The sequence below is a fragment of the Coenobita brevimanus genome, chromosome 112 (genome assembly GCF_032717465.1).
Source record: "Coenobita brevimanus isolate Jiangsu-jjx chromosome 112, ASM3271746v2, whole genome shotgun sequence".
Classification (NCBI taxonomy): Eukaryota; Metazoa; Arthropoda; class Malacostraca; order Decapoda; family Coenobitidae; genus Coenobita; species Coenobita brevimanus.
The window spans coordinates 7,960,985-8,249,342 of NC_137065.1; the positions used below are offsets into that span (position 1 = coordinate 7,960,985).

General features: G+C 41.0%; 1 protein-coding gene and 1 non-coding gene across 2 annotated transcripts; one reads left to right on the forward strand and one right to left on the reverse strand.

Annotated features, from left to right (window-relative positions):
- Window positions 1-22,945: 22,945 nt before the first annotated feature.
- On the reverse strand, window positions 22,946-217,590 carry LOC145418026 (nephrin-like). Its single transcript, XM_080286561.1, has 18 exons — window positions 217,512-217,590; window positions 211,548-211,680; window positions 207,386-207,582; window positions 199,609-199,971; window positions 198,138-198,289; window positions 196,231-196,375; window positions 185,912-186,042; window positions 179,003-179,162; window positions 178,589-178,740; window positions 174,299-174,440; window positions 157,609-157,769; window positions 155,993-156,131; window positions 151,511-151,909; window positions 54,479-54,678; window positions 52,333-52,480; window positions 31,955-32,034; window positions 31,438-31,636; window positions 22,946-23,004 (listed from the first exon to the last, which is right to left on the reverse strand). The coding sequence occupies exons 1-18, from the start codon at window positions 217,588-217,590 to the stop codon at window positions 22,946-22,948; spliced, it is 3,039 nt and encodes a 1,012-aa protein (XP_080142687.1).
- On the forward strand, window positions 108,387-108,505 carry LOC145418211 (5S ribosomal RNA). The gene has a single exon (XR_013900665.1). It is a non-coding gene; the product is annotated as a 5S ribosomal RNA (ribosomal RNA).
- Window positions 217,591-288,358: the final 70,768 nt, after the last annotated feature.

Genomic DNA, 288,358 nt, shown 5'->3' on the forward strand with positions numbered 1-288,358 from the left:
ACCTCTTCCCTTCCTAAAGCCTCCCTGTTCTTCTCCAACTAATTTCTCTGTTCTTTCTCTAACTCTGTCAGTAAGTATCCTACCATACACTTTTCCTATTATACTAAGAAGACAAATGCCCCTATAATTACCACACACTTCTTTTTCCCCTTTTCCTTTGTACAAGGGAATAATTATACCTGACTTCCAATCCTCCGGGACTCTACCTTCCTCCCAGGCCAATCTGCACATCTTCCACATTCATTCTACTACTATCTCTCCCCCATGCTTCAGCATTTCACCACACACTCCATCAATTCCTGGGGCTTTCCCCGATTTAACTTTCTTCATTGCTTCCACAACTTCTATCCTACTGATTTCTTCCTGTCTTCTCACCTCCCTCCTTCTCCCAGCCATTCCCCAGCCACTTATACTCGCATTACTTCCATCCTCTACGTTCAACAAATCCTTAAAGTGTTCTCTCCATCTGCTCACTTTTTCTCCCTTCTGCACTAGTAATCTACCATTTTTATCTTTCACTCCCCTGCTAACTTCACTTCCACCCTGTCTCAATCTTTTCACCTCTTTCCAGAACATTTTCTTACAGTCCATCCACTTTACACTCAAATTCCTTCCAAATTCCTCATCCACTCTCTTCTTACTCTCTCTTACTAATCTTTTCACCTCTCTCATTCTTTTTACATATAACGCTCTCTTCTGCTTCTCAACTTCTTCCACGCCCCTATTTCTCATCCATTCATTGTATGCTTTCTTCTTTTGTGCCACAGCCTGGCTCACCTCTTCAGTCCACCACGCTGTTCCTTGCACCCCCCTCCGTCTTCTCTTCCTTCCATACACCACATCACATGCTGCACATATTTCTTCTGTAAATATCCTACACACACTTTCCACGTCTCTCATCTGCTCCAATTCATATTTGCTCAATCGTTCCTCCACTTCTCTCTTATACTCTGCCATTTTCTCATCCTCTTGTAACCTTTCCACTCTCCTTGCAACTACTCCTTCCTCTCGTCTTTCCCTTCTTCTATTCCTCCATCTTACTTGAATTCTAATTCTGGCCACCACCAAGTAGTGGTCAGAAAGTCCACTCCCCCAACCTCTATAAACTCTTGCATCCATTACACATCTTCGCATCCTTTCATCCACACACACATAATCAATCATTGCCTTCCTTTCATTCGGTTCACCACCCACCCTTCTCATCACTCGCCATGTATACCTGTGGATCATTTTATGCCTGAAGAGGGTATTGGTTAGCAACAACCCCCTTCCAGCACAAATGTCCACTAACGCACTCCCATTCTCATCTATGTTAGTAGGCACACCCCACTCAACAACTATTCCATGAAATCCCTAGTGAATTCATGAAATGAACTTAAATTAGAATCATTTAATTAAGAATACGTTAATTTAGGCTGCGGTTAGGTTAAGCTGGGATAATCTAGTTTATGTTTAGGTTAGGCAAGGTTAGTTAGGTTAAGTTAAGTTACATGAACGTGTAATATAACTTAGCATTCATTAAAATTAACCTAACCTAGCCTATCCTAACCACCCTAGCCTAACCTAACCTATATTTAACCTAGATTATCCAAGCCTATCCTAACCACAGCCTAAGTTAACGTAACCTTAATTACCCCATCCTAACTTACTCGTTGCACGAAATCCCTACAGATTTCATGAAATCCCTGGTTACACAAAATACCTGTAAAACACACACACACACACACACACACACACACACACACATATATATATATATATATATATATATATATATATATATATATATATATATATATATATATGTATACCCCCTGGGGGTAGGGTTTTTTTTTCAAGAATAATCCCCAAGTATCCCTGCTTGTCGTAAAAGGCGACTAAAAGGGTTGGCGGTGGGTTATTGCCCCTTCCCGGAAAACAACTAACTAAAAAGTCAAACAATAAGCCTCGGACAAGGAATGACCAAAAGATGACGACCAAGGACCGGACAAAGGACATGGTAATCGGAACGTGGAATGGAAGGGGAGCGAATGATGAGGTGAAAGAGAGAGAGATTGTCCAGGTGCTTGAGGATGCGAAAGTTGATGTATGCGGAATAACTGAAACGAAATGGAGAGGTGAGAGTGTGAGAGAATGGGAGTATGGATGGGGTATATGTGCAGGAGTAGGTGAGAACGAAAGGGCAAAAGAAGGAGTATGTATGGTTGTGAGTAAAAGATGGAAGACAAGCATAAGATAGCATGGATCATTTGGGTCAAGGATTGTGTGGGTAAGATTGAAAGTTGGAACACAAATGTGGGCGATTGTGTGTGTGTGTATGCGCCAATGCAAGATCGTGCAAGTAGACTGAGAGAAGAGTTCTGGACAAATGTGGAGGTGTGCATGGAAAAGTCTGGAAGGAATGAGAGAGTGTTTTTGATCAGAGATATGAATAGTAAAGTAGGGAATGTGAAGGTGGATGGAATAGTTGGTGAGTGGGGTGTGCCTGCTGAGATAGATAAGAATGGCAGCGCGTTAGTGGACATTTGTGCTGGGAGGGGGTTGGTGATAGCCAAAACCCTCTTCAGGCACAAAATGATCCACAGGTATACATGGCGAGTGATGAGAAGAGTGGGTGGTGAACTGAATGAAAGGAAGGCAATGATTGATTATGTGTGTGTGGATGAAAGGATGCAAAAATGTGTAATGGATGCAAGAGCTTATAGAGGTTGGGAGAGTGGACTTTCCGATCACTACTTGATGGTGGCCAGAATCAAGATCCAAAGAAGATGGCGAAATAGAAGAAGGGAAGGACGGGAAGAAACAGTATTTGTAAGGAGAGTGGAAAGGTTACAAGAGGATGAGAAAAAGGCAGAGTATAAGAGAGGAGTGGAGGAACGATTAGGCAAATATGAATTGGAGCAGATGGGGGATGTGGAAGGTGTGTGCAGGATATTTACAGGAGAAATATGTGCAGCTTGTGATGTGGTGTGTGGAGTGAAGAGAAGATGGAGGGGTGTGCAAGGAACAGCGTGGGGGAATGAAGAGTTGAGACAGGCTGTGGCACAAAAGAAGAAAGCATACAATGAATGGATGAGAAATAAGGGCTTGGAAGAAGTTGAGAGGCGGAAGAGAGAGTTATATGTAGAAAGAAAGAAAGAGGTGAAAAGATTAGTAAGAGAGAGTAAGAAGAGAGCGGATGAAGAATTTCGAAGGAACTTGAGTGTAAAGTGGAGGGACTGTAAGAAAATGTTCTGGACAGAGGTGAAGAGAGTAAGACAGGGTGGAAGTGAAGTTAGCAGGGGAGTGAAAGATAAAAATGGTAGATTACTAATGGAGAAGGGAGAAAAAGTGAGCAGATGGAGAGAACACTTTAAGAAATTGTTGAACATGGAGGATGGAAGTAATGCGAGTATAAGTGGCTGGGGAATGGCTGGGAGAAGGAGGGAGGTGAGAAGACAGGAAGAAATCAGTAGGATAGAAGTTGTGGAAGCAATGAAGAAAGTTAAATTGGGGAAAGCCCAAGGAAATGATGGATTGTGTAATGAAATACTGAAGTATGGGGGAGAGATAGTAGTAGAATGGATGTGGAAAATGTGCAGATAGGCCTGGGAGGAAGGTAGAGTCCCGGAGGATTGGAAGTCAGGTATAATTATTCCCTTGTACAAAGGAAAAGGGGAAAAAGAAGTGTGTGGTAATCACAGGGGCATTTGTCTCCCTAGTGTAATAGGAAAGGTGTATGGTAGGATACTTATTGACAGAGTTAGAGAAAGAATAGAGGAATTAGTTGTAGAAGAACAGAGAGGCTTTAGGAAGGGAAGAGGTTGTGTAGATCAGATATGCATTCTTAGATCTTTAGTGGAAAAGTTTCTAGAGAAGGGAAAGAAGTTGTATGCGGCTTTCATGGATTTGGAGAAAGCATATGACAGGGTGGATAGACAAGGATTGTGGAAAGTATTAAGAATATATGGAGTAGATGGGAAGTTACTGAATGCTGTGAAGAGTATGGATGATGGTGCTAAAGCTGCAGTGCGTGTGGATGGTGAACTAAGTGAATTTTTCTCTTTGAAGGTTGGGTTGAAACAGGGATGTGTCATGTCTCCATGGTTGTTCAATCTGTACATGGATGGGGTAATAAAAGAGGTACAAGGTAGGGTAGTGGATGTTGGAGTGGCCCTGGTGAGAGAGGGTAGTGTTTGGAAACTCCCTGTAATGTTGTTTGCAGATGATACTGTGTTGTTGAGTGAAGACAAAGGAGAGCTGCAAGGCTTGGTGGATGAGTTTGGGAAAGTGTGTAAGAAACGGAATCTAAAGGTGAATGTAGGGAAGAGTAAAGTGATGGTCTTTGAGAGAGGTGAAGTCAGTGAATGTACAGCGAGGCTGGATGGTGAGGAATTGGAAAATGCGAGTACGTTTAAGTACTTGGGTAGTGTGATGAGTAAGGATGGAGGTTTGGAGGGTGAAGTGCTTGAAAGGGTACAGCAGGGAAGAAAGGTTGCTGGTTCCTTGAAAGCAGTGATAAGAAGCATGGAAGTGAGCATGGAAGTGAAAAGGTACTACATGACAGTATTGTGATACCAACTCTAACGTATGGAAGAGAAGGTTGTACGTTGCTGGAAGGACAGAAGTCAAGAGTGAGAGCAGTGGAAATGAGTTATTTAAGAGGAGCCTGTGGAGTCACATGGAGAGACGGGCTGACAAATGAGGATATAAAGGAGGAGTGTGGTGTGGATGTGGATGTGATAGGAAGCGTTAGGAGGAATACACTGAGGTGGTTTGGCCATGTGGAGAGGATGGAGGGTGAAAGACTGACGAAGAGAGTGTATGTGAGTGAGGTGGAGGGGGGAAGAGGGAGGGGGAGGCCGAGGATGAGATGGAGGGATGGGGTGGAGAGGTATATGAGAGAGGGGTGTGTGAGTTGGGAGCGGGGCAGTGAAATGGCGGGTGACAGGGAGACGTGGAGGCGATTTGTTTGTGGCCACCCCGAACGGGATATATATATATATATATATATATATATATATATATATATATATATATATATATAATTGATAATCGAAAAAAAAAACGTTATCTAATCATTATAAAGAGAAATGCCAAGCAATAAATCATGTGAAATGTGGAAAGTTTCTGAGGGATTAGAGTAAAATTATTTTTGCGTGTTTACTGTAGATTTAGATAGTGGAAATACCATACAACTTTTATTCAAATTGAACGTACAAAGAAAAACTCTTGAAGTATCTCCTAAACGTTCTTGGTGGTTCGAGAAGCCATACCATTCAATTATTGCAGCTGGAACGGTTCTAAAAAATTCAGTAAGTTTGTTTGTATGCTACCAGCAGTTAGTCCTCTGTGTTCTTGATGACCCCCTTGTTTTTGGGTAGCCCCTTTCTATTAATTTTTAGCTCACACAATACTGTACCATGTCAGGCCTCTTGGGAAAAATAATCATTCCTGCCTGGCTGACTCTTGCTCTTTGCCTAGTTTTTTATTCCGCGCATCTCTGGCTTACTCCAGTAGTCCGTCTGGCGCAATACTCGTACGTGACGTGAAAGACAACAATATCGCTTCCTTTTCTAGCCAAACAATTATGAAGCTTTTACCTGACGTCCTGTAGTTTGTTGAACTCCGAAACTCATCACTGGAATTTGAAAGTAATTGCTCGATGTCTCGTTTTTTATCGGTGAAAAATGGGAGTATATTATGAGTATGGAGTATATTATGATATCGTAGTTACCTCGCTAGAGACGGAGTCCGGCGAGGTATTCTTTTTGGTCGAATTTCTTTGTTTATTTTTGTTTCTTAGCAACATTACGGAAAAAACGGCTGAATAAAATTACATGAAACTTTCAAGACATATGGGCTCTGATCCCAAAAGGAAGTGATTAAATTTTGGAGATGATCGAGTGACCTTGGAAGGTCAAAATCAAGGTCATGGATTTTCCAACGGCTATATCTTGAAACCGGTTGAAGATAGAGATACTACTATCAGCATGCAAGAATTCCCATATGGGCTTTCATTTGACACCAAGACCTTTGACCGTAAGTCAAAATACCGATTCAGTATTCAACAGCAATAAAATAACTGCTGTTGGGTGAGGTTTGGTGTGCTTGGCAGTTGGCACCACTTGTTTTCATTGAGTTTTGCTGACACTAAATAACTCTATTGATGCCATATCCTCAGAGGTGGGCAAAATCCAGTGTGCATTCTACTTATGGGATGTATGTTGAGGGGGGGGGGGTTACTGGTGATGTGTCTGGTGTGCATTTAAGGCATGTATAGAGTTTCAGTGCGTGTCGGTGTGTCCAAAGACGAAAGACCACTTTTAGGACATGCTGTGACGGTGGATTCGGTTAGGGAGGGTGCGGCTATCAAAGGCACTGGTGTAGCTTGGTGGAGACCTTTCAAAGTTGAGGAGGTTGGTATGTCCTTCAGTAATCATTTCGATGCCGATGCTCCTGTCTGGAGGCGGCAAAAATTTTTAAAGATTTGCAAATGAATGGGTTCCTGTCTCTCATTAGTATAAGCTGTTTATCTGTCTGACTGTATTTCTATATGTTTGTCTCAGTTACTTCGCCAACCAACACGCACAACGTATACTGATATTGACACACAAACACACATTCACCCAAAAGATCCCATTGCTTTTCATGCCATCAGTAAAATACCGCTCCAAACACAAGCTATTATTTTGGCCAGAGATACACGTGGCATCGTGGCTTATAGCGATAATACTCGTAAATAGAGGCTGAAAATGAAAGCGAATGGGTTTCCACGAAAACATGTTATTCGGGATTACGGTTGGTGTAGGATTTCATGATCTGGGTCATTATGTAGCCAGTAACAAGTGGTTTGGTGTTATTCAGGTTTATATGGATGGGTAGATAGCTAGGTAGATAGATAGTGACAAACAAATAAAAACTACTGATAGAAGGATTGGGTGTGCTAAGCCGACTCCGCTCTTTCTTTACCCCTGCACAATTGTTGACTCTATACAGGGGTTTTATCCGCCCCTGTGTGGAGTACAACTCTCATGTGTGGGGAGGCTCCCCACATACAGCTCTTCTCAATAGGGTGGAGTCAAAGGCTTTTCATCTCATTAACTCTCCTCCTCTTACTGACTCCCTTCAACCTCTGTCTCTTCGCCGCACTGTTGCATCTTTATCTCTTTTCTATCGCTACTTTAATGGTCACTGCTCCTCTGAACTGTCTGCTTGCATTCCTTCACCTCTACGACGGGAGCGTAGCACCCGTCTGGCAGCAAACTCTCATCCCTTTTCTGTCCAACTCTCTAACGCAAGAGTTAACCGTTACTCCCAGTCTTTCATTTATGTAACAGGTCAGCTCTGGAACTGTCTCCCTCTGTCTGTATTTCCTGCTGCCTATGATCTCCAGTCTTTCAAACGCAGTGTGTCCAGGCATCTCAAAATGATCGGATCTTGAATTTGGCTTTCTATTGTATTTTGTTTTTCTCTTGGAGGGAACTGTTACTGCGGGCTCATGGCCTTTGGTTCCTTCTTCCTCACATAAAAAAAAATAAAAAAACAGACGAACACATACAGATTTTATACATTATACCGGTATATATATATAATAGATAGATAGATAGATAGATAGAAAGATAGATATAATATACATACATATGCACAATACATATGCATGTATAAAAAGTTTAATGTAGAGAGGAAGAGAGAGGTGAAAAGATTAGTAAGATTAGGAGAGTGGATGAGGAATTTGGAAGAAATTTGAGGGCAAAGTGGAGGGAATGTGAGAAAATGTTCTGGAAGGAGGTAAAGAGAGTTGGACAGGGTGGTAAGGAAATTAATGGAGGAGAGAAAGATAAAAATGGTAGGTTGAAAGCAGAGAAGAGAGAAATAGTATGCAGACAGACAGAAGACGTAAAGGACCTGTTAAACATAGAGAATTAAAGTAACATACTTATGAGTGGCTGGGGAATGGCTGAGATAAGGAAGGAGGTGAGAAGGGGAGAAGAGATCAGCAGGATGAAAGTACTGGAAGCAATGATTAAAGTCAAAATGGGGAAAGCCCCAGGAATTGATGGAGTGTGTGGTGAAATGATGAAGCATGAGGGAGAGTTAGTAGTAGAATAGATATTGAAGATATGCAGATTCGCCTGGGAGGAAGGTAGAGTCCCGGAGTGGAAGTTAGGAATAATTATTCTCTTGTACAAAGGATATGGAGAAAAACAATTGTGCGATAATCATAGTGGCATTTTGTCTTCTTAGCATAATTGGCAAGGTATATGGTAGGATGCTTATTGACAAAGTTAGGGATATAACGGAGGAATTAGTTGGAGAAGTACAGGGAGATTTTAGGAAAGCGAGGGGTTATGTAGATTGGGTAATTACCCTTAGGTCTTTAGCTGGAAAAGGACAACAACCTGTATCAAGTTAAGGTGAAAAACCAATTACACTGTAAATTAAAATGGTTTATAAATCAGTCTCTGATAATTTTACACCGTTTGTGTTTTTCTATCACAAGCACTACCCACTTTCTCTGTTCGTTAAAATCCCTGTCTGTCTCCCTCTCTATCTGACTTTCTGTCTGTCTGTCTGTCTAGACCTGGCAGTCTGTCTAGATGTGTCTGCCTGTCTAGATATGTCTGCCTAAATGAGCCTGTCTGTCCGTATATACTGTATGTCTGTTGCACGCCAGAATCGAAAGTTTCAGCAAGCATGTTGGTCAGTTCCATATGTAAGTTTGTTTGTCTGTCTGTTTGTCTGTATGTCTGTCTGCTCTCTACAGGTCACAAATTTGCGCCAATCGTTCAGTAAAAATCAGAAGGTAGATATCCATAAACCCTGGAAGCCTACTGTTTTTCATCAAAATTGGTCAAAGCCCCTGGGTTGGGTGGGGCATAGAAACCCTTCAACGGCCGTGGGTCTGGAAATCGTTATGACCTTGTGGTCAGCCCGCCCCGGCACCATTTTTTCTTTAATCTCGAAAACCGATTTTTCGCTACCAAATTGAAGAGAAACATAAGGCGCACCTGCCAATGCAATTTTTAGTTTCCTAAACCCATCCTGTGCTTTGCAATGAAGCGTGAAAAAATTCGCAAAATGACTGCCTACATGCTGGTAAAAATTAAGCAGAAACAACGGATCCATTCGGCAAGCGATGCCTATGGCAGTTTCATTAAAATCTCACTCCATTGTGTTACGTCCCCGTTTCACACTGCTACAGGCTCCAACAGCAGTAGTTCAGTATAGGAAGGACATTGCCTAGTGAGTTGTTTTTCCTACAGAGGCAGCCTTTCAGTGTACAACAACACAGAGCAGCACAGGCATTGTACAGTAAATAAACACTGGCCTCTTAAGTTCACTGTCTTTATTTTCCAGATAATTACACTTAAAGCTTGCCAACTACACTGATTTCACAAGTACCAGAGATATACAATCATCACTAGCTGCATTGACACTGCACTGACACTTGACTACACTAACACTGAACTGGAACTGGCTAAAACTGCTCTAGTCTCTTCCTCATTCTTATATAAACTTCCTGTAAGCTAGAGTGATCAACTACTTCTCCAGAGTTTTCGTGCATTCTCGAGAGAGCAACAGTTACAACAGTTGCCAACTCGGAGACATCCAAAGTATCCAGAGTTTTCTTACACTGAATAACTCTAAATTATTTAGTACATTATAAAGAGCACACTAATGTACAACTTACTAAATACCTCCACTTATAATCAGCAGACTAACTGGCCACTCTGGCACGTAACGGTGAAAAATATGAGAAACACTGAGAACTTCCCAGTAATTCTTAACTAACAAATCTCGCTTCTCAGCAGTAGTTATGAATCATGGTAGCGCAGCATTTTCTTATCAAAATCTAGCTGAGGATGCTCGTATAAGGTCTGCTGCACACGAACGGTTTATTTTCACACGAATTTTCCGCGAGGTTTGGAAATTAATGGAGTTAGATGGGACCGTTCACACAGAGACTGCATGGCAAAATTTCCACGCGGCTGTTGCATGGTCTGATGCACTGCCAAATCTCAACGTTCCTAGTGTTCTAGAGTACTACAGAAGGTGATGGAGTACTTCACACTGGCGGAATTTTCCCACTCGGCCACAGTAGTTGTGGTTCCTCTGTGGAAGGTACAGTTGTTCCTGTAGATATTTTCTATCAAGTATGTATTTAGGGGGTATTTATAAAATGAAAAAGTATTTTTAATGTGACAAAATGCTATATAATTCATTACATCACACCATATTATTATTATTATTACTATTATTATTTTACTTATTCCAAATAATTACACTTACTGCTTGCCAACTCCAATTCACTCTTCTCACAAATACCAGAGTTATACAATCTTCATTAACTGCACTGACAATGCAGTGACCCTGAGCTACACTCAAACTGAACTGAAACTAACTAAAAATGCTCTAGTCTCTTTCCCATCCTTATATAAGTTTCCTGTGTTCTAGACTGATCTAGTACTTCTCCAAAGTTCTTGTGCATTCTCAAGACAGTAACAGTTAAAACAGTTACCAACTTGGAGACATCCAAAATATCCAGAGTTTTCTTAAACTGCATAACACTAAATTATTTAGAATACAAACTGAGATAAAATTGCATAATTTAACAAACAATCACGCAAATAAAACATTATGGAAAGAAAAAAAAATTAATATACAACTTACATAATACCTCCACCCACAAAGAACAGGCTAACTAGCAACTCTGACACGTAACGGCGAAAAATACGAGAAGCACTGAGAACCTCCCAGTATTTCCTAACTAGCAAATCCCGCTACTCAACACTACCCCCTCCCTAGTCCTTTGTCGTCCCGACAAAACTACACAATATATACAAACATAATCTTTAGTCCAAACTAAACTTTTAACTATACACAAAAGAGTCATTCAACTTATCAGGTCTTCTCCAATGCCAGTTCCGACATCCCTGCTCCTCCACACAGTCCAATCCTCCTTGACTATCTTGGTCCTCTTCCTGATTCACTTCTTCTCTTGGGAAACCGTCACCATCCTCTTGTACTTCACCTCCTTGGTCCTCCTCAACATCCTCGGCTGAAGAAGGGCATGATTCCTTGGAGACGTCCCAGCTATAATGTCCTGGCCCATGATACTGCCACAAATGATTTACGTGTACTGCCTTTGGAAGAGACTTTCTTCCTCCCTGAATCCGGTATGTTACGTCTGATAGGCGGTCCAACACAGTGTTAGGCCCGTCCCACGGGCTCTGCAGCTTTGGTGATTGTCCCTTCTTCTGTTGAGGATTGTATAACCAAACTTTCTCATCATCCTTAAAGCTCACATCACTTGCCTTGGCATCATACTTGCACTTCATCACTTCACCTGAAAACTTTATAGCTTCATGCACTTGATGATGTATCTCATCCAGCCTTTCCTGAAGATGCTTCACATAGCTGATGGTGTCTGTAGGCAGCTCTTCACCAGGTGGTCTTCTCATTAACAAGTCAACAAATAAACATAACTCATGGTCCAGCATCAGTTTTGCGAGGGTGTAGCCAGTAGACTCATGGAATGTAGACTTATCTGCCATCAGCAACGCAAGTACTTTCTGGTCCCATTCCTTTTGTCCCTCTACTCAGTACTTGGCCAGTTCTTGTCCCAGGGTCCAGTTGAATTTCTCCAAAATCCCCTCTGACTGTGGCCTTAGTGGGGTCTTTTTGATCCCCAGTAACTTGCAGCATTCACGGAACACGGCAGACTCGAATTTTCTATCTAGATCTGAACATAGCTCTTGTGGCATCCCAAAACGACAGAAAAATGGGTCAACCAACACCTGAGCAACAGTTGCAGCCTCATGATCAGGGATAGCATAGGCTTCTGGCCACTTTGTGAAGTAGTCCATGGTGACACATATATAACAGTTTCCTCTTTCAGTGACTGGCAGAGGTCCAGCAATGTCCACTGCGACTCTTTCCATTGGTGCACCCACTTGGCACAGCTGGAGAGGGGCACAACCACATTTCTTGGGTCCCTTCTTGGCGCAACATACATCACAGGCCTGACACCACTCTTCAACAACCTGATGTATGCCAGTCCAGTAGAACCTCTGTTGCAGCCGACTTAGAGTTTTCCTCACTCCCCGGTGCCCACTAGTGATCTGGTTATGAGACACATTCAAGATCTCAGACCTCATTTTCTTCAGAACCACCAGTTGTTGATACTGTACTTGTTGAGGCCATCGGTTGTCTCCCACTGACACTCCAGTAGTCCGTTGTTCAAACGAAGAAGGCCCCACTGACTCCAGTAGCTCTTAATCGCAGGGCTGAACTTGGAAACCTCTTCTCGAGATGGTTGCACTGTACTCTGCTGCAGCCACTCTAGCACTGTAAATATGAATCCTTTTCAGGTCTTCTCCAGCTGACACTGGCCCTGTCACCACAGTATGGCTGCATTACTTGCTTTGATCTTCTTTATTACTACACTGCTGGCACTCTGGGTCACAAGGCCAATGACTCAGGCTGTCAGCATTGCCATGTACCCGCCCAGGATGGTGCTGCACCTCATAGTTTGTGCTGATCCAGCTTCCAGAGCCAGTGTGCCAGTTGTCCTTCCAGATTCTTTAATGTTCTCAGCCACTTGAGTGCCACATGGTCTGTCCTGATAATGAAGTAGGACCCATACAAGTTGGGATGGAAGAAATCAAGGCTCTTCATCACTGCCAAGAGATCCTTAGTACCATGGTCACTAGCAACATGGTCCAGGATGAATGACTGACTCTGAGCTGGGTACAGCAATACTGGAGAGCTTGCCAACGCATGCTTGAGTACATCAAAGGCCTTCTGAGTCACTGTTGTCCACACAAACTTCAGCTTCTTCCCCAGCAACTTGTGTAGACGTGCAGCTACTGCTGTTAAGTTCTCAACAAAATGCCAGTAGTAGGTACACAAACTCAGGAAACTCCGTAGCTCCATCACACAAGTTGGAACCGGCAAGTTTTTCACAGCTACCACCTTCTTTAAATCAGTACAGACTCCACCCTCACCTACAATGTGTACCAGGTACTTCACTTCCTTCTGAAACAAGTAGCACTGCTTGGGGTTCAGCTTGAGGTGCGCCACTCGGATCCTGCTCAACACCTCCAACAGCCTCTCCAATACCTGGTCGAAAGTCCATCCAAACACAATTACATCATCCAGATACAGTAGATGAGAGCTGTCTGCCAGTGAAGGCCTGCCAGTACACGATACATGAGATGCTCAAAAGTAGCTGGGACATTGCATAGGCCAAATGGCATCACTTTGAACTGCCATAAACCCCGGCCGTATGAAAAGGCTGTTTTCTCCTTGTCCTTCACTGCAACCTTGACCTGGTGGTATCCTCCTTTCATATCTAGGGTGGAGAACCACTTGGCACCTGACAGAGCATCCAGCATGTCATCAATCTGTGGTAAGGGATATGCATCCTTCACTGTCATTTCTTTCAGGGCTCGATAATCTGCAAAGCACCTTGCTGAGCCATCCTTCTTCCTTACCAGAACGACTGCTGATTCCAAAGGACTGCTGAACTTTCCTATCAGTCCTTGACTTTAGAGATACTCCATCACCTTCTCTATTCCTTGCCGTTGAGCTAGCACCATCCTCCACTCTGGCTGTTTAATCGGGTGGTGATCGCCTGTGTTTAAATAATGTTCCACCAGATCAGTGCACCCCAGCTCTAGATCGCCAGTGGAGAAGACATCAGCAACCTTCGTCAGCAGCTGCCTCAACTTCAGCATTTGTGAGTCATCCAGGCGTTGGCAACTCCTTAAAAATAGGTCTTGAAAGTGGTCTGGCAGATACCCATCTTCATTCACTTCACACCTTTTACAGGTCTTCCTCTGATGCCACTCAGGGTCAACCACCTTGCACAGTCCCACAATTTCTCTCTTATTGATCATCTGTGGCTCATGGGAGAAATTGCCCACCACAACCTCACTTCACTTGCGCTCATTTCCACCAAACTCCTCCCCACCATCACTCCAGCCTTCGTCTTGCACCATATACCAGGCTCCAAAACCCCTAGACAGCTGTCAAAAGAGCCACTCACCTTACACTGAAGCAGTAGTTCTGATCTTGGGGTACCGTATCACTGTAGTGTGGAGCGCCCTCGCCTCACCACCAGAACTGGTACGTCTCACTGCTGTGACAGAAACCGGCTGTCCTTGGACCTTCAGCTTCATGGAGCAGAAGTTCAGCTCACAACCCATGGACATCAGACAGTCCTGACCAAGAAGGCAAAGATCCTCCATCTCAGCTACATAGACTGGAAGCATGGCCTCTTGCCCTGCCACTTCAGTCCGGACATCCAAGGGTCCTCTCAGCTCTGTGCTGTGCCTAGTTGCGCAACACAATTGTTCTGATGACTTAGGCCGATAGCGATGATGTAACACATCAGGCCTCACAAAGGTCTGCTCTGAGACTGAACCAATCACGAGGGAACACTTCTTGCTGTCTATTCTTCTATCTACCTGCATGCTGTCAATCGCATTTGTCGTGCATTTTTCCAGTGGTGGGGCTACTTGGGAAATGGCAGCTGGATTTTGTCCCTTAACACCAGCCTCCACTAGTTTTCTGCTTCTTTCTGGTCTCCTGCAGCCTTCTTCTTATCTCCCTTTCTCTTCTGTGGACACTCAGAACTGAAGTGTCCCACTTCACTACGTGTCCAACACCCTTTTGATACAGTTGCAGATTTCCTTGCACTGCTGCTCTGTTCATGCTCCTTCTTCCGTTTGTAACAATCGTCCATCCTGTGTCCCAACTTCCCGCAGAACTAGCAGCCTCTTCTGGTCTTCTCCCGTTCCCTCTTCCACTTTTAGCAGTCCTGTTTCCTATGTTTGTCTTTTCAAAGTACCAGCAACTGCCTTCAAATTTTTCTGCATCACGTACCTGCCCCTTTCTTGCCTTGAATCCTGGACTACAACATGCCTGAAAAGTGGACATACTGGACCTGATGTAGGACTCAAATTCTAGAGCCCTGGCTAGTGCTTCTTGCATGCTTCTGGGCTCTGCCAGAATCACTTGCACTTTCAACGCTGCACTATCAAGAGCATTGATGAACTGGTCCCTCAGAAGAATAGTCAACAGGTTAGGTGCTGCACCAGGGTACTGCTTGTATGCCATACTCTCCAGATTATGAGCAGGCTGCTGTAGGGATTCGCCTTTAGCTGGTAACGAGTCCGGAATCTTGCTCTGTAAACTTCAGTGTGGTACATGGTCCCATAGCTGCACTCCAGCACTTTTTTTTTTTTATGCAAGTTAGAAGGAACCATAGGCCAGGAGCCCGCAAACTGTTCCTACCAAAAAAAAAAAAAAAGCAGAGAGCCAATTTCAAGATCCGTTCATTTTGAGGTGCCTGGACACACTGCATTTGAAGGACTGGAGATCATAGGAAGTATGAAATACAGACAGAGGGAGACAGTTCCAGAGTTGACTTGTTGCACAAATGAAGGACTGGGCGTAACGGTTAACTCTTGCATTAGAGAGTTTGACAGAAAAGGGATGAGAGTTTGTGGCTAGGCGGGTGCTATGCACCCGTCGTAGAGGTGGAGGGATGCAAGCAGACAGTTGAGTGGAGCAATGACCATCGAAGTGGCAATAGCAAAGCGATAAAGATGCAACAATGCAGTGAAGAGACAGAGGTTGAAGGGAGCCAGTAAAAGTAGAAGAGTTGATGAAATGAACAGTGTTTGATTCCACGCTATTGAGAAGAGCTGTATGTAGGGAGTCTCCCCACACGAGAGTTGTACACTACACAAGGGCAAATAAAACCCGTGTATAAAGTCAGCAACTGTCCAGGTGTATAGAAGGTAGGGAGTCAGCTTAGCACACCTAATCTCTTGGAAGCAGATTTTACAAGACATGTAATATAATCTTTCCAAGCCAAATCCCGAGAGAATGAAACCCCAAGTATGTTCAAGGATGATGCAGGATTGAGCTGGATATTATCAAACATTAGTGGAAGATTTTGTCAGGGTGATAGGTGTAAGAACTGAGACTTTGATGCATTAAAAACACTGGATAATTTTTACCCCACTCAGAGATACAAGCCAAGTCAGACGTTAGGTGTGCCATAGCCTCATCCCTTGTTTGTTGAAGTAACTCTGAGATGGACATTGTGGGAACCGAATGGAAAGGCGAAGGGTGAAATCATCAGAGTGTGAGTGGGTGGGGTTGATGTACAGCTTAAAGGGTCATTGATGAGTAAAAGGAAGAGAGGTGGTGATAGGACAGAGCCCTAAGGAACACCACTGTTGACAGATCTAGGACAACGGTGGCCTTCTACAACAGCAGCTATAGAATGACCAGAAAGGAAGCTATAGATGAAGGCACAGATAGAAGGATAGAAACCGTATGAGGGCAGTTTGGAAACTAAAGATTTATGCCAGACTCGATCGAAAGCCTTTGAGACGTCAAGTGCAATAGCAAAGCTTTCGCCAAAGTCTCGAAAGAAGGATGACCAGGAGTCTGAAAGGTAGGTGCGAAGATCGCCAGTGGAGCGTCCGTGACAGAACCCATACTGATGATCAGAAAGAAGGCTGTGAGAGGAAAGATGCTTTAAAATTTTGCTGTTAAGAATTGACTCAGAACTTTTGAGACACAGGATGTTAAAGCAATTGGGTAATAGTTAGAGGGTTAGCAATTTTCACACTTCTTTGGGACTGGCTGAATGAGAGTAAACTTCCAGCAAGATGTTAAGGTAGAAGTTGATAGACAAAGGTGAAAGATCTTACCTTGGTAGGGTGTAAGCACAGAAGCACAGTTCTTGAGGACAACAGGAGGGACCCCATCAGGCCCATATGCCTTGTTAGTATTGAGGCCAGTGATGGCAGAAAATATATCGGTTGAAGAAATTGTAATGTCAGACATGAGGAAGTCAGACGGGGGGAAGTGATAGAAAAACACCATTGGAATTGTCTAAGGTGGAATTGGAGGAGAAGGTCCGAGCAAAGAGATCCACTTGGATCCTCCACCACTTGGATCCTCCAACCATAACTTCATCAAAATCTCATTAGTCAGTTGCTTCAAAGCTCCTTGTTCAGAACAAGTCAAGGTGACTAGATGACATTGACAGGGCAGACTGGGATGGATTTAGAAATTATCTTGCTGACATTCAATGACTGTCTTCATTGACATCAATTCTGTACAAAGTGTATGGAACTGTTGATTTCCTGTAAGGGTACTAAAAGATCGGATTCCCCAAATAGTTCAAATGCAATTGTGACAATGCAATGACCAAGAGATCTTTAGCATATAACTATTACTTAAAGTAAAAAAAAAAAGCCGAATCCCTCAATTTAAAAATGCTAGAAATCACACGAAGGCACAAATATTGCAAAATCAATCTTTCTTCACATACAAACATCCAAACAATTAAAAAATCTTAGTGAAAACAGAATATTTTGGCTGCATCTCATTTCTTTTCATAATAATTTTAACAAATCATCGTCCATTCCTCCACTGAAATCTTCAGAAGGTGTAGTGCCATAATTTTAAGTATAAGTATAAGCTAGTATTGTAAGTGTGATCTTAAGCATTATTATAATTACAGTCTGTACAGTTCACTTAATCGTTAAATCTTATATTTAAGTCTAGTCTTAGTTGATATTCATAATGTGAGCATGATTCTGTCATGGATAGTATAAAGAGTTGATGTGACAACTCACACGCCACAAAGCCAGTCAGGAGACAGGACGTGTGTGCTGAGCAATCCCCAGGTCTGTCCTCCCCATTTCCTGTTTTTTAACCAGCGCATACCCCACTGACCGGGCTAACGTATGGCCCGGCCTGCACTATAGGTGCACGGAATTTTTGAACGAAGTAACAAGTTGATGTGAATGTTTATATATAATGGACCAGCGCTTGCCAACAAAGAAGTGTAAACGCGGATGTTTCGTAGAAAATAAAAATCGCGAATGTCTTTCTTCGTATTTTAATTTAGAGATTTATGTACCGAAGTTAATAAGAGTTCCCCTTTTGTACTATGCAGTGGTGAATTGAAAATGTCTGAAGTAAGACTGTTGAAGGTAATCATTAGTGAAGTGCGAAATTCATGTTATCGAAGTTGTGTCATCAGTCACGTAGGTCATAAACCGACGCGGATCTGAAATCTTAATTAATTAGGCTTCGTTATGATAGTAATTCCTTTATGCTTATCACAAAAATTTCAACATCGTAAGTCATTTTGCTAATTTGTGAAGTGCAAACGTATCTCTCGCATTCTTTAAAGATCCTAGAGAGTCAAAAATATTACAAAGTAATTAGTTAAAGTTCTCGCCGATTCCCGGACAGTCTTGGTTTAGTGCAGGGGTTCCCAACCTTTATTTACCCATTACCCCATTTTCCATACCTCCCTTCACTCATTACCCCTCATTGCTTATGTTTCCACAATTGCATTTTAGCTGCTTAACATTTTGATGCCTAGATTTTAGTTTGAATGTAGGACTTAAAGGTTAGGCTAAAACCAAGAGAGTTATTGCAAGGAGTAATTTATTTTTATTATTAACACTGATACCAAATAAACATGACTTTAAACATTCATCTCTGAATTTTAGTATAGATCTGAAAGTCTATCATAACTGGTATGATTTTTAGATTTTTTTTTTTTTTTTGTTACCTCCCCCATTACCCTTCACAAAAGACCAAATTACCCCACTTGGGGTAATTTACCCCAGGTTGGGAACCCCTGGTTTAGTGTAAAAAGGCACGAGGAGGCGACAATCGCTTTGCCTTAATGACCAGGGGCTTCGGCTCCAATGGTCGATAAAAAAAAAAAAAAAAAAAAAAAAAAAGGACAACTGCCAGAGCGCCACTTCTCTTCAACATTGCAGGTTATTGCTGAACTCTCATCCTCCCCCCCTTTCTCCCTCGTGTAATGAATCCTTATAAATGTGAGTTAAATTGGTGATATTTCTCCTCATCCCACTTGTACTGAATAATGAGATCGCCACTTCTCATCATCATTGCAGATCATCGTGCGTTCAAGCCACTGCTTAGCCGGCGTCTCACACACTAAATCACCCCCCCCCCTTTAGTTCATGTAGCCTAATTAAGAATCTATCGGCTGGTCCAAATGGAAATTGTCCATTTGATTATTGATCTATTTGAAAATTATATTCAGTTGTACATGATTCTTGTATTATACGTGCTAAATCGTAGGAATATCTTGGTGGTAATCTTCTTCCCAGTGAGTCAACTGTGACCACGGGATCAATATATCCAGGTGTATCAGTATTCTTTGAGTATTAATTTAGGTTTGTAAAAATTCATAACTCTGGGGTTACAGACCATGATTATATTTTATCTGCTTTGATCGTTCCCAGTTTGTAGAGTAATCTGTCTCAGTTCTTAATGCTTAGTATATCTTAGGTTAAGTCATTTTGAAATTCGAGTTTTGTTATCCTCCAGGGTATAGTGCAGACGAGATTGAGTAGCCCTCAAAGTGTGCTTAATATCTAATGGCCCACGCACTCTCTTCAAAAGTGCACGCTACCACATTTCCCATAAACCCTCTAATTAGATCATGCTACCACATTCCCATAAACTCTAATAAGATCATGCTATGTCATTTCCCATAAATTCTCTAATAAGATCACGGTACCCATTTTCCATAATCTCTAAATTCAGACCATTACAACTGGTGGCCAAAATTCTTACATTACACTGGTGGCATTAGTGGCAGTATCTAAAGTTTCTGATCGTTACACTGGTGGCTCTAAAATTCCCGTCATTACACTGGTGGCAGCGGAGGGATAGAGACGTGGCAAACCGAAGGTGGAAAAATCAAACGGTTGGAGCTGGAACCCTTGTGTGGATTAAGAAGGAAACTGGCACTTGGTACAGTTGCGAGCAGATGACTCGAGGCCACCCAGCCCACCACCTTGCTGTTGTTTTATCTGGTAACAGTGGACCAGCTATGAACTTGCCCGAGTTTCAGTCAGCTGATCGGGCGAAGCAAACCCTGTGATAATTGTCAATGTGCAGTTCTAACTGGTTTCCAATCAGTATCATGCAAGTACGATTAAACATATCATATTGATAATGATTAACGTGTCATACGCATGTACCATAGTATTACAACATAGGCATCCAAATAGTGGTGCGTTCATTCATGTGAGACACACGGGTATTGGTAGTGATTTATTTTGTTGGACTATCGTCGCAAATCAAACAACCTTTACCAATTTTCAAGAGATGTGCCATAGGGTTATCAGCTGCCCTTCCTCACCCACCACCCTCCTTATAACTCCACATCCCCCTCCCCCTGCCCCCTCCTACTGTAGTGTGAACCTTTAACTCTCCCACCTGCTTCGGATTCGGAGGTCACGAAAGTGAGGTTCTAAGGTTCACGTTGAGGTCTGATTGGCATGACGGTATTTTTACGATAATAATGCTCAGTTGTGGGAAAGCTGATAACCCTACGGCATATCTCTTGAAAACTGGTAAAGGTTGTTTGGTTCGCGATTATAGTAAAAAAAAATAAATCGCTACCGAAACCCATGTGTCTCACATGAATGAACGCACCACTATTTGGATGCCTGTGTTGTAATACTGTGGTTATAAATATATCTACCATATGTGTGACATAATAATCATTATCAATATAATACGTTTACTTGCATGATACTGATTGGAGAACAGTTAGAACTGCACATTGCTAATTATCATTGGGTTTGTTTCGCCCAAATAGCCGACTGAATATCGAGCAAGGTCACAGCAAGTCCACTGTTATCAGATAAAACATCAACAAGTTGGTGGGCTGGGTGGCCTCGAGTCATCTGCTCGCAACTGTATGTGTCAAAAACTTAATGTAAAATGGGATGGTCCGTACCATGTAGTGGAAGTGTTGATGGACGGAAGTGTGTACATGGTAAAAAATGTGTTCATGGGGAAAAGGGTACAAAGAGCCACAGGACAAGTGAAGCCCTATTGTTGAGGTGAAGAGTGGTTCTTAGAACCCCTGGAAGAGGCCTTTGAACCTGATCCGATTGATAAACAATTACCGCCCCGTGGGAGACGCCCTCCCTGGAGACTTATTGAAGAATGTTGAGTGTCGAAGCTGGTTATTGCAGTTTTAAGTGATGGTTAAGGAAATGTGTGTGGGTCGGACTGTTTGACTATTGGCTGGGACAGTTAGAGTTCAAAAGAAGTTACATCTATCGAGAGTTCACAGGAGTTTGGGTTATGGGTGCAGCCCAGTTCAGTTGGGAAATATTGCCTTAATTCAAGGGAAATTCTAGAAACCCCCTCAAGTTATAGTCAACACGGTCTAGGGTGGAATAGTGACTTCAGGACCTGACAGGTACTCGTCAATGGCTAGGTGGAGAGCTGGAAGCGTAAGAATGAATGGATGAGAGTGTGAATGTGATTAGTCTGTATGTTGTGTGAATGGAAAGCGCCCCTGGGATGATCCTTTCAGCGAGAGTACTGATCAGTCCGGGTGAGACGACCATGTTGCCACCCAAGCAGGAGGTTGGCTGGGGTGTACCTCTCCGCTGGATTTCGAGAGTACAGTGACAGAGTAGCGACCCCCTGGGGTACATGATTTTACTTGTGGATCGACAGGTGTACCACTTATAGGAGGAAGAGTCAGGGAAATCTTTGTTCATATAGAGAGGTTCACAGTCAAATTTGATAAGTCCGTCCTGTCTGCACACATGTCCCTAGAAAATGTAGATGAATGATTTGAGTGTTGACTTCTGATGTTAATTTTTTTTTTTTCCGGAGGAAGGGCCCGACACTTCCATTACACAATGGCTAGATGTGTGTGGATTGTGTAAAAAAATGTGTAATTTGTCAGAGATTCAAAGGGTACACTGGATTGCAGCAACAGTGGAAGGAATTGCCTCCAGTGAATAAGCTGCTGGAGAGGATTGGGATAGATCCTACTGATATGGATGCTGGAGTCCAGGGTTACCATTACGTTCTTACAGTAGTGGACCATTATAGCCGCTTTGTTAGGTTCTTCCCCCTCAAAACAAAACAGTCCACGCACATCACAGACAAACTCGCAGCATCGTCCTGGACAACAGAGGCAAGTTCATCAGCAGAGATTTTCAACGATTCTGCCAGCGACACCAAATCACCCTCTACTACACAGCCCCCTATCATCCCCAAGGGAATAGCGTCACTGAGCGGATGCATCGGACCCTGAAGTCAGTCCTCTCTGCGCTATATCAGGGCCACCCTCTCCGATGGCCCCAGCTGCTCCAGCCATGTCAGATCACCATTAATCAAGCAGTCCATACATCCACGGAACACCAACCCTGCTTTGCCTTCTCTTGCCATCCACCTAGGCTGGTTGGTGCACCCTTACCTTCTGTTGACGATGAGGAAGACGAGATGGCTGTCGTCCATGCTCTCATTTGGGGAATGCACCAGAAGATGATGCATCGGTATAGAGACGTGGCAAACCAAAGCAGAAAAATCAAACGGTTGGAGTTGGAACCCTTGTGTTGATTAAGAAGGAAACTGTGGCACTTGGTATGTGTTCAAAACTTAATGTGAAATGGGATGGTCCATACCGTGTAGTGGAAGTGTTGATGGACGGAAGTGTGTAAGTGGTAGAAAATGTGTTCACGGGGAAAACGGTACAAAGAGCCGCAGGACAAGTGAAGCCCTATTATGGAGGTGAAGAGTGGCTCTTCACCCCTGGAAGAGGCCTTTGAACTTGATCCGATTGATGAACAATTACCGCCCCATGAGAGATGCCCTCATCAGAGACTAGCTGAAGAATGTTGAGTGTCGAAGCTGGTTATTGCAGTATTAAGTTGAGTGATGGTTAAGGAAATGTGTGCAAGTCGGACTGTTTGACTGTTGACTGGGACAGTTAGAGTTCAAGAGAAGTTTCATCCATCGAGAGTTCACAGGAGTTTGGGTTATGGATGCAGCCCAGTTCAGTGGGAAATATTGCCTTAATTCGAGGGAAACTCTAGAAACCCCCTCAAGTTACAGTCAACACAGTCTAGGGAGGAACAGTGACTTCAGGACCTGACAGGCGCTCATCAGTGGCTAGGTGGAGAGCTGAAAGTGTCAGAATGAATGGATGAGAGTGTGAATGTGATTAGTCTGTATGTTGTGTGAATGGAAAGCACCCCTGGGACGATCCTGGCAGCGAGAGTACTGATCAGTCCGGGTGAGACGACCATGTTGCCATCCAGGCAGGAGGTTGGTTGGGGTATACCTCTCCACTGGATTTCCAGAGTACAGTGACAGAGTAGCGACCCCCTGGGGTACGTGATTGTACTTGTGGACCGACAGGTGCCACTTACAGGAGGAAGACTCAGGGAAATCTTTGTTCATATAGGGAGGTTCACATTTAACTTGGTAAGTCCATCCCGTTCGCACACATGTCCCTAGGAAATGTAGATGACTGAATTAAATGTTTGACTTCCGATGTTAAAATTATTTTTTTTCCGGAGGAAGGACCTGTGATAGTGCCATAATTTTAAGTATTATTATCAGCTAGTATTGTAAGTGTAATTTTAGGCATTATTATATAGTCTGTACAGTTCATTTAATCGTTAAATCTTATATTTAAGTCTAGTCTTAATTGATATTCATAATGTGAGCATGATTCTGTCATTCATAGTATTAAGACAAGAGTTGATGTGAATGTTTATACATAATGGACCAGCACTTGCCAACAAAGAAGTATAACCGCGGATGTTTCGTAGATATTAAAAATCGCGAAAGTCTTTCTTCGTATTCTAATATAGAAATTTACTTGCTGAAGTTAATAGAGTTCCCCTTTTGTACTATGCAGTGGTGAACTGAAAACGTCTAAAGTAAGACTGTTGAAGGTAGTCATTAGTGATGCGCGAAATTCATGTTATCGAAGTTGTGTCATCAGTCACGTAGGCCATAAAACGATGCGGGTAATAAAACTGTTTGAATTCCTAATTGATTTGGCTTCGTTATGACAGTAATTCCTTCATGCTTATAACAAAAATTTCAACATTGTAAGTCATTTTGCTCCTTACGTCAAGTGTAAATGTATCTCTTGCATTCTTTAAAGATTCTAGAAAACCGAAAATATTACAAAGTAATTAATTAAAGTTTTCGCCGATTCCCGGACACTGTCTTGGTTTAGTATAAAAAGGCATGAGACAGTCACATACACCTTTACCGGGCTAATGTATGGCTCGGCCCCCACTACAGGTGGGGGAAAACTACAAACGAACGAACGATCACACACACCACAAAGCCAGCCAGGAGACAGGACGTGTGTGCTGGGCAATCCCCAGGTCCTGTCTTCTCCCTCTACTGTTTTTGAAACAGCCCATACCCCACTGACCGGGCTAATGTATGGCCCGGCCTGCACTATAGGTGCAGGGAATCTTTGAACGAACGAACGAACGGACAACAGTGACACACCACAAAGCCCGCCAGGAGACAGGACGTGTGTGCTGGGCAATCCCCAGGTCCTGTCCTCCCCACTTACCATTTTTAACAAGCCCATACACCACTGACCGGGCCTAATGTATGGCCCGGCCTGCACTATATGTGCAGGAAATCTTCGAACGAAACGAACGGGACAACCGTGGTGTGGGCCCCAGTGACTGTGACAAGTTGGTGTTAAAAAACATAGCGCCTTGGGAGCCACTTGGCTTTATTGTTGATGTTACATGGCTCCCAGCACCAAAGGCCAAGGTGCCGGAGGCGGAGGTCCACCACTTGTTTCGTAACATCATCATTCGTCACTTGGGGTCCCACCACTTGTACACCGATGGCTCCAAGTCAAGTGAATGTGTGGGTGCAAGTGTGTGGTCGACTGAATGTGCCCTCAGGTATCGGTTGCCGACTCATACATCTGTGTTTAACTCTGAACTTTTTGCTATTTACAAAGCCATAGACTATGCTCTCAATTCTAGGCATGACTCATTTGTCATATTTTCGGATTCAAAATTAGCCCTTCAGGCAATTGCATCTTGCACTACGGACTCTCACGAGATCCAGGGCCGCATCGTTAATAAGTTGCATTCATGCAACAAGTCATTCACGCTGATCTGGGTGCCTGGTCATTGTCATATCTACGGCAATGAGCAGGCTGACTTGCAAAGTCGGCTGTAGAGCTCGAGGAGACTTGGGACGTTCCTCATGATCTACGGTCGAGTCTCTCTCTCGGAAAGAAATCAGTAAATCTTCTGTGGCAAGGTCAGTGGACCAGACTAAATATTCCAACTTGTAAGCCGCACCTGGGCGACTGGGACACCGCCAACCGCCCCAGTCGCCTGGAAGAAAAAGTATTGGCGAGAATACGGTTCAATGCCACCGTTTTAACTCACATGAAACCATATATGGAAAGACGCTTCCCACCGCACTGTGACATCTGTAATGCGGTGTTATCTATCAGTCATATCATCCTGCACTGTCGGCGATTTATTCGTGAACGTGGTTCACTTATAAATTACTGCGGCGCAGCAGACGTCCCCTTCACCCTTTCCACCATCCTGGGTAATGGGGACATTGTTATGACTGATAAATTGATGGCTTTCTCGAGAGAGACCGGACTGATCAGAGTGATATGACTTTTTTACTGTATGGTTATGGTTTTTATCAACTGTAAATTATATATATTGTACTCTTAATTAGGGTTGACAGTTGACGTATTTGAAATAGTTCCTCCACCCACTGATCTATTTCTAATATTGATGTTCCCTACATTAAACCTCGTTCCTCGACTGACAGTCACCAGATGATGAGTGCAAGTGTGCAATATAGGAAGGTATTGGGCACTTGCAGTCGATGGTGGTCTGCTGCGCGAGGTTCTTCACTTTTTGTACAAATTATGTAAATACATTATACCATCTTGCTTAAGTTATTCTAATTAGGGCCGACAGCTGACGTATATGGAAATGTTCCTGACTCGTCTGGTTCCTTTTCATATATTGATGTCCCCTATAGTAGGTTGTGCCTCGACTGACAGTCACCAGGTGATGAGTGCAGGTATGTAATGTAGAAAGGCATTTCATATCTGCAGTCGATGGTGTTCTCTTGGTCGAGGCTTTTTTTACCATTAGTGTAGGTCTAGTTATTTGTCTCTTAGGATTTAGTATAGGTTAGCGATTTGTCTGTCAGGTGATTAGTTTTAGGATCTTTAGATTAGTAGTTTATAAGTAATATAAGGTTAAAAAAAATAATAAAACTACGAAAAAAATATAAAATAAAAATTATTATATATGTATGAACGTGTGCATGAAAGTGTGTATGTTCATATGCATGGATGTGTGTATGCATGTATGTATGTATATATGTATATATATATATATGTTCGTGTATATATGTCTCAATGTATATACATATATATATATATATATATATATATATATATATATATATATATATATATTTTTGCCTTAATGACCAGGGACTCCGGCCCCAATGGTCGATAGGAAAAAAAAAAAAAAAAAAAAAAAACGCTGAAGGGTTGCGGAGAGAGCGGACGTGTGCTGAACTCTCCTCCAGATTCAAGGGCTGCCCAACCAGCAATAGTTTTTTGTAATTACCCTTAATAAAGTTAGGTTAGCCAGACTTCATATTCCTCCCTACCCTTCTTAGAGATACAGTAGGTGTCTGTTACAGTGAATTGTAGGGGTGTTGGGAATAAACTACATAATATAGCAATCTTGCTTTCCATACACAGGCCAGACGTTGTTTGTTTACAGGAGATAGGCCTGAAGGATCCTCCTGATCCTCCACAATTCAAACACTACCATTTGTATAGAAGATATGAAGGTCACGGAGTTGCCATATACACACACAAATCACACCCACAAATGGAAGTGATTCTAAATTCTACTCTGGAGGCGGCCGCGTGCCGAGTAAACTTTAATAACACATCTGTCTCTTTGCTCTCTGTACTGTCCTCCACATGGCCTCATTGATGGTGATGCTTTAAATTCACTATTTGAACATCTTCCTGGGAATAAGTTAGTGTTGGGCAATTTTAACGCCCATCACTATCAGTGGGATAACTTGAGGATCGATGGTGATGGGGAGCAAATAGTCGACCTAATACTACAGTCCAACCTCTCTTCTGACCGATGGTAGAGCGACTCGTGTAGATGATCGTACTGGTAACTTAAGCGGGTATCACACGGGGACCCGTGAACAATTTGTGCAGCACAAAACGGACGTCCAAACTGAGCTTGGACGTCCATACCCTATCACACGGTGGACGTCCACGGCCACCTTCTTCTTCTTTATGGAGTTCACCCCACACGACTGGTCACTGGGAGGTCCCTAGCAGGCTGCAGACGACTTGTTTATCAACAACAACAATGGACGTATACCAGGTTGTGACTTTTGCAATGGGTGTTGCAGTCCTAACCCTGCAAGATAGGAAGAAGCCTCAGCAAGAAGACAAAGGAGGGGGAGAAGAAGGGCATTGTGGATGAGAGAATGGCTTGCACGGAGAGAAGAAAGCAGCCAGTATAGAAATCTGGTCCAAGAACTTGCCTTGGAAGATCATGAAAGTTTCAGGACATGGATGCGACTTGACCGTGGCCAGTTCAATTATCTGCTAGAGCTTGTGAGACCTGCTATCAGCAAGCTTGATACAAACATGAGGAGTGCAGTTACACCTCAGGAACGTCTAGCTATAACACTTCGTTATTTGGCCATAGGTAATGTTGAATTACTTTGATTCTGTGTATTTTGATGATTATTTATATATTATAATATTACAGGTATGAATTGTTATTAATGTCTGAATTAGCCAATTATTGTGATTAATGTTAACCACTTCTAAATCATTTCATAGGTTAGGTTAGGATTTAGATTGAGTTTTGGTTACATTAGATTGGGTCTGGTTACATCATTAGGTCTCCCTTGAGTTGCACTTTTATATTCATGACATTATGTTCATTTGAGTCTTATGCTTACCTAACCCATTTTCTGCTAACCTAAACAAACTTATCCTAACCTATTTGTTTTTTCCTGTGTAATAATAATTTCCTTGCTTATTGATGGATCCTCTTCTTGCTTGAAAGTACTGTACACCTTTACATTCACAAAATCAATTCAAAGGATTTTTTTTTTCCCTTTTATTTATTTATTTTTTCTTTGGTGGTCCTATGCCTCCTTACGGATTAACGCTTTATACTATCTGTTTCACTTTTACCACATGCTTGTTTGCCGTTTTTCTCTTACTTCATATAACCTATTAAATAAATTTGGGGGCATCAGCAAAATCATACATGTGATCTCAATCACTAGGCTCATAAACCATTACTGTATTCATTTGGGACAAACTGACAATGTTTTTCAAATACAAAATTTACTATATATTATTTTTTTAAAATAACATGAATACTCTTCATTATTGCCATTTAATACCGTTTTGATATAGGACCCTTAGGAAAGGCCCTTCATTAGCTTTAAGCATACGGACGGAGGTGTTACAATGCCTCCATGTCACAAAGAATACAATCCCTAATCTTACAGTCCTTCAACCCTAACTCCGGTTTTCAACTGATCACCTCCACAACACCATGTCCTCTGCCAACTGGACTTTTTTTTTTTTTTTTTGGCATTTTCAGGAGAATCGCAGACATCACTAAGCTTTCAGTTCCGGGTGAGCCAAAACCTAATTTCCAGTATTATCCCAAGTGTCTGTGCGGCTATATATCGGGCACTGCAGCCAAGGTACTTGAAGCTCCCAGAGACACCGGCAGAATGGAGGAGAGTGGCAGCAAACTTTTGTCGACAGTGGAACTATCCTCTCTGTGTAGGGGCAGTGGATGGGAAGCGTGTGTTGATTGAAAAACCATCAAATACTGGCTCAGAATTCTTTGATTACAAAGGGAACTTCAGCATAATCCTCTTGGCCTTGGTGGATGCTGAATGTAGGTTCCTGTATGTTGATGTAGGAACAAATGGTAGGGCAAGTGATGGAGGTGCTTGGAATAAATGCACTTTGAAGGAGAAGCTGGAAAATGATGAGCTTGGACTACCTCCTCCGACAAATCTACCTAATTTTGAGTTAAGTGCACCGTTTGTCATTGTGGCCGATGATGCATTCCCTCTAAAAACATATATGATGAAACCTTTTCCAGGCAGGGATTTTTCTGATGAAAAATTAGTCCACAATTATAGGCTTTCAAGAGCACGAAGAGTATCAGAAATGCTTTTGGAATCCTAGTGAGTCGATTCCAGATATTCAGGCAGCCAATTAGGACATCACCAGAGAGGGTGAACCAACTTGTATTGGCTGCTGTAGCATTACATAATTACCTCCGCACAGAGTCAAGGCAGAATTATGCCCCACCTGAGCTACTGGACAGAGAGGATTTTCAGGGGAGGAGGGTAGTTCCAGGAGAGTGGCGAAATGCTGTGGGCAATGGCATGGAGAACCTGCAACCTCTAGGGCGACGACCTTCGAGAGATGCCATGGAGGTGCGAGACACCTTCTGCACATATTTTAACAATGAAGGCAGTGTACCATGGCAAAACGCAATGGCCTTGTTGCACTGATTTTGTGCAGAAGGTGATGTAGATGATAACCACACTGTGCTGTCCTCTGATTAGGTACACCTGTCTCTGAGTAGGGCATTTGGTTTGTGTGTGTGTGTGTGTGTGTGTGTGTGTGTGTGTGTCTAATTTATTACTGTAAATGCCCCCCCTTTTTTTTTTAGTACAGTTTGTTTGATGTCTCCCCAGATTATTTGTATCTGTTAACTTCTGTTAGCCAATGTATGTAACACGATTTGGGATGTAATTTGCAAAATTTTTGGCACCTGTGTAAGACTGCACTGAGTTTCTGTATATGCCATTCAAGTCTTTGGTTTATGTATTTATGTACAGTATACACCATTACCCCCACACTTCTCAGGGATGTTATTTGATGAAATATGTTTATTTACTTTGCATGGGACTGCTGTTCAAGTCCTGGGCTATGCATTCTTTGTGTGTACTTTTACACCCATTAATGTTGTCTTCAGTAATTGCCATGCCGAGCTGACTTACATTTTGGATGAAGTCCTTGCCCTATGTATTCATGCATATGCCATTACACCCACACTTTTCTGGGATGATATTTGGTGAATATTTAATTTATGGGTATGGGACTATGCCATTCAAGTCCTTGGCTTTGTACTTTTATGTGTGCTGTCAAACCCTTTGAAGTTGTCTTCAGTACTTGGCTTGGTGACGTTATTTACATTTTGAACCTTGATATCATGTGTGAATATTTTTTCTTTACTGTATACTTTGCTTATTGTATATACACAAAATTTTTCTCAGTGGGGTTTTGCACATACATTACTTTGAAACGTGATTGCTGCCAGACTAATAAAGATTTGGAAAAAAAGAAGCTTTTCTTCACTTTCATGACACATTTTTTTCAATATTAGTACAGCAGGTTCATTAAATGTCTGCAAGAGGGAACGTGTGAAAGGTGAAACAAGTTGGGGCACAAATTAATGGAGAGTTAAGAGACTGGAGACTTGAAACATGTGGATGATGGGAAAGGTGGTTCCCTGTAGTAAGGTTATGATTGAGGTTTCATAATGACCAGCACATCGTGTTTGTGTGTGTCCATCATGTTATGAAAAGTGGCAAGCCAGAATTTGGTGGTCACCATATTTGCTTAATATCTCTTATTGGGTACTGTGCACTGGGGGATTTTGGAGTGAATATTGTAGAATGTTTCAGTCAACGGGAAATTCATATGCACAAACTGATTTGACCTCACAACCCATTCACTGCAACTTTTATGACAATTCATTCAACAGGATAAGGTAATTGTGACAATTATTGTCATTTCTTTATTGGTGTAAGAAACAGACTAGGAATAAGGAACTGCAATACATAGTCTAAAATATAAAATCACAAGTAAATAGGAAATGGATGTAAAAAATAAAATACTCTGAACAATAAACAGAATAAATATCCTGTATTAGATATACATATCTAGACATAAACTTTATCATAAAATAAATATACTGTATGAGGAAACATTAGGATCCTAGTAAAGCATGATACTTTGGAAGGTAGATACCTGATACTTGAGATCGGGTGAAATTTTATATTCATCATCATCTTCAGGACCTCCTTTCCCACCCTAGGGCAGGGTAAGGATATTGTCTAACAAAATATAATTGAAACATCTAGTAATGATGGCATATCATAATGTACTGTTTCTGTTTATTCCATATTTACTACAAAGAAGTTCAAATATATCAAATGCCATTGCCATCTGTTCATGTGGGCGATTTTTAAAAGCTTCTTTTAACAAAGAGAACATAGCATATGCCACTCCATTTCCTTCCTGCTGTGAAATGGAAGCTTGCATTATTGATAATGCTGCTGCTGCTGGTGACTGCTGAGGATGCGTTTCTTCAGGAACTCTGGGACTTCCTCTCCGCTTTGCAGCAGAAGCTACGTGAGGATGACTATTCGGGTCTTCAAGTCGCAGCCGCTTGCAGCTGACCAGTGGGGAGAACAAAGATTGACCTTCCTCCTGTGGAAAAGTAGATTGGCTGGCTGCTGGTGAGGCCACTGGTCCATCAGCCAGGGGTGAATCCACCACTGCTGAAGGCAGTGGTTTGCTACATGATGGTGAGCTTTGTGACATTAAGCGATGAGTGAGGGAATCACCATCTTCAACAAAATTGTTGTACACAAGGCCCGACCCATCAATCACGTCATCCTCCTGGGAAAAACAGTAATTAGACAACTTACATTCAACTCTGGAACACATCCATGCATGACAATGACTGCTTCCATGGAAAGATGTGTCAGTTACTGGCATTTTAACATGAACATGCAATCATTATACAGTTTTAACAAGACAGAAACTTCTTTATGTCTAGAATCAGGAAGTGTTGATTGGAGAACATATTATCTTAAAGTTCCCTGCATGGGTGCAGGATGAATGAAATGTACAAAACAATGACTAATACCCTGTATTAGGTACAATAAGGCGAGATAATAAGCATAAATGATAATTTGTGTGAAAGTGAAATGTTACCTGATCATCAGTGCACTGCTGGCTTGGCTGAAGTGGCACTATCTTGTCCGTGGAAATACTGGGCCCAGGAGTCACTTGATCTATGAGGAACAAGAAGTGGTCAAACAGTGGCCATTTGGAACTGATGGCCCCCGAGCCACTTTTTGGATGTTTAACTCTGTTGTATTCCCTCGTGAATGCCTTCTTAAGGTTCTGTCACTTAAGCATGACACACTCTGGAAAGAGGAAAAGTAAAATGTCTTGTTTAGTATAAGCAGCAAAAGACCCTTAATAGGTCACTTCTGACTGTTACAGTTTTAGTCTGCTGCAATCAAAATGAGCAGAAGCCCTTGTAAGAGGCAGATTGAAGTAAGCATCATAACATTTGGGTAATTCTTTACCAAACGGGCGTGGTGAATCCACCTACATGACAGCAAACTCACGATCTCAGAGTAAGTAATTTTGGTACTTAAGCAACTTATATTGTTAACTGTTCCGATGTGACTGCGACAAGTGAATGGAAAAAGACAAAAAATACCTATGGGTATTTAAGGAAGTTGCCTGGTTGCCTGCGGCAATGTTTACCGATGCATCAGTGTATCCCATGTCAAAGCACTGGAAAACTTAATGATTTTTACAAAATAATCCAGCCTAACCTCACTTGAGTTTGGGAGCCAGCTTTCGAATTAACGCCCATTAGGAACAATAAATATAGTTGGCTACCGGCAGACGACGTCGGCCGGATATTTATGCATTCAAATTTCTCATTTAAAGCTTTCAAAGGTATGTTTGTTAAAATCACCAGTATCTGTGGCATTCCAGGAATAATATTAACCTGTGAAATACACATTTCAAGAGGAAATATGGAAAGGCACTGCCCATTTGGTAAAGAATTAATATAAAATTGAATATTAAATCCACTCCTTTATTATCCACTGGCAGTGAATGTGTTGTAGAATAGAAGAGTTTGCAAATATACTAAAACTATAGGCTACACACTTCACAACACCTGAAATCCAGTTGTGGCTTCTGCAAAATATTAACCTATTTCATCACTGTATTGAATATACCCATCACACAGAATCAACTGCATGATAATGCAACATGATATAAAAAATGTGCTGTTGTTCAATTTGCAACTGATACTGAAAATTATTTACCTCGTGTAACCACTCCAGCATCAGGAAACTGATGAGTGATGAGTCCTGCTATGATCCCAAACTGGTGTCTTTTGGGGGTGTTCTTCTTGAAATCGGGATCTCTGCAGTGCCACAAGGCCGGACAGTCCCTAACTTGCTCAGTCAAAAAGACTTCAGCCTCCCTTGACCGATATACTGCTGGTGGCCTTCCATGCTGTTATGTGTGGACTATCTTGATGATGATGTTCACCGTTCTGCCTCCTTCCCGAGTATGCCATTCTAACGTGCGCGGGCCTCTCTTGTAAACAATCAATCGACATTCCATCATAATTAACACATTTTGGTGTATCTTACAATTTTTTGTGACAAATAGAAATATTACAAGTCGTATGATAAAAGATTATACTAAGTCTGCTGTGACGGTTTTGAATTAATTATAATATAATATAATACATCAACTGACTACAGAGTTCAAGATAACAGACGACACATGCTACCTGGCCGCAGCTACATGTAAACTCCATAGAGAAGGAGACTACCGAGTCATGGACGTCCACGGTGACCATGGACGTCCACGAATGGGTCAGGCGGCCTTCCACTCGTGGACGTCCATGACCCTCCCACGGGGGCAAGTTTGGACGTCCACGGCCAGTTTGGACGTCCACGAGTCTCCCGTGTGAAAGCCCCTTTATCGGCCATTGACTTGTCTCTGGCCTCCCCTGGTATACATCAAGATTTCTCATGGGACCCTTACGACGATTCCTTCAGAAGTGATCATTTACCCATCTGTCTTTCTTATACACGCGACATTGTTTCAGACGCTCCACCTCCAAAATTTAACTATAAGAAAGCAGATTGTGGATCTTTGTCAAGGATCGCCAATTTAGATATATCTAGGGAGACCATGGATGTTAAGGTCGAAAATGTAACTAATTCCATAACACACGCGGCTGAGGCTGCCATTCCCAAGATCTCTACAGTTCACGTGAAGCATAGAGCACATTGGTGGACTCTGGATTGCCAACAAACATTAAGGAAACGTAATAGGAGATACAGGATTTTTTTATAGTCAGCCAACGGAGGAAAATTTTATTGCATACAGACACAGGCTGAGGCAAGGAGAATAATAAGGGCGAAACGTGACTCCTGGCGGTCCTTGGTGTCCACGGTGAATCAATCAACTCCACTCAATAAAGTCTGGTCCACTATTAAAATATTAAATAATAAACGCCCAAACATCCCTGTTACCAGCCTGCAGGTGAACAACACCATCTATGACGAATTGCTAACATCCTCGCCAGGAGTTTTTCTCATGTAAGTAGCTCAGCCAATTTTGATCCACGTTTTAAACATCATAAACGCACAGCTAAGCTATAGACAATAGACTTCGCCGCAGAAGACTTAGACTCCCCACACAACCAAGAGTTTACGCTAGATGAACTGTTCCTTGCCCTTAAATCCTTTAAAGACACCAGCCCTGGACCAAACACCATCATGTACGGTATGACCAGCATCTTAATCAGGACAACCTGATTAAGGTGTTAGCATTGTACAATGAGACTTTGGCGTTTCTAACATCCCCAAACTCATGGCACTTTTCGCACTTCATACCGATACCCAAAGAGGCTAGTCGTCTTATGATGTCATAAAAAAATACTTTATGGTTACTTGTAGTGGAGTTATATATATTAGACTTGTGGACGAGCGGTTGTTATACTTGAGTAGCTTTGTAAGTAGATAATCTTCTTTCCCATTTGTCATTCAATGACAAAGGAGAGATAAAGAATAGTATGGGATTATTTTTATTTATCTTGGAAATATTAACAAGTCTCTCACACAGAGCGAAGTATAAAGTAGAGTCCTGCTAGCTATCCCCCTATCTCTCTCTGTCTCTCTCTCAAGTTGCTAAGCCCTTCTCCCTGTGACCTGTCTGTTCTATGGCTAGCCTCCATCTGAGCTCTCTTTCCTAAATTCTGGTGAAACAGGAGACGTATCACGTGTGTTCCCTGTGATTGGAAAGTTCTAGAAGCCTGTGTGTGAATATGTGTGTATGTGTGTGTATGGTCAACAAAGCTTTGTTCACCGGTGCATTGCTGACAACTAACTGCATCATCTCCTTACTGGCTACTTCGTAATCTGTCGTCAGCTTTTCCTCAGTGTAACTTGCAAGATCATTTCCCATTCCCAGGCTCGCATAGAGCTGTCTATCTATCTATTTATCTATCTATCTATTATGATTTGTAATTATAATATGGAGTCCTAATAATGAATCCCACTTCATTTTGTCTTTTTGTGTTGACTTCTTGTCTATGTAAGGTCATGGAACGTATGGTTAATAATTGGCTTCTTTTTGTTTTAGAGTCGAAGAATTTGTTAAATGATCAACAATGTGGCTTCCGTAAATACAGAAGTTCACTAGATCATTTAATGAATTTGAAGCATTGTATTGCAGAGGCATTTGTCAATAAAGAATTCATGATAGGGGTGTTCTTGGACGTCCATAAAGCCTATGACATGACATGGCGACACGGTATACTAATGAAGCTCTGTGCTTATGGTTTCAGAGGAAATTTGCCTATTTTTATTTCAAATTTCTTAAGGGACAGGACTTTCTCTGTCAAATTGCCCCGTAACATAACATCGGATATATTTGTCCAGGAAAATGGGGTGCCGCAGGGAAGTGTGCTTAGTCCCACTTTATTTAGTATTATGATCAATGATATTCTGTCATCAGCTCCCATCCCGACGAACCTTAAATACTTGCTCTACACTGACAATTGTACAATATGGCACTCTTCCCATAATGCACAATTTTCGGCTGGGCGGATTCAAGCAGCCCTTGACTCCGTCCACCAATGGGCCTTGCAGTGGGGATTTAAATTTCTGATCCCTAAGTGTGCTGCTGCAGTTTTTACGACTCGTAACTTACCTAATTTATGCTTAACTTTGGATAGTCAGGCTGTACCTTTGCAAAATTCTGTAAAGCTTTTGGGAATACATTTTGATCGTCGTTTGAACTTCAAAATTCATGTTAATAGTTTGCTTGCTCGTTGTGATAAACCGTTAAATGTCCTCAAGTACCTAGTGGGTACTACATGGGATGCCAACAGAAAATCCTTATTAATGGTGTATGTCTCTTCTTTGATCGAAGCTAGATTATGGCGCACAAGTGTGTGGCTTGGCATCCGATGCCACGCTGAAAGGATTGGAGGTGTTGCAGAACAAATGTTTGTGAACGTGTCTCGGAGCCGTCTGGTGTACCCGTGTAGCTCGTATGGAAGTGGAGGCGAATGTGTCTCCGCTCTGTATTTGCCGTGACCACCTGGCCTTATCATATGGCCTATGAACATCAAGGAAAAGTAATATCGGCAATGTGGCCTGTAACCCCCTGCGTCAATACCACCATCTAATGGGGTGGTTGCGTCGGCCACTTGCCGTTCACCTCCACTTACTGACTCAGGAGCTTGTTGTGGACCTCAGTGACTGTGACAAGTTGGTGTTTAAAAATATAGTGCTCTGGGAGCCACGTGGCTTTACTGTTGATGAAACATGGCTCCACCACTTGTTTCGTAACATCATCGTTCATCACTTAGGGTCCCACCAATTGTAAACCGACGGCTCCAAGTCGATTGAATGTGTTGGTGCTAGTGTGTGGTCGACTGAATGTGCCCTCAGGTATCGGTTGCCGACTCATACATCTGTGTTTACCTCCAAACTTATTGCTATTGACAGAGCCATAGACTATGGTCTCACTTCCCAGCATGACTCATCATATTTTCAGATTCAAAATTAGCCCTTCAGGCAATTGCTTCTTGTACTACGGACTCTAATGAGATCCAGGGCTGCATTATTTATAAATTGCATTCGTGCGACAAGTCTTTCAAGCTGATCTGGGTGCCTGGTCATTGTCGTATTTATGGCAATGAGAAGGCTGACTTATTTGCAAAGTCGGCTGTAGAGCTCGAGGAGACTTGGGACGTTCCTCGTGATCTACGGTCGAGTCTCTCTCTCGGAAAGAAACCAATAAATCTTCTGTGGCAAGGTCAGTGGACCAGACTTAGTAATCCAACCGGTAAGCCATACCTGAGCGACTGGGATACTGCCAACCGTCCCAGTCGTCTTGATGAAACAATCCTGGCGCGATTACGGCTCAATGCCACCATGGTAACGCACATGGAACCTTACATGGAAAGATGCTTTCCACCGCACTGTGACATCTGTGATGCGGTGTTATCTACCAGTCATATCAACCTGCACTGTCAGAGATTTATTCGTAAAAGGGCTTCACTTGTAAATTACTGCGGTGCAGCAGACATCCCCTTCACCCTTCCCACCATCGTGGGTAATGGGGACATTCTTATGACTGATAAATTGATGGCTTTGTCGAGAGAGACCGGACTGATCAGAGTGATGTGACTTTTTTGCTGTATGGTTATGGTTTTTATCAACTGTAAATATGTATATATTGTACTCTTAATCAGGGTTGATAGTTGACATATTTGAAATAGTTCCTCCTTCCCACTGATCTGTTTCTAATATTGATGTCCCCTACATTAAACCCCGTTCCTCGACTGACAGTCACCAGATGATGAGTGCAAGTGTGCGATATAGAAAGGTATTGGGCACTTGCAGTCGATGGTGGTCTGTTGGGCGAGGTTCTTCACTTTTTGTACATATTATGTAAATATATTATACCATCTTGCTTAAGTTATTCTAATTAGTGCCGACAGCTGACGTATATGGAAATGTTCCTGACTCGTCTGGTTCTCTATCATATATTGATGTCCCATATATAAGGTTGTGCCTCGACTGACAGTCACCAGGTGATGATTGCAGGTATGTTATGTAGAACGGCATTACATATCTGCAGTCGATGAAGTTCTCTTGGTCGGGGTATTTTTGTTTTTATCATTACTGAAGGTTTAGCTATTTGTCTTTTTAGGATTTAGTATAGGTTAGCAATTTGTCTGTTAAGTTATCAGTTTTAGGGACTTTAGGTTAATTAGTTTTTTTTTTTCTGTTCCATAACGTAAGGTTTTAAAATATCTAAAAAAAAAATAAAATACAAATAAAGTAAAATAAATAAATACAATAAAAATTATATATATATATATATATATATATATATATATATATATATATATATATATATATATATATATATATATATTATGTGGGGAAGAAGGAACCAAAGGCAATGAGCCCGCAAAACTGTTCCTTCCAAGAGAAAAACAAAATACAAGAGAGAGCCAAATTCAAGATCCATTCATTTCGAGATGCCTTGACACATTGCGTTTGAAAGACTGGAGATCATAGGAAGCAGGAAATACAGACAGAGGAAGACAGTTCCAGAGTTGACCTGTTGCATAAATGAAGGACTGGGAGTAACGGTTAACTCTCGCATTAGAGAGTTGGACAGAAACTGGGTGAGAGTTTGCTGCTAGACGGGTGCTACGCGCCCGTCGTAGAAGTGGAGGTATGCATGCAGACAGTTCAGAGGAACAGTGACCATTGAAGTAGCGATAGTAAAGAGATAAAGATGCAACAGTGCGGCGAAGAGACAGAGGTTGAAGGGAGTCAGTAAGAGAAGGAGAGTTAATGAGATGAATAGCCTTTGACTCCACCCTATTGAGAAGAGCTGTATGTGGGGAGCCTCCCCACACATGAGAGTTGTACTCCACACAGGGGCGGATAAAACCCCTGTATAGAGTCAACAATTGTGCAGGGGCAAAGAAGGAACGGAGTCGGCTTAGCACACCCAATTGCTTGGAAGCAGATTTTACAAGAGATTTAATATGGTCTTTCCAAGACAAATCCCGAGCAAATGAAACCCCAAGCATGTTCAACGATGATGCAGGATTAAGTTGAGTATTATTAAACATAAGTGGATATACCTGTGGAAGATTTTGTCGGGTTAATAGGTGCAAAAACTGAGTCTTTGATGCATTAAAAACAACCAGATTGTTTTACTCCAGTCACAGATACGAGCCAAGTCAGACATTAGGTGTGCCATAGCCTCATCCCTTGCCTGTTGAAGTAACTGCTGAGATGGACATTGTGGGAATCGAATGGAAAGGTGAAGGGTGGAGTCATCAGCGTATGAGTGGATAGGGTTAGATGTACAGCTTAGAAGGTCATTGATGAATAAGAGGAAGAGAGTTGGTGATAGGACAGAGCCCTGAGGAACACCACTGTTAATAGATCTAGGAGAAGAACGATAGCCGTCTACAACAGTTGCTATAGAACGACCAGAAAGGAAGCTAGAGATGAAAGCATAGATAGAAGGATAGAAACCGTACGAGGGCAGTTTGGAAATTAAAGATTTATGCCCGACTCGATCGAAAGCCTTTGAGATGTCAACTGCAATGGCAAAGCTTTCGCCAAAGTCCCGAAAGGAGGATGACCAGGAGTCTGAAAGGTAGGTGAGAAGATCGCCTGTGGAGCGTCCCTGACGGAACCCATACTGACGATCGGAAAGAAGGTTGTGATAGGAAACATGCTTTAAAATTTTTCTATTAAGAATAGATTTTGAGATACAGGATGTTAAAGCAATTGGACGATAGTTAGAGGGTTGGGAGTGGTCACCCTTCTTTGGGACCGGCTGAATGAGAGCAAATTTCCAGCAAGAAAGAAAGGTACAAGTTGACAGACAAAGGCGAAAGAGTTTGCCTAAGCAGGGTGTAAGCACAGAAGCACAGTTCTTGAGAACAACAGGAGGGACTCCATGAGGCCCATATGCCTTATTAGTACTGAGGCCAGCAATGGCAGAAAATACATCAGCTGAAGAAATTTTAATGTTAGCCATGAGGAAGTCAGAGGGGGGAAGTGATGGAGGAACAGCACCGGAATCGTCTAAGGTGGAATTGGAGGAGAAAGTCTGAGCAAAGAGATCTGCTTTATCAGTAGAAGAAATAGCTACAGAGCCATCAGAGTAGAAAAGAGGAGGGAAGGATGATGAGGTAAAGTTGTTAGAAAGGTTTTTAGCAAGGTGCCAGAAGGAGCAGGAAGAGTTCGAGTTAGAGAGTTGAGAGCATTTTGTACGGATGAAATTATTTTTAGCAGAGCGAAGAACAGGCTTAGCACGATTCCGGGCAGAAATGTATAAAATATGTGGTTCAGGGATGCGTTGGCTCCGATACCTTTTATAGGCCCTCTCCTTGTTGCGGACAGCATTAGAACAAGTGTGATTAAACCAAGGCTTTTGTACATTAGTCAAAGGATATGAGAAAGGAATGTATGCTTCCATGCCCGAGAGAATAACTTCCGTAATGCGGAAGGCACACCCAGATGGCTCCTGGCCATGGAAGCAATAATAATTCCAGGGAAAATCAAAGAAGTACTACCTGAGGGCCTCCCAATCCGCAGATCCAAAAGTGCCAGAGACGACGTTTTTTGGGAGGGTCCGCAGGCCGTACCGGAGCGATAGGACAGGTTAAGGTGATAAGGTTGTGATCGGAGGAGCCCAACGGAGAGAAAAGATTAACAGTGTAAGCAGAAGGATTAGTTGTAAGGAAGAGATCAAGTAAGTTGGAGCTCTCTCCAAGGCGGTCAGGGATACAGGTAGGGTGCTGTACAAGCTGCTCTAGGTCATTAAGGATAGAAAAGGTGTAGGCTTGTTCACCAGGTGGATCAGTGAAAGGAGAGGAGAGCCAAAGGTAGTGGTGAACATTGAAATCTCCAAGAATGGAGATTTCAGAGAAAGGATAAATGGATAGAATGTGTTCCATCGTAGAAGTAAGATAGACAAAGAATTTTTGATAGTAGAATAATGAGATAAGTAAACAGCACAGATATATTTAGTCAGAGAATGACAGGAAAGCTGAAGCCAGAGTGTAAAGAATTCGGAAGAATCGAATTCAGGAACACGAGAGCAAGACAAGTTGTTGCGTATATATACACAACAGCCACCTTTGCCTTTGAAATGAGTGTAGAGAAAGTAGGAGGATACAGAAAAGGGTTTGCTGTCAGTTGCTTCAGACAGCTGAGTCTCAGTTAGGAAAAGAAGGTGAGGTTTAGAGAAGGAGAGGTGGTGCTCAACAGAGCGAAAGTTAGAGAAAGGGCCACGAATGTTGCAGAAATGAAGAAGAAGAGAGTCAGACAGTGGTTCCAGGCATCTTGAGTCGTCACCGAAAGAGGGACTGAAGGTGGGGGCATTTATGGTCCTCCCCCCTGGGGACTCCGAGGCTAAATTATTCAATGCAATTTTTTTGAAAATTTTGAAAAGAAAGTGTGGTGTGTACTGTGCATGTAGTTTGATGTTGATAGTTGGAGAAACTTGTATTGGAGAGCATCCTGGTCTACTCTCTGTGTTACTGAGACACTGAAAAAGTTCAACAAAGGGGGATGGTCGGGACCTAGTCCCGAGGGCTGATGAAACGAGAGCTCCAGCTCTCCCTGTCATCAGCTTTCCATCCACCTTGGGAGTATATATATATATATATATATATATACACACAGGGTGTCCCGGGAGCTAAGTCAGAAACTTTGGGAAATGATACAAGAGGGAATCCTAAGGAAAAAATGTTATATGAACATGTGTTCAAATCCCAAAATTATGAAGGACACCATTTTCGCCCATAAGGCCATCAGTAACTGTAGCTCCGTAACGGTTGAGATTTAGAAACATGTTCATATAACATTTTTTGCTTAGAATTCCGTCGTCTGTCATTTCTCGTATATATATATATATATATATATATATATATATATATATATATATATATATATATATATATATATATATATATATATATGTGTGTGTGTGTGTGTGTGTGTGTGTGTGTGTATGTATCAAAGTGTGTGTATATATATGCATGATTATCTGTGTATGAATGTATGTATATATATACGTTTGTTTATATATATATATATATATATATATATATATATATATATATATATATATATATATATATATATATATATATATGTATTGCCAGACGCCTCAATCCCGTTCGGGGTGACCACAAACAAATCGCCTCCACGTCGCCCTGTCCCCAGCCATTTCACTGCCCTGCTCCCAACTCACACCCCCTTCTCTCATATACCTCTCCATCAAATCCCTCCATCTCATCCTCGGCCTCTCCCTCCCTCTTCCCCCCTCCATCCCACTCACATACACTCTCTTCATCAGTCTTTCACCCTCCATCCTCTCCACGTGGCCAAACCACCTCAGTGTATTCCTCCTAACACTTCCTGTCACAATCATATCCACACCACAACGCTCCTTTATATCCTCATTTGTCAGCCTGTCTCTCCATGTGACTCCACAGGCTCCTCTTAAGCCAGTCGTAAGGGCTAGAAATACTGAATAGCGCTACCTTTAATTTTCTCACTACTTAAATATTCTGTTTCAGTCACAGGTGCCTGAGAGTTCAGCCATTTTATATTCAGCTCCCAGACCCCTTCGCCCTTCTCTCTCTCTCTCTCTCTATCTCTCTCTCTCTCTCTCTGTTGTGAATTATTCATTAATGAGGCTGGGAAGCTTTTATTAGCTAATATTGTTAATTCAAATAGTTTACAATTTGTGTATATCTCTCCAGTCTCACTTGATGTGTGTCATCTTTGACTACAAATCATTATCATTCCAATTTTTAGATGTAGGAGCAGCGTTAAGAATGGGTCTGTATGTCAACCACTATTTATCTATATATATACCTAGGCTGCTTTCCCGAAAGAAAGGGAGGTAGCCGAAGTAGGACGACACACTCCCAGTTTACTCATCCATACATACACATTTATTCGTATCTTAGCCCCAACCACTCAGTCAGGATGACTGGAAACGAGATGCTGCACTCCTGCAAATTTTACTGATGCCCATTTTAGGGCTGTGTGCTTCAGCATTTACCTTGCACTTTTGCACATGCTAAAAAAAAAAAAAAGTCAAATTCTGTTAGGAAGCTTGCAAAAAGTTATTATTTCCAAAAGAGAATGAACAAATGAGAACCAACATCAAGATCTGTTCATTCCGAAATGCATAGAAAATTGTGCGTGAGAAACTGGAGGTTATAGACAGAGGGAAGTATAGAGTGAGGGACACAGTGGCTAAGTTAACCATTAATATCATTGTTGTATGAAATATCATCCCTAATATTCAGTAAAATATCATTAATCTATGTCTTTTTTTCTTTTTTTTAATAGTTTCACTAATCTCACTCTAAGCAGCACACACCCACCCTCACATCGCTTTCTCCTCACATTCAGTCTGTCTCTCACACCATGGACAAACCTCTTTGGCAACCATTACTAAATTAGAAATTTTTCACGTTCACAAATTTTCTCTCCATTTTCTCGCATTACCGCATCCAAAGCCGATTTTCTCCTCCTCCACACGCACAAACTCACTTTTCCATCATTTTGTGCACAACTTATAATTTCCATTTAATAAATCTGGGATATTTCATGATTCTTCATTCAAATTTTGCTGTATCAGGAGGAACAGGGGCCGGCCGTTTTATTGTTTTTACACATTTGAATTAGTTTCTAATACATTACTGATGCATAACTACCTATCAGTATATCTGTCTATCTGTTTGAGTCATTGTATCTATCTCAGTCAGTCGATTACTCTGTGTACCTGTCTATCTATCTATTTATCTATACATCGGTTAATCTATATATTTACCTATCTATCTATCTATTTATCTATACATCGCTTAATCTATATATTTACCTATCTATCTATCTACCTATCTTTTGTTTATGCCTCTCACTCCGTTGATCTTCATGCAGAGAAGCGAGAGAGTAGAGTTGAAAGGAGACAGGCAAGGAATACGTTATGGATGTAGCTAACAAGGAAGTGATGGGGTGAACATGTTGAGTAAGATGAGCTTCTTGAAGGTTGAAACAGGACGAGACGTGGACATGGAGCGGGAGAGGGAACTGATGATGACGGAGGGTTCAGTTTCTGAAGGAAGTGAGAAGTCAGATAATGAACGCTGTTACCTGAGCCCGAAAAGTCTCTCATGAGGAGAATAATATCGAATGGTTGTATCAATAACAAACATACAAAAATGTGTTCATTATACTGAAGGGTATCAACTGGTTGCCTTGTCCCTGAAATGAACACTATACGTATTCGACATTCGGCCTCGCAAGTCTGTTATGTAATAGGCCGATTAAGACTACTGCACTTTTACATACAAACTTTCACTTTATGATGCTGATGGTCGTATACTTTAGCGGAATGTGGAGACTACGAGTCGCACTCAGTGCTAATCGCCAATCGGTATATGTGGAATCAACATTTGTGGGATGCATCATTTGCGTCAACTGTGAATGCTATAATTACTGTGAAAAATGTGAAGTGTAAGCAGCTTCACAGTCGTGTTAAAGTATGATTAATGGTAATGATAAACTATAAAAACGCTCAGCATCAGCCGTACCTGTCTCGTTCCATACCACAACTGCAATTAAACATATGGACTACTTGTGAAATCCTCTTATGAGGCAGGCAAGGTGGACAAATGTAAAATGCCATGTTTTGTTTAATCATATTAGCTTCGCTTCCTTATTTATTAATTATTTTTAATTATTTGTAATAGTCACATTATGAGAATTCCAAATTTTTGGAGAAACGGTTACTTGTCGTATATTGTTTTACCGTGCAAAATGAGTCATCTACTGGGGCCACAAATTTGTGTAACTTGACCTTTCATTTAGCATGTCTTTGCCATTTCCTGGACTGTTTTTATCATGGCCTGTGAAAATCGGGTTTCAAAACGTTTCCTATTTTTTTAACCATACTTTATATATCTGATATTTCATCCCAATAACTGGAGCGTTTGTACTGTAAGTCACAAACCAAACTTGCCCTGGAACTGAGCACTGCGGAATTCAGTAAAGTAAATGTTATTCTTGATGGTGATTTGCTCTTAGTGGGGACTCTGTTTCCAACCATTTAATCAGTTATTAATCGAGTTCCATTTATTTCCTGTGCCCTTAATTTCTGAACTTCCATTGTCTGCAACTTTGGAGGAACTGTCATTATTCTTTGAAAGTATATTGTACTAACTGCTTCAGTAACTCCATATCTGATACTTATATAATAATAAAAGAAGCAAATTAGAGATGCTACACTCTTATAAGATGTAATTGCTGACTCAAGTAATTTTTCTATAACTGGTTTGTGGTTTTCTGCTTAAGTGTATCATTATGTGCAGTTGGTCAACGAGGACACAAAATACAGCCTGGTTTACGTGGTAAAGTACTCATAGCAAGTGGTAAAGGTGACTCGCTATGTGTCTGTGTACGCCCACTGCAGGACCGAACTTCTGTTCAAAAGAACAGTGACAACCAGAAGTAATCCTTACCTATGCAGGTGAGGTACGAATGGGCAAGGGAAGTCTGGAATGAAGAGTGTTGTAGATAATTGTCGAGCTGCTGTAATGTGTGAGTGTGTGTGTGTGTGTGTGTGTGTGTGTGTGTGTGTGTGGCATTCACCGGGTCGGTCAGGATCACGTGATGGTTGTGATCAGCATTTTACCCTCCCGGAAGAGAGCTGAGAGCTCATATAGTCCGATCTAGGGGCAAAGCCTCGACCTTCACACACACACACACCCATCTTCTTGCTCAAGGAGGACAGTGACCACCCTCTTCGTCAGTGAAACTTTTTCGCATCCCGAGCAAGGCGCGAGCCCCCGTCTTAGTAGATGCTAGGTGAGAGCGCTACCACTGAGCCGGCGAGTGGTGTGTGTGTGTGTGTGTGTGTGTGTGTGTGTGTCAATATGCTATTGGTAGAACCTACAAGGTGCCAACGTTAACACGTATGTGGCAAAGCACACCATCAGGTCCAACTTAACCCCATCAGTTCGATGTTATTTCATGATTTACTCTTGCCACCTCCAGACGATTTTATTGAGCTTTGGGGAGACGTCTGGGAGTAAATGGATTTGAAACAGACTTCATTAACCGCTTTTACTACACGATTTTTCCCACGAGCTACATAAAATAGTCTGGTAATAGGATGAATCAAAAAATGCATTATGAGTTCAAGAAGTTAAGTGTCCCTCCATGGTTTAAGTATGAACGCTAGACTTATCGCACACTTAATGCTAGTCAGATATAACCATTTGAAGAAAACAAGAATCATCTATTATGAAATTTTACCTGGATGAACCAATTAAATTCAGCAAAGATCGCGATACTTTTGTGAGCAATGAACAAATCGGTTGCACCACGAGGGTGTAGAACAAAACTGCGCCATGCTTCACCTCAAACGAGCAGGAATGGCCACTCTCCCACCCGCCAGACTAAAACATCGCTCCAACTACCATAATTTGATCCAATTTAGCCATAATGAACAGCGAAGCAGCCTCACTTAAACTAAAATGGCAATAAATTTGACAAAATAACGAAGCTAGTAAATTTGCTGGAGGAGGAAGGCTAACGCACAGTCATAGTTTCGTATCTAAATCACCTACAACTTTCAGTAAAAGATCAGAATTCTCAATAACCCTTCATCTCTCTACTGCAAGTATCCCCAGATCTCTAGGTGGAGGCATTGTAAAGGTAAGAAGTGATGAATGGATGTAATATTGAGAGGCGTACAAGGTTGTGCCCATACGAGCAGGTAAGCTAGTGACCACAGCTCATAGGTTGCGTGCCACCCTCACCCAGATGGGGATTCCTATGTGGCACTTGCCCATCCTCCCTCTTCCCCCACTTGACCTTGACATTCATCTCCAACGGCCCCTGATACTGCAGCATGAGTGAATCATTACCCCTCATAGATGTGGCAAAGAGAGAAAAGAAATTCCAAGGCTTATTACACATTTACATCCTGCAAAAGATCACATTCACCTTCCTGAATGTAAGTTTTCCACGGCATATAAGTTCAGTTTAGTTATCTTTGAAGTTCTTTTCTGTTCTTACACTTGTAGTTTTCTTTATTTCTACACTACATATTTAGCTTTTTTTGCTTCACCACAGGGTTATTTGAACACTTATTATTTTGTATTTCGTATTTGTAGTTTGAGGTCACTTTTGTTGTTACCAGAGCTTATTTTCTTATCCCTATAATTTTCCTTATATTCTGAATTCTTATGTAGAAAAGTCACTCTTTGGCTAATTTCTTATTGCACTACAGGAACTGCACAAGATTGTTACAAGTTTACTATCATAACAAATGCCAGTTTTCATGTATACTGCAATATATTATCATAACACTTCTTTGTGTTTGTATTGCAAGTTCACTTTTGCTGTCACCCGAGCTGACTTTCCTTTACTGGTATATAGACGAGTCAGCTACTTGGCTAAATTCTTCCTGCACTACAGGAACAGCAAAAAAATATTACTACTTTACAATCACAAAAAACAATATTCACATATTAGGCACTATATTATTGTAACACAATACAAAACCAAAACCGCAACTATATGCATGTGAATGTTTGTCGATGCAGCTTGGGCTGGACAAAGCTGGACTTCATATGTCAGGCTGAGGCCAGCTGACTTCTCTCAAAAATTTTGCTGGAGAAACGGTTCAATGTGTAAACAGTGTCGTTTTGACATGGGCAACACACATAAAGGTGGTATTTTTATGACATGCCGACAGGTCATCTGGTAGATCAGAAAAGTCTGCTTTTTAAGAAATTCAAATCCTTAAACTGTTCCCTGCCCCAGCCGGGAGTCGAACTTGGGTCCATTAGGACTGCAGACCGCCTCAACCGATTCTGCCACCGCCTCTGTACGAGATGTTACAAACCCACTGTACAGTTTTGGTCATTGTACTTATTTTCAGTATAGCAGTTTTCCTTATCTTATATACCGTAGGTATATTTTTCTACAGTCTTACCACGCTAAATAACTGTCAGTCCTTACTTTCGTAAACACTCATTCTCTTCTCTAAAATCCTTATTTCTCTTTACCACTTCTGCTTAATTTTTATGTGCAAATTAGTACAATCTATATGTTACTCTTCCCCGCACATCTATGGAGAGTCACTCGGGGGTGACGTGGATTGTGGTGAGAGGGTGGTGACGCATATACGGCGTGAAAACAATATTATTGGGAGGAGGTTGGGGACGTAAACAGTGGCCAGGACACGTCACTTTACGCTCCATAACTACTGTATGTATTGACTCCTGCTTTCAGACGTCGTCTCTCCGCTTGATGATACTGTCAACTTTAATACTTTCCCATGTGAACTATCAATCAATCCATTCCCTGTACGAGTGGGAGGCAAGGAATGGGAGGAGATGGCAGGGACTGGATGACTGCTTATGTTGACATGGAAGTTGGACTATGTATATTTAAAAAACATCACTACTGCTCCTCACAATTTCTGTGAAAGACTGGCAAGAGTATCTCAACCACCCCATACCGGTATATGCCATCATCATACACTGGCCACAATAGAAGTTGGGTAGGACTTCAAACACTGGTGAAAAATGTGAAGCATCTATTGCAGCCATCCGAGCCTCCCCAAACACCTGTTTGTTTACGATAGCCATAGCCGTCATCCAAGCTGTAAAAGTTAAACTCTGTCAGTATTCTTATGAACAAAAGTATATTACTATCGTCTATTTTTTAGCAATTTATTTTGAAATATTTCACCATATATTTCAACTGAATGATTTTTACAACTTCGTATCATAGCGGCAATGGCTCTGGTATAATTTGCGAAAGGTATAATTTGCGAAAGGTTCCAATCAAAGGACCAAAACATTTTCTTCAACTGAGCTATAAACATTGCTTTGTAATGTGGTAGACTGCGATATGACAGAGCACTAAGATTTAAAATTCGCTTTGATATATAACAAGCTTCAGTACCCAGCTAAATATTCACAGCTTTATGAAACAAGCATTCAAGGGCCGAATGCTAATTGATTGCCAAAATATGTTGTTCGCTAAGGTACAAGCTACCTACAAATCAAATATGGTTTGAAAGTAAAACAATTCTACGGGATTCACAAAAAATAATAATAAAAATATGGCAACTGGCATTCGGTCGTCTTTGATCACATCCTCACCAAAAGTAATAGACTTCTGCACATTCTCCTAGTTGCCGTTTCCTGAAGGTTTGGTGAAAGTTTGTCTGCAACTTTTCGATATATTTTGGCTGCAGGGACACACACACAAACATACACACAACCCCCCATCCCCCACACACAGACACACACACTGACAAAAACTATATCGCCTCACCTTGCTAAAGGTTGGTGATATTATATTTGTGATTTACATGGTTCTTAGATGGGACGGCATGTCTTGGAGCGGCTATGTCTGTCTGTCCCTCATTAACGATTATTTTGAATGTGGAATGTTTAACTTCCATAAACTTAGCAAATTATACAAGACAGCACCACACACCACCCTCATTCCTAACACCAACTAAATCACCATCCCACACACCACTACTTTACACCATGAGTTTACTAAGGGGCCCTGAAGTTCCCTCATCTGGTAAAGTCGTGCATGTTCTTTATGATATAATTACCTGTTGTGGCTGGTGTAAGGTAAAATGTTAATTCTGTAGGTTCAGTCCGTATTGAGGTTTGAAGTAAATTATAGTGAGGATTTTGTAGATTCTATCTATCTATAGCCCGACGCCCTAATCCCGCAAAGGGTGGCCGCAGACAAAACGCCTCCAAGTCGCTCTGTCACCCACCATTTGCCTACCCTCCCCCCAACTCCTTCCCCCCCATCATATACCTCTCAACTCCATCCCTCCACCCCATCCTCGGTCTTCCCCTCCCTCTACATCCCTCCACCTCACCTACATACACCCTCTTAGTCAGTCTTTCATTCTCCATTCTCTCCACATGTCCAAACCACCTGAGTGTATTTCTCCTAATCTTCTCAACCACATCCACTTACACCCCACAACGTTCCTTCACTTCTTCATTCGTCACCCTGTCCCTCCATGTCACTCCACATGCTCCTCTCAAGTAACTCATTTCCACTGCTCCCACTCTTGACTTGTTCCCCTCTAGCAAGGTCCATGCCTCGCTTCCATACGACAGGGTAGGGATCACAATAATATCATGCAGTGACTTAACTTCCATACTCACCTCCCTATTTCTCATCACTGCTTGCAGTGAACCAACAACCTTCCTTCTGCTGTACCCTTTCACACACTTCATCCTCCAAAGTTCCATCCTTACTCATCACACTGCCCAAGTACTTGAATGTACTCACATTCTCCATAACCTCACCATCCAACCTCACTGTGCATTCTGTGACATCATTCCTCTCAAACACCATAACTTTACTCTTGTTTACATTAACTTTCAGATTCCTCTTCCTACACACTCTTCCAAATTCATTCACCAAACCTTGCAACTCCCATTCATCTTTACTCAACAATACTGTATCATCGCAAACAGCAACACCGGAATCCACGTATATATTAAACAGCCATGGAGACATCACACAACCCTGTTTCAGTCCCACATTGAGATCAAAGAACTCACTCAGCTCACCGTCCACTCGCACCGTAGCCCTAGCTCCTTCGTACATACTCTTCACAGCACTCAACAATTTCCCCTCCACTCCTTATATTTTTAAAACCTTCCACATACCTTGCCTATCTGTTCTGTCATAAGCCTTCTCCAAGTCCATGACGGCAGCATACACTTGCTTTCCCTTCTCTAAATACTTCTCCACTAAACATCTTAGAACAAATATCTGATCTACACACCTTCTTCCCTTCATAAATCCCCCTTGTTCTTCTGCAACTAGCTCCTCCGTTATATGCCTAACCCTGTCATTGAGTATTCTACCATATATTTTTCTAGTCACACTAAGAAGACAAATACCCCTATGGTTACCACATACTTCTCTCTCTCCTTTTCCTTTGTATAAAAGGAACAACTATACCTGATTTCCAGTCTTCTGGAACCCTTCCCTCTCCCCAAGCCAATCCACACAACTTCCATATCCACTCCACTACGAGCTCACCCCCATACTTCATCATCGCCACACAGTCCATCAATTCCTAGGGCCTTTCCCATCTTGATCTTCTTCATTGCTTCCATTACTTCCGCCCTACTGATCTCTTCCTCCCTTCTCTCCCCTCTTCTTCTCCCAGCCATTCCCCAACCACTTATACTCGCACTGCTCTCACTCTCTACATTCAACAAATCTTCAAAGTGCTCCTTCCATCTCCTCAATTTCTCCCTCTTCTCCACCAACAAGCTATTATTCCTATCTTTCACTCCCCTACTATTTCCGCTTTCACACTGTCTTACTTTCTTTACCTCCTTCCAAAACAATTTCTTACTCTCCCTCCATTTCACACTCAGATTCCTCCCAAACTCTTCATGCACTTTCTTCTTACTCTCCTTCACCAATCTCTTCACCTCCCTTCTCCTTCTCCCATATACTTCTCGCTTCGCTCTCTCTGTAGTGTGCTGAGCTAGTTATGCAACGGTCTGTTGAGCAATAAAAAATGAAATCAAGCCTGCATCCTAGGCCTCGTGGTAACACTATACCTGAACGAAACACATTTAAGTCAATGGACCAGCGCACACACACACACACACACAGAAAGGGCATACAAAAAGATAGGCACAAGGACACCTGGAAGAGAAATACATGGTGTCATGCAGGAAGGGAGAGAAACAACTAAGCAGGAAGTAAACTCATTGTTACTGGGACAGGAAAGGAAAATTATACAGTCTTCTACTACAGAGAGTTTTCCAAAGGGGATTTTCAAAAGGGGAGCCAGAGGATGAAGATCAGTTTACATATTAACCGTGAAAGCAATGTGTTGGTTGACGACTCAGAAGTGTCATACGGGGGCTACGTAGTAGCCGGAGCTGCGTAATAACCGAATGCCCGAATATAAGAATAGTGCTTATGACACGAGTGTCAGCCCCGTGTTATTGGTAAACTAGAAAAAAATCATTGTATTCAATTAGGCATGAAACACTGAATGAAAGGGAACAGGAGCGAAATGACAAACACTAGGTGCCTTGGAATGATTACTGTGAGCAAGAGAAACTGCACATGAAACCCCGTCTGCCAGGACAAAAGTAAAAAAGAAAAGCTGGAAAGATATAGAGATGCAGGTAACATCAAGGTTAGAAAGGGCAACATGCTTGTAATTATTAGAGACTACAATAATTTCAGGTTGATGAGCTACAACAAGCAAGAATCCGTTTGCTAGAAAAGGAAAGGAGACTAGACTCCATGCACTGAAATGGGAGGAAGATGTCATGGGAATGTGAGCAATATTCTCTGATTGATAAGTGAGGGTAGCATCAGACAATGGGTAATAAAATTCAACATGCTGTAGGTCAAAGACTGGGATCAAACCATGCTTAAGAACAGCAATATCAAGTTCACTCGTGAAGTGGTCAACTGGTAACAATTTGGAACCAACTCGACCCAGACCTGCATGTACGAGATCACTTATGATCACGTCAGTAAGGCTGGCCACTGAAAGAATGGCCTTTTCGGCAGCCTGTAAATATTCAGAGAAAAGGAGTAACTCCTCAAATGAGTAATGATGTCATTACCAACTTGTGATGAATGACTGGTTGTATTAGTACTCGTAATAATGATAGTGAAATCAAGCAAAGTGCTTATGGCCTTTTAACTCCGGGACATCATCCGTTGGTGGGATTTAGCAGCATGGTTTAGTTCATGTATTGTGTTTACCTAGTTCAGACACTTCACTAGCCATGGCTGTTCCAGAGAGATACTTGGGGGTGATTCCTACAAAGTGGAGAAGCCCACGTTTCTGTCGAGATCTGAAGGGTGTTTGGAGATCATCAAGATCCAAAAGGCAATCTAGTATAATCATGATGAATGGATTCCAGTAAGTTATATACTCTAGACAGATGAAGTTTAAGAACGAGACGAAGATCATCTAATAAACCTGAAGTGGAGAGCCTACATAACATGGGACGAAGCCCCTGCAGGCGAATGAAAACAAATCCAACTTCTTGTGTGACCGTCAAAAAATCTTGTAGTTGATACTTCACAGAAACAGTGTCTTCTACGATGAGTAGGTCAACAGTCTGAGCAACCAGTGCACCAGTTTTCGGGACATCAGAGGCAGTAGGAGGATTCACTGCGGTGTACGTCGACACAAAAATGAGGAGAAACAGGAAGAAAGTCATTCTGTCGAGAGTGAAATTCAATTCTTCTGGAATCTGAACGAAGCTTACTTCGGTAATCATCAGCAACATGAGTTACAGAAGGAGCCAGATCTAGCATTGAAGAAGGTGAGGGCTCAGATTCTGCTTGAAAATTAGATAATAACCCCGGGCTAACCTTTTTCAGCCTATCAACATGGACAGTTTCAAAAGTCTGAATGACTGGATTGCATAGCTTGTACTTATTATCATGTTCTTTAGTTAATACACGAAATGGTCCATATGACTTGGGAGAAAGTTTGCAGGAACGTTCAGGAGATTATTATCACAGATTCTCCGACATCAACAGAGGACAAATTAGCTAGTTTATGCAGCTTGTACATTATCTCAACCCTAGAGGTAGCCAAAATCTTGCAAACATCATTATGGATGGGCTGAAACACTGACATCTAAATTTTTGCGTAGTCACCTACAGTGTAGATTGGCCGCGGTTTTTGGCACGGAATATCATATAGGAGGTCCTTGTCATGGCCATATACAGTAGAATACAGAACTGGGATTTACCTGTTGAAGAGTTGACAGAGGCCTTAATAGATGCAGCCACCTGCATCCCGCATGGAACAGACAAGAGGAAGAAAATTTTCCAAAATCTTTTTGGATGGACGTTCCACAACACTGTTTAAGGCTGGATGATAACCTGTGACAAAGGATTGTTTAAAGTCGCACTGGTGACCAGAATCTTTAAGGGTCTGATAACGGAATTTTGTGACTTTATCAGACAACACCACTTGCTAGTAGTAAACAGGCAGCTCGTGTGCAGTAACAGAATGAGCCACTTCATCGGCTGACTTGGAAACTGAAGGCACAAAACAACAATCATAAGAAATGATCAGAGGCAACAAAGAGATTATGAGAGCCCTGATAGCTTCGTGGAAGCTGAAGTAAATCAATTGCTACAGAATCCCAAGCTTTCCTGGGAGTAGGATAATCAATTATAGGAGCAGGCTTTCCATTAGTACCCTTGTGTTAGGCACGAGACTCATAGACGACAAAATGGTTCTCAACATCCTTTTGAATTATAGGCCAATAATATTTTTTTTCTGGCCTCACATAAACATTTGTCTCTCCCAGAATGACCCGCATGTGAACATCGTACACCAGAGAAAGAACTAATTCCTTATGGGTTGAAGGAGCTGCAAGCTGGAAAACATGTGACTTGGACAATGTGACACACTGTAAAGTATGTCTTGGTATAGCTGAAACAGTTTGAAGGGAACTGGTAAATTGGGGACATTGATTTCATTCCCAGACTCTAGAGTATTGATGGCTTTTGACAACAAGGGAGCATTAAATTGCCCCACCTTAACTGTCTGTGGAGAGATGTCGGACAACTGCTGTACAGCAGTAACAGGGACTCTGTGACTGAGAGCAACAGCAACTATGTTAGCACGGTCCAGAAGATACTTCAAAATAGGTTTAAGTTTTTGGATCGTTAAATACCATTGAGCAAGTCTGCCCATGAGATTCATGCCCATGAAAAGTTCAGTAACTGCAGCATGATCTGTGAAGACAGTGAAGTTACAGCCAAAAATGATTTCACGGTAATGCTTAACAGTACAAACAACAGCTAAGGTTTCAAGATGAGTCGTATAGTAACACTTTCCTGCAGTATTAAGAACCCTGCTAAAATAAGCAATGGTATACCAGCGGTCATTAACATTTCCTGCATGAGTACAGCACCCAACCCGTACACGGTGTGAATGGGATGGCATACTCAGGAAAGCTAGAATTGGTGCGTTTGTCACTGCATCATCTACATCATTAAAACTTTTGTCCGGTGCAGGTCTCTAGTGGAAAGTAAAATCTTTCCTCCAAACCTTTATGAGGGATGAAGTAAGGATTATATACCCATTGATGATGCAGCTGTAATAGCACTTAAACCTAAGAAACACTTAACCCGATCAAAACTGGTAGGTACTGGAAAATCTCTGATTACCTGAATCATTTCTGGGATTGTATGGATCCTTACACGAACCACCAACCATGTATATGCTACTACTGTTCACAAGTATATGCACAAACGATAGGAAGCAAGGCTCTGGGATATGTTATATATTTTTGAATAACCTAAATGTGTAAATAACATAGTATGTATGTTGTAAAGTGCAAAGAATATTTTGCAGATAAAATTGCTTTCAGACAAGGAATTTGAACTAATACTAAACGTGTGTGGATTACTAAGCGTCAGTGTAGTGCAGAGCTAATGAATGTTTCAGTAACTAAACAGAATCTGTCGGCTTCATTTCTGAAATCCTAGAAGCGACCTCCACTCAGTCTACGATCCAGGCATATGCGAGAAGGGCGTGGCTAGCTGCCGTTGCACCACTACACAGCAGAGGGAGGGAGGGAGATGATTAGAGTTTCTCCGTGACGCCCTCTGACGTGTCTGTTACGTCGTATGGCGTTGTCCCTCTTGAATGGAGCAGAGGCTTTCCTAGTCCAGTCAATCAAAGACGTATGTCGAGAGGTGACGTCAGGGGGTGCGATGTCGTCCGTCTGGGAACACCAAGCAGCACTGCAACTAAACCGCCAAGAATAATTAATCGTCAGGAAAATTCTTGTTCATAGTCACACACCAGGGCGCTGACGATAAAGTTACCACCAGAACACAATGATTCAGTTGCAAAATGTGTGACATCTATGAGTACAGTACACTGCTAATCTTTTTTACGAATTTCACCGGCTCTCCACTAGTATGTAGTGGTTGGTGTAAAGTAAAATGTAAATCCTGCAGCTTCAGTCATTCTTGAAGTTTGAAGTACACTGTAGTGAGGTTTCTGTAGATCAGATTATTTAATCATATACACATCTTGAGGAATACAGTACTCAGCTAAGGTGGCGGAGCGGCACAGCCTGCCTTGGTGAGCGTGTCTGGTAGTCTGCCCCAGTTAGGAACTAGTGACGGAGACGCCCTAAACGCTGAGGTTAGTAAAATCTGTAACTAACTGGAGTCAGCAGATAGAGTTGTCACAACGTATGGTAAAATAATCATGAATAGAAAATAGACAGTGTGAAGAGAGCGCTGGATGCGAGAGGGATGTCTGTTGAGCAAGGAAGAGTGGATGTGCGTGACAGAAATAAATGGAGAGAAATTGTGAATGAATAAGTGATGACGCAGCCCTGAGGGGATAATCTCCCGCATTTGGTCTGATCAGCTACTCAGGTCAGGTGCGGGTAAGGGGATGGGTCTGTTATGATGTGGCAGGGGTAAACCAGTTCTGCTGTCGGGCCCTGCTGTGGATGCCACTGATTGCAGTGCGCAGTTGACCCTTGTGCGGTGTGGTGCGGTGAGGATCTGTCCGTTCTCCCCTTTGGGGCTAAGATGAGAATGAATGTGTATGAATGGATGAGTAAATGGGGAGTGTGTCGTCCTGTCTCGGCTACCTCCCTTTCCTTGGGGGAAGCAGCCTAGGTATATAGATAGATGGTATATATCAGATTGAATAAGAGATAATTTTGTATATAGCTGTGTTGTTAATGTATGTACGTAGATGGGGCCGTCAGACATAATTGGAGGATACCTCTGCAGAGCAACGTAATTTTGTATATAATATCCACTTGACGTTTTCCATTAATCCAACTTTGCTATAAAATTTCCATCACACTTCTTTGCTGCATGGTGGTAGTTCTTTTTGTCGCCTACTTCAGCTGGAGGGATTGCTGAGTACAAAGGAACGTATTCCTGCTTTGTCATTCATATCTTGAACTCAAATTATGGAATCCTTATACTCCTGGAGCCGTTCTCTTGTCGGTTTAAAAGTTTATTTTGGGGTGGCACTGTTCCTTACTATTACGCACTTACTCTGACTAGAGACCCTTTAGGGTTTCTAACTCTAACCAGCCAAAGATCAGTAACTCCCTTCGGCTTAGTCGATGGTCAAGCGTAGCTAGATGGAGAGTCGATTCATTTATTTTTAAAGGAGACTGGCTCCTATTTCCTCACTAAGGCTCATCGAATTCCATGCAAACTCGGCTTAATAATGAAACTCTGAGAGCGGCCCAGTTTGTTTAAAATATATATATATTTTTTTTCACATACCTCATCAAAATACTGGTGAATAATTTTGGTCTCTACATTTTGGTGAAAACCATATTATATTGCCTCAGTTTCTTACTCATTACCTGTCCTCGCCTCGGAGGGGCTTGGGAAAGGGTATTGTTTTCACTCGGTATGTCTGTTTGTGTGTCCGTTTGTCTATTAACAACTTTACGCGAAAATTACTGGTGCGATTTTGACTAAAACTACAGGGGTGATTGTCTATGACCTTCTGATCACCTAAGTTTGGGGCCACACTGGGTCAAGGCCCAGGCTGTAGGACCCCCCCCCCCCCAAAAAAAAAAAAAGCAAAATCGTTTATTTTCGCAATAACTCCATCCAGATGTGTTATATCGACATGAAACCCAAACCTAAAGGTGCATCTTTCAAATCGGCATCCTATAACCTCCCTCCTTACATCAGTTAGCGGTAGGCGGGTCAATGTCAGGTGTGTCGGGTGTAAAATTTCAAATGGGCATAAAATCGTCAATCTTCACTCGATTTACAGCAAGTATGATATGCGACATCTTGGACTAGATATCCTGTTGTCTTTATCCATCATCACTAAAGTGACTGCCAGGGAAGGGTTTGCAGTGCCTTGGCACCGCTTCTTGTTTGTTTATTTTCTGTCTTTGAATCACTTTTCAGTCTGATGTCGGTCCTTGATTACTTCACCAATTCACTTCAGACTTGGAAAAAGGTGTAGTATGAAAAATAAATCACAAAGAAACAAGGGTTATGATCGCTCCTAGTCTGAGCAGAGAGAGAGAGAGAGAGACATACGTTACACGCGTGTGTACAAATATATTTGTACACTTTTGACTGGGAATCGAACCCTGGACCTTTTAGATAGAAGTCAGGCACTGATACCACTCGACCACGGAGTGATAAAAAGCTATAAAACCTGAGTTTTTGACGAACCAGATAAATCCATTATGGAAGGATATATTTCAATCACAACATATTAGGATCATTTCTCAGCCCACCGCAACTCGGCAAGTGACAAAGCAGTTTAAATCTATCCCGGACACAACACGAGTGTCTTTAGATGTTGCAGAGACACACATTACACGCGTGTGTACAAATATATTTGTACGCTCCTGATTGGGAATCGAACCCTAGACCTCTTAGAAGTCAGGCACTGATACCACTCGACCACGGAGTGATAAAAGCTATAACACCTGAGTTTTTTGACGAACCAGATAAATCTATTATGGGAGGATATATTTCAATCACAACATATTAGGATCATTTCACAGCCCCACGCAACTCGGCAAGTGACATGGCAGTTTTAATCAATCCCAGACACAACACGAGCGTCTTTAGATGTTGGAGAGACACACATTACACGCATGTGTTCGGTTCCCAGCCAGGAGCGTACAGATATATATATATATATATATATACTGTATATATATATATATATATATATATATATATATATATATATATGTACTGTATATGTGTGTGTAAAATATATTTAGTGTAATATATCTGTATACCTGGTATATATGCATGAATATAATATATCTAGGATATATTGTTACATAGCCTATGATTTTATCATCCTTTGTGTAATTCTAACGTACAGTATGCTGCATGTTTGATCACGAGCGTGTTCTACCTCACTCCCCCCCTCCTCCCTTATAGCAGAGTAAGTCGTTCTTTCTGTTGTTCAGAGCAGGAGTGTCAACTCTTTGTCCCCTCTGGCTTCATTTGCGCGTCCTTCTTACAAGTTGTATCAAGCTCTGCCGGCCCCTATATAATGAGCTCAGTCTCTACATTAATTGCCACTTAGATCTACTCCTCATTTTGTTCACAGCTCTGTCCTCCCCTGTACAGTTGTTATTATTGTGAGTGCTCAGGAAGTCTCCAACCATCTAGCAGCTGTGTAATTTGAGTATAAGTGTTATTACATTTTGTTCTTGTACTGTATAGCATAGGGTGTTGATTCGTATGCCTAGTAAAGTTTTTGTAATTCATATTGTCAGCCAGTGGTAATAATAGTTTGTATCTGTAACAATATATCTTGCATTCGCTGAGTATTATCTGGTTTTCTCATTTTATCAGGGCTGACATAGATAAATTTACTCTTGCTAATTTCGTGTTAATAGAGGCTATTGCAGTTAACCATATATTTAACCTGTTTTTGCCATTACATTATCCTTATGAGTCCTGAATGTTTTGTTGTTAGTTTGAGCATTAAACTTTAACTTGTAATTTTACCTAACTCCTTTGTTTTGAACCTGGAACTTTACGGGACAGTAGTGATTTTTAGTATTCTCAATTAAAGTGTACATTATCTTTCTCTGTTCCGTAACAATATATATATATATATATATATAAATATATATATATATATATATATATATATATATATATATATATATATATATATAAAATATGTATTATATGTAATACACGAGAGAGAGAGAGAGAGAGAGAGAGAGAGAGAGACCCTGGATCTCTTCGTTATACCATGTGTTTTCTCTTACTTTTTCCTCTTACACTTCCCACGTTCATCTCGTCCCCTTGTTTGTGTTCTTTCCCTGCCTTTATTCGCCCTCCTATCTGAGTATATATTAGTGTTAAAAACGTCACCCTTTCTGTTGTTTCATGTCTCATTGTTCGATCTCCTTTCCCTTTCTATAATTATCTTACTTATCTTATTTTCACTGGCTTTCGAAATGTGCCACAGAATATAACTCTCCAGATAATTTAATCATTTATATTTTTTGTCTCGGAATGATTCGCTTGTAATTAGAGAGAGAGAGAAATGGAGAAATGAATTCCTCGAGCTAGGCAACTAAGGCCATATAGCCCCGCTGGGGTTACAGGAGGGAGCTACCCCTCCCGGCAACGGTAGCCCGGGCGCGGCTCGAACTTGCGACCTCCCGATCACAAGCTCAGCGCGCTACCACTGTGCTACCGCACCCCCCAGAGAGAGAGAGAGAGAGAGAAAAAAAAAAAAAATGATCTGGTAATTGCAGTTAAGTACGCCGGTGCAGTAACATAGAAAGAGAGGCAAATGTTCAAAAGCTCGTGAGTTGAGTGACTGAGAGAAGAAAAGTAGGTGGTGATATGAATGACTTGTTGCAAACTAGAGCGGATGTGTTGTAGTCTTGGTAGCCCTGATCTTGGCTTTGTAACTATGGATGAGTCCCCTCCGTGGGAATGTACAGTACATGGTACGCAAGCTACCTTGACTTTGGTCCCTTGCAGCTCCTGTGGAAATATAGTGTACCCTCCTGCGACGATGGAAACCACCCACCTCCTGTTTACCTGATAAGAAAAATATCATCTTGTTTAATGTGCACATTACAGACTGAATATCATTACTGTATAGTCAGCAGATGTTCAGTAGTTCTGTAAGGTATATAATGGAGGCAGTGAAGTCCTTAAATATTTGATTTATTCCTTTTTAAGTTTCGAAGTGTGTGTGTGTGTGTGTGTGTGTGTGTGTGTGTGTGTGTGTTTCCCTTGTTACTACTGGTTATTTACTACTAGGGATTCGCCACGTGTCAACTTGTGAAGCAGTAAATGAAGCATGATTGAAGCACGACGTGAACCACATAGCTAAAACAAATAAACAAACCAACATGGTAAACTACAAACAGCCTCGTAAAAATCTGCCTTGAAACTAAATTTTTTACAGTCGAAAGATTATCCCCTCCAATGGTATGATAATGTATTACAATTTATTTGTGGTACCTCCAGATCATTTTTTCAGCTTTGGAGAAAGCTTTTGTATTTAGGGGTCGATAACGGCAATATATAACTCCTGCAGGTGGAAAAATCTGACTAAAACTGACAAAAGTCGTTTGGACATTGAATGAAACAGATGAAAAATGCATTATCGGACTAACTGAAATGTCTAACCTCATGAATACCATTTTTTTTTTTTTTTTTTTTTTAATTCTTGAAACTGCAAAACGATTTTTATTCATCCTACCACCACTTTCACTTCACTTCTTGCTTTCCCTCCCTCCGCCACTTTAACTCCTGTATGCACCACCATTTCCTTTCCTCGACCACTTTAACTCGTGCATGAATTATCATCTCCTCCTCTCCATCACCTCAACTCCCGCATGAATCACCACTCAACTCCTTCTATCACTTTAACATCTGCATGAATCGCCATCTCCCTCCCTCCACCGCTTTCACTCCTGCATAAATCTACAAGAATAGACTGTAGCACCAGTCGAGCAGAGTGGTACTCCCAAGGTGGATGTAAAGCTGGTGACAGAGAGAGCTGGAGCTCCCGTTTCATCAGCCCTCGGGACTAGTTCCTGACCATCCCCCATTGCTGAACTTTTTCACTGTTTCAGTAACACTGGGAGTAGGCCAGCATCCTCTCCAGTACAAGTTTTTCAAAAAGCCATCACCAAATTACATGCACATTACACACAAAAGTTTCTGTTCAGAATGAACCAAAATGGTGTCGTTTAACAATGCCTTGGAGTCCCCAGGGTGAGGGGGCATAAATGCCCCCACCATCCACCCCTCTTGCGGTGACTACCCAGCGAGATACCTGGAACCAATGTCTGACTCACTTCTTCATTTCTACCTTCATTCCAACTTTCTCTGAGTTGAGTACCACCTCTCCCTCTCTAAACCACACCTTCTCTTCCTAACTGAGACTCAGCTGTCTGAGACAACTGACAGCAAACCCTTTTCTGTATCCTCCTACTTTCTCTATATTAATTTCAAAGCCAAAATTGTCTGTTGCATTTATGTATGCAAAGCCTTATCTTGTTCTCGTGTTCCTGAACTTGATTTTCATGAATTCTCTACTCCCTGGTTTCGGCTTTCCTGTCATTCTCTGACTAAATATATAAGTGCTGTTTACTTATCCCCTAATTCTACTGACTATGATAAATTCTTCGACTATCTTACTTCTGCGATGGAACACATCATATCCATCTCTCATTTCTCTAAAATATTCATTCTAGATTTCAGTGCTCACCATCGACTTTGGCTTTCCTCTTCTTTCACTGATCCACCTGGGGAACAAGCCTACATTTTTCTATCCTTAATGGCCTAGAGCATCTTGTACAGCACCTTACCCATATCCCTGTCCGCCTTGAAGAGGGTTCCAACATACTTGACCTTTTCCTTACAGCCAATCCTTCTGCTTACACTGTAAATCTTTCCTCTCCGTTGGGCTCCTCCGATCACGACCTTATTATCTTATCCTGTCCTATTGCTCCAGTACGGATGTGGACTGTCCAAAGAAACGTCGGTTATGGCAATTTGGTGTTGCTGATTGGGAGGCCCTCTGGCAGTACTTCTTTGATTTTCCCTGGAATGATTATTGCTTCCATTGACAAGAGCCATTTGAATGTGCCATGTGCATTACGGAGATTATTCTCCCGGGCATAGAAGCATACATTCCTTTCTCATATCCTTTGACTAATACAAAAAAAAAAAGCCTAGGTTTAATCACGGCTGTTCTCATGCTGCCCACGACAAGAAGAAGGCCTACAAAAGCTACCGGAGCCAACCCTCCCCTGAATCTCATAATTTTTATGTTTCTGCCCAGAATCGTGCTAAGTCTGTTCTTTGCTCTGATAAAAATAATTTCATCCGTACTAAATGCTCTGAACTCTCCAACTCAGATTCTTCCCACATCTTCTGTCACCTTGCCAGACACCTTTCTAACAACTTTATCTCATCATTCTTCCCTCCCCTTTTCCACTCTGATGGCTTTGTAACTATTTCTTCTATTGATAAAGCAGAACTCTTCTCTCAGACTTTCTCCTCCAATTCCACCTTAGACGATTCCAGTGATCTCCCTCCATCTCTTACCCACTCTGACTTCCTCATCGGTGACATTAAAATGTCTTCAATTGATGTGTTTTCTGCCGTCACTGGCCTCAGTACTAACAAGGCATATGGGCCTGATGGGGTCCCTCCTGTTGTCCCCAAGAACTGTGCTCCTGAGCTTACACCCTGCCTAGGTAAACTCTTTCATCTTTGTCAATTTGCACTATTCTTTATTGCTGGAAGTTTGCTCTCATTCAGCCTGTTCCAATGAAAGGTGACAATTTCCAGCCCTCTAACTATTGCCAAGTTGCTTTAACATCGGTGATTTTAAAATTTTTTGAGTCTATTCTTAACGGGAAAAAAAAAAAATCATCTTTCCTATCACAAGCTTCTGATCGTAAGTATGGGTTCCGCCAGGGACGCTCCACTGGTGAACTCACCCACCATTCAAACTCCTGGTCATATTCCTTTCGGGACTTTGGCAAAGGCTTTGCCATTGCACTTGACATCTCAAAGGCTTTCGATCTAGTCTGGCATAAATCTTTAATTTCCAAACCACCCTCTCAAGCTTTCTATCCTTCAATCTCTCCCTTCACCAACTCAACTCCTGCATGGATCATAGTCTTCCTCCCACCGCCACTTCAGCTCCTGAATGAATCATCTCTAGCTTCCTTTCTGGTCATTCTATAGTTGCTGTTGTAGACGGCCACTGTTCTTCCACTAGAACTATCGATAGTAGTTTTCCTCAGGGCTCTGTCCTATTACCAGCTTTCCTCCTTTTACTCATCAATGACCTTCTAAGCTGTATATCTAACCCAATCCACCCGAATGCTGATGATTCCACCCTTCACCTTTCCATTTGCTTCCCGCAGAGTCTATCTCAGCAGTTCCTTCAACAAACAAGGGATGAGGCTATGGCACACCTAATGTCTGACTTGGCTCATATGTCTGATTGGGATAAAAATAATCTCGTTGTTTTAATGCATCAAAAACTCAGGTCGTTCATCTATCAACCCGACAAAATCTTCCACAGGAGTACCCTCTAATTCTTAACAATAACCAGCTCAATCCTGCATCATCTTTAAACATACTTGGAGTTTCATTCTCTCGGGATCAATCTCGGAAAGATCATGTTACATCTCTTGTAAAATCTGCATCCAAGAGATTGGGTGTGCTAAGCCGACTCCATACCTACTTTACCCCTGCACAGTTGTTGACTTTATACACGGGTTTTATTCGTCTCTGTGTAGAGTACAACTCTCATGTGTGGGGAGGCTCCCCATATACAGCTCTTCTCAACAGGGTGGAGTCAATGGCTTTTCGTCTCATTAACTCTCTTCCTCTTACTGGCTCCCTTCAACCTCTGTCTCCTCGCCGCACTGTTGCATCTTTATCTCTTTTCTAACACTACTTTATTGGTCACTGCTTCTCTTAACACTCTGCTTGCGTCCCTCCACCACTACGGCAGGCACGTAGCACCCGTCTAGCAACAAACTCTCATCCCATTTCTGTCCAACTCTCCAATGCAAGCGTTAACCGCTACTCCCATTCCTTCATGTATGCAACAGGTCAACTCTGGAACTGTCTCCCTCTGTCTGTTTTAGATCTCCACTCTTTCAAATGCAGGCATCTCGAAATGAATAGATCTTGAATTTGGCTCTCTGTCATCTTGTTGTTTTTTTTCTTGGAGGGAGCAATTGCAGGCCCCTGGGCATTGCTTCCTTCTTTCTTGAATTAAAAAAAAAAAAAAAAAAAATTCTCTCCCTTCACCAACTCAACTCCTGCATGGATCATAGTCTTCCTCCCACCGCCACTTCAACTCCTGAATGAATCACCCTCCCCCTCCCTTCGCCACATCAACTCTACATCAATCATCCTCTCACTCCCTTCGCCACATCAACTCCTGCATGAATCACCATCTCCCTCCCTTCGGCACTTCAACTCTTGAATTAATCACCATCTCCCTCCCACCGCGGCTTCAGCTCCTGCATAAATCAACTTCTCCCTCTCCGCTACTTCAACTTCTGCATGAATCACCATCTCCCTCCCTCCGCCACTTCAACTCCTGCATTAAGCACCATCTTCCTGCGTGTCACACTCAGCTGCCACCCACTGAAATTCTGCACCTCTGCATTTTTAACATTTCTTGGGAGAGTCGTGTATATGATCGATGCCTTCCAATCTCTTACCTGTGTCCACTCTCTCCCCTCCCCCATTGTCTTCATTTTTCGGGCATTTCTGATCTGCTCTTTGTCCATTGTTTCCTACCTGTTCTATTTTTTACTCTGCTACTATTATTCTCTGTCTGTCTGTCCGTCTGCCTCTCTCTCTCTCTCTCTCTCTCTCTCTCTCTCTCCGCTATGTTCCACTGTTACATAATTCATAATTCATGCTGGCTTGCCCTACTTTATCGTATTTGCTAAAACTACTGTACAAGTACAGTACAGTACATGTATATTCCTACGTTCAGTAAAACTTTTTTTTTTTTCAACTTCCCTGTTTTCAGGCTGGAAAGAAAGCAGATGCTGGAGCCTTACTTTGACGGATTTTTTACTGGACGTGACCCAAAAAAGTTGAAACGTAACACTAACTCTAAAAGGAGGCTGCCTCATACTCCATTTTGCTTAAGTACCGTAAAACAGTGATAATAAGTAAAACAAAATTGCTCAGTATGCGGAGCTCTGAAGCCTCCGATGCCACTATGAATACAGGCCTAAGGCTTAACAGACCAGGGCTACCAACCTGGCAAGTTAACTCAGGAGTTTTTTTTTCAGGTCTCTCGTCCGGTTTGTCAAATTTTATCACGCTAAATGAGTGCCGATAAATTTTTTAGTAGGTTTACGTTTGTACGTATTTATGAATGCATATTTGTATGAATGCACGAGCCTTGTCTCGACCATGAGATGGTTTAAGATGACGGTATTAACACTCATGTCTCTCAGCCAACTAAAATCGTTTGGCGTTAGCTTGAATATATTGCCAAGGATAACATAACCATGAAAGGAATAAAAACACAAACTTGTATGTACTACATACTAAATGCACTACATCTTCACTATACCAGATAGGGGAAGGGCATCCTCATGATCGATGACAGGGTGACATGAAGGCGATTTGTTTGTGGACACCTCCTCAGGCATTAAGGTGCTTGGCTGTAAATAAACAAACTGATAGACAATTTGTTTGTCAGACAGACAGACCGATAAATAGATAGATAAATAAATAGGGAGACAGACAGACACAGATAAACTGGGAGGTAACACTTTTGTTCGCCAAAAGAATGAATTAAATCGTAACACTGATACCGTGGGTAATGTAGGCTACACACGCACGTCTCTATAAGGACGAAGTTGTAAGTACCAAGATAAACGTTTCCGTTAACGCCACCAGAGCTCACCCAGTCTTATCTATTGCATTCCACTCTAAAAATAAAGCGAAGTAAAAATATTGCTATTGTCTGATAGTGTCTCCTCTCTGCTAAATAAAACTATCAAACGATAGGCATATTTGATATTTTTTATTTTTTAAGATTTTTTATTTTAAGACACTGTCAACAAAAGTTAAAATAGTGAAAGACTTAAGAAAATTGATGCAAAGGTAGCACAGGCCCCGGTATGTCTTTACTTCAGAAACATCTGAATTATAGATTTAAGCCAATAAAGTCGTGGAAAGTACAATACAGTATATCCTATGGCATATGACTTCTTTGAAGTCAGTTTCCCTTTTTGATATCTCGTAGGAACGCCATATTCTTGTCCGGCATTCAAAACTAATCAATTCTTTTAAACAAAGGAGCGTGGGTGCCTAGTGGTAGGTGGGGGAGTTCACCATCCACTCACTCGATGTAGTGCTGCTTTGGAGTGACTGCCCTTTCCTCTCTTCCTCCTTTCCTTCCTTTCTCTTCTGTCTTACTTTTCTTCTTTCTTTCTTCTTCCTTCTGTCTGCGGGTGACTCTACTGTACATTGAGTAACAAGCCAAATGGTTTTCTGTACACCAGGAAACTATTTGCTACTCTGGATGGTAACCATATATATAACCAAACTGTGGCGCCTTGTGGTTTAGTGGGTAATTAAGGCGCTCTAGGTGGATTGAGCCTGTGTAGGTTTATATCCAAGGGGTGTTGGGGTTTACTGCTCACGTAATCCCACTCAGGGATGAGTAATGCTGGTCACTCTCATCTTAAATGCCAGGACCAACTTACCTTGCCCCAGGTTCCTACGCTTTACTCATGGGGGCAACACATGATTAGGTGATGTATGTACAGTATGTATGTAAGTGTGGGTGCCTAGTGGAGTTGCCGTAAAACCTTAAAACCTGTTATATTATCTTCTTTCTACTCTTAACACCGAAAAGAGTCCAGTGCGATGAAGAATTTAGAACAAAATTTAAACGAATTAATATCCTCAGAAAAGTGAGAGCTTATGCACTCGTTTCATAATGTACACTACCAACGGCCAGTGCAGAAACTACGACAGATTACCTGAGTGGAACAATACCATGGTGCCACGTGACTTTTATATAAAGTAAAATTGTCAGTCTTAATACCAATAAAGACGATAATAAAAAAAAAAGAAAAAAGGAAAGAAAAAGTGCAGGACATTTATAGAGGCAGCATCTTTCGCAGGAGACTATAAACCTGGACGATTATTGCTCAGTATTGCTCAGTGAAGCCAACTTTTCTCCACACATGTCGATTTTACCGATACTTCTGCATGTTTTACGGCCACATTTCGAATCCATTTTATTGTGAACACTGACACTAGTTTAAAGCCACAGTGTGCTATCAGAAACAGGGTGTGGAGCAGAGGGGATAGGGAGACTGAAGATGAACTGGAAGGATGAACTGGGGAAGTATATGAGTAAGGGTGCTGTGAGTTGGAGGAAGGGTGCCTTGATGATGGAGGACATGGTCAAATTGGGACGACTAGGATTAAGGCACATTCTTATCACACACACACACACACACACACACACACACACACACACACACACACACACACACACACACACACACACACACGCACATACACACATACACACACGCACACACACACACACACATATATATATATATATATATATATATATATATATATATATATATATATATATATATATATATATATATAACGTATCATCATCATCAGCCGCTGAGTGTCCACTGCAGGACCGGCCAATCCCTACCGAAATGGGGACGATACAGCCTATGTATCTCTACCAAGTGGCTTAGGCTGTCTCGTTGATACTGTCAGCACGGTGAGAAGTGCTTGTAAGTGTGACTGAAATGTTGGAGTGGGTTTGGATGTGTGTGTGTGGTCTGTGAATCAAGTGTAATCGGCCCGCATAAGCCGACTGGGTGCAAACATACTTATGGTATGCGACACTGGTTCAACCACATATGTACAGTATATATATATATATATATATATATATATATATATATATATATATATATATATATAGGCTATGTAAGTACATCCCACTAGTACGTGAGTATATGGGCGGGAGAGGACGGTGCATACTAGGAATTCGCGTACTCTGAATACATAAACTTATGGGAAAAAGTACACATGGGCAGCACCCCCCTTCATGGGCAACCCTTGAGACTCCTTTCAGGCCTAAGTATTGTACTGTACACGGGAACTGTCTAAGACATATTATCTAAGATAAAGTAAACCAACAAGATTATGGCTTTACTAAGTCAACAAGGATATGGCTCACTGCCACACTTGCCTCACTCCCACACCTAACACACTCTCACACCTGCTTCACTCCCACATCTACCTCACTCACACATCTACCTTATTCCCACATTTGCCTCTCTCCTACACCTGCCTCGCCCCCACACTTATCTCACATTTACACCAGTCTCACTCACACACCTACCACACTCCCACACCTGCCGTCACTCCCAGACTTACCTCTCCCACATTTGCCTCACTCCCATACCTGCCTCATTCCCACACCTGCCTGTCCTCCACACCTCTCTCCCACACCTCCCTTCCCTCTCACACCTTGCTCACTCCCACACCTGTCCCACTCATCTACTTGCCTCGCCCTCTCAACTGCCTCTCACATCTGCCCCACTTCCACACCTACTGCAATCCTACACCTGTCACTTCCACCTCTCGGCTTCTTAGGCACATCTGTAATCTGTCCGAATAATGGTACGTTCAAATTTTCATAACATTTTTCCAGGACCTGCTGTCAGTTCACGATACTAGATCTGACTCTCCCAGAATTGTTCCACTTAAAATACAGACAAAATATGTAAAACCCATCCTAGACAATTTACCAACCAACAAAGTTGCAGGCCCAGATGGAATTCCTCCAATTGTTTTGAAAAAGTGTTTCCCAGAACTTGCCTCTGTTCTCGATAAAATATTCAGATTATGCATACATACTTCTTCATTCCCTAATTCATGGAAAGAAGCCAATATCCACCCAATTCCAAAGAAAGGAAGTTCCTCTGATCCCTCTGATTACAGACCAACAGCTGTCACATCTTCTCTTGGTAAAGTATTTGAAATTTTGATTAATAAGCACATAGTTTAACACCTTGAATCCAACAACTTAGTGATAAACAATATGGTTTTCGCCACGAAAGATCCATCATTGACATACCCAATCTCCTGACTCATACCCTACATCAATCAATCGACCTACATGGAGAACCTCATGCAGTAGCCCTTGATATTTCTAAAGCTTTCGACAGAGTATGGCACCATTCCCTGCTGTCCAAACTCCCTTACTATGTGCTAACATCTTTTGTTCCTCTGCATTCCACATATCTCAGTGACAGAAAAATAAGAGTAAAAGTAGATGATGTATATTCCAATTTCCACTCAATTAACGCTGGTGTGCCACAGGGATCAATTCTGGCGCCAACCCTGTTCCTGGTTCATATTAATGATCTCTTATCTGTCACCCACAGTCCCATCCATTTCACTGATGTGCTCCCAGCTCACACCCCCCTCTCTCATATACCTCTTCACTCCATCCCTTCATCTCATCCTCGGCCTCCCCATCCCTCTCCCCCCTTTCCACCTCACTCGCATACACTCCCCTCGATAGTTTCTCGCTCTCCATCCTTTCCACATGGCCAAACAACCTCAGTGTATTTCTCCTAAAGATTTCTATCACATCCACATCCACGCCACAACGCTCCTTCACTTCCTCATTTGTCAGTCTGTCTATCCATGTAACTCCACACGCTCCTCTCAAATGACTCATTTTCACTGCTCTCACTCCTGACTTGTGTCTTTCCAACAGGGTCCAAGCTTCACTTCCATACGTTAGGGTTGGTATCACACTACTGTCATGCAGCGACTTTTTTACTTCCATGCTCACTTCCCTGTTCCTTATCACTGCTTTCAAAGAACCAGCAACCTTTCTTCACTGTTGTAACCTTTCAGGCCCTTCACCCTCTAAAACCTCTTGATTCATCATGACTACTCAAGTACTTAAACGCATTCACATTGTCCATTTCCTCCTCATTCAGCCTAACTGTAAAATCAGTAGGTTCATTTCTCTCGAAGATCATAACTTTACTCTTGCCTACATTCACCATTAGATTTCGTTTCTTACACACACTCCCAAACTCATTCACCAAGCCTTGCAGTTCCCCTTCGTATTCACTCAACAATACAGTATCACCTGCAAACAACAGTACCGAGAGTTTCCAAACACGACTTCTCTCAGCAGGATCACTCCAACATCCAGTGCCCTACCATGTACCTCTTTTATTACCCCATCCATATACAAATTGAACAGCCATGGGGATATGACACATATCTGTTTCAATCCAACATTCAAATAGAAAAATTAGCTCAGTTCATTATCCACACGCACTGCCGCCTTAGCCCCCTCATACATACTCTTCACGGCATTCAACAACTTCCCGTTTACTGCATATATTCTTAATACTTTCCACATTCCATGTCTATCCACCCTGTCACATGCTTCCTCCTAATCCATGAAGGCCGCATATGACTTGTTTCCCTTCTCTAAAAACTTTTCCACTCAAGACCTAAGAATGGATATATGATCTAAACAACCTCTTCCCTTCGAAAAACCTCTCTAGTCTTCAACTATTTCCTCTTATTTCCCTAACTCTGTCAATAAGTATCCTACCACATACTTTTCCTATTACACTAAGAAGACAAATGTCCCTATGACTACCACACTTGATTTTCCTTTTTTCTTTTGAACAGGGAAATAATTATACCTGACTTCCAATCCTCCGGGACTCTACCTTCCTCCCAGGCCAGTCTGCACATCTTCCACATCCATTCTATTACTATCTCTACCCCATGCTTCAGCATTTCACCACATACTCCATCAATTCCTGGGTCTTTCCCTATTTTGATTTTCTTCATTACTTCCACTACTTCCATCCTACTGATTTCTTCCTCTCTTCTCACCTCCCTCCTCCCAGCCATTCCTCAGCTACCTATACTCAGCGTTACTTTCATTCTCTATCTTCAACAGTTCCTAAAAATGTTCTCTCCATCTGCTCACTTTTTCTCCCTTCTCCTCTAGCAACTTACCATTTTTATCTTTCACTCCTTGACATACTTCTTTATCACTTTGTCTAATTCTATTTACCTCTTTCCATAACATTATCTTACATTCTCTCCACTTTACACTCAGATCCCTTCCAAATCTATCACCCATTCCCTTCTTACTGTCTCTTAATAAACTTTTCACCTATCTCCTCCTTTCAACATATAACTCTCTCTTCCATCTCCCACTTCCTGCACGCCCTTGTGTCTCATCCACTCACTATATGCTTTCTTCTTTTGCGCCACAGCCTGTCTCACCTCTTCATTCTACTATACTGTTCTTTGACCCCCTTATCGTCTACTCTTAACCCCACGCACCACCTCAAATGTTGCAGATTTCTTCTGTGAATATCTTGCACACGCCTTCCAAGTCCCCCATCTGCTCTAAATCATATTTACTTATTCGCTCCTCCACTTCTCTCTTATATTCTGTCTTTTCTCCATCCTCTTGCAACTTTTCTACCCTCCTTGTATGTGCTACTTCTTACTGTCCTTCCCTTCTCCCACTCATTTCATTTGAACCTTGACTTCCACCACCACCAAGTGGTGGTCAGAAAATCCACTCCCCCAGCCTCTGTATGCTCTTGCAATCATTACACATCTTGTCACTCTATCATCCACAGACGCATTTTGTTTTATTCTAGGAAGAAAGAACCAAAGACCAACGAGCCCGCAAAAACTGTTTCTTCCGAGAGAAAAACATAATACTAGAGAGAGAGCCAAATTAAAGATCCAGTTATTTCGAGATGCCTGGACCCACTGCGTTTGAAGGACTGGAGATCATAGCTAGCAGGAAATACAGACAAAGGGAGACAGTTTCAGAGTTATCCTGTTGCATAAGTGAAGGACTGGGAGTAACAGTTAACTCCTGCATTAGAGAGTTGGACAGAAAATGATGAGAGTTTGTTGCTAGATGGGTGCTACGCGCCCGTCGAAGAGGTGGAGGAATGCAAGCAGATTGTTCAGAGGAGCAGTGACCTTGAAGTAGCTATAGAAAAGAGATAAAGATGCAACAGTGTGGCGAAGAGACAGAGGTTGAATGGAGCTAGTAAGAGGACGAGATTTAATGAGACGAAAAGCCTTTGACTCCACCCTATTGAGAAGAGGTGTATGCGGGGAACCTCCCCACACATGAGAGTTGTACTCCACACAGGGGCGGATAAAACCCGTGTATAGAGTCAACAACTGTGCAGGGGTAATGAAGGAACGGAGTCGGCTTAACACACCTAATCACTCAGAAGCAGATTTTACAAGAGATTTAATATGATCTTTCCAAGATAAGTCCCGAGTGAATGAAACCCCAAGCATGTTCAAGGATGATGCAGGATTAAGCTGAATATTATTAAGCATTAGTGGGTACATCTGTGGAAGATTTTGACAGGTTGATGGGTGTAAGAGCTGAGTCTTTGATGCATTAAAAACAAGATATTTTTTTACCCCAATCAGAGATACGAGCCAAGTCATACATTAGGTGTGTCATAGCCTTATCCCTTGTTTGTTGAAGTAACTGCTGAGATGGACGTTGCGGGAACCGAATGTAGAGGTGAAGGGTGGAGTCATCAGCGTACGAGTGGATAGGGTTAGATGTACAGCTTAGGTCATCGATGAATAAAAGGAATAGAGCCAGCGATAGGACAGAGCCCTGAGAAACACCACTATTGATAGATCTAGGAAAAGAACGATGGCCGTCTACAACAGCGACTATAGAACGACCGGAAAGGAAGCTGTAGATGAAGGCACAGATAGAAGCATAGAAACCGTAAGAGGGCAGTTTGGAAATCAAAGATTTATGCCAGACTTGATCGAAACCTTTGAGAGGTCAAGTGCAATGGCAAAGCTTTCGCCAAAGTCCCGAGAGGAGGAGGACCAGGAGTCTGAAAGGTAGGTGAGAAGATCGCCAGTGGAGCGTCCCTGACGGAACCCATACTGACGATTGGAAAGAAGGTTGTGACAGGAAAGATGCTTTAAAAATTTTCTATTAAGAATTGACTCCAAAACTTTTGAGATACAGGATTTTAAAGCAATTGGACGATAGTTGGAGGGTTGGGAATGGTTACCCTTCTTTGGGACTGGCTGAATGAGAGCAAACTTCCAGCAAGAAGGAAAGGTACTAGTTGATAGACAAAGGTGAAAGAGTTTGCCTAGGCAGAGTGTAAGCAAAGAAGCACAGTTCTTGAGGACAACAGAAGGGACTCCATCAGGCCAATATGCCTTGTTAGTATTGAGGCCAGTGATGGCAGATAATACATCAGCTGAAGAAATTTTAATGTCAGCCATGAGGAAGTCAGAGGGGGCAAATGATGAAGGAACAGCACCGGAATCGTCTAAGGTGGAATTGAAGGAGAAAGTCTGAGCGACGAGATCTGCTTTATCAGTAGTAGAAATAGCTACAGAGCCATCAGAATAGAAAAGAGGAGGGAATGATGATGAAGTAAAGTTGTTAGAAAGGTTTTTGGCAAGGTGCCAGAAGGAGCAGGAAAAATTCGAGTTGGTGAGTTGAGAGCATTTAGTACGGATGAAATTATTTTTAGCAGAGTGAAGAACAGACTTAGCACGATTCTGGGCAGAAACATAAAAAAGATGTGATTCAGGGGTGGGTTGGCTCCGGTACCATTTATAGGCCCTCTCCTTGTTGCTGACAGCATTAGAACAAGCATGATTAAACGAAGGCTTTCGTACATTAGTCAGAGGATAATAGAAAGGAATGTATGCTTCCATCCCGAGAGAATAACCTCTGTAATGCGCAAGGCACACTCAGATGGTTCCCGGCCATGGAAGCAATAATCATTCCAGGGAAAATCAAAGAAGTACTGCCTAAGGGCCTTCCAATCTGCAGCTCCAAAGTGCCACAGACGACCTTTCTTTGGAGGGTCCACAGTCCGTACTGGAGCGATAGGACAGGTTAAGGTAAAAAGGTTGTGATCGGAGGAGCCCAATGGAGAGAAAAGATTAACAGTGTAAGCAGAAGGATTAGTTGTAAGGAAGAGGTCAAGTATGTTGGAGCTCTCTCCAAGGCGGTCAGGGATACAGGTAGGGTGCTGTACAAGGTGTTCTAGGTCATTAAGGATAGAAAAGATGTAGGCTTGTTCACCAGGTGGATCAGTGAAATAAGAGGAGAGCCGAAGGTAGTGGTGAACACTGAAATCTCCTAGAATGGAGATTTCAGAGAAGGGAGAAATGGATAGAATGTGTTCCATCGTAGAAGTAAGATAGTCAAAGAATTTTTTATAGTCAGTAGAATTAGGGGATAAGTAAACAGCACAGATATATTTAGACAGAGAATGACAGGAAAGCCGAAGCCAGAGTGCAGAAAATTCAGAAGAATCGAGTTCAGGAACACGAGAGCAAGATAAGTCGTTGCGTATATATACACAACAGCCACCTTTGGCTTTGAAATGAGTATAGAGAAAGTAGGAGGATACAGAAAAGGGTTTGATGTCAGTTGCCTCAGACAGCTGAGTCTCAGTTAGGAAAAGAAGGTGAGGAATCATTGCCTTCCGTTCATTCAGTTCACCACCTACCCTTCTCATCACTCGCCACGTATGCCTGCAGATCATTTTGTGTCTAAAGAGGGTATTGGCCATCACCAACCCCTTCCCTACACAGATGTCCACTACAGCATTGCCATTCTCATCCACAATAATAATAATAATAATAATAATAATAATAATAATAATAATAATAATAATAAAATTAATATTAATAGGTGGTAAATGGGGGCGCTCACCATCCACTCATGCGATGTAGTGCTGCTCTCGGGTGAATGTCTTTTCCTCTCTTCGTTCCTTCTTTCCTTCCTTTTCTGTCTTTTTTTCCTTTGTTCTTTCATCTTTATTCTGTCTGCTGGTGACTACACGGAGTGACAAGCCAAATGGTTGGGGCTCTCCAGTCGGATTGAACCTGTGTACATTTCTATCCAAGGTATGGTTGGGGTTATTGCTCACGCTGTGCCACTCAGGGATAAGTGAGGCTGGTCACTCTCATCTTTAATGGCAGGACCGACTAGCCTTGCCCCGGTCTTCTAGGCTCCTCATGGGGCAACACAGGATTAGATTATGTATGTATTTATGCAATAATAATAATAATAATAATAATAATAATAATAATAATAATAATAATGATAATAACGAATAGCAGCAGCAGCAGCAGAAGCAGCAGTTGTTGTAGTAGTAGTGGTAGTAGAACCAGGAGTAGTAGTAGTAGTAGTAGTAGTAGTAACTGCAGCAGCACCAAAAGTAATAATAATAATAATAATAATAATAATAATAATAACAAAGAAAGTAATAATAATAATAATAATAATAATAATAATAATAACAAAGTAATAATAATAATAATAATAATAATAATAATAATAATAATAACAAAAAGTAATAATAATAATAATAATAATAATAATAATAATAAATAATAATAATAATAATCTCTAATACAAAACTACCCAACCGTCAACGCCTGAAAGTATCACTGCAGCGTTGACAGCAATCATCCTCATTTTTTCTTCTGTGGGTAATAGGATACGAATCACAACGGGGATGATAATATGAGAAATTTTAATCACAGGTTCTACGGAGACTCGTTTTAGGCGAGAGTTTGCCAGTGTCTCCAAGGCACCCTTCATAGGAACGTTTTTCCACGCGGAAAGCTACCCTACACGGAAGCTTGTCAAGGCATGCATTTGCACCAGATTATTTATTTACCGCGCGTATAGAATAATAATAATAATAGCAACAGTAATAATAATATTCAATAATTATAACATTAATAATAATGAAAATAACAATAATAATATATTATTATTATTATTATTATTATTATTATTATTATTCATTGAGATGATGATGATGATAATAATAATAATAATAATAGTAGTAGTAGTAGTAGTAGTAGTACGGTATGATGTAATAAATTAATTATATACCGTACCGTTTCTTAATCCTAAAAATACTTGCAGAAAATATCTCATCAACAACCGTACCGTGCCACAGATTAACCACTACTGCTGTGGCCGCGCGGGAAAATTCGCCCGTGTGAAGGACTCCGTAACCTTCTATAGTCTCTAGAACGTTCAGGAAGTTGCGTTTGACAGTGCACCGGGATGGTGAATCTCTTGCTCGCGGAAAGTTGTCATGCTGACCCCGTGTAAACGGTCCCATTAAACTTCACTGATTTCCAGACCTCGAGAAAATCCGCGAGGGAACAATCCGCATTCCGCTCGTGTGAAGCGGCCCTTAGAGAGAAGACGGACGAACCCAGCGACACGTGAGATGAAGCATCAGAACAAATAATTGCCATGCAACTTCTGTATATTGAAATCAGCTTCTCTCACGTTGTCTAAAGGCGGCAAGTTTAGGTTATTGCCAGGCATAATCCTTTACGGAAATGAAACTGATCGTGAGCTTCAACTTTTGTACAACACTGATAATTTTTAAGAGCCATGAGATACTCAGTGATGGTCATCATATCAGAGAGGTTCGTCGTGGATTGTTCGAACTGTGTTACAGGTGACACAGGAGTCTTCGTCGCACGTTTTACTGACCGACCAATTATGTATGTTATACCTCAATTTTCACTTCAGCGGCATTAACATAAGTATTACGTACATAGTTTGCTTCTGTAGCATGCAAGAGGATAATATACTAAGCCCAAAAAAATCGCTATGGAATAAGCGATACGAAACCCAGGCGATTTGAAGTACGGTTTCCATATGTGTTGGAGAAGGATGCACTCAAATGGTTGCATTGGTATAGCCGTGTACAGGTGCAACTGGGACTATATAACAAAGAAGCTCACTTGCAAAAGTTCGGGAGCATTATTCAACTTAGTTTCCCATGTTAGTATGATGATGAACTATTTCTCTATTATAATGTAGGCCATAAACTAGAGTTCCTTTCTCAGGCCGGTCACTCTGCCGGAGCAAGTTAAATTCCCCCATGTCCCTGTTCACAAAGCAGTGCAATTGTGGACGTGTATGTAAATTCGATGGTTGAGTTTCGTATTCAATTGGAACAGTGAGCCTTGGCAAAAATTAGTAGTCTTAAAGACCCTCGTGTGGTAAACATATATTAAGCGGAAAAATTTACATAAACGTGTGAATCACAGAGGGAGTCCATGAAGGTTGTTAAATCCATTTTTAGACATTTGTAGTCGTTAACGAGAACTGGATCCTTACTGCGGCTCGAAGATGTTTGATTGTGCTGTCCTCTACCAGGTAAAAATACTGGCGAACCCTGGTCAAGAATTTATTGCCGTGTGTGTACTTTGTAAACGTTTATATTTATCGAGATGCATATATGTATATCTATCTGTCTATCAATATCTATGTCCACCTATCTAATTATCTATCTGTCTATCTATCAATATCTATGTCAAACTATCTATCTATCTGTGTGTGTGTGTGTGTGTGTGTGTGTGTGTGTGTGTGTGTGGTCAACAAAATCGTTTCGCACACCTTAACATACGTATCATTCTGAAACATGGACGAAACATTGTGATATATGGAGCACCCTGTCCACTCGTGCGCTGGTGACTCCGCCCTTCACCTTTCCATTCGGTTCTCGCAGCGCCCATCTCGGCGGTTGCTTCAGCAGACGGGGGATGGGGCTGTGGCACACCTAATGTCTGACTTGGCTCGTGTCTCTGACTGGGGTGAGGATAATGTGGTTGTTTTTAGTGCAACTAGGACTCAGTTCTTGCACCTATCAACCCGACAAAATCTTCCACAGGTATACCCACTAATGTTTAATAATATTCAGCTTAATCCTGCACCATCCTTGAACATGCTTGGGGTTTCATTTACTCGGGACTTATCTTGGAAAGATCATATTACATCTCTTGTAAAATCTGCTTCCAAGAGATTGGGTGTGCTGAGCCGACTCCGCTCTTTCTTTATCCCTGCACAATTGTTGACTCTATACAGGGGTTTTATCCGCCCCTGTTTGGAGTACAACTCTCATGTGTGGGGAGGCTCCCCACATACAGCTCTTCTCAATAGGGTGGAGTCAAAGGCTTTTCGTCTCATTAACTCTCCTCCTCTTACTGACTCCCTTCAACCTCTGTCTCTTCGCCGCATTGTTGCATCTTTATTTCTTTTCTCTCGCTACTTTAATGGTCACTGCTCCTCTGAACTGTCTGCTTGCATTCCTCCATCTCTACGACGGGCGCGTAGCACCCGTCTGGCAGCAAACTCTCATCCATTTTCTGTCCAGCTCCCTAATGCAAGAGTTAACCTTTACTCCCAGTCTTTCATTTATGCAACAGGTCAACTCTGGAACTGTCTCCCTCTGTCTGTATTTCCTGTTGCCTATGATCTCCAGTCTTTCAAACGCAGTGTGTTCAGGCATCTCATAATGATCGGATCTTGAATTTGGCTCTCTATTGTATTTTGTTTTTCTCTTGGAGGGAACTGTTACTGCGGGCTCATGGCCTTTGGTTCCTTCTTCCTCGCATAAAAAAAAAAAACTGTGATTATAGGTGTAAACATTATCCTTGGTAATTATTACGACTCGAAATCACACAAGCTCATATTCTGGGTGCTGTGTTTCCTAGGGGGACTGAGTTAATAGATTCATGTCTGTCTTACACAACTCGCTCATTTATATATATATATATATATATATATATATATATATATATATATATATATATATATATATATATATATATATATATATAATCATCTCATCGGCCGTTTGAGTGTCCACTGCAGGACTGGCCTATCCCTACCGAATTGGGGACGATACAGCCAATGCATCTCAACCAAGTGGCTTAGGCTGTCTAGTAGAGATTGTATGTAGGGTGAGTAGTGCTTGTAAGTATAAGTGTTGTGTTGGAGTGGCTTTGGATGTGTGTGTAGTCTGTGAATCAAATGTAATCTGCCCGTGCAAGCCGACTGGGTGCAAGCATACTTTATAGTATGCGACACCGGTTCAGCCAGAGCACCCCTTGTGTCCGCCAATGCAGTACTTGACCAGAAGAACGCTCCCAAAGTTTATTATCCTGGCGGGCGCGAACCTTCGTTCTTCAGTGTACGAAAATGCACACTTTACCACAGAGGCTCCATATATATATATATATATATATATATATATATATATATATATATATATATATATAAAATCTACCAGAATATATATATATATATATATATATATATATATATATATATATATATATATATATAAAATCTACCAGACAGCCTAAGCCACTTGGTAGTGATACATTGGCTGTATCGTCCCCACTTCGGTCGGGATAAGCCGGTCCTGCAGTGGACACTCAAACGGCTGATGAGATGAAATGAGAGATTATATACATATATATATATATATATATATATATATATATATATATATATATATATATATATATATATATGTGTGTGTGTGTGTGTGTGTGTGTGTGTGTGTGTGTGTGTGTGTGTGTGTGTGTGTGTGTGTGTGTGTGTGTGTGTGCGTGGAGCATTATTCACTTTTTTCCACACCTGTCTCACTCCCTATCTATCTATCTATCTATCTATCTGTCTATCTATCTATACATACATACATATATAGATAGATATACAGATATGTGGAGCATTATTCACTTATTCCCACACCTGCCTCTCTCCCACCATTGCCTCAGTTCACACCGGTCACCTTCCTCCTTTAGTCTTGTTAGGCACAGCTGTGGCCTGTCAGAATCATGAAACGTTCAGGTTTTCCGAACATGCATTAGGGATTGCTGTCAGTTCCCGATACCAGTCTGCGATGACTGTCGTCCTTGACGTCTCTGTCCTCCCGCGCCTGTTTTCCGTCTTCCGTCCTTTTTTTACCCTTCCATCTCTCTCCTCCCATTCCTGTCTTGCCTCCTGTGCATGTCTTGCCTCCTATCTCTGCCTTGTCTTCTATTGCTGTCTGGTCTTTCCGTGTCGTGATTTCATCCTTTTTTTTCCCCGTCTCCCCGTCCATGTTTTGCCTCCTATCCATATGTTGGTTTCTATAGCTGATTCGTTTTCTTTCCCTGTGTTCTCTGCCTACCCGTCCCTGCTTCCTCTGTCGCCCGTCCCTGTCTTTTCTTTCTTCCCGTCCCTCTCATCTGAGTCTACAGTCCCTGTCTGTCTCTCGACCCTCCGTGTCTTCTCTGTCTCTTCGTCCTTCTCTTCTGTCTTCCTTTCCTTACCTTCTCTTTCTCTTTTCGCTATCGTCTCTGTATTACTGTTCCCTGTCGTCTCTGTCTCCCCATCCCTGTCTTCTCAGTCTTCCAGTTCGCCCTCCTACTTTCGTCTGTTTTCTCTTCCGTTCTTCTTACCTTCATTGCCTTCTCCGTCTACCGTCTTTGCCTTTTCTGACTTACTTATCTCCTCTGTCTTCTATCCTCGTCTTCCTTGTCTTCCGTACCTGTATTCTGTGTTCCCACCTCCCTCTTCCCAATCTCCTGTCTCATACCTCTATACCTTGCCGTCCCTGTCTTCCGTCTTTCCATCCCTCTCTACTTTCCGTCTCTTTCTTGTCTTCCCACTTCTGTCTTGTTTTTCCGTCCCTACCTTTTGTCTTAGATCCCCGTGTTCTGTCTTCCCGTCCTTATCTTCTTTGTCTTTCATCCCTGTTCTGTCTTCCGTCCCCGTCTTGTCTTTCATCCCGCTCTTCTCTGTCTTCCATGTTTTCCGTTCTTGTCTTCCTGTACCTCTCTTTTCTGTCTTCTGTCCATGTCTTTCTTAGTTGCCGTCCCTTCTTTCTCTGACTTCCCGTCGTTCGTATTTGTTTTCTGTTTTCCTCCTCTGTTTTCTGTCTTCCCGTCCTCTTTTAGTCGTTCTTTTGACATTTTAACAGCTTCAGACTGAGGACATGCATTTTGTTTTATTCATTATTCCTATAGATGATACTATTCAGATAAGAACGGCACCCAAAGAAGTTAACTAAATAATGGAAGCTATACCTAACCCTACAGGTCTGAACACTTCAACCAAAACTAAGTATGATCGATCGGCACATCAGTTAAAGAAACCATGCCATCGTAGTGAAATACTTTTTTTATAGTCTGGTTTGCGTTGACACTTGTTTGATCAGTCTGGAAAGGCTTCGACCTACGAACATCGGAGTTTCATTCAGCTTCAAACTCTGACTATGACCTTTCACCCGGAAGGAAAACATTAGTGAACAGACGTTGAGGTTTACGAATATACAGTTCTCATCTTTCCGCGTAGATATTTGTCAAGGTTCTTGTAAAACTGGAAGAATTATGGGAAAAGGAAGGAGAAAGAATCCTAAACAATCTATGAACTATTGCGGCCAGGAGTTGTTAGCCACCTTCGTCCAGCCAACCCGTGTATGTGGTAGCGTCGCATTCAACAGCAAAGAAGTTGCCTTCGGATCATTTCTGTCGAAAAATATCCCTTCAGCTTTGGGCTTGTACTAATGGATAAAGCAATATTAATATTTACTTTGAAGGTTTGACTCTGATAACACGAATATATCATAATGATTATTTAATAACTAGTTTCTCGTATAAAGGCAAGCAAGTGACAAATATGTATATTTGGTTCCACTCCACTACTTCCTGTGGGTTTGAACCAGCGAACACAGAATGAACAAGTTCGAAGCATTCATTTGTTACCAGGAGAGAGAGAGAGAGAGAGAGAGAGAGAGAGAGAGTGCCTGTGAATTTTAGAGGAAGGAGGTGGAGAAATGAGGTGCCCAACAGTTAAACTGGGATTTTGCCTTTCGTTTCGGTTGGCTTTCTATGCCAAATGACTAAATGAAGGTAAATTATGGAATATAATGACTGGATGACGAAGTGGTAATAGGGTCTGGCTAATGGTTGTTTGGTCCAAGGTGTGCAGTGGTAAGCCTAATTCCAGGTAACGGTCTCTGTTAAAAGTTGGATATTTTAAGTCCCATTTACTTGAAATATCTCCATGTTCGTTTACAGTACGTGTATGCCCCTATGGACCTACTTTCACCCCATGAATATTTTTAGCAATGGACATTTTCACTACTCGGAAGTTAAGAAGTCACTGCATGATGGTATTGTGATCCCTACCCTGACGTATGGAAGCGAGGCGTGGACCTTGCAAGAAGGGAACAAGTCAAGAGTGAGAGCAGTGGAAATGAGTTACTTGAGAGGAGCATGTGGAGTGACGTGGAGGGACAGGTTGACGAATGAAGAAGTGAAGGAACGTTGTAGGGTAGATGTGGATGTGGTTGAAAAGATTAGGAGAAATACACTGAGGTGGTTTGGACATGTGGAGAGGATGGAGAATGAAAGACTGACTAAGAGGGTGTATGTAGGTGAGGTGGAGGGAGGGAGAGGGAGGGGTAGACCGAGGATGAGGTGGAGGGATGGAGTTGAGAGGTATATGAGGGAGGGGGGGGTGAGTTGGGGGGAGGGGAGTCAAATGGTGGGTGACAGAGTGACCTGGAGGCGTTTTGTCTGCGGCCACCCTTTGCGGGATTAGGGCGTCGGGCTATAGATAGATAGATAGATAGGAACAAAATCCCCCATGGACCTATTTTCCTTATGACTTATTTTTTTTTTAAAAAGACGCCTACTTTTCTACATAACCTATTTTCCCAAGGGGAAAGCGGTAGCTCGGTGGTAAGGTGTCGGGCTCGTAATCGTGAGGTTGCGAGTTCGCGCCCCGCCCGGTGGCTGCCGTGCTGGGAGGGGTAGCGCTCTCCTGTACCCCTAGCAGGGCTATATGATCTGATGAGGTCTAGCTCAGGGATTAATCCTATTTTTTTTTTTTTTTTTTATCCCCACGGACCAATATTTCCGTCGACCTAGACTCTCTCCATGGATGCAGGTTTCCTACATGGACGTATACCCGTGGACATATTTTTCACAATTATTCTATTTTCCCCAAAAACCTATTATCCGACGAGGTTATATCGCCCACTGATGCGTGCAGTTCAAACACAGACCTCTTAACCATCAGACGTATTGCACGACGGATGTGTTATAACCCACTGGATCTATATACCTACTTCAGTATGATTCCAGAATAATCCCCTATGGACCGATTTTCCGCACACTGATGTATTCCCAATTCGGACGTATTCACTCAAATGATCTAATCCCAGAGGGCTCTTTTCCCACAATCCTTCTATCCACCTGCACACCCACCCATCAACGCACATACCCGCAACCTTATTCAGCAGAGTATGTCTCAAAAGTAGGACGACATAAACCCGTATTTTGCCTTGTCCCACAGGTAGACCCACCACCCACCCCACTTAATGCACGAATCCCACTTCACCCCACATAACCAGCCCAACAACCCTTTCCCTCCCTTTCCCCCGCCCACTCCACCTAATCCGCCTGTGAAACCACCAGCCTACACTAACGAATCCACCCACCCAGTCACCAACCTACCAACCCGCATACCATGCTCCACAAGTCAGATGACTCGCAATTCAACACACACACACACACACACACACACACACACACACACACACACACACACACACACACACACATATATACAAAGGAGGGGCGGACTTCCTTATCTGTCGGTAGAAAATAGAACTCCTTAAAGGCAGGTTGCCAAGCCGTAGATAACGAGCTTCATTCCGGCTACATACAACAGATTTTATGTGATACAAGTAAATAACGTGCTCGAACTAAACGGGATTTTTCCTTTGGCTGATGACGAAGGAGTTTATTTATCCCAGGATAACGTCTCGTCGGTAAAATGAGAGATGGGTTTTATTCTGGGTAACGCTAGTTGACTGTCAAATTATTAGGCAGGCCGCGTAGCTTCTGATAAAGCCTTATGCTCGCATTTTTTTTTTTTTCTCACTCTCTGGTGGTTGGCACCTGGAGATTGCTGGGAAGGTCATGAGTATTTTTCTCATTAACTGGATATCCCTCACTGGACAGAGAGGCGAATTACTTTCTTAAGCACAGCTTCTTGTTAAATCAACAGCATTTATCTCCTAATTCATTATTCCTCTCATACAAATCCTCAAAAAAAAAAAAAGAATATCACAAAGCAAGGCAATTTCTAGTGACTAATGGAAGAAATATTCACACTGTGGCCTGTTTTCAATGGAGCACAGGAATCCAGGGTTCCACATCCCTGCATTTCCCTGTGCCAGTCTGCCTCCACCTCATTTCTCCCAAAATCACAGGCGCTCACCATACACGCTCTCTCTCTCTCTCTCTCTCTCTCTCTCTCTCTCTCTCTTGGTAACAAATGAATGCTTCGCACTTGTTCATTCTTTGTGTTCGCTGATTCAAATCTACAGTACAGGAAGTAGTGGAGTGAAATCAAAGATACATGTTTAAGTCACTTGCTTGGTATTGTATGAGAAAAAACAATTATTAAATAATGTATGTGATATATTCATGTTATCAGAGTCAAACTTTCAAAGTAAATGTTACTATTGCTTTATCCAGTAGCACAAGCCCAAAGCTTAAGGGATAGTTTTCGACAGAAATGCATCGAAGGCAACTTCTGTGCTCGTGAATGCGACGTGCCACATACACGGGTTGGCTGGACGAGGGTGGCTAACAACTCCTGGCCACAATAGTAAATTGATACAATGACTAAATCACTTCCTCTCCACAGCAGTGTCGCTAAAGATTCTTGGAAAGTCTTTCGCATTTTGGTGAAATGAGAAAAAGACCAGCTATCCATCATTTTATTTCATTTCTTCCATGAAACCTGGGCAGACCTGGATTGTCACAGTAATTACACTGAAATGGTGTGAGGCAGGTTTACTGAAAATGCCAGGTGCAAGACAAAGTACACGAGGAGGGAAATGAAGGAAGGAAAGGTGGCGAGTTGGAAATAACAATGAGAAACAGCAAACAACAAAAAGGAAGAACTATAGAATAAATAGAAAAATAAGGAGTATAGAGAAAATTGTAATGGGAGGAAACTGCAAGGGTGACGAAAATTAATGTAATCAATACTATTTTATTGAGGTGTATAATGTACATGGTATAGTTATTATGCTTCTATCATGTATAAATCCCAGTTGTCTGTGGAGGTTTAGCACCTCTGATTTAGCTGACTCGGCGCCACACTCAGAGGGGATGGCGGCTGGCTAGGGCAGAAAGCACGTATCATTTGAACGAGAGGGATGTATAATTCTGAGCTCTCTCTGTGTCGCAGTTGTATCTTTCTGTGGCCAATAAACTGAGATTTAATCTGCTCAAATTCAGTTCACCTGTACGCGCTACCTTCTAAGTTGCTTTAACATGATTCTACACCGATTTCCTACCATCTCCAGTGAGTGAGAAGACGTTATGGTGGAGTGTGTCAGCCGGTGACTTCGCCCAGAAGCAACGTTACCTTGCTCATCAACTGTGAGGTCACGACTCAGCTGATATATAAATTGGTGATCAGCTGTGGGGTTCCAAGCTGATATACTAGTGACTAGTTGAGGAATCCATGCAGCCGAAACATATTTTTGGTTGCAGTGGCGGGATTCCTGCCTGCTACTGTTACACGTACTAACGTTTTCTATTTCCTCCTTATCCAACCTCACTGCACATTCACTGACTTCACCTCTCTCAAAGACGATAACTTTACTCTTCGCTACATTCACCTTTAGATTCCGTTTTTTACACCCCAAACCGATTCACCAAGTCTTGCAGCTCCCCTTCGTCTTCACTTAATAACATACTATCATCTGCAAACAACAGTACAGGGAGTTTCCACACATTGCCCTCTTATTAGAGAATCTGTTTAAAATATAAGCAAAAGAACATTGCGTTCGCACTCAGCCCCATATTCTAAGTGACAGAGAAAAGTTAGTAACACCTCTTCCTCGGCGATTTATTCTACGCTGAATATTCAGTGCCCTTTGACTAATATTCATGCAAACAATGTTGATATTAATGTAGAAAGGCATTACATATCTGCAGTCGATGGTGTTCTTTTGGTCGAGGCTTTTTTACCATTAGTGTAGGTCTAGTTATTTGTCTCTTAGAACTTAGTATAGGTTAGCGATTTGTCTGTTAGGTGATTAGTTTTAGGGTCTTTATATTAGGCATTTTTGTTTATAAGTAATGTAAGGTTAAAAATATAAAAAATTACAAAAATGATAAAAAAATACAAAAAAATAATAAAATAAAAATTATTATATATATATATTACGTGTGCATGAAAGTGTGTATGTTCATATGCATGGATGTGTGTATGTATGTATGTATGTATATATATATGTTCGTATATATATGTATATATATGTCAATGTATATACATATATATAATTTTGCCTTAATGACCAGGGGCTCCGGCCTCAATGGTCGATAGGCAAAAAAAAAAAAAAAAAAAAAAAGTTGATATTATTCTGATGAACGATACAGCTAGAATACTAGAGATCGTAAATATGTAGTTGGCAAAGTAAATCGGTACAGAAATGACGTTGCGAAATCACCAAAGCGACGTACAATACGACTCTTAAATACATTTTTTTCTTTATTTCTTTCCTACTTGGATTTACTCTTATAACGTTTTTCTGTTTGTTACATTCCCTTCTCTGATTTTTCCACACGCATTCTTAGTTTCTTCCTTTCGCGTGCATAAACAAACAATTAACAAAAAATGAATGGAAGTGAGAGGGGTGATAGTCAAGTACTTGAAAAAGTGATCTGGTGTCTTAAAAACCTGAGTTCGATTCCAGGGTGTGGCAGGAAACAATCTGATGAATTCAATTTCTTTCAGCAGACTTTACCAATCTTTCACAAACCTGTCGACATGCAAGGAAAAAAAAAATATATTACCACAATAGTCCTATATGATACAGTCCTATAATGTATTCAGTATGGACGGTGGGTACTGGCGTAGAATTGGCGACATACTGTTTGTGTGACAGGAGGACTGCAGGGCCACAATGAGCTGTGTGTCTAGTCTGTGCCCAGGATATCACCATCATCATCATCGCACATCCCTTCCTTCTTCCTCGGAACCTTCAAACTCGGTACTTTTTTGACATACACCTCTCTAGCTCTCTCAAACACTCTTTTTTTTTTTCTTTTTTTTTTGTCCACCACCTCTTCTCTCGTCAGTGCACTGTACCACGCTTTCCTAAAATCCATGCCGCATGATGAGTGTCTCTACCAACATTACCTTTGATCTCACTTCCACAAATCTTTCGTGACACCCTGACTATGTGCATTCACTGTATATGTCCAAACCATCACACAGTATTCCAGCCCCAAGTATATAATATAAACTATAACTAACACGATACATATGAACAGCCAGTAGGACACATTAAGATACACCCAGACATCAAAATTCCAAGGAACCCATCTACAAACACAAATTTACCATCACACAGTATTCCAGCCCCAAGTATATAATATAAACTATAACTAACACGATACATATGAACAGCCAGTAGGACACATTAAGATACACCCAGACATCAAAATTCCAAGGAACCCATCTACAAACACAATTAAAAGCTTATACCTACTGTGAAAAAACACGTCCCAACCAAAAACATATATGTACAACAACAACAACAAAAAGTTCCTAACCTTCTCGTCCTGGTTCCCCCACAGTATTATAATGATCACGTGACAGAATCACTACCCAACTCTCGCTGTCTCTCTCGCTCTGAATCTTGTGATTTTCATCTAAGTAACAGTGTTGTCGTCAAGGAATCAACTTAATATTGTGGCAAAAAAGGCCGAGATGGCTAGTAACTTTTGTTTTTGGCTGTACCAAAAACACACATGTGCCAAAGCACTGAAGAACTTATGAAGACACACGCACTATGGACACACACAAGTAAAAAAAGTACGTAACAAAACATACACACACAAAACACACACACTTACCAAAAACATACGCGTAGCAAAGCAAACACGTACCAAAAACACACACGTACGAAAAACACACGTATAAAGAACATTCACGTATCAGAAACATGCACGTAATATAACACACACGTACCAAAAATATGCACGTAACAAAAATATAAACATACCAAAAATACACTCGCGCTAAAAATACACACACATCAAAAAATACGCTTGTACCGAACACACATTCACGAAACACACGCGTACCAAAAACAAAAACACATACGAGACGCACAAATGTAACACACACACACACACACACACACACACACACACACACAAACACACACACACACACACACACACACACACAAACACACACACACACACACACACACACACACACACACACACACACAGTGAGCATAATATAGTTTAATGCACCCAAACATCAACACTGCAGCACACCACACCAGAGAATACCTACCAAAAGAACTCATTTTCAGAGTGCGGGCCAATTCTCTCTTTTGTTCACGTCTCTATTCAGAGTTGGCAGCAATCACAGTCCACACACGCAAACTCTCTCTCTCTCTCTCTCTCTCTCTCTCTCTCTCTCATGCAAGGTAATGCATTCATGTGTTGCAAGCCTGCCTTCTGACAGTGGTGAGTTAGATGTAATGTCTACTATCACCTCAGTTGGCGGTGGAGACAATAATCTACACACTGAATGTAGTGCTGCCTACTTCTTCTTTCATCGTTGTCATTGTTTTTCATTGTCCTTTCTCTCTTCCTAATACCCTCATCCTTCCTGTCACATTTTATTACTCTTCTTCCTACTTGCGGTTTTTATATCGTTAGTCATGTAAATAACGGATGAAAATACTGTACAACATTGTGTTCTTTTGAAATGCAAGAAAACTTGCGAAAATCCGTATGCATATTTACAATGATAAAGATAAAATCCAGTAAGATATAACTACTCTTCAGCTGAGAATTGATCACTAATATCCTAACTTTTATATTTTTACGATCATTAACCCTTTAAGTTCAATATATGGCCACGTGTGCTCATGTAGGATGGTTGATTGACCTGTAAACAACGGTACTTATTCCTACCTCATGACTAAGGCGCTTAGGAACCATGGCAATCATGACATTATGAGAGAGGGAGAGGGTGTGTGGGGGGGGAGGCCTGTTAAATGAAATACAACAGAGAATAGTAACCCACCACTATGTATTCAGCTGAAGTAAAGAATAGATTTTTCACAGCGACACTTGTCAGCGAACACTAGTTCATAATAATAATAAAAGATGCTGTAAGAGGACATCACATAATTACACCTGTTTCTCAAATGCACTTATGTTGGGTTGCTATGTAAAACTGTTCCCAAGCAATGTGTGTGTTGACAACATACGAGTTATTTCATATATTATCATTACTTGTTTATAATTCAGTGTGAATATATTTATATAAAGTTCTGTTACAAGCTAAAAACTATAAAATGAAATAAAAATAGAAGCATTTTGAAGTTTCAGTTTCGTGGTTTCAGCCATAGTAGCCAGCTATTTTTGAAGCCTATTCCGTTAGTCATGCATAAACTGATGGAACTACTGTACAACATTTTGTTAATTTAAATGTTAGAAAAGTTACGTAGAGCCTTATGCATAATTACCCACAAAATAAAAGAAATCCAGTAAGATATCATTTTATTTCAGCTGAAAATTAATTGCTGACCTCATAGCTTTTATATTTCAAGGAAGATTATTAACCCATTTAATTTCAATTGATAGCCATGTAAACTGAGGTTAGGTGGTTGATTGACCTGTAGCCATGGTACTTATTCTTACCTCACAGTCATGATATTATTTGGTAGACAAGAAATGGTATTGTTAAATGAAAACAGTAACCTATTACTAAATATGCAGTTAATGTATATTAAAAATAATCCACAATGGAAAAACTACTAAATATGCAGTTAATGTAAATTAAAAATATTCCACAATGGAAAAATTCCTTAATAATTTTACTAAACCTAATGTGTTTGTATTCACTTCTAAGAGTAAGGTGTTACAAAATATCACAGGGTTACACAATTGAATTACTCATCTGCATTCACGTCTGGTTGTTTTATAACATTGCTTCTATGCCATGTGTGTGTTAGGTTCACAAGAATTATTTAATATATTTTCATATTTACTCCTTTATAGTTCAGTGCCATTATATTCATATAAAAACAAACATTATAATCTAAAAACTAAGAAGGAAAAAAAAAACATTTTGAATCTTTAGTTTCTTGGTTCCAGCCATAATAGCCTGTCATTTTTAAAGTCCTATACCCTTATATCGTTAGTCATGCAAAATTGGATGAAAATACTGTACAACATTTTGTTACTAAAAATGTAAGAAAATTATTGTAAAGCCAAATGCCTAAATCCTATCATAATTAAGAAATCCACTAATATGTAAATGTACTTCAGCTGAAAATTGATCACTAACTTCCTAGCATTTCTATTTTCATGAAGATTGTTAACCATTTAAGTTCAAGCCATGGTCATGTGTGGTGAGGTTGGATGGTTGATTGACCTGTTACCAATGGTACTTATTCTTACCTCATGACTAATGTGCTTAGGATTCATTGCATTCATGACTTATTCCTGCTCAGGGAATTTGGGAGCTGTCAGACCCCAGGGTACTTTTCTTAGTGTTTTTCATATATTAATATAAGGTCTTGGGATCTGGTGTTTCCTCTACCTTCCTGACTAGTAGAGTAGGTTAGGGTGGAGATCAGGCCATTTCCAAATCTGGCTGTATTTTTGCTCCATAGGGCATTTGTGGTCCAGTAGACCCCAGATTACATAACATTTTTGCCAGCTCAGAGCAGTCCAGCCCTGTCTGCAATGACTCCAATTAAAACCAGGTAAGTGAACTTTTGCTGCAAACATCTGTTTAGTGTACGAAGGGAGCTCTGGATGTGTATGGAATGTATGTAATAAGTACAAGAGATATATCCTTCATAAATCACCAAAACTAGTGATTTTTTATTATCATATTCATCCCAGCAAATATAAAGGTGGGGGGCCTACTTAGGGCAGACGTACGTCATATTAGCGGCCCACTGCTGTCAATCTGAGTAGGCCCCCACTCTGTTGTGCTCATTGTGTCAACGTAGGCCCTATAACAGAGGGCCAGAGCAGTAATATCCACCAATACCGCCCTGGCCAAAATTTACTCTTACAGTGTTCCATGAGTAACCTTTAATGTGTTAATTATAATAAGGGTAATACAGAATAACCTTCATTCCCTAAGAAATAATATAATATCCCAACACCTCCAATCTTGCTGTGCATTAACTTTTACATAGTGCTACCAGTACTGTTATGCGTAACAAAGTGGTGACAGTAGAAGAACATATAAGATCAAATAAAATTGAATTCATTATGTGTACCCTTACGTATGTCACCAGTGTTAAGATGGAAACACAGTACTGTAAAGTAATGGAACACTTTGTAAGGAAATGCCGTTATTCATCCTATACAAACATTCAGTTATAAATGCAGGTCTGGATATTAAAGTAAAATAACTATTCAGGGTAAAGTAAACTATTCAGGATGTGAGTTGTAAAGTTCTGCACTGGCAAACTAAATCAAATAAAAGTAGCAGTGGGATAAAAAAAAAAATAACGAGAAATAATCTCTGTTTAATGCCAAGTCCACTAATACCAAGTTGGATCACTGGCTTCTAAAACGGCTCCAAGCTAGCGCATGGGGCAGAGCATCGGAGTGACGTCGACTGGGCCGGCACACAACGTCGCAAGTCACAACTCTACTTTAGGTGACTCCTGACCTTGGTGGTGAGTGGATGTATGCTCCACTCACCGGATCATGACATTTTTCAATCCGAAGTGAGGGAAGGGACTGAAATGTGTGAAGGAAGGTGTGGGGGTGTGAGGGAACCTACTACTATGTTACAGGGGTAAACGAGTCGGCACTTCTTCCCCTTATTCTATTTATCTATCTATCTATTGCCAGACGCCTCAATCCCGTTTGGGGTGGCCACAAACAAATCGCCTCCAAGTCGCCCTGTCCCCCGTCATTTCACTGCCCTGCTCCCAACTCACACCCCCCTCTCTCATATACCTCTCCACCCCATCCCTCCATCTCATCCTCGGCCTCCCCCTCCCTCTTCCCCCCTCCACCTCACTCACATACACTCTCTTCGTCAATCTTTCACCCTCCATCCTCTCCACATGGCCAAACAACCACCTCAGTGTGTTCCTCATGACGCTTCCTATCACATCCACATCAACACCACAATGCTCCTTTATATCCTTATTCGTCAGCCTGTCTCTCCACGTGACTCCACAGGCTCCTCTAAAATAACTCATTTCCACTGCTCTCACTCTTGACTTGTGTCCTTCCAACAATATCCAAGCTTCACTTCCGTACGTTAGAGTTGGTATCAATACTGTCATGTAGTAACTTTTTCACTTCCATGCTCACTTCCCTGTTTCTTATCACTGCTTTCAATGAACCAGCAACCTTTCTTCCCTGCTGTACCCTTTCAAGCACTTCACCCTCCAAACCTCCATCTTTACTCATCACACTACCCAAGTACTTAAACGTACTCACATTTTCCAATTCCTCACCATCCAACCTCGCTGTACATTCACTAACTCCACCTCTCTCAAAGACCATCACTTTACTCTTCCCTATATTCACCTTTAGATTCCGTTTCTTACACACTCCCTCAAACTCATCCACCAAGCCTTGCAGCTCCCCTTCGTCTTCACTCAACAACACAGTATCATCTGCAAACAACAGTACAGGGAGTTTCCAAACACTATCCTCTCTCACCAGGGCCACTCCAACATCCCTACCTTGTACCTCTTTTATTACCCCATCCATGTACAGATTGAACAACCATGGAGACATGACACATCCCTGTTTCAAACCAACTTTCAAAGAGAAAACTTCACTTAGTTCACCATCTACACGCACTGCAGCCTTCGCACCATCGTACTTACTCTTCACAGCATTCAACAACTTCCCATCTACTCCATATATTCTTAACACTTTCCACAATCCTTGTCTATCCACCCTGTCATATGCTTTCTCCAAATCCATGAAAGCCGCATACAACTTCTTTCCCTTCTCTAGAAATTTTTCCACTAAAGATCTAAGAATGAATATCTAATCTACACAACCTTTTCCCTTCCTAAAGCCTCTGTGTTCTTCTCCAACTAATTTCTCTGTTCTTTCTCTAACTCTGTCTATAAGTATCCTACCATACACTTTTCCTATTATACTAAGAAGACAAATGCCCCTATGATTACAACACACTTCTTTTTCCCCTTTTCCTTTTTACAAGGGAATAATTATACCTGACTTCCAATCTTCCGGGACTCTACCTTCCTCCCAGGCCAATCTGCACATCTTCCACATCCATTGTACTACTATCTCTCCCCCATGCTTCAGCATTTCACCACACACTCCATCAATTCCTGGGGCTTTCCCCGATTTAACTTATTCATTTTACGTTATTAAAAATGTTTAATTTGAGTCTGCCCTTCATTTTCTGTTAAGACAACTAAAGTCACACACATGCCACGCCTCCCTGCGCTCTGATGGAAAGTGAACCGACTTGGTATTAGTAGACTAAGCATAAATCCACCTCCCGTAAGGTCTCCAAAAGTTTTTAATGCACATCACCATTCGATGCTGCTCCACTTTCCCTCGCCCGTTGCGAGGTATGAGATTACAACTCCATTAGTGCATCCAGCCTCTGAGGTGCAGCAAATCATTAAGTTAAAGCTAAGATAGTATTTAATATCTAAATGGTCTGTTATGCCTAGAGATTATTTGACAGTTATTCACTTTAGGAAATTTATACACATGATTACAAGAGGAGGCAATTTTATTAGTAATGCTCTTACATAATGCCACATGAATTGTTGACAACAGACACACTCATGAGTTATAAAACATCTCTGATACACAGTGCGCTTGAAGAATCTTAAAAAGAAATAGGCTAATAACCCTATTATTCTCACATCTATAGTCACCATTAATTGACACCAATGCCTTTATATATCCAAAAATAACTCAATGTAAAGGCACTACTGAAGGCCACAGTCAATAGGTATTTATTTCATTGCACTGGACTGGGAGTTCGTTATTCTCAGACACTCAAAAAAATATTCCAAGATTTTTCTCGGAAATATCTCCTTCAATAGTCATCTTGCTGTGTTTTCATAGTTTAAACGCCAGCACTTGAGTGTCGTTGCAAATGCGACTGAAACTTGAGTAACAGAAGCTTGGGATATTACATAGAAAAATATCAAGCAAATTTTCAGACGATCAAGCAACACATCAATGCTCTGGGACCTCAATTAATTCAGTCCAAAACAGTTTATAGCAGAACATCGGGGCTGCCCATGTTGCCCAGTGACATTCAGTTGGCTAAGCAAAAAGTAAAATCTTATATGAACTTATACAGCTGCCACCAAAAGCAAACGCAGAAAGAACATGTTTTGTAAATGGAAATAGCAATCTGTTTTAGCTAGTCCTTTTCTACACTGACTATCAAAATCCATAAGCATTTTTATCACTCAGTATCATCATAGTACCTCCCTTTTCCTTACATCTGTGAAACTACTGTTTCCTCACATCTTCATTATTCTTGTAACCACACTAACACCTCATTACTTAACAGTTTCTTTCATCCATTTCCTAAGTTTGTTTCACCGTTTCTTGCATTCATACTATTTTGTTCTTATTTTCAAATGAAATATTCTTTTTCATGGTGTTTGTAGGTACTCTTAAGGACCACCAGTGTAGAAAGCAAAGGTCTCAGATTCTTCAGGAATACACCTACCTTAGCGATCTAAGTGTGAGTAAGCATGGCACTGTGTATGTGCTTAGATATGACTTCTTAATTCCATTACATTGTCTTTGAGGTTCTTGGATGTTAGAGACAGAATCAATTATTCAGTTCACATCAGACACACGAAGCTCCTTGTCCGTTGCCACATAAGTAAAATTTACATTTATATCATCAGATTCATCACATGAGCTCATTGGCCAACACTCACTTGCTAGTTTTATCAGAGGAGGAGATATTGGAACAATTAATTGTTCCTCCTGAACCCTTTTGTAGTGGATTATAAACTGTCTTTGACTCGTGTATATCAGTTATGTCATCTCCATGTCTCTGACCGAGTCCAGATGCTTCCAGTTTTCAAATTTTGGGTAACCATCGAATACTTCTGCCACCAGTGACTAATAACCAAATTTCATCCCATCCATAATGATGCCATGTTACACTACAGTTATTATTTCTATTATACTCTTTCAGTAAAGTTTGATCACGTTTCGTACGGTTCCATTCCCTTAACTTGGTACAGGGTGTCACTACCTTTCGTCCATAATCAGGTCTCATCACTATGATCTATGGAATGAAAAGATGTATGTCAACAAATTACAGGTCACATAGCACACTAAAAAAAAAAAAAAAATCTCAGAACTACATTATCCATTCTTTATGCCTCTGATGTCAAATATTTTTTTCCGTAACCATTTAAAATTAACAATGAAAAAGTATCATTTACTAAGTCCTGAACAAAATGACAATACTACTACAACAAGAGAGGTATGCCACATCTGCATGTTTCACCAGGGTCAGAAATAACCAGCAACAGTCTGGGGACGGAGGTCTATGGTCAAAATTTTGCTGGACAGGAGAATTTCAGTGTCTCTTTCTAAGCCTCTTACTTCCACTTTACACCTTGCTTTCTTCTGTATGTTACAAATATCTGTTCAGTACTGACACAGTTTGCATCAGTAACATACAAGAGGACTACTAAGGTGTGATGGACAAAATAAATTACTAAGGATGATCTATCTAACAGTCTACAATATATCGGTTTATTGCCAAATATTATTAATCCTGTAAGGGATGGGCAGGAATAAACCGCATCATGTCGCCCAATCCTTTGCCATCAGACTGCCCTTCCTCCAATTCAGAACGGGCTAGAAATACAGTCAGTATCTAACAGCTCTGTCCAACTAAGTACAGGGACAAGCTCTGTATCAAAATGAAATGGGGTCTTGAGGTAATATTTGTGATAGCAACACAATGTGTCAACAGAACCTGCCTGATGACCCTGTGGCTGGAGGTAGGTCACTTTCCTTGCACTGAATGCTGTCGATATCCGGGGCTGTTGATTCTTGGTAAGAAAGCACCATGGCTTTGTTAGCAAACTATCGCTGCCGATTGAGAAATTGTATTGAACTGAAACCAAACTTACATTCAGGAAATGATAACAACGGTATTCAGATCTGGGACAGCACTATTGGTAGAAGCCAGTGACCAAGAAATATATGATTCATGAAACTTTAGCCATATCATGGTCATAAAAATGAGACAACAAATGAGATGATGGGGTGGCAATAAGAGGTACGATGCTCTCCCTGATGAGCTATCATACAGTTAGCCTTTGACCTGGGTGGTGATTTCAGCACATACTTGTCCCTGCACGAAAAGAAATTTTTGTTTTAAAAACAAATTCATTATAAAATAGCATAAATGTACTAAACTAGATTATGAAAAGTACGCCCATTTTTACTTTATGTAAAGAAAATCCCCATATCATACGTTTAGTAAATGATTTTAGGATGAATATGGTGTTCCAGGCATTTTTGGGACATGTAAGATCTCTTATTATTATTTCTAGCATTATTATGTATGGTAATTATGGATGTAGAAACCTTAAAACTGCAGGATATAAACTCAAGTGAATCAAAATGCATGTATCATGAAAAAAAGAAAAAATGACATAGGTCTTTACATCTTTGTTAACCCTGGACCAGGAGTATAGATACTGGTATGTGGCCAGAGGGGTTGTACTCGTATTCACTCTGGGTAATGAGTATACACGCATCCCCGCTCCCACCATTGAGCTGTTTGCATTTTTTTTTTTTTTCCACCAGAGACCCGTGGCAACACAACTGAGAGATGGGATTAGCCAACTGTGCTCTGGGATTTTAACGATGGTCAAGGTTGAAATATTGCCAAGCTAACCGCCAAAGGTTGCTGTGATTCCTTGCCTCCCTGCTCCTTAACGCCCAGGGGAAACTTTCACTTGAAAAAGAAAGGATTGATGAGTATTTTTTCTAAATGTCAAGTTGAAACGTATGTGAATCAGATTAGTTATATTTACCAACAAATAATTAGGGTTTCATTGTTGTCTGTGATCATAGGACACATAACTCGTGGAGGGAAACGCAGAGGCACAAGACCAAACAGGCAATAAAATGTGCCATGATATCACTCTATAGGAATGGTGTGCCTACAAACAAAAGTTTCTAAACATCTCTTCTCACTTTTGGTGTTTCAGTTGCTTGTTCTGTCTTTTGAGTGTGACAATAATAGCTGTGTGTGAAAGTGTTATATATAAATTAGCCATTTACAAAATTAGTTCAGTTAAAAAAAGGCTGTTGTTGCTTAACATCTGTCTGTCTGATCAAGCAGACCCGTCAACCGCAGGTAAACAAATGCCCCTATAGGGCTGTCCCACAGTGTGTGCTATGCAGTGCTCCACTATGTGTGTTATATTATGTGGGCAATTGGGTGAGTTGTTGGTAGGGGTGGGGGGGAGTTGTTCATCATGTAACAAGAGGGGTATTTGTGGATGTGTCGCACCTGTCACACACCCATGTGCTGTGGTGTTGTCTGGTGTTTGTTAGTATAGTGCACATGATGTGGATCATTCTCTGCGTGAAGTCTATTAAACAGATCCACGTTTATATCTGGCACTTGTGATGTGTAGGAAGCAAACAAGACATAATTATATCGTGCCTGGGGTTCAGGATTGCACTCGATGTCTACGGCAAGAGTGAAAAACAAACAAATGACCACCAGCGGGTCATTTCCCTTAGCGTGAGAAATGGCAGGGGAAGCGGATGCCCCCACAGGGAAGAAGGTGTCCTATTTGGTGTGACCAGGGTCCTCCTTCCAGAATGCAGGGTAAGGTGAGGAGGTTCTGTCCTTAGGCTGGAATTGCATCCACCTCCATCCATCCAAGTCGACGGCAGCACCAAAGGAAGGCTCTTCTCCACCATTAAAGAAAGTGGCTAAACCTTCCATGGTGAGAGAGAGAGAGAGAGAGAGAGAGAGAGAGAGAGAGAGAGAGAGAGAGAGAGAGAGAGAGAGAGAGAGAGAGAGAGAGAGAGAGAGCTATTGTAAGGTAAACTTAACTCTCACACCAGACAATATTTTTTTGTGATTCCGAGGTTTTTTAGTATAAGTAAAGTATGACTGTCATTATATGGTATCTGTACATACTGTACAAATAAAGGAGAATTTTAGTCTGTCTGTCAGTTCTCTATGGTAATTGTGAAGGATGCATATAGAGCTCTCTAAACAGCTATAACAGGGCTAACTTTTATGATGAATTTAGATGTGCACATTGCAGTTGCAAGTCACGCCTCAGATAACCAAGATTAGAACTAAGTAGAAAAAATTATGTCAACATAGTTGTAATGTGGAAGCCAATTATGTTGAGTTTTTTACTTTTACAACCATATCATTTACAACAGGTCGGATGGATGGACAGATTGGTGTGGTGGGCAGGGCAGAAGGGGTGGGTGGTCAGCATTGAGTGGATGGTGGGTAATGGCGGGTGTGGTGGGGCAGTGTAGGGTGAGGGTGGTGGTGCAGCATTGATGGGTCAACAGGATAGATGGCTGCATGTGAGTTAGCAAGTGGGCAGGATGGATGGAAAGGTTGATGGGAAGGTGTGTGGAAGGATGGGTAGATCAGGGTATGTGGGTGGGTGGATTAAGAGCTGAGTGGGTGGATTAAGAGCTGGATGGGTGGGTGGGTATGTACTGGGAAAATACTTATGTGGTAGAAGTAGGTCCTTGGGTAATATATCTCTGAGGAAATGGGCCCTAAGACGAAAGTAGGTTCACTGAATAACAAGGGACCCGGGGGTGTTCTCCCACAGGAGAAGTGGCCATCCAGGACTCCAGGCAATGCCGGTATATACGAGCGAGGAGTTATACCCAGGCATCGCAGAGGTACCCCTGTTAGTTGTCCAAGCTATTATTTCGACAGATTAGGCACCAACATAAATTTCCTTATCCTGTTTACATTAATCATAATGACTGGTCGCATGCCTCTGAATCACTGAATGCAAACTTAATCAAATACTGGAAAGGTCTTCAGAAAATGCCTAGTCCTTAGGACCACAAATAATTGTATGAATTCGCTACATGAGCTGTAAAGTATTTGTATATACTATCTAAATTCTTCTAGATGGAATTGGCAACTACATTCAATGATCTGTCAAGCCTGCCAACCCTTCACAGCTTAAATAAATAGGTGTGTTGTGTTTCATTTCTTCCATGATATGATTCAACTTTGGATAAAATATATGTGTCCACATCTGACCATTTGGGGTGGCTATAGGCAGCAAGTCAGGGCACGTACATTATGTTCGGGGATTATGTGCCATTCTTTGAATCCTGTTGGTTCTAGGTTTGACAAAAGAACTTGGTTCCTTCTGTTCTAAGTTGCTACATCTCACCATGTATTTCCCAGTCACCTAGAAATAATGAAAAGAAGATGTGTGCATCTTTGCTTCATTGTTACTTGCGTAAGTGGTGTATTGGCCAACAGTGAAATATGAAACAGGTAAGTAGTGAATAAATTAAGCCTATGTGTACTTACAGATTTTGTTATATGAATGTTGTGATTTTTGTAGTACAGTTATTTGTAAAAAAAAAAAAAAAATGTGTTATAATGAAGAAAAACATGGCATCATACTTACATACTACATTACAGTATAATTACATGTTGTACGTAATACTATTTTAAAATATTCAGTGAAGTTATTTGTGGTCCTTAGATGATTATTACACAATTAGTGCATATTCATAGTGGTTATTAGAAGGAGAACCAGGTGTTGTTCGGGTAAAATAATAATAATACTGTCATATGGACATTGCCTGGGACTATGGGGACTATCCTCTTTGTTGGGGATGACCTCAGGATTCCATTTTAGCCACTGGACCTACGTTTCCCCGTTGGCCCATTTACCCTGTGATATTTCCCTATGGACATATTTTTCCCACTACTCACCCACCCACCCACCAGCCCTTCCCACCAAACCCACCCACTCACCCAATTAGCCTGGCCATCCACCCATCTCTCCATACTCACACCTTCAAGTAACCTACCTACCAACCTGACCCGTTTTAATACTGATGTGGTTGTATGAAGAAATTAAAAACTCTTTGGTAACTGGCTATCATGTTTCCACTCTTGACTTGATTAGTTCTAATTAGTCCTAATTTTGGCCATAAGGGGCACCACTTTGCAAATTTAATCTGCATCCATAAATTCCCCGTATAAGGTTACACTTGTTAGTCCCGTTTGGAGTCCTCTAGATAGTTCCCGCTTAATTTCCTTATTGGATAAACACACTTCCATTGAGATAAGACATACTGTAATGAAAATATTATGATTTCCATAAATTATCAGCTTCAGTTAATGAGAGATGTACTACTTGTTAAGAAAGAATATACCTGTACAAGAAGTGATGTACTACGCTCTAAGGCTATACGCGGCTTTCGAAAAGCTATAAAAAAAGAATAAAGAAAGTACAGAGGAAGGGACTAAGTCAGCACCAATGCAGTAGCCTTCACTTCACACTGACTGTCAGCTTGTGTGAATAATATGGGGATAATTTTGTGCTTAAAATAAAAGTGAGGTTTATATTTTTTGTTTCCTTAATGTAATAGAAAACGTATATGGTATGAGACTTATTGATATAGTAAGTGAAATAAGAGAAGAATTAGTTGGAGAAGAACAAGGAGGTTTTAGGAAGGGAAGAGGTAGTGTAGATCAGATACTCATCCTAAGGTGTTTAGTAGAAAGTTTTTTAGAAAAGGGAAAGTTGTATGCAGCCTTCTTAGATCCTGAGAAAGCATATGGCTGAGTGGATAGAGAAGGGATGTGGAAAATATTTAGAATACATGGAGTATATGGGAAACTGTTGAATGTTGTGAAGAGTATGTACAGTATGAGCGCATTTGGGCTGCAGTGCTCATGAATGGTGAACTGAGTGAACTTTTCTATCTGAATGTTGGACTGAAACAGGGAAGTGTCATGTATCTATGGCTGTTCAGTCTGTATCTGAATGAAGTTATATGAGAGATACAGTACAAGGTAGGACGGTGGATACTGAAGCGACTCTAATGAGAGAGGAAGCGTTTGGAAACTTTATGTTCTGTTGTCTGAATATGATACTGTACTGTTAAGTCAAGGCGATGGAGGACTGCAATGCTTAGTGAATGAGTTTGGGAGAGTGTGTAAGGAACGGAATCTAAAGATGACTGTAGGGAAGAGAAAAGCTGTGGTGGTCTCTGAGAGAAATGAAGTCACTGAATGCGCAGTGAGGCTGGATGGTGAGGAAACTGAAAATGTGAGTGCATTTAAGTACTTGGGTAGTTTGTTGATTAAGGACAGGAGTTCAGAAGATGAAGTGCTTGAAAGGGTACAACGGGGAAGAGAGGTTGCTGGTTCACTGAAAGCAGTGATAAGAAAGAGGCAAGTGAGCATGGAAGTAAAAAGAAAATTCACTGCATGATTGTACTGTGACACCAACTGTAACATATGCAAGCAAAGCTTGGACACTGTTGGAAGGGCACAAAGACAAAGAGTGGGCGCAGTGGAAATGGGTTACTGGAGAGGAACATGTGGAGATACATAGAGTGACACATTAACTAATAAGGAAGTGAAGAAGCGTTGTGGTGTCAATGTGACAGAAAGCGTTTAAAGAAATACTGAAGTGGTTTGGCCAAGTTCAGAGGATGAAGAGTGAGCGACTAACGATGAGAGTGTATGTGGGTGAGGTGGAGGGGGGGAGGGAGAGGAAGGGAGAGGCCGAGGATGAGATGGAGGGATGGAATGGAGAGGTCTATGAGAGAGGGGTGTGTGAGTTGGGGAGCTGATAGTGTAATGGCAGAGGACAGTGCGACATGGAGGCGATTTGTTTGTGACCACCGCTTATAGCATGAAGGTCTCTGCCTATTGACAGAGATGGATTTATATAGAATAACTTTTTAAAGTATACCAGTAGAACCAAAATGATTCACTAAGATGTACAGTTAATCTGCTAAGAAAAATATTAACTTTAATACATATGCATGCAAAAAAAGGTAAAATGCTGCTTTATTATGTGTCAAAACTCTTGCTGATGAAGACCAGAAATGAACAAGGTAATACATTAATGGCATTATAATCACTACCATATAAAAATTATTTCACTCTACGTAATTGAAAGTAGTAGGATTAAGAAATAGGAAATGGGGATTGAAATTATCAATATTCTTCAGTCCACAGTCATATAGGTGATGCATCATTTTTGTAAGGCAGTCACATTTCACTAATAGTTTTAACAACTATATGATTTTTTTTTTTTTCCCAATTATAAGTTGTTACATAGCCTATGATTTCATCATCCTTTGTGTAATTTTAACGCACGGTTGCTGCATGTTTGATCACGAGCGTGTTCTGCCTCAGTCCCCCCCTTCTACCGTTATAGTAGAGTAAGTCGACATTTCTGTTATTCAGTGCGGGATTGTCGTCTTTTTGTCCCCATGGCTTCATTTGCGCGTCCTTATTACAAGTTGTATCAAGCTCTCCTGGCTCCTATATAATGAGCTCAGTCTCTGCATCATTGCCACTTAGATCTGCTCCTCATTTTGTTCACATCTCTGTCCTCCCCTGTACAGATATTATTATTGTGAGTGCTCAAGAAGTCTCCAACCATCTAGCAGCTGTGTGTAATTTGAGTATAACTGTTGTTGCATTTTTTCTTGTACTGTATAGTATAAGTTTAATTTGTAGGCCTAGTGAAGTTTTTGTAATTCGTGTGAGGTTCTTTATGTCAATCATTTTTGATAATAGTTTGTATCTGTAATTATTTATCTGGCATTCACTGAGTATTATCTGGTATCTCATTTTATCAGGGCTGACTTAGATAAAATTTACTCTTGCTAATTTCCTGTTAATAGAGGCTATTGCAGTTAACCATATATTTAACCTGTTTTTGCCATTACATTATCCTTATGAGTCCTGAATGTTTTGTTGTTAGTTTGAGCATTAAACTTTAACTTGTAATTTTACCTAACTCTTTTGTTTTGAACCTGGAACTTTACGGGACAGTAGTGATATTCAGTATTCTCACTTAAAGTGTACATTATCTTTCTCTGTTCCGTAACATAAATTTGGCGACCTCATATCAGGATATTCAGGATATTATCATAAGGATATTGTTTGATATTTTGTGACTGTGATATATTCATGATGGCTACTATTTCTACACTTGATGAAGCCAAAGATTTTTTGTCAAATGTGCAAACAGTGTGTGATATAGAAAACAGAACAAAGAATGAACTTAAGCTTGTTGCTCAACAATTGGGAATTGCAGTTCACTCTCATCATTCTAAAGATCAAATTGTTGGCATGATTAATAAAAGCTTGTTTAATGTAACTCCTCCAAATGAGCAAACGCAGATTGAATTAGCTAAGTTACAGCTAGCTCTGCAGGAGGCTAAGGCTAAGGAGGCGGAGTCTCGTGTTAAGGAAGCAAATGCTCGTATTGAAGAGGCACAGGTACAGGCTCAGGCACAAATTGAACTTGCCAGGATTCAGGCAGACCATGAGTATCGCATGAAACAAGGTGGAACTGGATCATCTGGCTCTGATGATTTTGATGTGGCTAAGAGTGCTAAACTTGTCCCTCCTTTTAATGAATCTGATTTAACAAAGTATTTTCAGTTGTTTGAGAGGGTAGCTACAGGTTTTAATTGGCCTAAGGAGTATTGGCCAGTACTCCTTCAAACTGTTCTCACCGGTAAAGCTCAAGTAACTTATGCATCTTTGCCTCAGGATCAATCTGATAATTATGATGTAGTTAAGAGCTTGATTCTTAAGGCCTATGAGCTTGTTCCTGAAGCCTATAGAGTAAAATTTAGGACAACTTACAAGCAAGATAAGCAATCCCATGTTGAGTATGCAAAAATCAAAGAAGATTTGTTGGAGCAGTGGTTAAATTCTAAGAATGTGGATTCTGATTTTGACAAATTTAAGCAGAAGATTTTGCTGGAGGACTTCAAAAGGTGTATTTATAAAGATGTAAGCCTATATCTTGATGAGAAAAGAATAGATAATTTGTCTGATGCTGCAGTTTTAGCTGATGAGTATGTTCTCACTCACAAGAGATATTCTAGAGAAAAGGGAAAGCTGAGAGTAAAGTACGTTGCCTCTACTCAGAGTACAGGTAACAGGAAAGAGAATAAAGATGATGTTTCTCAGGAAGTAAATACCAGCTTCACCTCTAGATTTCAGAAAAGTAAATGTACTTATTGTAGTAAGCTTGGTCATACTACGGAGAGATGTTTCAGGAGACAGCGTGATGTGAACAAAAAAGGAGTCTTTAAATATTCAGTCAATTGGTCTAGTGTCCACTCTTGAGAGTTCCCAGAATTCTTTAACTGAGTTAACTGAACCTGCTTTGAGGGGTAACTTAAATTCTCATGATGGAGCTCCTCTTTTGAGCAGTAACGTGGGTGACACTCTCAAGAGTTCATGTGCTAATTTCCTGTCTGATGGTTTTGTCAGTCCTCTGGACAGTAATGACAGGAAATCAGTTCAAATATATCGTGATACAGGTGCTTGCCAATCCCTTATGCTGACCAGTGTTCTAGGCTCTAATTTTAATTCCTCTGATGAAACTGTAATCTTACAAGGTGTAGGGAATAATTACTTCTCTGTTCCTCTGTGCAGAGTGAATTTAGAGTCTGGTTTTGTTAATGGTTCTGTTATGGTTGGGTTGGTTGAGACACTCCCAATGTCAGGTGTAACTTTCTTACTTGGAAATGATATTGGTGGAAGTCAAGTGTGTCCAGCTCCTCAGTTGTCTAGCGAGCCAGTGGCTGTGTCCCGGGATTGTGATGTCCCTGATGTGTTCCCTGCATGTGCTGTCACTAGGGCTAAGTCTAAAGTTACTGGTGATTTAGAGGATAATGATGATGATGATGTTATCCTAGCTGACACTTTTCTTGCTAATTTGGACCACTCACCAGATGAGGCAGTACCCCGTAGTGTTGATAATTTGTCTCGTCAAGAGTTGGTTGAGTTGCAGGTTGCTGACCCTGAGTTAAAAGGTCTAGTTAACTCTGCTTACAGTGAAGAAGAGTCAGCCGGTGCTTCTACTTGTTATTATGTAAAGTCAGGAGTACTTATGAGGAAGTGGAGACCCCCAACAGCATCAGCCGACTGTGAATGGGAGGTTGTACATCAAGTTGTCATCCCTCGTGTTTGTAGGCAGGATATCATTCTGAGTGGCTCATGATTCCAGTTTGGCAGGACACCTTGGAGTGAGGAAGACTGTGGCACGCATTTTGAAACACTTCTACTGGCCAGGTATCTTCAGGGATGTTTCCTGGTATTGTAAGTCTTGTCACACCTGTCAAGTTGTGGGGAAGTGTAATCAGGCCGAAAAGGTTGCACCTCTAGTTCCCATTCCTCCTTTTGAGGCGCCTTTCACCCGTGTGTTGGTGGATATTGTGGGCCCTCTTCCTAAGACTTCTTCAGGATTTTCTTATGTGTTGACCATGATTGATATGGCTTCTCGTTATCCTGAAGCCATTCCACTTAGAAACATCTCAGCAAAGAACGTGGTTAAGGAAATGCTAGGGTTCTTCACAAAGTTTGGTCTGCCTAAGGAGGTACAGTCAGACCGGGGAAGTAATTTCATGTCAAACGTTTTCAAGCAGTCTCTGAAAGAGTTGGGCATCACCCAGATCACGTCTTCAGCTTACCATCCCCAGACCCAAGGAGCGTTGGAGAGATATCATCAAACACTCAAATCGATGCTCAAGAAATACTGTTTGGAACATCAGAAAGACTGGGATAAAGGTCTTCCATTCGTTGTGTTTGCTGCAAGAGAATCTCCAAATGAATCACTGGGCTTCTCACCTTTTGAACTACTGTTTGGCCATGAAGTAAGAGGACCCCTTAAGTTACTCAAGGAATGCTGGCTGTCGGAGGAAGATGACGTCAACCTGCTGGAGTATGTGATGAAGTTCAAAGAACGGCTGTCCACTGCTTTACAGCTGGCGAGAGAGAATTTAGGAGCTGCTCAGGAGAAGATGAAGACTCGGTATGATAAGAAGTCCAGGTTACGCCACTTTCAGCCAGGAGATCAGGTTTTGATTCTGCTACCAGTTCATGGGCAACCTCTTCAAGCCAAGTTTAGTGACCCTTATTTCGTGGAGAAGAAACTCAGTGATGTCAGCTATGTCATCGCCACACCAGATCGTAGAAAGAGCAAGCAACTATGTCACATCAACATGCTAAAGTTATATCACAAGCGGGACGAAAATAATCCAGTCTGCACTGTAGCTGTTCCACCCGAGTCTGCAAGTGAAGCTCTCCCATGCAGTATGAGCCTGAGTGATAGTTTGGGGAAGAATCCTGATATCATGAATGATCTCCAGACTAAGCTTTCTCATCTACCACCCAAGGAAAGGCAGGAGTTTTCGGCATTACTGCAGGAGTACCCAAGTGTTCCGGGCCACTCAGGAAGAACCACTGTGTTGATGCATGATGTCGATGTTGAAGACGCAAAGCCAATTAAATTGCCTCCTTACCGTGTGAACCCAGTGAAAGTTCCTCTCATCCAGAAGGAGCTTGGCTACCTGTTGGACCACAAGATGATTGAGCCCTGTCAGAGCGAGTGGAGTTCTCCTGTCACTCTAGTCCCTAAGCCAGGTGGGTCACAGAGGCTTAGCATCGACTACAGACGTGTTAATCAGATAACCAAAACAGACACTTACCCTCTCCCTCGTGTGGAAGATTGCATAGACAAGATCGGAAAGGCTAGGTACATAAGTAAGTTTGATTTGTTAAAGGGATACTGGCAAGTACCTATGACTGAACGTGCTAGGGAGATCTCATGTTTTGTAATATTAGGAAAGACCTTTGCATGGTCTGTAATGCCATATACAGATTGTTTTAGAATAATAAGAAATTTCCTTTGTAAATTTCTTTTTTCTTTGTGGGGAGGTGTTACATAGCCTATGATTTCATCATCCTTTGTGTAATTTTAACGCACGGTTGCTGCATGTTTGATCACGAGCGTGTTCTGCCTCAGTCCCCCCCTTCTACCGTTATAGTAGAGTAAGACGACATTTCTGTTATTCAGTGCGGGATTGTCATCTTTTTGTCCCCATGGCTTCATTTGCGCGTCCTTATTACAAGTTGTATCAAGCTCTCCTGGCTCCTATATAATGAGCTCAGTCTCTGCATCATTGCCACTTAGATCTGCTCCTCATTTTGTTCACATCTCTGTCCTCCCCTGTACAGATATTATTATTGTGAGTGCTCAAGAAGTCTCCAACCATCTAGCAGCTGTGTGTAATTTGAGTATAACTGTTGTTGCATTTTTTCTTGTACTGTATAGTATAAGTTTAATTTGTAGGCCTAGTGAAGTTTTTGTAATTCGTGTGGGGTTCTTTATGTCAGTCATTTTTGATAATAATTTGTATCTGTAATTATTTATCTGGCATTCACTGAGTATTATCTGGTATTTCATTTTATCAGGGCTGACTTAGATAAAATTTACTCTTGCTAATTTCGTGTTAATAGAGGCAATTGCAGTTAACCATATATTTAACCTGTTTTTGCCATTACATTATCCTTATGAGTCCTGAATGTTTTGTTGTTAGTCTGAGCATTAAACTTTAACTTGTAATTTTACCTAACTCTTTTGTTTTGAACCTGGAACTTTACGGGACAGTAGTGATATTCAGTATTCTCACTTAAAGTGTACATTATCTTTCTCTGTTCCGTAACAAAGTTCAAAGAAATCCGTCAATTACCAGGTCAACAAAGGGCTGGCATCCCTTTTCTATGCATCACCACATTGGCTACTTTATTCATACCGAAGTAACACTTGCATTTTATATATATATATATATATATATATATATATATATATATATATATATATATATATATATATATATATAACGGTCATACCACGTTGAGTACACCGCTTCCCGTCCGATCGGCGAAGTTAAGCAACGTTGGGTCTGGTTAGTGCTTGGATGGGTGACCGCCTGGGAACACCAGATGCTGTTGGCATCCCTACGTGTCAAGTGGGGTTGGTGGAGGATTGGTGCCCCTCCCTGTAAAACAAGTAACTCTAAGCCCTTGACCACCCCGTTTGGGATACATGGCGTCTGGCAATGGAATGGATGGATATATATATATATATATATATATATATATACTGTAGAGAGAGAGAGATGGATTGAGAGATAGATAGAGATAGATAGATATAATGACAGATAGATGGAGAGATTGGATAGTTAGATAAAGCATGAAATGTTCATGTTGTTCACTCACCAAGCAATAACTGAAGCAACGCTCAAATTTCCTGATGATTTACCAAGGCACAGCACGTAGGTCGCCCGAGGTGTGAAGGAGGCCTCACATCATATTCTGTTTACATCACTATGGTGAGCCGGTGTCAGGTCATGGCAGCAGTATCCTAACACCAACAAGACATAGTACTTCAGTTACACCTTCCGAAGCTTAGGTTATGTTTATTGTTCATCTATATTCTTTAGTTCAAGCACAGTTTTCAACATGCCTACATATGCTATAGCTCCTCAGTGAGAGAAATACTGTATATACTGTAGATGGGCTAAAAGAATTACTTCTCTGTTATAGTACTAGCCTAAATTACTGGAAACAGAACTCCCTCTCATGTAATGCCTATCTGATTGTATTAAACGGTATTGAATAAGACGTTCTTTCCGTGTGTTTCAGCTATTTCATAGCTATTGAAAGATTGGCATCATTACCACTGATCTGTTGTGCTCCTCTTACAGTGTTGTTCAAAACCACGGTATTCACTTCATTTTGTTCAAAACAGTATTGTGTAATACCGTCACTTCAGGTCGTGTGTTGCTCTGCAGCATACTGTTCACTGCTCAGTATGTGTTGATAGGAGTGTAGTGGCTCAGTCCCTGAACACAGGTGGTGCGCTGATTGCTGGCTCTGCAGTCAGCTCCATCACATCCACCTGTACGGATAATGCTTTTAATACTTCTACTATTTATCCCTTTCAGTACAGTTTTTTTTTTTTTTTTTTTTTTAATTGTCCTTGCCATCTCCAGGTTTACGTAGATCAGAAAGACTTTTTGAACTGGAGGGGTTAGTTGTAGTCTTCATCAAATCCTCGAATGCGAAAAGTACAGTAAATGTTGTGTCTGTAGTCAGCTCCACATCTACCTGTATGGATAAAACTTTAACTACTTGACCCTTTTGTACGATGGCTTACTGCTTGCCGTAATCGAAAGATTTGGCAAGCATATTGGTCAATTCCGTATGTTTACCTGTCAGTTTGTCAGTTTGTTTGTCTGCTCTCTACAAGTCACAATTTTGCGCCAATCGTTTTGAGGGAAAAAAAAAAAAACTGGGAAACTATTGTTTTTCATCAAAATCGGTCAAAGGCCCCGGGCTGGGTGGGGTGTTGGAACCCCGTAATGGCATTGGGTAGGGAAATCGTCGGGACCCAGTGACCGGCCCAGGCATTATATTTTCAAATTTCGAAAATCGTTTTTTTTTTTTCTCATCAAAATGAAAAGAAACGTCTGGCGCACCTGCCAATGCAATTTTTAGCTTTCTAAACCCATCATGTGCTTCGCAATGAAGCGCGAAAAGTTTCGCCGAATGACTTCCTACACGCCAGTGAAAACTAAGGTCACGTTCACACAAGTTCTGGAACAAGTGCTGGCAACTTGTAAACAACACAATAACGAACAAGATGCAAACATGATGGGAACAGCAGCGTCTAGATCATGTTGGCAACATCATGATGAAGTTTCAGCTGCCTTGTATGGACACACTTATCCCATGACCTCTGCTGCCAGCAGGTTTGAAGCTGCACTTAAAATGTTTGTATACATCTGTCCAATCAATGTTTCATACATGTACCCAAACATGCTGTCAGTGAATTGTCAACACATTTACGAGTACACGTGTGGATGCACCCTAAACAGGCAATCGGATCCATCAGGCAAGAGCTCTACTACCCACACGCCGGTGAAAACCAAGGGGGAAGAGGAGGAAGAGGGGAAGAAGGGAGTTAAGAGGGAGGAAAATGGGGGGACTCATCCTGCAAGTGCTCTGCCTATGGCAGTTTCATCTACTTTATTCTTCCAACTTCCAAGTGATCCTGTTCAGCTTTGGTGAAACTTTCGTCTATCTATCTATATACCTAGGCTGCTTCCCCCAAGGAAAGGGAGGTAGCCGAGACAGGACGACACACTCCCCATTTACTCATCCATTCAAACACATTCATTCGCATTTTAGCCCCAGAGGGGAGAACGGACAGATCCTTACCGCACCACACCGCACAAGAGTCAACTGCGCAATGCAATCAGTGACATCCGCAGCAGGGCCCGACAGCAGAGCTGGTTTACCCCTGCCACATCATAACAGACTCATCCCCTTACCCGTACCTGACCTGAAATAGCTGATCAGACCAAATGCGGGAGAATATCCCCTCAGGGCTGCGTCATCACTTATTCATTCACAATTTCTTTCGTAGAGAAAGGATAAGAAACTTTTCCAGATAATCCCTCAGTAACCAGATGTCAGTCTCTAAGTAGAACAAAATCGTCTGGTATTTGCAGGAATAACATAGAACAAGTCACTGGACTGAAGAACTGCAATCCTTTTAGTACAGTGAGGTCTTTATTCTTGCCATCTGTCGATAGTATTGCTTTGTTCAGGAGAGACTTTTTGACTGATAGGGATTAGATGTAGCGTTCATTACCTCCTGCCTTACCGGTGGTACACTGAATGTTGGCTCTGCACTCAGCTCCATCTCATCTTCCTGTGGAGTTAATGCTGTCACTGTGCAACAAGTACACTATTTAGGAACATATACGGCTGCTGCAAGATTATCACAGTAATTCAGAATTAATAAATGGACATGCGACAGCATTACAATCCTTGAATAAGGAAGTAATCAGTGTGAGTGTAGATGCATTTTGGCAGAAATGTAAAGAGGTGTATAACATTTCATTAAGCTTGGTAGGCAAACAATTATTCTTGGCCTATTCGGTTATGTGGTCCACTGCCATCCCATGGGGTCAGGGTATGAATGTCAGTGCGACGACAATGGAATTAATGAAATTAATCTGGCTAAGAAAATTCCAATAAGATGGTGGTATTTAACCCTGGCCGGACAGGATGTTCCTTCGCCACATAACCAGGTAACCTGAAAGGAGTGCTCCATTTGCCTACCATGTTGTGTGGACATTTATTAGTCAGTGTAGCTGGAATAAGCTCCAAAGAATTCTTTGTATGAATTCTCTGTGACTTTGGGAACCCCCAGAAGTCCTCAGGAGGGTTTCCATGAAAAGAGAGAGAGAGAAAGAGAAAGAATGTGTGTGTGTGTGTGTGTGTGTGTGTGTGTGTGTGTGTGTGTGTGCGGCGGTTACAGATGTGCATATTATGTCGGTTCTCTTTCAAACAGCATCTCTTGAGTGAGGATGGGGGATACTGTCTCATTACAGTCAGCTACCGCAATCGACGCACGTAAGTACCTCTTGCCCAACTGTCTCCAGATAGTTTTGTTTACCAAAATGAGATATGTTCATAGCGCTTTTAATAGTGTGTTGGTGCTTCTAATAATACGACATGTAAGCTAGTGATTCCTTTACACTGTGACAATGATTATCATTACTTACCGATATTAAAGCATTTTGGAAACCCTATGTTTATGACTGGTCAGATGTGTGACTACTCAGCAGGAAAGCTTAGATTTCACTGGTGTTACCGAAGGTATGCACTCTGTGGCTGCTTTCTAGTTAACGTTTGTTTGTTTTTGACACTGGTGGAAACATGACTACCTGAAGTTGTTTGTGTGATCTTAGGATGGTGATAATATTACTGCCTGTTGATGCTTTTGCTGCTTGATCTTTGCTATCACGATTACCTGAAATTGTTTACGCTATGTGATGAATCCCGTAAGTTATCTGTAGTGTGTGATCCTACGACGGTGTTCATAATGACTTCCTGGTGATGTTTTCACTAACTGATCTTTTAACCCTATTGACCGCCTGGAGGTGTTTCTACATCGTGATCCTACAAGGCGATGATAAAAGTACCAGATTATGTTTTTACTATGTAATTTTGTGGCGGTGGCAATATTATAACTGCATGTCAATGTCAGTGACTTTATGTGTGGCTTGGGTTATGCAAGTGATTTTTATCAGAATTCCATATACAGTTATGGCCTCATCAGTGACGAAACGTCAGTATGATGAAAGTTACATTCGGTATGGATCCACTAGTATCGCCAAAAACGGGTGTGAAGTTCCACATTGTGTTATATGCCACACAATTTTTTCACTGGATAGCATGAGAACAAGCTTTCTCAAGCTACACTGAATTATTGCCATCCGAATCTGAAAAGTAAGAATGTTGCCTTCTTCATGCAGATGGAAGTGGTACTGAGGCATGCACGCTTTGATCATTCGGGGCAATTCAGTCAACAAAAAGAACTGGGTTACGTGCATCGTACAGGATATCACTGATAATTACACAAGGAAAAAACTTACAATATTGCAGAGAGGTTAATCGTCCCTTGCTGCAAAGATGTAATCTGCTGTGTTACTGGAAGTGATGCTGTGCAGGTCACATTAGTACACCTCTCGAAAGATACTGTGCATCGACAAATGTTGGATATGCCTGACGATATCAAACTACAAGTGAATGCCGAAAAAAAGGGATCATCTTTAGGCATATGTATAGTTCAGCTTGACGAGTAGACTGACGTGGTTGCCTGAGTCCAACTCCTAGTGTTGGTGTGATACATCAGTGGTGAGGATTTCAAGAAGGATTTCTTGTTGTGTCATGTTTTGGTGTCGACTACAAGAGGCGGAAACATTTTTCATGATCTCATTTTTTTTTATGCATAGTGAAGGGCTTTCAGGGAATAACAAATGTGCATGCACAACTGACGGAGCACCAGCAATGCTTGGACGTCGAGCAGGGTTTCAGTAAAGAGTGAATGAGGCGAATCCAAGGGGCCACAGTTCATTTTTTTGGTTGAAAATGAAATTATGCATCAATCTATATGAAACTTTACTGGATAATAGCTATAATACCTACTTAAGCGTGCAGAAAGTTCCAGGACGATACATGAAAAAAAGAAAAAACATTCAGTAAAATCTTAATATATTTAACCTAACTTTCACTGACTATTGCTCCTAAGTGAGTAAACATATAATCATTTTAAAAATATCAGTGATTAAATTAATCATTTACAAATAAAGCTCAGGGATTAGTTTTGCCAAATATAGCTATTGTCCAGTAAAATTTCATGTAAATTGATGCATAATTTCATTTGCAAGCAAAAAAATGAACTGTGCCCCCTTAAACAAGGCATCTTCACTGTATGTTTCATAGATATGCTCTGGCATCAAAAACTCTCCCATCGGAGTTAAGATTAGTACTTGATGATTTTGAACACATGGTAAATGCCATCAAGTCAAGTGCTCTACATACACCTATTGTGCCAAGAGTTTGCAGTAGATAAAGAAGTGTTACCCTCTCAAAGCGATGTAAGCTGGTTTTCACGGGGAAAGGTGGTATCACGAACAGAGTCATTGAAGGAGCTTTCCGAATTCTTCAAACGTAACAAGACAAAGTCGCTTTGATTTCACCAAAAAACTTTGTGGCATCAAGTGGTTCCAGAAGCTGGCCTACTTGAAGTACATATTCTAAGTCTAAACTCATTGAACGTATTGCTCCAAGGCTATTTTACCACAGTGATTGATTTATGACAAACTAAGATCATTCAATATAAAGAAAGAGCTGTGGGAAGGGAAGGTACAGACGATAATCTTTGCATGAATGAACACCGTACTGAGGCACTTGATGAAAGCAAATACACTGGAAAATTAGAACTGGTGCACCTAGAGCAAACAAGGCATTTTCTCCAGCGGATGGAGTTGCAGTCTTATTTCCCCAAACTGAGCAAGTTGGAATCAAAATTGATTGGGAACTCATTCACTGTTAACGTACACCTTCTCCAGAAAACATCCAAGAATAATTCCTAGAGTTGGTGAATGACTGTTTCAAAAGAGGCATTTGAAACACTTCCCCTGACTATGTTCTGGTTTAAGCTGAGTGAGTTTTATCCTGCTCCAGCTGATGTTGCTGTGAGGTCTTTGCTGATGTTTCCTAGTACTTACCTGTGTGAGCAAGGATTTTCAACTTTGTTCAACATGAAAACTAAACACCGAGCACGGCTTACTATGGATTATGACGTTCAAGTATGCCTGCCTAATACTGCTCCTCGAAATGAGAAACTTGTTTGTCCAAAACAGGCACAGCCATCACACTATAGGTGAATACTGGTTGAAAAGTTTAAAACAGGGCTTTCATGCTTACTTGCCAAATGAAGTAATTGCACTTTCGTTAGTCTTACAGTTGGCGGTATAGTACCATTCGGTACAGAATTAGTGCGAATGTTTATTTTCTTCATAATGTATCTACAGTTTCACTCCACTGTAGTATCATTACACACTGACAGTGATGTTAATATAGTACTTAAATGCTTAATAAAGGCATTACAATTTCAACCATTTGATAATATCCACTGTGGTACCATTGTACACTGAAATAGTCTTAATACAATACTATTCTATATTAAGTATCAGATTGATGAGGGTGCAGGTCGATGGTGGTGTGTGGGAGGAAGAGAAGGCGAAAGAGGATGCAATGTATAGAATGATGGAATGAAGAAGTTAGACAATCCGTGGCACAAAAAATTAAAGTATACAGTGGGTGGATAGGAAGCAAACGTATGGAGGAAGTTGAGAGATGGAAAGAAAGTTATATGTAGAGAGAAAGCGAGAGGTGAAAAGATTAGTTAGAGAGAGTAAAAAGAGAGTGGATGAGGAACTTGGAAGGAATTTGAGTGTAAAATGGAGGGAATGTAAGAAAATGTTCTGGTAGGAAGTAAAGACAGACAGGGTGATAAAGAAGTTAGTAGGGGAGTGAAGGAAAAAAATGGATGACTGATAGTGGTGAAGGGAGAAGAAGTGAGCAAGTGGAGAGAACACCTTAAGGAACTATTAAACACAGAGAATAAAAGTAATGCGAGTATAAGTGGCTGGGAAATGGCTGAGAGAAGGAGGGAAGTGAGAAAGGAGGAAGGGATCAATAGGATGGAAGCAGTGGAAGCAAAAAGTCAAAATGGGGAAAGCTCCAGGAATTGATGAAGCGTGTGGTGCAGTGACGAAGCATGGGGACAGATAGTAGAAGAATGAATATGGAAGATGTGCTGATTGGCCTGGGAGGAAGATGGAGTCCCGGAAGACTGAAAGTCTGGTATAATTATTCCCCTGTACAAACGAAAACGGGAAAAGGAAGTGTGTGGTAATCATAGGGGCATTTGTCTTCTTAGTGTAATAGGAAAAGTATATGGTAGGATACCTATCGACTGAGTTAGGGAAATAACAAAGGAATTAGCTGGAGAAGAACAAGGATGTTTTAGGAAGGGAATACGTTGTGTAGATAAGATATTCACCATTAGGTCTTTAGGGGGAAATTTTCTAGAGAAAGGAAAGAAGTTGCATACAGCCTTCATGGATTTGGAAATAGCATATGACAGAGTGAATAAACAAGGAATGTGGAAAATATTAAGAATATCTGGAGTAAATGGTAACTTTTGAATGTCGTGAAGAGTTCTGTATGTATGAGGGTGCTACAGGCTGCAGTGAATGTGGATGGTGAAGAGCAGATTTTTCTATCCGAATGTTGGGATGAAACTGGGATGTGTCATGAATGGTTGTTTAATCTGTATATGGATGGGGTTATAAAAGATATTGAAGGTAGGGCATTGGATGTTGGAGCGACCCATAGGAGGAGCCCTAATGAAAGAGGGCAGTGTTTGGAAACTTCCTGTACTTTTGTTTGCAGGTGATACAATAATGTCAAGTGACGACGAAGGGGAACTACAAGGCTTGGTGAATGAGTTTGGGAGGGTGTGTAAGAAACGGAATCAAAAGGTGAATGTAGCGAAGAGTGAAGTTATAGTCCTCGAGAAAAACTAAGTCACTGAATGTACAGTAAGGTTGGATGATGAGGAAATGGAAAATGTGAATGCATTTAAGTACGTGGGTGGTGTGATGAGTAAACGTGGAAGTTTGGAGAGTGAAGTGCTTGAAAGCGTACAAAAGGTAAGAAAGGTTGCTGATTCTTTGAAAGCAGTAATAAGAAATAGGAAAGCGAGAATGGAAGTAAAAATGTTGCTGCATGCTAGTACTGTGATACCAACACTAACGTATGGAAGTGAAGCTTGGACTGTGTTCGAAGGACAAAGTCAAGAGTAAGAGCAGTGGAAATGAGTTATTTGAGAGAAGCATGTGGAGTTACATGGAGAGATAGACTGACAAATGAGGAAGTTAGGGAGAGTTGTGGTGTGGATGTGGATGTGACATAAAGTATTAGGAGAAATACACTGAGGTGGTCTGGCCATGTTGAGAGGATGGAGAGCAAGAGACTAACGAGGAGAGTGTATGTGAGTGAGGTGGACGGGGGAAGAGGGAGGGGGAGGCCGACAAGATGGAGGGATGAAGTGGAGAGGAGCTTGAGAGAGGGGTGTGTGGGCTAGGGGGAGGGCAGCAAAATGACGGGGGACAGGGCAACATGGAGGCGATTTGTTTGTGGCCACCCCTTATAGGATAAAGCGTCTGGCAATAGATAGATAGAGATAGATAAAATTCAATTAAACTTGTCTCCTTCAAAATATTCCCCCCCCCCTTGCTCATACAACGTTCTCATCGTTTCTTTTTTTCTTTTTTTTCGTTCTGGAACAAGTCCTGGAACGCATTTTCGAGGATAGCGTGCAGTTCGCATGGTGAATTTTCTTCAAGCTCTTCTACGAGTATCTCTGAAATCGAGTACCTTTCAGGGTGGATTTCAATTTGGGGAGAAAAAAAAAAAAAAGGCCATAGAGGCCTAATCCACAGAGTACTAGTAAGGCGGCTGGGGGATAATAGTCGTCTCGTACCTCGCCAAAAAGTCACAGATGAGTAACGCGTTAGCAGATGCATTGTCATGGTGCAGCATCCGGGTTTTGTTGATTCACACCTCAGGCCTCCTCCTTCGTGCTGTCTCCCTCAAAAGCTTCAGTACGTCCAAATAAAACTATTTATTGATTGTCAGGCCACGTGGAAGAAACTCGTGATGAACGACACTCTTCTGGCCATCATATTGGCGACTCTGACATGTATTTTTTTTTTTTTTTTTTTTTTTTTTTTGGGTCGGGGTGACGATATTGCAAACCACTCTGATGACATTTTCGTTTCGACATCGTAGCCGTACACCCGCGTTTCGTCACCTATTATGATATTTTTCAAAAAAGTTTCCAGCAGCATTCAAACAAACAGCCCCTGACTGACTGTGACACTGTTCTCTTTTTGCTCATCTGTCAGCAGACGTGGCACAAATTGTGCGGCAATACGATGCATCTAATTTCTTGGTTACAATCATGTGACACGAACTTTAACAGATACCTACTTCTTTGAAAACCTCACAGACAGTCAGGCGACTATTTTCTCGGATCACAACACGCACTTTCTGAACGTGATCATAGTAGGCCATCAACATTTGGGGTTGTCTTCAATAGGTGTTCTTCCTGATCTGAACAGCTAGGACCTTTTGTGACACTACGTACTGTCAATCCTAACATAAGCCTGTTGCAAAATTTGAGAAGTCTCAACAAACTTTTTTTTTCCCAATCTGACAAAGAATTTCACACAAACACGTTGCTCTTCAAAAGCCTTCATTGTTCGTCTTGGATCAAATCGCCAGGTGCACTAAACACATATTCTCTCTATGTCTAAGTGACGTGGCATGATGCGGCTAATGTTAGACTAAAGCTGAAAGTCACCGCTACACAGCGCTCCCATCGTTAGCTTGCTACACCGCCAGCTCATTGGCGAGCTATTTAATAAGTTGAGTTTCTTTTGGACAGACCTCGTACCCGGTGGGAAAAAAGGTTGAGACTCCCTGCTTTACAGTTATATGATTTATTTTTTTTTAAGCAAGCCACAAGGTAACAATGATGAGCTATATATGCCTATATTTATGTTAACATCTTACAGTGGCTTGTATGCTGTAATACAAGCTGATGATATGTCTGAAATGAATTTGTGATGAACTGATTCACATGCACAACAGTATGTTCTAATTACAGGTTTATTATCGCCTGCAGAGCGATAATGTTTTTGCCCGCGTCGGTGTGTGTGTGTGTGTGTGTGTGTGTGTGTGTGTGTGTGTGTGTGTGTGTGTGTGTGTGTGTGTGTGTGTGTGTGTGTGTGTGTGTGTGTGTGTGTGTGTGTGTGTGTGTGTGTGTGTGTGTGTGTGTGTGTGTGTGTTACCATTCTATCTCATGAGAGGTTTCAGTCATCAACATGAAACCTTCAGGGTATCAAGATATGGCCAAAATCTTGGACGAGTTCGAAAATGGGTACTTGGGGTCAAAGTCGCCAAAATGACTGCCAAAAGTCAACTAGTTTTATTATGGATTAATTATCTTTTACCATTATATCACATGAACGGCTTGAGCTATCAATATGAAACATTCAGGGTATCAAGATATGGCCAAAATCTTGGACAAGTTCGAAAATGGACACTCGTGATTAAGGTCAAGGTCACCAAAATGGCTGCTAAAGGTCAACTAGCTTTAATATAATTTGGCTTTTTGTGAAACGCGACGAACTGAATTCCGTAGGTTTGCGAATTTTATTCACGTTTGGTTTGTAAGTAGCTTGTAACTTGGCCAACAGCATATTCTGGCAGGCAATTAGCATTTGGCCTCCGAATGCTTTTCTTTCATTATATTGTATTTGGTTGCCACCCAGACTGCAAGGCGCTACACTAGACTGGCTTTAATGCGAGATTCGCTTGGCCTATGATTATTTCTTTTTGCATGTCTTACCATATCCACAGACGTAATAGGCACGTATAAAGCTTACTTCAAATGGTGTCAGAAAAAACCCTCTGGATATGCCTTATCCCAAAGTCTACATTCCTCAACTGATGCTAATTAAGAGGAATGCAAAATGTACCTGGAAGCCCCATCCAGAATAAAATACCTAAGTCATTCCCCTGCAGTAAAAGCACTGCAGTGGTTATGTTTAACTTCTCAATTGAACTGGGTTTATCTCAGCTGAATTTACTCTTCCGGAATGGAGTTAGTAAAGATTTTTTTTTTAGAACTTGATTGATTAAGCTTGACTTCTGATATCAGAGATTCATTTCTCAGTCTGCGATCATGGTCGCCCCACTGCATGCCCTCACATAAAAAAAGTAAGTTAACACTCTAGGGTTCCTGTGGCTTACTCACGACTGACTGGCATCATTTGGCTTAAGTTGGAGGAGAATATCGGAGTTGCCTTCATCAAATAAGAGGGTTAATGGTGATAATATGAACACTCAAGTTCATATACTCACTGTCAGCTGTATAAAATCGTCTGTGTCATTCGGAATATAATAATAGAGTTGTTCTGACCATGAGGAAGTTAAAGTGGCCAGACGAATACTATGAGGCGTTTGACCTCAGCTGTGATGGCTCTTCCAGTGTTTGAGTGGCCATTCCGGATATATTCTGAATCGTTCCCTGGATCAAGGGTTGGCGACAGTGGTGGCAAGGGGGGAAGTAAAGAAGAAAATTACGGCTTCTCGTGATGGGCCTCGATATTGTGGGTGACTCTCCAATCGGGATATGTTCCTCTATTCCCCTCCCTTCCCTCCATACCCCAGAAGAAGGATGAGGGACTGCAAGAAAAAGGCAACTTTAACCTGTATTCTTCTGGGTTCATATCCAGTTAGGCCTGGGGTTGCAACAACAATAACTGTTACTACTTCAGGGTTTCCAGCTTGGCTACTTTCCCGCTCGATTTGTCTTTTATAGTCGCTTACCTACTTTATCTGTCGTTTAGTTGCTTGGAGACATTTTTCCTGCTTTGTCTAATGTTTGGCGACATTTCTGGTGATTTTTTGACCTAACCAATACGAGAACAAATAACCTAAAAACGCCAGCAAGAAAAAGTCATTATAAACTAGAAAACGCTCAAACAGTGCATACCTCCGCCAATGCCATTGTCATTAAAAAGGATCCAGATCCAGATCCATGGAGATAGGATCCGGAAGCAGAACCGCCCTAAAATGTAATATATTCTTTCTTGGCCTATGGCCCACCCTTCCACTAAATTTCATTGAAATTAATTAAGAACTTTTGGAGATATTGTGCGGGATACTCCGGATTCAGATTCGGATCCTTCCCCATATTTAATTACTTCTTCCCTGGCTCATGCCCCACTCTTCCACAAAATTTCATTGAAATTCATTGAGAACTTTTGGAGATATTGTCTGGAAAGACAGACTGACAGACAAACAGACAAATATAGCTGAATACATAACCTCCTCCAACTTCGTCAGCGGAGGTAATAATATGGGCATCAGTCATCCATAGCGTTTGCTGGTGTCCTGGACGTACTCACATTGTACCACTCACCGTGACCGTCCTCCTCTGTTCCTGTTAGAATCCTGTGTTGATTTACACTGCCTTCGTCCTACGTTCACTTACATCCTTTATCTAGCTTTTCGTCAGGAACGTTGTTTTGACTGTGGAGTGCCCTTCATGTGTCTTATTAAGAAACAATGAGCAAGTAATAAAGCCAGCATTTTCAGGCTGGATGGCTCAATGACTCTAGATAAAATCAAAGGCTTACTAGACTAAAAGGAGACGACACTACGAGCAACTGCAAATATTGCAAATGTCCCTTGAATGCAAAACTCCGTAACACTGAAAAGCACTGCAACATTACCAAACACAGGAAAGCAAGAGAACCATTTAGTTCTAAGAGGCAAAGAATTATTCAATTGAAAAAAATAAGTAATGAAAACAGAAAATCAGAGAGCCGAGCAGCTCTCTTCTTAACAGAACATTGTGCATTACGAGCAGCAGACCACTTGTCAGAGGTGTGCAAAGTATGTTGCACTGACACCAAAGGATGTTTATCTGTCTATATACCTAGGCTGCTTCCCCCAAGGAAAAGGAGGCAGCCGAGACAGGACGACACACTCCCAATTTACTCATCCACTCAAACACATTTATCCGCATCTTAGCCCCAAGGGGAGAAAGGACAGAGCCTCACTGCACCACACCGCACGAGGGTCAACTGCTCAGTGCAATCAGTGACATCCGCTGCAGAGCCCAACAGCAGAGCTGGTTTACCCCTGCCACATCATAATGGACCCATTCCCTTACCCGCACCTGACCTGATCAGCTGATCAGATTAAATGCATGAGAATATCCCCTCAGGGCTGTGTCATCATTTATTCATTCACAGTTTCTCTCCAGTCATTTCAGTCACACGCAGCCACTCTTCCTTGCTCAACAGACATCCCTCTCGCATCCAACACTGTCTTCACACTGTCCATCCATCCTATTCGTGGTCTTCCTCTCAGCCTTACACCTCTCACATCAGATCCAGTTATCTTTTTCACCAGTCGCACATCATCCATTCTCTCCATATGCCCAAACCATCGCAACACCCTCTGCCCAACTCGATCAGCCATCTCCCGCACAACTCCAGTTCTCCTTCGCACTTCATTTTTCACTCGATCCATATGCGTCACTCCACACATACTCCTCAGACACCTCATCTCCATTACATTCAAACCTTTCCTCTCTGTAACACCATATTTCATGTTTTAGCCCCATATAACGCAGTCAGTACCACAACACCCTCATACAGCCTTCTCTTTACATCCATTCTATGCGAACGACATCTAATTTTTTTTTTCATTCCTCCCAGCACCTTTCCTATTTCATTCATTCTAAACTTCACTTCTGCATCTATTCTTCCATCCACAGCAACATGTGACCCTAAATACTTAAAACACTCTACCTCCTCAAGCAACTAATCATTCAAAACTATATTCATCCTCCTACCATCTACCAACCTCGTACGCTTCATCAATTGACTCTTATTCTCATTTACTTTCAATTTCCCCCTTTAACACACCCTTCCAAACTTCTCTACCAACTACCTCAAAATCTCTCCTCTGAATCAGCCACCAGTGCAGCAGCATCTGCAAACAGCAGCTGATTCATATTCCACTTTCTACCATCATCATTCACCAGACTCAGACCTCCACTTAATACTCTTGCCAGAGGATGTAAAGATCTAAATAGATCTAAGTGTAGTGCAATGGTCTGCAATTTGATTGCCCTTCAGATCATAATGAATTGAGAACTGATATAGATTAAGGAAAGTTAAGCCTACAGATTGATGCAAGTAATGACAATTCTGTCACAAAGTTATTAGGTTTTGTCATTGGATATTATTCTGATAACAGGAAGAAAATTGTTGTGACATCTATGAATATGTCTGAACTCAGCAAGTGAAGTTCTGATGCAATATGTCTGTCTATTTTCTATTGTCAGACGCATTAATCCCGTATGGGGTGGCCACAAACAAATCGCCTCCAGGTTGCCCTGTCCCACGCCATTTCACTGCCCGGCTCCCAGCTCACGCCCCCCTCTCTCATATATCTCTCCACTCCATCCCTACATCTCATCCTTGGCCTCCCCCTCTCTTTCCCCTCCTCCACCTCACTCACATACACTCTCCTCGTTAGTTTCTCACTCTCCATCCTCTCCACATGGCCTTGTGATGCAGTATGTGCTGCCTTAAAACTATCTCTAAGAAGTAACGGACTTGACTTGAATCAGTGGTGACCGGTATTAATAATGGTGTTTATGTGGAATTAGAGGAGAAAGTCCCACGATTGGTACTGATCAGATGTGTGTGTTGTTCACTGAAACTTGCAGTCTCTTATGCTGCAAGTGATCATCCACGGCACCACGATTTTTAATCAGAAAGACTCTCAGCCGTCTCTCACATTCGTCTGTGAGACAAATCAGGTACAAGGATGTTTATGGCTTGATTAACGAAGGACAGATCCCTCTGAAACTAATGCAGTTAAGTCAGACACGAGAGCTGGTTAATGAAGCTGCCATGATCAGAATTCTGAACCAGTGGATTAAGCTAAAAAACTGATTTTGAACTTACATGGACAGAAGAGCGCTGCTATACTCCTGAAGTCCTTTATTCAGTGCCTTGTGATAAGAAGATGTATATGAACCCTTAAACACGGTCGTGGGAATTTTTACTACTAACACGGTTCTGGGGTGTATTGTACCCCTTTTTGAAAAAAAAAAGTTGTAATCAAAATTTAATAAATCTGTAAACATTACAAGAAAATATACCATCTGTACTTCCAGAATCCGTTATATTGTACTTAATAATGAGGTATATTAGGTTCCTTAGGGGCTACTAAAAAAAAATGCCAAAAATCCTTAAAATTCATAAAAAAAAAAAAAAAATACTGGTACTGAAATCTTGCCCGACGAAACACAAACACCCTGGTCGTGGGAACCTCAGCTCTGAGCAGCACAGCCTCCTGGCAACATCACAGCATGTATGGGAGAGAGACAAAAAAGGGCTAATTTTTTGTGTGAAAAAAAAAAAACTTCCTGTCAGGGAAAAAATGTTTTCTTTTCTTTTTTTTTTCTCTCTATGAAAACTATATGAGATCAGAATGTGAGAACAATGTTTTGAGAGGCCAATGACGAAGTTTGAGCAATTTTTTTTTTCCTTTTTCCTTTTTTTTTTTTTTTTTTTACTGTAAGTGAACGATAATTTTGACTGAAATAAAAGATAATATATATATTTGCTCTAAAAATAGGTTTTAATGTTATTTGCCATTGTAACTTACGTTATTTATTCATTCTTTGGTTATTCTTCTTGGGTACAATTTACCTAACCCCCCCCCCTACACCGCACCACGCGCGAGGAAGCACCGCGACACTACCTTCCCCTACTAGCGCACACTGAGACATGAAGCTACTGAGAGACCCACGGGACTGCTCCCAATCACCACGCACTGGTAACGTGATGAAAGTGGTGACGGAATCTCACACCCCACGACCGTGTTCCAGGGTAGGTGATTAAATTACAGTCTTGGAGAAGTTCAGAATGTCATTAAGTAGACTGAATCACAGGTGAATAATTCTACAAAATTAACATTATTATTTGCTTCAGCTGACTGACTCCCTGTACTCCAAGATCATCTCAGGAGAAAAATTAACCGAGTGTGGCTCAGTAGAAAGTTTCCTGGATTTACATCCTAATATTAGTTAAGAGTTTGTCAGACAAATGAGGGACTGCAAGTTTCCTGATGAGGCAGATAATCGTAAAAGATGTACCCAGTTTGTTACTGAACTTGTAATGCAACTGAGTAATCGCTTGCTTGATAATGATCGTGTATAGTGGTTAATGCCATCGTAAGTGATGAATGTCAACGACCAACTAAACCAGGGATTTTGGAATTGGCTAGGACGTTTGTTGGATACGAAAGTATTGAACAAAGACTTTCAGCAGAGAAAATTACACTACATAGTGTTTTAACAAGCTTCAGACACAATGAATCGCTGAGCAGAAGTAGATTACAAAGATGCCACTGGAGAAAATCCGTACAGTGATTTTTCTGACTGAGCTCTTTCAGTACTTTCATTGTCACATGCTAATGCTGATACTGAGCGCGTATGTAACCAAATGAACATTGTAAAGTCAGTACTCAGGAACTGAATTAGTGTGAAGTGTGTGAAAGCACTCTACCATAATGTACGGTATGGATTGAGACGGCAAGGAAATTGCTGCCATAACTTCGAGTTGCCTGAGGAGGTTATTAGGAACATCGGTACAGTGGAGGCTTACAAGAAAAGAGTACTAGCCCACAAGATCCTTCAACCTGTAGCCTGGCCATCAAGGAAGATGAACCAGTCTAGGATTTGACTGATTTATTTTAGTGACCCTCAAAGTTAGTGTTGATGCTCATTGAATTTATTGTCCGTAGGATTTTCGTTACACCGCATTTTCTTCATATTGTTATTCTGATAATTATGCAGTCAGTGTGTGGGGGTCACTTGCAGTATTTTCGTTGTTAACTTTATGGTAGTTTTATATATAATAATTTAGCAACTTTTAGAGACCTATCAAGCGACTTTTAGTTTGCATCACTTGGCAACTTGCTACAACTACTACCACCATAACTAGTATTGCTACTACTACTACTACTACTACTACTACTACTACCACCACCACCACCTCTGCTACTACTACCAATACTACAACTACCATCGCCACCTCCACTACTACTATCTGTCAGTCTATCAATTGCCAGACGCCCTGATCCCGTAAGGGGTTTCCACAAATAAATCGCCCCCATGTCGCCCTGACCCCCGCCATTTCGCTACTTTCCCCCCCAGCTCACCCCCCCTCTCTCATATACTTCTCCACTCCATCCCTCCATCTCATCCTCGGCCTCCCCCTCCTTCTCCCCCCCTCCACCTCACTCATATACACTCTGCTAGTTAGTCTTCCCTTCTCCAACCGCTCCATATAGACAAACCACTTCAGTGTATTTCTCCTAACGCAGTCTATCACATTCATATTCACAACAAAACGCTCCTTCACTTTCTCATTTGTCAGTCTGTCTCTCCATTTGCCCCTCTCAAATATTTTCCACTGCTCTTATTCTTGACTTGTGTCTTTCCAACAAGGTCCAAGCTTCACTTCCATATGCTGGAGTTGGTATCACAATACTATAATGCAGTGACTTTTTTTTTTCCACGCTCACATCCTTATTTCTGGTCACATCTTTCAAAGAACCGGCAACTTTTCTTCCTTGCTGTACACTATCAAGCACTTCATCCTCCAAACTTCCATCCTTATTTGTCACACTACTCAAGTACTTAAATGCGCTCACATTTTCCATTTTCTTATCATCTAATCTCACTTCATTCAGTGACTTCATTTCTCTCGAAGACCATAACTTTACTCTTCCCTAGATTCACCTTTAGATTCCGTTTCTTACACACTCTTCCAACCTCATTCATCAAGCCTTGCAGTTCTCCTTCGTCTCCACTGAACATCATAGCATCATCCTCAAACATCAGAACAGGATGTTTCCAAACACTGTCCTCTCTCAATAGGGCCACTCCAACATCCACTGCTCTACCTTGTTTCTCTTTTATAACTCCATTTATGTACAGATTAAACAACCATGGAGATATGACACATCGCGTTTCAATCTAAAATTCAGATAAAAAAATCTATTCAGTTCACTATCCACACGCACGGCAGCTTTAGCATTCTCATACATACTTTACACGTCATTCAGCTTCCCATTTACTCCATATATATTGGTAATATATTCCACATTCCTTGTCTATGCACTCTGTCATATGCTTTCTCCAGATCCATGAAAGCCGCTTGCAACTCATTTCTCTTATTTAGAAGCTTTTAAACTAAAGACCAAAGGATGAATATCGGATCTACATAACCTCTTCCTTCCTTAAACCTGCCTGTTCTCCTTCAACCTGCCTGTTCTCCTTCAACTAATTCCTCTACTATTTCCCTAATTGCCAATAAGTTTCCTACCATATACTTCGCCTTTTATACTAAGACGACAAATGCCCCTATGATTACCACACACTTCATTTTCCCCTTTTCCTTTGTACAGGGATTTAATTATACCTGACTTCCAATCTTCCGGGACTCTACCTTCCTCCCAGGCCAATCTGCATATATTCCATATCCATTTTTCTACTATCTCTCCCCGATGCTTTATCATTTCGCCACACACTTCATCAATCCTGGGGCTTTCTCTACTTTGACTTTCTTCAGTGCTTCCATTACTTCCGTCTGACTTATCTTTTCCTCCCTTCTCACCATCCTCCTTCTCTCAACCATTCCCCAGCCACATATAGTCGCATCACATTCATTCTCTATGTTTAACAGTTCCTTAAAGAATTCTCTCCATCTGCTCACTGTTTCTCCCTTCTTGACAATCAGTCTACCATTTTTATCTTTCACTCTCCTACTAACTTCTTTATCACCCTGTCTAATTCTCTTTATTTTCTCCCAGAACATTTTCTTACATTCCCTCCACTTTACACTCACATTCCTTTCAATTTCCTCATTCACTCTCTTCATACTCTCTCTTACCAATCTTTTCATATCTCACTTCCTCTCTACAGATAACTCTATTCCGTCTCTCAACTTCCTCCATGCCTCTGCTTCCCACCCACTCACTATATGCTTTCTTCTTTTGTGCCACAGCTTGCCTCACCTCTTCATTGTACCATGCTGTTCCTTGCATCCCCTTTCGTCTTCTTTTCGCCCTACACAGCACCTCACATGCTGCACGGATTTCTTCTGAGAAAATCTTGCACACACCTTCCACCTCTCCCATCTTCTCCATATCATATTTTCCCAATCGCTCCTCCACTTCTCTCTCGCATTCTGCCTTTTTTCCATGCTCTTGCAACCTATATACCCTCCTTGTATGGACTAGTTCCTCCTGTCTTTCCTTCCTTCCTTCTATTCCTCCATTGCCTTTGAACCTTGACTTTCATCACCACTAATCTTTCATCCATTGCATACCTTCTCATTCTCTCATCCACACACACATATTGAATCATTCCCTTCCTTTCATTCAGTTCACCATGCACCTTTCTCATCACTCGCCGCGTATACCTGTGGATCATTTTTTTGCCTAAGGAGGGTACTGGCTATCACCAACCCCCTCCCCGCGCAAATATCCACTAGATGGCTGCCATTCTCATTCACTTCTGAAGGCACACCCCACTCACCGACTACTTCATTCAGCACATTCCCTACATTTCCAATCATATTTACAGTCAAAAATGCTCTCTTAATCTTCTCAAACTTTTCCATGTACGTTTCCACATTTGCCCAGAACCCTTCTTGCACTCTGCGCTGTCTATCGCTGGCGCAGAGACAACACAATCTACTGTTACTAATACTACTACCATCGCAACCTCTACAACAACGACAACAACAACAACAACAACTACTTCAGCTACTACTACTACTACTGCTACTACTATTACTACTACTATTACTACTACTATTACTACTACTACTACCACCACCACCACTACCATCGCCACCTCCACTGCTATTTATATAGCTTAAAACTCAATCTGTCTTGGATGGTACGATCAGCACTAAAATATGATGCTAGTCAGAAAGATGTGCTGAGGAAAGAGTGTAAAGCGGTAACATTGTCTTTTTCTGTAACTGAGGGACCTGAAATAAGTTACCTAGGACGAATATCCGGGTCAAGATGAAAGAACAGATCCACGAGTCGACTCCAAACGGGAAAAACAGAGGAGGCGAACTCTTTCAATCTGATGATGTACTCGTAATGTGTATTTTGCTGTTGCTACCAATAGACATTATTCAGCTCTAGTGGGGCTTTTCGAATATGAGTTAGATACAGCCATCAATCAACGCTACACTGTTTAACATCACTGCTGATTTGAATACAAGTATCTTGATTTATCAGCCTCCATGTACTTGAAGAAAGCGTATGACAGGATGGATAAACAAGGAATGTGGAAAATAGCAAATATATGGAGTAAATGGGAAGTGGTTAAATGCCGTAAAAAATATATTTGATGGCGCTAGGGTTGCAGTGCGTGTGGATGGTGAACTGAGTGAATTTTTCTATCTGAATGTTGGAGTGAAACAGAAATGTGTCTAGTCCCCATGGTTGTTCAGTTTGTTCGTGGACAGAGTTATTAAAAAGCTACAACGTTGGGCAGTGGATTTGGAGCGGTCCTAATGAGAAAGGACGGCGTTTGGAAACTTCCTGTTCCATTCTTTGCAAATGATGTGTGGTGTTAAGTGAAGACAAAGGAAAACTGCAAGGCTTGGTGAATGAGTTTGGGAGTGTATATAAGAAACCGAATCTAAATGTGATCGTAGGGAAGAGTAAAGTTGTGGTCTGGGAGAGAATGAAGTCACTTCATGCACACTGAGGCTGGATAGTGAGTAAATGAAATATGTGAGGCATTTATGTACCTGGATAGTGTGATGAGTAAGGATGGAAGTGTGGAGGATGAAGTGCTTGACAGAGTACAGCAGAGAAGAAAGGTTGCTTGTTCACTGAAAGCAGTGATAAGATATAGTTAAGTGAGCATGGAAGTAAACAAGTCGCTACATGACAGTACTGCGATCCCTATTCAAAAATATGAGGGCAAAGCTTGAACCTTGTTGGAAGTATACAAGTTAAAGTGTGAGTAGTGAAAATAAGTTATCTGAGAGGAGCATGTGGAGTTGCATGGAAAGACAGACTGACAAATGGGGAAGTGAGGGAACAATGTGGTGTTGATGTTGATGTGGTATAAAGCGTTACGAGAAATACATTTAGGTGGTTTGGCCATACAGAGAGGATGGAGAAGGAGAGAGATTAACTAGAAGAATGTATGTGAGTGAGGTGGAGGGGAGGGAGAGACCAAGGATGAGATGGAAGGATGGCGTACAGAGGTACAACAGAAAGGAAAGGTGCAAGCTGCTAGGAGGGTAGCGAAATGGCAGGGGACAGGGCGACATGGAGGCGATTTTTTTGTGGCCACCCGTTAAGGAACTGAGGCGTCTGGCTATAGATAGCCAATATTAATGACGACATTCACGTCATTATAATAAAAAAGTTTGAAAGAACAATTGAGTATCTGAAAGAATCTGTACTGAGCTGACTAAAATCGTCTGGAGGTAGAGAAAAATAAAAATTTACAAATTCGTCATCGGACTAAAGAGGCTAATGAAGATTTTGCTAAGGTGAACAAAATCGTCAGGTAATAACAACTGTAACATTATCAGGCTATCGAGAAAATGACTATACTGTAGTTACTGAAAAGGATGTCTTACTGGTAAGGAGGCCTGATGATTTGGAAGCATTTACCCCAAGGCAGTTTTCCTTTTAATACTATGTCGTTGTTGCTGAAGAGGGACATCTTCATGTGGTGGCACCAATATGACTGCTGTCCGGTTATACAAACGTCCCTCAACTTCCTAACACTCGAAAGTAGGGTGGTGGAAGGCAGCTGGAGCCTGGAGAGAGACTTCAGCTTGGTCATGTTTCAGATGAGACTGGGGCCATAAAATTAACAACACTATGGCGTTTGCTCCTCCTCCCTTACCCTACCCATTTAGTCTGGTGACGTATTTAACATTTTATTCTTGCTGCTTTCACACGGTTTATATTGATTTGAGACTTTTCGAACTGGAGTAGTTGCATGTAGTCTTCATCAGTCACTTCGTTAATGGTGGATCCTCCTTGGTTCAGTCAAATCGTGTGTGGTTAGCAGGAATTAACTATAAAAAAAAAAAAAAAACGGAGCCAAGGAGTTAATAAAACTACCCCCAGACGGTTTCATGCAACACGGGAAGAATTTCATGAAGTAACGGACTCTATGAACGACAGGATCTGTCTCCCAACCATTCATTTAAAAAGTCTCCACTGTGCTCAGTCTATTCCTCAGAAGATAATCATGAATGATACGAAACAGACATTTCTGTAGTCCAGATTTAAATGTTCTCATTAAGGGTACGTCGTTTTATATTTCGATCTTGCTGCTGTTTGTTAGTCTCTGTTACCAGAGGAGACTTTTAACTGGAAGTGATAGACATAGTCTGGAATTACCGTTTCACTACTAGGGATGCTGTCCAAACTAAATACAACCGCCTGCAGGCAGCAATAATAGCAAATTATGTTACCTGGTTTAGAAAGTGAAGCATCAAACCAGCAAAGTTAAGAAAAACGTGGATTGGTTTCTGTTGCAACTTGAGATGCTCATTCTAGTTTCTCCAATTATTTTCACCTTAGAATGAACTTTTCGGTGTGGAAGGGTAAGCTATGGCCTTCATTAATCCCACATCTGCGAGTGGTCATGCATAAGCTGAATATAGGCATCTGGTGCTGGAAAATTATACTACAGAAAGATGCCTCCGCCACTTCACCAGTCTAAGCCATCAGTGGTCTAGAACGATTAGAAGTTGTCAGGGAGCAGCATATGCCCCTCTCTCTCTCTCTCAGCATCATCAACCTCGATTTTTTTTTTCATTAATCTATATTATATCTACCACACATGCTTAGTCTTCTTCCCTAATCTTAATTGCTCCATCCCCTTCGTGTTTGTTTTTACCTCTTTCTTTTGCTTTTTCGACTGTATCGCACATTAACCTCAATGGTTACAACGCCCCAATCGAAGTGATGTCCATACAAAGATTCGGTAGGCTGTAGGATTTTCAGTCATGTAATAGCACAAAGAGCCGGTCCTTTGTTCTTAAATATACTAGACTAAGCTAGCCGACCCTTACTCTGAGAAGCGGGTAAAATGGGATGAGTGATCTTTTGTTTCACTATAATTATTCTAAGTCTAAATTCTCTCTCTCTCTCTCTCTCTCTCTCTCTCTCTCTCTCTCTCTCTCTCTCTCTCTCTCTCTCTGCCACGCCTTAGTCTTTTACAATTTCACTCATGCTTCAACTTTTTTCCACTTCCTTTTTATTCAAGTTAATTGATTCCGTCTTTTAATTCCTTCAGCGCTTTAACTCTTCTGTTCCAGCCTGTTAAATGCCTCGCTCCATTAGGCACAGTGTAGGAATTCCTGGAAAATTGCACTCTTCCCAAATTCCAAGCTCGTTTCGCACGATTACACCTGCATTGCTGCCAGAGAGGGGCGCCTTCGCGGGATGGCACTGACTCAACTAGGTGGCTCCGGTGCCTGGTTAAGCAGACGTCCCTCAACTCCCTCCCTTTTTCCTGAAATGCGGATGGTAAACTGTAAGAGGGGGCAACCTCAGCCTACTTTTTACTGGGTTCACATTTAGATGAACCTGGGATTACAACAACGACAATGACGAAGACGACGAAGACTCACCTCTATTACTACTACTTCTACAACTACTACAAGAACAAGTACTACTACTGCAACTACTACTACTACTACTACTACTACTACTGCTGCTGCTGCTGCTGCTGTGCTTACATCCTCTGACTGGTTATACGGGTTGCATGGAATGGACATTGGACAGAGGGTCGTATTCTATGTGACTTCTGAGATTTCGTAGCACTTGTTCCTTAGCGGTTTATTCTGCACATTACACCTCAGTGCATTCATGCCATCACGTGAAGACGTCCCAACCTCAAGAATGATACCTACAGCATAACAACTGCAGCATAGTAATTATAGTTCTTTCACCTTACCTTGGGTCCAGAAGTCGTCTTCTTGCTGCTTAATACACGTAGCTGAGTGACGGTAAAGGCAACACTAGGCCCTACGTCCTTTCCAAAGCTCTTCCTCCTGACTAGCGCCATGTTCAAGTGAGATCATTAAGAACACCTAAAAACACCATCCATCCATCATCCAATCCTACATTGCCCCATGAGGAGCGTAGGAGCCCGGGGCTAGGCAGTTGGTCCCGACATTTAAGATGAGAGTAATCAGCCTCACTCATCCCTGAGTGGCATTACACGAGCAATCAACCCCAACCATCCCTTGGATATAAACCTTCACCGGCTCAATCCGATTGGAGCGCAATAATTACCCACTAAACCACCAGGCGCCAAAATTTGGTTATATGGTTACCACCCAGCGTAGTAAATGGTTTCCTGGTGTACAGGAAACCATTTGGCTTGTCACTCAGTGTAGAGTCACCCACAGGGTGAAGGAAGAGGAAAGAATGAAGGAAAGAAAGACAGAAGAGGGAGTGTAAAGTCACCTGTAGGCAGAAGGACAAGGAAAGAATGAATGAAAGACAGACAGAAGAGAATGGAAGGAAAGAAGGATGGAGAGGAAAGGGCAGACACCCGAGAGCAGCACTACCTCGAGTGAGTGGATGGTGAGCGCCCCCACCTACCACAAACCTACAAACACAACACTAATAAAAATGACACCTACAGCCTACCATCAGCAGCATAACCACCAAATACGAGTACGGCAAGAAAACCTATGAAACAGCAGCACATGGTACATAAAATCACTATAACCCACAGTAAAAGGAAATGCGTTTGTAATAATAACACCACCAAGAACAACATATGTCATTAACAAAAAGAACACACTTAATATTTCCTATTAACAGTGAAGGCATCAGCAAAGGAGAGATCATCTAATCATTGAACCTTATGTTGCCTTTTCAGGAGCGTAGGGGCCCTGGGTTAGGCTACTTAGGCACGAATTTTAAAGCAAGGTGACTAGCCTGCCCGCCCCCAAATAGCACTCTCACAATAAACTTAACCAACCCTCGCATGGAAACCTCACGGAATCACGCGGTTGGAGCGGCTACACCCACTGGATCATCAGGCATCCATTTGATTATATGATTACCGGCCAAAGTAGTACTGTACATACATGGTTTTCTCGATTCAGAAAAAGGACGCTATAAATACAACACTGATGACAGTGGTACCCTACCTCATAACATAAACTGAACCAGCCCCAGAATCAACATAAACATCAATGAACAGAACGCCAAGAACAGTGATATCTAAAGCACTACACCAGCAGCATAACCACCAAAAAGAGGAAAGCATCAGCAGCGATAAAACCCACAATAACAGTAGAATAGCAACAATATTTTTTAGATAATGACGGTCCAGCAGCTGCGGCCGACCACCGAGACGGCTTATGGCTGGCTCGATCTTACCAACCCCGCACGGACTCTCATCCTCATCATTATCATCATCATCATCATGATAAACATAAGAACTGCTGCGGTTAACAATACCTTTACACATCTGCGGTCCGAAAAAATAAAGAAACGAGATTGTACCTATTCTAATCAGTATTTGCTATTTTTATTGTTTTTGTTGTGACCTCAGGCTTATATGAAACGTGAACCTTGTGGACCGCAAATCTAAGCTGCTCCTTCTACTGCAGCCCTCCATTACTTATTAGGGGATTAGGGAAGTCACTGAGAGATGTTTGTACAACTAGCTAGTGAAGTCGTTTGGTTATCTGTGCCACCACATGAAGGCGCCCCTCTCCCGCACCAACTGTATATTAATGGCATTCAAGACATGGTTTCGGTACGATGCAAAGCTATAACTGACGGCAACTTTACACGCAACAAGAGACTGTCTAGTTTTAATAAGCAAAACAATCGCTTAGGAAGAGGTGTTACGAAGCTTCCTGTGCCACCAAAGGCCGGTAGTTTCGTGGGCTTCTGAAATTTTGTAGCACTTCTTTCTTAGGGATTTATCTTTTATACTCGATATGGACCTTAATATTTTATGTCACTGCCAGGATAGTTGCTGGTGAGGGACGGTTTCAGGTGGTGGCACTTATGTAACCGGGTGACTCAATTGCCTTATTACACAAACGACCCTCATCTCCTCACTCCCACTCCAAAAGCGGATGGTGACCTACAGGAAAGGGGACATCTTAAGCCTGCAGTCCACCGATTTCACGTTCCAGATGAGCTCGGGGGCCACAGTAAGAACGTCTAGAACAACAACAACAACAACAACAACTACTACTACTACTACTACTACTACTACTACTACTACTGCTACTTCTACTACTACTACTACTACTACTATACTGCTACTACTAACTACTCCCAAGACTACTACTACTGTTACTACTAGTACCACTACTACTGTTACGGTACTACTATCACCACCAAGAGATTACATAAACATGGCACACGGAGTTATTGCAGCGCTATATGCAAAAATGAACTGATAAAGAGGTGTTTTGAAGCCTGCTATGCCACCCAGCATACGCTCTTAACCCCTTCAGTCCGGCAATGAGTGCTTCAGTTTATTTCTGCTATTTCCAGACGGTTTTATTCAGTTCTGGAGTGATTTCTCCAAAGAAGGGTTTAGATGTAGCCTTAACTAAAGCCTTCACAGCCTCCTTAAGCTTAAAAAAATTATCTGTTGGTGGCTGGTCAAGATGTAAATTACGTCATTGAACTGAAGCAGTGAAGTGCAGGATTTCTTGCTACTCTGCCATCCCACTTCCGGCACAGGCAAGGGAGTAACACTGTCCCCAGTACGATGGACCAAAATACAGCCATAAAAGTAACCAAGAACACTTCTTTTACCCAAGAGAGTGTCTCCATGGGCTGCTACCACTCCCGCTCCTCCCCCACAGCCAAACTCATTTCATCCTTGAAGCGTTAAGGCTGTGTGTGTGTGTGTGTGTGTGTGTGTGTGTGTGTGTGTGTGTGTGTGTGTGTGTGTGTGTGTGTGTGTGTGTGTGTGTGTGTGTGTGTGTGTGTGTGTGTGTGTGTGTGTGTGATCATAATAATCGAAGCAAACAAAGCAGATCTGCATATCTGTAGCTGAAACTGGAGGTGGGTATAAACCTTAAGTGGAAAAATAGGTAAGTACAAGACATAAAGCCAATTGCATTTAAATCCCTTTCAGCTGCTACATTCAACTTCCCGTTTTAGATGCAAAATGATGTCTAGGATTATCAGGCCCGAGGTGCTTCACTACGGTGGATTTGAGCAACTTTATTAAACACACACACACACACACACACACACACACACACACACACACACACACACACACACACACACACACACACACACACACACCTTACCAACATCTACCACACCACACAAAATCACCTTTCTCAAGTCACACCACACCACACAATGGGCATTGCTTAAGGATTTGAAGTTCCCGCATTTAGTAGTTGTGCTTGTTCCCTCTAGGCTCCCTGCACTGCCAGTATGCTGCCAAGGTGTACAGTTACCCCTACCAAAGGAGCTGAGTTTTTCGATATGTTTGTCTGTCTGTCTACAACACTGTGGAAACCTATGAGACGGAATTGTCATAAAACCTAATTTATCACTGAGGACCATCAGAGGAAGAAAATGCTAAAATCTGTTAAAAGAAAAAAAAAATGATCAAAAGTCAAGGACACTTAAAAATGGAAAGTATTAATGGTAGTGGCTAAGAGAAGTGTTGTTCTTACTTGTGAGGGCGGTAGGGTGTAGTGGTGGTGGGTGGGCAGGGTGGGGTGTGGAGTTGGGGGTAGTGGTGAGGTGCTGATAGTTGGCACAGTACCACTCTGCCAGGCCGCTACACTGTCTGAGATAAATAGATTGATCGATATATACAATATATAGGTTGACACACACACACACACACACACACACACACACACACACACACACATTTCATGGTAGCGCGGTTGATAGAGCACTCGACTCCCAATTCGAGAGACCCGAGTTCGTGCACCGCTCAGACCTCACTACTTGCGTGGGTGAGATTGAGCTCTCACCTGTCAAGCGGTGCTCAAGGCACGCTGTGGTGGAAGGCTCGCAAGAGTTCGAAACTCAGTCAGGTAAAGATTAGTCGGTCAATTCCTTTATGCCTACGCCTCACTCCAGCCTCGGTGAGGAATGGTAGTCTGTCAGTGTTCCTCAGGAACAACCAGGGTCAGCCTGTTGACCTCCTTAGGTTAGAATACTAGATTAAGGACTTGTGTATTTTCAGCCACTGTCTGCGATTAATAAATAAACCGACATATGATTATTATTATTATTATTATTAATCACACACACACACACACACACACACACACACACACACACACACACACACACACACTCACACACACACACACACACACAAGGGACTGAACAGGGAGGCTGCAATGGATCGTGCAGCATGGAGAGCCGCCATTAGGTGGCCAAGGCCGACGCATGCAAGCATGTTGGAGCCTTTAAAAACGAAAACGAAAACGAAAACGATATATATATATATATATATATATATATATATATATATATATATATATATATATATATATATATATATACCTAGGCTGCTTCCCCCAAGGAAAGGGAGGTAGCCGAGACAAGACGTCACACTCCCAATATACTCATCCACTCAAACACATTCATTCGCATCTTAGCCCTAAAGGGGAGAAGGGACTAATCCTCACCGCACCACACCGCCCGAGGGTCAACTGCGCAGTGCAATCAGTGACATTCACAGCAGGGCCCGACAGCAGAGCTGGTTTGCCCCTGCCACATCATATTAGACCCATCCCCTTACCCGCACCTGACCTGATCAGCTGATCAGATCAAATGCGGGAGTATATCCCCTCAGGGCTGCGTCATTATTTATCCATTCACAATTTCTCTCCATTTATTTCTGTCACGCACAGTCACTCTTCCTTGCTCAACAGACATCCGTCTTACATCCAACGCTCTCCTCACACTGTCCATCCATCCTATTCGTGGTCTCGCTCTCAGCCTTACACCTCTCACATCAGATCTAGTTATCTTTTTCACCAATCGCTCATTATCCATTCTCTCCACATGTCCAAACCATCGCAACACCCTCTGCTCAACTCGATCAGCCATCTCCCAAACAACTCCAGTTCTTCGCACTTCATCATTTCTCACTCGATCCATATGGTCACACCACACATACTCCTCAGACTCCTCATCTCCATTACATTCAAACTTTTCCTCTCTGCTACACCCATATTCCATGTTTCAGCCCCATATAAAGCAGTCGGTACCACAACACCTTCATACAGCCTTCTCTTTACATCCATTTTAAGCGAACGACATCTAAACACTTTTTTCATTCCTTCCAGCACGTTTCCTACTTCATTCATTTTAAACTTCACTTCTGCAACTATTCTTCCACCTACAGCAACATGTGACCCTAAATACACTCTACGTCCTCAAGTAACTCGCCTTCCAAACTATATTCATCCCCCTACCATCTACCAACCTCGTACACTTCATCACTTTACTCTTATTCTCATTTACTTTCAATTTCCTCCTTTCACACACCCTTCCAAACTCCTCCACTAACTGTCTCAATCTCTCCTCTGAATCAGCCACCAGTGCAGTATCATCTGCAAACAGCAGCTGCTTCAGATTCCACTCTCTACCATAATCATTCACCAGACTCAGACCTCCACTTACCACTCTTGCATTCACCTCCCTTACAACACCATCCATATAAATATTAAACAACCAAGGCGACATCACACAACCCTGCCGCAGCCCCACTCTCATGGCAAACCAATCACTCACAGTATTTCCCACTCATACACACTCTCTACTATTTACATAAAAACTTTTCACTTCTTTTAGTAACCTACCATCAGGTCCAAACAATCTTAAAACAGTCCACAAAGCCTCCCTATCAATTCTATCATACGCTTTCTCTAAATCCATGAACGCCCAAAACACATCCTTGCCTTTTGCTAAATACTTTTCACACACTTGTCTCACAGCGAACACCTGATCCACGCATCCCCTCCCGTTCGTAAAGCCACACTGCTCATCACCAATCACTCCCTCTGTATCCTCTCTAACTCTCTTAATTAACACTCTACAATACACCTTACCTACAACACTCAACAGACTTATACACCTAAAGCTAGTACATTTATACTTATCACCCATGCCTTTATACACTGGGACCACATTAGCACTTGCCCAGTCAACTGGCACCATACCTTTCACAAAGCACACATTCAACAATCTTACTAACGAGTCAACAATAGTCGCTCCACCACCCTTCAAGCATTCCACAGCACACCCATCCATACCTGCAGCTTTCCCTGTTTTCATCTTTACTGCCTCCTGCACTTCCTCCTTCATGATCAAATACTCATTCAACTCTCCCAGCACATTTATTCCTTGCACCCTTCCATCCGCCACAATCTCAGCCTCCCTTTCCTCTTCTACATTTAACAATCTTTCAAAATACTCCACCCATCTCTTCCTTACTGCATCCATGTCAATTAACATCCTTCCATCCTCTGCTTTTACTCGCTCTTCCTTCCCAGACTCTCCCTTTTGCACCCTTTTCACCTCCTTCCAAAACATTTTCTTATTCTCTGAAAGTTCACAGTCAACCGCCTACCCTACCTCTCATCTGCTGCCACTTTAGCATCACGCACAGCCTTTCTCGCCCTATTCTTCTTTTCCTTATACCTCTCATATGACACATCATCCTTCCACTGCAGCCACACTTAATATGCACGTCTCTTCTCAGCCACAGCCATACTTACTTCCTCGCACCACCAGTCATCTTTTCTTACACCACCACCCACACGTCTCACACCACACACCTTTTCCACGTGCCCCACCACAGCACTCTTAAACAATTGCCATTCCTCCTTTACACTGCCATTCTCCTGATCTTTCACTGCGTTCCACTCATCTTTCAACTTCTGATACTCCATCATTTTCTCTCTTTTATCCAACTCATTCACTTTCAACACCTCCCTGCCACACCTGACAATCCTAGCTCTCACCCATCTCTTACCTACTCTTAACTTTCCCTCCACCAGGTAGTGGTCAGACAGACTTCCACCCTCCCCTCAGAACTCTCACATCCAACAATCTTCCTATTACATTCCTGGACACAACCACATAATCCATCAATGCTCTACCAACAACCCTTCCACCCTCCTGTTTCACCCATGTATACAATCCATCAATGCTCTACCAACAACCCTTCCACCCTCCTGTCTCACCCATGTATACAATCCATCAATGCTCTACCAACAACCCTTCCACCCTCCTGTCTCACCCATGTATACTTATAAATATCTTTCTTCTCAAACAGGGTATTTCCAATCACCATCTCTCGCTCAACGCACATCCCTATCATTCGTTCCCCATTTTCATTTCTTCCAGGCACACCATGCATACCAACTACACCTTCAACTGCTACATTTCCCACTCTAGCATTCAGATCTCCCATCATTACCACATTCACATTCGTTCCAAAACTCTGCAGACACTCATCAACATCATTCCAGAAAGACTCCCTCTCTTCTTCATCCCTTTCACTACCAGGCCCATATGCACTCACAAATACCCACAACTCACGTTCAAATTTCGCTTTCACCCACATCAGTCTCGATGACACCTCCTTCCATTCAATCACACACTGCTGTATTGTATTTATATATATATATATATATATATATATATATATATATATATATATATATATATATATATATATATATATACTGTATATATATGTGTGTGTGTGTGTGTGTGTGTGTGTGTTTATCTCTCTCTCTGTGTTTATCTCTCTCTCTCTTTCTCTCTCTCTCTCTCTCTCTCTCTCTCTCTCTCTCTCTCTCTCTCTATATATATATATATATATATATATATATATATATATATCAGTGATGGTCCAAATATTAGCCTTGGCATCAGCATTCACAAACATTTGCACATTTTTCGACATTTGCATTCGCATTTGCATTCACATGTTGTCATGCGAGCATTTTGTAAATATTAATAAAGTAACTGTATAAAATTTAGAAAATCAAATAAAATGTTAATAACATGATTTGAACAAGAGTTCTAGGCTAGTGTTGCCTTTTAAGCAGCTGTAGCTGTGCCAAGCTAGGTAGGGCTGCTTGCTGCATCATGCTATGTTGCCAGATTCCCAGAATAGTCTAGATTTGTCAAGATTTTTTGCCTAATGAAAGATTTTCAGAATTACTCATTAAAAAGTGGGTAATCTCTAGATTTTTAGATAATTGCCAGAAAAAGTACTCTAAATCTCAAGAATTTCTGAGAGAGAGAGAGAGAGAGAGAGAGAGAGAGAGAGAGAGAGACGCCTGTCTGACGTGATCTGTTCTGGGTCCGTTCGAAGTTCATCCAGGGCGCGTCTAATATCCTCGGGATCACCGCCGCTACTTCAGTGAATGAGTTCAGTGACTGAGATACCACCGACTGCACCGAGACTCTGAGGTGTGTGTTGCGCATGTGTGTGTGTCCGATGTCGCTGTGTCTCACACTCTGCTGGTCTTTGATATCTTGATACAATCACAAAGCAGCCATTATTGAGTCTGACTGAAAAGTAAGGACGTTAGCAACAGTGGCATCACGATGTCGTCAAGTGAGGTGTGTTAGTATTTTGAAAATGTGTCCAAAGATGTTGCAAAGAGCAAACTGGGTAAGCAAAACTATTCCAGAAAAGGAAGAACAACATCCGGTCTTAAAAATCATCTGAGTAGCAAACATCAAGAAGCTTATAAAGCTGTGCTAAACAACAAGGATGAGAACAAGGAAAGCTAGAAGAGAAAAACATCTCCAACGCTGCTGGTGGAAATAAAACAGCAAACTTTAGAAGGCTGGTTTGAGAGAAAAAAAATAAATATTGGATTCTCTAGATCATCCCATTGCCTAGACGACAGTCATGGATAATTTGCCATTTTCGCACGTAAAAGACATCTGATTCGCACGTTTAATGCAAGATACAAAGCCACTGTATCCATTGAGACATCGCAAGTACTACAGACGTAGTTTTTGACTTCTTGAAAAAGTTTCTGATTCCATCAAGACATTAAGAGTCTACCAAAGTAACATTCACAACTTATTAGTGGTCAGATACTGAATCTGTAGTTTCTCTTTTCTCAAGACAAGTCATTGCATTGACAAGAAGTTCAAGCATCAAAATTACACTTTACCCGTACTGCCACTCTCTGAACGCCACACCAGAGAATATTTGAGTACAATATTCAACTCGATGCTTGAAAAATGGAGCACTTCCTTCGACAGTGTTCACTGTGTCATGAGGGATGCTGGTGCCAATATTAAAGAGGCACTATTTCTTTCTGTCATCAACAACACAAACCGTAGTTCCCAACAACTGCATGTCGGGTCAAGTATGGTATAACTTCACAATAATCAATTACAGACCTCCTCTCTAAATGCAGGTCTATAGCCATTCACTTCAATCACTCAACCATGGCTCAAGATGAATTAATGAAAATTCAACTCAGAAGAGACGCTCGTCAGTTATAAGGGATATGTGTTTCCACTCGATGGAACAACACGCTGCTGCTGATGGCTAAGGTGCAAGAACTTATGGAGCCACTTAGCTTGTATGGGAATGAAAACTCTAAAATCAGATCCCTTACTGCTGAAGATGAGTCCTTTCCGACACACTGGATCATTGTTCTCCAACCGTTTGAGGAAATTTCCAAGAAAATCAGCAGCGCCTCATCATCGATAAGAGAAGTAATACCTCTTGTAACCACACTCAAAATGGTGATCAAGTAACCCGCCGATGAAAGCCCTGGCATAAAGAAGTTGAGGGAAAAAATGATGGCTGAACTATCAAAGAGGTCTGATTCAGTAGAACTAGAAAGTAACGACACCTACGCTGTGGCCTCATTTTGGGACCAAGATATAACGCGATTTGTTTTGCATTGCAATTTGTTAAACAGTGAAGAACAGCATGGCCCGTTTGTCTGAACATCGGTCGAGTGCTCAAGAAGAAATGAATCCCCCCCCCCAAAAAAAAAAATACTCTCAGGTGCATCTCAAGTATCTCAGTCATCTACAAGCAAAGACTATACTTCAACGCTTAATGCAATCCTTTATCAAACAGTGGTGGTGAAGATGGCAACCAGCTTTCACAACAGTCAGCAGACGTCAAAAATCATCGACCAATACCAAAAAGAGAATCGCATTGCAGCGGCTGAAGATCTCTTGACTTGGTGGAGAATGCATACAGAAACAGAGCCTATTCTCAGTTACCTCGGACGTTCTTGGCTTGCTCTCCATCACGTGTTACCAGCGAACGGCTCTTCAATGGTCCCGGTCGGATATATGTTGGAAAGAGGAGCAGGCTTTCTGCTGAGAGAGCTGAGAAGCTTTTATTTCCATAATAAAACCTCCCAATAATCAAATTTACATAGTAAGTCCGTCTGTCAACACATTTTTCACGTGTTCATGATATCATCCCAGTGTAAAACAGCTACAAAGTATAAATATAAAATACAGTCAAAATTGCATAGTAATACATAAATTTCCTCTTTCAATGGGTGGAAGTTGGGGAAAGAAGTTGGTGGGATGCATGTAAGAGTTGGGTCCTCGTCCCGTATCCTGGTGACAGAAGATTGATATAAATTTTTTCGATTTCCTATAGCTGAAAATCTTACAATGATTTGAATTCGTACAAATAGTATAACTCATGTTTCTATATCAAACAGAATTTTCTCATTCATATTCGTATCGCTAATATTGAAAATTCATATTCGCATTCATATTCGCGAATGTGGAAAAACATTCAGTATACTCGGACCATCACTAATACATACATACATACATACATACATACATACATGAAGAGAGAGAGAGAGAGAGAGAGAGAGAGAGAGAGAGAGAGAGAGAGTAGTAAGTATTAGTGTCATTCATCTAATTACTTGCATCCTTTCCCCTCACACTTACCTCCGTCTGTCAGCACGCACTGTCTTTGGTGACAATAATTTCTTGTTTCAATAATAACTTTAACAAGTCATCTTCCATTCCCCCACTAAAATCTTCAGATGGCAATATTACAAATGATCCACGTGGGAAAGCAGATATTTTTGCTAGTACCTTTGCAAGAAACTCTACCATAGATGATACCAGCCAGAATGTCTCAGTACTGGAACTTGATTCTCCCGAAATTGCCCCACTTAAAATACAGACAAGATTCGTAAAATCCATCCTAGACAATTTACCTACCAACAAAGCTCAAGGCACAGATGGAATTCCGCCAATTGTTTTGAAAAAGTGTTCCCCTGAACTTGCCTCTGTCCTAGCTAAATTATTCAGACTATGCATACGTACTTCTTTATTCCCAAATGCATGGAAAGAAGCCAATATCCACCCAGTTCCGAAGAAAGGAAGTTCGTCTGACCCCTCCAATTACAGACCAATAGCTGTCACATCTTCTCTTGGTAAGGTATTTGAAACTTTAATTAATAAGCATATTGTTAAACATCTTGAATCCAACAACTTAAATAGTGATAGACAATACGGTTTTCGCCGCGAAAGATCCACCATTGACATACTCAATCTCTTAACTCATGCCATCCATCAATCAATTGATCTTTTTGGAGAAACTCATGTAGTAGCTCTTGATATCTCTAAAGCTTTCGACAGAGTATGGCACCGTTCCCTGCTGTCCAAACTCCCTTGCTATGGACTAACGTCTTTTGTTCCTTTGATTTCTTCTTATCTTAGTGACAGGAAAATAAGAGTAAAAGTAGATGATGTATATTCGAATTTCCACTCAATTAACGCCGGCGTGCCGCAGGGATCAGTTCTGGCGCCAACCCTATTTCTGGTTCATATTAATGATCTCTTATCTGTCACTCACAATCCCATTCACTCATACGCAGATGACTCAACGCTACATAGTTCATTCACACTCAGACATCCATTTACAAAGTGTAATATCTCTACCTCTCAACTCAGTACAGCCATCTCCATAAATCAAGATCTATCTACAATCAGTGAGTGGGGACAAAACAACTTTGTCTCTTTTAATGCTAGTAAAACTAAATATATACAGTTTACTAATAGACAGATATTACCAGATTCGTACATTACCTTCAGTGCTACTAATATTCCCATCTCCAAAAGTATTGAAATTCTTGGTGTCTCACTTAACAGTGCCCTCAGTTGGACCTCTCATGTCAGATCACTTGCTAAAACTGCCTCAAAGAAACTTGGATTATTGTACAGAGTCCGTAACTTCCTCGCCGATGAGCAGTTAGCTATAATTTATAAGAGTCATGTGCGCTCTCAGCTTGAATATTGCTCACCCTTGTGGAATGGTTGTGGAGAGGTTGCATTAAGACAACTAGACAAACTTCAGAATAAAGCTGTTAGAATCAATAACAACCCTGCCATTACATATAAACTACCTCCCCTGCAAGTAAGAAGGAATGTTGCCTCCCTTGCATTATTTTACAGATATTTTTTTGGCAAATGCTCAGACGAAGTTGCTTCCATGGTGCCACCTCTCCATGCCTTCCCTCGTGCTACACGGGCATCTGGTAGCGCTCATGACTGGAATGTCACTCAACCATATTGCAGAACTTCTGCCTATCAGAATTCTTTCATTCCCCGAACTGCATCTCTCTGGAACTCGCTTCCCCAGAGTTGTTTTCCTCCAAATTTCAACCTACAACTGTTCAAGACTAACTGTTACAGATACTTTATGAACAGAGGACACCAGCAATTCGGTGTATGGATTATTTTTTTTTTTCCCATTTGTTTTTCCTTCCTCCGTTCTGTTATAAAAAAAAAAAAAAAAAAGTTATTTTTTCTCATAGTAATCTACCTCTGGATCAGTCTTTCCCTCCAATTACTTTTCTGTTTGAAAACCTAGCTACTGTACAACCATCCACCATCCATCGCACAAACCCTCTGTTCCTCTAAATGTTGTTTAATATTTTTGCCGCTGTTACCCCTTGGCACACCAATTCAGGGTGTTACTACCCCATTCTGCTTAAACCGGGAGAAAGTGTACAAAATCATAACTGTACTGATAATGTATTATCCAAGTGATTATACAAGCTACAGAAAGAAGTCAGTATAAAGTTTTGAGTACATTAAATTGCGTTTTCAGTCGAAAATTCACTTGGTTAAATTACAGGGTGCGGCAAAATTAGACGATTTTGACTGGATAAATGAGTAACTTATACTAACGTTTTTATGAAACATTTACAGATGTACAAAGGTAATGGAATACCATTTAGTGTGATGGCTTGGAATTGACACCAACAGCCACAATTTCTTTAACACATAATCACGTCAGATGAAGCCCATTTCCATCTAACTATGTTAATATGAAAAACGTCAGGTACTGGACACCAGAAAATACCTCGCTTACTGCATCAATCACCTGTGCATAGCCAAAAGGTCACAGTGTGGTGTGGACTCAGTGCCTTTGGCATTTTTGGCCCTAACTTGTTTGGAGACTACAACGGACATACACTTACTGTAAATGCTGAGCGGTACGTGAACATGCTGAACAATTTTTTATTTACTAGAACTACGCCGACGCCACACTGACTTAGGATTACCATGGTTTCAGCAAGATGGCGCAACGCCTCACACAACACGAGTCTCATTGCAGACCATTCGTGGGCATTTCCCAGGACGTGTCATCTATGGTTATGGTGATGTCGCTTGGCTTTCACGCTCGCCAGCTTAATCCCCCTGTGGCTGCTTCTTATGGGGATACTTAAAGCACAAGGTCTACGAGGGTCAACCTCACACCATTGAAGAGCTGAAAGAATGCATCAGGGCTACAATTCGACAAATGCCATTGGAAAAGCTACGCAGTACGACGACCTGTCTCAACCGACATGCACAAGATTGTTTACAGAACAATGGAGGCCACCTGCTTGACGTTCTCTTCAAAACTTAGCCATCACACAAAATGGTATTCCATTACCTCTGTACATCTGTAAGTGTTTAATAAAAAAGTTAATATAAGTTGCTCATTCAACCAGTCAAAATCGTCTAACTAATTTTGCCGCACCCTTTACTAGCGTGATAGGTGAAACACTTTTTCTTTGATAAGTTTTTCTCTGTATAGTAGAGTTTGAGGAAATATGCATCGAGTGTCACAATGAACATCCTGTTTTTGTTTGTTTGTTCCTTTGTTTGCTCGTTTGTTTGTTTGTTTTCATAGCAGAACAGCCCACTTCACAGTGGTATGAAATTGCATAAGGCATCAGGATCCTGTGTGCTCACTGTGACAGAATAGCGCTTTCTAAACTCTATCCTGAAAGTATCCTGCTTATTATAATTAATTTAATTGTTTGCCCTAAAAATGGAAACAAATCACACGAGCTAAACTACAGATATTACCCCCTTGAAAAGGGAAAATTGCCCCTTTGGGGGTAATTGCCCCCCAGGTTAAGAGCCACTGCTCTAAATCTTTCATTCCAATGCCGTGCTAGTTTGATTCTGTCTGGTTCTGGAGAGGTCCACCTTCAAATAGCTGCATCGATATGACTGTTCAACTCTAATGACGGTTATACAAACGTCTGTCATCCCTCTCCCAACACCCCACAAGGACGATGGTACATTTCAGAACATCAGCCTGCAGTCCACCGGGTTCACGTCCAGATGAGTCTGGGGCCACAACAACAAAAACACCAGCCGCAGTATTCTTTTACATTCCAGACAACAGTGACTGGTGGGGGCGCCCATCATCCACTCATTCAGTATACTGATGCTCTATAGGTTAACTCTACATTGAAAGACAAGCCAATTGATTTCATATAAACAAAGAAATAATATGATATGCAGGGTGGTAACGTTATAACTAACCACCACGCGTTCCCTACGTGTCAATAAGTGGGTTGGAGGAGGGTTAGTGCCCCTCCCCGGAAAACAACTAACTAAAAATACAAACAAAAAGCCTCGGGCAAGGACAGACAAACGGGTGACGACCATGGACCGGACAAAGGACATGATACGGACTGCAACATGGAATGTAACGGGTGGGAATCATGAGGTGAAAGAAAGAGGGTTTGTCCAGGTGCTTGAGGTTGCAAAAGTGGACATATGTGGATTAACTGAGACTAAACGGTGAGGTGAGAATGTGCGAGACTGGGAGTATGGATGGGGTATATGCATGGGAGTAGATGAGAATGAGCGGGCAAAAGAGGGTGAATATATCGCTGTGTGGAAGAGACAGAAGGAGAATATACAAGTTTTGATCAGTTGGTTCGAGGATTGTGTGGAAACGATTGAAAGTAGGAACATAAACGTGGACAATTTGTGTGTATGCACCAATGTAAGATCGTGCAAACAGACAGAAAGAAGACTTCTGGGCAAATGTGGAAGCGTGCATGGAAAAGTGAGAGGAATGAGAGAGTGGTTTTGAATGGTGATATGAATGAAACGTAGGCAATGTGAACGTGGATGGAATACTTATTGACCGGAGTGTGCCTTCAGAAGTAGGTGAGCGAGGCAGTCCTTTAGTGGACGTCTGTGCAGGGAGGGGGCTGGCGATGGCCAAAGCCCTCTTTAAACACAAAATGATTAACAGGTATACTTGGAAGTTATGAGAAGGGTGGATGGTGAACTGAATGAATCGAAGGCAATGACTGATAATGTGTGAGTGTGGATGACAGAATGAGAAGGTATGTAATGCATGCAAAAGCATACAGTGGTTGGGGGAGTGGACTTTCAGACCACCACTTAGCAGTGGTGTAACAAAGGTTCAAGGAAAATGGATGAATAGAACGAGGGAAGGACAGGAGGAAGTAGTCCATATTAGGAAGGTAGAAAGGTTGCATGAGGGTAGAATAAAAAGGCAGAATATAAGAGAGAAATGGAGAAGCAATTGGGTAAATATGATTTGGAGAAGATGGAGGAGGTGGAAAGTGTGTGCAAGATGCTCACAGATGAAATCTGTGCAGCATGTTAAGTGGTGTGTTGGGACATGAGAGGATGAAATAGGGATGCAAGGAACTGTACGGTGGAATGAAGAGGTGAGACAAGCTGTGGAGTAAAAGAAGAAAGCATATAGTGAATGGATGGAAAGCAGTGACATGGAGGAAGTTGGGAGACAAAAGAGAGTTATATGTAGAGAGGAGGAGAAAGGTGAAAAGACTAGTAAGAGAGAGTAAGAAGAGAGTGGAAGAAGAATTTAGAATAAATTTGAGGGTAAAGTGGAAGGAATGAAAGAAAATGTCCTGGAGGAAGGTAAAGAGAGTAAGACAAGGTGATAAAGAAGTTAGTAGGGGAGTGAAATATAAAAATGGTAGGTTGACAGTGGAGAAGGGAGAAAAAGTGACCAGATGAAGAGAACACTTTATGGAACTATTAAACACAGAGAATGAAAATAATGCTATTATTAGTGGGTGGGCAATGGCTGGGAGAAGGATGAAGGTAAGAAGGGAGGAAGAGATCAGTAGAATGAAAGTTGTGGATGCAATGAAGAAAGTCAAACCGGGGAAAGCCCCGGGAATTGATGGAGTGTGTGGTGAAGTGTTGAAGCTCTGGGGAGAGATAGTAGTAGAATGGATATGAAAAATGTGCAAATTGGCCTGAGGGGAAGGTAGAGTCCCGGAGGATTGGAAGTTAGGTATGATTATCCCCATGTACAAAGGAAACGGAGAAAAAGAAGTTTGTGGTAATCATAAGGGCATTTGTCTTCTTAGTGAAATAGGAAAAGTATATAGTAGGATACCTCTTGACGGAGTTAGGGAAATGACAGAGGAATTAGTTGAAGAACGAGGAGGGTTTTAGGGAAAGAGGTTGTGTAGATCAGATATTCATCCATAAATCTTCAGAGAAAAGTTTCAAGAGAAGGGAAAGAAGCTGTGTGAGGCCTTCATGGATTTGGAGAAAGCATATGGTAGGGTGGATAAACGAGGAATATGGAAAATACTAAGAATATATGAAGTAAATGGGAAGTGGCTGAATGCCGTGAGGAGTATGTATGAAGGTGCTAAGACTGCAGTGCACTTGAATAGTGACCTGAGTGAATTTTTCTATCTGAATGTTGAATTGAAAGACGGATGTGTCATGTCTCCATGGTTGTTCAGTCTGTATGTGGATGGGGTTATAAAAGAGATTCAAGGTAGGACAGTAGATGATGGAGCAGTTCTAATGAGTGAGGGTAGCGTTTGGAAACTTCTTGTACTGTTGCTTGCAGATGACACTGTATTGTTAAGTAAAGACGAAGGGGAACTGCAAGCTTTGTGAATGAGTTTGGAAAAGTGTGTACGAAACGGAATCTAAAGGTGAAAGCAGGGAATTGTAAAGTTATGGTCTTCAAGAGAAATTAAGTCACCGATTGGACAATGAAGTTGGATGATGAGGAAATAAAAAAGGTGACTCGGTGAGTGCATTTAAGTAAATGAGTAATATGATGATTATGAATCGAAGTTTGGAAGATGATGTGCTTGAAAGGGTACAGCAAGGATGAAAAGTTGCTGCTACTTTGAAAGTAGTAATGAGAAATTGGGAAGTGAGCATGGAAGTAAAAAAAATTACTGCATGATAGTATTGTGATACCAACTCTAGCGTATGGAAATGAAGCTTGGACCTTGTTGGAAGGACTGAAGTTAAGAGTGAGTGCAGTGGAAATGAATTACTTGAACTATTTGTATTTTCTGAATTATTTGAGAGATGCATGTGGAGTTACATGGAGAGACAGACAGACAAATGATGAAGTGAAGGAGGATTATGGTGTGGATGTGGATGTAACAGAAAGTGTTCGGAGAAATACACTGAAATACACTGAGTTGATTTGGCCACGTGGAGAGGATGAAGAGCAAGTACTAACGAGGAGAGTATATGTGAGTGAGGTGGAGGGGGGAAGACGGAGAGGGAGATCGAAGATGAGATAGACGGATGGAATGAAGATATATATGAGATGTGCGGTTATCAGTTGGGGTGAGGGCATTAAAATGGCGGGGAACAGGGCGACATGGAAGCGATTTGTTTGTGGCCACCTCGTACGGGATTGAGGCGTCTGGCAATAGATAGATAGACAATTTTCTTCAGCTTGGGAAGGACCTCTTGTACAGGCCAGGATAAGGAAGGCTGTATCCAACCCGTCCAGTTAGAAAATTCTCCACTTGAATAATATCGTCTGGTGAAAACAATGAGAGAACAAAACCTATGCCATCAGACTAGACGGGCTAATACATGGAGTAAGAGAAGTTCAACAACAGGAACATGGAAAATGTAAAAGGTGAAGAACTTAAATTGGGTCCTGGAAGTAAAACGACGGTTGTGTATCGAATTGGGTAAAAATGATTAGGTGTTTTCCTTCACACACACACACACACACACACACACACACACACACACACGTGACATGGACAACGAATACATCCACTCCCTATTCAAGCCTACTGTCTTATTTTTCCACCCAGTTTTCCATCCGCGTGTATTTTTTTCATTCAGTTTTATATCCGCATATCGATTTGTTTATCCGTTTATCTGTGTACCTAGTGTAACTAATTATTCCTACTGTAGATAAAGATTTTTTTTTTCTGTTAACTTGCTCGTTGGTGAGTGTAATTATTACATACTGGTTTCACCTACCACTGTCATTCAAATATCCGGCTTATTGACTATATCTTCATATGATGTCTAGCAGAAATAACCATCTGTCAACAAATACTTGTCATTGCTTTTCCTCTTTGGCTTCGCCAAATATATTATATTCTCTGGCTGATGTTAAACCACATGATTAGGAAAACAGAACAGCAGCCAATGCTTGAATTAACTAAAGTTCGTTTCATCAGCTTAACTAAACTAAGGTCCTTTTCGTCAGTTATTCAGTATATTCCTTTTGTCTGTTTGTTCACCCTCTTGACTCACCTGCCGTAGGTATAATGTCTGGGTTTCCTTCATCAGTGTCTCTGGATGTGGCTACCACGAAGGACTGAGGCTGCAGATCACTGATACTGGTGGCTGTGGTGGCTATGGTGGGATGGAGGAGATGTTGCTGATGGGGGAGGTGCTGGAGGTGGAGCGTCGGTGCATGAGGTGGAGGCACTTCCCCACCTAAGTCGTCCCTCCCATCCTTTACAGCTTCTCTATTCCCAACTTGAAGGTGTGACCGTTGGTGAGTTCTTGAGCGTAACTTAACGGCGATGCAGAGAGCCGCCACCACCGCCAGTGCACCCCCAACTACCCCCAGCGCAACGGCCAGGATGAAGGTGATGGAGAATAGTGAGGTTGGGGACTGGCCAGGGGAAGGTGGGGGCTTGACGGCCGCTGACCAGGTAAAGGGAGAGAAACATAAATGGTAAAGCGGATGTCCGTTTTCTCTCTATCGTAATCTGTTTAATACTATGAATTACATACACAGAGGTCCATATATTAAGCATCCCAAATCTTTTGTTGCAGGAATGGCTTAGTCAGCATTATTGTCTCCATAATCCTAATATAATTCTCTATAGTGTCAGCCTTTCACGTATTTGACTATGTGGGTGATTAGTTCTTTCTGAATGAACTAAAATTTATTAGCTCCTTACACCAGCAGACTAGGCCATCCATGCAACACGCAAGATGATAAGGCCAGAGATATGAGAACCACTGTATATCAAAGAATAACAACTGGAAAGACAAGACTGTTGTCAGACAATGTGGAAATGAACAAGGTGATTCCAGAGAAGCAGGGGCATTAATTTATTGCTTGCAGGAAGGCATGTGCTGGGAAGGGATGCCTTCACATGGTAGTAACAATATAATTAGATGGCTTAGTTGTACAGTTATACAAACATCTCTCATCTTCTCTATCCCAAGGAAAGAGGTTGGTGAACTGCAGGAAAATGGCAACTTCAACCTGCAGACCACCATGTTCACATCCAGATGGGCCTGGGGCCACGCTTAGAACAGCACTAAGGTATATTGTGAAGAGAGCATGTGAGAGTAAATAAATGAGCAAGGAGCAACTGTGAAAGATGTTACATTTGAATGGTTTGCTAAGGAACCTACTGAATGCCTTAAAGATGTTTTATGTTTGTGGTGAATTAAGTCCAAGTGCAAAGATTTAGTTACTGGTGCAGCACAAGTGTTGGACTGAAACAGGGTTATGTGCTGTGGCCATAGTTGTTCAGTACGGTAACTCTCAATTATTCAGCGCAATTCAGTCAACCCCTACGCCAAATACTGCAGAACGCTGGATATTGCATAGCATCGCCCAATCAGCTCAACATTCGGCATCGAGCTGGATACTGTCACTATCAAGCCTCAACCTTCTATCCTAAAAACATTTCCTAGATTAAAAGATGAAAATTAAACATAAAATACAATACAGTCTTGATACAGTACAGTATATACAATGCACAGTTTACTATGTACTCACCTAGTGTTGGCATCGTTGGGGGTACAGTTGCACACCATGCAGTACAGTACAGTGCACTTAATCTGGTGTGGTCTAGTGGCGAATGGTTCTCACAAAGATTACTCCAACTCCACCATCTCAGAGCTCTATTTCTGCCAAAGGTGCTGGAGTAGACAGCAGAGATGGAGTGGCAGACAGTGTGAATTGCAGCTCCAGTGGGGCTTCTGACTGAGTCGAGACCTCTGATGGACACACCACTCCTGAAGGGGCTGAAAGTAGTGCCATGGCCGAGCTGCCTGGCTGCGGTGAAGAAGTGGCCTTGGTTAGAAGTGGCCTTGGTGGTGCCTGGCTGGGATGAAAGAAGCCGATATGTGGAAGTAGAGGGCTGGGGTGACAGAGGCCAATACGAGGAAGTCGAAGGCTATGGCACCAGAGGAAGACATGAGGGAAGTCAAGAGCTGTGGCGATGGAGTGGCAGGTGTTACCAGACGGAAAAAGAACGTGATGGAGGACTGCTAGGTGATCCATCTCGACTGCAGCTTACTAACATTCCCATGGCCCTCTTGCAGGTAGGTAGCCATGGCATCAATAAAGATAGCCTGCTGACTGGGATACTTGCAGTAGTCGAGAAGGACTTCCACCACATCACTGACTTGCTGGACATAGTCTGGTACCCAAGCTCTCTCTCATCCACTTCCAGCTAATCGTAAATGGTGTCCTTTGTTACCAATATCCTGCTGCTTCCATCCGATGGACAATGTCCTGAGCTTAGAAGCTGGTGAAGTCAGCAATGGTCTCTTTACCCTTGAGAAGCTTGATACAACCATGCTCAAGTATGAGTGCAGAGTTCCCTCCAAGCCTGCACCCAGTTGTAGATTGCAGACTTGAGGGAATACCGCTTGAGCTTAGCAAAGGTCCTCTCCCCCTACTATCCTCGCCTTGGGCTGCCTCCTCCTCGTCCTTGAGCACAACCTTCACGTCTTCCATAAACCTCTTCTTGTACAGCTGCTTCATTGCCCCGATAATACCCTGGTCCATTGGTTGAAAGATGAAGGTCAAATAAGGGGACAAAAACAGGACCCTAATTCAACCTCCATTTCCAACCAACTCCTTCTCAGAAGGATGAGCAGGAGCATTGTCAAGGAGCAACAGGGCCTTCACTTGGTCACAGGCAAGGCCGAGACTTTCCATCTGATAATGGATAATCTCCTTCACAGCATGACTGTAGAACCATTCTTTGAAAACCTTGGCTGTTAACCAAGTCTTCAGTGTGCGGAAATAAATCACTGGGAGACTGTCCATCAACCCATGGAGACAATGTGGCTGTTTTGCATGCCCGATTACAACCGGTTCCAGACGAAGGAAATCTGTTGCACTGACACAGCACAAAACAGACATGCACTGTTGGCTCACCTTACAATCAGGTAATGACTTTTCCTTCTCATCAGCCCAGGTGTTAGTCGGGACAGACCTGAAGAACAGACCAGTTTCGTCAAAGTTATAAACCTGATTGAGACATAGACCTCCTTCATCAATCAGGTTTTTATGCCTGGTGTGAAACTCATCTATTCCTTCAGTGTCTGCATCCAAAGCTTCACCATAAGCAGTCCTGTTAGAAAGGCCATTTCGAAGTTTGAATCGACTCAGCCAACCTTCAGAGACCCTGAAATCTGCAGTCCCTAGTTACTCAGTGAAATTGGCCGCACCCTTCAGCCTGATGGGACACACAATCACGCCACTGGCACGCTGTTGTCGGAACCACTTCAGGCAGGCCTGGTTGAGTTTGCTAAAGCGTGTCTTGGCCATCATCTTGTGCTTGTTCCATCGCACAGTTGAGCCATGTACACCCCGGAAGAACACCTTGATGGAGTCCTTGTTCTTCAACAGATCCAGCAATGTGACCCAAGGCATGTCATAGTGCCAGATCAGCCTTGCGATCATCTAGCCTCGCTCCAACTTTTCGATTATCTCCATCATATTCATGGAGAAAATGATACGATGCCTTTTAGCAGCTGGTGGAGGAGCCAGGGGGACAGCAACCAGGACCATGCACAAGGCCAGCAGGACCTGCAGCAACCAGGGCACTGCCACAAATGCCACAAACTCAGCCACCACACAGAACTATGATCGAACAGTCAGTGAATTAGGGCACAGAGCACTTAGGGGCCGCAATGTCTGTCACAGCACAACAGCAACGAGGCAACGAGCAAGGCACGTGAGACCACAGGCAAAATCACAGCACTGGTAGTAGACACAGTGTGTATGTACACTGTACAGTTGCCAATATCGAGCACTAGGACACGAAGCACTGAGAGGCTACAAGCTTAGTAACAGCACTAGAGCAGTGAGCAAGGTATGGGAGGACACACAGCAAGTCACAGTACAAGAATTTTTCCATCACGTGGGTCACAAGAGCAGGGCGCACAAATACATCTGCACTATACGAGATCCACAGGAGAGAATGAGAGAGTGATGGTACTCTCGGTGCTTCAGATGGGCTGCTCCTGCAGTGCATTCTGATTGGATGGCGTACTGCGGGGTTATCCGAGGAGCTAATTGTATCCCTTGTCCGAGCTGGATCATACACCTTGCCATTGGATACTGCATAGGACTGCCGGTTGCTTCCCATTTTGGCGCTTTAATAGAGCCAAGCAAAAGCACTTGATGTTGCATTGGGCAGGATAATGTGACACCAGATAATGGAGAGTTTACTGTATATGACTCTTTGCATGAATAGAATTAAAAAAAATACCTGGGTTTGAATAATCATCATCAAAAATTTCTAGTGTTCATCTCATGTTGCAGCTCAACAGTCGAAATGAAGATATAACAAGCTTAGGCCAATAAAGGCTGAATGAGTATAGCAAGGAGTTATTTGAGATGATAACAATGATGAAACTTTTTCCCTTTTCCGCCTGAGTAATCTATACTGAAAGAAGTACAGTTATCTGGTGATAACTAAAATATGAATGACATCTTTAGGCTGAATGGGTTAACGGACTATAACTCACCTGTACGTCTTTCTGCAAGGTCCTTGATGGTATACACCTTAAGTGAGACCATCTCCCCTCTGCCCTTCTCATTGGTAGAATACACCACCGCCATCAGGGCCAGACCTGCCTCCAGCCCCTCCACTGTGAACTGAGGCACCTGTGCAAGAGGAGATGGGGAAGGGAGGGGTGACTCAAATATTCCTTCATGTATTTAGCATTTTCTATCCCATCTTACCTAGCGGTTTACTGTGTTACATCTCTATACACTCTTTTATGGTGTGGTATTTATATCATTTCAGTGTGGAAGATTAACATGAAATAATATTCTCTTTATATTGCATTTAAATCGCCGCAAAAGTTTTTTCAGGTCATAATTCATAGAAGTGTTTAAATGACACACAGAGACACAGACACAGACACACACACACACACACACACACACACACACACACACACACACACACACACACACACACACACACACACAGGGGGGCACCCAGAAACCGAGAAAGGGAGGTTCCCAAATTACTGTTAAGTCCTTGTGAGTAAAGCAAACCCATACAGCTGTGGTGTCCCGGGGGAGGGGTACTGTATGCCTCCCGGGATTTTTCTTTTTTATCTAACCAATAACTGATGACTAGATCACTGCACTAAAATAATTCAATCAGTGGCATCTGTGGTACGGTAGTGAGGTTGCCAACCAAACACGTATATCGACCATTTGCCACAAGGTGCAATGGCACAAAGAGCTAAATGTTCAATGGAAAAATAGGAAAAGTTAAACTTCAATATTTGACATTGTATGGCAGTGCTGAATTGCATTCAGATGATTCAGGTGTATGAAAGTTATTATGGCATGGGTGAAGTATGACTGTTGGAATAGGCCTGGACAGACCGCACCTTGCAGTAACTGGAGGAATCAGACTGATGGAGGTTCCGGGCAACCAGGAATCCTCCCTGGGTGCGCCCTTGCACACACACACACACACACACACACACACACACACACACACACACAAAGTTAAAGTGTACCTTCATCTCTCTCTCTTTCTCTCTCTCTCTCCTGGAGCACGTTCGTGAGAGCGTGGTATAGCAGCATAACAAAGGTTTACCCACTGGCTCCCAAAGTTCCTGGCCGAGGCATTGTGCTGGCAGGGTGCGTACTAAGTCTACCGCCCTCCGCCTATTGGCTCGTTGTAGTGAAGCTCATTGATCCCTGCCTGGTGATTCCCTACTTTATTAACTTTTGAAAGTTCCCAGTTCCGTCCTATATAGAGGACACTGGGCTCACATGGGTCAAGTGTACCTTCATCTCTCTCTCTCTCTCTCTCTCTCTCTCTCTCTGTCACCTAATGCACGTTCGTGAGAGCGTGGTATAGCAGCATAACAAGATTATGCATACCTTCATCTCTCTCTCTCTCTCTCTCTCACCTAAAACACGTTCGTGTGAGAGTTGTATAGCAGCATAACAATGATTAATCATCTCTTCATCTCTCTCTCTCTCTCTCTCTCTCTCTCTCTCTCACACACACACACACACACACACACACACACACACACACACACACACACACACACACACACACACACACACACACACACACACACACACACACACACACACACACACACACCTGGCTCGTAACGTTGGCCAGAAGTGCGTTGGTCAGGGGATGGTACAGTTCCATAACAAAGGTCTGACTTAGGCCTCCGTCAAAACCTGCCACGCAGCGCACATTCACCACAGACTCCGATAGGTTGTACACAGAACAGTTGTGTACGGGGTCTGGCCGTCCTGGAAAAAGAAAAAAAGGAATTGTATACTGCATCATCATCATCATCATCGACACGTACACAGAACTGTTTTGTAAGGGGTATGGACTCTGGCCGTCCTGAGAAAAGAAATGGCGAATTGTTTTCTACATCACCATCTTCATCGATAGCTTGTACACAAAGCAGTTGTACATGGGGTCTGGCCGTCCTGAGAAAAGGAAGTCAAAACTGTACACTTCATCATCATCACCATCATTTTCACCATCAACAAGTTGTAAATCGAGCTGCTGTGTACGGGGTCTGTGCGTCTGGTGAAAATGAGTCTGGACAGTACACGTCATCAGCATCAGCATCAGAGAGAGAGAGAGAGAGAGAGAGAGAGAGAGAGAGAGAGAGAGAGAGAGAGAGAGAGAGAGAAGACAGGGAGGGAAAAGGTAGGGAAGGAAGGAGTGGGGTTAACCAGTTCACCTGGATGACGTATTGTATATTCTGTTACTGATACACCAAACAAATTTATTAAACTTTGTGAGGTTTTTGAACTGGAAGAGTTTTATATTTGCCCTTCATAAATACTTTCACATCTAAAAATGTATAGTCTAATTTTTACTCGTTTAGTGGTAACATAAACAATATACAAAAACAATCTTTGACTGAAGGGGCTGATGGTGCAGTGCAGTATGTGTGATACATGTATACAGTTTCGCAATAATAACTAGGTCATGAAACCCGCCATCTGAACTAACGTGCAGTAAAAGACCGACATAATGACCCGGTGTATGCATAAGTACAACAGACTTATCCGCCTTCACTTTACGATCTCATTAGTAGGGTCCCCAACCTGGCTTCGGAAGTGATGACCATGGCTTCAGCTTATTACTTTCCTGATATAATATCCTCTTTAGTTCCCATTATGTATTTCCATCTGTATCTATTTACCTACCTGTACCTGTTCATCTGTATAGCTATCCATCAATCCGTCAATCTATCAACCTATATAATTTTGATCTATTATGTATGCCCATTTTAGTGTGTATCTTAATCTACATCTATCTATCAATCTATTTAAACTATGTTGGGAGAAGGAGGGAGGTGAGAAGAGAGGAAGAGGTCAGTAGAATGGAAGTTGTGGAAGCAATGAAGAAAGTCAAAATGGGGAAATCCCCAGGAATGGAAGGAGTGTGTGGTGAAATGCTGAAGCCTGGATATGGAAGATGTGCAGATTGGCCTGGGAGCAAGGAAGAGTCCCGGAGAACTGGAAGTCAAATATAGTTATTCCCCTGTACAAAGGAAAATGGGAAACAGAAGTGTGTGGTAATCATAGGGCCATTAGTTTTTTCAGTGTAATAGGAAAAGCATATGGTAGGATACTTATTGACAGAGTTAGTGAAATAACAGAGGAATTAATTGGAGAAGAACAGGAAGGTTTTAGGAAGGGAGGAGGTTGTGTAGATCAGATATTCATCCATAAGTATTTCGTGAAAAAAGTTTCTTGGGAAGAGAAAGAAGCTCTAAGCGTCCTTCGTGGATATGGAGAAAGCATAATTATGACAGAGTGGATAAACAAGGAATGTGGAAAATATTTAGAATATATGGTGTTAGTGGGAAGCTGTTGAACGCCGTGAGGAATATGCATGAGGGTGCTAAGGCTGCAGTGCATGTGGATGATGAATTTTGCGATTTTTTCTGTCTGAATGTTGAACTGAGACAGGGATGTGTCAGTTCTCCATGGCTGTTCAATTTGTATATGGATGGGGTTAGAAAAGAGATACAAGGTAGGGTAGTTGATGTTGAAGCTGCCCTAATGAGTGAGGGCAGTGTTTGGAAACTTCTAGTTCTTGTTGGTTGAAGATCATACTGTACTGTTAAGTGAAGACGAAGGGCAACTGCAAGACTTAATGAATGAATTTGAGAGAGTGTGTAGCAAACGGAATCTAAAGGGGAAAATAGGGAAGAGTAAAGCTTTGGTCTTCGAGAGAAATGAAGTCACTGAATGCACAGTGAGGTTGGATGATGAACTGGAAAATGTGAGTGCAGTTAAGTACTTGGGTAGTGTGCTGAGAATGGATGGCAATTTGGAAGATGAAGTGCATGAAAGGGGTGCAGTGATAAGAAATAGGGAAGTGAGATAAGAAACAGGGAAGTGAGATAAGAAATAGGGAAGTGAGTATGTAAGTAAAAAAAAAAAAGTCGCTGCATGATTGTATTGTAATACCAAGTCTAACGTATGGAACTTAAATTTGGACCTTATCGGAAGGACAGAAGCCAAGAGTGAGAGCAATGGAAATGGGCTATTTGAGAGGAGCATGCGGAGCTACATGGAGAGACAAACTGACAAATGAGGAAGTGATGGAGCGTTGTGGTGTGGATGTGATACAGCGTTAGGAGAAATCGACGAGAGTGTATGTGAGTGAGTGGAGGGAAGGAGAGGGAGGGGAAGGCCGAGGATGAGTTGAGGGGGGGGGAGAGAGGGGAAGGCCGAGGATGAGGTGGAGGGATGGATTGGAGAGGTATATAAGAGAGGGATGTGTGAGGTGGGGGGAAGGCAGCGAAATGGCGAATGACAGGGCTACAAGGAGGCGATTTGTTTGTGGTCACCTCTTACGAGATTAAGGCGTCTGGGAATAGATAGACACTGTCTTTTTAAGTCGGCCAGCAAGTGGCCACGCTTCCACCCTTCTGCCTTAAGAGTCGCCTCCTAACTTATTCTGCGTCACTCACAAACAAATGATTAACTCTGGCACAGCCCTCATAAGTTTTTCTCTTAACCACAGCCTCCAGTCCTTCAAACACAATGTACACAGCTCTGATATTTATGAAGCAATGCATCGTAAAGTTTCCTCTCTTTTGTCTCAAGTTCTTTGGTATTCACGTCATAATGTGGTTCTTTCTTTCTTCTATGTATGTATGTAAGTGTGCATATATGTAAGTATATATGTACGTAGTGTCAGTCAGTCTGGCTATCCATCTATCAATCTCTCCACCAATATCTATCTATCTATCTATCTATATTCAGTCATTTATCTCCCACTGTGAGCCTTGGGACCCAGACATACAAGTATATGGCGTATGTAAACTGTCGCTTGTCCATCAGCGGCATTACGTGAGACAAAAGTGTAAAGAACATCTTGGAGATTAACTCTTGCACTCATCCAGTCGCAGCGATTTAACTCATAACAATACTTTTTTTTACCTGAACTTGGCGTGGGTTTTTGTACTTTTCCAGCTAGTTTTACGTAGCTCAGTGGGAGAAATAGACAATGGTACGGTTGTTCTTCCTTTTCTTAGAAATTTCTGACGACTAGCATCATATTTTGGTGTTAAACTATTGTTGCAACTTTGGATTCAGGGTAGAGAGATGGCAACTTTAGGCCAGGTTATAGTACAAGCATTGTAGTCACTAGGCGTCCATTTTGTTATTTTTTAATTCACGTAACAAAGTCAACCGCTTCCTGGGCCACAAGAATCATCTGTACAGCCACTCGGTGTAGAGTCACCTGAAGGCAGTATCACTTCAAGTGGGTGGATATGGAACGCGCCACCATCCTCACTACTTCAAAAAAACATCAGGTTATTTGATTTTGGTCTCTCTTTCCTTAGCTACCCTGTTCATATTTGTGTGGCCTGATGTCGCATCCTGTAAGGGATGGCCCCGCCAAAAGAATTTCCAAGCGGCTTGTCCCTACTCAGTAAGAACCCCTCTTCATCAGGTAGTTGGCTTTCGTGCTGCAGAGGAATGTTTGTTGGGTGCCTTCCTTGTCAGTCACATGCTTTCTCTGTTTTAACATTTTTGCCTCCCCCTACGTTTTGCATTCTGTCGTTCGTCCTACCTTGTCCCAGTTCTTTTCTCCTCGTCTTCGTGTTCTCAATAATTCTGCAGATCCAGAGTCCCCCCCTCCTTCTCTCTAGCTCGCTCTATCTTGTATAACGGTATTAAAAGAAGGGCACTGAAGCCCCCATTAGTTATTCCTGGTTATCTCTATGTCTGCCTGCCTGTGTGCCTACATGCCTGTTTGCATGCCCGTCTGCCGGCTTGCCTACTTGCCTGCTTATTCATCTGCTTGCCCGCCTACCTACCTATTTATCAGCTTTCCAGTCTGCCCACTTCCCTGCCTGCCTGCTTGTATCTCTGCAAGCCTGCCTGTCTGCCTGTTCGTATCTCTCCTTGCTTGCCTGATTGCCTTTTGTCTGCTTACTTCTTACGTATCTGCCTTGATGCATATTATCTCTGTATGCTTGCCTGACTACCAGCTTGCTTCTCTGCCTTTCTGGTTGCCTAACTGCCTCTCTGCCTGCCTGTGTACCTACCTGCCTCTCCATCTACTTCTCTGCCTGCCTGCCTGCTTCCCAATTTGTTTGCCTGCCTGGTGCCTGCCTGCTATAACTCTGACTGCCAAGATTTATGTCTACTGGACAAAATCGTCTGCTTTACCATAACTGCAAGGTGCACCAAGAAGGGAGAAATGGGTTTCCCGGATAATTTTAGAACCCTTCTAGTTCACATCTCTTGCAGAAATACAATCTTCTATCGTTAGCTTAAGTCAAGAGAAAGTGCTTCTCCTTTTGCATCCCTCCTTTCTTCTCTGACTACCTGTACGCCCGCTTATATTTCTGCCTTCTGCCTATTTTTGCCTCTTTTTTACCTTATTACCTGCCTTTCAACATCTGTCCGTCCGTCTCCCTCACTGCTTGTGTTCCTGCTTTCATCTCTGCTTGTATTCCCGCTTCCCTGTCCCACATTACCTCTTTCTCTCCATTTGTCTATCTACTTGCCTACCGACTTGCGTGTCTACTTTCAATTCTGTCTTCCACATTGGCTCCGTTCTTGCCTTCCTGCCTGCTTATCTGTCGGTCCACCTCCCTTCCTGCCTTACTGTATCTCTGTTCTGTCTCCTTGTCTACCTCCCAGTCTACTTACCTGTGTCTGTGTCCATTCTTGGGTCCCTGTCTGTTTATTTCTATTTTCCTTTCTACATCTCTTTCTATCATGCATGCGGTCTCCCTCCCTGCCTACCTCTCTGTCTCCCTAGTGTCCCGTTAGTCTCCCTGCCTGCCTGCCGGCCTCTCTTTCTTCCGTCTCCCTGCCTGCTTGTCTCTCTGTTTCACTACTTTTCGGTTACTCTCCCTGCCTCTCTATCTCCGTAGTCTCCCGTTAGTATCCCTGCCCGTCTGCGGCCTCTCCTTCCTCCTTCTCTCTTCTTAGTCTCCCTGATTGCCTTGCCTGCCTCTGTGCCTTCCTACCCTCCTGTTAGTCTCCGTACCTGTTTGCCTTCCTCATTTCTGCTCTATTCCCTCCCTGCCTACCTACCTTCCTTTCTTCCTCCCTGCCTCCCTGTCTGTCCGTTCGCCTCGTTGCGTCCTTCCTCACATCTCTGCCTTCCCGAACTCTTTTTCTTTTATCCCTCCTCCCTCTAGGCCTTTCACTATCTGGCCTCGTTACTCTCTCTCTCTCTCTCTCTTTCTCTCTCTCTCTCTCTCTCTCTCTCTCTCTCTCTCTCTCTCTCTCTCTCTCTCTCTCGGGTGCTCTGTTTGTTTTAACATCCGATTCTGCTTTAATTTCAATCGAATTTCTGTGTGTGTGTGTGTGTGTGTGTGTGTGTGTGTGTGTGTGTGTGTGTGTGTGTGTGTGTGTGTGTGTGTGTGTTCTCTAGCCACGGTCATATCTTCACTGTGTCACTCGAGAATTACAATACAATTAAACTTTTTCCTGAAACTGACACATATCCTGCGTTTTTGTTCCGAATTAGTACGTTTTCAGAAAAAGAAAATGGTCTCTTCTTTTTTTATACTATCGAATCCATTGTCAAAATGAAAATTATATATATATATATATATATATATATATATATATATATATATATATATATATATATATATATATGTGGTCAGTTACATTCAAGTGGCCTATCTATGTCAGTCTACCTAGATGTCTCCCTGTCTATATATGTATCTATCTACCATTTTAACTATGTATATATTTAATGTTTTTCGCTGTATATCTATGTATCTGTCTCTCTGTCTATCAGTCTCTCTGTCTATCTATCTATTTATCTCGCCATCTGTATACACACAGGGCATTTTAAAATAATTCACGGACAAACGTTTGTGATCAACTGGACATGTAATAATAAGACACAATTTTTTTGGCGTTGTTTACCCCGAAAATGCCTTAATAATGAGATACTGTAATCGGATTAGGGGCAGCAGTGTTATAAAATTAGCATTACGTGGTGAACTGAGCATTACTTTCCTAGGTGTAATGCTTAATGCATACTATTTGGAAATTTTAACCATTTATGGATAAATATGTTGAAGATTCCGACACCTTAGCAACTTTCCAAACCAGTCTAACGCTATTCATCCTAAAGGAGTCGTAACACTTGTTACGTACTTACAAATAATTTAGCAAGAATAACGCAATACTATTTAAGTAAACTGTGAAGATGTCGATAAACACACTGCAAATTTAACATACATTTGCATAAATTACGAAGACTTGCAAGTTATGCTCGCTGTGATTGCAAATAGCAAAATAATGTCTCATTTCTTGGTATTTATGGAAGGCGGTTCATGCGCTATGTAATGAGAGATTAAAATGACATTATCTCATTAATAAAGCATTTTCGGAGAAAACAGCCTGAAATGTGTTTATTTCTACATATCACGTTGATCTTAAATGTCTCCCAGTGTAATTCTGCAACATCCTGTATATCTGTATCTATGATCCTGTCCCCATCCCCCTCATCACTAGTGCGGGGGACCTGAGGCTAGGCTACCCATGCCCGGCACATGACGCGAGGGTAACCAGCCTCACCTCCCAGACAGTGGGTTGGTTATGCGAGCAAAAATCTCAGCTACCTCTCCATGTAAACCATTATGGACGCCATCCAGTGGAACGCTTTCTCCTACTTGGCGAGGGGTTCTGAACCTGGGGTTTGCTAACGACTCGGGTTTCACAGCAGGGTTTTCAAGGGATACTTAGATGTCTGACTAAAATGTACTGTATGAAGATCTACTGAGAGAGAGAGAGAGAGAGAGAGAGAGAGAGAGAGAGAGAGAGAGAGAGAGAGAGAGAGAGAGAGAGAGAGAGAGAGAGAGAGAGAGAGAGATTGATTGAATAGGGAAACTAGTGCCAGGCAGCAAAGGCCATATGACACTAAAGAAGAAATCATTGATATCGGTCAGGTAAAGCAATCATATGGAGGAAAGCATACGGATACGTGACAAAAAGGATATGAGAGCAGTAACCGAAACGTGGGTGGATTCACCTAGAAGATCAGCAAGTGAATGTGGATGGCGTAAGTTATCAATGAAAGGGAAAGCACAGCAGAGTATCGAGGGCAGTCCAGTAGGAGATGCTCTACAGTAGGTAGAACCTGACAGTAGGAGCAAAGAGGAGGTACTCCACCAGCCATCAAATAGCCATGTGTAAGACGGGCATGGCCTAAACGCAAACGTGCTAACGCTCTCTCCCACCGTCTGTTAGGATAGGAGGAAAATGACCAAGGCGAAACAGTGGGCTTAATGGAACGCAGCTTATTATTAGTAACATGGGACCACTCCAACTGCCATCGACGCTTAAGCGACAAAGAGAGAGATGGAAAAAAGTCACCTACTGGGTGACAGCTGGAGAATAATGTGTCAGACGCTGCTGACCTGGCCAAAAAATCCACCTGCTCATTTCCTGCAATACCAACATGGCTCGGAACCCAACAAAAGGTGACTACTTTCTTCCTGGTAGCAATCCTGTACAACCACTCCTGAATTTTAAGAACAAGTTGGTTGGCTGCGGGAATGGTCTGGAGGCTAAAAACGGCACTAAAGGAGTCCGTGAATAGAGAGAGAGAGAGAGAGAGAGAGAGAGAGAGAGAGAGAGAACGACGGCTATAGAGGCGCATATCAGGTTGGTTCACGTTCAAACAGCAGCCATGAGTGAGGATGTAGGGTACTGTCTCATTAAAGTCAGTTGGCAGCAACTGAAGCACGTACTCAGTGACCCAATGCCCGGAGATATTTTGTTTTCTTAAATAAGGTACGTTCATAACATTTCTAATATTTTTTTTTATACAATGATAAGTATGCTAGTGATATTTTTACAATGTGGCAATGATTATCGTATTGTAATTAGAGACGCTGTAGCATTTTGGGAGCTCATGTTTGTGACTGTGGTCGTATGTGTGGCTGCTCAGCAGCTAAACTTAGATTTTAATGATGTTGGCGGAGGTATGGACTCTGCGTGCTTCCTAGTTAATGTTTGTTCTTTTGACAATGATGGTAAAGACTCCCTGAATTTGTGTCTAACGTGAGATCTTCCGACGGTGGTGATAACATGACTGCTTGATGGTGCTTTCATTGATGTTTTGTCATTATGACTGCCAGAAATTATTTCTACTTAGTGAAGAATGCCTGATGTTGTTTGTACTGTATGACCTTACGACGGTGTTGATAATATGACCTCTTGATGATGTTTTAGCTCTTTGATCTTTTGACGTAATGACTGCCAGAAGGTGTTTCTACCGTGTGATCTTACGACGGTGATCATAATATGAGTGCCTGATGGTGTTATTATAGTGTAATGTTATGACAGTGGTAATATTATAACTGTGTGTCAATGTCAACGACTTTATGTATAACTTTGGTTATATAAATATTATATAATGCAATTTCAGATACAGCAATGGCCTTATCAGCGATAAAGCATCACATTGATGAAATCTACATTCAGTATGGATGCATTACTATCGTCAAAAACGAATGTGAATTTCCTCAGCGTGACATATGCCACAGAGTTTTATCACAGGACTGCATGAAACCACGTTTTCTCAAACGACATCCGAATATCAAAAGTAAGAATGCTGCCATCTTCAAGCAAAAGGAAGAAGAACTGAAGTAAGCATGCTTTGATCATCTGAGATAGTTCATTCAACAAAATGAATCTGGGTTACGTGCACTGTACATGGTATCAGTAAGAACTTCACAAGAAAAACACATCAGAACGTTGCCGATAAGTTAATCGTACCTTGCTGTAAAGATGTAGTCTCCTGTGTTATTGAATGTGATACTCAGCAGGTCACATCAGTACCCATCTCAAATGAGTGTGTTCACTGACGAATATATGTCTGAAGATATCAAACAAGTCATTGGTGAAATAAAGGGAGCATCTTTAGGTAAATCTGTAATCCAAATTGATGACTGGACTGACGCGGCTGCTTGTGTCTAACTCCTGGTGTTTGTACGATACATCAGTGGTGGATATTTTGGTGAAGATTTCTTGTTCTATCATGCGTTGGAGTCAACTACAAGAGGTGAAGACATTTTCCATGATGTTTGTTTTGTTTTGTTTTCAAGAAGCTGATGGATTTTCATGGAATAATGTGTGTGCACAACTGATGGAACACCAGCAGTGCATGGCCATCGATCAGGGTTGTTTAGAAGAGTGAATGAGGCAAATCCTGAAACAAGGCATCTTCACTGTATCCATCACTGATAAGCTCTGATGTCTAAAACTTACCCACCAGAATTAAGATTATTACTTAATGATGTACACATGGTAAATACCATCAAGTGCCATAAATACACGACTCTTATATCCAACTTGCCAGGAGTTTGGAACAGGTGACAAAGTCTTACATTTTCACATCGAAGTTCAGTGGCTGTTATGGGGGAAGATTGTATAGGACCGAGTCACTAAAGGAGGAGCATTCCTTATTCCTCAAATGCAACAACCTGACAAACTCTCTTGAGTTACCAAGAAACTGTCAGACAACCAGTGGATCTAGAAGCTAGTCTATCTGAAGGACATAATTATTCTTACATAATTACTCTAATTTGCCAAATTTATCCCACCAACGCTGTTTTACCACAGTGATTGGCCTCATGGACAGACTAAGACCATTCAGTATGAAGCAGGAGCTGTGGAAAGGGAAGATCAAAAATGAATATCTTGGCATGTTGGAACCTCTAAGTGAGACACTTTCTCAAAGCAAAGGTACTGGAAAACTAGAGTTTGTGCACCTTGTGCAAACACTTCTTTCTTCCATGAGAATGGAGTGAAGTCTTATTTGCCAAAGCTGAGCCAGTCGGAATCAGAGCTGATTTGAAACCCACCCATTCACTGTTAATGTGCATCTTCTCCTAGAAAATATGCAAGAAGTATTCCTAGACTTGGTGAACAACTCTGTTCCAAAAAATGCATTTGAAACACTTCCCCTTACGAAGTTCTGGTCTAAAATGAGTGAACTTCACCCTGCTGTGATGATCTTGCTGTGGGGTTTTTGTTATTGCTCCATAGTACTTACCTGTGTCAGTAAGGATTTTCAGTGCTGTTGAACACGAAAACAAAAGACCGAGCATGGCTTTATGTGAAGCATAGCCTTCGAGTTTGTCTGTCTATTACAGCACCTTGAATTGAGAAACTTCTTAAGACAAAGCAGGCACACCCTTCACAGTGAAGTTTAATACTGGTTGTCATATTTAACCCCTACTTGCCGGATGACGTGTATAACCATCATGATTTTCGGTCGACGTGAACAGCTGCAAGAGTCTTCCCGCCACCCTTTGAACCCACGACCATTTTCTATGACAACCATAAGGTAGGTAGATACCCAAGGTACCCTACTGACGTGTGTCTCAGTCTGTACACGGCACTGGTAGTACAGAGTGATGTCTTCCTCATCCTCCTCGTCCGATTCTGCTCCCCCACGCGAGAGGCCGATTGCATCATTGACCCCCACGCAAGTTCTGCCCTTATCACCGCAGAAAGGGCTCTGTGACTGAGAAGGTGTGTGGGAAGTTGTAAATAGTAAACAGGTATGCACAAGTGTTTTTTTTTAAATTCATAAGTGATGTGTAAGATATTGTTAGCTATATCTAGTAAGTGTTATGATATAAGTGTTTTATAATAAGTTTTACAAGTGCAATCCAATAAGCATTACTATTTGTGAAATAATGATTGGAAATGCCTTGAGTAACTCTACCTGCTACGTGAAAGAAAACCAGGAGTGCTTGGGCGAGGAAGAAAATGACCTGATTGGCTATAACTAAATTTTTTCCCTCATTACTCAGAAAATAATGGTGAATATGAGAGAATAAGTGTATATGTGATGTGAAGTACAAAAATGTAAGTTATGTATAACACTGTAATATTTTCACAATGCCCCTGATTAGTACAAACTAGTCAATTTTTGTACAGGTAGTTACCTCATACTCAACCATACTGTGTGAAACAGCCAGAGCATTTACTTCTCAAAGTGCGATTACCTGTAATTGTGATGTCAAGTGCACATATAAGTGCTGTAATAGAGGGAAACTATTAAAATTGAAGCAAGATGTGATTAGAGAAAATCAGGGAGATGTTCTTTTCCCACACATCTACGGGGCATAGTGGCACTATGAAAAGGGCGGAAAACCCTATGGGAAGCCAAATGAACAGGGTGAAGTCTCATCCTTACGATGGTGAGTGGGGAAAAGAGGAAAATTCCGAGTTTCTCAAAGGAAGCCCAGGCAGTGTTACAATCACCACTCCGGTCAGGCTGCCAACGCTAGCCAGCGGGTCCAAGGCCGCTGGCAGAGGCACACGCTCAGAAACAGCCTGCCAAAACATGGAAACCAGTCATCTTTAACTTAAACTTACTCATCAACGGGACCACCCAGAGACATGGGGATACTGTCATTTGAAAAAGGAAGAGTTGATGAGACGTATGTATCTTTAATTTTTTCTCTAACTATTATAGTTTGGCAGATATTAGGGTTTGAAGTAAGGATATTTTTTTTTCCAAAATCACGGAAATCCCCCGTAGGGGTGAGAGGGCGACGTCGGAAAACCCCCAGCGTGCAGAGGTTAAAACAAGGTGTTAAAACTTGCTTACTAAATAATCATAATTTCGTTAGCATTATAATACAGTATGGTACCATTCTACACTGAAGTTAGTGCTAATATTTTTCTTCATAAAGTAACCAGTTTCTGACTTGTGCAGTATCATTGTAGGCTACACTGACAATAATGTTAATGCTTTTCTGCTTATTAAGGTCATTCTTGTTTCAGCCATCTGATCCATTTTACTACCAGTGTATATCTAAATAGTCTTAATGTATTACCATCTTATATTAAGTGTCAGATTAAAGAGGACATTGGTTGATAGTCTGATAACTCAGGAGGTACTTGGTGGGAAAAATGTTGAGAACCTCTGGACTGACCAATATCTCAAAATATGATCCAGAAACTACATCGCGTTTATTCTAACCTGACAAGGATGCCTAACTCCTTTCAGCTAGGTTGATGGCCAAGTGTAGTCAGTCTGTAGGATTGATTTGACGACCAAGAAGCCACGTTCCTATATCATAACTAAGGTTTCTCGAATTTTATGCAACCACGACTTAGTATTCAAGTTGTGAGTGGCCCAGTTCCCTCAGATATGTACAAAATGACTACGATACTATCTTGCCAAACCATTTATTAATATTTTAGCAGGTTAGGAGGGCTGCAGTTATTTATTTTACATGATCTAGAAGCTGTATCACATCCGAATATTGATAACATTACTTGGCTACGCAAGGAATTGTTCTTTGTCTCATATATAGTGAAGTGAATCGATGTATATATCTAAAACTGTACATTCGTAGATTTAACTGGAAAGATACTGAGAGAGAGAGAGAGAGAGAGAGAGAGAGAGAGAGAGAGAGAGAGAGAATTTATTAGAGTAAATCAGGCAATATTTCAGCTTTACTCTGCATTTGATGAGGTATTTGATGTCAGAATTATTAATGTCTCCAGACAAGTATATTAAAGTTTAGAGGAGCTCTTTTTATTAGTGATGAGGCTAATGTACTGTAGGTAGTATCTAACCCATCTAGTTGGAAAAGTCTCACCTAATGTCAATAAAGTCGTCTGGCGATAGGAAGGATAGATCGCTTGTGTGAAAGCCTGAAGATGTATATTAACAGATTAGAGTGGAGAGCAATTACTGTCGATCGTATTACAGGGGAAGATTATGATTTGGCGAAAAATGATGGCCTGCCTTGATCTACATGCAGTCGATAAACAGAAATCCAAACCTTTTTCTTCCGGAAGGACCTTTTGCCTTAGTATTATTATTATGACTATTATTATTATTATTATTATTATTATTATTATTAGTAGTAGTAGTAGTAGTAGTAGTTGTAGTTGCTGTTGTTGTTGTTGTTGTTGTTGGTGGTGGTGGTGGTGGTGGAGGTGCTGGTGGTTGGGTATTGTTGTTGTTGGTTGTTGTTGTTGTTGTTGTTGTTGGTTATTGTTGATGTTTGTTGCTGTTGTTGGTGGTGGTTGATGTTGCTGGTTGTTGTTGTTGGTTGTTGTTGATTGTTGTTGTTGGTTGTTGATATTGTTGTTAAAACCCTAGGCTCATCTGGACATGAACAATGTGGACTGCAGGCTGAATTTGCTCTTTCCCGCAATATCTTTGTCACAACGTGAAAGTTTTCCTCTCCAGTGTCTGGTTTGTTTTAGACTGCATATTTACAGATTCGCCTACAGAGAGATGTACCGGATGGAGACTGGAACGAGGGAACGTAGGGAGAGATGGAGGAAGAAAAAATAACAGATTAGCATGCAAATCAGGCAGTAATTCAGCTTAAGCTTCCGGCACCAGGCAGTCTGCATATAACATAAAGATTGGGAGTGCACGAATTCAGCTGTTTGTGTAATATGTTCATCGAAGTGATTAAGCTGCACTACCACTGTCACATATATGGCGCTGTCTTTCTTTGGTGCTGTGTCCGAAAGTTCTACTTCATAGTTTCTAGCTTAACTGAATAAGTAATAGCAGTAAATATTCATATACTATTTCAAGAATATTTAGTTCTCCACTCTATGATAGTACTGCATTTGCTCAGTTTCTCTCTTCTTATAATGTTCTTCACTTCTTTACCAAGTTGTTTCAAACTTTGTGCAGTTGTACCTGAGACTATTACCTTCATACACTTTTTTCCTTGTATCTTTTATTTTATTCTTCTCTTGTTTCTTTTTTATTTACTCCTCTCAGAGGGACCTACACAGTTAAAAATCAGTCCACTGAAGCACACAAACTTGAGGGTCATGTGTTCTTGTATATTTATTACCTATCAGGACAATTTACACAGCAGCACTTCAGTGCTGTATGAAGACCATCCTACATTTCCTTGGACCAGTTGTAAATCTCTAATTTATAATGTCTTCTGTCCAGTAATGTTGGATACTACTTGAATGTTTCATGTCTAAGCCTCAATGACTACGTTTGTCTATTTCACTTTTCTCACTTATTTAGGTTTCTTTGAGGCGGTTTTGGCAAGTGATCTGACATGAAAGATCCAGCTGAGGGCACTGTTAAGTGAAACACCGAAAATTTCAATACTTTTTGAGACACGAATATTGGTAGCAATGAAGATAATACAGGAATCTGGTAATATCTGACTATTAGTAAATTGTATACATTTAGTTTTGCTGGCATTAAAGAAGACAAGGTTATTTTGTGCCCATTCAGTCATCCTAGATAAATCTTGATTATGGAGATGGCTGCACTGAGTTGGGAGTTAGAGATATTAAACTTTGTGAAAAGGTGTTTAAGTGTGAATGAACTGTGAAGTGTTGCGTCATTGCATATGAATGTATGGGATTTGGGGGTGACAGATAAGAGATCATTAATATGAATTAGGAATAAGGTTGGAGCCAGAACTGACCCTTGAGGAACGCCGGTGTTAACTGAGTAGAAACTGGAATATACATCATATACTTTTACTCTTCTCTTTTTGTCGCTGAAATATGAGGAAATCAGAGGAACATTAGACGTTAGTCCATGGCAAGGGAGTCTGGACAGCAGGGAACGGTGCCACATTGTCAGAAGCTTTGGAAATATCAAGGGCTGCTGCATGAATTCCTCCATGTTGGTCTACTGACTGATGGACAGTGTGAGTCGGGAGATTGAGTACATCAATGGTGGATTTTTCGTGGTGAAAACCATACTGTCGACCACTAATAAAGTTCCTGGAATCAAGATGTTTAACTATGTGCTTATTAATTAAAATTTCAAATACTTTACCAAGAGCAGATGTGACAGCTATTGGTCTGTAATCAGAGGGGTCAGAGGAATTTCCTTTCTTTGGAACTGGGTGGATATTGGCTTCTTTCCAAGAATTAGGGGATGAAGAAGTACGTATGCATAGTCCGAAAATAAAGCTAGAACAGAAGCAAGTTCTTGGGAGCACGTTTTCAGAACAATTGGAGGAATTCTATCTGGGCCTGGAGGTTTGTTGGTTGGTAAAGTGTTTAGGATTTTTTTTTTTTTTGCGTACTTGGTCTGTATTTTAAGTGGAACAATTTCGGGAAAGTCATGTTCTAGTACTGGGACGTTCTGGCTGACTTCCTTTTTTGCAAAATTTCTGGCAAATTTACTTGCAAAGATATTCATTTTACCACGCGAGTCACTTGTAATGTTACCGACTGAAGATTTTGGTGGGGGAATGGGTGATGATATGTTACTGAAAGAACTGAGAGTTGACCAGAATATTCTTATGTCATCAGGACTGTCTAGTAGTTTTGATGCTTGGTTGTGAAGAAAGTTTGATTTAGCGAGATTTTTTACTGGTTTTGCATGGTTTCTAGCAGTTTTAAATTGACGGAGTGATTCAGATTTTTTAAAAGTAAGAGTTATATGTTAATGGCTTTTGGGCCGCTGCTCTGGCACAACTGCTAGCAAACCATTTTGGGAAGTCTGATCTTTTAGTGAACTGTTAACTTGGAAAGAACAATTCCATACCTGCTTCTATTAAGTAATTAATGTGGGACTGGGTAGAACTGATGTCATCAGAGAAGAAAGACTGCCATGGAATATCAGCAATATAATTTCTACATCCATCCCAGTTTGCCATATCAAAAAGCCATCGGGCCACCCTGACAGGCTCGGAACGGGGAGATTTTGGGGGGACGACTAATGAGACTTTGATGAGACTGTGGTCGGATCCATGTGGGGACAGTACTTCTGTCCTGTATTGATCAGGATTATTTATCAGGAATAGGTCCAAGAGATAGGCGTTATGGTCAGCATTATCTGGTATTCTGGTTGGTTGTTTAACCAGTTACGTGAGCTTAAACGATTCTGCAAACAGCTCATAGTCTAGACCAATATCGGCAGTCCTGGCAAAATGCAATAACCATTCTACATTATGGATGTTGTAATCACCCAAAACGGTAATTTCATGCATTATGCATTTCTGCTTGTCACTGTCTCTCCACCTGTCACTCTGGTTATCCACCTCTCACTCTGCCTTACTCTATTAACCTCTCATTCTACCCATCTACTGTCACTCTGCCTGTCAACCTGTCTGTTTCCCTCATAATCTACATGCTATTCTTCCCGTCACTCTGCATACCTACCTATCACTGCATGCTTGCCTTTCATTCTGCTTGTTTGTCTACCATTTCCTGGCAGACAGTCACTCAGTATATGTATCACTGTTTGTTCACCTGTCACTCTGCCTGTTACTTTGCCTGTATGTTTACCACTGACTGTCTGCTTGTTACTCTACCCTGTCCTTCCCACTTACCTGCCGGGAACACATGGAATACACAAGGCCATCGCTGGGTACCGACGCTGTTCGTGCCCCAGCAAAGTAGTGTGCCGTAGTCCAGCTCAGTGTTGGGAGTGTAGCTGACGGTGGATCCCGCACCCGTCACTCGGATGTGGCTCTGAGGGAGGAGATGGAGTAGGCTAACACTCTCAGGTTACTATGATTCACTCTAAGTATGCAGTGGTACAGTTCAGTGCAGTTGTAGTAGTCATTATGACCCTAGGCTCATCTGACCCTGATTCTATTGGACAGCAGGCTAAAGAAGATCTTCTTCCACAGTCCACCACCCCACGTTGCGGGGGAAAGGGAAGGAGGCGTGGGCCGCTGTGTAATCAGGCAGCCGAATCATCTGGTTATATCAGTGTCACGGCATGGAGACTTTCTTCTCCAGCATCTCATATCAGAGCTGATGCAATGTGAGCATTCACAAAGTGGGAAGTTGCCAGTGATCACCGAGTATTTTAGTTAGGAACCCAATCAACTCCTGGTTTGCATTGTCACAGATATTCTAAAGGCCATTCCATGATACTTAGTGATAATGAGAACATAAATTTTTCGATATCGTAATCATTGGTTATTATACCAGTTTTCTATTTATGACTCACTATGTAAACTATTGCATAACAGTTACTAGAATGCATAAAACGACAAGTGGTCTGTTAGCATTTATCACAATATTAAAAGTTCAGCTGCGTGTATAATTTGAAACGCTTATCATTTAGTTATCAAAGAGATAAATGTTTCATCTGGCATGTGCTGAAGAGATTGTACTATTAGTAAAAAATATATATATATATATATATATATATATATGAAGCCAAAATCATGCGAAGATGAAACCTAACACCGGAATCGCAAGTTCCGATTTTTCCGGAAAGACAAAGCTTTACGCGGGTACGTGCATAATATCTTTATCTGATCCCAGTAGACATTTTGAAGCCAAACAAATTTATGTTAGTATTATATATATATATATATATATATATATATATATATATATATATATATATATATATATATATATATATATATATATATATATACAGGCATATATGTCTGTAAATTTTATTTGATTAAAATTATATTAAAAAACATTACTGAGAATGTGAATAATCGCTTTTCAGGTACGAACAATCTTCGTCCCTAGGTTTAGAGGGTACATGAGGTTAGTTTAATGATTCCCTTCGACTTAATCATAGTGAAACTTCATTTCCTCATTTGAGTAAATGTGTTTACAAAATTATGCATGAGAACAAAGTGATAAAGGAAACGCATACAAAACAGTAGTTTAGTCGGCATTTTTTTTTTTTTTTAGTTATCAGGTAACAACTGGCACCTTTCTGGACTTTGTGAACGCTCCCATCACTGGCGAATCCCGCTCCCACCCGGATGTGGCTCTGAACGAATGACAAATGAGACTGATCAGAAAGGACCTTTTCACTGAAATTATAGAGCAATGTGTAGACAAGTCCCAGGGTAGTGACGATAGTTTCTGACGCATGTGATGATATTAGCTTTAAGTCGGACGTTAGGTAAACCAGTGCTGAAATGGCTTTTAGTTCGAAATATGCTTCCCAACCACCAACCCACCTGCTGAATGACAACACTCTCCGTTAGGTTAGATTTGACAGTTAAGGTTAGCTTAGGTTAGGCTATTTGCTAGTTTTTCCCTGTATGGAGCATTACCTGACTGGAAAACTTCCTGATATTTTGGAACGTATCCCCGACATCTAAAAATGGGGAGTTTCTATGTCTGCAGCCCATCCTTGGAACACCGTCCTACCTTCGTAGTATCAACCCACCTCCAAAATATCGACCCACCTGTGGAATATCAACCCACCTGCAGAATATCAACCACCCGCGGTAAATCGACCCTCATGAGGAATACCGACTCACCTGCGAAATATCGATCGACTGAGTATGGGCCCGTTGCGGAATATCAACCCAACTACGGAATATTGACCCACCTGGTGGATTATCGATTCATTGAGTATCGGCCAAATGCAGAATATCAACAAACCTGTTAAAAATCGACCCACCTGTCGAATATCAACCCACATGCAGAATATTAACCCATCTGTAAAATATCGACCCACTTGCAGGTTATCAACTTACCTGATAAAGCAGATCTCTTCGCACAGACTTTCTCCTCCAATTCCATCTTAGACGATTCCGGTGCTGTTCCTCCATCACTTCCCCCCTCTGACTTCCTCATGGCTGACATTAAAATTTCTTCAGCTGATGTATTTTCTGCCATCACTGGCCTCAGTACTAACAAGGCATATGGGCCTGATGGGGTCCCTCCTGTTGTTCTCAAGAACTGTGCTTCTGTGCTTACACCATGCCTAGGCAAACTCTTTCGCCTTTGTCTGTCAACTTGTACCTTTCCTTCTTGCTGGAAGTTTGCTCTCATTCAGCCAGTCCCAAAGAAGGGTGACCACTCCCATCCCTCCAACTATCGTCCAATTGCTTTAACGTCCTGTATTTCAAAAGTTTTCGAGTCAATTCTCAATAGAAAAATTTTAAGGCATCTTTCCTATCACAACCTTCTTTCCGATCGTCAGTACGGGTTCCGTCAGGGACGCTCCACTGGCGATCTTCTCACCTACCTTTCAGACTCCTGGTCATCCTCCTTTCGGGACTTTGGGGAAAGCTTTGCCATTGCACTTGACATCTCAAAGGCTTTCGATCGAGTCGGGCATAAATCTTTAATTTCCAAACTGCCCTCCTACGGTTTCTATCCTTCTATCTGTGCCTTCATCGCTAGCTTCCTTTCTGGTCGTTCTATAGCCGCTGTTGTAGACGGCCATCGTTCTTCTCCTAGATCTATCAACAGTGGTGTTCCTCAGGGCTCTGTCCTATCACCAACTCTCTTCCTTTTATTCATCAATGATCTTCTAAGCTGTACATCTAAACCTATCCACTCGTACGCTGATGACTCCACCCTTCACCTTTCCATTCGGTTCCCGCAACGCCCATCTCAACAGTTACTTCAACAAACAAGGGATGAGGCTATGGCACACCTAATGTCTGACTTGGCTCGTATCTCTGACTGGGGTAAAAATAATATGGTTGTTTTTAATGCATCTAAGACTCAGTTCTTACACCTATCAACCCGACAAAATCTTCCACAGGTATACCCACTAATGTTTAATAATATTCAGTTTAATCCTGCATCATCCTTGAACATGCTTGGGGTTTCGTTTACTCGGGACTTATCTTGGAAAGATCATATTACATCTCTTGTAAAATCTGCTTCCAAGAGATTGGGTGTGCTAAGCCGACTCCGCTCTTTCTTTACCCCTGCACAATTGTTGACTCTATACAGGGGTTTTATCCGCCCCTGTGTGGAGTACAACTCTCATGTGTGGGGAGGCTCCCCACATACAGCTCTTCTGAATAGGGTGGAGTCAAAGGCTTTTCGTCTCACTAACTCTCCTCCTCTTACTGACTCCCTGCAACCTCTGTCTCTTCGCCGCACTGTTGCATCTTTATCTCTTTTCTATTGCTACTTTAATGGTCACTGCTCCTCTGAACTGTCTGCTTGCATTCCTCCACCTCTATGACGGGCGCATAGCACCCGTCTGGCAGCAAACTCTCATCCCTTTTCTGTCCAACTCTCTAATGCAAGAGTTAACCGTTACTCCCAGTCTCTCATTTATGCAACAGGTCAACTCTGGAACTGTCTCCCTCTGTCTGTATTTCCTGCTGCCTATGATCTCCAGTCTTTCAAACACAGTGTGTCCAGGCATCTCAAAATGATTGGATCTTGAATTTGGCTCTCTATTGTATTTTGTTTTTCTCTTGGAGGGAACTGTTACTGCGGGCTCATGGCCTTTGGTTCCTTCTTCCTCGCATTAAAAAAAAATAAATAAAAAACCTGCAAAATAGGAAAACACGTGTTAAATATCAAACCACACGGAGAATATCAACTTGCTTGCAGAATACCAAGCCACCTGCAGAATGTCAACCTACCTTTTGAATATCGAACCATCTGTTGCCTACTGACCAACCTGTTAAGTAATAAGTCACATGCAGAATACTGACTGACTGAATATTGACCCACCAGCTGAATATCCACCATACTGCACACCCTCGGCCAATGACCCACTTGTGGAATATCAACCAACCTACGGAGTACCGACCCACCTGCGCAATATCGATCCACCTGATAAATATCTATGCACATGTGGAATATCGACCCACCTACGGATTTTCTACTAACGAGTCACTTGTGAAATACTGAATCTATGAATATCGACCCACCTGTGGAATATCGACGCTTTCTCCACTGTTGTTGAAGGTCCACGTGAAGGCTGAAGGCATGGGGTGGGCGTCCAGTTGGCAGGGAATCTCCACCTTCTCGTACTTGGCTGCTCCGTGATACTCTACCTGCCCACCACGACATACTGGCGCGTCTGGGGGTATGAATAGAGGTATTGTGAAGTAGGTAGATAGACAGATACATAGATAGACAGACAAGCCAGAAGATTTTAACTACAGGAGCCCAAGAAGACGACATTCATCCACCTTTCAGATTTCCTTTTGAAGTAACAACATCTCTTTCTGCGAATCTTTAGTAGTTTCTTTTTATTCACAAGAAAAGAACAGTGGCAATGCATGTCAACTTACATAGTTACAGGATCAGCTACAACAATAATCCATGGAGTTAATACTCACATTTAACTTTCAGCATGACAGGGTTGGAGTGTCCGTCACCCTCAGTGTTCGAAGCCACACACTGGTAGGTCCCCGATGCCCACCTTGTCACCCGTTGTAACACTAGACTCTGGTTGCTGATGATTACACCTCCACTCACGTTGTGCACAAGCTCCTTTTTCTGTTGGAGACACGATATATAATGAGAGGTAAATGTTCCCAACAAATACACTTTTACTTCACACTTACGGAATACCCGACACTTTCCTCCCTGCTACCTCCCTCGCTGGATGCTGGTGATTAATCCTCCACTCACGTTACTCAGGAAATCCATATTGTGTTGGAAATAAGAGATATAACGAGAGATAAATGTCCGCATACTACTCTTCACACGTGGGAAATAGCCCTCACTACTCTCCGGGTCACTGCGCTCTCTGGATGCTGATAAGTACTTTTCCACCCACGTTGCTCAAAAGCATCTTCGTAATGAACACAGTGTATTATGAAAATATAAATTTCAGCATATTCCTGTCTTCTGAGACAATGAAAGCTGTTATTGTAAATGAATTAAGCTTAGGTCCTTGCACTAAGAAACAGACGATATGAGTATGGAAAGGTAGGCCTCTCTAACATTTGGGGAAGGCGGTCAAGGAATCGGTAAAGAGGAGGCCTGCAGTCCAACGGACCCAAGTAAGAATCCCGGCTGGGAAAGGGAACAACTTAAGGATATGAATTTTACACTATTCCTGTATGAGACAGTCCTAGCAAGTATTCCGTATGGACGATGGGTGTTGGCGCCAAAGTGGTGACATGTGGTGTATGGTATGTAAGAGGACTACTGTGGCCTTGGGAAACAGGCTGTGAAGCCTATGCCCAGAGTTGGACACATAAAAGAGAGAGAGAGAGAGAGAGAGAGAGAGAGAGAGAGACAGACAGACAGACAGACAGACAGACAGAAATATGGCAGATAGAATAAAATGCTAGTACTAGCTACTTCTGTTGGAGACACAGTAATAAAGCTAGAGATAAAAAAAAAAAATGTGTAGCCTATTGCTCACGGAGATATTACCCATCACTCTCTTCCCTGTCATTTCCTTCTCTGGATGCTGATATTGTGCCACCACTAATGTTGTTGTGATCAAGTTCCTTCTTTTGGATGGAATCACAAGGTACACACTCGGCTTCGAATATTACAGACTGGATACGAGTAGTAAGGAATAGGGGAGGGGGCAATGGAAAACACCTAGTCCCTTCAATCCGAAGACGTATTTTACATTGTATGGCCGCTACCACTACACAGTTTGTTCAGTAAGTTTTTTCCGAATCGACTTGCCTCCAGTTTGGAAAGTTAGTCTTTTGCTCAAGAATACTGTGTGAAAGAGCAAGAATAAACTAAACAGCTGCGTTACAGGGATGATGGGCTATGACCTGATCACCTGATTAAATTTTGGACTAAACTGGGCCAAGTCCCAGACTGTAGGCCCCCAATACGTATTTCGCCATAACTCCTTTCAAATTGTCATATCGACATGAAACCAGAACCTACAGTAGTCGTGCATCTTTCAAATATGCATCCTATAACATGCCTTACTGCATCAAGGGGGTCACCCCTCAGTTAGAGGTAGGGGGTCAATGTCAGGTGGGTAGGGTCTAAAATTTAAAATGGGCATAGCATCAATTTTCACCCGATTTCCTCCAAATCTGATATGTGACATCTTTGACTAGATAAAGCGTTGTGTTGTATGTCATCACTAAAATGACTGCCGGGGGCGGGTTTGCTGTGCTTTGGCACCGCTTCTTGTTTTTATTCTTGTTTGCATTCTTCAATGAAAGGCTGCTTGATATGAATTATCGTAGAGTTTTAAGACTAAAGTATTATTTTCTGTTTGCTCCTAGCCTGATGATGGTAAGAGATATGTGCCGAAACGTTGCACCATTAAAGATGTTAATGAAATCTGCGTGGTTATAACTGTGTAGCTTTGTGCATATACTGTACAGAACAGTAGTTTGGGAATGATATGAAGAGGGCTTGTGTAGTTGTAGTTTAACCCATTAGCTACCAGAGAGTCTGTACGAGAGGTTTTGCCGGATGGGTTCTGAGCGTACCGCCTTCCGCCTGTCGGCTCATAGTCGCGAAGCTCGTAGGTCCCTACCCCCGGGGCTCCCTCCTCTATTAAATTCTGAGAATGCCCAGTTCCGTCCTACACTGAGGACACTGGGCGGAAATGGGTTAAGAGGAAGGCTGTGAACACTGAGGTGTAAAACAAGATGTTGGGAGAAGAAAATAACTATCAGCATCATCATGAACTCTCTATTTTACCTAAGGGCAGGGTGAGGCAGGGTACAGAAAGCTTGGCGAAAGAGAGCACGATAGTGGAAGAAAAAGAAACAGCATTCCCAAAGACGAGAAACGTCTAAGGTTAATATCTTTGAAGTGGTGAAAGCGACATCATGAGCAAAACTTGAAGGCAGAAAGAATTAATACATTATAGTCTTCGGCATTAGCACCGACGCAGCAAGATGAAATCGTGAAGTCTGTCATGTTGAAACAAAACTAGTTGTAAAGTATAATTGTGGAATATATCTAGATTAGTATAGATGACTTTGTTGTTAAGCTATATGATGTTGTGAATGAGGTTTCACCTGAAAATCACAAATGTCTTTGGGTTACCGTTATTTTGACTACGCGACCATCAGTTCCTCCATAAACATAAGTTATCTGCTGGACCACAGGGGGAGGCACTCTTTCGTAGTAATAGCGAGAGGGTAGCAGGTGTGTGTCGAGATGGTGAATGATTGTGCGCGTGTGTGTGATTGGAATCATTTGCATAATGTTGTTTTACTCAACCTTTTAATGCAATGGATTTGAGCGCATTCTCTCTTTTGTCTTCTCGAAAAAGATGTCTTTCAATAACTTCAAGGCCTAGGACATTATTTAGGTTTTATTTTTCATTTTCTTTCTGTGTCTTTTCTGTCATTTTGTTCTAGCTAAAGTCAAACAATTATTCAGTATAGGAAACCGTCCCTCGTGTGGACGTCTAGTTAAATCAGATCCTGTCACCACCACCACCACCACCACCACCACCTTATCATTGCAAAACAAGTTCCCACACAAAAGATGTGATGAGGGAGAATCCAAGAATAAGGAAAGGGAAAAAAGAAAGTATATCTAACAAACAGAATTCTAGGATTCAATATCGTGGCTAAACCTCATACGTCAAACTATCTACACGTATTTTCTGTCAGGTATTAATCACATACATTACAACTACCACAACTCCCATTCACGCACTTCTCTCTTAGTCACCGTGTCTACTGTAGCTCTATCACCTTTAAGCAATACCCTACCTCCTACTTAGTCTCTCCCACAATATCCGGTGCTCCCCTCTGCGTGTGTGTGTGTGTGTGTGTGTGTGTGTGTGTGTGTGTGTGTGTGTGTGTGTGTGTGTGTCTCTCTCTCTCTCTCTCTCTCTCTCTCTCTCTTCTTTATTACCCGACCTCGTAAGTCTTTTCCACTGATTCCTCTCTCTCTCTCTCTCTCTCTCTCTCTCTCTCTCTCTCTCTCTCTCTCTCTTCCTAGAACCCTCCCACCTTTAAGCATTATCCAGCCACTCTCTCACCCATGTTTACCATTTCTTACGACCCTTGTCTCTCTCACATCTTAATATACATAAATACAATCGTCCATCCTTAATCTCAGCTCCTCGCCTCCCATAAACTACTGTAGTCCATTACCTAACATGACCCAACTTCGTCTAACTCAGTGTACTCTGCTATAATGTAACTTAACAATCTGCTACAGTCTTATGTGATTTAACCTCAGCTAACCTGTTCTCATCTACTTTAACTTAACCTATCCTTACCTATCTTAGCCAAATAATCTGGTGTGATCTAACCTAACATGACCTAATTTGATGCGATCTAATTTAATTTCATCTAACCTGACACAACATAATTCAGTGTTGCCCAGCCTAACATAATCTAACGGAATTGTCTAGCCGAATTTAATCTAACCTAACCAACAAGTCTGTCTCCTTTAAATCTGATCCTCGCTCCTTCCAGTGGGATTGTCTCTCAATCACTCAACCTTGTTTCCAGGTCACTGACAATCCGTTGGAATCCTTTGAATTTACTGCCACTGTTCTCCATTTCTCCTGGCGCTTGGCCTGAAAGCCATTTTTGCCTGCATCAGCCTTTCCCCTGCCTTTCACGACCCGAAGGGAATGCTGTACGTGCGTAGTATCATTCCCTCCCAATTCTCGGTTCGGTGTTTATTCCTACACTACAAGTACCCTCTGTTCTGTTGTTTTGCGCATTTCCCTTGGCTTACGTTTTTATATCATTGGGTTACGTTTCCCTCGTATTCATATTTTTGTCTCTTCTTGCCACCTTCCTTCTCTACACCCTTTTCATGCATGCCTTCAAATTTTCCTGTGTTTAATTTTACGGTTCGTTTTTCCCTTACCGCGTGAAATATCTTTCAGGCAAGACAACCATTTTTGGTACTACGTAGATTAACGCAGCAAAACAGACTTGTTGAATTGGGTATTAAGCTCTTCTCTCCCTTCTTGTGTTCTCATTTCATGCTGCCTGTTGTCCCTACCCTCTCTATCTTTATATTTATCTCTGCATCATCTCTGTCTGTTTTCTTACCTTATCTTACTACCTCTGTCTGTATTCTTTCCCTCTCTGTCCTTTTTACCTGTCCTAGGTACCTCTATATCTTTCCTGTCTATTGTATTCTCTGTCTTTCCTTTTTGTTTCATTACATTCTCTCCTTGCAGTCCCTGTTCTTCTGTGCTTGTCTTTTCCGCCAGTCTAGAATCTATGTTCTCAGCCTCTCTTTCTTTTCTTTTTTACCTCTCTTCCTTCATTCTGTCCATATGGGCCTGCTGGGGTCCCTCCTGTTGTCCTTAAGAACTGTGTTTCTGTGGTTACACCCTGCCTAGGTAAACTCTTTCGCCTTTGTCTGTCAACTTGTACCTTTCCTTCTCGTCGCAAGTTTGCTCTCATTCAGCTAGTCCCAAAGAAGGGTGACCATCCCCAACCCTCTAACTATCGCCCAATTGCATTAACATCCTATATTTCTAGTTTATGAATCTATTCTTAACAATAAATTTTTTAAGCACCTTTTCCGTAATAACCTTCTTTTTTATCGTCAGTAAGGGTCCCTACAGGGACGCTCCGTTGGCGATCTTCTCATCTTCCTTTGACTCCTGGTCATCATCCTCTCTCTCGCGACTTTGGCGAAAGCTTTACCATTGCACTTGACATCTCAAAGGCTTTCGAGCGAGTCTGGCAAAAATCTTCAATGCCAAACTCCCTTTTAACAGTTTCTATCCTTATATCTGCGCCTTCATCTCTAGCTTCCTTTCTGGTCGATCGATAGCTTCTGTTGTAGACGAACACCATTCTTCTCCAAGGACTAAATGAATAGCGGTGTTCCTCTTGTCACCAAGTCTCTTCCTTCTAATCATCAATGACATTCTAAGCTGTACTTCTAACCCTATCCACTCGTACGCTGATGACTCTACCCTTCATCTCTCCATCCGCTTCCTACTGAGTCCAACTCAGGAGTTTCTTCAACAAACAAGGGATGAGGCTATGTCACACCTAATGTCTGACTAGCCTCATATCTCTGATTAAGGTAAAAGTATTCTTATTGTATTTAATGCATCAAAAACTTAGGTCTTACATCTTTCAACCCGTCAGAATCTACAACAGGAACATCCTCTATTTTTTAACAATATCCAATTCAATCCTGCATCAACTTTGAACATACTTGGGACTTCATTCTCTCGAGATTTATCTTGGAAAGACCAGACCACTTGTCGCGTAAAATTTTCTTCCAAGATATTAGGTGTGGTGAACCGACTCTGTGTCTTCTTTTTCTCTGTACAGTTCTTGACTTCATACAGGGGCTTCATTCGCCCCTACGTAGAGTACAACTCTTATGTGTGGGAAGGCTCTCCACATACAGCTTTTCTCAACAAGGTGAAGTCAAAGGCTTTTCGTCTCATTAACTCTCCTCCTCTTACTGGCTCCCTCAAACGTCTGTCTCTTGTTGTTTCAGTGGTCAGTGGTCCCCTGAACTGTCTGCTTGCATCCCTTCACCACTATAGCTGATGCGTAGCATCCGTGTAGCAGCAAACTCTCATCACTTCTCTGTACAACCCTCTAATGCAAGAATTAACGGTTACCCCCAGTTATTTACCAGTGCAACACGTATTTTTCTGGAACTATCCTTGTCTGTATTTCCTACTGCCTCTGATCTCCAGTATTTTAAACACAGTATGTCCAGGCATCTCGAAATGAACGGGTCTTGCATTGGCTCTCTGTTATCTTTTTTAAATTTTTTCTCGGAGGGCCTCTAGCTTTTGGTTTCTCCTCCCTTGCATTAGAAAAATATACCTTCTCTGCCTTCACCTCTGTCTCTCTCCCCTCTCTAACCGATGCCGCCATATCCTGTCTTAACTCACCTTATGCATCCTAATTATCTTACACAAGCGTTTTGCATTACTTCAGGGGCAGTGGCTCATATTCTGCCTCTCTTCTCTAACTTTTTTGCTTACCCTGTCTACCTGTACATCTTGGTGCTGAAGGGGGATGCCTTCACGTGGCAGCACTGACATAACTCGGTGGTTCCACAGGCCAGTTACAAACGTCCCTCACCTCCCTCCCTCTTTCCCAAAAGGAGGATGGGGAGTTGCAGGTGAGGAATTTCAGGCTGCAGTCCACTGTGTTTATGCTTCTGATAAACCTGGGACTAGATCAACAACAACAACTACTACTACTACTACTACTGCTACTACTACTACTATTACTACTACTACTACTACTGCTACTACTACTACTACTACTACTGCTACTACTACTACTATTACTACTACTGCTAATATAACAATAATACCTGCATATCTTCCGCCTCACCTCGTGCATCCAGGCAATCTTGTACACCCAAGGGTTGGCCTTGATGGAACATTCAAAGTACACATCGTCTCCCTCTTCGATGTTGCTCAAGTTCAGGGACCGACCAGGGCGTAGGCGAGTCACGGGCACATCTGGGTATACGGTGTGAGAAAGGTTCGGTTAGGAATAGGGTTGCGAAAATGTTATACGTGACGATCTATCAACAATATTGCTTTTCCATTACACCAGACAATATCGCTTGTGTCACAGGGACAGCTCAATTCGCGTTATCAGCATCTATCCTGCATCATTTACTAATAACCAACTTTCCCCCTGCCACACCCACGACCATAGGATACCGCAAAGTGAGCTCTGTTTACACATCAACCTGTACTTTGTTCTTAACGTACCGGGAGAGTTTATGCAACCTCGGAAGGACCTCCTCAGAATTAGAAGCTCAAGAGATGTGTGGATTATATGCTCATCCTTCCTCTGTCTTTCCTCCCCAAACCAGTATTATTTGTTTAGCTTTTGACTCTCAGCCCGGTGTGGTGCAGAAAATAGTATCCCTTCACCATGAGAGGTCCTTTCTACGTTTTATGAGGGAGCCTGGGGTGAACAACACAGTATTTATTCTGCCTGAAGATTTAAGGGAGGTTTATATGTCTGGTGCTAGATGGCAAGAGGAAAATAAAAATACTTGTCGTTGCAAAGGGGTTAGACATTAATAATTTAATTGTCATGTTTTGTAATAACTCTACTGTATATGGATAAAGTGGCGCAGCTAAGGCAAACACTATCAGTTACAATGTTTATATGTGTTATGTATAAATAATGTAACACTATATTAATCCATCACTTACCACAGAAAGGCGGAATGGATTAAACAACCGTGTCGACGACGGGTTCACCGAAAAACATTTGAGAATGAAAGTGACGACTTTGACATAAGAAATCCAGAGACGGAAGTGCCTTGAGGTCTTTTGTAAAGGTCACTTCTCAAAGAATAGAGGCAGGTAATAGCTAAAAAAATAAGACACACACAGATACAGACAGATCAAAAGAGGTATAGAAAGGAGAGAGGGAGAGGAAACCGGAGCAGTAGCGATAAGAAACTGTGACAGTGACATGAGGAAAGGGGAGATCCCCCTTACAACACGTTTTAGATAGGCTGCCAGAGCTCGGTGGCGAGCGAGGTTGATATATGGAGGCTGTATATTATCATACAGGGAGATAAAGAGGATGATGTCGATGTACTTGTTGTTTATCTCAGAGTAATATCGTGGATGTAGAATCTGGCTATTTCTCTTCACATAATTCTTTCATTGCTATCATGTCCTTTTTACTTTTTCTTGTGTAGGCATACGAGTAACTGTGATTAATGGTAAAAACGCTCTAACAAGAGAACCTACGTAGGTCACCCTTTCAGCAAAGATTGTTTAGAAAAAGTTTCTCCACCCACTTTCCCTACCATCCCTGTCATCAATGGCTCGCTTCTAGGCTGCAAGACGGTGAGCCTCATACCTGTTGTTATATCAAATCCCAATATGCAGTTGACACTATTTTAAACTTCACTTCATCCAGTTTTGATTACTCATTATATAAACTGTCAAAACATTACCAAATATATTTATGTAGTTTATCGTTCCCCCAATGCTTCTTCGGAACCCAGTGTATTTGATTCCATATCCACTCAGTTGAGTAACCTTGACCTTGCCCTTGGCACCGAAATTACCATTTTGGGTGATTTTAACATACACAACGTTGAATGGTTATTGCATTCTGCCCGGACTGACGACGCTGGTCTAGAGTGCAAGCTGTTTGCGGAATCATTTAATCTCACCCAGTTGGTAAAGCAACCAACCAGAATACCTGATAATCCTGACCATAATGCCCATCTCTTGGATTTATTCTTGACAAATAATCCAGATCAATACAGGATAGAGGTACTGTCACCACTTGGATCCTCTGACCACAATCTCATCAAAGCCTCATTAGTTAACCCTCCCACACCTCCCCGTTCTGAACCTGTCAGGGTGACCCGATGGCACTTTGACAGGGCAGACTGGGATGGATTTAGAAATTATCTTGCTGATGTTCCATGCATTTTCTTCTCTAGTGATCCCAATTCTACCCAGTCCCACATTTGCGACTTAATACTAGCTGGTATGGATTTATTCATATCAAGTCAACAGTTCACTAAAAGATCGAACTCTCCAAAATGGTTTGATGGCAACTGTGCCAGAGCAACAGCCCTAAAGTCATTAGCATATAACTCTTACTTAAAATCAAAAACATCTGAATCACTCTCCCAATTTAAAATTGCTAGAAATCATGCAAAAGCTGTATTAAATCTATCTAAATCAAACTTTCTTCAAAAGCAAGCATCAAAACTACTTAACAACCCTAATGACAATAGAATATTCTGGTCAACTCTTAATTATTTCAATAATAACTTTAACAAGTCATCTTCCATTCCCCCACTAAAATCTTCAGATGGCAACATTACAAATGACCCACGTGGGAAAACAGATATCTTAGCCAGTACCTTTGCCAGAAACTCTACCATAGACGATACCAGCCAGAATGTCCCAGTACTGGAACTTGATTCTCCTGAAATTGCCTCGCTTAAAATACAGACAAGATACGTAAAATCTCTCCTAGACAATTTGCCTACCAACAAAGCTCCAGGCCCAGATGGAATTCCGCCAATTGTTTTGAAAAAGTGTTCTCCTGAACTTGCCTCTGTCCTAGCTAAATTATTCAGACTATGCATACGTACTTCTTTATTCCCAAATTCATGGAAAGAAGCCAATATCCACCCAGTTCCGAAGAAAGGAAGTCCGTCTGACCCCTCCAATTGCAGACCAATAGCTGTCACATCTTCTCTTGGTAAGGTATTTGAAACTTTAATTAATAAGCACATTGTTAAACATCTCTAATCCAACAACTTAATTAGTGATAGACAATATGGTTTTCGCCACGAAAGATCCACCATTGACATACTCAATCTCTTAACTCATACCATCCATCAATCAATTGATCATTTTGAAGAAACTCATGCAGTAGCTCTTGATATCTCTAAAGCTTTCAACAGAGTATGGCACCATTCCCTGCTGTCCAAACTCCCTTGCTATGGACTAACGTCTTTTGTTCCTTTGATTTCTTAATATCTTAGTGACAGGAAAATAAGAGTAATGGTAGATGATGTATATTCCAATTTCCACTCAATTAACGCCGACGTGCCACAGGGATCAGTTCTGGCACCAACCCTATTTCTGGTTCATATTAATGATCTCTTATCTGTCACCCACAATCCCATTCACTCATATGCAGATGACTCAACACTGCATAGTTCATTCACACTCAGACATCCATTTACAAAGTCTAATATCTCTACCTCTCAACTCAGTACAGCCATCTCCATAAATCAAGATCTATCTACAATCAGTGAATGCGGACAAAACAACCTTGTCTCTTTAAATGCTAGTAAAACTAAATATATACAGTTTACTAATAGACAGATATTGCCAGATTCGTACATTACCTTCAGTGCTACTAATATTCCCATCTTTAAAAGTATTGAAATTCTTGGCGTCTCACTTAACAGTGCCCTCAGCTGGACCTCTCATTCAGATCACTTGCTAAAACAGCCTCAAAGAAACTTGGATTATTATACAGAGTCCGTAACTTCTTCGCCAATGAGCAGTTAGCTATAATTTATAAGAGTCATGTGTGCTCTCAGCTTGAATATTGCTCACCCTTGTGGAATGGTTGTTGAGAGGCTGCATTAAGACAACTAAACAAAATTCAGAACAAAGCTGTTAGAATCATTAACAACCCTGCCATTACATATAAACTACCTCCCCTGCAAGTAAGAAGGAATGGTGCCTCCCTTGCATTATTTTACAGATATTTTTTTTGGCAAATGCTCAGACGAAGTTGCATCCATGGTGCCACCCCTCCATGCCTTCCCTCGTGCTACACGGGCATCTGGTAGGGCTCATGACTGGAATGTTCCTCAGCCATATTGCAGAACTTCTGCCTATCAGAATTCTTTCATTCCCTGAACTGCATCTCTCTGGAACTCGCTTCCCCAGAGTTGTTTCCCTCCAAATTTCAACCCACAACTGTTCAAGTCTAACTATTACAGATATTTTATGAACAGAGGACACCAGTAATCTGGTGTATGGATTATTTTTTTTTACTCATTTGTTTTTCCATCCTCCGTTCTGTTATTTATAACAAAAAAAAATTTGCTAGAATAATAGTATGTGGGGAGCTTCACATATATCGTTGTCTACTGATGTTTAAGCATTTTCCTCATGTCCAATAAAGCAGTAGGATCAGATCCACCCTTGAGGATTCACAAAAATCCGAGACACTATAAATTACCTAGTCGCTGGAGCACAAACAAGACCCATTAATGAAACCTGGCTGATGAAGCACCCAGATTTCGTTAAGAACTCCAGAGAGAGGACAGACAGAAACCCAACACACGGGAAGCCTTCCTGCCCTGCTTCATCTCATAGGCGTCCATCATAAAACTCGCTGATCCACTGTCTACTTGACAGCAGCCACCATTTTGGCTCTAAAACAATTCACTCGCCCACAACAAACCTTGTTGTAAACAGCCAACAACCAGTAGCCCTTTTGGACAACAGTAGTTCAACTCCTGTCCTTATCACTTCCAAATATATCCATCCCGCAGCTTGTCGGGTGAAGATACCAACTCTCGGTATTATTTCAGCATTCTATCCTGGACTAATATTTCCCAGTAGGGGGTAACTTGTAAAGGCCAGTGTGGTCCTGAAGATACTTATCCATCCTACAGTAACCCTCCCGCAGATAACCAACAGCCAGAAGACCTTACAGACAGCAATTGACCTCCTGTCCAAAATTATCTAGGATTTGCTCATTACTTAACCCATTTGACTAAGAATCCCCTCTGTCCATACCACACTGTTTGAGGTCAGTCACGGAGGTAATCTGCGGCTCCCAGACTCAATATTTGAACTTCGACACCAACACTACCTTGGACCATCTAATCTTACAGAATATGGCAAAACTGCATTGAAGATTAGACGTAACACGTTCATCTATTAAGCCGTACAGGAGTAACTTTATGAATTACCAAATGTCTCCACTACACTTGTGGTTATACATTTTACTTAAAAAAAGGAGAGTGTCACTTATGTACATGATATCCTGTTTGTTGCCTTGTTTTTGAAACTCAGTGCTGTGATGGAGAACAATGATTTCTGTTGTGGTCTACTGTGGTATCTTGCTTTGTAAAAAGTGTGATGCATTACAGTATTGTAGACCCTTCTTTGCTTCAATTTACAGTATATTTCTGGCTTACATGTGAGTGTGTTGTGTTATGCATAATGAAGTATATTTTAAATGTGTTATAAGTTCTTCTCTTGTGAAGATTGCAACAATAAAATAATGTGGAAATACATGTGCTTAGTGTAATGCATTATGTAATGTTGCAAAGTACTGCAGAGTTTTGTGGTACATGTCGATCAGTTTACATTAATGTGTACAGTACACTACAGCTAAAAGAAACCCAATACTGTACTTCATTGGCTTATTGTGGTGTGCTAATGGAGTAATGTCAAGTGCACATCACAGTGAGAATGCTGTTGTGTGGTCGGGAAGCTTTGAAACTATTCCCAGGTGGATGCTATTTTCAGGCAAAACCCTTTCAGGTCACAGATATACAACTCCACTGGTCTGTTCAACCGAAATGGAAGTTCATCTCTTACTGTCTTTGTCGATATTGTATGTGCAGGGATATTCTTGTAAACTCTAACTCAGATTGTTTTTCCATCCATCCATCCATCATCCAATCCTACATTGCCCCAAGAGGAGCGTAGGAGCCCGGGGCTAGGAAGTTGGTCTCGACATTTAAGATGAGAGTGACCAGCCTCACTCATCCCTGAGTGGCATTACATGAGCAATCAACCCTAACCACCCCTTGGATATAAACCTTCACCGGCTCAATCCGACTGGAGAGCAATAATTACCCACTAAACCACCAGGTGCCAAAATTTGGTTATATGGTTACCACCCAGCGTAGTAAATGGTTTCCTGGTGTACAGGGAACCATTTGGCTTGTCACTCAGTGTAGAGTCACCCACAGGCACAAGGAAAAGGAAACTGCATATTTTTATTTTGTTAGCCATCATCAATTAACTATATCCCAAGTAAGCTGTAGAAACATAATGAGGTGCAATAGCATTTAACTTCTCTCTCTCTCTCTCTCTCTCTCCCCATACATATATATATATATATATATATATATATATATATATATATATATATATATTTGGGTATGTGTGTGTGTGTGGAGAGAGAGAGAGAGAGAGAGAGAGAGAGAGAGAGAGAGAGAGAGAGAGAGAGATTTTTTCTTGTACGCAAATGTGGTTGAATGCAGCTCCTGCATCTGCACTACTTCATTTCTGCTCAGTGCTTTCGATGCCTTGGGCTATGCTACGCTGATTTTCATTTAGACTTCTGGGTAGCTGTCCAGTTGTTATTGTATTGGTGACGTTTCTTTTCCTTCGTGGGAACATCTTCAGACCATTCTCATGGCTGGTGGAGCGAGATCTCATTATGCAGGGGTTTCCGACACTTGCTACCACGACAAGGAGGTTCCCGGGGGGGGGGAAAATCACACACACACACACACACACACACACACACACACACACACACACACACACACACACACAGAACGTTAAAATTAAACAACAATAATCTTTCATCAAGTATGAAACAGCAAAACAGTAACACGTAAACAAGCGATCAGTCTGGAATAGAAACCGTAATTTGTCAACGAGTTCACCTGCACTTTCCTCGAGTCAATGAGTCGTGTGTGTGTGTGTGTGTGTGTGTGTGTGTGTGTGATTTTATTTACCCTTTAATCTGCTAACATAATTTAGTGGTATGATTTCTGATACCTCCAAACAATATTTTTCAGCTTTGGGAAGACCTCTTGTAGCAAAGGGGTAAATGAAGGTTATATCTAAAGGCGCGATTCCACCGGGGCAAAATAGGCAACATGTAGCATGCGACTTGCCTGGCTTTCAACATGTATGTTGAATGCGGCATTCAACCATGATACATGTTGACTGCAACAAGTCAACATTGTTGTTTCATGTAGCATGCCACATGCCAGTGTTTATGCTGAATACCACAAAACCATTTCCACCGATTCAACAAAAACTGAGCCAGTTGTCAACACGATGTAACAGACAGACAGACAGATAGGTAGACAGACAGAGCTTAACAAAAAATCATACAAGTAGATACCGCGTAAAACATACATACACACACACACACACACACACACATTGCCGAATAACTTATCAAATGGTTTGAATGTATAGAAAGACGAGTGCTGAGTGCCCGCCGTCAAGAAGAAGGCACGAATGCAAAAATTTTATGATGTACCATACCTTAGCTTAACAAGAGACAGGAGAGAATAATGTAACAGATGAAAGATTTGCTAGTGTTGGCACAGTATTAGGACTGGCGGGGAGAGAGAGAGAGAGGGGGGGGGGAACGGAGAGAAGTAGGGAAGAGAGAGGAAAAGCGACAAAACAAAAGTCGAGAGAGAGAGTGTGTGTGTGTTCTTGGCTAATCCCCGCAGTGAATCTAGTTTAGCCTGGTTATTCTTGTATTGTTCCAAGCGTATATCCCATAGAACCACAAGTTTTCCATATTCTTCTATAAATTCTACGGTTTTATTCTTGAGACCAATTCATCTTGTTGCTTTCATCATCGAATCCTTCCCGCGACTGGTGGGAAGGCGGGCAACACTAGGCAACAGGCTTAATCTTGTCGCATGCGTCACGTTCTACGGGCAACTTGTTGCCACCTGTTGCATGCCACAAAGTCGCATGCTACATGTTGCCTTGTGTTGAACTGGTTGGAACATACTTGGCCTATGCGACAATGTAGCATGCCACATGTTGCCAAAATGTTGCCCCGGTGGAATCGCGCCTTAATGCAGTGTTTGTTAAACTTTTCTGCTGCAGCACACCCAGGTACAAGTTCAAGTCAACGTGATACCCCTCTCTCTACCAATTTTCTGTAGAGGAAAGAGAATGGCTGGGAACAAACAGCTGAATTCTCTCTCTCTCTCTCTCTCTCTCTCTCTCTCTCTCTCTCTCTCTCTCTCTCTCTCTCTCTCTCTCTCTCTCTCTATATATATATATATATATATATATATATATATATACAAATTGTTTAGTTATCAGACAAGAATCGTTCATTTATTTTCACGATGCCTTTCTGGACATCCAAAAGACCCCATTTTGATATCCCCTGGGGGTATCGAGCCACTACTTTAAGAACATCTTATCCAATGTCTTCATTCCTATAAGTCTCTTGAAGCTGATTACAACTGCCTGGAAATGGCAGGATAAAACGATTTAAGGGTTTGAGATCAGAATGACCAATGTGTCCAAAGTGTGTTTCACACTGGACGTGGAGCTTCCACGAGTAAAACTGCCTCGCAGCAGCAAGAAAGGCAGGGAAAAATAAGTTTAGTTTAAAAATTTGAGGGTCGTACCATAAGTTGCTCTGGAGATTCTGTAACACCATTTCTTTATCAATTTATTTTGTTCATTACCTCTCAGCTTCCTCTTTTATTTAGCTGATACAAAGTATGTCAAGAATGGAATGATATATATACTATCTATCTATCTATCTATTGCCAGACGCCATAATCCCGCATGGGGTGGCCAATGACTCTGAGTTATTTGTTTTACAGGGAGGGGCACTAATCCTCCACCAACCCACCTGACACATAGGGAGCACGTATGGTTTGGATATATGAATATCACCCAGCGTTGTAAATGGTTTCTTGGCTTACAGGAAGGACTTGCATGGCGAAGCCTGTTGTCACCGGTGGTTGAGCATGAATTACCACTTATCCCTCTATGAAGTTGCAAACTGGACACCAATTAATGAAGATCTGTCGACTAGTTAATAGGCCAGAGTCTCGTTCGGAATTAACCAGACAAATCGCTCCACCAACTAAAAATGGCCATGCACCACCACCCACCGAATCGAGAAAAATCATAATCATGATATTAATACTTAGTTCATTCATTCATTCATCATCTAATCCCGATGCCTCACTAGCAACGTAGAAGCCCGGTGCTAGGCAAGCTGGTTCCGACATTCAAGATGAGAGCGACCAGCCTCACTCATCCCTAGGTGACATCACACGAACAACAAACCCCAACCACCCCCTGAATATAAACCTGCACTGGCTCAATCCGACTGGAGAGCCTCAATCACCCACTAAACCACCAGGCACCAAAAAACACCAGGTGCCAATAGAAGTTCACATATTTTGTACTGATTTTGATCATTTTACATATTTCTTGTTTTGCACATGCATTTCAGCAATATCTGAGGTGTTCATGTGTTGAATAGATGGGTGGTAAACCTTCCCTTCCCTTCACTCTAATCCCCTCCTGTGAGGTGCTAATCGCAAGGCTTAATGAATTTTAGTAGCTGCGGTTCGGCCCATACACACAAATAAGTACCCTTATCTGGTTACAGCCTAAAAATACCATCTCTCACCTTTCTTTTCACACACACACCACCACCCAGACTACAAAAATAACTCGATACTTGCATAAACGCAATAAACATACAAGATGATTTTTTTTTTCTTTTTATAGAACCTCCCACATATATATACAAAAACAAGAAAATATTTAAAAGTCAAATAAACAAAATGTATTTCTTGTGAACTGTTGGTTACTAAGCTTCCTGTGCCACTTGGAATACGGATTTGAGACTGATAAACATACTGCAGGTGGCATAGGAGGCTATGTATCACTTGCTCCTTTGCGATTTATCTGGTAAAATACAACTTATAAAGCAACATTATTTTCCATGCTGTTTACATCCTATATGATATTTTTGCTACTGAATAGCTTCCCTGCGGTGATGAGCCTACATGTGGTGGTATTGTGCACCCTGGGTCTAGCAGATGCGGTGTCTACCCCTAAATCAGACTTTTTTATATTTCCCAGCCGTGGGAAGAACTGTGGTCCCACTAGGTAAGGCGCTGTCTGTCAGAAGGAGGCGCCGGATCCTACCATGCCTGTGAGACGGCCCCACAGAAGCAGTTACTTATGTATGATCAATGGATCTCCTCAGCTAAACAGAGAGGGTTAAACAGCAACAACAACAACATCAACATAGTTTGCGTCAATAACATACATGAGAAACTGAGATGCTCTGTTCAGTATTACTCGGTAAGTAAGACGTTATAACACCTCGTATGTCACTTATAAAATGGTCAAACTCACAGTGAACCTGCAGTTTCCACAAGTCAGTGAGTGGGGTTGAGTTTGGCAGCGGTGACTGTGCTCGACATGTCAGCACCCGACCCTGGTCTCTCACACTGGGGGTCCATCGCAGCTCACTCACACTCACATTACCATCATCGCGAACCTGTTCGGAATACCAAGTTGTGGCTATGAGGGGCGTGTTACAATTCTGGGACTTGATACCTCTTCATACTTATAATCTATCTCTCTCACAATCTTGACTTGTTTTTGTAGTAAGAACAAGAACATCTGAGCTATTCCCTTTCGTATCTTTTGGGAAAGCGCTAACTCAGACCTAGAAAGATAACACATTCAGGTAAAAAAACACTAGTAAAAGTCTGTGTGAAGGTCCACCTGTATTTCACAGAGCTCTTGAACCAAAAAAGCAAAAGTATCTAAAAAAAAAAAAAAAAGCCCCTCAAAGGACTTAAAACGTGGTAGGCTCTGGTGATCATCTACGGGGTTACTAGCAAGGTCCCTGTAACTCTCTTGAGGGCTCTCGAGGAGCTGGGAAGGAATAATATCAAACTGGCTCATCAATAAACCGATGTCTGTGACATTAGCGTTCCTAGGCCGACCCTTGGGAGGGTCTGGCCACAAACAACAGAAATTTCCATGCTCTACCGGCCTTGTCTTTCCTGTAAAGCAAAATGTCTAACAAGATTTGTTTATGCAGGAAAAATAAAAGTTTCTGTACTATATAATTCCTGGGACTGTAATATTTTCATTAGTTTGTTTGCGACTCCTGGTATTATTTGGTGATAAATTCTGTGTCAAAGCCCCTATCGAATGGGATGACCCGTTTATTATTATTATTTTTTTAAAGAGTTTATTTAACTTACGAACAGCCTCTCTTATTGACATCGTTAATGAAGGCAACATGTAACCTATTCAGTTTGACAATGTCGCCAAAGTTGAATAAACTAATAACCCGTTTTTGAGAAGAATAGGACAAGAATGACGTCCTCTGGCTAAAAAGGTTAAAATCTGTTTATCAGTGACTATAAACTGTGAAGAGACTGTAAACGCAAAGCATAAGTGAGTTTTCTGTAAATAAATAGTTTAAAAAAGTTTAACAATATGAAACAACAAAGTGCATAACCTCTGGCCCTCACGACACAAAACATAAAGGTTCTTTGCCATCACGTATGAGTTTTGATTCCCCACCATATATCTGAATAAAACCGAATAAATCTATACTTCTGATAAAAGTTTATATTCCTAAATATTTCGTTGTCTTAAAGGTTCTTATTAATTTGTGGAACTTATGAAAATGGAAAACTGTTGTCAATAAAAACGAAGAATCAGTCAATGATGTTGGAATTTCATAACAGCGAAGAGCAATGTACTACTTAGAAAGGCATAGTGTGAGAAGAGAATAGGAACAATGGATGAGGCTGCAATAAAAGAGAGTGGTAATGTGGTAACATATTTTGACAAAATGAACATTGATACAGATGGGATGATCGCTTAAAAATAATGATATTAACAGACTAACTATTGTGCCTTCACAAGTATAATACAGTTGCAATAAGAGGGTATAATCCTTCACTTCTACATGCCTTCATAATCGTCACGTATAGTCATGAGAAAATGTTTGGCAACACTTCTCTGCCGGCTGTGGCAGTGGAAGGATTCATATGAAGTATTCTTATGTGACAGCAATATGAAACTGCCACTAAACAAATATAAGGTTGAAGAATTCCCTTTATCGTTTGTGAAGAGCTGAGAAATATGGAAGGCCAGACAGTGCCTGCAGAGGACTGTCGGCCAAATTTAGCTTATGGCTGTACTCTTACTCAACTTTGTGTGAACATGCTATAGCATCTTATCTGCTGCTTTCCCTTCACTCACACTCTGTGTGTGTCACCTACCTGATGCCTCACCTGATGGGAGTGTGTGGTGAGGGGTGTGTTGTTGAGCAGCCAGGATATGCGAGGAGCGGGTCGCCCTCCCACCGCCTCACACTTTATGTCATAGGGGCGGCCAGCACTCACTGCACCTCTCTCACCAACGATACGCGTCCATAATTGGGGAACTGGAGGAGGTAGGCAGTAGTGGACTTAGTTCATTGGGTGTTAAAATATGGATCGAACATACTTATTTAGAACAACTACTCCACAATATCACACTTCATGTCATGGGGATCGACTGCATTCATCGCACCTCACTCACCTAGGATACCAGTCCATAGTGCGGTAATTGGGAAAGTATGTGGTAATGGAGTTAGAAATTAGGGGTTTCAAATATTCTTACACTGACACATACAGAGAACGTATACTCCACTATGTCACACTTTATATTGAAAGGACAGCCTACGCTCACTGGGCCTCTCTCACCAAGGATGACCGTCCATAAAGAGGACACTGGGGACGAGTTAGTGGTAATGGAGCTAGCCCATAGGGTGTTGAAATATGGATCAAACTGACACTTATATCGAACAGCAGCACCATAACTGCATACTTTTACCAGACCTCTCTCATCAAAAACTGGCATCCATGGTGTTGGAAATGGGCCAACAGGCGATAGTGTTGTTAGAAAATAGGGTAAATATGGATTGAACTGATACATGTAAAGAACAACTACCCCTCAACCTCACACTTCATCTCACAGGAACGAGTTGCAGTCACCACACCTCTCTCACAAAGGAAATGTGTCCGCAATAGTGGGACTGGGGGAGCAGGCAGTAGTGGAGTTGAAAAACTAGAGTGTTGACATGTAGCTTATTTATATATAAAGTACTATTACCCCACTACCTCTTACTTATATTGTAAGGACGGTCTACACTCACTGCACTAAACTCACCGAGGGTATGTGTGCATTGTGGCGGAATTAGGGTGGAGTTAGCTCATGGGGTGTCCAGGTGTGGATGGAGCTGACATATTTAAGAAATGTTATGTCACAGCCTGACACTGTATCATAGGGACGGCCCGTACTCACCACACCTTACGCACCAAGAATGCGTGGCCACAGTGGGAGAACTGAGGGAGGAGTTGGAGGCAGTGGAACTAAAACATAAGGTGTCCAGGTGTTGATGGTATTGATGCACGCAGAGAATATATCTCGGACAGTCCTTCCTTAATCTAAAAGTGAAGACTTTTTCGTCACCATCATCATCATTATCATCATCATCCTGAGACATTGTACCTAATGAAACAGGACAGACAATCATTCACACAGTTTGAAAGACGTCATCATTCAGAACATAATTATAATCTTTTGGTCAGACAGTGATGCATTTCAGTCTACCCATGCACTGGTGTACTGCTTCGAGGGAAAACTGCCAATATGGAGGAAGGGAGAGAGAGAGAGAGAGAGAGAGAGAGAGAGAGAGAGAATAAAACTGTATTAACTTACAGTTCATGTTAAGTATGACTGAGGCAGTGAGTGGCGTGGTGAGGTTGGTGTTGGAGGCACGGCAGGTCAGCACTCGGTGGAGGTCTTCCCGCGAGAGTTCATTCAGGGTCAGGGAGCTGGTGATGACCCTTTCTTTCTCCTGCTCCTCCTCACTCTCAATCCTCTCTTGCTCCTCCCGTTCCCCCTCACCCTCCATCCCTATATCCAGCAACTTCTCCCCGTCCCACCAGGTGACGGAAGGGGGTGGTGCTCCCCCTGTAACGCGACAGTTCAGAGAGAGGCTGTCTCCCACCAGGAAGGGTCCAATGCGGCCATTCACCTCGTCGCCTTCATCGCTGTAGATTTTTAGGCTCTCAGGTGGCACTGTGGGAGTGAGAGAGTTACTTGGTGGGTAAAAGTGAGAGATTACTGTAGTGGGGTGTTAATGGAGGTGCCCAATACTGTTACGTGGTGGGGAGACATAAGAGATCAAGACGATACATAGAAACGTCAGTACTATAGGGACTGCTCTGTAAATATTTGTAAAGAGAGCTATTTATTAAATAACTGTTAATGTAATAAGGTCCTAATGAAATATTACAGTAAAGTGGAAATATGTTATAGGAGAATAGGAATAGACATAGCAACGTCAGTATAATGGAATATTACAAAGTAAATGGAAGTGAATTCATTAAGGACGCATTTTGAGAAGATTGCAGTAAACACAGGGCATTTCTCTACAAGATAATTTCAATTTTCTTTTGCCACACTTCTGAATGCACATTTAAGCACAAACAGGAATGGTAGTTGCCGGTTGCCACCACACCTGACACGATAACCAAGCTAGTCCTCGTGGTGAATGTAAATTATTCTGATTTGGGTTCCTGGTTACAACCAGAGCCTGTGCAGAACTATCTCCTTATTTCAGTAAACCAGCTACCCCAAAACTGCTACACAGTCAAACTGGGTATCCTGGAGAACATGAGCTATTTGCTTTCGGGCTCTTAAGTATGTATGAGCAATCCATCCATCCATCCATCATCTAATCCTACGTTGCCCCATGAGGAGAGTAGGAGCCCGGGGGTAGGAAAGTTGGTCCTAGCATTTAAGATGAGAGTGACCAGCCTCACTCATCCTTGAGTGGCATTACGGGAGCAATAAACCCCAACCACCCCTTGGATATAAACCTTCGCCTGCTCAATCCGACTGGAGCACCTTTATTACCCACTAAACCACCAGGAGCCAAAATTTGGTTATATGGTTACCACCTAGCGTAGTAAATGATTTCCTGGTGTACAGGAAACCATTTGGCTAGTCACTCAGTGTAGAGTCACCCACAGGCAGAAGAAAGATGAAAGAATGAAGGAAAGAAAGACACAAGAGAGAGTGTAAAGTCACCAGCAGGCAGAAGAAAGAGGAAAGAATGAAGGAAAGAAAGACAGAAGAGGATGGATGGAAAGAAGGATGGAGGAGAGGAAAGGGCAGACACCCGAGAGCACATCATGTGAGTGGATGGTGAGTGCCCCCACCTACCACAAATGTATGAGCAATATTATTCATAATTCTTTGATGTATGAGCAATATTATTCTTAATTCTTTGACTTAAAACTCAAAATTAGTGGTAGGTGGGGGCGCTCACCATCCACTCACTCGATGTATTGCTGCTCTCGGGTATCTGCCCTTTCCTCTCTTCCATCCTCCTTTCCTTCCATCCTCTTCTGTCTTTCTATCCTTCATTCTTTCCTTGTCCTTCTGCCTACGGGTGACTTTACACTCCCTCTTCTGTCTTTCTTTCCTTCATTCTTTCCTTTTCCTTCTGCCTGTAGGTGACTCTACACTGAGTGACAAGCCTAATGGTTTCCTGTACGCCAGAAAACCATTTACTATGCTAGGTGGTAACCATATAACCAAATTTTGGCACCTGGTGGTTTAGTGGGTAATTACTGCGCTCCAGTCGGATTGAGCCGGTGAAGGTTTATATCCAAGGGGTGGTTGGGGTTGATTGCTCATGTAATGCCACTCAGGGATGAGTGAGGCTGGTCACTCTCATCTTTAATGTCGAGACCAACTGCCTAGACCCAGGCTCCTACGCTCCTCTTGGAGCAATGTAGGATTGGATGATGGATGGATGGATGAAAACTCAAAATATTTTGAATGGTGTTTGTAGTAGTGTTATTGATGATGATGGCAGTCATGATGATGACTGTTGTGACAGTTGTCATGATAGTTTGACAGTCGTGTTGGGGTGTCATCAGCGGTTGTAATAACCGTGGATGATATTGGTGACAGACAATGACAATTTTCTTTTATTGCTTCCATCAAGCAATGCCAGGTATGTACATGAAATATCAGTACTCTATGTGAGTATGGTCTTAAAAAATAATGGATGGTCTTTATACAATGCTCCTGTTTCACTCCAACTCGCGACTTCTCAGGTGTTGCGGGGAAAGCTCACTCTGCTTATATATGTCCGTTTTGCGTCAGTTATTCATTTCGTACTCCCACTGCCACACTCACACCCACACCAGCAGACTGAGCCGCCTCTGCAATATTCTTTTTTTTTTAATAACAGAACGGAGGAAGGAAAAACAATAAAAAAAAATAATCCGTACACCAGATTACTGGTGTCCTCTGTTCATAAAATATCTGTAACAGTTAGACTTGAACAGCTGTGGGTTGAAATTTGGAGGGAAACAACTCTGGGGAAGCGAGTTCCAGAGAGATGCAGTTCGGGGAATGAAAGAATTTTGATAGGCAGAAGTTCTGCAATATGGCTGAGTGACATTCCAGTCATGAGTGCTACCAGATGGCCGAGTAACACGAGGGAAGGCATGGAGGGGTGGCACCATGGGCGCAACTTCGTCTGAGCATTTGCCAAAAAAATATCTGTAAAATAATGCAAGGGAGGCAACATTCCTTCTTACTTGCAGGGGAGGTAGTTTATTTGTAATGGCAGGGTTGTTAATAATTCTAACAGCTTTGTTCTGAATTTTATCTAGTTGTTTTAATGCAACCTCTCATTCCACAAGGGTGAGTAATATTCAAGCTGAGAGTGCACATGACTCATAAATTATAGCCAACTGCTCATCAGCGAAGAAGTTACGGACTCTGTACAATAACCAAAGTTTCTTAGAAGCGGTTATAGCAAGTGATCTAACATGAGAGGTCCAGCTGAGGGCATTGTTAAGTGAGATGCCAAGAATTTCAATACTTTTGGAGATGGGAATATTAGTAGCACTGAAGGTAATGTACGAAACTGGCAATATCTGTCTATTAGAAAATTGTATATATTTAGTTTTACTAGCATTAGAAGAGACAAGGTTGTTTTGTCCCCATTCACTGATTGTAGATAGGTCTTGATTTAAGGAGATGGCTGTACTGAGTTGAGAGGTAGAGATATTAGACTTTGTAAATAGATGTCTGAGTGTGAATGAACTATTTAGTGTTGAGTCATCTGCAAATGAATGGATGGAATTGTGGGTTACAGATAAGAGATCATTAATATGAACCAGGAATAGGGTTGGCGCCAGAACTGACCCCTGCAGCTCGCCGGCGTTAACTGAGTGGAAATTGGAATATACATCATCTACTTATATATATAAGATACCGCCAGATGAGTTTCTAGCGGAGGCCTATATATTGACCATCCTGTGTATAAGTGTTCCAAATGCAGCCTGTGACGTAATGCAAGCTGTTGTTCATACCCAGTCAACTATCTACTAAAAGATTGGACTCCCCCAAATACTTCGACAGCTACTCTGCTACAGTAACGACCCAAAAGTCTTTAGCATACAACCTTTACTTAAAGTCAAAAACTACTGAATCTGTGAATCACTTTAAAATTGCTAGGAACCATGGACAAACAGTAATAAATCACTCCAAATCCATCTTTCTTCACAACCAAGCATCCAGGCTGTCATACAGTCCTAATGACAACAGAATATTCTGGTTAAGTGTCCGTTCTTTCACTAATAACTTTAACCAGCCATCATCCATTCCTCCACTAAGATCTGCATATGGAAACACTGTAAATGACCACTGTGGAAAAACTAACAATTTCGCCTGCACGTTTGCCAGAAATTTTACCTAAGAGGAAGCCAGTCAGAATGTTCAAGTACTAAAACTTGACTCCCGAAATTACTTCACTAAAGATACAGACTAGTTATGAAGTGCTACTCAAATGTTCCCGAAATCTGACTAAAGTCAGAAAAAACTTACCGTCCTAATCACCACCGTCCCCTTCAGTCTCCTCGGACGTGCACACATCAAACCTAGTACTTCTCTTACGATTGGAAGGCATTCTGGAAGTCGTTGAACATCATCTTGTTCAGAACCTACTGCGTTTTTCTCCTGGATCTTCTCATTGGTGTCAAATCTTAGTCCTTTCAGCTGGATTTTCAATTTCGGCGAAAGAGAAGAAAATCATAAGGGCCAAATCTGGTGAATAAGGGAGATAGGGGACATCCGGCATGGTTTTTATGTCAAAAACTGCTGAACAACAAGGGCTGCGTGCTTGGGTGAACTGTCATGGTGAAACACCCATTTGTTTGTGCGCCACTTGTCCGGATGTTTTCACCTCAAGTCGCCAGACAAAATGAGTTGACAAGTTCCATACGATAGGCTAACAATATCACGAATATCGTGGATTGTCCTCCTGCGATCTTCGAGGATGGTTGCACGAACTTTGGCCTCTTTGTCAGGAGCTGAGCTGGTGAAAGGGTGACCAGAATGAGCATCGTCATCCATTGACATTCGTCCATTTTTAAAATGCTAAAACCTGTCGCAGGTTTGTGTAACCCCAAAAGCATTGTCATTAAATCGTTGTTTTAACATTTTATGAGTTTCTGCCGTGTACTTCCCGAGTTTCACATTAAATTTAATGCACACACATTGCTCTTTCACATTCTCGATTTTTCAGATCACAAAATTCGCAAACTAACCCAAACAGAACGATAAAATCAGACACACATACAGCAAATGCATCCACCCTGCACGATGCCACTTGACTCACTAACAAGCAAAAGGTGCGTGCACTGCCACCTAGCATCCACACAGCGTATGATGAGCGGTTTCCACCCTGCTTTAAAATTTCGAGAATTTTTGGGTAGCACCTCGCACATAAAATCTATCCTAGTCAATTTGCTAATCGACAATGCTCCTGGTCCAAAAGGAATTCCTCCACTAGTTCTGAAAAATTGTTCCCCTAAACATGCTCCTGTTCTAGTTAAAATATTCAGACCATGGATACGTACATCTTCATTCCATAATTATTAGAAACAAGTCAACATCTACCCATTTTCAAGAAAGGGAAGTATTTTTTTCTCTCTCTGATTACAGATCAATAGCCATCACATCTCTTGGACAAGTGTTTGACACTGTCATTAAATAAGCACATTGTTAAACTTGAATCCAACAGCTTAATTTGTGACAGTCAGTATGGTTTTCTCCACGAAAGATTCACTGTTGATATAATCTCATTACTCACATAACCATCAGTCAATTGACCAACACGGAGATACCCATGCAGTAGCCATTGATATTTCTTAAGTATATGACTGTGTGGCATCGTTCCTGGCTATCCAAACTCCCTTGCTACGGCATATCATCTTTTGTCCTGCTGATATCCTCATCTCTCAGCAACAAAAATATAAAAGTAAAGGTAGATGACGGATATTCCAAGTCCAGTCAATTAATGCCGGTGTGCCACAAGGTTCAGTCCTGCCTCCAACTCTGTTCCTCATTCATATTAATGATCTCTTGTCTGTCACCTATAATCTCATTCATTCATATCAGATCAATGCTTCACAATTCCCTTGCACTTAAATACTCAATCACAAAGTCTGATATCTCTAACTCCCAACTCAGCACAGCAATATCCATTAATCAAGACTTATCTAAGCTCAATCACCGAATGGGGACAAAAAAAAATGTCTCATTTAATGCAAGGAAAACCAATTATATCCAGTTTACCAAAAGACAGATATTGCCTGATTCCTAAAATGCCTTCAGTGTAACCAATATTACTGTCTCCAAAAGTATTGAAACTCTGGGTGTTTCGCTTAACAGGACCCTCAGTTGGACCTCTTTCATGTTAGATCACTTCAGTGAAACCTGGATTACTGTACGGAATCAGTAACTTCTTCACTGACGAGTAGTTCATTATAATTTACAAGAGTCATGTGCGGTCTCAGCTCGAATATTGCTCATCCTTGTAGAGTAGATGTGGAGATGTTGCACTGAAACAACTGTACAGCAATCAGAATAAAGCTGTATGAATAATTAGCAGTTCAGCAATTAACGATGAACTACGTACCCTACATTATAAGACGGAATGTTTCCTTCCTTGCATTATTTCACAGATACGTTTTTGGGCAAATGCTCAGACGAAGTTGCATCTATTGTGTCACCTCTCCACGTTTTCTCCCATGTTACATGGACATTGATTGCGCTCATGACCGGATTGTCGCACTGCCATACTGCAGAACGTCTGCCTTTCGAAATTCGTTTATTCTCCGAGCTACTTCTTATTGGAACCTGTGTCCCATGATTAGTTTCTGACCCAAATTCAACCAACAGCAGATCATATTCGGCTGTTAGTTTTTTTTTTTTTTTTCTATTTTGAGGACGCCTGTAATCTGATGTAAGGATTTTTCTATTCTTCCTCTGTTCACCTTCCGTAACAAAAATAATCCAACCCAACCCAACCCAGTCTTACCTGACTTAATAATTATAACGTAACTAATTATATCCTAACCCAGTCAAAGCTTTACCAGGGACTATTACCTAAACACTGATCGTTCTGCAGAATACGAGGGTAGAGTTGGTGCTGAAGTCAACCCCGCACAATTACTGATCTAACTCAGTCTGACGTAATCTGGGTTAATCTAACTTAATCTGACCTAATCTAACCCAGCTCAACCCAGACACCCCGTAGATAAAAGTATTTCAGAAGATACAGCAGGGCTTGCTCAAACCTAACTATTAATTAACCTAACCTTATCTAACCCAACCAAGCACCCCGTACACGAAAGAGTTTCGGAGGCTACTACACGGCCTTTGTTCTAACCAGACAATTATCCCTAACCTCTTTTGGTTCAGTTGAGGGCCAAGTGTAGTCATATTACAGGGTCGATTTAACTAGCTTTAGCAACCAAAGAGATTCACTTAGGCTTAATAGCATTTAGGAGTCGTAATCCATTCCCTCAGGCAAACCACTTACCAGTAAAAAACTTTCCTACTTCACAGTGTCCTATCGGGTGGGGGGTTCATAAACATATTTAAGTTTGATTCCGGCTTAATCCTGATCTGTTTTTAAAGAAACAACAAGGGAAGGAAAATGCAAATTCTTAAAACAGTTCTTATTCTTCCTACAAATATCGCTTACGAGAGAAGAGCTGCATGAAGATGTGTTGTTTTGCAGGAAGGAAAAGCAAATTGGATGCAAAATATTCCCGTGCCTTTAATTCTTCCTGCAAAAATAAATCCAAGCTAAGACTGGTAATTTACCGTAAATATGTTCGAGAATATCACTCCAGGTCTGTAGGTTGGTGGTCTAGTGAGGCAAATATATATCTAATATTACAGAACATTTGTACTAACCTGTCAAAGATCTCTACTGTCTTCCGGTTCAGTTGGTGGCCAAGTGTAGTAAGACTGAAAGAATGCTTTGATCTGTAACCATGGGGATTTATTCTTACCTAACAAATTAGGACCATGAAATTCCACGCAACCACGATGTAGAATTAAAGCAGTGATTGGTCCAGTTCCATCAGGCGAAAATAAAGCGCCTAATACCTACCAATAACACTGAGCCTGGTGGAAAATACGAGAGTCGGGTTGGTGCGGAAGTCGACCCTGCACCAGTAGTCCCCGGCGTCCCCCTCCTTCACCCTCTCCATTCGCAGTCTGGAGCCCTTCGCGTGGAAAGTGGCGCGGCTACCCAGTAGTTCCACGCTCTTCCAGTGGGTTGCAGGCCCGTTGTTACGCATGTCGTAGCTGTGGCAAGAAGAAGGGGAAGACGTAAATTTCTGCCTATTGATTGTGTGAAAGCAGTGAGACAGAGAGAGAGAGAGAGAGAGAGAGAGAGAGAGAGAGAGAGAGAGAGGAATATGCACTCAAAGAATATGTCGTATATTAACTCTTCCTGGATTATGATTTTTGTATCGCATACATTTCTTCCCACAAAAGTATCAACAAAACCACTCTCTTTCTACCTTGCCGCTCTTCAGTAATCAGCCAACCCTTCTGCATTTTTCTTCCCGAGAAGGATTTCACAGATATTCTATTTTTCGACATCCCCTAAAACAACCCAGTTACAACCAAGTTCATACAGAAGTCTACCTTAGTGTCGAATGTCTATTATCATTAGGAGATTTCCACCTTTTCTATCGATACTTTCACCTCCACCTAAAGAACATTCTATTCTATCTTCCCAGTACTTAAGTGTGAGGGGTGTGACACTATCTCATTTCCATGGGAAGGTGCTGCACTCAGACAGTCTATCTGGCACTCTAGCATATGACCTGGGTATATTACATAAAAACATTTTCTTCAGCTAACAAAATTTCGATTCTAGCCATCCTCCACTTGTGTCTAACACTAGTCATTCATTTTCTAGGGTAAACTATTTTTACCATACTCTCTACTATTATCTTTCTTTTCAGTTGCTTATGCAGTAATACTGATATATTGCTGCTGCCACTCTACCTCACTATAATAAGCTTTTCACAGTATAATTATGTATATAATGTAGGAGAATATTTCCTGCAATATTTAGGCAACAAGTTTTTTGATGGAGGTCTGGCCCAGTTGAAAATTAGACAATTAATCTTCCCAAATTGGCTAGATACTATGGTACTGTACATGAAAAAGAACAGTTCATAATTCACTTACATTCTTTGCAGAAAAAATCCCTTTCCAAAGAGTAAATTATGATCTGAACCAAATTAATGATCAAAGTATGGGTCAGTCAACAAGAACATTTATCAACTGTCAAGCTCCGTCGCGTGAGAGCAGGTGAGTGGGCTGAGAGGGTTGTCAGGGACGATATGGGTGGCAGGAAAGGTTGGAGTGAGTACTAACTGGATAAACGCTGGGGCACAAATCACGCTCCATGAGTTGTCTCCCAAACTGAAGTGAATGTCTCTACTTCACTACAATGGTCCTGGCCAGCTAGACAATGATCATGTTCCGGATGCCTGAATAAACAAAATGTAAGTAAAGAAGACTATCGTATATAAAGGCTTTGGAATATTTTAGGTACAAAACTAAACTTTCAAAATACAATAATAAACCTTCACAATACTTACAAAAATAATCTTCAAAAATAAACCTAGAGGCCTCCGCAAGGGGGAAGTCACACCAGCCTCGAGCCAATACATACTGCATCTAACGCAACTCAGAATATGATCGATAATAAAGCGATTCAGAACGCCTAAATACTGTTTAAGAGGTGCCCTTGTGAATAGGCGAACAGGCACTGTATTCTTTTCTCTTAGCTTTAGAACTTGTGACCATGGATGTGAAAATCATTGCCTGATAAAACATTCCACTTGTTGAAGTAATGATCATGTGGAATATTCGCAGTTTTCTTATTTCATTTCGAGAGATAAGGCAATGAATACGGAAGTTTGTAGCTGATCACCCGCCTGTATTTTTAGAAGCGTGGCTGTGTGAGATTATACAAACCGTTTCAGAACTTATGGATACAAGATTCAGTGCCAAAGGACCAAGGTCGTAAGGGAGATGATATCACTGCTGTGTTGTTTCAGAACATATAATGATGGTGGCATACCTTTACTTTTACCGAAGTGCTGGTCATGTGACGTTAGCGGCCATGAAGCGCCACCTTCCTCTATCCTCAGCTATCCTGATTAACTGCACATTGCTGATTCTTTCTTGTATATCGTATCTTATACAATCCATATACTTTAATCGTTGTCTTCCTCATGTTCTTCTTCCCTCTATTCTTCCAAGTAAACAGTTATTTTCAAGTTCTTTTACTCTTATAACATGTCCCAAAAATTCCACCTGTCTTTTCCTTATATTCTTCATCATTTCATTTTCCACTCCTGCCCTTCTCAGAACTTCTTCATTTGTTACCTTTTCTATCCATGATATTCGCATCATTCTTCTCAAAAACCATACCTCAACTGCTTGTAATCTCTCTCTCATTTTCTTCTTTACTGACCACGTTTCGCACCCGTATAATAGCGCTGATAAGACAAAACATTTCAACACTCTTATTCGTGTCCTCATATCCATGTTAAGTTAGTTAAAATTTTTCTCATTCGTCTGAAAGCTCCTTTAGCAATACCAATTCTTCTTACCATTTCTTTCTCACTTCCTCCGTCATCTGATATAACAGCACTAGAGTATTCGAAACTTCTCACCTGCTCTATATAGCTTCCGTGGGTATTAAGTTGGATATTTATCGCTTCTCTCCGTTTTGTTAGTACCATTGCTTTTGTTACCCTGATGTTAATCTTCATCCCTTTCTGCTGACATGCTTCCACTAATCTATCCACCAGTTCTTGCAGTTTCTCTTCCGAATCCGCTACCAGTACCGTGTCATCAGCATACCTAAGATTATTAATGTTCTTACCACCAACCTTGACCCCTTCCAATTCCTTCAATTCGTCCATTACAACTTGTCCGTATAAAGAAAACAAGTCTGGCGACAGAACACATCCCTGTCGTACTCCTCTTTTTATAGTCACCCACTCCGTCTTCTCCTCTCCGACTCTAAGAGCAGCTTTTTTATTCAAATACAGGTTTACAATGATTCTTATATCCTTAATATCTACCCCAACCATTCGCAACATTCTCACCATCTCTTCTTGCCTCACGGTGTCAAAGGCCTTTTCAAAATCCACAAAACACAAGTATAAATACTTCTGTCTTCCAGAGATCTTTCTATCAACATTCGCAATGCAAAAACTAGCATTTCTAGCGCCTTTGCTCCTTCGAAATCCATACTGCTCCATTGCCACATAGCTACTGTATTTATGTTTCGTCTTAATCTTCCCCCTATCACTCTTAACAATACTTTCCCCATCTGACTCACCACATTTACAGTTCTATGCTTATCACATTCCGGTGCTCCATTTTTCTTTGGTATGGCCACAAAAACACTTTCTCTCATTGGTTCTGGGATGTATCCAGCATCATATATTCTGTTTGCCAAAGCGGTTATTTTTTCTAACCCAAATTATCCGGTTGCTTCCATCATCTCACCACCACTTCATCCTCTCCTTCTGCTTTATTCTTACCCATTTTTCTCATAGCTTTCTGAATTTCCTCTTCTAAAATGACTGGTCCGCTCATTTCACAGTCAGTCTCGGGCTTGACTCCTCTCTCATCATCATAAAGCACATGAATATATTCCTCCCATCTCTTTAATACTTCTTGTTTATCCATTAAAATGTTTCAATTTTTATCTTATATTACTGAACTTCTAGCATTTCTTTTTCTTCCACTTATCACTTCAATAACTTTATACATCTTCCTAGTGTTAGTTCTCTGTAATATTTCCACTTGTTGGCATTTTTCATTCAACCATTCCTCTTTCTTCTCTTTGCAGTTACTTTTTATTTCAACAGTGAAAGACTGACGAAGAGAGTGTATGTGAGTGAGGTGGAGGGGGGAAGAGGGAGGGGGAGGCCGAGGATGAGATGGAGGGATGGGGTGGAGAGGTATATGAGAGAGGGGGGTGTGAGTTGGGAGCAGGGCAGTGAAATGGCGGGGGACAGGGCGACTTGGAGGCGATTTGTTTGTGGCCACCCCAAACGGGACTGAGGCGTCTGGCAATAGATAGATAGATAGATTATGTTTTTCTCTTCTCCTTTCCTCCATCATACCCTTATGCCTCAGACCTACCTATTATGTGGATGATACAATTGGTGTTAAGCCGTTTCAGATCTTGTAATCATGGAATCAGAACTTAATGCCTAAAGAATTACCTGTATATGGGCTTGTGAACCCCGATCTTGTACCAGAGGACGAGCCTGGGTGAGTCTCCTGGGAGGGGTGAGGTCACGTTGCAGGTAAGGTCAGCATCACCACCCGCTGCAGCCCACACCACTCGCGATGGACCTGTGGGTAGAAAGACAACATTTAGTGGAGTTAATTCCAACAGCCCAAAGATATCATATCTTATTTTTGTCTTGCTAACACCAGATGATCGTACCCACATTGGCTAAGCGAAGACAGGTGTTATATTTTGGTGTGTGTGTGTGTGTGTGTGTGTGTGTGTGTGTGTGTGTGTGTGTGTGTGTGTGTGTGTGTGTGTGTGTGTGTGTGTGTGTGTGTGTGTGTGTGTGTGTGTGTGTGTGTGTGTGTGTGTGTGTGTGTGTGTGTGTGTGTTTTAGAAAAATCAAACTGTTTTAATTCAATTTTAGTCAGACTTGGTGGAATTGTTAAAGGTGAGCCAAGGAGTAAATTTCTTGTTTTTATGAACCACCAATCGAAGATCAATGACACAGAAAAGGTCGAAAGCCAAGGCCACGGAGCAAGATCAACACACTGTTTTGGTGTCATTTGGATCAAACCTGGTGCATAGGTGATGGATCACCAACATAGATGGCGCAGTTTCTGAGTACAGTATATGGAAAATCAAGGTAACAAGCCAAAATCGACTTCAACAGTTTCCATCCACTGTACGAGTAGATTAAACTTTGTGGAAGGGTTCAGCCTAAAACAAGCATACAAAAATTAAATTTTTCAGAACAACCAGTCAAACATCGAGGTCAAAGGGAAGGGTTAATGTTTGAGGTCAGTAAACAAAGTGAGTTAAAACAGTTGTGGTTTGATTTAAACCAAGGTTGGTTAAAGGGTTAAGGGTAAGGCAAGAATGATGTAATTTGAATTTAAGAATAATCAACCAAATGTCAAGGTTACAGGGCAAAGTCAAACATCTGGCCCTGCCACTTGGTGGGCGCGGGTGTTGCACTGCCTTGGTGTTTCTTGTAATAATCAGTTTAGGAGAGCTATTTCCTATAGCCTATTCGATTGAATCTGAAGAGAGAATAACCTTACGCTTTGGAAAGCTGGTAGCTGATTGGTTGTCCGAGTGCATTCACTGGAAAAAATGCATTTAAAATAATTTTTATTATAAAGGTTACATTAACAGTTTCTGGCGATAAGACTGCTCATATAAAATGTATGTATCGTTACTTGCACATATTAATTTAAAAACAAAGCCTTACAAAGTGTGCCAGATGGCCTAGACCCGTGTGCAATTCTCATTTTCCTGCCAAATCAACATTTTCTGACAAAGCTTTACGAGTTCCTTGATTTTTTCCCGACATTAAGGAAAATTAGGGTAAATTATATGTTGTTACTGGGGCATTATGTAGATTTCGTAGAAGAATGAAAATTTTACATGCATCTAGGCCACCTGACAGACTCTGTAAAGCATCGTTTTTAAACTGATCTAAGTAAATAACGATAGACACATTTTATTTCAGGAATATTATCGTCAGAAGTGGTTATTGTAACTCTTACAATAAAAACTTTAAAGTATATCGTCAAATGCACTCGGACAACCAAACAGTTCCCAGCTTTCAAGAACTTAGGGCCCTTTTCTTAGAGGAGATCGAAAAGGCTCCAGTGAATGATTTGACCAAGTTATATCTAATCCTTCCAGTTAGCAATGATTCTCTTCAGCTGACTTCCAGTACAGACAATAATAATAATAATAATAATAATAATAATAATAATTAATAATAACAATGGTGATGATGATGATGATGATGATGATGATGATGATGTGATGATGACGTCATACTGGCCGAGTTAAGACAGGGATGAGAGATAAGGTCACGAGAAGGATGTGATAAATGGAGGTCCCAGAAGCCCTCATTTCACTTGGGAGATACTCTAGCAAATAAACACCACTCCAAGCCAGCTCAGTTCCTTATGAAGTTCCATAACAAATGGTGTTCCGCTGTGTCACTAACTGAGACACCGTGACGTATAAAGGCCCTGTCGGACGACTGAAATGGTTTGGGAAAGAGGCTGGCATAATCTCCTACACAATTTGGACCATAACAAAATTACAGTATTTACATTCTACACTTCGCTCGCTCTTTGTTCAGTTTGTATGCTATGAGAACAAGTGATAACTGGAGGCTTCCAGTGCAATGGATGCCACTCATAGATGGCCCCTTCACCTCCCTGAAAAAATCATGGCAACTTACCCGAACTAGAGTGAACAAATTTTCATCATCATAGCTCATAAAGAACTCCTGTACAGCCATGACACAAAAATAAATTGCATCTTTAAAAATGCACTAACTCTGAATTACCTGCTTCTGTAAGTATGTCTGCTCTGTTTCCAACTTTAATATCATCAGCAAATTTGGATATTTTTCAAGATAAACCCTCATCTATATCATTATATCATTTGTGTATACGAAAGTCAGAATAGGGCTCAGTATTGAGGTCTGTGGCACAACACTACTAACATCGTTCCAGTCTGATTCTGTACCATTTATTATGTGTCAGTATTTACGTCCCCTAAAACAATTATCGATTCACCCATGCATATTGCCTCTAAACCCATGTACATTCAGTTTATGAAGATGTTTTTATGGGGAACTTTCGATGTCATTGGATTTGGTTTCATCGTATGTACTGAATACAGTATATCACAGAAGAAATCCAAGAAAATCGTAAAGCAAGATCGATTATTCATAAAACCGTGTTGTGAATCTTTTATAAGATTATTAATTTTTAAGTGCTTAAGAAGCATTATCTTCCCAGGTGAGTCCTAGGATGTGCTGTAAGCATCGGATGTGAAACGACTCAAGCGGTTTGATAATACACTGGTAAGTGTTCAGGATTCAGCACCGAATAAGAGGGTGCAGAGGCATTCAGCCTTATACACTGAGACCTTCGTCTTGGTTCTCAAGTTGGTGTTTTCAAAGACTCTGGATATGAGACGTCCAAAAGAGGTGGAGGCAAGGACTTCTGCATCAGTGTTGTTTATCTGTGAGCACTTATCCAAGGAAGGCAAAATTCTCCACCCGTTTTGCATTTTAGTCATTTATCTGAAATGCGAGAGACTGCTGGGTTGCTTCTCTGAGATGTTATTTATGTTTTATTGACATTTATTCGAAGTTCCACTGCATGATATATCAGCTAGAGACGATGGTGAGACTCTTTTGTGGAGCTTCTATGGTATGTCCAAGGACGGCACAGTCATCAGCATACTACAGCTCTAGAAAATGAGCTACTTCAGCCTTTGATTGTGCTTCCAGGTGTCTGAGATTAAATAGCATACTCTCAAGACAGAACTGGATTTTTATTCCATCCATCAGGGTAGATCTGTTCATGGCTTAAAAAGGGGATTCCAGTGAGATAGATGATGAAAATGACTGTAGCCAGGACACATTCTTGTTATACTCCCACCTCCACGTTGAAGAGTTCGTATTTGCTCCCAGCTATGGACAGACGGGCATTCATGTTGACATGCAAGCTCTTCGGGATGGTGAGAAATTTGTTTGGTATTCCAAATTTTGAAAGAGCATTCCATAAAGTTCTCTCTTGATAATGTCAAATGCTTTTACAAAATCGATGATTGCATTATATACGTCACGGTTCTGCTTGTGGCATTTCTCTTGTGTCTGTCGAGCAACAAAGATCATAATTACAGGTGCTTCGTTCCTTCCGAAATCCTTATTGTGTTTCAGGAAATGTAGACTTAGTCAGAGGTTCTGTTCGTCAGTCTGGATAACATTATCTTGGCCAGTACTTTGCTAGCATTCACAACGAGGGAGACACCTCTGCTGCTGTCACAATCTGAGTGATCCTCTTTCATCTTATAGATGGTTACAGTATCAGAAGTAAGTCATTCACATGGAATTCATTCTTGATTCTAGATATTCAGTATGTGATCATGGAGGTGCAGGTGGAATATCTGGTCATTCTCTTTTATTAGTTCAGATGGTAGGCCATCAGGGCCAGGCCTTTCGTTATTTTATTGAGATCAGATGGCCTGAACAATTTCTGGAAGTGCAGGTGGGACATGAAGATCTGCCACTTGAGGAGCACCTGGAGCGTTATCAAGGATACTGCGCTCCGTCTGGTTTCTTCGATTCAAGAAGGTGTGGAAATGTTGTGCCCATCTTTCTAGGATTGCCTGCTTGTCATTCAGGAGCTCTCATTCAGCTGATCGAACAAGCGCTATGTTGTGTTTAGTTGCCCATAGAAGGCTCTTATGGGCTTGTAGAAGCTACCGGTATGTTGGTCATTAAAATCAGAAAGTCTTTGGAGCTCTTTTTCTTGTTCAGTCCACCATTTGTTCTCGTATGTCATGCAGGTTTCTCTAGTTTTCACTTCTGAGATCCTGGAAATCAGTTTTTAAGGTGAAGGAGCTAGAATGAGCCAACCAGTTATTATGTGATCTATTCCTCATTGCAAGACGATCATGTATACCCGCAGCATTTTCATAAAACCAGTCTATATGGGGATATGGGGATGAGTGGAAAAGCCTAAGGTTTCTTCTGCAGTGCATTGAAACAGTGTCTTAATGTTCAGCCACCCTGTTTCAAAGTTTGTCACATTATCGTTTGGGTAAAGCAGCGGGCAATGAAAGAGATTGTCTGCAAGAGTATTGCAGGAGGAGTTACAAGTTGCCCCATCCTTTAAAAAAAACAGATGTTTAGTCTCTAGGAGGATGGTCTACGGCGCATTTGTTGGCAGATGACTAGATGCAGTTTGTTATGTATGAGGTTATGGTCTGTTGAGCGCTCGGCAGCTCTCATAGCTCGGGTTATAAGAACTTCTCTCTGCTCTCGCTGCCTTACAATGACATAGTCAATTAGATGCCAATGTCTAGATCGTGAGTGCATCGATGTGGTCTTGTGTTTATTTTTAAGTTGTAAAATGGTGTTGTTGATGACCAGACTGTCTTCCCCAGCATAAGGAAAGCAGTCTAAGGACATTGTTGCTATTACCAACACAATATCAGCCTATAATGCCTTGCTAAAGGTGATTATCTTTTCTTACTCTGGTAATAAACTCTCCATGCAGGATCAGCTTGTCATTTTGTGGTACTGGGCATATGTTGGTAACCAGAGAGTTATAAAAGGAATCTTTGACGGTGTCCTTAGTCAAGCGTTGGGACATAGGCACTGATGAGTTGTATATTTGTCTTCAGTATGAGTGGTATGCAACAGGACATCAGCCTCACTGAAATACCCATAGGTGACTCTTGGATCTTCAGTTGTAGGTTGCTTTGTACTGCAAAGCCAACATCATGATTTCTTCTTACATTGACTGGGTATCCCCTCCAGAAATATGTATACTCTTCTCCTGCATTTATTAGGTTGCACTTTCCTAAGAGATGTCTCAGACAAGGAAGCTATGTCAATTTTATATCTTTCCAGTTCGTGGACAATAAGGACAGTTCTAGTGTGTGGTCGTGTGTCTTTGGCAGTATCAAGTAAGGTTCATTTATTCCAGATGGCAAGAGTCAGATGATTTCTTTATTTGTCTGTTTGTTTTTTACTGCAATGTGAGCTGCCTTGACAGAAGCGTTTTTCTAACCAGGTGGTGCATGGAACAGCAAATGTTTAGGTTACCTTTTCTAAACTCCTTCCCTTCAGGGGTAAGAAGTTGGGCATCCGTTTCCGGCTGTATGGTCGAACTGGATACTGCCAAAGGCATGACCTGCTCCTATGGCATCATTCCGGTCTACACTATGTGTTGCCAGTGCCGTCTATGTGCTGGACTCAAGCTAGCGAATTCCAGCCCCATCCATGACTTATCACCATCGTCCTGCCCTGTTGCCACAGGTCTTTTGATTTTAGTGAAAGGATGAAATGAGAGGCGAGTTTAGTGGTAGGCTGCGCAATGACTAGATTTGGTGTGATGGTGAGGGTGGGCAGTCCTTACCACCACATGACTTGGCCTTTCTCAACCTGTGATGATGGCATGAAGCTCACGACGACCATCTGCTGCCAAGGGTTTCAGGAGTATGCCGGGAGCTCTGCCTGCCATTCCCTGCCTTCCATGGGACTCCACTCACTTATATTTTTGTTTGGGGTTTACTACCGTAGCTTTAACTCACGCTATAGGGTAATCCTCAAGGCAGTGGGCTTGGGAGCACTTAGTCTGACCCCTCGCTGATGGCTCTTCCAGCAAGGGTAACCCTGTACTCCTGCCGAGGCCAAAGGGATCTCCCCCCACTGGAATGGCCAAGCAGACCAGATTTACAGAGGTACGCAAGACCACCAACACGACAAGGTGGTTCCCCTGGGACGGACAGATGGATGGACGAACGGACGGATAAACACACACACACACACACACACACACACACACACACACACACACACACACACACACACACACACACACACACACACACACACACACACACACACACACACACACACACACACACACAACTGGTGGACGGGAGTTCGCGCCTCGCTCAGATTGCGAAAAGTTTCACTGATGAAGTGGGTGGTTACTGTCCCCCTTGAGCAAGGGGACGGGTGTGTGCTTGTGTGAAGGTCACAGCCTTGCCCTTAGATCGGACTATATGAGCTCTCAGCTCCCTTCTGGGAGGGTAAAAGCTGACGATCACAACCATCAAGTGATCCTGACCGACCCGACCCGCTGAATTACACACACACACACACACACACACACACACACACACACACACACACACACACACACACACACACACACACACCTGCTGAACCTGGTTATCATCACGCATTTGTAAACTTTGCCATTCATCTCTTCATTGTCATCTCCCCCCACCCAACACTATTATATCCCACATCCCACACACTCCTCAGATCTGCCATCACTTAGTCATCATTGCCACTCCATTCTTCCCCTCGTCCTATGCTAGCGGTCTTGTGGATGATATTAAACCTTTATTTTCATTTTTCTTATTCAACAAACTGTCATCATCATATATGCTGCAAAACATCATCATCATAGTCGTCAAAATCTCCTTTCTCCTCCTCCTCATCATCATCATCAACATCCACGCTCGATGTGCAAGGACTGCGAGAGATCAAGAAATATAGCGCTTAAAGCTGAAAAGTGGGAGAACGATCAGAAGAGTGTCCAGTATAATGAACCATACAAGGCTTCCAATTTCTCAAGTTCACCTCACTGGCTATCGGGATAAAGAGGTTGGCGGTTGTACAATCAGAAGCATATTCAGCACGCAACACACGAGTCCTGAGCTAATTTCCTAGGCCGGCCATGAGATCTTTGGGTAAGGTCTTTCACTGGCTACCTCAAACATGGCACTGAAAGAGGGACCTGGATTATAAGGCGCCAGTTTTGTTAGAGGGAAGGTCTGGACTCAGCAGAAATAGACAGTCTTCCTTAGTATCTCGTGTGGTCGATATGTATTAAACAAAGCACTCATTTTTTTATAACTGTATTGGCTGTAGGACGGGGACAGTTTCGTTTTCTTCTCAAATTATCCAATGCCACTTCCATACGATGACGCAGACTATTCTTCGTTCATGTGGTGATGTTAAAATGAATAATTTGGAAAATGTGAGGAGTAGGCCACCTTGAGATGGTTTGGTTATGTAGAGAGCATGGAAAATAAGGGACTGATTAGGAAGGTATATTTGAGTGAGGCGCAGGGGGAAGAGGAGACCAAGGTTTGGGTGGAGGGATAGGGTGCGGAGGTATATGAATGAAGGTGGTATAATGTGTGTAGGGAGGGCAGCCTGATGGATGAAGACAGGTGACGAGGAACTATATTGTTTGTGCAGGTACGCACACCCTCGGAGATTAAGGCGTCTGGATACAAATATATAGTGTTTTTTCTTCATACAGAGCTCCGTACATGCTGGACTTTTCGTATTCAAGTCCAGTTAAATGGTAACAACGGGGATGTTTTAATGATAAGTCGATGGGTCACTGTTTTAACGAAATCCATAAAATCAGATATTCCATACTGCAACCAGAGAACAAACTCGCGTCCTTCAAACAACGGACCATTTCTCTAACAATTTAACTACCATATTCCACAAGCAGTTTAGTCAGTTTATACTAGATATCGAGGAAAGAGCTAAACCCGTGTAATTACTTCCATTTACTCCGGATATACCAGGGATACCCTAAACCTGGAGTATTATAAGTTTTTTTATGGTGATAATAAGTTTACAGTGGTGTGTGTGTGTGTGTGTGTGTGTGTGTGTGTGTGTGTGTGTGTGTGTGTGTGTGTGTGTGTGTGTGTGTGTGTGTGTGTGTGTGTGTGTGTGTGTGTGTGTGTGTGTGTGTGTGTGTGTGTGTGTGTGTGTGTGTGTGTGTGTGTGTGTGTGTGTGGATCCTTACCCTCTATGGCTCATAAAATCCAAAATTGTAATGTGGTTACAGTATATTAAACATTTTTACTCTTCAAATGACCCAGAATTCCCTGTGTTATTTTACAGCTCACCAGTTACTGAAGGGATGGAAACAGTTAAGATAAATGTTAAATGAATTATTGGATTATGCTACTATTCTCTGTTTGTTTGTTTTTCTGAGTTTGTGCCTCGATGATTGTTTGCACGTATGTAAGCAAAAAACAGTGTTAACTGATGGTATGAAAGCTGATCATGTTGGTTAAGCACTGAATAAAGGTGATATTAGACCACGATGAATAACGATTTACCACCACAGTGGACTGTATGAGTAACGTGATATTCAAGAAAGGGGAAAAACGGAAAATAAAAACATGATCCTAGGATAGCAACAATAAGGCTCATTACCACCGAACAGCACGAAGTACAATAAAATACAAATGCACACTCTACGCCTACAGATTATTTGATCACAATCAGTAACAAAAACATTGACGAGGAAGGCTGCTCCTTCAACGTAAGGAAATGTTTTCCCCAGCTACTGTCAAAAGGTAGAAAAGAAAGAAAAAACAACGTGCAAATTAAGAATTATTACAGAGAGATGAACAATTCCTTTTAGGACAAAATGAAAGGAATCTGCATCTATCGCTCTTGCAACAAACCAAGTTACAAGTCGCTCATCATCGTCTGCTTTTATATAGTAAGTGATCAACCACAAACATTTATTCACGTGCTTCTTGTGTTTACGTGATAAGCAATAAATATTTCATTCAATATTTCAATGACGAAAGTTACCTGAGTCACCAAAGACCCAGTAGCTGATACGACATGCCCTACCAGCACTGTTTTCATCGTCCCTCACCTGAAATGAACCCATGTCAGTCTGTCTAATTATCTATCGCCAGACACCTAAATTCAGGAAGCAGTGGCCACAAACGAGTCGCCCCCATGCCATTCTGTTCATTCTCCACCATCAACTACCTCTCTCAAACTCACACCCACCTCATATATCTCCACCCCGTCCCTCCATACTATTCTTGGTCTCCCCTTTCCCCTCCTCCGCTCCACCTCATACACATACATTCTCCCAGTCCATTTCTCATTTTCCAATCTATCTACATATCGTCACACGAAATTTTCCCTGCTGGCTCAAGAAAAAAACACCCAAACAAAAGGATTAGGTTTTCTGGTAACAATATCCAACTGAACAAGGTCATCATACCGGATAATCTACATTTGCTATGTCCTACTCCTTGCCTTCAACAGAACCAGCATTAGTCGGAGCACAGATATACTGCTAGGTGAGCAGGAACAAAAGGAAAACAGTGTCCAGCAGTCTGAAAGACCACCAGAGGGCAAAACGGCCGGATGAAGGACTGTCTCGTGTCCCAAACCGGACAAAGATTGCAGGAGAATCAGAGGACGGAAGGAATATACCTATCTATCTATTTGTCTATAGCCAGGCGTTTTTATCACGGAAGGGGTGGCTGCAAACGAATCGTCTCCGTGTCACCCTGGGAGATTATATCCACCTAGGGAAAAGTTGCATATTCTAAAGACACTCCAGTTTCGGCCCGATTCATGTTGGGGGGGGGGGGTACATGTTTGTTGACTTACCTTAAAGCACTGGTTTTCTCTGTGTGGAGAAGGACCCCTTGTTGTGGCATAGGTATATTCAAGCTGTTCCGTGCACTTGTTTATATAATCACTGTTCAACTGCCTCCCTATTTCCCCCAAAGAAAATGGTAGGCTGAAGAGGACAGTCTATGCCTGTAGTCCACTGGACTTTGGTGCAGATTAGTGTGCTGCTACTGCTGAATACGAATATAACTCATTCCTTTGAACATTTAATGGTATAATGTAATCCATACACCGAATACGAGAACACAAAGCATGCATATGAAAGACTATGCATATATCAAGCTCGTGCTCAAATCAGTGTCTGATGGGAGGTAAACCTTTCAGTACCATGAATATATATATATATATATATATATATATATATACACGAGGTGCCACCCAAAAGTTCCAGTAATTTGAACAAAGGGAGGCAACTATTTGCAGTTTTGCCTTTTGCTGCTAGAGGAGTCAGCAGCATCCCTTGTGCGTCAGTGTGGCCCCAGCCGTGTCTGTGAGCGGACGTTTTGTTGAGCTACGCTTACTACTGTAACGTGGTGTGTAGGTGGTTTGGCGGTTCTGCAATGGCGGACCTCACGGAACAAAGAACCTGCATCAAGTTGTGCTTCAAGATCAACAAGACGGCCGCAGAAACTCACCGGTTGCATCAGCGAGCCTATGGTGACAATGCCATATCCTAAAGCAGAACATTTTTCTGGTACAAGCGGTTCAAGGAAGGACGAATGTCCTTTGAAGACGATGACCGTTCTGGACGACCGTCAACGGCAACAAAGCCAGAAAACGTCAGAAATGTTCGTCTGGCTATCCTTGCAGATCGTAGACGAACTATGCACGATGTTTGTGATGTCGTTGGACTGTCGCACGGGAATGTGCAAAGCATTTTGTTGGACGTGTTGAGCATGAGTCTATGCATCGCTTCAAAATTTGTGCCAAGACTATGGAGTGAAAAGAAGAAGGCACATCGCATTGCAGTTTTCAGGGAGCTCAAGAATCAGGTCAGAGATGATGCTACCTTCATCTCAAAGGTCATAACTGATGAATCATGGGTTTATGGTTATGATCCGGAGACAAAGCAGCAGTCATCGCAATGGAAGTCTCCCAATTCACCCAGGCCGAAAAAGCGCATCAAGGTCGCACCAATGTCAAGTCGATGTTGATCGTTTTCCTTGATATCCAAGGGAATGTCCACAAGGAATTCGTCCCACCCGGTCAATCTGTCAGTGGAAAGTTTTACTGTGAAGTTTTGCAGTGTCAGAGGGTGAACATCAGTAAACGCCCAGAAAAGTGGAATAACAAGGACTGGGTCCTTCATCATGACAAAGTCCCCGCCCACACATTAATTGTTGTCCGGCAGTTCCTGGCTCCCACTAACACGGTAGTCATTCCCCACCCACCCTATTCGCTTGACCTTGTCCCCTGCGGCTTTTTCATGTTTCCCACCTGAAATTACGACTGAAAGGGCAACGATTTGACTCGGCCGAGGAGATCCAGACAGAATCGCAGGAGGTGCACAAGACCATCACATCCCTTCCAAGGATGCATGGACTCCCTTCCAAGGATGCATGGACTCGTGGAAAAAACGCTGGGACCACTGTATACTGCACATGCCCAAAGGGACTACTTCGAAGGCGACAGGTAAGGTATCTTATTTTCTACAGTACTGTAATTACTGGAAGTTTTGGGTAGCACCTCGTGTGTGTATATATATATATATATATATATATATATATATATGTCCGACTCTGGGCATAGGCTTCACAGCATGCTCCCAAAGCCCAATAGTCCTCCTGCATACCATGCACCTCCACATGTCACCATTTTGGCGCTAACACCCACCGTCCATAGAGAATACATGCTAGGGCTGACTCATACAGGACTGGTGTACTGGTATTAGCAGGGGTATTTTTACGACATGTCGGCGGGTATTTGGTGGATTGGTAAAGTCTGCTTTTATAAAATTCAAATCCTTAAACTGCTTTCTGCCCTAGCGGGGTCCATTAGGACTGCAGGACACCTCTCTACCAGTTCAGCAACAAATGGGCTATTTTGTTCATCACTGGAAAGGCCTCTCGTATTAAATGAGTCAATGATTACTATATCCAACCTCTTCATTCTGAAAACCTCTTAAACTGAAAAAAACCACCTGGGAGTCAAATAAATAGATTTAATAACACGTCTTCATGTTAAAGACCTTAATAACGTCATTTACTGTGAACTGTAGAAATGAAGGTGGCGGGTAACATGCTTTGTTGAACATTGATCATTTGCGTGCTCCCAGCGGGATCACGATGGTGACGAAGAAGCGTGTAAATTATAATATTATAAACAAGGAAGGCACTCAGAGAGAGAGAGAGAGAGAGAGAGACTTTCCCCCACTTAGTACTTAGCGAATAAGTCTCCAGGTACTCGTATTTTAGGAAACATTACTATTCTGGTCGAGTGGGGAGTAAGTAAAATTAACACGAGCAGAAATGTAAGTGAAGTGAATTTAATTATTTGAAAGGGTCGGGAGGGAAATGCTGCTGACAAAAATACAATTTATGAGAACATATTCGTTGCAACAAGTAGCAACTTCATTGCAGTACTATTTTTACCCGTCCCCGTCGCGGAGAAGCTCGGGGACGGGTAATGTTTTCACCTGGTTTGTCTGTCTGTCTGTCCGTCTGTCTGTTAACAACTTCACGCGAAAAGTACAGGTGAGACTTTGACTAAAATTACTGGGATGACGGGATATAACCTTTTGGTCACCTGATTAAATTTTGGGCCAAGTTGGGCCATGCCCCATGCTGTACGCCCAGAAAATTTATGCAAAAAATAAAAGTAAAAAATAGTTTTTTCGTCACAGCATAACTCCTTGCAAATTTGTGATATCGACATGAAACTAAAACCTAAAGGTGTATCTTTCAAATCTGCATCCTATGACATGCTTAATTACATCAGGGGGGTCACCCCCCCGTTAGCGGTAAGGAGATCAATGTCAGGTGGGTCGGGCCTAAGGGCATAAAATCGTCAATATTCACCCTATTTACTCTAAATGTGATATGTGACATCTCTGACTAAATAACCTGTTGTGTTTATGCGTCAGGACTTAAATCACTTCCGAGGACGTGTTTGGATGTGCCTTGGCACCGCTTCTTGTTTCTTATATTTTTCCCACCTACATGTGATTTTTAAAAATACAATTTTAAAGAAACCTCTCACTGTGAAGATGGTAGAAACAATAACCAGTAAAATCCCCCTCTGGGAAAGGTTGTGTTAGGGAGGGATGCTATCATGTGGTGGTACCATTCTAACTAGGCAACTAGGCTGGAAAGTTATACAAACGTCCTTCAACTCCCCCCCCATCCCCATAAAGGAAGATGGTTGACTTCAGAAGGAAAACTTCAGACCGTAGTCCATTGGGTTTTACATTCGGATTTATCTGCGGCCACAACAACAATGAAAGATCACAACACTGCTAAAGGAAGTCGTCTGAAGGTAAACATCGAAGTGAAGGGGATAAGATAACCAGAAAGAGATAAAGACTCCAGGATGCTGTTGTTGTTGACAATGATGATCAAACCCAGTCTGTTTTGCCGAGCAGATCCATCAACTTCAGATTATTAATTGCCCCTACAGGGCCATCTCATGCAGTGAACAGATATCCCGTTGCAGCTGACAGCATCTCGCCACAGCAAGGCAAGGGGAATAGTGTAGAGATTTGGTCCTGGATGAACGCAGCGTTTGCATCTGTCCACCCAGGTTTTGAGAATGCAGAAAATGATAGCCTTGTTATTTTTCATAGGTACAGGTACTAATGATGTGCGAACCCGATCAGTGGAGCTGACAGACAAGTACAGAAAGATGATCCAGCATTACAAGGAGAAACCTGACAACATTTTAATTTCAGGCATACTCCCAAGGACTGATAGTGAATGTCGTCTTCAGTAAGGCATTCAGTATAAATAATAGGGTCAAATCACTTTGCTTGCTGGAAGGCGTGGAGTTCACTGACACATGGAACCACTTAAACAAACTGGAACGTTATTTACAAAGGATGGACTACACTTGAATAACGTTGCTTCTGTCCGTCTCAGTCGTTTGCTTAGTAATGCAGTAAGTCTTTTCTGAAGAAAAAATAATGATCACAGGAGTCGATTGTAGATATCATACTAATAACTCAATAGGTAATGGAAGCTCCCTACATCAGAAAGGAAAACACATTGAAGCTCTTCTTGTTAATGTGCATAGTCTGCTTCATAAACTGTGTGATATAGAAGCTCTTGTCCTTACTTCAGATTATGATGTATCTGGTATAACAGAATCGTGGCTTAATACTGAACAAAGAAATTTTCTAGTGAGGTTTAAAAGAACTGGTTATCACATTTCCAGTGGTAAAAGGAACAGACCATGGGGCGGTGTGTCATTATATATTAAATCATGATTTTATCCAGTCGTAATTACTAAGCCATGTATTGAAACCACTGACACCATTTATATTCAGCTTAAAAACGAATCTCGTCATAAAATCACACTTGGGGTAATTTCTCATCCATCTGGTCAGCCACTTATCATCAACAATGAAGTTTACAGTCAGATCGCCAAAATCTCTCGTATGCAAAGCACCATAATATATGGTGATTTTAATTTACCAGTTCTGAAATGGGGAGAAGTTGTATCCTTGTGCACAGGGTTAGACCTACATGCAAACTTGCAGGAATGTTCATTCTATCAGTTTGTATATTGTTCAACAAGTACAGCTAACATCCTGGATCTTGTCTTAGCTATGTCAGAAAATTTAGTTGGTTACTGCACAAGAAGAATTTAGTACAAGTGTTCATCACATGGTTACATTAAACAATGAATTCAGTGAAGACAATGCCAAGGTTATTTGCTAGAAAATGGCCGGCTATAAGAGGGCAAATTTTACTAAAATAAAGACAAGTGACTGGCATCCCGTTGTCAAAACATTAGATACCGAAGATGCATGGAAATTTTTAACAGAAACTCTCGAAATTGCTGTCAACTTGCGTACACCAGTGCAGAACAGAAGGCCTGCCAAAAATTCTACTCCAAAATGGTGGAACTTCAAAATTAAACATTGTCTGGTAGCAAAAAAATCTGGCATATACAAAATGATACCACAAAGGGTCAAAGTGATGAAAACAAACATGATGCTCCTCAATGGAAAGCCGGAAAATTTATTAAAGAGGTAAGAAAAACCTCCAGGTCCATGTTGCCAGTACCAGCAAATCATATCCCCCTAAATTTTTCAGTTACATCGGAAGCAAAAATGTAATAACTCCAACAACTGGACCCTTAATAACAGGTAACAGAAACCACAATGATGAAACTAAGATGGCAAATATTCTTAATTCTTTCTTCTCATCAGTATTTACAAGAGAATATACACATATGATTCCTGCAGTTCCTCCAGTTCTATAGAAGAAGGCAACATAATCGATGATAAAATAGCTTGTGATCGTAAAGTGCTACTTGCAATTAGGAAACAAGGAGCGGTGCCAAGGAACAGCAAACCCGTCCCTGGCAATCATTTTAGTGCTGGTGTATAAACACAATATGATATCTAGTCAAAGATGCCACGTATCAAAGCTGGAGTACTGTAACTCGGTTACAAATTGACGATTTTATGCCCATTTGAAATTTTAGGCCCGATCCACCTAACACTGACCCCCCTACCGCTAACTGGGGGGGGCCCCCCCAGATGTAATGAGACCTGTCATAGGATGCAGATTTGAAAGATGCACCTTTAGGTTTTCGTTTCATGTCAATATGATGAATTTGAAAGGAGCTATGACTAAAAAACAATTATTTAGCCAATTTTTATTTTATTTTTTTACATTTTTTGGGCCTACAGCATGGGCCTTGGCCCAATTTGGCCCAAAATTTTATCAGGCGATAAGATCATAGCCCATCATCCCTGTAATTTTAGTCAAAACTGCACCAGTAGTTTTCACGTAAAGTTGTTAACAGACAGACAGACAGACAAAGAGACAAACAAACAGAGTGAAAACAATACCCGTCCCTGATCAGCTCTGGGGTGGGGACGGGTAATATGAAGACGAATGAAACATCGGGACCGGACAAAGTCTCTCCAAGTATAATAAAAGAACTACAGAATGAAATATCAAAGGCTTCATCTGAACTTTTGAACTTATCATTAAAAGCAGTTCGGTGCCACACGAATGGAAGCTTACGAACACAAACTCGACATTAAAAAAGGACAGCAAAGCACAACCTACCACTTAGTTTAACATCAATGATTTTCAAATTGCTTGAAACTATTATCAGAAACAACTTTGTGAATCATGTAGAAACAAATAATCTCATCAAAGATTCGCAGTCAGAACAATCACTCTTTCCTCACGAATATGTTGGACTTTTTCAACGATGTACTGAATATATACGACGAGACTAAGTCTAATGAGTTGTCTATCTCGATGTTCAAAAGGCTTTCGACAAAAATCCACACAAATGACTCCTTCAGAAGCTAAAGGCACATGGTTTCAGCGGCAGTGTGATCAGGTGGATCGAAGATTGGGTCATCGGACAAAAGCATAAAGTTGTAATAAATGGAGAAGAATCAGCCTGCATAAACGTTACATGTGGAGTGTCGCAGTGTTCAGTGATAGGTCCTATTCGTTTTTTATTACACATAAATGATACTGATGAAGGATTGCTTTCTAAGATTTAAAAAATTGCCAAAAATACCAGAAAAGGTAACAAAGCAGATACAGCATTGCAAAGACAGGTAGTTCAGCGAAATTTTGATCAACTGTTTAATTGGACCTAAGCATGGCACAAGGATTTCAATATTAATAAATGTAAAATGCTAAATATTAGTAGTAAAACGTAAGGGCCGGTCATAACATGAATTATGTCCATCTTGACAGAGTAAACCATTACAAAGACTTAGGAGTTATAATAAGTGATTTGAAACCAAGCAAACAATGTGCAGAAGCTGTTAAAAAAGCCAGTAATTTATCTGGATTCATAGGTAGAGCATATCAATATAAATCCGAATATATAGTCCTGACTTTGTAGAATACCTTAGTATGGCCGCACTTGGAGTATTGGTCACCGAACTATAATAATGATATGGAGAAACTAGAGGGAGCACAGTGAAGGGTGACAAAGATGATACCTAGATTGAGATATAAATCATAAGAGGAGCGTTTAGAAACCTTGAATCTCTTTACTCTAACTAAACCGAGGTTATGAGAAGATTTAATTCAAGTATTCAAAATAATTAACAGGACTCGACAATATGGCGATCAATAAATATTTAACAGTTTATTGCTCAAACTATGCTAGAGGTAAGAGGCTTACAATTATTGGCACACAATTTCAGTCACATAAAGCTAAGCATTTTTTTCTTTTACAGAGTTGTGAATATATGGAACAAACTGCCCTCGGATGAAGTAATCTGTAATACAGTACTAACTTTTAAAACTGCTTTGATAAATATCTGTCATCTAATCTCCAGCTAAGTAGGCCAATATTCACTCCTGAATAACACATTTCCGTCGTATAAGTAAGTTTTTTTCTTTTTTCTTTTTCAGAGCCAGGAAGATACAGCCTCAGTACAACATCGATGAATATTGCAGACTTCATGTTATTCTCCTTTTCAGACAGATAGTGTACAATAAAATTTCCTTTTACTCTTTCCTGTGAAATATCCATGATGGTTTTTGTGTTCTGCATGTTTGTATTTCCTGCCGGCTTCGACTGAAGGGTTTGGCGAGTGGGGGAGTGCCTTCCTGGTTTTCTATCTTTGTCATTGGCAGATAGATTAGTTTTGTCAGATGTAACGTTCCTTATAACAAACAGCCATGAAAGGACCAACACGTCTGTTGTTGTTTGGTTTCTTTTATATACCTATGTACTCCTTTAACCGGTGCACAACAGCAAGCTCCGGTTCACCCCGTTTTGGGGTCATACAGTTACCACTCAGCAATGTAAATGGTTATCTGGGTTACAGGAAGCCCTTAGGTTTGTCACTCAGTACAGAGCCACTTGAAGTGGAAAGAACAATTAAAAATGACAGCAAGGAATGTAAGAACTAGGAAGACACGAGGAAAGACAGAGACAGAATGAGAAACGGGAAGGGAGAAGTAGGTTGACTACATCGTGAGTGGAAGATGGTATAGCCACCACCTACCATCAAGATCAAGGTAAACCAACAAAGTGATAATAAATAAGAAGAAAAAACGTTTGGGTAAATTGTGGAAACACACACACACACACACACACACACACACACACACACACACACACACACATTCACACAAACGTAATGAGTATGAAGGGTTATAATTAACGCTAGTGACCAGACGTGGGTCATTAAGAAGTACATTCATATCTGCTAAATATCAGTATTTCTCTAGCGTCGGACTTAAAGTGGATGTTATGTCAAGGTTCCCTGTTGTACTACTAGGTGAACAGGAACAAAAGGGAAATAAATTGTCCAAGAGTCTTACCGGCACGAGCAGCAGTCCTCACTAACCATCTTCTCTCCATCTCCAGCATTAATAAGACAGCATAAGTCCTTGATGGTCTAATGAACAGAAAGAATCAGTCGGAGAGAGTTCTCCATTGGTGTTGAATACCTGGAAGTGACTCGAAGCAATTTATTCATGTAAGGCCACCAAGGGAAGTAGGTTGCTCATCTATATTAATATAATCTCTCTCTCTCTCTCTCTCTCTCTCTCTCTCTCTCTCTCTCTCTCTCTCTCTCTCTTTCTGTGTGTGTGTGTGTGTGTGTGTGTGTGTGTGTGTGTGTGTGTGTGTAATTTAGCAAGTCAGTTCGTGGCATCCCAAGCTTTGTGGCCGGAGGGATAGGTTGGTGGGTGTTTGGGTCGGTGAGCAAGGGAGAATGGGTAGGGTGCGTGGTCTGGGTGTGAAGTGGGTGAGGGTGGTGCGTGAAGTGGACGAAGTGGGTGGGGTAAGTGGGTGGGGTAAGTGGGTGGGATAAGTAGGTGGAGTGGATGGGTGAGTGTGGTGAGGCAGGTTGGATGGTCTGGTGGGGTGTGGGATTAGTGGGTGGGTGGGTTGATGTGTGGCTTCCCAGAGGACAGGCCAGGAGATAGCCTGATTAATCCGGGTGAGCAGGTAGGTATATCAGTTGGTCGGTGGGTGGGTTGGTGGCTGAGGGAACACAGGATCACTGTGGAATAGGTGTATGGTGAAATTTGGAACATGTGGTAAAATAGGTCCATTACGGAAATACAGTATAGTTCCACAGAGGATACTCCCTTGGTGAAATTAGGCCCAAGTGGGAATATAAGTCCATTAGATAGAAAAGGTCCATGTGGGTAAATTGGTTTTGGTGGATATAGGTTCGCCCCATGGTGAGAAAACAGGTCCATGGGAATAAAAGGCCATGGAGAGAATCGGTCCAAAGAGAAAAAGGCCCCTGGAGATAATATGGCTATAATGGAAAATAGATTCACTGTGGAAAGCAGGACCATGGGCAAAATTAGATCCATGGGGAATACAGTACCACAGAGGAAATAGGTCCAATGGGTAAGAAAGGTCCATGGGAGAAACAGGCCCATGGGAGATGTAGGTTCATTTGGGAAGACTGTCCTGTGGGGAAAATAATTCCATGGAGTAAACTAGTTCCATAGGGAAAACAGGTCTAAAAAGGAAATGGGTTCATGGGGGGAAAATAGGTCTATTGAGAGAAAAGAGAATGTACTCATAATAAAAAACTGGTGGGAGAGAATCAAATAGGGCGTGTATCAGGAGACGGACTTATGTGCTAGTCTACTCTTAAATGTACTGGATTACGGTAGCTTACCCCCGGGCCTCAACACCTTGAAAGGGACGTGACTGTTCCATTCACTGAACTTGTAACTTCATTAATTCCGATTTCATGTCGATTAACCTCCTTCTGTAAGCCCCTAGACTAATTCATACATTCAAAACATTTGACACCCTTAATAAACTCTTTTGTGGTTGCATCTTCCCTCATATTTCTTTTATCTACACCCAAACGATTTTATTCGGCTGCCAGAATGAAATTTGAGTATTAATACTGATATTAATCCTGTAGTGAAGGGACAGCCCTAATACTGTACTCCATCTAACGCCAGACGACTTTATTTAGCTAAGAGGGAGAAATGGGAGCCTGAGGGCTAACACTGGCACGAACCGCCTTATCAAACGGGGACAGCTTTAATATTCACTTCCAACTACCGCCACAAGCCATTTTACTGCAGAAAGTGAGTCATACGAAGTTGGGTTTGTTCAGTTTAAAAATGATTCTCGGAAAACACAGAATAACATAAAACAAGCTTTCATACAGCACCCTACTCATCGCAACGGCATGCATACTATACACTGAAACATAATATAACAGGTTGCTGATCTTGTTTGCCTTCAGTATCGGTACAGTCAATGTGATAAAGTTACCGAGATAAGAAGCTTAGTGCTGGACCTATATAGCGAGTGTTCTGATAACTGAGCTATTTTCTCTACTGTATGTTGTACGGTGTTCACTTTATATCAGCAAACATAAGTTTGATTTTATGTAAAACCAGAAGAAGAAACATAACCCTGGACACTTCGATAGCTGGCCTAATCGTAACAGTTTCATACTCAATTGTTAGCACTATTTATTGTTGTCATGGCGATATTTTCAATACCATATTAAGGCTTTTTGGTCAATAAGTATTAAATGCTTTAAATCTTTTTATTTTTTTCCTGCAGTTACTTAAAACAATGCATCGTTGTCCAGTTCTTTTTTAAGGCTTCATCCTATAACCAAATAAATAATACTTTTATGACAAAATGGCTGCAATATTCATTGTGGAAAAAGAAATTAATATATGACAGAAGTCTACAGCGACAAACGCGCGCTCTCTCTCTCTCTCTCTCTCTCTGAAAAGAATAAAAATTGAACATACTGTACAGTATTTATAAAATTAAAAAATCTTTACCGTGTGATCATCTGCTACGCATACGTTAATGCTGGTGCACACTTCATCTGACATTCTGGAAAACCTTCCTTTCAGATCAAATTATATTTCAATACGTGGTAAAGTTGTGCACAGTTCTCTGCTTAAAGGTGGTGTCAACCTAAACCCACTCTTGAGGACAGCAGCTTTATTCACCGGTCCGTGAATAGGCTATATTCACCTACACAGAATATTTTCCCTATTACAGATTTAAAATTTATCCCAACCAACTCTGATGGTGGTGCAACTGCATAAGGTACACAGTCCCTCATTAATGTTGCCTTAATATCCACAAGAGACATCGTATTCAATGGACAAAGTCGCTTTGTTTGGCGAGCTAATGGAGTCGGGGAAAATGAATTGTATTTCATGTGTGTGTGTGTGTGTGTGTGTGTGTGTGTGTGTGTGTGTGTGTGTGTGTGTGTGTGTGTGTGTGTGTGTGTGTGTGTGTGTGTGTGTGTGTGTGTGTGTGTGTGTGTGTGTGTGTGTGTGTGTGTGTGTGTGTGTGGTGAGAATATGACACTGAAGGACAATGAAGATAATGTATGCATATGTTTCGATATACTATATGGGTGTTACTACAATGTTTTATTTTTTTTTATCAACATTCGGACGTAGGCAAACGACTTTTTGGTAAGTGTCAGTTCTCCCCTTGAATACGTTCAATAATATAGCAGTAAACTTACATCCGGGATCACACACATACTGCTGGATGAAAAGGAACAAGAAGGAAAATGAGTCCACCAGTCTGACTTGCCCAGAACTAAAGGAAATGCAATGTCCACAAGTGTAGTGGGCGAGGGTTGCTAGGTGATGAGGGAAGCGGGAACTAGAAATTGGAAAACCAGTACACTAGGGACCCAGTGGTGCATGGGTTGACAGACCTGAGACAACTAGTAATTACCACAGGCCTAGAGCGCGTGTTAATTTGCACAAGTAAAGTTGGTCTGGTTACTGAGATACGTCGTCCAGAACCTGTGAAGCGTGGGGTGAAGCCAGCAGCGGCAGAACACCACTATATTCACAGAACCCCTCAATTCAGCCGAGAGATACTGTACAACTGCACGACGTGGTCCACAATACTGAAACAAAATTTATTTCAGTTTTTCGAGAATCGCGCCTCAAATTCAGCTTGATAACAAGCTGAATTAACCCAATTTGGTTGATTGTGCCGAGGCAATTGGAGGCACAGTGAGCTACCTACACTAAGCATAATTACTGGTACAGTGACCGAGTTGCACAGAGTAGGAGTTGCCCTTCTATGTGGCTTAGATTGTGACTGATGCTAACGCACTGAATAGCCATGTTGATGATAATGGTTTACTGCTCCACGGCAGAAATAAAAGGACTTTTGTGTAGGCTTGATTGTGGCCCTGATTGCGTGAGTATGCTAGCTGCCATGATTTTTTAAATTTCATTTTTGTGTTTATTACTGCTGGGTATTAAACACCGTATTGTTACCATCACATTGTTCTGTGTGTGTGTGTGTGTGTGTGTGTGTGTGTGTGTGTGTGTGTGTGTGTGTGTGTGTGTGTGTGTGTTTATTTTTGTGTGATTTCCTCTTCTCTGCTTCATATTTACCATGGTGTAAATCTGGACAAGGGCGTTTGCTACTGTATCATTTTATAATTTCCTTTGAACAAATATTCTAATGCCTTTGCTTTTTATTAAATCATAATGTCATTACAAATATGTTACCGATATTTTTCCATTTAGAAAATAAGTCATACTGACCCCCTTTTTTTTTTTTACGATGTTTTAGCTTTTTATTTCTTTCAGTAACTGAGTTCAGTGAAATACACCACAGACTTAGTTTTCGCCCAAGTAGCAAGGGCAGTCAAATACAAAGTTTGTCACGAAATGTGCCGTTCACTCACTGACTTACCATACTGTTTTAAAGGATGTGGTACAGGCCTTCTAGGGGGTCTGCTGATGTACCCACGAAAGTGAAGTTTTGCACAGTGGTAGACCATTACTCGGACCTGGTATTAGACAGGGTGCAATCCCGAAGGTCCCCTCCACCCCACTATGGAAGAGAATCCCCATCAACACCAGTGTGGAAGAATCTTTTTTTTTTTTTTATCTACGAACACGAAATTTTGTATAACGGTCGATCTTTACCTAGACCAGGCTTCATCAGGATATGACAACCCATCCCTCCATGGGGTGGCAGACTCCACAGGCAAAACCACAGTATTTTTTTTTTTAACGAACAGGAAATTCTGTACAATTAGAAACATAACCCATATCAATTTTTAAGCAGGGTGGGATCCTCGAAGTGCAACTCACTGGAGAAGGGAAAGAACGCTGATATGCACAACCATACTTTTTGCTAAAGAAAAGAGTATATTTCACAATGGTAGACCTGAACTGTGTTAGGTTGGTGTTAAAGATGGAATTCACTCTCACCCCTTCCCCACGGGGGAGGATGGCGCCCGGTAGGATAACACACTATTTTTTCTCGGGGAACAGGAATCATTGAACAGCGGTAGGTCTCCACCCGATCCAGGTTTTAGTCACGGCGTGACCCCAGTTAACACTTCCCCTAGTAAATGATTACTTCTTTTCCATCACAACAATGTGGGGATAGTTGCGACAATCAAAGGTGTCTCTTGTATTCATACATTACTGCCGGTCATACTTTCTTTGTGAAATTTCTGTATTGTATTTAATTAAATCGATCTATTAACTCTATAAAAAGAAGTAAAGGATCATTATATCCACATATGGATATTATTCTTCAAGGAGATTTCCTTATATGGGTAACATACAATTCTTTTCCTTGATACACGACACCCAAGATAAACAGAAAATGACTGAATTTACTGAAATCCATGCACGCTAAAATTGATCGTAACCGTTATCTGGAAAATCCAATCATATTAGCTTACAGATGAATAAACTTGCTACCATGCTTGTGTAATCCCTGCTGTACCACACTGATGGCTTCTGCCACTAGGCTGAAATACAACAGTGGCCTCACTTTGTGAAGGAGATAAAAGCACAGGAGAGGAATTGATAGACAAGAAATTCTGCCAAGATAAAAAGAAGCAGACCGTCAGCGACAAAACGAAAGTAATTACGTGTACATATTGCTGCAATTACTGATCTACGCCACGCTTAGGTTTTCAGATTTTCTAGAATAGTAACTACAGTAGTTTGGTGTCCATTTGCTGTAACTCCAAATAGTTTGAGTGTAGTGCTGTAAATTGGCATGCAGTATATAACAATGTACTGCTGCTCTATCCCATACAGGTAATTTGACCCTCGCACCCTCAGTCAAACTTCTGCATGTACAATACATTACTGTCTGGGGTTATGATATGACCTACGGTACATATTGTATCACATTCATGTATTTGTTTTGATGCATTAGGTGGAGGTTACTTCCGTCCACATTCCATTCACCAACCCAAAATGCATTAACAAACATGATGCAATATCTCACACAGGACAATGACCCTCTATCCCCATTTCAAACTCCTGGGTATACCTTACAACCTTCTTAATTCAGCACTTTGTCTTCACACGTTACGGAGGCACACTTCCCGGTACGAATGGGTCAACGGTCACTACGCTCCCAAGGTCATCATGCATGAGACCGATTTCCTACCACTGTTTTACTTATTTTGTTTTTGTTGCTCTTGCTAGACGATTTTTTAAAAATCTTATGACACGTATCTATTTAGAGGGGTTAGCTGCAGACTTCATTAACCCCCTTCATACCAGAAGTTCCCAGAGTTGCATTAAGTAGTCTGGAGGTAAGAATAATTAAGAAGTCGATGTAATGAAAGTATTCAGTGAAAGTTTCAAAATGTAGATGCTGAGAAATGTGGCAAAATGATATAAAAAGAAATGGGAACAAGCAAAAAATGAAATGGGGAAAGCAATTAAAATTGGAGCGAGAAGGATCCAGAAGAAAAAGAATGGAGCTACATAAAAGTGCTTCGAAAAATGGAAGGAATGAGGGACACCGAGTACTTTTTCAGAAATGGTTACATTTGGTAGGATATGGTGCAAGTATTTGGCACCTGTAACTGTCGGTCTTTTTAATCTCTAGTGTAAAATGTAAGCTACATGAGAATATAAAGTTAAATATTAAGCCGTTGCCGAATATAATTCTTTATCTACAACACGACCTGGTAATGTCAGTGTTATATTCAGGTCTGCTACTGTACCTCTGGGAAAACAGACAGCTAAAGAACTATTTGCATAGCATACAGCCTAACGCTACTGGAAACAAAGACTAGTACTCCATCCATCACCTGATCTTGTTTACTTACAGGCCACCTCAACAGCGCTGAAGATAAAGGCTTAAAAGATACCTATCGAACAGACAAAGGTCATTAAGGCAGACACACAGTTTTTGTTAAGGTCTAGTCTTCCCCTAAAACACGACAGCATATCTTGTTTTAACTTCAGTCTCCGATTATGCTGTTGGGCGAAAAGGGACAGGGGAGTAACAAAATGAATCCACCTGTCTGACCGTCCCCAATGTGAAACTATGGTAAGAGGCTTAATGCTGACGGTATTGATGACAAGTACAGTACTTTAGCATTTTTCTATATTCTCTGTGCTTCAGTGTCTGGTGGTTAATTTTGAATTTCTATTCTCAACTCCGAGTTTAAACGACTAACCCTCTGGACAAATTTAGGTCGTGCAGTATTCGTAGTAGATGATTCTATTATTATCTGTGTGATTTTGATAAGGTTCAGGTAAGTAATGCAAAATGAAATACCTCCCTCTTTTTTTTTTTGATTGGTAGTGATAGGCTACTCTGTGCGATATCAAGAGACTGAGCGTGACTCAGCACATACTCGTAATGAATAGCCTGCCTTAATTACCCTCTAGCAGTCGACAGGTAAAAACCTAAACCTTCTTCATCTGAATCTGAGTCAGGCAAGCCTGACCTCGTTCTGGCGATGTTACGAACCTGCATGATAAAAATAAAAAAAAAGGTACAAAATGTTCTGTCCTCATCATAGTATGTGTACCGGTACTTTTCTATTCATACTCGTACAAGAGAAAGTGATTAAATCCCTCTCATTACCGGTACAACACTTGTCCATTGTTCCAGCTACTGTTTGACAATGTTATTCAGCTGAGAATCAGACATAGCGGCCTGCGAGTGTCCCTGCCCAAAACATCCAGAAAATGTTATATCCCAAACACAGTACGAGTATACTCTTCAACTCAGACCCTGACAAGTGAGTCATCAAAACCCTCTCATGATCCGTACAGCTCACGTATTCTATTCCGGATAACACCAGGCGATTTTGTCCAGCTATGCGTGAAACAAAGGAGCCTGAGTGTAAAAAAAATAAATGTGAATATGATCCATCTTAAAAATAACATGCATTTCCACTGAAACCATTATAAGTGAGTCATTATCCTTAACAGATACAGTTCTAGTATTCTATTCCATCTAACACCAGACGATAATTAACCTGCTGAATCAAAGGAGCCCTAGTGTAAAAAAAAAAAACTATGATAATATTCCAACGTTTATCACAATATGCTCAAACACTCATGGTCTTTTCATGGAACGTCATTTCAATAACGTGCAAATATTCCTCCACTTATTTTTCTGTGTAAATAAAAATCTGTAACTCAATCTGTGACCCTGTGTTTCAGTTCTGCCTCGTTATCTCCAGCGTCCTCTTCATCACTGACATATAAAAAATAACTTTCCTCTCCTAAAATGATGTTGAATTTTCTTTTTCTTTGCCTCATATGTTCCTTGTGACTAATTCCTTTCGGCAAATTAATGTTGTGTTTTGAAATATATGTATCCCAAGTTTTTTTTTATGCTGACGAATTTTGTTGTGAATATTCATTGTTATTATTTATATTCTGCTCTTTCCTTGCTAAACAAGCCTTCGAAAATCTTGACCCTTTGTTTATATTTTGCCCTAAATGGCTAGGAATCCTACATTTTTATTTATCATTCAGTTCTCTAGTACTATGGGAAGTGACGTAATTGATGGCTAAACAGGGGTGGTTAATATATGACAAGGAGCTATAAAGCATACAGTCATGGAATACATTACTTTCCCAATTTTGTGTGAAGATTAGTAAAGATTTGTGAAATAAAGCTTAACCAAAGTATTAACTGGACTTATGCGTGTCTCAGATTGTTTGACTTTTCAGCGATGCGTTCACCAAAACCTTAGGAAGCTAATTTATTCACTGACTGCACATACACTGGCATTTAGATTCTAGGCATGACACGGTAGAGGTATGATACACGTTCTCTCTATGAAAACAGCTGTAATGACGATGGCTAGAAGACAACAACAACACAATATAATTAATAAAAGATAAATAAGGATCAACACAGCTGATCAAAATAACCATGGAATACAAATACTGATTCATGTGTGTGTGTGTGTGTGTGTGTGTGTGTGTGTGTGTGTGTGTAAAACATAGAGTACAGTTGAATACATTAAAACAAATGGGGTGAGGGTATGATAATTAAAACAAATTATGTCCATGTGCCATGGAGCCAGACACTAACTAATTTGGGGATGAAGGTATTTTGTGCTTCACGTCAGTTGCTGGAATCGATAGGATCGCAGTTAGGTTAGGAACTGATACTCTACCTCTCCTTTACCTCATACAGTAATAGACTACATCTTTCCATCTATCGTGTAATATCTTATAGCCCGAAGAGCACAAAGGCGACGAGCGGCGAAAAAAAAAAGACCTAAATCCTTCTAGGACATATCCAGTTGCAGCGCCTAAATCCACAAATCAAGCAGGCGTCCATTGGGGTATATGGTTACCACCCAACGTACGAAATGGTTTTCTGTACCGTGATACACAAACGCACTCAAGATCAATCCCCTGTGATAACTCAGGTTTTAGACTGCAGGAAGGACAAGGCAATCGAATCTTCATGTGTCTCCTTATTCTAGCTTTATTAATTAATGACCGTTAAGAGATTAAAATTGCTGGATGTTATAACTGTTCTCTGTAGGAAGAGCAGGAATTTGAGTGCAAAACGCTTTCTTTTTCTAGTTCTTCCTGTAAAAAATTATCTAAGTTACAACAGTGAATCAGTCGTAAACATGTTTGAAAATCCTAGGCCTGGGGTTGCCACTACTAGAGTCACTTATCACAACGCTGAGTGAGAAGATGCTGGCGTCTTCTCCAACCAATAAACTTATATATCATCATCATCATCATCAGCTAATGCAAGTCCACTGCTGAACAAAGGCCTCCCCCAATCTTCTCTGAGAATTCCTTGACAGAGCCAGTCTCTGCCAGGTTTTGCCCGCAAACTTCTCTGTTTCGTCTCTCCACCTGCCTAGCTTTATTTTTATGCTACTCTTGTAATCTCTTGGGATCCAGTCAGTCTGTCTCTTGCTTCTTTGATTTTATCTTATTCTTGCTACGTGACCGGCCCACAACATTTCTGTTCTTTTGTAACTTTTACAATGTCTTTAACCTTAGTTTGCTGTCTCACCCAAGCTGGTTTCTTCATTATCATACATTCCCAACACTGACTTCTCCACTGCTCTTTGATAACGGATTACATTATTTTCTATTGATTTTTATTAGTTTCCAGGTGTCAGAGTCATACGTTAGAGCTAGGATTATACGTTCGTTATATTCTTTTCGTTTCATGCATAACCTACTGTCAAGGTACTTTCCATGATGTCTTTAGGTTTACAGAAAGCTTTCCATCCAATCGTAATGAGTCTTTTTATTTCGTTTTCATATTCATTCGTTAGTTTTAGTATTTGTCCTACGTAATTGTACTCCTCACTTTTTTCAAGAGTTTCATCGTTTATTTTGATGACGTCCTTTGGTGTTTTTGGATTGAACAATACTTTAGTTATGCTCTGGTTCATATTTAGCCCTACTTTGAGCCTTTCTCTATTTCTGTCTCTTAACATTTCTTGTAGTGTCTTTGTTGTTTCTGAGATTAGGACAATGTCATTTGCAAATGGGAATTATTTTACGTTTTCTCAATTCATGTTTATTCCTTTGTTCTCCCATTATAGATTTCTGAAAAAGCTTTCAAGGTATGCTGTCAATAATTCTGCTGAAACTGTATCCCCCTGGCACACGCCTTTTTCAATCTTAATTTTTCCAGAATCCTTATGTTGCTTAACTTTTTTTTTACAATAACAAAACAGAGAAAGGAAAAACAAACGAAAATAAAAAAAATTCATACACCTGATTGCAGGTGTCCTCCATTTACAAAAAATCTGTAACAGTTGGACTTGAACAGCAGCAGGTTGGAATTTAGGGAGGAACCACTCTGGAGAAGCGAGTTCCGGAGAGATGCAGTTCGGGGAATAAAAGAATTCTGATAGGCAGAAGCTCTTCAATAAGGCAGTGTGACAATCGAGTCATGAGTGCTACCAGATGCCTGAGTAGCGCAGGGGAAGGCGAGGGGAGGCGGCACAATGGTTGCGACTTCGTCTCAGCATTTGCCGTAAAAGTATCTGTAAAATGATGCAAAAGAGGCAACATTTCTTCCTCCCTGTGGGTGAGGCAGTTTGTTTGTAATAGCAGGGTTATTAATAATTCTAATAATTTTGTTCTGAAGTTTGTCCAGTTGTTTAGTTCAACTTATGCACCTCCATTCCACATAAGTGAGCAATATTCCAGCTGAGAGCGCACATGACTCTTGTAAATTACAGGTAAATGCTCGTCAGTGAAGAAGCTACAGACTGTACAATAATCCAAGTTTCTTTGAAGTGGTCTTAGAAAGTGATCTAACATGAAAGGTCCAGCTGAGGGCATTGCTCGGTGAAGCACTGAGAATTTCAATACTTTCAGCGATAGGAATATTAGTAGAACTGAAGGTAATATTTGAATCAAGAAACATCTGTCTATTAGTAAACTGTATATATATTTGGTTTTCTTGGCGTTAAATGATAGCACATCCCTCTTTGTACAGGTTTTCGAGCATTTTTACAATATTTTCGTTTACTTCTTATTCCAGCAATGACTTTACAGTTCCTGTGTACTACACTGAGTCGAAAGCTTTTTCGTAATCGACCAAACCTAAGCACAGTGGTTTATTTTATACTGTAGTTTTGAACTTCTGCATCCGACAGCAACTATGTTACAGTTCCATCTGGTTTCAGCTGAAAAATTAGCTACTGGTACTGTTGTCTTTGATGCCTACAGTTCCTTATGTCTTCATTTCTCTTCACCATCTTCTCTCTGCATTTAATGACTTCACCATTTTTGTTTGCAGTGATGTAAAACGTTGCTTTCGAACCTGTTTCAGCCTTCTCCCTTTTTTAGTGGTTTCATTGCTCTGCTTCATGTTTCTCTTTCCTTTTCTTCTCTCTGTCTCTTGTTGATATGCATATTTAAATTTGCTCTTCTGTTTCACCTTTCTTTGTTTTTCTTTTCATCTCCTTTCCTTCATATGCTCCATGGTTGTTTTTTAATACCTGTTGCCTTTGGTTGTATTAGCTTTCCTTACTTCCTCTGCCGATTCCTTTAACTCTTTTGTTAGACTATCATTCAACTCATCACTGTCACACTCAGTATAAATTTGAGCCTAAAATCTGTTTTTTTATTTGTAACTGAAAAGCAGCTTGGATTTCACATACGTTAATTGGACATACCTTTTTATTTTTTTCTTTCACGTCTGACATTGAATCTGGCTGCACAATCAACCATTTTATGAACTTTTCCAATATTTACAGTACTTTGGTGATAACTGAGACGGAAGTTATCGTGTTGTTCTTATCTGCTATAATGAAGTCGATTTCGTTATTTATTTATTTTTTTTTTTCCACTTGGCCTTTTCCAGTTCCATTTTCTCCCTGTTCTTTTGTGGAAGAATGTGTTCGTTATCCTCCTCTTTACATTTTTCAGCAAAATTTACCACAATTTTTCTTCTGTCACTCCTCTCTCTTACTCCTAAGTTTCTTATACATCGTTCTTCATTTATCGATTTCCGTAAGTATAGTATAGTCCTGGTCTTTTCTTTTTCCGTAGTCTGGGCGATGTCGTAAGAGAATGTCTCTGTTTCTTCATCTGCGCTTTGAGAGGTGGCTGGATATACTTGTATTACTTTCAGGGTCTGTCTTTTGCATAGTTTACAGTCTATGATATTCTATAAGACACAATGTTGAATTTAACAATGTTCTACCCATGATTTAGATAACCTACACCACTAACTCTAAAATTCTTCTGTCGTATAATAGTAGGTTGCAGTCTTGAAGCCGTATTTAATTATATTTTCTTTAGATCTCGCTTAGACCAATAATATCCTAATTAATGTTTTCTTATTCGGTCATTAAGGTATCACATTCGCACAGTAATCTTCTGCATAGGTTCTTACACTTCACGTGTAGATTTTCATGGATTTCTGTTGTTTTATATCCTAGTCTCTGATTTGCCGTGATATGGTAGTGCCTACTCACCTTCGGTGGCATACTGCCCATAAACCCAGGAGACAGTGCGACTGGATCTAAAGTATACGATGATGCAAGACGAGAGCCAGAAAATTCATTGCCAGTAGAATTCATGATTGGTTGGGGGGATTGTGGCAAATAATCTAACCTCCCTGCCACCTAGTTTTTGGTGAAACATTTTTTGTTACTACATAATTCAGTATAACTGGTGGAGCCCTATATATCCATAGGGAGTCCCATGGCCTGAACCGACTAATACTCTACCTCATATACCTATGAGGCAAGCCTCAATCCCCCACAGGGGGACGTGTCAGGTAGTAGTGGGATCGTGCTCCTGCAGATCATATATATATATATATATATATATATATATATATATATATATATATATATATATATATATATATATATATATATATATATAATATATTTATAATACGTATATATAATATATATAAAATATGTATAATATATATACATACTGTATATATAAATATGTATATATATAAATATATACCCTGTATATATATATATATATATATATATATATATATATATATATATATATATATATATATATATATATATATATATCCATCCATCCATCCATCCATCATCCAATCCTACGTGGCCCCATGAGGAGTATTATGTATATATATATATATATATATATATATATATATATATATATATATATATATATATATATAAAACATATATATATAATATGTATATATAACATATATAGCCTATATATATAATATGTATATGTATAATATATAAATATATAATATGTATATGTATATATATATATATATATATATATATATATATATATATATATATATATCTCCAGGGGCATGATCCCACTGTTACCTACACATATATATATATATATATATATATATATATATATATATATATATATACAGGGGCATGATCCCACTGTTACCTGGCGCGTCCCCTGGTGGCGGATAGGGGAAGGCCAAGCAGATATACAGATATACAAGGTACCGGCTTAGACGGGGCGGACCATGGGACCCCCTATAGATATATAGGGCTCCACCGAATATAACGAATAAGGTGGCAGAAAAATTACATCTCACCAGACACTTGTGGCAGAGAGGTGAGATTATTTGCCACAATCCTCCCAACCAAACATGAGTTCTATTGCAAAGTATTTGATGGGCGTTCCTGTTGGATTATCGTTTACTGAAGGTCCAACTGCACTGCCTCCTGTGCTTACGGGCAGTGTGCCACCGAAAGTGAGTAGGCACTGTGTTGACAAGTTAGAGACTGGGTTATTAAACACTCTTAAATCCATAAAGATCTATGCATACACTATAAGAAGCCTCGCTCAATATTACAAGCTTGATAACTTAATGGCTGAACTGGAAAACATTAGTTGGGATATTGTAGGTTTTAGTGAGACCCACAGAAAAGAAGAACAAGTAATTCAGCTTGATCACAGTGGCCACCTATTGTACTACAGAGAAAGGGAAAATGAAAGAGTTAGTGGTGAAGGATTTCTAATTAACAGAAATCTTGCAGACAGCATTGTTAAATTAAGCAGTGTACCTGACAGAGCAGCTGTGGTTGTAATCAGACTGTGCAAAAAATATACCCTGGAAGTAAGACAAATATATGCACCAACTTCTCAGAAGCTCAGATGAAGAAACTGAAACATTCTATAATGACATCTCCCAGTTTATGGAATGGGAAAAGACCACCTATACTATACTCATGGGAGACTTCGATGCAAAAGATGGAAAATCAAAAAATGGAGAAGCATGTATGGGAAAATTTGGAGTATGAAAGAGGAGAAATGCTGGTAAACTTTGTAGAAATGTTTAACATGAGAATAATGAACACATTCTTTCACAACAGAACAGGGGGAAAGTGGACCTGGAGAAGCCCAAATGGAGAAACAAAGAATGAAATCGACTTCATTATAGCAAATAAGAATAACACGATCACAAATGTCACAGTTATCAACAAAGTAAATATCGGAAGTGATCATAGAATGGTGGGTTGCACAGTAAGATTCAATTTCAAAAGTGAAAGAAAGATGATGATTAAAGACAAAAAGATATGCCAAATAAAAGTCAATGAAAACAAAGCAGCCTTTCAGTTGGAAATAAGGAACAGATTTCAGGCTCTTAGTAATGCTGAACCTGACCTTAATAAGCTGAATGACAGACTAAAAAAGTGCTAAAGGAATCAGGTAGTAGGAATGTCATAAAGACTAAATGTCATAAAAGACTGTGTGGTTCCTTTGTGGTTGAGTCATATATATATATATTATATATATTTCAGACTTGTGGACGAGCGGTTTTTATATCTTGGAGTAGCTTCCCATTTGTCATGTAGTGACAGGAGAGGTAAAGAATAGTATGGGACTATGTTTATTTGTCTTGGAAATATTAACAAGTCTCTCACACAGAGCGTAAGTATAGAGTCCCGTCCCGCTAGCTATCTCTCTGTCTCGCTCTCTCTGTCTCTGTCTGTCTCTCTCTCTCTCAAGTTGTCAAGCCCTTCTCCCTGTGACCTGTCTCTTCTAAGGCCTGTCTCCTTCTCGACCTGCCTCTTCTGTGGCTAACCTCCCTCTCAGCTCTCTTTCCTAAATTCTGGTGAAGCAGGGGTGTCTCACGTGTGTTCCTTGTGAGTGGAAAGTTCTAGCAGCCTGTGTGTGAGTATGTGTGTATGTGTGTGTAAGGTCACTAGGCGCTGTCGTGTGCCTATCAAGCATTCCTCGAGTTAAGAGTGTGTAAGCATGTTTAGCACTGCTCGATTCTCGCAGACACAATACCTTCTCATCATCTGACTCCCTGCTTCTATCTGTCTCTCTATCTATCTATTTATCTATCTATCTATTATGATTTGTAATTATAATATGTAGTCCTGACATCTGCTCGGCTGCGCGAAAATGGCGTACCATCGACAGTTAATAGTCCTAACATATTAATACACATTATATACACATTATAATGAACTTATAAGCAAATTAAGTGAAAGACATAATATTGTAAAAGTAACATAATTGTATGAATATTGTATACATATATCATTCATAGTAAATAGTGATTATTCAGTAATATTACATTTTAAACAAGTTGTATACATATTTGAATAAATGCAATGGTTGTTGTATAACACTTTGTAAGACGTGTATGTACAACAGACGTACGCATATAATTGTGCAGTGGTAATACTGCTAGGTTATACATTACATAGAGTTATCACTTTAGTAATGTCTAATATTTCTCCTAACTTGTATGATGATACTGGTAATACAGAATTGTGCTATAATTGTATGACTTATAATATTGTACTAACATTGTGGTACTACATAATTGTAACATCTTATGAATTGTTACAAAATATTGTGTTAATGCATAATTGTGTTGGCCTTATAATTGTAGTTACATTTTGTTAATGCAACTATTACATAAGTGTCTTGGCCTTATAATTGTAGTTAAGGTTACATAAAAGTTACATCTTGTTAATGCAACTGTTAATTGGCAAAGTGTAACATAATGCAATCGTTTGTCGTTACATAATTGTTACATATCGTTCGTAGTTACATAATTGTAGTTAAAGTTACATAAAAGTTACATCTTGTTAATGCAACTGTTACATAAATTGGTACATATTGTTTGTAGTTACATAATTGTAGCAAGTGTAACATAATGCAATCGTTTGTCGTTACATAATTATAATATGGAGTTACATAATTGTTACATATCGTTTGTAGTTACATAATTGTAATAATTGCAGTCCTAACATATGCTGCGGTCGATGATAGTGATGATGTGTCATGCCACTTGTTTGTGGAGACAACAATTTGCTTTTTTGTTTGTAGTTTATGTGGTATTTTGACTTATGTAGTAACACTTACACTTATTTTCATTTGTTTGTTATGTGATCGTACTCTATTTCTCTCTTTTCTTTCCTACTTTTTTTTTTTTTTTTTTTGGTATGTATTGATTTTCTATAGTTTGTTTTTCTTCGCTTGTGTATGCTGTTTCCATGTTGTTCATGGTTGCATAATTGCTGACTAATTTCCTTGAGATACTTTGTTAAAGTTTAGTTTATATTGCACAGATATTATTGAAAATGATATTATATAGTCCCATATTTTGTTATTTTATATAAAAAACTATATATACACTATATACAGTATTAACTATATACACTGACTTGTTGTTCACTTGTACCTATCGTGGGTAATATGTGTGTCAGCACTGTGTGGAAATCATTGTCTTCACGATTGTGTTGAAGATGTTCACTCTTGCTAACATCATTTGTGTTGGCCTTTTTTTTTTTTTTTTTTCTAGTTTACCTTGTAACTTAATTTATATGTTTCCACTAGGTAGCTTTAATTAATAAATGTTTAATGCAGTTCTTTTAATTGCTCACTGAGTAACTGTGATTGTATATTTTCTTTATCACTTTGTAGATATAATAATGTATAGTTGTATATAATGAAACACGTATTTTATGTAGGTATAAATGGTAACACTCGTTGGTAGGAAATAAATGTTATAATAAATGAATGAATATATACAGTGTAGAATATTTATTGTTGGTGATTATTTAGTGTTTGAGTTATGCAGACAACTGAAGTATGTGTATTTAAGCTGTAACTATACAGCACGTTTTATATGTTTGTGCAGAAGCTTCTTGTCTATCACTGTGTATTGTATAAATGAAGTAACTATGTAACTCACTAATTTTTACCGTGGTGGAAATGGTGTGAGTTGTGTTGCACGTGGCGATAGCGTTGTCCTTCGCGGGTTAACGTGTTGTCGTCTCAGCACATGGTGACGTCGGCTTCCCACACTGGTAGCTGTGGTGAATACTGAGTAGCGATGCTTAAGCTGGGTGAAGAAAGGTAAGTCGCGTTATAAATGTGGCTCTGGTGTTTTGCTGCGTGTCTTGACCTCTGTGTCAGGCGTAGGCGGGAGTGAGTGGTGGGGGATTTTGTGTGCTTGTTGGTCTCTCCTCTTCTTTACTTGCTTTGTTTTATATTCTTCTTGTTGCTGCTTGAAGTTACGTGAAGATTATAGAGTTGTTTTGTAGACTTGTAGACTGTTTGCATTGTAGGCTGTATTTTGTAGGGATTCAATGTAGAACTGAAGCTAATCTTGTAGAGTCTCGCTTGCTTTTGTAGAAATTTGCTTTTAATTCGGAGACGATGTCCGTAGATTCGCTGGTTCGTCGTAGAAAATGCAAGATCGTATCAATATTTTGTTAAACTACTTGCAAGGCGTCCTGTGACCTCTTTCACCTCTGCATCAGCATGATGATCGGGGAGGCGGAGGGGGCTGGGTGGAGAGAATACTGTCAGGAGCTGGTTGTGAGAGGTATTCTTTTTGTTTTCAATCTTGATATTTTGTAGGAATTCAATGTTGATTCGTATACGTTCGCTGCCACCAAATGTCATAAAGACTAAATGTCATAAAAGCCTGTGTGGTTCCTTTGTGGTTGAGTTATATATATATATTTTAGACTTGTGGACGAGCGGTTTTTATATCTTGGAGTAGCTTCCCATTTGTCATGTAGTGACAGGAGAGGTAAAGAATAGTATGGGACTATGTTTATTTGTCTTGGAAATATTAACAAGTCTCTCACACAGAGCGTAAGTATAGAGTCCCGTCCCGCTAGCTATCTCTCTGTCTCTCTCTCTCTCAAGTTGCCATGCCCTTCTCCCTGTGACCTGTCTCTTCTAAGGCCTGTCTCCTTCTCGACCTGCCTCTTCTGTGGCTAACCTCCCTCTCAGCTCTCTTTCCTAAATTCTGGTGTAGCAGGGGTGTGTCACGTGTGTTCCTTGTGAGTGGAAAGTTCTAGCAGCCTGTGTGTATGTGTGTATGTGTGTGTATGGTCACTAGGCGCTGTCGTGTGCCTATCAAGCATTCCTCAAGTTAAGAGTGTGTAAGCATGTTTAGCACTGCTCGATTCTCGCAGACACAATACCTTCTCATCATCTGACTCCCTGCTTCTATCTGTCTCTCTATCAATCTATTTATCTATCTATCTATTATGATTTGTAATTATAATATGTAGTCCTGACAGGAAAACCTGATACAACCAAAGCCAAGAAGTGTTCAGAAAAGACACTTTTGCTTATGAAAAAAAGAAAGGAAAGTAAAAACAAAGAAAGATGAAATAGAACGAGCGGAATTAAATAAGCTTATCAACAAAAGACAAAGAGAAGAAAAAAGAAAGAGAAACATGTATCAAATCAAAGAAACCATCAAAAAAGGAAAAAGTCTTAAACAGGTCCGAAGTAAAATGGCACTAAGAAAGCAACAAATTACGTCACTAAAACACAAAAACGGTGAAACTATTAAATGCAGAGATAAGTTGTTGAAGAGAGTTGAAGAATTTTACAAAGAACTGTATGCATCAAAGACAGTAGTATCAACAGCCAACTTTTCAGCTGACACAATGAAATACATGAGGTAACACCAGATAAAGTTAATAATTCTCTAAAAAATATGAAAAGAGGTAAAGCTCCGGAAGAAGATGGACTAGTAGCAGATTTACTGTTGGATGCAGGAGTAGAAGTACAAACTAGGCTTGCTCACTTATTTACTCAGTGTATAAAGAGGAAGAAAATTCCCAAAACATGGTGTAATGCAACCGCTATTTTACTTTACAAAAAAGGTGACTCAAAGGACCTTAGTAACTATCGACCCATTAGCTTGCTATCAGTCATTTACAAACTCTTCACTAAAGTCCTTACAAACAGTATAACTACAAATTTGGAGGAAAACCAACCTTGTGAACAGGCAGGATTCCGAAGCAGGTACTCGACTACTGATCATCTACACACAATGAATCAGCTAATTGAGAAAACTACAGAATATACTAAACCACTGTGCTTAGGTTTTGTTGATTACGAAAAGGCTTTCGACTCAGTGGAGCACATAGCAATTATAAATTCATTGCGAGAACAAGGAGTGAATGAGAACATTGTAAAACTGCAAGAAAACATATATAAAGAGGGAACTGCTACAGTTAAATTACATAAGGACTCAGAGGAAACTAAGATTGAGAAGGGCGTGCATTAGGGAGATACAATTTCACCAAAGTTATTAAATTTACAGCATGCCTAGAAAGTATTTTCAGAAAGCTAGACTGGGAAAACAAAGGAGCGAACATAGATTGAGAAAAGCTAAACCATTTAAGATTTGCAGATGACTTTGGCCTAATCTCAGAACAGCAGAGACATTGCAAGAAATGTTAAATGACCTGAAAAGAGAAAGTCTTAAAGTAGGGATGAAGATGAACCGGAGTAAAACTAAAGTAATGTTTAATCCTCAAACACCAAAAAGCGTCATCAGAATAAGTGGAGAAATTCTTGAAGAAGCCGAGGAATACAATTACCTGGGACAAATACTAAAATTAACGAAAGATAATGATAGCGAAATAAAAAGACGCATTACAATTGGATGGAGAGCTCTCTGTAAACATAGGAACATTATGAAAAGTAGCTTGCCAGTTTGTATGAAACGAAAAGTATATAACGAATGTATAATTCCAGCTATGACGTATGGTTGTGAGACTTGGAAACTAACAAAATCGATGGAAAATAAACTAATTCGTTCTCAGAGAGCAGTGAAAAGGTCAATGTTGAGAATATCTTTAAGAGACAGGAAAAGATCAACTTGGGTGAGAGAGCAGACTAAAGTCAAAGATATTACAGAAGTTATAAAAGAACAGAAATGGAGGTGGGTAGGCCATGTAGCAAGAATAAGGGATAATCGATGGAGCAAGAGGTTGACTGACTGGACACCAAGAGATCGTAAGCGTAGCAGAAAAAAGGCCAGACAGGAGGTGGAGGGATAAGATAGAGAAATTTGCAGGGAAAACGTAGCAAAGAGTGGCTCAGTCAAGGAATTCGTGGAGAAGGTTGGGGGAGGCCTTTGTTCAGCAGTGGACAGGTAATGGCTGATGATGATGATGATGATGATGGTATATATATATATATATATATATATATATATATATATATATATATATATATATATATATATATATATATATATATATATACCACAAACAGATGAATTTGTTCATTGCAACTTTACCTTTGTAAATTATTACCTCTGCTAACGAAGTTGGAGGAAATTATGTATTCACCCGTGTCTGTATATCTGCGTGTCTATTAGCTCAACAAACTGTTATCAGATTTCGATCAAATCTGGTGGATAGGTGGGCAGTGAGTAAAGGAAGATTTCGTTAAATTTTGGAGTGGATTCGGTCTGGACGCAGGGAGCCATAAATGTTACTGGCGCTGGCAAAAGTTTGCATCGCTTAGATTGTTTAAGAGGTCAGACTACGTCCGTAGACTTAGCTGAATATGTGACACCATAAAAGAACTCGTCTGTTAGAAAATAGTAATTGCACCAGTAGTTTATAAATTTAACTGGCGTTGACGGAGGTATGCGCTGTCTAGGGGCATTTTAGTTTATATTCTGTTCTACAAGAATTATATACTGATGTCATTCAAGTTATTCTCCACTGCATGTTTATCATCTTGATTTTCTACTCGAGGTTTAGTGTTTGTATTCCAATACTACTATATGGAATGGAGGCACCGGTATCCTCGTATATGCTAAGCAAAAGTATTGTGAGGTGTGAGTGTCCTGATGGTGGGGATCATGCTAACATTGAGACAAGCTCTTTATGGTCGTTCAATTCTGAATTAAGGCATCTGGCAATAGCTAAACAGATGGGCAGGAGAAAAAATATAAGAACTAATCCACGCTGCTTTCACCCATCCTCATGTACAGATACATTGCCACTTGTCAGTCCAATCTGTGTTAGCTGTTTTTCCTCCCACTATGCCTAGTTCTGATTTGTTTATGTTTTCAGTGTTCCTAGGATTCTTGTGTTGTTGTTTGTCACCCAGTTACTGTGATTTTACCAGCTCCTTTCTCTGGCTGATTACTAAAAAAAACTGCTAACAAACAGTCCACTATGACCTTCTTGTAAAACAGTTCCTACACACAACGAACTCATCTATTGTATATTATATTCATAATACAGACAATCGTTCTACATAACCGCAACAAAAGATCTCGGGGTTGAAATGGCCTGTTTCCTGCAGCCTGCCAGGTTTAAGTCAAGATGAACCCAGGACAAAAATAACGACAAACTATCATTTTAGCGTCTGTGCTGTAATTTCTCCACGCATTTCTGTGTCATACTGATGTTTCCCATCTCCTACCTCCCATTCTTATAACATTCGTTTCCTGATACCTCTGCAGTCAGTTACCAAAATACCTGTATTACCTCTTTGCAATATTTGTTTCTATGCTTTTCAAAACAGTCATCATATTTTCTGAAGGCGTTTGGTAAATAAACTGAAAAACTCTCTTCGCCAGAACAAATTTAATATCGAATTCTAGCTAGCGCCGGACGTTTGTGTTCAGCTAAAAATTGAAAGGGAAAAAATGTAGCACTCTAATCCATCTACAGTGTAATGCAAGACGATTTTGGTCAGCTGTGAGTCACAGAGAGTCACGATATTGTAAGTTACTGCTGGCATGACTAATCTCTAATGACTGGAACAATTCAGCAGGCAGCAAGAATTAAGCAAAAATACCCACCTGTGTACTAAAAAAGATTAATAAAAAAAATAGCAATCTTACATGCTCCTTGCGGCCCTATCGGTCCACCTAGCTCTTGTTCAAATGAGAGCTGCCGCTGAATCGCAGTTCGCTTTGCTCGTACCCAATCATTTATGCATGAACGCAAGAGCAAAAAAAAAAAAAACACGGAAGATCCCCGACGCATTCCACATAATATAAAAGCAATGGGAACAGTCAGGGGTCAGAACACCATTTAGAAACTTTCAATCGACATGGATTTGAAATGGGCCCATCTGTGACCTAATTGCGACCATCCTGCCAAGTTATATAAAAATCATTTTTCAAGCTTCAGCTGCGCTACACACACACACACACACACACACACACACACACATTCCATCTCTAGTGATCCCAGTTCCACCCAGTCCCACATTTGCGACTTAATACTAGCTGGTATGGATTTATTCATACCAAGTCAACAGTTCACTAAAAGATCGAACTCTCCAAAATGGTTTGATGGCAACTGTGCCAGAGCAACAGCCCAGAAGTCATTAGTATATAACTCTTACTTAAAAAAAAAAAAAATCTGACTCACTCTCTCAATTTAAAATTGCTAGAAATCATGCAAAAGCTGTAATAAATCTAGCTAAAGCAAACTTTCTTCAAAAGCAAGCATCAAAACTACTTAACAACCCTAATGACAATAGAATATTCTGGTCAACTCTTAATTCTTTCAATAATAACTTCAACAAGTCATCTTCCATTCCCCCACTAAAATCTTCAGATGGCAACATTACAAATGGCCTGCGTGTGAAAGCAAATATTCTTGCCAGTACATTTGCCAGAAATTCCACCATAAAGGATGACAGCCAGGATGTCCCAGTACTAGAACTTGACTCTCCCGAAATTGTCCCACTTAAAACACTGACAAGATACTTAAAATCCACCCTAAACAATTTACCTACCAACAAAGCCCCAGGCCCAGATGGAATTCCGCCAATTGTTTTGAAAATGTGTTCCCCTGAACTTGCCTCTGCTCTAGCTAAATTATTCATACTATGCATACGTACTTCTTCATTCCCAAATTCATGGAAAGAAGCCAATATCAACCCAATTCCGAAGAAAGGAAGTTCTTCTGACCCCTCTGATTACAGACCAATAGCTGTCACATCTTCCCTTGGTAAGGTATTTGAAACTTTAATTAAGAAGCACATTGTTAGACATCTTGAATCCAACAACTTAATTAGTGATAGACAATATGGTTTTTGCCACGAAAGATCCACCATTGACATACTCAATCTCCTAACTCATACCATCCATCAATCAATTGACCTACATGCAGAAACTCATGCAGTAGCCCTTGATATTTCTAAAGCTTTCGACAGCGTATGGCACCGTTCCCTGCTGTCCAAACTCCCTTCCTATGGACTACGTCTTTTGTTCCTTTGATTTCTTCATATTTTAGTGACAGGAAAATAAGGGTAAAAGTAGATGATGTGTATTCTGATTACCACTCAACGCTGGCGTGCCGCAGGGATCAGTTCTGGCGACCACCCTATTCTTGGTTCATATTAATGATTTCTTATCTGTCACCTACAATCCCATCCACTCATATGCAGATGACTCAACACTACATAGTTCATTCACACTCAGACACCCATTTACAAAGTCTAATATCTCTACCTCTCAGCTCAGTATAGCTATCTCCCTAAATCAAGACCTATGTACGGTCAGTGAATGGGGACAAAACAACCTTGTCTCATTTAATGCTAGTAAAACTAAATATATACAATTTACTAATAGACAGATATTGCCAGATTCGTATATTACCTTCAGTGCTACTAATATTCCCATCTCCAAAAGTATTGAAATTCTCGGTGCCTCACTTAACAATGCCCTCAGCTGGACCTCTCATGTTAGATCACTTGCTAAAACCGCCTCAAAGAAACTTGGATTATTGTACAGAGTCCGTAACTTCTTCACTGACGAGCAGTTAACTATAATTTATAAGAGTCATGCGTGCTCTCAGCTTGAATATTGCTCACCCTCGTGGAATGGATGTGGAGAGGTTGTATTAAAACAACTAGACAAAATTCAGAACAAAGCTGTTAGAATTATTAACAACTTTGCCGTTAGAAATAAACTACCTCCCCTACAAGTAAGAAGGAATGTTGCCTCCCTTGCATTATTTTACAGATATTTTTATGGCAAATGCTCAGACGAAGTTGAGTTCATGGTGCCACCTCTCCATGCCTTCCCTCGTGCTACACGGGCATTTGGTAGCGCTCATGACTGGACTGTCACTCAGCCATATTGCAGAACTTCTGCCTATCAGAATTCTTTCATTCCTTGAACTGCATCTTTCTGGAACTCACTTCCCCAGAGTTGTTTCCCTCCAGACTTCAACACACGGCTGTTCAAGTCTAACTGTTACAGATATTTTATGAACTGAGGACACCAGTAATCTGGTGTATGGATTTTTTTTTTTTATTCATTTGTTTTTCCTTCCTCTGTTCTGTTATTTGAAAACACACACACACACACACACACACACACACACACACACACACACACACACACATTACAGTACATTAGATTTCGTGACAACTCTTTCTCATACCTCTGGAAATCACGATACGAAAACTGAGTTACTTTCTTCCAGACGATTTTATTCAGCCTTGGAAAATTTTCCAGTAGTAAGAGTTAGCTATAAACATCATTAACCTTTTTGCTTCAAGTAGTCATTCCTAAGTTGAATAGAATCCTCCCCTCAGCTGAAGAAAATCGTACAAAATTTTTGAGGATACACGTACACCGGTGAGCCGAGGGATCTCCCTTACATTTTATTCTTGCTTCTTCATGTTGATTTTATTTGGTTTCGGGAGGACTTTTCCACTTTGAGATGTTACCTATGGCCCATAATTATCCGTATTGCACAAGAGGCTATTTCTAAGTTAAATGGAACTGAGTAGAAAAACAATAAATACCCCTTTCACTCTATCCAAAATTTTCATCTTTTTGTTTCTTATTCCACACAGTCCATTGAAAAGACAGTGCCACGGCTCTAAATGTTTCTCCATAGCTCAGTTTTGTGATTGGCGTCACTTTCCAATGTTAATCTGCTGTTGCCTCTTAACACTGACGACGGTGAGATGGCAGTTTTAGTACATGTTGGAGTATGAAAAGTAAAATACAAGACACCATCAAATGGAAAGCTAATTTCCTCTAACCTTCTCAGAGTCATTTCCCTCTCTACTGACAATCTGAATATAAAAACTCCAAGGGAAATTAGTCTCAAATGAGTGAAGTGAGTGGCAGAGTAATTATAAGACTTAATGCAGTGTAATTACCGACTCGGCAAATGGACCTGCCAGAGTGAGTTATCGTGTGAGGAGGCATCCTTGTGATTACCAATTAATCTCTTCACACACACCGAAATGTAGTCTATCTGAGCAGTTTCTTTTCGGGAGTATCTGGGCCAGGTTAAGTTACTCTTGATTCTTTAAGGTCAGGATTCCTTTAGGTTAACTTATATATAAGTTAATCTATTGAGGTGAGTTGCGGTTACTGTTAATGTAAGGTTTAGTTAGGTTAGTCAAGGCTGCTAAGGTTGGATAAGGATGCTCTGTTAAGATATGGCTGTAAGTTTCTATAAATTATTTATTATGGCTTGGGAAGGTTAGGATAAGTTGAAGAGACAGTCTTGTTAATACCATTGCCTTTCTCAATACCCAGTCTGGAGAAGTAGGAGGTTACAAGACCCAAAAAAATTATGATAAATTTTCTGTCCTAGGGAAGATTTGCTTTTGCAGAATGACATAGAATGATTCTACATTTTCCTCAAATAACCTTTCCTTTGAAAACAAACAATATTTGTGACAGGGAACTGATCATAAGTTTGTTTGTGCACTTGGGTCCTCTTCTTCCACCTTCTTTTATGAAGTTATTATATATATATATATATATATATATATATATATATATGAATCGATATGTCATATCACAATGTGAAACACTATCAAAGTATGTAGTGTCTGATGGAGACGTACACAGTTTCTCACTAGGAATGTCGGTATACATGATGTATATCAAATGATCCTGTTGTCCCAGAGGACCAAAAATTTCGTGACATTCAAACAAGTGGGGAAACCAGCTCAAGTCGGTTAGTCCACGTTAATGGAAATGTATGAGACGCTTGTAGACAACACACACACACACACACACACACAATGAACTGTATATAGTCCAGGAACAGCAGCTATAGCAGGTAGACAGCCCGAGAGAACGACAGAAGGCAGAATGAAACCAGGGGGCTAGGATAGTACGTTAGCCATCACGTTACGTTACTATGTCCATCACATCACGAAATAACTGTGTCTCAATAAAGATCTGTAACCGAAGAGTGTCTATCCATATCCTACAATCCTACAACTACATATTTTGGTAGCAACGATTCTCCACAGGGGCAAGAGAGACAGAGAAAACCTAACCTCACAACGAGCTATCCAACGCTTCACAACTATATATTTTGGTAGCAACGATTCTCCACTGGTTTTCATCCATCTACCTGGCTACCTAAATACCGTACTTCCCTATCTATCCTTAATAACACTGGTGGCAGCGTTGAGATATGCTTCATATGCATATAGACAGCAAGTCCCTCACGTATATAACTGACTGCTGTAGACTTGCCACTGTTATGTATTATATTGCTATTGAATAAATATTTACACACACACACACACACACACACACACACACACACACACACACACACACACACATAGAGAAACATAGAATTAAATCGACTTCATTAGGGCAGATAAGAATAACACGATCACAAATATCACATGTATCAACAAATATAGGAAGTAACCGAAGAATGGTGGGTTGCACAGCCAGATTCAGTTTTAGAAGTGAAAGGAAGAAGGTGATTAAAGAAAGAAAAATATGCCCCCCCAAAAAAGTAAATGAAAACAAAGCAGCTTTTCAGTTAGAAATAAGGAACAGGTTTCAGGCTTTAAATAATGCTGAATGTGACACTGATGAGTTGAAAGACAGACTAACAAAAATGCTTAGAGAATCAGCGGAGGTAATAGAGAAACCTAACACAACAAAAGCCAAGAAGTATTCAGAAAAGACACTCGAGCTTATGTAAAAAAAAAAAAAAAAAAAAAAAAAAAAAAAAAAAAAGGATATAACAGTAAAAACAAAGAAAGATGAAACAGAACGAGCGGAATTAAACAGCCTTACCAACAAGAGAAAAAGAGAAGAAAAAAGAAAGAGAAATATGGATCAGATCAAAGAAACCATCAAAAAAGGAAAAAGTCTGAAACAGGTCCGAAGTAAAATGGCACTAGGAAAGCAAGAAATTACATCACTGAAAGATAAAAACTTTGAAGTCATTAAATGCAGAGATAAGATGGTGAAGAGAGTTGAAGAGTTTTACAAAGAAGTGTATAGCCTACATCAAAGACAATGGTACCAATACCGAACTTTTCAGCTGACAAAGGTGAAGTACCTGATTTAACACCAGACGAAGTAAATTCTTCTCTTTAAAATATTAAGAGAGAAAATGCTCCTGGAAAAGATGGAATCGAAGAAAATTTACTGTTGGATGCAGGAGTAGAAGTACAAAACAGGCTTCCTCACTTATTTACTCAATGTATAAAAAAGAAGAAATTTCCCAAAACATGGTGTAATGCAATACTTGCTATACTTGACAAAAAAAAGGTGACTCAAAAGATCTTAGTAACTATCAACCCATTAGCTTATTATCAGCCATTTACAAACGCTTTACTAAAGTCCTTACGAACAGAATAACAACAAATTTGGAGGAAAACAAACCTCGTAAACAGGCAGGATTCTGAAGAGGGTATTCAACTACTGATCACCTACACACACTGAATCAACTAACTGAGAAAACTACAGACTATTATAAGCCACTGTGCTTAGGTTTTGTTGACTACGAAAAGACTTTCGACTCAGAGGAGCACATAGCAATTATAAATTCGTTGAGAGAACAAGGAGTGAATGAGAAAATTGTAAAACTGCTCGAAAACATAATTATATATATATATATATATATATATATATATATATATATATATATATATATATATATATATATATATATACAGTATATATATAGCCTAAGGATTATGAAAAAATTAATACTGATAAGGGCGTGCGTTTGGAAGATATAATTTTACCAAGATTATTTACAGCATGCCTTGAAAGCATTTTCAGAAAGCTAGACTAGGAAAACAAAGGAGTGAACATAGATGGAGAAGAGCTAAACCATTAAAGATTTGCAGATGACATTGCCCTAATCTCAGAAACAGCAGAGATATTGCAAGAAATGTTAAATGGCCAGAGCAGAGAAAGCCTCCAAGTAGGGCTAAAGATGAACCGGAGTACAACTAATGTTTAATCCACAGACACCAAACAGCGTCATCAGAAATAATGAAGAAATTCTTGATGAAGTCGAGGAGTACAATTACATGGGGCAAATACTTAAATTAATGAAAGAAAATGGTAGCGAAACAGAAAGAAGTATTACAACTGCATGGAAAGCTTTCGGTAAATACAGACACATTACGAAAAGTAGCTTGCCAGTTTGTATGAAAAAAAAAAAGTATTAAACGAATGTATAATTCCAGCTATGACGTATGGTTGTGAGACCTGGAAACTGACAAAATCGATGAAAATTAAATTATTCCATTCTCAGACAGCAATGGAAAGGTCAGTGCTCGGAATATCTTTAAGAGACTGCAAAAGATCGACTTGGGTGGGAGAGCGGACTAACGTCAAAGATATTATAGAAGTTATAAAAGAACAGAAATGGAGGTGGGCAGGCCATGTAGCAAGAATACGGGATAACCGATGAAGCAAGAGGCTGATTGACTGGACACCAAGAGATTGTAAGCGTTGCAGAATAAGGCCAGACAGGAGGTGGAGAGGTGAGACTGAGAAATTTGCTGGGGAAACGTGGCAAAGATTGGCTCAGTTAAAGAATTCGTGGAGATGGTTGGGGGAGGCATTTGTTCAGCAGTGGACTTGTAATGCCTAATGGTGACGATTTTATATATATATATATATATATATATATATATATATATATATATATATATATATATATATATATATATATATATATATATATATAAACAAATTATGGCGCCTGATGGTTTAATGGGTAATTAAGCTGCTCCAATCGGATTGAGCCCGTGTAAGTTTATATCCAAGAGATGGTTGGGGTTTATCGCTCACGTAATGCCACTCAGGGATGAGTGAGGCTGGTCACTCTCATCTTAAATGCCAGGACCAACTTGCTTAGCCCCGGGCTCCTACGCTCCTCATGGGGCGATGTAGGATTGGATGATTAAACTGTATATATATATATATATATATATATATATATATATATATATATATATATATATATATATATATATATATATATATATGTATTAAAATAATAGAACAGAGGAAGGAAAAACAAATGAATAAAACAAAAGAATCCATACACCAGATTACTGGTGTCCTCTCTTCATAAAATATCTGTAACAGTTAGACTTGAACAGCTGTAGGTTGAAGTTTAGAGGGAAACGTCTCTGGGGAAGCGAGTTCCAAAGAGATACAGTTCGGGGAATTCAAGAATTCTGATAAGCAGAAGTTCTGCAATATGGCTGAGTGACATTCCAGTCATTGCGAAGATGTGTAAAGGATGCAAGAGTGTATAGAGGTTGGGGGAGTGGACTTTCTGACCACTACTTGGTGGTGGCCAGAATTAGAATGCAAGTAACATGGAGGAATAGAAGAAGGGAAAGACGAGAGGAAGGAGTAGTTGCAAGGAGAGTGGAAAGGTTACAAGAGGATGAGAAAAAAGCAGAGTATAAGAGAGAAGTGGAGGAACGATTGGGCAAATATGAATTGGAGAAGATGGGAGACGTGGAAGGTGTGTGTATGATATTTACAGAAGAAATATGTGCAGCATGTGATGTGGTGTGTGGAAGGAAGAGAAGACGGAGGGGGGTGCAAGGAACAGCGTGGTGGACTGAAGAGGTGAAACAGCCTGTGGCACAAAAGAAGAAAGCATACAATGAATGGATGGGAAATAGGGGCGTGGAAGAAGTTGAGAGGCGGAAGAGAGAGTTATATGTGGAAAGAAAGAGAGAGGTGAAAAGATTAGTAAGAGAGAGTAAGAAGAGAGTGGATGAGGAATTTGGAAGGAATTTGAGTGAAAAGTGGAGGGACTGTAAGAAAATGTTCTGGAGAGAAGTGAAAAGAGTAAGACAGGGTGGAAGTGAAGTTAGCAGGGGAGTGAAAGATAAAAATGGTAGATTACTAGTGGAGAAGGGAGAAAAAGTGAACAGATGGAGAGAACACTTTAAGGAATTGTTGAACGTAGAGGATGGAAGTAATGCGAGTATAAGTGGCTGGGGAATGGCTGGGAGAAGGAGGGAGGTGAGAAGACAGGAAGAAATCAGTAGGATAGAAGTTGTGGAAGCAATGAAGAAAGTTAAATCGGGGAAAGCCCCAGGAATTGATGGAGTGTGTGGTGAAATGCTGAAGCATGGGGAAGAGATAGTAGTAGAATGGATGTGGAAGATGTGCAGATTGGCCTGGGAGGAAGGTAAAGTCCCGGAGGATTGGAAGTCAGGTATAATTATTCCCTTGTACAAAGGAAAAGGGGAAAAAGAAGTGTGTGGTAATCATAGTGGCATTTGTCTTCTTAGTATAATAGGAAAAGTGTATGGTAGGATACTTATAGCCAGAGTTAGAGAAAGAACAGAAAAATTAGTTGGAGAAGAACAGGGAGGCTTTAGGAAGGGAAGAGGTTGTGTAGATCAGATATTCATTCTTAGATCTTTAGTGGAAAAGTTTCTAGAGAAGGGAAAGAAGTTGTATGCGGCTTTCATGAATTTGGAGAAAGCATATGACAGGGTGGATAGACAAGGATTGTGGAAAGTGTTAAGAATATATGGAGTAGATGGGAAGTTGTTGAATGCTGTGAAGAGTATGTACGATAGTGCGAAGGCTGCAGTGCGTGTGGATGGTGAACTAGGTGATTTTTTCTCTTTGAAAGTTGGTTTGAAACAGGGATGTGTCATGTCTCCATGGTTGTTCAATCTGTACATGGATGGGGTAATAAAAGAGGTACAAGGTAGGCTGGTGGATGTTGGAGTGGCCCTGGTGAGAGAGGGTAGTGTTTGGAAACTCCCTGTACTGTTGTTTGCAGATGATACTGTGTTGTTGAGTGAAGACGAAGGGGAGCTGCAAGGTTTGGTGGATGAGTTTGAGAGAGTGAGTAAGAAACGAAATCTAAAGGTGAATGTAGGGAAGAGTAAAGTGATGGTGTTTGAGAGAGGAGAAGTTAGTGAATGTACAGCGAGGTTGGATGGTGAGGAATTGGAAAATGTGAGTACGTTTAAATACTTGGGTAGTGTGATGAGTAAGGATAGAGGTTTGGAGGGTGAAGTGCTTGAAAGGGTACAGCAGAGAAGAAAGGTTGCTGGTTCTTTGAAAGCAGTGATAAGAAACAGGGAAGTGAGCATGGAAGTGAAAAAGTTACTACATGACAGTATTGTGATACCAACTCTAACGTACGGAAGTGAAGCTTGGACATTGTTGGAAGGACACAAGTCAAGAGTGAGAGCAGTGGAAATGAGTTATTTAAGAGGAGCCTGTGGAGTCACGTGGAGAGACAGGCTGACGAATGAGGATATAAAGGAGCGTTGTGGTGTGGATGTGGATGTGATAGGAAGCGTTATGAGGAACACACTGAGGTGGTTTGGCCATGTGGAGAGGATGGAGGGTCAAAGACTGACGAAGAGAGTGTATGTGAGTGAGGATGAGGGGGGAAGAGGGAGGGGGAGGCCCAGGATGAGATGGAGGGATGGGGTGGAGAGGTATATGAGAGAGGGGGGTGTGAGTTGGGAGCAGGGCAGTGAAATGGCGGGGGACAGGGCGACTTGGAGGCGATTTGTTTGTGGCCACCCCAAACGGGATTGAGGCGTCTGGCAATAGATAGATAGATAGATAGATAGATAGACATTCCAGTCATGAGCGCTACCAGATGCCCGTGTAGCACGAGGGAAGGCATGGACAGGTGGCACCATGGACGCAACTTCATCTGAGCATTTGCCATAAAATTATCAGTAAAATAACGTAAGGGAGGCAACATTCCTTCTTACTTGTAGGGAAGGTAGTTTATTTGTAATGGCAGGGTTGTTAATAATTCTAACAGCCTTGTTCTGAATTTTGTCTAGTTGTTTTAATGCAACCTCTCCACATCCATTCCACAAGGGTGAGTAATATTCAAGCTGAGAGCACATATGACTCTCATAAATTATAGCTAACTGCTCGTCAGTGAAGAAGTTACAGACTCTGTACATTGATCCAAGTTTCTTTGAGGCGGTTTTAGCATATGATCTAACATGAGAGGTCCAGCTGAGGGCAGTTAAGTGAGACGCCAAGAATTTCAGTACTTTTGGAGATGGGAATATCAGTAGTACTGAAGGTAATATACGAATCTGGCAATATCTGTCTATTAGTAAATTGTATATATTTAGTTTTACTAGCATTAATGAGACAAGGTTGTTTTGTCCCCATTCACTGATCATAGATAAGTCTTGATTTATGGAGATGGCTGTACTGAGTTGAGAGGTAGAGATATTAGACTTTGTAAATGGGTGTCTGAGTGTGAATGAACTATGTAGTGTTGAGTCATCTGCATATGAGTGGATGGGATTGTGGGTGACAGATAAGAAATCATTAATATGAACAGGGTTGGGGCCAGAACTGATCCCTGTGGCACGCCGACATTATTTGAGTGGAAATTGGAATATACATCATCTACTTTTACCCCTATTTTCCTGTCACTAAGATATGAAGAAATTATAGGAACAAAAGACTTTAGTCCATAGGAAGGGAGTTTGGACAGCAGGGAACGATGCCATACTCTGTCGAAAGCTTTAAAAATATCAAGGGCTACTGCATGAGTTTCTCCATGTAGGTCAATTGATTGATGGATGGTATGAGTTAGGAGACTGAGTATGTCAATGATGGATCTTTCGTGGCGAAGACCATATTGTCTATCACTAATTAAGTTGTTGGATTGAAGATGCTTAACAATGATCTTATTAATTAAAGTGTCAAGTACCTTACCAAGGGAAGATGTGACTGCTACTGGTCTGTAATTCAGAGGGGTCAGAGGAATTTCCTTCCTTCAGATCTGGGTAGATATTGGCTTCTTTCCATGAATTTGGGAATGAAGAAGTACATATGCATAGTCTGAATAATTTAGCTAGAACAGAGGTAAAGTCAGGGGAACACTTTTTCAAAACAATTGGGGACTGCAGCACGGAGGCAGTTTGAGCTTTGTTGTATAATAAATGATAATTTGGTTGTATATATTGTTTTTATTATCTTTGCCTATCATTGCCATGATGAGAACATAATTCTGAAGTTGAGCATAAAGCACTGTTTTCAATAGCCTATGGAGAGATTCATGAGAATCACGATGACTACGTGTACAGTCCTTGTGGTCCTTAATGTGTTATACATGGCGTTCTGCACAGTAATGCTGGACGTAAGGAGGTCATGCATGAAACCTATAGTCCTTCTGTTTCACGAAGGCGAAATGCTGTGGCTGCGATAATCATGTCAAGAATGCGCATCTGCCAACACTTTCATTCTAAATAACTAATATCGTAACCTTCGCCATAAATTTCCAGTTATTCTTTTCCCGATGGCAGTTTTTTCCACTTTCATGTAGTAGGACTGTAGGTGATAAGGGAGAAATTCCTATGGCACTAAAAGTTTGTAAGAAGGAATGAGGTTAAAAATATGAGAAAGAATAGATAAACAGTACTACAAAAGGAAAGGAGGGAACGGGTAGTGAGAGAAGGAGAAAGCAGGGGGGAGGATGTGTGAGGTTGCCAGCCTACTTGAGAGAGACTGCAATATATGCGTAAATTTAGACCAAATTTATTCAAAACGTCAAATAGCGGCGCCAATTAAGGTGTAACACCCATTATTAGACAAATGCATATTGAAAGAGAACAGGTAATTAAATAGATTAATGAAAGGAATATTTGTTGACAAACATGGTTATTTAAAGAGAAAGTTAAACTGCCTAATGCCTAAAAAAAATTTAGGGCGTAGGAGAAAGTGATAAAAAGGGGGACTTCAAGCACGAGCGATAATAGGAATACGGAAATAGCTGAAGAAAAAAGTTATGACAAAATTGGTTCGGGTCCGAAAGACCGTCCAATATCTTTATTTATTGCCTAATATCCAAAGGATAATAATAATGAGTAGGATACCAAAATACGGTGGTGAATAATAGACAGTGTTTTTATTTAGTAGATAAAATGCAATATATGCCGCAGATATTATAATAATTCATTTTTTGTAATTTCTTTTCATCTAATCACACTCACCTGTCTTACCCTCCAGCAGACTCTCGTCTCCGCTACCCAACCTTTCGTCTCCCCCTCTCACCAGCCAGACTGTGCTGCTTCTTCACCCTCCCACACTACCCCCTATATAACTCCGCCCACATTTCTCCCCTCCTCACCCTCCCACATCCCCCCTCTCTCCACCTGCAACTGTTACCAGAACCACTGAGACCCAAACCAAGTCGCTGGTGGATGGGGTGTGGCCGTTTCATCTGTCCGGAGCTGTACATGGCCAGAGATCGCTTCCAGAACATCATGGGAAACCTGCACTTTGCCGACAACGATGTACCTTCCCAAACCGACCCACTCCGGAAGATCCGGGAGATTCTGAGCAGAATGAAGGATAAGTTTATGACATTCTTCCACCCCTTTCAGAAGGTTGTCATTGACGAATCCTTGGTTTTGTTCAAAGGACGTCTTAGGTTTGTGCAATACATTCCAAGCAAACGTCATCACTTTGGAATCAAGTTCTTTGTACTGTGCGACTGTAAGACGGAGTACATCCTTGACTTCGTCATTTATTCAGCCAGCACTGTCGATCTTGATAAAACACACCCCCTTGGCTTCTCAGGCTGTGTAGTGAAAGTGCACCTTGAAAGGTATTTTGGTGGGAATCATGTGCTGTATACAGACAACTACTATACAGCACCAAAACTTGCGAAATACCTTCCAGAGCACGGCATCGGCTCCTGCGGCACTGTGAAGAGTAATCATGCCCACTTCCCTAAATTCCCAGAGGCAGGAACCGCGCAGCAAGGAGACGTGCACCTACGCAAGTCTGAGAAGATGCTGGCAATACGGTGGCATGACAAGAGGGTCGTGCACATGCTCACCACCGTACATAAGAGGGAAATGACAGACAGTGGGAAGGTCGACCGTAGGACAGGCGAACCTGTGAGGAAACCTGATGCTGTCTTAGACTACAATATCAACATGCGGCTGGTGGACAAGTCCGACATGATGATTGGAGAGATCAACTGCCTCAGGAAGAATACTACGTGGTACAGGAAAATTTTCTGCATTTCATAGACATGACCATGTTGAATGCCTTCATCCTGTACAAGATGAAGGTCAAGCCACCCAAGTCCTTCTCCCTGAGGTTGTTTGCCAGGACTTGTGTTCAGCAGCTGCTTGAAAGATATGGTAGGGTGACAGCAGCAACTCCAAGGCGCCATGCAGTAACACTTCCTGACAGACTTGAGCAGAGGGCGTACATGCATCGGCACAGACTGGTGCAAATGCCTGCCACAGGCAAGAGGAAGGTTGCGATCCGCAGGTGCCAGGTGTGTCCACATACCACCCGACGCACACCTGAGCACAAATGCACCTCTTGGCAGTGCGCTGAGTGCCAGGTTCCCCTCTGTGTTACCTGCTTCTTTGATTACCACTGCCAGAAGCAGTTCTAAAAGTGCAAGTGGGAAAGGAAAATAATGTGAAAATAATGTGTAAATAATATGTAAATAGCAAGTGAAAGCAATGGATGTACAGTACATATGATTGAACAGTGTAATATAGTTTTATGTTACTGAAAGTGACAGTGAATAACATAGTGTATGTAAAATAGAAGTGTAAATATTGAAAATACAATAGAAAATGTAAATAGAAATGTAAGTAATTAGTAATAAAAGAATATGAGTACAAATACTTATGTTATAACAGTGAATGTGAATCCGTGGCTCTCTACATATTTTACTGAATGAAAAATTGAATGACTTCAGTGACAATAAACTAATACTACTGAAGGAAACTTATGGATAAAAACTCCAGATATATATGTTATATAGTAATAGAAATATAAAGTGTGAGGGGTTTTATGAATAATAAATGACAGAATACCAATAGCGAACTAGCGCAAGTGGGATGGTCATACGCGCTCGTAATTTTCATTGCTTTCACAGTGTTTTTTTTTTTTTTGGAGTATGGATCCCAAACTACTTGATAATCATAGAGTAGTGTTTATAGTGTTAATACCTGGCTGTGGTAATCATATTACGGGTTGTCGGGAAGTGTAAAGTGGAGACTTCGTTACCCAACTTCAGAGGTCTCCACACGTCCAACGGTAATCGACGAAGGCTCAACAAACATTCCAGGAGAAAGCTGAAGGTATGTGCCATATGCATATGTAATTTTAATATTCTAGGACTAATAACTGATTTTTGGCAAGTATTTTTTGAGAGTCTGTTGGAGCCCGAATAACCCCAAGGGACACGCAAACCACTGGGAAACATGCCCGCGGTGTAAGGGTTAACAACACTTCACAGTTAGTACACTTAATGCTTGCTAACACTTCACTTATTACACAAGTACTGAAAATAATCTTCACTGACAGTAATTACACTTCATACACTTCACTGTTTTCTCAAGATCCAATGATATACAAACTTCATTAACTCGTCATTGATTGCCACTGTTTTTACAAGTACCGATAGTATACAATCTTCACTGACACTGCACTACACCAAAACCAATTGCACTTCAGACAAACTGACCTGAAACCCGACTGAACTTCACTCAAACTGAACTGAAACTCGACTAAACTCGTAATAATCTCTACCCCATCTTATATAAACTTGCATTGCTCTAGAAAGACCAACTTCTCAAACATTTTCGGACGTGCTGGTCTTGCATCAGCCCCTAGTAACAACAGTTACCAACCAGGAGACATCAAAACATGCTAGAGGGGTCTCACATTACATAACACTCTACATCATTTACCATACGAACTTGAATTACATACTTTAACAAGCAATCACTTAAATAAAACAATATAAAGAAAAAGAGCATAAAAATAAATGAATGTTTAACTTGCGAAATAACTACACTTACAAACAACAGGCAAACTGGCAACTCTGATGACTCGTACAGGAACTTACGGCCAGAAACGCCTCGAAGGTACGAGACTACCTAACTGGCAAATCTCCCTACATAACACTACCCCCTCCCTAGTTCTTTGTCGTCCCAACAATACTGCACAGTATATACAAACATAAACCCTAATCCTAACGAAACATCCAACTGTACACAAAATAATCTTTCAACTTATCAGGTTTCTTCTATGCCGCTTCCGATGATGTCCTTGTTCCTCCACACAGTACACTCCTCCTGGAAGGTCTTGGTCCTCTTCTTGACACAGCACACATCACAGGTCCAACACCACTCTTCAACATCCTTTCGCATGCCAATCCAGTAGAACTTGTGTCGCACCTGGCTTGGAATTGTCTTCACTCCTAGGTGCCCACTAGTGATCTGGTTATGGGACTCATCCAAGATCTTCTTCGGAACCACCAGTTGCCAATACTTGCTGTGGCCATCGGGTGTCTCCCACTGATGTTCCAGTAGTCCGTTGTTCAAACGAAGAAGGTCCCACTGACTTCAGCAGCTCCCGGTTGCAGGGCCCAACTTGGAAACTCCTCCCCATGATGGTCGCATTGCATACCACTGCAGCCACTCCAGCACTGGTTGCAAATCCACACCCTCCATCTGCATCCTTCCCAGGTCTTCTCCGTCCGACGCCGACTCCGTCACTACAGTACAGCAGCATTTCTTCCTACAATTCCCATTCCTATTGCGTTGCATGTCGTCTGTCCTTCTGTCTTCTAGTACACTGTTCATCAACGTTCTCTTGCATTTCTTCAGTGGTGGGTCTTCTGCAACCTTCTTCTTATCATCCCAGCCATTCTAATCCGCAAGTAACTCAAACTGTGCACGGTAAGCTTCCCAAGATACTCTACCATCAAATTCCTGAGGTTTCTTTTTAACTGGACCCCTAGTATAGCCAAGCACTTCACTGGTTTGGGGCCTAAAAACTGGGGCATCATAATTAAGTCCAGGGGCTGGATTCACTAACACGGTCGTAATTTCAGGTGCCTGAGCAAGATCTGGCACCTCAGATTACGCTCTCCTGTGGTGCCATATCTCTCACCAGAGTTTGATATTCACTAAGATTTTTTACGGCGCCGTACCCCGGTCGTAAGTTGTAAGTGCCTTAAATCGGCCGTCATCAGCTGATTTCTGCTCAGCCAATGACAGAGAATCTTAGAAGTGAGGCTTTGTCATGATCAACCAATCATGGAGCGAACCCCCATATCAGCTGTTTTGTCTCCCTAATGTAAACACAAGCGCAGAGGGGAGAGCATGCACAACACACAAAACACAGTCCTCAACCCAACAGAAGTGACATCAGAAACTAACTCGACATAAGTTCTTTTAGCGAAATATATAGTGGAAATAAAAACTCCAAGTCCAACAGAACAAAACGAGAAACGTCCTAACCTTTCAAGTGACGAACTGTCAGTGGTATTTCTTTACTAGCCGTTTCTTTAGCGCGCAATCTTACCATACCCAGTGGATTTGTGCTATCATATATTGTATGCCTGTATGTGTTTTATTGTGTGCAAATGAATATTACCGAATCTTGCTGAACATACTGAAAGGAGGATTTCGTTTCCCACCTGGATGCTGGGTTAAGTTAGGTTAGGCTGGGTTGGGTTGGGTTAGGTAGGTTAGGTTAGGGTAGATTAAATTATTAGGTACAGTTAAGCTAGGTTAGGTTAGGTTTAGTTAAGCACTTAGAGTAGGTTGTTTCCTTCCACAACTATTAATATTTCCGATCATACAGTCATAGTCATATTATGGTTATTATTCATTTGCACATCAAATGAGGCCTCAAAACACTGATGGGAAAAAAAAAAAAAAAAGGAAAAACAAAACACCAAAAATAGGAAACGACAATAAAGGAAATATTTACCCTCTTAGTTTTGATTAATGAAGTCTCCAAAACAAAAACATTTTTTTTTTCCTCACTAGACACAAACATTACAAAGTAAGCAAAGATGCTAGCATGGGAAACTACTACCTATAGGGTGAATAATGTTAGCAAATGTGAAAAGGGAGAGCAATGAAGTGAGGAAGAAACTTCGTGATTTCAGATCACAGGTTAAGGGGAAGGCAGCCAAGGCAATGAGGCAGGCAAAGAAAACTTAGGGTATTTAAAAAAAAAAAATGCATATTTATGTTGTTAGTTACATAGTGCCTGTGAGGATGTAAGCTGTTCGTTCTAACTTACCATATCAAACAAACCTAACCCATTCATGAGGCGTTACTGGTAGAGGTAGGGTTTGATTATAAACTTTCGTTAGCTTGATCATAAAAGTCTAAAACTAAGATGTCATTTCATTTTTTTTTTTTTGGGGGGGGAGGTGGGTTATGTTTTTGCATTAATAACTAAGAATCATTTGGTATTGTAAGCAATTTCCTTAGAAAAACTTCCCATATCTCAGAGGATAAAACTGATCCCATAAATCAGTAATAATTTTGCATTGGTGTAATGTGGAGCATTCATATTGTTAAAGAAGTCGTTCCTTTTGATTTTCCTTGTTACCTTATCCAGTATATTGATGCATGAAATGGTTTGTATCGCATAGGCTTTGCTTAGGTATTGTTTGTTAGGTTTATTTAACACCTTAATTCCACTGCCAGGTCTGAAAAAAAGTTTTTGTCTTCATATAAGTTTAATCACCTTAGTATATCAAAGCGCCATTGTTTAGCACATCCATTATCAACCCATGAACTGCCAAAAGTCTGATTTCATGTCGTGGAAACCCATAATACCGTTGCAAATGCTCATCAGGCACATGGAGAGGGTCTAATGAGTCTCTGAACCTTCTCTCTCGACGTAAATGTCGGTGAGCTAAATTCATAGCCACAAGCTCCATTGCTGTACAGTAAACATCAGCAGCTAACTGTCCAAGCGGCCCCAGTGGAGGCTTTCCCGGTGGCATGTTTATTTTTGACACATTCATATTACCTTGCAAAGAAATAAGTATTGCCAGAGTTTTTAGCAGCACTAAAAACGATTGTGGCACATCCTTTATCTTTCTGTCTGTTCAATTTCTTCTTTTACGACGTTGATTAGAAGTGAGGAGGGACAAAGGCAAACGATAGGCCGAGTGGTTGCATACTTGATAAACACAATGACTCCGGGTTGTGATGTAGATTAAGGTATGTCCCCCAAGCGCTTAACTTCAGGCGCCAGATCTTGGTGCGAGATGGCGGCGCCCATGCTTAGTGAATGACTGATTCTGCCTCAGCACCGTATCTTTAGGCGCCGTTAGAAGATCCCGCGCCTTAAATGCTTAGTGAATCCAGCCCTGGACTTAAGCTTTCTGCATTCTGATTGTTCAGCCCTGCAGTGCTACCTTTAGATGCTTGGGATCCTTTAAGATTCACCATACGCTGTCCATTCCCTTCATATGCTCCCTGAACACTAACCTGAGGCTCAGCAGTGCATTATTTCTCTACAGCCTCAATTATCTCACTAAGTATCTTCAACTGGTCATCTACATGCTGTCTGCACTCCACCACTATTCCCTCACTAATCTTCAGCTGGTTGTCCACATGCTGTCTGCACTCTGTCGCTATTCCCTCGCTATTTTTCAACTGGTTTTCCACATGCTGTTTGCACTCCGTCACTATTTCCTCATTAACTGTCTTCAGTTGTTCATCTACATGCTGTTTACACTGTTACATTATTGCTTACCTCATACTTCTTGCTGCTCTAGCTTGGCATCTACTTCCTCCTTAAGCTGTTGCTGTTCTTCCTTGATTTTCCCAATGAATGCATCTGACTGTCCTTGCTTGGTCAGTTGTAATTCCCCCTGTTGCTCCTCTGATGCCTCTTGAAGTTGTTCATATCATTCTTTTTGTTCTTCACGTTGTGCCTCTAGTTGTTCACTCTGTGGCTTCAATTGTACACTTCGTGCCTGTAATAGTTCTTTGAGTTCTTTCTCCGCTTCATTCAGTGAATGTATTTGTTCTTCAATTTTGTTCCTGAGCTCTTTCTTCTTTTCACTTAGGGCCTGTAACAGGTCTTGGAGTTGTCGAATTTCTGCTTGTACTAGCTCCAAAATTGCCGCCAATGGCACCTCATCCTCCTGCCCAGCTGGAGATCTTGTTTTCACACCTTCTGCTTCCACGTCGAAGGTTAGACTCACTGCAGCCCTGAAATAATAATCCCACACTCCTGACACCAGTGTTACGTCCCAGTCCCCACACTGCCACAGGCTTCAACAGCAGTGGTACTGTACATGAAGGACGTTGCCCAGTGAGTTGTTCTTCCTATGGTCAGCCTTTAGGTGTGCAGTGCATATGGTCAGCTGAGGAGAAAATAAACACTGGTTTCTTAAAGTTCACTGTGTTAATTTCCAAATAATTCCACTTAATGTTTTCAAACTTCACTGTTCTCATAAGCATTGGAGCTATACCCATTTTACTGATTGCAGTTACCTTAATGTTTAACACTTCATAGTTAGTACACTTGATGCTTGCTAACACTTCACTTATTACACAAGCACTGAAAATAATCTTCACTGACAGTAACTACACGTCATACACTTCACTGTTTTCTCAAGTTCCAATGATATACAAACTTCAATAACTCGTCACTGATTGCCACTGTTTTTACAAGTACCGGAAGTATACAATCTTCACTGACACTGCACTGACACGCAGTGCACTACACCAAAACCGACTGCACTTCAGACAAACTGACCTGAAACCCGACTGAACTTCACTCAAACTGAACTGAAACCTGACTAAACTAGTAATAACCTCAACCCCATCTTATATAAGCTTGCATTGTTCTAGAAAGACCTACTTCTCAAACATTCTCGGACATGCTGGTCTTGCATCAGCCCCTAGTAACAACAGTTACCAACTAGGAGACATCAAAACATGCTAAAGTTGTCTCACATTACATAACACTCTTCATCATTTACCATATGAACTTAAAATACATAATTTAACAAGCAATCACTTAAATAAAACATTATAAAGAAAAAGAGCATTAAAATAAGTGAATGTTTCACTTACAAAATAACTACGCTTACAAACAACAGGCAAACTGGCAACTCTGATGACTCGTACAGGAACTTACGGTACCAGAAACGTCTCGAAGGTACGAGCCTACCTAACTGGCAAATCTCCCTTCATAATTATATATATATATATATATATATATATATATATATATATATATATATATATATATATAGTATATGAATATTGAGCTTGTTATATGTTAATCTTGAGATTTGGTTCTAGTTACTGTGTAGTCGAAGGTAGAAGTTAAAGATGGATACAGGGAGTTGATTGTAGTTTATTATCTTCAAGGAAGAGTTTAAGTTGAGCAGTGCATGTATTACACAGGAACGTAATTTAGCAGCTAAGTCTCGTCGGACCCCTGTTCTTTCTTCCTCTCTCGACAACCTTTCTGTTCTATGGCTAGCCCCTTTCTGACTCTCTAATTCTTCCAATCTTCCCTAGGAGGGCTGGTGTTTCATGTGCAAGACGCATGTGAATGTTCGAGAAGCCCGTGTGTCTGTGTGTATGTAGTGTTTCTGGTGACAGTGTTCGTGTGGCATTCCGTACAGAAATGTGGACACATTTCCTTTCGTCAACTCTAGCTGACACATTTCCTATTCCCACACCTTGGCTGATGTTCCTCTCTATTACACTGTCTATCTATCTATCTATCTATCTATCATGCTATGAGTTGTAATATTATAATATGGAGTCCTGACATCGTTCGGTGACGCCAGCTGGCGATCCTCCAACAGCAATCATCATTGACATATGCTAATTTCTTAATACAAAACATTTTTTATAATATTGCATAGATATAATATTCATGTTAATATTGCAATGATCCAGTAATATTTTAGAAACATACTACAGTTTAAACAAGTTGTATACATAACTGAACAAATATATTATAGTTAAAATGATTACAGAATATTGTATGACATTATAAAATGTGTATGTATAACAGGGATATGCATATATGCAAAAAATAGTTCAAAGTTAAGATTATAGTAAGAGCTAATAATATTTTATATAGAGATAATGATACTGGTATACTTCTATGCGTTTTTCCATTTTTTTTCTAATTAATATTATCTACAAAATATGTACTCCTCATTCAGGGGGTTTTACTTGAATCTTTACCTCCACTAAATACTGACTCCAAGTTTGCAGTTCTTGCTTGCATTCTGTGCATTGCGAACAGCACTACTGCAAATAAAATAGAGAAGATTATAAAGACAGTAGGTGCTGTGCTATACACATGATATGGGTTGAACATACTCAAACTCAGATCTTCCCAGGGCTTCATTGTTTCACTGATTAGTTGCATAGTTTCAAACTTAGGTGAAGTCAACTTAATACTTGTGCTCATGTTTAAGTCCATATTAGGTAGATGGTGGAAATATTTGTGTGTGTGTAGGATTGAGGATGGTGTAGTAATTGATGGTGGATAAAGTGGACATGGATGGTGTAAGTACTACACAGTAGTCTGGTGCTATGCATAAGCCGGATACTGAAGTATGAGATGGTGGTATATCTGGACAGATTATATAAACTGATGTGTTATGAGTGAAATAAAAAAAAATGTGAGTGCCCGATGCACTGATGGTGTATAAGCTTATCTGGAGCAAAAGTGAAGTCGCAATGATGAAGAATGTCATGATTTCTTATGATAGCCATTGCACAAGGGACTGTTCCAGTAAGCTGAAAGGTGAAGATGTAAGCAGGACAAAGGTGAACAGCATGTAAGGATGTACGGTACTTTCGTTCAATCGTTGATTCGCTGGCAAAAGTGACAGTGTTCCGTCTCTTGGAGACCATGATGAGTTCGGTGTCTGTGGTGATGTTAATGTTGATGATGACCAAAGTGTTATTTTAGAAAGGAAGAGGTGTATTTGGTATACTGCGAACAGGTCGTAAGTTTTGAATGGTACATGAACTACTACTGATGTTGGTGTTAGTGTTGCTTCTAAATATGGGTAATACAACATGAAATCTCTACCACGAAACAAAGGCTTCAAACTATGTTTATGTATGCCTTGGATAATTATCTGATGTAGCTCATGAACTGGAAATAGGTCAGTTGTGATCCTACCATTACCAGCATTTGCAATTCCTTGCGTAAGTGCTCTGTAACGAACTCAAATGTCATCTAGCTGGAGTATAATTGCGCCAATATGTTCCGTGATGATGGAGAAGTGTTGGAAAAGTGTATGTTCCCTTCCATGGCATTTATTTTGTCTACACCCTGGTAAGCTATGTTTTCTTCCTTTTTTAGATTTTTCACGGTTGTCTTCATTGCTGAGTTTTGTCCGGCCGACGAATATGTTTTGATATGTTAGTACCTGAGCCAGTTTATTAAATTAGTTGTTTATTTCTTGAAGGTCTTCCTCTGTAGCTAATCCAAAGATGTTCCAAAGAATTGCACCACCCAGGTCAAACAAACCGCGCTTTTGGCGAGCACATACGATGTTGTTCGGGTCGCTCAGTACCTCTGTTCCATGAGATGGGAGATACTGAATCATGATGAGCATAGTTGACTTCGCCTGTTCTATTTTGCATTTCGCTAACTTCACTACTTCATCCACTTCCTTTGTATCATGTGCTTGTGAAACATAGTCTCCTATCATGAAGTCCAGGGTCCTCATCGGTTTGGCGATGTTCTCTAAATAAGTAGGCAATAAGTATAAATAATCCAAACTTAATTCAGTACTCATGACATCTTTTACGACTGAAGTCGTGGCCGTTGGAGCTATAAGGCATCCTTGCCGTACTATGTGTTGGGGGTCTAAGTGAGCATATCCTCTTACTATGTAGAGGAGAATCCATGGTATAAGTCGCTTCATCGTTACCTACAGAAATATATATATATATATATATATATATATATATATATATATATATATATACACTCTCTCTCTCTCCCTCATATATATATATATATATATATATATATATATATAGAAAGATAGATATATATATAGATATATCACTATCTCGCTCTCTCTCTCTCTCTCTCTCTCTCATATATATATATATATATATATATATATATATATATATATATATATATATTAATTTTCTAATGTAGTCATGCTGTGGTCGATAATAGTGATGATGTGCGTTACGGTTGACTAACGGAGAACAATAACTTGCTTGTTATTTCATTTATAGAGATTTTGGAACAGTTGCACCTATGTTTGACTGTTTGGTATGCGACCTTAATTTTTGTAATTATTGTTGTTTTCTTGATTGATTTCATGAGTTATGTTTGGTTGTTTGGTGGTGTCCGAGGTTGTATAATTATTGGATAATTCCCTTGAAACTCGTTTTAATGGTCAATATGATCTTGTTTCTCTTCGCCACTTGACAGTGACCTAATTCCAACTTTGTTTGCTTTTATGTTAATTACTCTGTATGGGCCCTCAAATTTCGGGGATAATTTATTGTCTCTCGTATGAATGATACCTTAAACAATGTCTCCTAAGCTGATAGGCGATTCTTTTGCCTTTTTGTTGAATGCTTCCTTCATTTCTTCCTTGGACATCGATAATTGTTTTTTCACTCTTTTATGTATGTCCTGGAATTCACGTTAACGGAGTTTAGAGTAATCATTGTAGTTGTATATGGGCAGATTTTCACCTTCTAGAATTTCATATGGTAGTTTTTTATCTGCCCCATATATAATGAAATGTGGTGTGTCTCCTACAGATTTATTTATAGATCCATTAATTGATGCTTCCACTCTGGGAATCCAATCATCCCACCTTGCATAATTTTCATGGAGAATGTGTCGTAGTACATCTAATACTTTTTTGTTTTGTCTCTCTACTAACCCATTGGATGCTGGGCGATAGGCTAAAACGTTAACCTTTTTGATATTGTATTGTTTACATATTTCTTGCAAGATATCAGAATTAAATTCACCTCCACTATCGCTTATTAGTACCTTTGGGGTAATGAAGTGACATACTACATTATCTATTATTGCCTTTGCTACTGTTTCTGCTGTTTTATCCTTAATTGGGGCTAAAATTACATTATGGGAATAATGATCTGTTGCTACGAATAGGTATTGGTTATCACTGTATGATGATGGTATCTTGAGTAAATCAACCGCAACAACATTCCATGGTTGATGTACAGGGTACTTAGCTATAGGTGCAGGTGTGATTGGGTATCCTTTTTGTGTTGCACATTATTCGCATCTGTCTATATGAATGTTTATATCTTTTCGTAATAATGGCCAGTAATATAACAACTGGGCTTGCTTGAACGTCCTATCCTTTCCATGATGTCCTGCATGTGGGGTATTGTGTATCGTTCGTAGTACTTGGGGTATCAGGTCATTAGGAACCACTAATTGTTTGTTATTTCTTCGGCATTTGTTTGTCCTGGGTTGATCCTGTATAAGGCATTATTGATTATTGTGAATTGTTCTAGTGGTACATGTAGTTTGGGTAACTGTATGTCATCTCCACTTTCTAACTTGTATATAACTTTAGACCATGTTGGATCAAGTCTTTGTGTTTTCGCGACTTCATCATGGTTTGGGATGTTTCCTTTGAGATCTAATGCCGCAACATGAATTGTTTTGGGGTTCCTGGACAATGCATCAGCTACTAGATTCATTTTGCCTTGTATGTAATGAATGTGTACATTGTAGTTTTCTATTGTACATTTCCATCTTGCTCTCCTCCCATAGAGGAGTTTTTCTTTAACCCCTTAACCGTGGGGATGTTGCAAGCGCTCCGTGCCTGTCCCGCGGGAATAATCGCGCTCCGCCTGACTTTTTAAAAATATTTGCCAAAAATCAGTTACTCGTCCAAGAGTATTATAATTATATATGCTTATGGCACATACCCTCAGCTTTCTCTGGGGTGTTTGTTTAGCCTTCATCGACTAACGTACGACTTGTGGAGACTTCTGAAGTTGGGTTATGAAGTCTGCACTTTACACTTCCCGACACCCCGTAATATGATTACCATTGCCTGATATTATCACTAGAAACACTATTCTATGAATTTCAAGTAGTTTGGAATCCATACTCCAAAAAAAGAACACTGAAAGCAATGTAAATTACGTGCGCATACGAGCTTTCCACCCATGCTTGTTCCCCGCTGGTATTCTGAGGCAGAGCTGTCATTTACTTTTTATAAACACACTCACACTTTATATTCCTAGCACTTTATTACAGTTATTTATATATACAATATTTATCCATAAGTTTCCTTCACTACTTGTAGTTTATTTTCACTCCAGGCATTCAGTTTCTCATTCAGTAAACTAGCTTAGAGGGCAAAGCTTTCACTTTCACTGTCTTTACTCCAAATCACACGATTCACTAGAAAGATCGTAGTCACTGTCCATCATTGTCATGGATAAATTAGCCAGTTCACGTTCCACAGCAGAGTCACTTAGTCCTTTACCCTTTCCCACACGAGGTTTAGTAGGAGTAGAGGCCACAGGGCCCTTTGCAGTGGGTGCAGAAGCGACGGAAACGGAGAGGCGCAAATCCGACATGGTTTCACTATGAAAGACGACAGTAAACTGAATGATGTAGCGTATTATGGGCAGGGAAGGGTTGACAATGTCTGCGTGATGACAGCTGTTGATTTATATGCTGTGAAATGATTGGCAGGAAATCTAGACAATACATAATAAAATAGGTAGTTCCAGGTGAATGTAAATATAACTTAGGCTTCTCCCATCCTTTCTTATACATGTTTTTATTACGAGAACAGGTCATATGGCATATTTGAAGGGTAAATCAACGGAAAATTAGCGAACGAGTGCATGTGGGGTGTTGCCAGGTGATAATTAGCTCATTCCAGGTGTATGGCAGTATCAATTACCTTTTCTTTTTTTTATATATTATTTTATACAAGAATAGGGCATAGGGCACATTCCAATGGATGAAATGAGTGGAAAAGCCTGGGCAGGACTTGCGTAACGCGGAGGAGAGGGTAATGGAGGCGAGTCAAGGACAGGGGAAAAATGGCTAAATTGTCAACAATGGATGGGAGTACAGATGATGTATATGGGCAGCGAAGGGTTGACAATGTCAGCATGGTGACAGCTGCTTATTTATATGCTGTGAAATGATTGGCAGGAAATCTAGACAGTACATAATATTTCAGGTAGTTCCAGGTGAATGTAAATATCACTTTGGCTTCTCCATTCCTTTCTTATACATATTTTTATTATGAGAACAGGTCATATGGCATATTTGAAGGGTAAATAAACAGGGAAAATTAGCGAACGAGTGCACGTGGGGTGTTGCCAAGTGATAATTAGCCCATTCCAGGTGTATGGCAGTATCAATTACCTTTTCTTTTTTTTAATTATATTGTATAAGAATAGGACATAGGGCACATTTCAATGGATGAAATGAGTGGAAAAATCTGGGCAGGATTTGCGTAGCGTGGCGCGCCTGGGCAGGCGGGAGGAGAAGGTAATAGAGGGGAGGTAAGGAGGGGAGTCAAAGACAGGGGAAAAATGGCTAAATTGTTAACAATGGATGGGAGTACAGATGACATTCGTTTCGTTTCGTTTCGTTTTTAAAGGCTCCAACATGCTTGCATGTGTTGGCCTTGGTCACCTAATGGCGGCTCTCCACGCTGCACGATCCATTGCAGCCTCCCTGTTCAGTCCCTTAACCCTAAGGTCACACTTAATGACCTCGTCCCATGTCTTTCTCGGTCTACCCCTCATAACCCCACCCCCAATATTAACACTTCTCACCTTCCTCACCCAATTATCATCCCCATCCTCTGCACATGTCCAAACATCTCAATCTACCTCTCCTCATCACAACACCAATACACTCCAGTACCATCCTACCTCTCAACTCTTCCATTGTAAACCCAGCCCCTCCAGGCCTTGGACGCAGGGACGCACTGCACATCCACCTAATCATTGTCATTTCTGTACGTCTGAGCCGGCGAATGTCTTCCTCCTTCACTGCCCAGGTCTCACTGCCATACAGTATTACACTCCTAACACATGCTGCATACAAAGACCCCTTAGCACGTAGGGAGAGCCCTCTCAATATCAGGGGAGGCAAGAGCTCCCTGAACTTCTTCCAACCACTTCTCACTCCAGCCCCACCTCCAGCACACAACATGTCTCCCAAATAACAAAACTCTTCCACACACTCAAGAGATTCACCAGCAAGTTCAATCCTTTCACGTCTGACGATCTGCACCTGCTCACCCTGGCACGCCGTACACATAAAATCAGCATTATCTCGCAGTCTACCTCTGATACCACTACATCTCTTATGCACCCATTTATCACACACACCGCACAAGATGGAATTACTTCCCACGCCCTTGTGGCAAACTGCACATGGCCACTCTCCCTCGTCTTTGACAGTACCGCCACCAACCCTAGATATCATCACTTTTGTTTTATCTGCGTTTACCCTTAAACCCTTTTGTCCCATACCATCTCTCCACTTCCTAAACCTTTCCTCCACCTCCCTTTTATTCTCTGCAATCAACACCAAATCATCAGCATACAACAACTCCCATGGGAGTCCGTTTCTAAAGTCACGTAAAAGGGCTTCAAGTACCATGATAAACAACATGGGACTCAAGACTGACCCCTGATGCACACCAACATTCACGGAAAACTCATCACTCAAATCTCCATTCATTCTCACCTGGGTGTGAGCACCCACATACATGGCCATAACCACCCTAACCAGCCACTCCTCCAAGCCAAGCTTTCTCATTGCCCACTTCACCACCTCTCTAGGGACTCTGTCAAAGGCCTTTTCCAAATCAACAAAAACAAAATAAAGATTCCTTCTCCTACCAATATATTTTTCCTTAAGCTGTCGAACAATGAATATGGCATCAGTGGTCCCCCTACCTGGCATAAACCCAAACTGCATCTCATCAATATTCACTCTTTCTCTAATCATACCTTCTAAAACTCTCTCCATTACCTTCATTATCTGATCTAAAAGCTTCATACCTCTATAATTTCCTCTTTCCAGGGCATCACCCTTCCCTTTATACACATTTACAATTACACTCTTCAGCCAATCATCTGGGACAACACACTCATAAATAATCCTATTTATCAGGTCAGTGACTAAACTCACCCCTATATCGCCTGAGGCCTTCAACATTTCAGCAGTCAACCCAGACACACCTGCTGCCTTCCCCACCCTCATCCTGCCTATTGCCTCACTCACAGTAGCAATATCAATCAAAGGCCAAGGGCCAGACACTGGATCTGCTGGCTCCAAACCTTCCCTGTCCCAGTCAAACTCCTCATTCAACAACCGGTTATAATGCTCTCTCCATGCATCTTTAATATCCTCACTTTTCACCACTATAGCTGGACACTGGCAGTACTGACAGATGATACAAGCCACCACTTGAAAGCCTGGGCGAATTCAAAAGAACACTGAATCACAAAAGTGACGCCCCGCGGTATGATCCCTTGTGCCCAAGCATCACGAAAGTGACACCCCATGGTTAAGGGGTTAAACATACCCACTAGGGGTTTATGGTCGGTGAATAAGTGTATTTTGTAACCATATACCAAATCTCGAAACTTTTATAACGCAAAAACCACTGCAAGTGCCTCCAAGTCTGTTGTGCAATAATTTTTCTCTGCACCTTTTATTTGTCTGCTGGCAAATGCAATTGGTTGATTCTTTCCTCTCTTATCTTCTTGCATAAATACAGCCCCTAATCCTTTAACAAATGTGTCTGTGCAAATAATAAATGATTTTGTGAAATCCGGATAGGCCAAACATGGTGCATTTGTAAGTTTATCTTTTAATTCATTAAATGCTTGTTTTTGTTCTTTTCCCCATTGGAATATAGCATCTTTTTTTCAGTTGTTGGAATAGAGTTAAGGATATATGAGAGAATTGTTGTATATATGACCTATAATACCCTGCTAGACCAAAAAAATTTCTAACTTTGCCTATCGTAGTGGGTTCTGGGAAGTCTCTCACTGCTTGTATTTTATCATCGGATGTGTGAATACCTTCAGCATTTAGTTTGTGGCCTAAGAATTATATTTCCTTAAAGCAAAATTTTTAAACTAACATCACCAAGCTTTTGTAAGAGTAGGTCTAATTTCTGGAGATGTTCCTTTATATCGTTAGTTGCGACAATTATATGATGAAGATAAACGAATATTCCTTATCCTAGAATTCTGGACAATACATAATTCATCAGGCATTGGAAAGTGCCTGGTGCTGTCTTCAATCCCATTGGCATTCTCCTGTATTGATAATGTCCTGTATTTGTGGAAAAGGCAATGTATTTACACGACTCCTGATCTAATGTTTTTTTTATTGTATCCATTAAGCAAATCTATTGTGGAAAATACATTAATTTGTGGTCCAATATTCTGCAGGATGTCACTTAGCAATGGCATGGGAAACCAGTCTGGGATTGTGTGATTATTCAGTTTATGGTAATCTACTACCGCACGCATTTCTCCATTTCGTTTGGGCACAAAAAACAATGGGGCATTCCATGGGGAGACTGATGTCTCAATAATTTCAAGTTTTAACATTTCATCGACATACTGGTTTGCGAGTGTACGTTGAGATTGTGGGACTCTATAGGCAGGTACGAAAATCGGTTGTGTTTGGGTGCACGTTAATCTTGTGATTAATCAGGTTAGTGCACCCTAATTGTTCTCCAGGTAAAGCTATGGTGTCCCTATGGTTTTCCAACAATGTTAACAAATCAGTTTCTTTATCAAATTCACCTGAGTGAATTAAATTCTCTTTTATGCTTTCTCTATCTGTAGATTTTATCTCACTTGTCACTCCAGCTAAAACTATTTCCGTCACGGGGGAGGGATATTTTTCAATATTAACTATACAAGTCCCCTTTTTCAACTGTACTTCCCCATTCATGTGATTGCTTAGGAATATCTGAGTCCTTTTACTTTACATAATTCTTCCAAGATAAGAACAGTACTATTCTTTAATTTGCTCTTTATGGTTACTCTTATGTAGGAGTTTGGAGGAATAACTAAATTATTGGTGAGATGGGCGGGAAAAACTGACAAGTCAGTACCGTTACCACGGTCTCTAGTCCTGGGGGGGGGGGAGGTGAGTGGATCTATACACTCATCTGTTTGTGTATGTTTGTTTAAGCTTTTAATATAACCAATTCTTTCTGGTTCTGTTTTACTAATCGGTGAGGACTCTGATGGTATTTCTTCTATGAAATCATTATCAAAGTCTATTCCATTCATTTGTGGGAGTAAAGTTATTTGCTCTGTTCTCATGCATCTTAAGCCCAGCAACATATTAGCTTTTATTGCTAAGTTTTCAACAATATAAAAAAAATGCAGAAACTGGTCTTGTAGTCTCTGTGAAACTGATTTTTAACCGTATCATACTTTTAACTTCAATTTGTTTGCCATCTACTGTATATAAGTCTAAATCAGATTCTTCCAGAAAAGTTATTTTCTTCTTATTTCTAAAAGTTCTATCTATTTCTTCTTGTGTTTTTAAGGTCACTGGACAGCCTGTGTCTAATACTAAGGAAACGTTTTGATCCTCACATACAGCTGATATCATGATACACTTACTTCCCAACATGCCTCCTATGTGAATTTTAGAGTTGCTTTTCTTTATGACTGATCTTTTTTTTTGTTGAGACTTGGCCTTCCCCCGATTTGAAAATGGAAACTATTTTCTCTACTCTCTTACAATTGCTGGTCCAATGCCCTTGGGACCGATGATGTCTACAGTATGGATCATAATTATCCTTGTCTTTTGTTTATCTTCTTTTGCTTTGATAAAGCAGTCATTCTTTGTGTGTCCTGGGTTAGCACAGTAATAACATAGAATGGACCTATCTCCCGACTGTGATCTGCAAGATGACTTTCCATATATAATGGTGTCTGTGGCGAGAGATCTGCTCGGACTACGCGGAAACTTATGTGACTGCCTGTGGCCTGGTGTTTGAGAACGTTGCCTCGAAGCGTTTGGTTGTTTGTTCTGTCTATTTTCGGGTCGCGATCGATTTTGTTCTCTGTGTTGGGTAGTTGTAGCTTTTTTCACAGCTGATACTGTCTCAGACACTCTCATTCTACTAGAATGTGATTGTGTTTCGGTCACCCATGCTTTGCTACAATTCACCTCTACCTCGTTCATTAAGCCTAGCAAGCACATTCCTGGGGTGTACGGGATCGTCTTGGCTATCTTGAGGGTCCTATCAGGTAATTTACACAAGGTAGCTACATAACCAATGATGTCTACAACAAGCTCTGGTTGCATCTTTCCATTTTGTGTTATCCAGTTTGAATTTTCTAAAGCAGCTAATAATGTTCTTTTAATAGTAGAGACATCAGCTGTTATTTCACTGAGCACCTAATTTGTGGTGTGCTCCCTTACAAGACCCACAGTCTTATGTAATTCTGGGATTATACATGGCAAAAAGTTTATACCTCCAGAAAATTTCTTCAAGAATTCTATTTTATACTCATCATATGTCTTAGCTCGAAGAAGCTTGTCCGATTTAAGTGAATCTCCTGCCGGCCATCTCTCCTGATTAATCCATGAGGAAAATATTGCAATTTTTTCTTGTTTATCCGTTATGTGCCTTTCTACGAAGATCCGTTCACACTATTTGATCAATGAAGTCACAACAATGCGATCTTTTTCTGTGCCTGAGAATTTTGGGGCTGTTTTATTTTCATGATATACATAAACATGAGGTGGGGATGTTTGATTTGTGGCACTGCCTGTGGTGTTTATTTTAGATGATTGCTTTGTAAGGTTCTCTTGGTGTTGTTTACCGTTATGTGAAGGAATAGTGGAACAGGTTTTACCTGAGTTATGAACTCTGTTTAGTAAATTTTCATAGATATGCAAGTCAGAGACAAAGTCCTCACTCGCTACATCAGAGGGGGTTCCCAGTCATCATCATTATCATCTAGAAATGAGGTATTTGTTTCTTTATCTTTAGTTTGTGGTGAATTTTGTAGGGTGGGTGTGTTGTCCTGTTGTTCTAACTGTGGTTCTGCAGTGGCTGTTAACTGTGTATCATCTGTCAATAGCACGGGTGGTGACGAAAATATCCTGGTCATATCACTCAGCTAAAATGAACTCATGTTGCTAGGGTATAATGTTATGAAATATGTCTTTTATTTATGTCCTAACGGAATAGATGAGTAAATGAGTTGTAATAAATAAAAGATGGTAAATGTATAAATGTATATGTAAAAATAAGTAAAGGAGGTGATTGTACCTAATTTAAAGCACAGAAGAAATGAGTAAAATATAATTACACCCACTATCACTCAGAGAGGCGTGTTCATATGTGTCAATCTCACAAGGTAAATGCAGAGTTGATAGAAGCTCTCCCTCTTGATAATTCTAGGGTTGTGTTGATGGACGATATTACTCCCGAAATTCCATGGCTTGGTGATCTCAGTGTTGATTGCAGTGCGAATTAACCTCAGTGATAGAAAACCTCACCATACAACGACCAACTCCCACTCAATAGCTGTTGGAAATAAATGAGTACGAGTAGGAATGTGTGAATAAGAATGAGTAATGAGCAATGGGTGAGAGGTGCGTGGTGTCAAACACACGATGATTGACTTAGAATTGGTTCAGCAAACACACATGGTGACGTCGACTTCCCACACTCTGGTAGCTGTGGTGAGTAAATGAGTAGCAATGAGTAACCTGAGTGAGGAAAGGTGAGTAAGATGAGTTGTGAATATGGGCTTGGTATTTGCTGTCGTTGCCTTGACCTTCTTGCGCTCTTGCCTCAGCGGTGGAGGTTAGGGGACAGTTGGAGAGAGCTGTGGGGGTCAGGGGACGTTGCTGTGTACTTGCTTTTCATTTGCTTGTTTTGTTTTTCATTCTCGATGTATTCTCAGTCCATTCTTCTTGTGACTTACTCGTTGCCGCTACTTGTAGGTCCGTGTAGAAGATTATATTGATGTCTCGTAGGCTTGTTACTTGTAGTTAATCGCAGAGATGTCTTGTAGCTTGTATTTTGTAGGAATTCACTGTAGATTAGAAGACGAGGTTCGTACTTCTGCTGCCACCAACCTTATATGTGAGTACCGAGCTTGCAATACGCTAATTTTGAGATCTGGTTCTAGCTATCGTGTAGTCGAAGGTACGAGAAGTGAAAGACGGATACAAGGAGTTGATTGTAGTTTATTAATTTCAAGGAAGAGTTTAAGTTGAGCAGTGTATGTATTACACAGGAACTTAATTTACTAGCCAAGTCTCGTCAGACCTCTCTTCTCTCTTCCCGTCTCCACAACCTTTCGGTTCTATGGCTAGCCCCTTTCTGACTCTCTAATTCTTCCAATCTTCTCTAGGAGGGCTAGTGTCACGTGTGCATGACGCATGTGAATGTTCGAGAAGACCGTGTGTCTGTGTGTATGTAGCGTTTCTGGTGACATAGTGTTCGTGTGGCATACCGTACAGAAATGCGGACACATTTCCTTTCATCGACTCTAGCTGACACATTTCCTATTCCCACACCTTGGCTGATGTTCCTATCTATTACACTATCTATCTATCTATCATGCTATGAGTTGTATTATTATAACATTGAGTCCTGATATATATATATATATATATATATATATATATATATATATATATATATATATATATATATAATATATATATATATATATATATATATATATATATATATATATATATAATATATATATATATATATATATATATATATATATATATAATATATATATATATATATATATATATATATATATATATATATATATATAATATATATATATATATATATATATATATATATATATATATAATATATATATATATATATATATATATATATATATATATATATATATATATATATATATATATAATATATATATATATATATATATATATATATATATAATATATATATATATATATATATATATATATATATATATATATATATATATATATATATATATATATATATAATATATATATATATATATATATATATATATATATATATATATATATATATATATATATATATATATATATATATATATATATATATATATATATATATATATATATATATATATATATATATATATATATATATATATATATATATATATATATATATATATATATATATATATATATATATATATATATATATATATATATATATATATATATATATATATATATATATATATATATATATATATATATATATATATATATATATATATATATATATATATATATATATATATATATATATATATATATATATATATATATATATATATATATATATATATATATATATATATATATATATATATATATATATATATATATATATATATATATATATATATATATATATGAGGAATATCAACACCAGTGCTTGTAGGAACATCTTTAATGGTGACGTTTTGCAATATCTCATTGCATCATCAGACCTAGAAGTAATAATTTATTTTAGCTATGGTAAAAATATTTATGTCTTTGATCAAACTTTGCATTGAAAATAACTAAGAAATATTCTAAGGCAATTGGATATCCTACTTAAGTCATCAAAAAATAAAAACATTCATACACTAAAATGCACAAACCAGTGTAGTGAAAGCAAGTACATTCAGATAAATTTCAAGATAAGAATACATTCAAACCTTTAAAAACACAGCAGTTGAACAGAAGAACTATTGTCACCGATAGTGGATTTGTAGAGGTGTGCATAAAGTGTCTCCATGATGGGGAGGTCAGAGCTGTACTGGCTTTTAGCAAGAATTGTGAAAGAGGTTCGCTTGACAGGGTGATCGTGTGTGTGTGTGTGTGTGTGTTGTCTGATGGCACTAAAGGGTGGTTTTGTGACTGGTTTGCCTGTACGAGCTGATGTACCTAAGTGTTTGTGTATGCGTGTTTTTAGATGTCTCTCTGTTTTTCCGATATATGACGCCTGGCAGCTATCACACGTATATCTGTAAACAACAGAGGACTCTAGGTGTATGGGTACTTTATCTTTGATTCTCAAGAGAGTACCTATTTTTCTCGTACTGAAAATGACTCTGAACTCTATTTGTGGAAATGTGTAGCTGAGTAGTTTGCGTAGCTTGTTTCTCAGGTGAAAACTATGTTTACCTCTGTAATCGAGCTTAAAGTAAATAGTGTGTTTCGGGACAGTTTGAACTTTTTGAGCCACAGGGGTTAGTAACTTGTTAATAGCTTTCCCAGTGTAAAGGTCAGAGAAAAATTTAGGGAACCCGTTGTTACAAAGCATATTTCTTATGTACTCTAATTCCTTATGAAGCTGAAAATAATCTGAACAAATATGGTAGGCTCGGTTAGTCAGAGTTGTTATCAAATTACGTATAAAATTTATTGGTATGAATGAGCTGAATTTCGTACATAATCCCGTGAATGCTGGTTTCCGGTAGACATTGGTAGTAAAAGTGGTGCCTGTTCTGGTGATATCTATAAATAAAAATGGAAGCTTCTTATCCCTT

What these genes read in the sequence shown, in the direction of transcription:
- LOC145418026 (XM_080286561.1), bottom strand. Translation starts at nt 217,590, where the DNA reads ATGGCAGGCAGAGCTCCCGGCATACTCCTGAAACCCTTGGCAGCAGAT. An exon ending in TCACCACACACTCCCATCAG is followed by an intron (nt 196,376 to 198,137) that starts GTGAGGCATCAG and finishes TATTCCGAACAG; the next exon opens with GTTCGCGATGATGGTAATGT. An exon ending in CCTTGCAGAAAGACGTACAG is followed by an intron (nt 151,910 to 155,992) that starts GTGAGTTATAGT and finishes TTACCTGGTCAG; the next exon opens with CGGCCGTCAAGCCCCCACCT.